General features: G+C 37.4%; 3 protein-coding genes, 1 long non-coding RNA gene and 2 pseudogenes across 11 annotated transcripts; 4 read left to right on the top strand and 2 right to left on the bottom strand.

The window, feature by feature from the left end:
- Window positions 1-18,012: 18,012 nt before the first annotated feature.
- LOC139707285 (uncharacterized) lies at window positions 18,013-20,744 on the bottom strand. The gene is made up of 3 exons (XR_011708922.1): window positions 20,119-20,744; window positions 19,278-19,388; window positions 18,013-18,232 (listed from the first exon to the last, which is right to left on the bottom strand). It is a non-coding gene; the product is annotated as an uncharacterized lncRNA (long non-coding RNA).
- Window positions 20,745-22,427: 1,683 nt separating this feature from the next.
- On the top strand, window positions 22,428-59,750 carry Uap1 (UDP-N-acetylglucosamine pyrophosphorylase 1). 3 transcript variants are annotated; one of them, XM_071618239.1, is made up of 11 exons: window positions 22,528-22,612; window positions 28,694-29,030; window positions 38,842-39,046; window positions 41,931-42,106; window positions 43,650-43,822; window positions 49,606-49,799; window positions 53,008-53,148; window positions 54,129-54,317; window positions 55,533-55,580; window positions 58,139-58,205; window positions 59,198-59,750. In XM_071618239.1, exons 2-11 carry the CDS (start codon window positions 28,751-28,753, stop codon window positions 59,288-59,290), a joined length of 1,566 nt encoding a protein of 521 aa, XP_071474340.1. In that variant the 5' UTR covers window positions 22,528-22,612; window positions 28,694-28,750; the 3' UTR covers window positions 59,291-59,750. The 3 variants fall into 3 exon arrangements, with proteins under 3 accessions (XP_071474341.1, XP_071474340.1, XP_027778299.1); XM_027922498.2 differs by lacking the exon at window positions 55,533-55,580; XM_071618240.1 differs by lacking the exons at window positions 28,694-29,030; window positions 55,533-55,580 and having other exon boundaries at window positions 22,428-22,612.
- Window positions 59,751-76,094: 16,344 nt separating this feature from the next.
- Window positions 76,095-79,031, top strand: LOC114080900 (DNA endonuclease RBBP8 pseudogene; annotated as a pseudogene).
- Window positions 79,032-93,772: 14,741 nt separating this feature from the next.
- Window positions 93,773-245,549, top strand: Ddr2 (discoidin domain receptor tyrosine kinase 2). Of its 5 annotated transcripts, XM_071618236.1 has the most exons (19): window positions 94,815-94,999; window positions 112,393-112,510; window positions 171,644-171,712; window positions 196,076-196,178; window positions 215,294-215,396; window positions 216,871-217,102; window positions 217,409-217,556; window positions 217,930-218,035; window positions 222,594-222,777; window positions 226,789-227,032; window positions 229,330-229,392; window positions 230,243-230,373; window positions 233,634-233,844; window positions 235,477-235,700; window positions 236,992-237,119; window positions 239,042-239,233; window positions 239,528-239,762; window positions 241,633-241,782; window positions 242,585-245,549. In XM_071618236.1, the coding sequence occupies exons 4-19, from the start codon at window positions 196,097-196,099 to the stop codon at window positions 242,717-242,719; spliced, it is 2,568 nt and encodes an 855-aa protein (XP_071474337.1). In that variant the 5' UTR covers window positions 94,815-94,999; window positions 112,393-112,510; window positions 171,644-171,712; window positions 196,076-196,096; the 3' UTR covers window positions 242,720-245,549. The 5 variants fall into 5 exon arrangements, with proteins under 5 accessions (XP_071474338.1, XP_071474337.1, XP_071474336.1 ...); XM_071618237.1 differs by lacking the exons at window positions 94,815-94,999; window positions 171,644-171,712 and adding an exon at window positions 93,773-93,857; XM_071618235.1 differs by lacking the exon at window positions 171,644-171,712.
- A 7,164-nt stretch (window positions 245,550-252,713) lies between these two features.
- On the top strand, window positions 252,714-279,385 carry Hsd17b7 (hydroxysteroid 17-beta dehydrogenase 7). Of its 2 annotated transcripts, none has more exons than XM_071618234.1 (9): window positions 252,714-252,801; window positions 254,596-254,727; window positions 258,352-258,444; window positions 260,283-260,397; window positions 262,179-262,373; window positions 268,597-268,701; window positions 269,501-269,557; window positions 273,453-273,551; window positions 277,673-279,385. In XM_071618234.1, the coding sequence occupies exons 1-9, from the start codon at window positions 252,767-252,769 to the stop codon at window positions 277,775-277,777; spliced, it is 936 nt and encodes a 311-aa protein (XP_071474335.1). In that variant the 5' UTR covers window positions 252,714-252,766; the 3' UTR covers window positions 277,778-279,385. The 2 variants fall into 2 exon arrangements, with proteins under 2 accessions (XP_071474335.1, XP_027778289.1); XM_027922488.2 differs by having other exon boundaries at window positions 254,524-254,727.
- Window positions 279,386-279,760: 375 nt separating this feature from the next.
- LOC114080912 (methionine adenosyltransferase 2 subunit beta pseudogene) lies at window positions 279,761-280,732 on the bottom strand (annotated as a pseudogene).
- Window positions 280,733-288,358: the final 7,626 nt, after the last annotated feature.

The raw sequence follows: 288,358 nt of genomic DNA, 5'->3' as shown, positions 1-288,358 counted from the left end.
ATTGTTTTTTGGAAGCATATATCTTGTGTGATATCACAAGACCCCATCTGGAGGAATTTTGCCTCAGGATGAAGTGTATCTGGAGTCTTGCCACACCTTATTTAGAAGATAGACTAGAGTTGATGCTGGAATAAGTAAAGTTTTTGAAGTTGTTGGAACATATTTATTTTGTATACAGGAAGAACATGAGCCTGGGGGACGAGGGAAAGAATGCTATAGCCTGAGTTACATGCTCTCAAAATTTATGTTGAAACCCTAGCACCCAATATGCTGGCATTTGGAGATGGGGCCTTTGGAAGATAATTAGGTTTAGAAGAAGCCATGAGAATAATAATAATATTTGTGTCCTTATAAGAAATCAGAGAGTTGACTTGATCTTTTTTTCTCTCCTACTGAAGATATAGCAAGAAGGCTCCTGTTGGTGACCCAGAACCCAACCATGCTGATACCTTTCCCAGCCTCAACTGTGAGAATACATATCTGTTGCTTAGGTCACCCAATATGTAGTTCTGTGTTACAGCAGCCTAAACAGATTAAGACAGACATGTCTATACTTACTAAACCATAATTAACTCAATGTGAAATGTATTTCTTTTGTTGACACCATTGCTTTCTAAAAGAAGTTATGATAACATAGAATCACTTATGGGGCATTTTAACTTTGTTTTTAAAAAGTTATAAATGACAACATGCACCTAAGAGATAATGAATGGTTTTCCTTAGTTATAAATAGTGAAGCATGCCAGGAGCCATCTGTGAACTGTGTGAGAACCAAATCAACATGGAAGCCATTGAGTAGGAAAGTCTGGTACTGGGAACTCCCAGCAGCAATCCTGCTGGTTTGAGACAGCCTGATACATGTGACTTTCTACCCAGCTCTGCCACAAGTTCAGAGATAGGGTAACCTGCTGGAGCCACACAACAACAAAGCCAGTCAGAGACGTGTGTGGCTTGCCAAGATGCCAGTCAACCTGTTGATTACAAGACTGTCACATCAAGAAGCAAGACTCCTTCCACTGGAACTTTATCCCTGCCTTTAAATTAAAAACCAGAGCTATTTTTTAGTTGTTCAGTTCCAGCTCCCATGTGGCCTGGAGGACCGATCAGGTCCACTCCATCTCCTGATTTTCAAGCTCTGACTCTTATCCTTTACTAATTATTTCAGATTTTCTTTTTTTCAGGTGGCTTATACCTTATGAGCAGGAAACTACCTTGAAGGGGGGGTGCTTGCCACCCCACAATAGATGCACAGTAGTGCATAGCTGTAATCTCAGTGACTTCAGAGACTGAAGTAGGAGGACCCCAAGTTTGAGGCCAACCTGGGCAACTTAGTAAGACCAGCTTAAGAATAAGAAAGTAGCTGGGGAGATAGCTCAGTGGCAAAGCATACCTGTGTTCAATCCCTAATACTGCAAACAATAGCAACAAACCAACTAAATAAAAAAAAAAGATTTCCATACTTTTTCTTGTAGTGCTGGGGATCAAATCTAGGGCATCTCACATTCTAAACAAGTATTTATCAAATATAGGGCCTCTCACATTCTAAGCAAGCAATGAACTACATCCCAAGCATAAGTTTTGTATGCATCACTTAATCCAATTTTTAAATAAATTTATCCAAAATGTGCTTTCCTGTGCTTAACAAATGACAAGTCAATATAATTAATAAAGAATATTTGAAAATCTTCCAATCTTATAATAGAAAATCATGCTTAGGACAAAGTTCAATGATAATTGACTAGATCAATAGATTGGAGAATGAAAATATGATTGGCTAATTATTAGAAAATTATCTTAACTTTGTAATCAGAAATTGTTTAAGCACATAATAGAAAATATTTCTCATTGTTGATATAATATATAAAATCCTAAAAATAATCCAAACCGGGCTGGGGTTGTGGCTCAATGGTTGAATGCTCGCCTAGCATGCATGAGGCACTGGGTTCGATCCTCAGCACCACATAAAAATAAAACAAAGATATTGTGTCCACCTAAAACTAAAATAAATAAATAAATAAAAACTATCTATAATTGAATGCTATACCAAAGAGTCATAAACAGTCATTTGGAAAGCTCCATTTGCATTTCACATTTTTTAGTTACTTTTTATCAAATCATAACTTCTAAATTGTGGTTTAAAGCTCTGTTTCTTTTTATGACCAATGATAAATAATAATTTTAAACAAACGATTTAAACAAAAATGACCACCTACAAATAAAATATCACAACTTTTTAGTAGTTACAATAGAGCCTAATAAAATATAGCACTAATAGAATAGCATTCAGTGACAAATAAAGTAAAGGACACATCAATACTTACAAAAACATGAAGAAATTATCAGTAGAATTCCATTATGATGTAACTTAATGAGGGATTCTGGTGATAAGAAAATATTTCTGTATTGATAAGAAAATATTTCTGTATTAGGGTTCTCTAGAGGAACAGAATCAACAGGAAGCATGATTATAAAAAGGGGATTTATTAGGTTAGCTTTTGTGACTAGAAGCTGGATAGTTCAGGCTGGAGAGCTGGAAGAACCAGTAGCTGGGCAGTCCATGAGGCTGAAGCTCCAGAACAAAAGGGATCAATAGTGCTACCCTAGTCTGAGACTGAAGACTTCTGGAAACTCCCTGCAGGATCACTGGCAGTGACCTCTTTAGAAGAGTGAAGAAGTAAGAGTTTGATATCCTCATATGATCACAGCAACAATCAAGAATCTGTTCAAAAACAATGCAAGTTGCATCTGCTGCTGCTTCCTTGTTCTTCTTTTATTCCATCCAAGCCATCAGCCTATTGGATGGTGCTGCCCATGCTTAGGGAGGGTCTCCACTTCAGTTGGCTATCCCACATGACAATCATTCCTAGACACACTCTCACTGTCATACCCAGAAGCCTCTTAATCATGGGCATATCTTAATCCAAAATTGACAAATCAAATTAACCATTACAATTTTTATTTTATTTTTTTTATTTTTAATTTATGCACACTAATTATACAGCATAATGGGTTTCATGGTGTCATATTTGTACATCAATACAACACCGGCAGGAAGATTGCAAGTTCAAAGCCAGCCTCAGCAATTTAGCAAGGCCCTAAGCAACTCAATGAGACTCTGTCTTTAAATAAAATACAAAAAAGGGCTGAGGATGTGGCTCAGTGGTTGAGCAACCCTGGGTTCAATTCCTAGTACAAAATGTGTGTGTGTGTGTGTGTGTGTGTGTGTATCACAATTTTATATATATATCACAACATGTCTTAATCTTAATTGATCAAATATATCACAATTTGATCAATTTCATTCCCTAATACCTCCATTTACCCTCTTTTCCTTTACCTCTCATCCTTTTCCTCTAAACTAATAGTCTACCTTTTACATTTGTTACCACTGTTGACTGGTGACGAGTCCTTGCTTCCCCAATGTTGAAGTATAACACCAGAGAAGCATGCCAAGGCAAGGTCAGAGTGGAAAGCAGAAGTTTATTAAAGGACAGCAGAAAAGACTTCTCTCGGAGGAAGAAGGGGACCCAAGAGGTGGAATCCGTGGAAGTGTGGTTGTTTCCCCTTTTTATAGTTCTTTCAGTGATGGAATGTAGGTGAGAAGGCCCAAAGGGTGGGGCACAGGTGGGCTACTGAGAGCCATAGCCAAGTAGGAATGAGGCATGGCATTTTTGGTTGAAATGTGACCCCAGCAAGCCATTGAGATGATAATTATTATGTTAAGATGTGCATTCAATTGGAGATTAGACCCCTGCTGTCTGCCTAGGCCTGCTACTTTGGAGCTCTCATGGGACTCCTGGAGAGTTCCCATTGGTTGGGGAAGGGCGGTAGGAGGGAATTCCGGAGGAGGGATTTCCTTTTGGTGTAGTATGTCCCAGGAGAAGGCCGCGTGCGTGGCATTTGCGGGAGTTTTAGAAATAAAGTTTGTTCCTGCTTGAGTGGCTCGTGATTTTGTGCCCAGCCAGACTGCGGCATTTGGCGACCCATGCGGGGAACGCCTGAAGCTCGGAGGTAAGTGAAATTGCTCGCCCCTGAGGGAAGGCAAGAGAATGGGTGACCATTTCAAAAAACAATGTGTTCTTGTTTTGATTTATTTTGTTTTTGATTCAAGCTGCCTATCCCTAGAACTTTCTCAGGCAAACTGGGAAAAATGGTTGGCTCAAGGTTTGAAGTTGTTCGGCCCTGAGGAAGAGAAAATTGATACAATGATTTTTTGTTCCGTTTTTGTTTCATTCTGTTTTGGTTTTGTTTTGTGTTATCTTATTGGGTTGCGTTATCTTTATAGTAGATTAGAAATTAGTAAAAAACAAACCAAAAAAGTGTTAAGTAAATTGTTAGAGGTTCATACCACGGAGAAAGACATTTTAGATCAAGCAAAAGAGAAGGTCTCTTGAGCTAGTCAGACAGAGGAAGAAAATTTAAAGGAAAAGGGGCTATTAGGGAAAAAGCTACAACAGGAGGCTGCTACTAACACTGTTCTATCACCAGAGGGCGTAATTCAACCAATAGCTCAATCTATAGAGACAGCTGAGTGGCCCTCAACCCCCGTAGTTGATAGATGGAATCCTGACACAGGACCTCAAAGATTAGCATGCCCTGTACTTGAGCAGGCAGGAAGGCAGTGAATTCACCATGCTCTAGATTTCAAAACAGTGAAGCAGTTAAAGGAGGCTGTAACAACCTATGGTCCCCAAGCACCCTTCACTGTAAGCATGGTCGAATCCATTACCAACTTGGACATGACGCCAGCAGATTGGGCTAGCATGTGTAAATCTGTGCTAAATGGAGGACAATATTTGTTATGGAAGGTTGCCAATGAGGAATTTTGCACGGAGACAGCTAGGCGAAATGCAGTAGCTGGTTACCCTCAAAGAAATCTAGATATGTTGTTAGGAAAAGGATCTTATGGGGGTCAACGGCAACAAATTGAATATGATCCTGCTATATATGCACAAATTGCTGCAGACGCAGTTAGGGCATGGAAGACATTACAAGGACATGGAGATTTACAAGGTCAATTATCTAAGGTAATACAGAGAGCTAATGAACCTTACACTGAATTTGTAGATAGGCTTATTCAAACAGCTGCCAGAGTTTTTGGGGATACAGAACAAGCAATGCCAATAATAAAACAACTGGTTATGAGCAAGCAAATCGTTGCTGCAGAGAGGTTATTAGACCATGGAAACATGAAGATTTAAACACATATATTAAATTATGTAGAGACATTAATGAACAAGGGCGAGTCTTGGCAGCTGCAGTACAACAGGCTTTAGATGCCAGGCCAAAAACATGCTACAATTGTGAACAAACAGGACATTTTAAAATGAATTGCCCCATAGGAAAACGGTTTAACAAAACTAGGTATCAAAGGAATAGAATACTGGGTATTTGCCCACAATGCCGTAGAGGGAGACATTGGGCTAATGAATGCCATTCTAAAACTACCATAGAGGGTACTCCATTATCAAAAAATGGACAAGGACCAGGTGTTTACCCATGATATTGTGGAGAAAGGAATCAGGCTCCATTGCCAAAACACAGACTGGGGGGCCCAATGCTCCGGGGCCCACAAGCATAAATATATGGGGCAATGCAGGAACCCAGCAACACCATCAGGGTAGTGCCCAGGACACATTATCCATTAAATCCCTCATCAGACAAACCAGAGGGAGCGCAGGGTTGGACATCTGCGCCTCCACGAGAGCAATACTAACTCCAGAGAAGGGAGTTCAAATCATTCCCACAGGAGTAAAAGGAACTCTTCCCCAAGGAACAGTAGGCTTATTATTGGGACGCAGTTCTTCTACACCAAAAGGACTTATGATAAGTCCTGGGGTAATTGATCCTGATTATGTAGGTGAAATAAAAATTATAGCTAGTTCTCCAAGAGGTATATCAGTAATTTCACCAGGAGATAGAATAGCACAGTTATTAATAATACCCAGCCTGAATGATAAATTTTCCAGTCGTACTGTAGAAAGAGGTTCCAGGGGATTAGGCTCCACAGGTGTAAATTGGGCTATGCTGTCTTTAAATTTAGATTCTCGCCCAATGCTAAAACTAAATATTCAAGGACATGAATTTAATGGGCTACTGGACACAGGAGCTGACCTTAGCATCACATCTCATCAAGAATGGCCAAAACATTGGCCATTACAACAAGACACTCAAATGCTTCGAGGCCTAGGAGTGGCAACTAATCCCCATAGAAGTGCAATGGTATTAGATTGGAAGGATCCTGAAGGATGTGAAGGAACTATACAGCCATATGTATTGGATCATCTTCCTATAAATTTATGGGGACGAAATGTCCTAGATCAATTAGGACTAACATTAACAAATAACATCAATCCTAATGTGCCCATTACTAGGGCTAGACAAGGCTTTAGGAAAGAAAAAAGATTAAGAGAACAAGAACAAGGTATAACAGCACCAATTCAAATAGATCAAGGAATAAATAGACATGGATTGGGTTTTCAGAAAGTGCCACTGAGACAATCAAAATTACTTGGAAATCAGAAAGACCAGTATGGGTTCCTCAGTGGCCCCTGAATAAAGAAAAGATACAAGTAGCCCATGACCTGGTCAAACAGCAATTAGCGGAGGGACATATACAACCTTCCGTATCTCCCCATAATACTCCAATTTTTGTCATTAAAAAGTGTTAGAGTCTGTAAACAAGTCAAAATAACACCTGGCATTTAGCCAGGGGAATGTTAGAGTTCGTAAACAAGTCTGGATGGTGCCTGGCAAAATGCCAGAGGGAGTGGTTTGAGAAGTAACAAAAGCGAGCCATTAAGTGTGGAGATTCCTTATTGGTTGACTGATGTATCTAGTTTATGCTAATTAGATAAGCTGTGTGGAATGTATAAATACTGCTCCTGTCCTGCAATAAACGGCTCCTACTCCTGCTGTATCAATGTACACAAGTTTCTCGTCACCCCCCTGATTATTTTGCTGCAGCCAGCAGGACTGCGGCAAAAAAGAAATCTGGTAAATGGAGATTATTGCAAGATTTAAGAGCCATTAATAATGAGATGGTTATTATGGGACCTGCTCAATTAGGGATTCCCCAATTGTCTGCTTTGCCAAAAACCTGGTATGTTTTAGCTATAGATATTAAAGATTGTTTTTTTTTTTCAATTCCAATTCATCCTGAGGATAGTCCACGTTTTGCATTTACTATCCCTGCACTGAATCATGAAGGTCCTGATCAGAGATATGAATGGAAAGTACTCCCTCAAGGGATGGCTAACAATCTAACTATGTGTCAAATTTATGTTAACAAAGCAATCCAGCCACTTAGAAATCAAAATCCTGAACTACAAATATTTCACTATATGGATGATGTATTATTGGCACATAAAGTAAAAACACATTGCTAGAATGTTATACCACACTTACAAATTTATTAAAAAATTATAATCTAGAGATAGCAATAGATAAAGTACAATTAAATCTTCCAATTAATTATTTAGGAGTTCTATTATCCTCAACCATGGTCTGTCCACCAAAAATTCAAATACAAGTAGATCAACTCAAATCACTTAATGACTTTCAAAAGTTATTGGGAGACATAAATTGGATAATGCCTTATCTAGGCATACCAACAGGAGAGTTGGGACCTTTATTTGATATCCTAAAAGGTCCATCAGATCCAAATTCACCCCGCATGTTAACGCCTGAAGCAAGAAAGCATTAAAAAATATTGAAACATATATGGAAAATATGCATTTGGATAGAATTGATATAAGTTTGCCTTTATTATTTATTGTACTACCAACAAAAAAATTCCTACAGGAGTATTTTGGCAAGAAGGTCCATTATTGTGGATACATTTATCTTATTCTCCTAACAGTATTCTTACTAGGAATCCTGAGGCTGTAGGACAATTAATACTCAAAGGAATAAAAGCAGCAAAGGGAATGTTTGGAATTTCTCCCAATAAAATTATTACTCCATATACTATGGATCAAATTGATGAGTTAGCTAATGAGTTAAGTACTTGAGTGAGAATCATGTGTAAATCTAATGTTTCATTTCATAATCACTTACCATCTAATCCTTTGTTGTCTTTTTGGTCTTTGCATCCTGTAGTTTTTCCAAAAATGACCAAAAAACCCCTATCATGAATGCTCCAAATATATTCACTGATGGGTCAAATAATGGTACAGCAGCAGTAGTTACCCCTGATCAAACTTTTACATTTTTAGTACCCAAACAATCAGCTCAAAAGGTAGAGCTTAATGCAGTTTTACAAGCTTTTGTGATGTTTAAAGATTCTGTATTTAATTTATTTTCTGATAGTCAGTATATAGTTAATGCTATAGTATCCCTTGAAGATGCTGGTAGGATTTCCCCTTCCTCTACTGTTTTCTCTTTGTTTTCCACTATACAAAGTCTAATCTGGGACAGAAAAGATCCATTCTTTATAGGACATATCAGGGCACATACAGGATTGCCTGGAGCCCTTAGTTTGGGCAATGATTTAGCAGATAAATCTACACATGACATACATATTTTCTCCACAATAGAAGAAGCTATAAATTTTCATAAAAGGTTCCATGTCAATGCTAATACTTTACAAAAGCGTTTTAAAATAACTAAGGAACAAGCTAGACAAATAATAAAACAATGTCAAAATTGTGTGACCTTTTTACCACAAGTTAATCTTGGAGTCAATCCTAGAGGATTGATACCTAACCATATTTGGCAGATGGACGTCACACACTTGCCAGAATTTGGAAAATTAAAATATTTGCATGTTACAGTTGATACTTCTTCTGGATTTTTGATGGGCTCCCTTCATGCCGGAGAAAAAACTAAAGATGTTATAGGTCATTGCTTACAAAATTTTGCCACTGTGGGTGTTCCAAAACAGTTAAAAACAGATAATGCCCCTGGTTATACTTCTACCTCTTTTAAACAATTTTGCTCAACATTTGGCATTACTCATATAACAGGAATCCCATTGTTATTTGTATTAAAGATGATAGTCATTCTGACTGGGGTGAGATGGAATTTCAATGTAGTTTTGGTTTGTATTTCCCCATGACTAAAGATGTTGAACACTTTTTGCATATAATTATTGTCCATTCATACTTCTTCTTTTGAGAAGTGTCTGTTTAGTTCATTTAGCCATTTACTGATTTTTTTTTTTTTTTGCAGGGGTTGATATTTTTTGAGTTCTTTATATATTCTGGGTGTTAATCATGTCATAGACTAGCTGGCAAAGATTTTTCTCCCATTCTGTAAGCTGTCTCTTACTTCATTTCAGTCAAAAGGACTTATTCCATTCTTTGGTGGCCTATTTGTATTTTATCACCCATTCATTATATCTGCTGGAAATATAGTACAACAAAATTTATTATTTCTCTGTCAAGAGCAGAATCTAGATAGCCTTAGAGCCAAGATAAACCTAGTCAAAAATTACTTCAATGAAATTCCAGAAAGGTCACGGGCTAATAAACAAATCCCAAAGTGTCTATTCTAAAACTTATTGGTGAGAAATAAGTTTAGCTTGGACAGGGTGTAGCATGTTACATGAAATCAGAATTTCAAAGAAGATACTGTTCCTCATTCCCCTTGGGAAGGTAGAGGAGGGGAGGAATGCTGCAAATAATTAAAAAATACTCAAGAATTTCTAGTCTAAGGAGACTTACCAAAGTGTTGGTAGGAATTATTTTTACATAGCAGGCCCATGGAGTGACTTGTTTGTTTTGGGTCTTTGATTTTTCTGTTTTCATTCTTTCATCACAGTTTATCCCAAGTACTTAAAAATAAGTTTTAAAAAATGTTCATCTCAGGGGATACCAAATTAGATTCAAAGGGATCCTTTGTGCCTTTTGCTGTGTCGCCAAGGTCAATTACAATTGTAAAATGTAAGGGGCTGATACCACAGGGTGTGCAGGTCTGTTAAATGTCTATCTTTCCCCCCATTTTATAGGCAGATATGATGGAATGATGGCTTACAAAAACCCATTAGGGTCTCCCCACTGTTCTCAGGACAAGTTCTAAATTCTAGGGTGGCTGGGTCTGAGGAGCGAGGGCAAGATATGGAGACCAGAAATGGGAAGAAGGAGAAGAAGTAGGCAGGACAGTAGTAGGGGGATAGACCTTTAGGACCATATGGGTCATTTGATGATTTTTTATTTGTTTATTGTGGTGCTAGGGATTGAACCCAGGGCCTTGTGTATGGAAGCCAAGCACTCTACCAACTGAGCTATATTCCCAGCCCTCATTTGATGATTTTGAAAGTCACTGGAGGGTTTTGAGCAGAGAAATAATTCCAGAGTTCATTCTAGCTGTCATAATTGAGAATGGTCTTAAGAAGTGTAAGGGTAAAAGCAAGAATACTGGACAGGAGGCTAATTACTATAATCCAAGTAAGAGATGATGATGGATTAGACTAGGTGGGGAGAAAATGATGTTCATATACCGGTATGATTATGGATATATGTTAAAGATGGAGCCTGTGGAATTTAACTAAAGACTGATTCTGGAACAAGCAAAAGGAATGAAGGATGACTCTTAGAGTTTTGATCTGAGAAGTGATAGAGATAGGAAAGACTGAGAGAAGCAGGTTTTTTGGAAGGGTACAGAAATAAATCAGGAGTTCAGTTAAAGATGTTCATCATGAGGTAACTATTAAGAATCAAGTACTGGGGCTGGGGATGTGGCTAAAGCGGTAGCGCGCTCGCCTGGCATGCGTGCAGCCCAGGTTCGATCCTCAGCACCACATACAAACAAAGATGTTATGTCTGCAGAAAACTAAAAGAATAAATATTAAAAAAAAAAAAAGAAACAAGTACTGGAGTGAAGTCCTTGAGTAGGCATGAGGTGGAATCTAGCTCACAGGTAGAGAATGGACCATGGACAGTTTATCCCTGGTAGACCCAACCTGATCTTTTCTTAAAATTGGGAGCCATCTCGCCACAAAGCCATGAAAAGATAATTTGGGCTTTACTATAAATTACTGCAAATTCTGAACCTGCTTGGAATGCCTGCCCGTGCCTTGAACTCACCCATGCCTGGCTCTCTGACCAGATAGCAGCCCTCTCTGAAACTTTAGTGACACCTCATAAATATTGGCCTTCCCTGGCCAGATAACGGCCCTCTCTGAGGCTCTAATGGTCCTCATAAATTCTGATGTTGGGGCTAGCAAAAAATGTAAACTATCATTAGTGTGATGCTTGACAGAGTTCTGTTATCTGTAACCCCACTTTGTGTAACTTTCTGGGCTATAAAGCTGGGCTGCAGGAAAGCTGGGGTTGCTGTCTTGTTCCCGAGGTTTTGGGAGGGTGAGGCAGCCTGGCTGGTTGAAATAATAAGCTTGCTTTAATTTGATTTTAATTGGAGTCAGTGGTCTTTTCTTGCATCCTGGTCTAACATTTTGGAGGCCTGAGTGAGATGACCCTGCCTGATCAGACCACAAGACCAGACTGCTGGAAATTCTAAAGCCGGCCTTTGCTCCAGGGCTCCGGGCTGGAAGCCACTCTAGGGGGTGCGCACCTTGAGACTTTCCAAGGCCTCGGAGTGAGCCTCAGTCCCTGGAGAACTGCAGTGAACTGCCGCACTAAAACTATTAGCAAGCACCTGGTGGAGGAGGCCTCCATAGGTAAGTGGTGCCTTTATAACATCTGGTATCCGGTTAAGGGAGATCTCTTCTAATGATAGAGAGGTGGCCTGGCGAGGCTCACATAGACTCCTGTCTGGGACAGTAACGAGAACTCGTTCTGTCCTCTGTTCTGTTCTGTAGGGAATTCCTCTGGAAGGGTAGAGAGGTGCCAATGGGCACGCATGCGCTCCTACCCTGGGAGCTTGAGCAAGACGTTGCATTGCTCCTCTGTTTTTCTGTTTCAGCGCCGGGTCTGTTTTCTTGTGTTTTGTTCTGTGTTCTATATGTTTTTTTTGTTTGTTTGTTTTTGTGCCTTTTGTTGTGTGACTTCTGTGGTAAAAACTTAAGGATATTGGACGTGAAAATGGGTAATAAAGCAAGTAAGCCTGACACCCCTTTGGACTGTGTTTTAAGGAACTGCAATGAACTTTACCCCCCTTTGTTAAGCAGGATGAGAGAAGCCCCTAGCTGGCTGCCTAGAGCACACCCACTGCAGAGGGCAATGCCTGCTGGGGATCTAAGAACTGAGTATCTCCCAGATTAACAAGTGAAACGCCTTTAAAACCCCTATCCCTCCAGATCAAGAATGTCACAACCTTTGGGGCAAAGTCCCCTGTGTTTCTCCTTTGTTAGCAAAGCAATAAACCTCCCTTTTTCTTTTTCTCAAAACCCTGTCCTCATTATTAAATTGGCATTAATTGGCTTCAAGGTCAGGAACGGAACTTTCAGTTACAAATTTTGACATCTCAGAGGGAACTCTAAAGGAGCCCCAAGGAACTTTTTGAGAGCTGACTACTGAAATGTTAGGAGATATGGAGCGTGCCTGGGGTGGAACCAAACCAGAGGAGCTAATCCTGTAAGTAAAAGGAGGGACTGAGGGACTCCCAGCAGCTGCTGAAGCCCTGTTGCTTAGGGAATTCCCGCCTTCCTTCCTTGCACTGTAAGGATTATGCCACTTCTGCCTACTTAGAAAAAGAGAAAAAAAAGGGGGGGGGGACACTAAATGCAATAAAGTCACCCCTGAGACCCTTGATTTTACATTTCAGGTTGCCCCTCTGTGAAAACATCTGGTCCCCTTGTGGGGACATCTATGGTGCCACTGGTGTAGGAGATTTTTCTCTTATCTGCTCTGTTTTAAAGGTTTCTGTCTGTCAGCCATAGTCTGGAGCTCCTTTCTGTCTGTCTGTCTGTCCTGTGTCTTTGTTTCTGGCCCTTTAAGACATGTGCAATAGTGTGTTGATATTATAAATTGTTTCTTGAGAATGATCTTGGCTGAATGTGTGTCTAAAAGATGATGTTTTATTGTAACAATCTGGTATCTGAATGGGTTTTTGAAGCATTGCACAATCTTGCAGTTAAAAGTTGGGTTTAGGTAATTGTTTAGTTTATGATTTCAGATAATTCATGCCAGAGAACTTAAATATTTAGTGTTGAGAGCCACAGCCGAAGGGGCCCCAGCAAACTTCCAGCTGCCAGCAAACTTCCAGCTGCCGGCTGATGATTGGCTCACAGCGGCCCCAGCAACATCTAGCTGATTGGCTCCTCTGCGGTGATGCTCATTGGGCTGTTTCCCTGCCCTTTCAGATCACGGAGCTGCTCATTGGGGGACTTTTTTGGCTCCGCCCACGTGACCCAGCCAATCGGCCTCAAGAGCAGGAGGATTGTGGGAGGTGGAGAGAAGCTTGTGTGGGAGAGAGAGGCTTGTGGAAAGCCGGTGGTGGCAGTTGAGGCTCTGAGGGTTTTTCCTGAGAGGCTGTTTTGTTTGGCGTGTGTGGTTCTAAAAATAAAGTTAGTTTCTTTTGACAAGTGGCTCCTGATTGTGCCCAGCCAGACTGCGGCAACTTAGGATGGAAAACTAAAGAACTCTACTTCCAAGTTGGCAAGTAACTTCCCAATCATTGTTTTTTTTTTTTTCACCAATTTTTGAATTGGATAGCCTGGGAAAATGTCACTGTGTGTACCAGTGCATTAATTTGGACAAGGATAGTAAATCATAGTATGGTATCTGTTGACAAAACAAGATGTAAAGATATAAAATTTTGTGAATTGTATCTTAAACTTGTATCATAATTTTTAACATCCGAACCTGAAAATTATGACTTATGGTTAAAATGCCATAGGCCTGAAGTGTCTGCTCAGAATAGCAGTTTTCCCCTGCTCCTTCCAGACCTCAGCCAGGACTTATGTTGAAATGCAAATGAAAGAAGCCTGCAAGCTCAGTAGGAGACTGATCTGAGGCCTAAAAAAAAAAAAAAAAAAGGTAAATTGTATGGTATTTACTAATTAATTACTGGCCAGTCATTTTTTTCTAGGACTCTTGTTTTTTTCTTAGATTCTGTATTTTTTTGAGCTCATGATTTTGATCCTACAGACCCAGGTTAATGTTTTTCTGATCAGTTCTATCTTTAACCAACTGTGGAGTTTTTGAAACATTGCAATGGAGATTTCACCTGTGAAAAACTACAAGGCCTTTACTATTGTTATGTGAATATACATATGTCTGTATATCATATATATGATATACAAATTAACATATATAAGGAGCACTCATAAAAACAAATTTTAAAAAGTGGATCCAAAGATCTTTAATTCATGTGATTTAAATGGTTCAATTTAAATTGGATAAACAGATAAAAATAAATGTCTTAAATTTAAACTTACAAGTTTTTCTAAGTGTTCAAAAAAACTAATAAAATATTAATGTCTATAAAATGTCTAATATGTCTTGGTTCTAGGACTTTTCTTTCAACAAGAAAAAAATGGTTAACACTGTTCAATACATTTGTCTAATATTTTGATAAATAAGTAAAGTAAATTTGATATGGGATTACTCATTCATGAGTACTTTTGTTAGATATCTCATTGATTTACTATATAAGTTTGCATAAGTTTGTTTTTACAATCAGTCATGTGTTAAAAAGACAAAAATTTCTTAAAACATAAATTTACCCACAACATTGTGTTTATTAAGTTTTGTTTTTTTCTAAAGCAAGCAACCATAAAAATTAAACAACTGGTTAAATAAGAACTGTTATTTTAGAACATTGTACTACCATTTCTTTAAAAGCTAAATTGGTTAATATAGAAACATCAATGTAATTGTGATGCTATTAATGTGCTCATATCTTCCAGGTATACAAGTCTATAAGGTAGAAGCTTTAAAGAGCATTATATCAAGCTGGTGTTCTAAAGTTGTTTGGTAAAAAAAAAAATTATTGGGGATTTATTTACCTGTTATCAATAAGATATGTAAAGTTTTATGTTATTTTTACATTGGGGAACAATTTAAATGTATTTTTTTTTACTTATCTATAAAAAAGAGTAGTCAGAGATTAATAAGCAGTTTGTAAATCCTTAAAATCCATAATAAAGAACTATCATAGAAATGGAAAAAAAATTTTAAAAAGTAAATGTATTTTTAAGTTAATGAGAGCCTAATCTATGTAAAGGTTAAAAACTTTCAGCCTTTCTTTAATTCATGTTTTAAATGTGATGTCATATGGTGTTAGCTAATGTTCATGTGACCCCAAATAATTTATGTAAACTTTGTAAAATGATATTTAAAAAACAAAGATCAGCTTTAGAACTAGAACATTTAAGATTTATAAAGAGCCCTGCCTTACCTGAGATAAGGCTCTGTGTCCCATCTTACTACATGTGAGAATGACTACAAAAGCAGTAGGCCAGATTTTAGTTCATTTAAAGTTATGTTCAAAAGTTGTTTTTTTTTCTGTCAAGATTACTAGGATCTCAAACAGGGGATATAATGTATAACTCAGCCAAAATTCAGGGTAGCTATTACACGAACTAAATGTTTTTACTCTTGTTAATTTTATTTTGTAATTTCCTTATAAGTGATCTAAGATTCCCTGTTAGTGTTTTACAGAAGTGTTGCTTTAAGAACACAACCTGGGTTAGTTTAAGATAATAAGCCATCATCTACAAGACAGATAGGATAATACAGATCCCAATTAATAAAAAAGATAAATAATTGTAAAGTTATAGACATTAAAGCCCAGTACTCTTAATATAAGGCTGTTAAAATTTATTTGCTGGATGTTTAAGATTAAGTTTTAAAATTAAAGTTAAATTAAAAGGGCCAGAAAAACCAATATTTGGCTCTTGCCCTCTGAGTCAGTCTGAATCCAGGGAACAGAGGACTTCTCTAAAGAGCTTTGCAACTCTGGGCCACATAACCTCCCGATTAGGGAGATTAATGAGACCACTGGAGAACAGAAAGCCAATCAGTGCATTTGCTATGAAGAGGAGGGTCATCAGAGAGGGGAGACATCCCTGATGCTTCCAAGGGAAGCCACATGGTCAAGCAAGGCCTGGACCCATCCTAGTGCAAATGGCACTAGCAGAACTGAGAAGCTGCTCTCAAGTTTCCCCAGGAATGACTCCTATAAAAACTCAGCTGACTGTTAACAGTAGATAGAAACAAAAGTCAGTTTGACTGCTTCATCTTAAACACTTAGCAAAGACAGTTAAAATCAAAACACAGCCATTCCTGGGCATTTTAAATAATAATGATATTATTATTATTATTATTATTATTATTATTATTATTATTATTATTATTATTTTAAGGTATACACTTTATGTTAGCCTCCCCAAATAAGTAAGACTGGAGGCTACAAAGAAGGATTCTCAGACAGAAACGCCTGATAACTATAAAAAGAGACTATCAAGAGGAGCTGCCAGAGACAAAAGTTTTTAGTTTAAGGCCTACAGATATTCCTAACCTACACAGGTAGGCTTGGTGTTTGCTAGTATGATTATCCAGCCCTGAGTAACAGAATTAAAGGTTTCTCTATTAGACACAGAGGTCATACTAGTAAAAGGATTTTACATGATCAGGTGATATTATTAAACTGTATCTTATTAAAAAAAGGACATTTGTAACACTAAAAGTTAAATGTTATGCTTACAGTCCTGATAACTGGGGATGTTAAAGTCTGGTGAGGGAACTTCTATACAGTGACATGTTCCAGCTGCAGCAACATTTATTCAGTACTCATGGTTTTTGTTTCTCTCATAGAAGCACCCATCCCCAGATGACTTTACAACCTGTTTTTCCCCAATCAGAATCCAAACCAAACTGACTTCTAAAAGGCAACTCTTGTCCCTCAACTGACTTCTAAAAGGCTACTCATGTCCCTCATGCTGTGCCCCCTCACGTCATCCCCTCTCAGCTCAGAAGAAGCCAAAACAAGTGATGCCCCTCTTCTTACAACAGTGGAGCCAAAAATAGACTGCCAATATAAGTAATTAATTAAGTCAGATCAAATCAGGGAGACCGGTTTTGGGTGAGTTCTAAAAAGTTGGAGATTGTTACCTGAGGGATTAAAATTCTCTCAGTGCTCTTCCCCTACCCTATCAAAGATTTGAAAGGGACACATAAGAAAAGGGGGGAATGACAGACCCAACCTGATCTTTTCTTAAAATTGGGAGCCATCTCACCACAAAACCATGAAAAGATAATTTTGGCTTTACTATAAATTACTGCAAATTCTGAACCTGCTTGGAATGCCTGCCCGTGCCTTGAACTCACCCATGCCTGGCTCTCTGACCAGATAGCAGCCCTCTCTGAAACTTTAGTGACACCTCATAAATATTGGCCTTCCCTGGCCAGATAACGGCCCTCTCTGAGGCTCTAATGGTCCTCATAAATTCTGATGTTGGGGTTAGCAAAAAATGTAAACTACCATTAGTGTGATGCTTGACAGAGTTCTGTTATCTGTAACCCCCCTTTGTGTAACTTTCTGGGCTATAAAGCTGGGCTGCAGGAAAGCTGGGGTTGCTGTCTTGTTCCCGCGGTTTGGGGAGGGAGAGGCAGCCCAGCGGGTTGAAATAATAAGCTTGCTTTAATTTGATTTTAATTGGAGTCAGTGGTCTTTTCTTGCATCCTGGTCTAACACCCAAGTACTTAAAAATAAGTTTTAAAAAATGTTCTTATTGAAGGCTGTTTAACTAGTAATTGCAGAACCAAGATTCAAACTCATGCTGTCTGGCATTAGACTTCATGTTCTCACCTACTATGTTAAGTTGTCTTGGACACATAACATAAATAAATAAATGCTGCTAGGGATACAGGAAATAATTACCAGAAATTCTGAGAACCCAAGTAAGTTTTGAGACCACACTTTTGTAATTCAGTTTTGATGCCAAGCTACCTGGTACTGCCAGAGAGACATTAAAACACTGATTCTTTCTTCCATCAATATTAAGCAGCACAGACCAAGGGGAGATATGGGGCCTGAAACAGAATCTACTGAGGAATTTCTTGCTAATGTTAAGATTTCTTAGGTATAACATCTGATTTTTATCTTTTCATTATTTGAAGATATTATCTGGAAAATATAAAGTAAGTAATCTGTCATAGATTCATAAAGAGCAATAGGTGACCAGGAGATATTCTCTAACAAAAATATCTTGCTATATCCCTTTTAAATATCATTCATGTTGAGTTGAAAAATATAAGAGGTAAAATGCACAATAAATCCAAACATATTGTACTTACAATAGAACTGAGAAATCATATTATGGGAAATTGTCCACCTCTGAGAAATTCCATTATGGAAGGTCATCCAGCCAAGCGGAGATCGGTGGCTGAAGGAAGACCAGAAAGGTGGGGAGGCAGGTTTGGAACAAGGTGTGTGGCCATTCTGGTTTCACTGTAGGTCAGAGGTCATTGTAGGCTAAGTTTCTGTGGAATCTCCTCTAGAGATAGTATCACTGTAAGGCTCCCTCCATTAGAAAGATCCAGCCAAGTGGGTTCCCAAGAGGAGGTATTCAACATTTGACCTAGGACTCATAATGGTAATGAGCAATTTAGTTTTAAAAGAAGTAAATATATTGGAATGGTTATGATGATTGAAGTTTTTAATTATTGGATTATTTTTACACTCATTACCTCCAGAGAAACCCCGGTACATAGCAATAGATTGACTTTTTTCTTTTATGTGTGTGTGATGCTAGGAACTGAGCACACAGCCTTGCCATATACCAGACAAGTGTTCGTCTGCTGAGCTAAATCCCAGCTCTTAACTACTAATCTTGCTTTTGCATCTTCCTACCTATATTGTTCTTAAGTAAACCATTTACTTCTAGTTAATGTGTCTACTAATTAAGGAAAGTAAACCAGATAATAATGTCTAGCCAACAGCACTGAAAAGGAATTTAAAGTTCACTCTTCCACATGGTAAAAACCATTTCTCAATGTGGATTCCTGCAGCTGAGGAATTAACTTCTTTTAATTATAGCATATCAACACTCTCTTATCCACTCTCTCCAGTCTATTTCCTCATTATTTATGTACTTATTTGGTTATACTCAGTTTTGAGGGGTTGTACATTTATTCATCTTTCTATCACCCCAAGATCCCACACTCTGTAGATGCACAAAGACCTCTCCGAACTTTCTAGCTCAAAAGCCTTTGAGAGATTGCATAAATTTTAAAGGGTGTGGAAAATACTGAATAAAAAATTTGACATTTAACAGGGTGTATTCATCACTTCACAGTATTTCAAAACATATTCTGAGTTACAGAAAATTTAGAGTGTGGGAGTAGTAGTGAGCTAGGTCAATATGTCTCCTGAGAAAAAGAACTACTCATGTCCTAGGAAACTGTCAACAGAAAAGTCAAAATACTAACCTTTTCACCACCCATTTGCAGCTTCTTGGAAACAGTGATCTCATGAATGCTCAGGCCTTGCCTCGAACAGAGCCTTGAGCAGAGCCAGACTTTCTCGGTGCCTCCTATACTCTGCTGGGAAATAAGTGTTTTTAGAAGTTCATTGGTCTAGCTAAGGCTGTTACATTCAAGACAATGCAGGGAAAACTCCTGGTGTGGCCTCGCCAGTTACTAGCCTACTGTTTGAAAAATGTACAAAGCAAGAAATTGTGGGCTGACTGGTACCTCTCTGACACAACTGTAGGGAAAACCATTCAAGCAAACAGCTGTTTTAGTTGTTAAGTAACACATTTGCTTTTCTAAAATTAAAGTAATTTCCACTTTAGCAGATTCAGAACTTATTTCCCAAAAGCATCCAAAAGAATATAAAAACCACCAAAATCCCATTGTGCCTAAAAGACAAAAAATAAAAACCTACTATTGTATGACCATCTACATTTTAAAATTTCTTCACAATAATGGTCCATTTAAAACATCTCTGCTTGTGTTCCAAATGCTTCTATTCCATTTAGCTTTTTTTCTATCCCTCTCTTTTTTAACTCACCTAACGTTTATTGAATAGCTGCTACTATGAGCTGAGCCTTTCTCATTTCTCTTTTCAAATTCTGCACATATTATCATCTCAACTTTTGTGGGTAAGGAAACTGACATCAAAGAACTCATGTGATTTTTCTTCCAGATCTCACGATGTCCATCTTCCTAACCTCTCTACTTATTTCTCTGTCCATCCATTCATCTAACAAATGAAAGAATTATCTTTTTTTTTAAAATCAAGATGAGATATGTTACTAAAAATACATACCTTTTGGTAGTCACTTCTGATGCTTAAAATTTCACAATGTACTGAGTAGCACCATGTAGGTGGATACATCACTTCCTAAATTCTTCATGTATGAACAAATTTCTTGGTCTTTTTCACTAAGTAGTCAGCAGGGGTTAGAGAAGATGATGGGCTGGGTGTGGTGGTGCACTCCTGTAATCCCAGAGACTCGAAAGCTGAGGTAGGACACTTGCAAATTTGAGGCCACCCTAAGCAATTTAGTGAAACACTGTCTCCAAATAAAAAATAAAAAAGAATTGGAGATGTAGCTCAGTGGTAAAACACTCCTGTTTCAATTCCCAATCCAAAAAAAAAAAAAAAAAAGAAGAAGAAAAGGTGATGGTGTTACCAGTGGGAAAACATAAAAGCCTCCAAGGCTAAGCATCAAAGGGCAGCCTCTTGTGAAGATGTCCCTTACACCTCCCACCTCTTCTCCTATTGGCCTGTCCTTTTGGGAAACTTCTTCATTCTTTTATTCTCTCACTCCTCTGAATTCCTTTATTTGTGCATTTGCTGTGGCACTTATGATCCTTTATCTTTAAAAATGAACATCTCTCCTATAAATTCCTTGAGGACACAGAATCTTTTGATTCCCCATGGTGAGATAATATCACCTAGAAAGGAATAAGAATAATACATGCTGAAAGTGTGGCAGTTTGCTCTTAATAGTTTAACCTCAGGGGTATCCATATATGAATATCAAGAGATTCCAAGTAACCTCCAATGCATACAGGTTTCGTGCTCTTCATTTAATCCTTAAATCTCTTAGTGTTTCCTTCCCTCCTTCCAATTTGGGATTGGACTCAGGGGTGCCCTACCAATGAGCTACTCTCCCAGCACCAATCACCCCCCTCCCCTTCACCCCCACACTTTTGAGGCAGGGTCTCTCTAAGTTGCTGAGGCTTGCCTGGAACTTGTGATCCTCCTGTCTTAGCCTCCAGAGTCTCTGGGATTACAGGTGTTTGCTTCCAAGTCTGGCTAAATCTGTTTTCAACTGGAAGTCTGAAAAACACTTCCCTATCATAATTCCTGTCCTAAGGCAGCACAGCTCCACCATAAACAGGACTGCTGGTGACATTTACAGCTTCTTGGGTGACCTGGCATTCTGATACCAGAGGGTAAATGTACTCTTTGGCTATCACACCCTTCCTTGATCCGTTTCCTCCAGAGCTGTGTGCTCTGTTGGTTAAAGATTTACTTTTGTGTTTGGGCAACTGTTTTTATAATTTTTTGTGATTCCTGAAAATCACAAAAATAATTATCAAATGGAAAATTAATTTATAAATTACAACCCCTGGTTAAGTTACAAACTTGAAAAATTGACACTAAAATTCTCATAGAAAACATGCAAGAAGAAAAAAGTTAAAACAGGAAACCTACTAATATGGAAGGCACCTAAATATGCTGGAATTTCCCTATGAGGAGCCCTATGTTAAATCTAGGTGCTTTTGATATTTCATATCGGACTTCTTACAAAAACTGCAAAATGAAACACAACTTTAAATGCAAACACAACTTTCAAGGACAGAGTGCTTAATATATAACCTGTACCTGCATACCCGCAAAAGGTTGTGTAACAGGACTGTTAAACATCCGCCCTTGAATGGCCCCGGAGGTCATTCAATCACCATCTTAGTGGCCAGCGAGGTTAAATCCACCGGCACCTTAGGGTGACCCCGGGCTCCCTCTCACTGGCACGCTCACCGCTATCTTAGGTTACCTAATATCTTTTCTTGGCATTTCTTTCAAGTCTGGTTCTGCAAAAGGAAAGCGGCCTGGCTTCACCAGCTTGGGACTCAAAAATACCCCTGACGAAGTTGGGGCCCGTGCAGGTATCTAGCGAACCTGAGACGAAATAACTAGCCCAAAGTCAGAGGGCGCCCCAGGCCCGCCCTGGAAGTTTTTCCGGAGAAATCGGTGGTCCTTTCTCAACCATCTGCGTGGGTGTCCGGAAATCTGCCCTGCAGAGATACAACTCTCCGCCCAACTCTGATCTCTGATCCGCTTCTGGACAGGGTGTGCGCCCGCGGATCTGGGCCAAAGGGACGACTAAGAGATACTGGCTCACTGCCCCGGGTCGTCTGGCTGGGCCCCAGAGAGCGGACGCAATTGACCCCGCCCCCGGCTAGTCCTACTGACAGGACGCCCGGGGCCTCCCTATTGGTCCAGAGAGTGAGTGACGCGAAGAGCCCCGCCTCGCGCCGCGCCCCTCTCGGTGCCCGCCTAGAGGCTTGCGCTCACGCCGTTGACGTGTCAGGGCGGTCGGCTTCCGCTCCTCCCCGCACCGGCAGCCACTCAGAGCGGCGAGAGAGGCGGGGTGGCCGGGGCCGGCGCTCCCCTCGGCCCCAGCTCCCGGCCCGCCCCGCCGCCCTGGCCCCCCGGATGAGGGTATATATTCCGAGCGGGCGCGGAACGCCGATGAGTGGCGGAGCCGTAGGAGCCGGAGCCGAGTGGAGCTGCGGTCGCGCGGAGGGAGGTAAGGGGCTCCCCAGTAGGTGAGGAGACAGGTTCCAGGTCTCGCCCCCACCACCCAAACGCCCCTCCGCCACGCGCGCCGACGTGGGTACGCGTTGCACTACCGGCACAGCGCCGGCCACCTGGCCCGCGTCTCGGATCCCGGGGCGCTCGCACGCGCCACCTCGTGCTCCCCGCAGTTGCACCCCATTCTTGGAGACCCAGCTGGAGGGTGTGTGGGATGGGCCTCCGGGTGGGTGGCGGGGCCGGGATGGGACGAGGACGCCCCCAGATAAAGTGGGGATGTTGAGAGAGGAGGTTTGGGCAATCTCTGGACATTTTTATAACATGTATACGTTTTCAAGGCGGTTGGGGGCGGGGAAATGAGCCCTCACCTGGGTGGGGGATAGGAGACTTGAGGTTCTCAGGTCAGATCCTGTGGACAGTTTGGTCAAGTTTGGGAGGCCTTCAGGCGGGGTAGGTGTGGTCGTTGGGACTGTCAGGTGGGAGCGAGTGGGGGTGTCCTGAACATATGGGGAAAAGAATTGAGGACTTTGACAAGGACAGGATATACCTGCTGCGGACATGACAATATGACCAAACTTGCTTGCCACTATTTTTTTTTTTTTGTCTTAATATTGGTGATGGGAGAAGGTTGAAATTTCTGGGTTTCCCCTGGCTTGGCCAGGCAGAATGGGATTGGAGAGCTAAGAGACCACATATTTGCTGAACAGATGGCTTCTTGAAGATTTTATCAAGTATGCCCGGTCGCTGTACTATATTTATTTGTCCCTGGTTCATGAAATCTGAAATCAGGTGGTAGTGATTATAATATGTATATGTCATTATGTAGAGTTAAAGTTTAAAGACTTTGAGGTGAAAGCAACTGGGTGTGGACCCAAGGGTTTGCAGGAAATTGAAGGCAGTTGGCTCTCTTAACTGGGGCTACGAAAAGACTTCATGGGCTATGCTGCCAAGCAGTTACAGGGTTCAGTCAGTGGTTATGGTCAACCTCAACACTATTTTTCAGAAAGCTCTAAAGAGGTTTAGTTATCCATAAGGAGTGTATACTTCTAGCCCTCAAAGCAGAGATAGGGACAAAAAAGAGACAAGAAAAGGAAGAGGAAATACTGGATTTCTTTAATACTGGTATTTACATTGCAATAAAGCTATATTTGATAATGGTGCTTTCTTACCATATTTGTCATTTGTTTTCATACAGATGCATTAGGCTATGGGCATGTACCAAGCTTCATCACAATTTCTAGAGCAGATTTTCAACTTTTTCAGATTTTGGTTGTCAGAATAAAAATCTTGTCTTTTTTTTTTTTTTTTAAATCTTGTCTTTTAAAAACTATCTTCCTCATTGCTGTTTATCATCATACACACATACATACTCCTCTAACCAGTATTGGTGGGAAGTGTACTATAGTGATATGAGGGAGGTGGTTATTTGCTTCAGGTAAACATCATAGATGAATTGTTTGTCCAGAACTCAAGCGTAGTTATGTGTAAATGTGCACATGTGACCTTGTTAACTTTTGTAGATTGCCAGTGTTCTGGGCCCAGATATAAAAACTTAACTTGTGAATTGTTATATTTGTATGAATGAGTATCTAATGATTTTTTTAGGAAAATTTTGATTTATAACTTTCAGTGTTATAATAATAGGTTTGTATATACTTTTTAGCAGAGTAAGCCCACTCTACTCATGACTCTTGGGGTTGATGATCTTATCTTCATAAGGAGATTATATATATATATATATATATATATATATATATATATATATATATATACACACACACACACACACACACAGGAAAGTGAAATGATAGGTAAAGAAAGAGAACTTCCTATTCTTCTGTTACTGTTTACCTGCTGATCTTCCCACTACAATGTACTACCTTGAATCTGAGCAATAGTGATAGTATAAATGAGACCCTAGGAGCCATAGCTTGGAAAATAATTTGATATAAATTCATTCTTCTCAACTATTTTTAATATGATGTTTTTAAACATAATAGCAGTATTATTAATCAGTAGAAATGTCTTTGAATACTTTAGTAAGTGTCCACGGCTCAGTCTCCTGAATTTGCTTTATAATTACCTGCACTTCCTTGGGGATCTCATTTAGTCCATAACTGAAGATCATGTATGCTGATGACCTTGAAAGTTTTAGCTTTAGCTCTAGTATTTCCTCGAAGTCTAATATCAAACTTAATATGACAAAGTGAAGTATTGATTCTTCCCACTCGCTATACTTATCCCTGTATCTGCTCCTATCTTAGGGTTTGTCTTCAGTAAATGGCACCATAAGGTGGAGTCATCTTTGCTTGATTTCTTAGTACATGTTCCATCCATTACTTAATCCTACTGGTCCACTTTCACCACCACTCTAGGGCATCATCATCTCTCATGTGGTCTACAGGATTAATACCCTAACTGGTCTCTCTCCTTCCATTTTTTTTCCTTTGTCACAATCCTTTTTTCCCCCTCCCTTCACACAACAACAAATGATCTTTTTAAAACCTGAGACAGACCATGGTATTTCCTTCTTTGACATTCTCCAGTGGGCTTCCCAAAGTTCTTACTTTAACCACAAAACCTCATTCATTCTGCCCTTTAATTAGATCTCCAGCCTTACTTCCAATCATTTTTTGCTTCTGTCACTGTGCACCAGCTACATGGACCTTTTTTACTTTTTTGTGAACATATTAAGTGGGCCACTTCACTTGAAGTTCTCTACTTAGAATGCTCCTTCCCAAGTTATTAAATTGTTCCCTCTTGGGCTGGGGATGTGGCTCAAGCGGTAGCGCGCTCGCCTGGCATGTGTGTGTCCCGGGTTCGATCCTCAGCACCACATAACAAACAAAGATGTTGTGTCTGCCGAAAACTAAAAAATAAATATTAAAAAAAAATTGTTCCCTCTTTATTTGAATGTTTTCTCAAATGTTAGCTCTATAGAGGCTCTACCTGACCATTGATATGAAATAACCGCCATCATCCTTACTGCTTTTTAGCTCCTTCTCTCACTTTATTTTTCTTCATTATTCTTATGAGATAAGAATAATTTTATATGATAATTTTGTTTGTCTCCTATGTGAGCATATTCATTGTCGCTGTCTTCTTTGTGTTTTGCCAATCACCCAGATAATGTAGAAGTCAGTGCTCATTAAATATTTGGTGAGTGAGCTGGACCTTGTGGCGCATGCCTATAATCCCAGTGACTCAGGAGGTTCAGGCAGGAGGATGGAAAATTCAAGGCCAGCTTGGGCAACCTAGTAAGACCCTGTCTCAAAATTTAAAAATAATTTTTAAAAAGATTAAAATGGATAGACATAGGGGCTGGAGTTGTGGCTCAGTGGTAGTGTGCTTGCCTCAAATGTGTGAGGCACTGGGTTTGATTCTCAGTACCACATATAAAAAAAAAAAAGTCCAACAACTAAAATTAATAAAATAAATAAAAATTTTTAAAAAGGGCTAGGCATATAGTTCAGTGGTAAAACACCCCTGGATTCAGTCTTCAAAACTAAAAAATAAATAAATAAATAATAAAAAATGGCATATGAACGTTAATTTTTCTTCTTAAATTATTTAATAACGTATTTCCATTAAAGGAAAACTTTGAGGAGTAACCTATTCACGTAAGAGAATGGGTTGTTGGACCCACAGCCACAAAATAGAAATATAGTTATGTGCCACATAACAGTGTCTCAGTCCATGGTGGACCACATCTACCATGGTAGTCCCACAGATCATGATGAAACTGAAAATTTCCTATCCTGCCTAATGACATCATTGTCCTCATAATGTAGCTCATCACATTACATATTTGTGGTGATGTTGGGTATAAACAAACCTAGTATTCCATTGTCTAGTAAAATTATAACACATTCAATTATGTACAATACATACGTCTTGATAATAATAAATGACTGTTATTGGTTTATTTACTATGCTGTACTTTTTATATAGTGCACTTCTACTCATAAAATCTAAGACAGTATGCGTATTACACCACCAGAAGCCTCATACACCTTGTGTTTATTGTGTCTTGATTACATCAAGAGACCATGTTCAGTTATTGACCTATATCATTTAGGTTTGTTTAAATACACTGTATGAGGTTCACACAATGATGAACACCTACCATATGTCCTATGTTCTCAGGACATATCCAAGTAGAATTATGACAAAAAGTAGAATTATTAAATATTAATACCCATATCCCAACTCTGTTCCTTGGATACATTTACTTCCTAGTGCTTCTGTTTTTTAATGAGGCTTTGTGTTGTGTGCTCAGTATTTCCTCTGATTTTGTGTGTATATGTGATACAGGGGATTGAACCCATGTATGCTTAACCACTGAGCTATATCTTCACCCTTTTTATTTTATTTTATTTTAATTTTTATTTTGTTGGTGGAGCTGGGGACTGAACCCAGGGCCCTGTGCATGCAAGGCAAATACTCTACCAACTGAGCTACATTCCCCAGCCCATTCACCCTTTTTATTTTTGAGATAGGGTCTTGCTAAGTTGCTGAGGCTGGCTTTGAACTTGCACTCATCCTGCCTCAGCCTCCAGAGCTGTTGGGATTACAGGCTTGCACCACCACACCTGGCAGTATTTCCTCTACTTTTATGAAAGATCTATTGTGGAAAGAGCATAGATTTTTTGGAGTAAGGTAGATTGGTGTTAAATTCCTGTTTTTTTACCCACTAGTTATAAAATCTTGGGCAAATTATTTAAGTTACTTGTGTTTCATTTTCTGTTTGTAAGGATTATTCAAGTTATGTCTCTGAATTTGTGAAGAAATTTTTATTATTCTCACTTAATAGATGAAGATACAAAGTTGAAAACATTTTTTTATTTGATTTAGGCAGCAGAGCCTAGAATGAAAGTCACTTCTGTTTTATTCTGAAATCTGATTTGTGATGGGCATCTGGAATTCCTCTAGGCATATGGGACAAGAGATAACCTCAGTGTTGGGGTATGGTCCATTTTCGTATCCTGAGACTTCTTATGGTTGCAGAAGGTGCAGATGAACTGGGTTTCCAGAGTGCCTGTGGTCTTCTGGGGCTACAGCTTCTGTTTTGACTTTTTATGTCCCTGTCTACAGGTGGGCGATACGGCATTCATTGATCTTCCCTTGTTGGAAAGGCTGTACATGCTGTATTATTACACCTCAGAGGACACACTTGTAGGTTCTTTTGACCTGAATTTGGTCATAGAATACTCTAAAAAATAAAAATCGTCTCTTTCTCTAATTGTTATGTGTGTCTCTTGAATCTGGATTCAAGTTTTTAGTGAATAGAGATAATGGACATATTTTCATTGCTTCTCTGCAGAAGTGACTATTGAATTGAAATGTATTTTTCATGATCATAAGTAGTTCTCTATTCTTGAATATTGCTGTGTTCTGAATGCAACAACAGTTATTTTTATCATTAGAGTTAAAAGGAGAATAGCTCACGTGTTGACTGGTAGCTTAGTGGTCAGAGGAATAGTTCAAAGACTTAAATGTGGCAGAGTGTGAGCCCTTGGAATCAGACTGCTCAGGTTCACATCCCATTCCACCAACTCGCTAGGTTGCTTATCCTTTCTGTGCTTCAGTCTTTTCAGTCTCCTGTACTGTAAATAGTGATAACAATAGTATATGTGCCACGGAGTTGTTGAAAATTAAGTGAGACCATGTAGGTAAAGTACTTTATGTCTGGTACATAATGCTAATTATTGTTCTTTTACATGTTCTTTTATTGTTCTTTTTACAAATATTGAGCTACAGAAGGACAGAAATTAATTTTCTTAATATCAGGTTTTTTTTAAAATTATAGATATGTGTAGTTTAATGATGTGAATTCATTTCTGAGAATTGTGTTGTTAGCCTATTTTGTCATTGTGTGAACATCACAGAGTGTACTTACATGAAGATGGCAGTGATGTCATTAGGTGATATAATCTTTGGCACCACTGTCATATCAGTCTGTCGTTGACCAAAACATCGATATACAGTGCATATCTGTACTTAATTTAGTAGGGAAAAAAACCCTTAGGTTTGAAGGTTGGACTTTGACCTGCTGTTCATCCCTTTTCTTTTTTAGGCTTGCAGTTGCAGAAATTATACCCCTGTTTTCACAGAGGTTGGCTACCAGAGCATTATGAATGTTAATGACCTCAAACTCAGGTTGTCCAGAGCTGGGCAAGAACACCTGCTACAGTTCTGGAATGAATTGGAAGAAACCCAACAGGTAGAACTTTATGCGGAACTCCAGGCCATGAACTTTGAGGAGTTGAACTTATTTTTCCAAAAGGCTATTGAAGGATTTAACCAGTCCTCTCACCAAGAGAAAGTAGATGCACGAATGGAGCCTGTTCCCCGAGAAGTGTTGGGCAGTGCTACCAGGGATCAAGATCAGCTCCACGCCTGGGAAAGTGAAGGTACTGAGCATATCTTACTTGTTATTAGAGACATACTAAAATGTTAAAGTAGCTGGATCATGTAACTAACATTTTAACTCTCATACTACCTTAAACCAGGTGACTGACCAGAAAGTGACAAATAATCTTGCCAGGATATCAGCAACATCTCTCATTGCTGGTCCTTGTATTTCATTTTCATTTCTATGTCCCATTCAAGGCTCTTCTCATTTAAGTCTTAATTTGCCTCAAAAGTCTCTTTGGTTTCTCAATTTCTATACCTCCACTGTCTTTTTTCCTCTGAGGGGAAAAAAAGAAACTAAACATTTCAATTTAATTTGGTTTAATCTGAAAATCTTCCCTAACTTGTCCCTAGCCTATATTTTCAATCCCATTTTCTTCCCTGTTTCTCCCCATTCCTACTCCCACACATTTAAATGAACCAAATAATTCCCCTTTTCCTGAACATAACATTATGCCCTTTCTGTCTTTGCTCATATTAATCCAACCTTGGTCTGGTCTTTGCCCTTTCTCTACCTAGGTGGGTCACCTGGGAAAGTCATCTCTTGGAGTTGTGGAGTGCAGTGGCTCTTCTGCTTGGGGATTTAACACACATTCTTTTGAGAATAGCAAAATACAAAAGGTAGAGTTAAGAGCTGTGGATATAATCTACTATTCTCTGAAAAGTAAAAGGTTGACTAAACATTGTAGCCAAGGCTCTTGAGTGTTTGTGCACGCTTTTTGTCCAATCTTGGCTTCATTTCCTCATTTGTGATTGAGCAGATTGGATTAATAATTTTCTGTTCTTTTAAAAATGCATTACTTGGGCTGGGGATGTGGCTCAAGCGGTAGCGCGCTCGCCTGGCATGCGTGCGGCCCAGGTTCGATCCTCAGCACCACATACAAACAAAGATGTTGTGTCCACTGAAAGCTTAAAAAAATATATATATATTAAAATTCTCATTCTCTCTCTCTCTCTAAAAAAAATGAATTACTTTATTGCAGAAGCTAGTATCAAAATAACAGAAATTGTCTATAATTTCATCAAATCCATTTTGAACTGTTTTTATTTTTTCATATCACCACCTGGCACTTGGTTGTATACATGTTGAGTGTAAATTTTTTTTTTCTTTTGCAGTGCTGGGGATTTTGCAGTGCATATGTTGACTGAGCACTATACCACTGAACTATATTCGTAGCCCAGTTGTATATGTTTCCTTTGATAGATGTGCAGTAATTTTAGATGTAATCATATCTTTATTTTTTTTATTTTTATTTTTTTTAAAATATTTATTTATTTTAGTTCTCGGCGGACACAACATCTTTGTTTGTATGTGGTGCTGAGGATCGAACCCGGGCCGCACACATGCCAGGCGAGCGCGCTACTGCTTGAGCCACATCCCCAGCCCCATCATATCTTTATTTGCACCATACCATGTCTGTTTTTCTTCCAGTCTTTGGTGTCCTACATCTCATCCTGCCCGCCCGCAAAAGAAAGATAACTGATATTATTAACCTTTTATATACTTGACTGTATCTTTTTCTAGGCTCACAAATTTACTGACAATAGAATTTATTTTGACATAATTATAAAAGCATGGAATATAATTTGTTCTAATTCAGTCTCTAGTACTTCCCCTTCCATTCTTCTCCTCCCTCCCCCTGTTCTCTTCCCTCTATTCCACTGGTTTTTCTTCTATTTACTTATGTATTTTTTAAAATTAGTGTCTTGTGGATGTACATGAAGGTGAGATTCACTGTGGTATATTCATAATTGTACATAGGAATGTTATGTGAGATTCATTCAACTGTCTTTCTCTTTCTCATCCCTCCTCACTTTCCTTTATTCCCCTTTGTTTACTCCACTGACCTTTCTTCTATTCTTTTTTTCACACCCCGCCTCCCACCTTATTTTGGATTAGCTTTTTCATATCAGAGAAAACATTCACCTTTGGATTTGGGACTATCTTATTTCACTGAGTATGATAGTCTCCAGTTCCATCCAGTTAGTAGCAAATGTTATAAAGTATTCTGTTTTGTTTTTTTAAAATATTTTTTTAGTTGGAGATGGACATAACTTTAATTATTTATTTTTATGTAATGCTGAGAATCAAGTCTAGTGGCTTACACATGCTAGGCAAGTGCTCTACCACTGAGCCACAACCCCAGCCCAGGAAGTCATTCTTAAAGGCTGAGAAATACTCCATTGTGTATATAGAACACACTAAAAAAGCAGTTTGAAAATAATTGGATGTTCTTCAAGGAGGTGCCTTTCATATCTAAAATGCTTGGTGGTGGCTAATCTAGTGCCTTACTTAAACAATGACTCTGTGACTAAGATGTGAGAGAATGACTTTCAGATGAATCCTTGTGAATGGAAAGTTTTGGTGATATTATAATTTCCTTTCTTGAGATCCACTTCCTTCTTTCCTTGGGTTACCTCTGTTATTCCAGCTGCCTATATTTCACCTTGTAATTTTAAAGGTAAATCTTAGTATTAACTTTTATGGAAAGTCAAAACTTTTGATTTTTGTGTAATGGTCGCAAGGAACAATCAGGACCTCCTGTAATTTGAATCTTTTTTTATGATCTTTTGGTTGGAATCTGTAGAACTTGTCTACATTTATGACTTTCCATTTAAACTATAATCCAGAACTATTAGTACCAAGGTGTATCATAAGAAGGTACAAAGCAAACTTCCTTCTGGCTTGTTTTCAAGCTAAATATTTATGTGGCTTAACCACAGTAAAGAGTGGAGAAGGAGACTTTGTAGCTGACATTATATTCTTTTTACTTAGCCAGAAATTACTATGTGTCTATGAATTTGTAACAAAATAAAGATCCTACAGTAGATCCTCAAAGAGAAGAGATGGTCATTGTGAAGATTATTATATTTCAGATAGTAAGAAAATCCTGGTAATTGAATGAAGGACAACTATTTTTCTTCTGGATGGGGAAAAGGCCTTGTACAGTCATTTAAAAACGTCTTCTGGTTATTGAGATGATAGTGGATATTTTAAACCTAGGGTGAAGAATTCTTTTTTTTCTGAAGGATGAATACCAAGGTAACCTTCTTATTGAACAGAGATCTTGCTTAAATGTAGTTTTTGAAGTTTTATGGCCAGGTGTAAGCAATGGAATGAAGAAGAATAACTGGAAAATCTTTATTTTTTAAAGCTGAGATCTGCACGAGAAGTAATTAGAAGCTTTGAAAAGAATATCATTTTGGTAAAGATACACTGGGAAAATGTATTTGCTTAATAACCACCCCCCATTCTTTATTAAGATGAATGCATATTTATTTGAGTAAAAAGTTTCTAAAAAATAATTCTGTTCAGTGTTAGTCTTTTTTTGCCTATAAAATTTTCCTATTAATCATAATGATGCTTTTTATTTTTTTATTTAGATTTTTTAAAGATATAGATGGACACAGTACCTTTATTTTATTTTTATATGGTGCTGAGGATCGAACCCAGTGCCTCAAGCCTGCTAGGCCAGCACTCTGCCACTGAGCCACAACCCCGACCCCATAATGATGCTTTTAAAAAAATATTAGCACATTATAATTCTACATAGTAGTTTGATTCATTTTGACAAAGTCATACATGGATGGAATTTGATTTACTACGTTAATCCCTGTTCCCCCTGCTTTTCCCTCCCCTTCTCCCTCCTCCTTTCTTCCTCTACTCTACTGATCTTCCTTTTACTGATTTATCTATTTATTCATTTTTGATTGGTGCTTTTTCCATATACATAAAGGTGGATTTCCCTGTGGTATATTAGAGTATGCACATAGCGTGATTTTGTTAAATTCATTTCTCATTTCCTTCCCTTTCCTGTCCGTCCTCCCTCCTCAGTCTTCTATTCCTCTGATCTTTCCTGTATCTTTATGATATTCATTTCCCCTGTTTTCCCCCTTCTTTTACTCTAGCTTCTGCACAAGAGAGAAAACATTTGACCCTTAATTTTCTGAGTCTGGTTTATTTCACTTAGCATGATATTCTCTGTTTCCATCCATTTACTGGCAATGCCACAATTTCATTTGTCTTTGTGTCTGAGTAAAACTCCCTTGTGTAGACACACCACATTTTCTTAATATAATTGTGCTTCTTTACCATATAATATTATAGTAGAAAAGCAATTGGATTGTTTAGAAGAAATGCATTCATGACATTATTTCTTCTACATTTTCTGAATTATAGTGTAGTGATAGTCTTAATAGATTTGTAATAATACAAGTAATATATGCTTATTTTAGAAAAATTGGAAAACACTGAAAATTACAAAGGAAAAAAATACAAGATCTCTTCCATCCTACAAACCAGAGATAATACTTACTAGTAATATTTTATCATATTCTCTCTCTCGCTCACTCTCGCTCTCTCTCTCAAACACACACTCACACACACATAAGCACAATTGACATAATTGTTTGTATAGTTGACTGAAGAATTTATTATAAAAAATTTCAACCATATTCAGATACAAATGTGTATAATTAACTCCCATATGCTGCCTTGTTTAAAAATTATTTTTTGCTACTTTTGCTTTATCTACCCCTCTTTTTCATCCCTTTTCTCTTTGCTGCACTATTTTAAGGCAAATCTTAAACATCTGTGATTTTTACCCTTTTATAGTTCAGTATATATCTCTATATACGTGTTTTTTTTTTTTACTAATTACAGTGCTGTTATTAAGCCTAATAAAATTTATAATAATCTATAATAATCCTCTCATGTCTAAAATGGGTTGATTCAAATAGAGAGTTCACTGATTAGTTTGTGTTTGTGCTTAACATTTTGGGGAAACAGTTTCAGCCATACTGTGTAATTAAAACTTAAAGACTTTAAAATATTTCCTCTGACTAACTTTTTTGGAAAAGCTTTCATTTATTTCCACTAGTTGAATAGCCTTTTGATACCATTCTAATGTCTTGGAGTGCTGATAATTTAAAGAAAGTTCTGGCAGCCTTCAGAAGCACCTATGCTATTTACCTTCCTTGTTTCAGACACATGCCCAGGTTAAAGTGTACTGTGAAGTATATGGTAGGAACTTGTGCAAGCAGGAAATTATCTAGGAAACATCTGATCTCTTATAGTCTACTGTAAACTCTTGTAAGTATTATCAGGAAAAGCACTCAAAAGCTCTTGGACCCACAACACAAGGAGAGAGAGAGATTCCTGCTCAGAAAATGTCTCACTGTGGTTTAAATTTTCATTTCTTTTCTTTTTTAAAACCTGTTATTTGATCTGTATTGAAGTCCCTCCTGTAGGAAAGTTATTAACTCTTACATTCTATAATGGAGAGATGAAAAAGATGATAACCTGAAACTTTTCAGGTTTTCTCATACATCTACAGAAGTTGTTTTAGAATAGGAGACATTCATAATTTCCTAATTGTCTTATTGGCCAAGTATATTAATTAATTTTTCCAAGACAAATAGAATGGCATAATCAGTTCATTTTTCACCATGCTCCCACACAAAATTTATGTTCTGACACATACAGTTTGAAATAATGTATTATTGCCATATAACAAAAAAGCTTATTGAATTTTATTGGTCCACTTAATTTTAATAGGTATTTTATCTGTCATTATAAGACATACTAATTTGTTATATGCTTTTGATAAACATTGCAGCTTTATTTTATACTGAAGTAGATGACTACTTTAGCCAGTGTACACGCGATTTTATACTGTAGACAACAGATGTAGCTGTGTCTATTTTTGAAAATGCCACTCTGATACTCCAGAGACTGCTTTCTTCCCTCTTGTTTTTCTCTGTCTACTCCTAAGTGAGGTGCATCGGCAGGAAGATATTAATGCAAAAGCTTTTTTGGCACAAATGTGTACAGATTGTGTTATAATTCTTTATAATATTTGTGGTTAGATGGAGCTAAGATGTAAATTTATGTTTATCTGGAGGTGTACACCTGGTGGGCATAATCTCAATGCCAGTTTTAAGTAGTGGTGACCAGATTAGTTATTAGGCCCACAGGTAGAAAGAAGAAAGTGTAGAAACTAACACGTTACTTGTTTGAATAAATGAGGCCAGTGTGAGTTGCTGGTTAGCAAAACTTTAAAACTGAAAAGAATGGGAAATTGGAATGAAGCAATTACTGAGGGAACTGATCCAAAGAAGAGAAAAGTTTATGCAGGGATATTTTGATAACTGGTTAGAACCTATGGAAATCACTGAATTGGTGTTCAATGGCATTAGGTGAGCAGGTGCTGATCCATGGACTGTAGAAGAGTGGCTTTTACTTTTTTCAGGTAAGATAGCTAAGGGAAATAATTAAAAAAAGTAAAAAGTCCAGAAGATTGACAAGAGCCCCATTAATGGTAAAACAACTTACAACATGTGCTCGTGAGGCAAATATGTAGTACAAAAAGAACCAAAGTCACGGTATTCAAAATATTTACCTGTAGCTTTTTAAAATGATGTTCAGAAATATTTCTGATTCTAATACCTTTGGTGGTATCTGAGTGTTCAGACAGACTGCAGTTCTATATGTTATTATGAAATGGTACAAAATCTATTTTGGAGGAAAAATTGACCTGAAGAGACCTGAGACTATTTATATTTATTTATCTCATTTAATTTGATCATGGGGTGTCATTCCAGAACTGCTGGGAATGTAGTTATAATAAAATGTTATTGTATATTTCCTCAATACATATTTTCTAAATTTTGAAGAGTTTTGCATTCAGAAATAATTCCAACCCAAGAGACTGTGGATTTGTACTTTAAAATAATGCTTTGTGGATCAATTATAGCAGAATTAATTTATTCCCTAGAAACATAGTTTCTGATAACTCAGGGAATAACCCAGTGTTAAACAGTTTTCATATTTGTCTTATATGGTTCCCTGCTCCCTTCATTTCATTCAGGTTTTGTTACATGGTGATTATGGAGCTTGCTTAAGGTAGACATAAATCTAGAATAAAGTTTTAGTGTTTACGACTGGGTTGTAACTCAGTGGCAAATTGCTTACCTAGCATGTGTGAGGTCCTGGTTCAATCCCAAAAAGCACACCAAGGGACCAAAAAAAAAAAAAAAAATAGTGTTTGGGAAGTTTTAGAGAATGTAGGCTCTTTCTTATTCAACAGCTTTTCTGTATAGGATGGTGGGTAAGAAGAGATTAAAAAAACAAAATGTGGGCAGTCTTTCATGAATTCAGTGGAAAAGAGAAGAAAGGGCAACAGAATTAGGAAGGAAGTTTACACATCTAAAAATTATAGTACTGTAATACATGCGTTAAATATTTGGACGTGGTAAGAGACTGTGGGAGGCAGTATGGTGTTTAGTGAATAGGTCCTGTTGTGAGTTTCTAATCTTGATTCACATTTACTAGCTATGTGGTCCTGTTGTGAGTTTCTAATCTTGATTCACATTTACTAGCTATGTGGTCCTGTTGTGAGTTTCTAATCTTGATTCACATTTACTAGCTATGTGACCTTGGGCAAGACTTAACTTTTCTGAGTATTTTGTCTCTAAAATTGAGAGTATTATATCTTATTTTGAGTTTTAAAGTTATTTTCTTATATTCAACTGTTACCGTACAAGTAAATGCTGTGAAGTTAATAATAAGGAAAATTCTGATTCTAGTTAAGGAAGAAAGAGAAAATTAAATCCCAATATCTAAGGTCAACTTCAGATTAAAGGTAAAAATTATGAAAATATATAATATTCTTTTAAACTTCTTTCATTAAAAAATAGCTGGAACAGCTGGTCACGGTGGTGCATGCCTGTAATCCCAGCGGCTCAGGAGGCTGAAGTAGGAGGATCATGAATTCAAAGCCAACCTCAGCAGAAGTTAGGCATTAAGCAACTCAATGACACCCTGTCTCTAAATAAAATACAAAATAGGGCTGGGGATGTGGCTCAGTGGTCAAGTGCCCCTGAGTTCAATCTCTGGTAACCCCCACCTCCACCCCGCCAATCAAATAGTTGGAATAGTTGCTGTAGATATGTGCTAATGAAAAAAATTGTAGGATCAGGACTAACACCTCAAATTTTATAGTGGATTTAGTGTTTAAGTTCACATTGCTTTTATATTATCTTTAAGAAAACCTGTTATAAAAAAATACATAAAACACAAAATACATAAAGCATAAATTCGAACAACCCACATTACCTGAGGATTTGGTATCTGTGGGAGATTCATTCCAAGATCCTCCTTAGATATCAAAATCTTTGGATGCTTGTGTTCTTTATATAAAATGGTATAGTATTTGCATATATCTTACACACATCCCCTCATATAGTTTAAACCATCTTGAGATTACTTATAGTACCTAATACAGTGTATATGTTATGTAAATAGTTCTTATGCTATATTGTTTAGGGAATAATGACAAGAAAAAAAATAGTCTGTTCAAATTTAGTACAGACACAATTCTTTTTTTCCTTAGAATATTTTTGATCCACAGTTGGTTGAATCCATGGATGCAGAGCCTGCAGATACAGAGGGCTGACTCTAATTAATGGTGGTTTACAGTTATGGCCAGTGGCCACATTTCTTCACAGAAATTTCTAAAAATTTTAATGAAAGCATGAAATTCAAAAAATTAGAACATAAACTAACCATTGCTTTAATCTTATCTTACATTTTATAGTTTTTCTTGCTTGCCAGAGACCCAGTTTTCATTCAGCCTCTTCCCCCGACAAATTTCTCTGCCTTTTGATGCTGAGACTGTACACCTTTGAGTGAAAAAATGGGTCTTAGAAATGGAATATAGTAGATATTGGTGTTTCTTTTTTAATCCAAACTGACAGCCTCTGTCTTACAATAGCTTTTCTAGTTTCATTTGTTTGCATTTGGATTTTTAATCTATCTTGAATTCATTTTGGTTCAAAGAATAACATTTTTGTTCAAGCATTGTTTGAATATTACTTATTGCTGAATATTCAACTGGTGAAAAATGACAGATTCTAGACAGAAGAACTAAGTTAGCCATGAAAAGACTCTGAATCTCATTATTTTCTGAAATACTGAATATGGCCAACTTTTAAAAACATTTTTACAAAATTTGTTTATTGAGCTGCATAGGGGATTGCACTTAGGGCCTTGCATATCCTAGGCAAATGCTCTCCCACTGAGCTACACCTCCAGCCCAAATTTTATTAAAATATAATTGCATACAATACTATGGATAATTTTATATTTTTACAAACATATTCACCTATTCAACTATCACCTCAATCAAGATTTAGAGTATTTCCCACACCCTACGAAGTCTTCTAATGCCCTTTGTATGTAATTCCCCAAGCTTCATTCATTTTAGTGAGGTTTCAGCCCATGTATTCTAACTTCAGAGCCTGGGGTCCTAACCATTTCACTCTACTGCTTTCCCAACTGAAAGTTTCTTTTCTCTGACGTATATAGGGTAGTAGCTTGCCTAGTGTATTTGCATGCTTATTGATTAATTATTTTTGATAGATTTATAGGCTGGAAGTAATTTTTTTGGAGGAAGTTTAATAGCATCATAATATGTCCTGAAAACTTGGTATCTTCTTTTATCTTTTTCTTGATTTGCCACATCTGATAAATTTTTACAAAACCTTTATAACATCTCTTACTCATTGTCTCCTCATGTTATTAGAAGAAATTTTTATTAGTTCATAAAGTATATCATTCATTTTTTGGTGATTGATTGATTTACATAAATTTAATTGTTTTAATAATAAAAATGTTTTTATTAACAAGATAGTCATTCATGATTCTTTGTAGATTCCTTGTTCTTCATGCCTTAGATTGGGTATGTTTTTGCTAATACCTCTGTATGTTGAATTATAGAGGTTTTTTGATACAAGTGTTTTCTTTTCTAGGACTTTTCCAGATTTCTCAGAGCAAAGTAGCAGTTCTTCTTCTAGCTGGTGGGCAGGGGACAAGACTTGGAGTTGCATATCCCAAGGGGATGTATGATGTTGGGTTGCCATCCCATAAGACACTTTTTCAGATTCAAGCAGAACGTATCCTGAAGCTACAGCAGTTAGCTGAAAAATATCATGGCAACAAATGCATCATTCCATGGTAAGATATGTCTCATGGGAATGTCTGAACAAATATTGTTTTACAATATTCAAAATGCCTACACACCTTATTCATATGCAGACACATTTTCTATTATTTCTGATTTTCTCGGGAGGTATATTTTACTGTATATGTTAGAATGTGTCCATCTACAACTAAAAACATTTTTAAAAAGAATTAGTACTTCTTATAGCTAGATAGATGACCTCTATGGCCTTAATTAACAATGTCTACTCACTTCTAACTTTTATATTCCCAAGTACCTTTAGAGGTACCTTTAAGAAGGGACCTACTCTGTGGACTCTTCTAGTGTAGAAACTTCATACTGATTGATAGTTTGTCTAGGTATAGAATTTTTTTTTTTTAAAGAAATGAGTTTCTTCAGAATTTGAGGGCATTGCTTTATTTACAGTACTGCTATAATATCTATGCCATTTTGCCATTTTGATTCCCAGTCTTTTTTTTTTTTTTAATTTGAAAGCATTTAGGCTCTCTTTATACCTTTAATAGCTGACATTTCATGATGACATGGTATGGGTCTATTTTCAGTCACTGTTCTGGGTGGCTCTCTGAGTATAGAAACTAATATCCTTAAGTATCAGGTTATCTAGTTTTCCCCCACCCCGTTTTTTCCATATACACACACCAGATGGAAAGCTACATTGATTTCTCTGCTATAGGTCAAACTGGTGTTCTCGGCCTCCACTAGTGTATGACATATTCTCAGACCCTCTACTTTGGTCAGTGTTGGCATTCTAAGCACTAAGAGATTACAGGAAATTCTGCCCTTCTTTTCAGAAGTTCTTGAATTATTTTCCCAGGGTAGTTTTGGAAGTTAGTACATTTTGAGGGGGAAACCAGCTGTGTGTTTGATCTCTCTCAAGTCTAATCTTGTTATTTCAGTCTCATGTGACCAGTAAAAGCTCTGCTGGTTCTCTTCTCTGTCCTTAGCAGTAGCTTTTGGTCCAAGTGCAGACACTCTACCACAAAATCAACAAAACTCTGAGGACAAGGCAGCTGGATATCCTTAATTCCCCTTTGAAAGATTCTTCCTCTTTGGGACTTTAGATCCAATCTGTGTTGCTTCTGCAACTCTCTGATGCCTTTGAAGATTTTTTTTTTCCCCTTCAGATTTTTTAGCTCTTCTCAATGTAAGTACTGGCCTGCTGTCTTTTTTTTTTTTTTTTTTTTCCTCATCTTGATTCCTGTGGAAGTTTTTTGAAGGACATTTGTGTTCTAAGCAGTCAACGTTCTACTTAATGCCCCTGGCCTCCTAACATCAGTCATGCTGGATTTTCTTCCATCTTCTCACAACTCAGAATTTCTGTTTTCTTATGCCAAGCAGTTAGTTACCTCTTTGTCATCATCTAAATCATTCCCCAGTTTTTTGTGCCAAGGTTCAAAATACCCAAATTATTTACTGTGGGGAGAATCATACCTTCATTCATTTAAGAAATATTAATGGAGTGCCTACTCCTAAGTGCTGGGGATTAATCAGTCATCACAACAAAAATCCCTACTTACATGTAGTTTATAGTAAAGGCCCCAAACTACTATAGTTACTTAATCATGGTTTTAGATGGAATTTTTTTCTCCTTTGCCATACTAGCATAAATTGAATTTTTGTGACAATATAATGTATAATTATACTTTTATGATTCTAAATGGAAGGCGACAAAGCCTAAATTCCATTTTAAATTTTAATAAAATAAGAGCTGGGGTTGTAGCTCAGTGGTTGAGCACTTGCCTCACATGCATGAGGCACTGGGTTTGATCCTCAGCACCACATAAATAAATAAAACAAAGACACAAAAAAATTTTTAATAAAATAAAGAAACACAAGAAAATATATATGTGGTATATATACACAATAGGATATTACACAGCATTAAACGAGAACAAAATTATGGCATTTGCAAGTAAATGAGTAGAGTTGGAGTATATTATTTAAGTATTATTGAAGTAAGCCAACCCAAAAAAACCAAACCCCGAATGTTTTCTCTGATATGAGGATGCTGACTCATAATGGGGATTGTGGGGGCAAAAGTTTAGGGGGGATCATGGGAGGAATGGAGGAACTTTAGATAGAGCAAAGGGGAGAGAGGGGAAGGGAGGGGGCATAGGGGTAGGAAAGATGGTGGAATGAGATAGTCATCATTACCCTAAGTACATGTATGAAGACACGAATGGTGTGAATCTACTTTGTGTACAACCAGAGACATAAAAAATTGTGCTCTATATGTGTAATATGAATTGAATTGCATTCTGCCATCATATATAACAAATTAAAATAAATAAATAATAAAAATGTATTTGTTCTTTGAAAAAACGAAGCACAAGAGATCATTAGACTGCATGGCAGTTATCTCTTCTCCCTATTTATTTATAATAAAAGCTTTATTTTTTTTTTAAGGAGAGAGAGAGAGAGAGAGAGAGAATTTTTTAATATTTATTTTTTAGTTTTCGGCGGACACAACATCTTTGTTTGTATGTGGTGCTGAGGATCAAACCCAGGCCGCACGCACGCCAGGCGAGCGCACTACCGCTTGAGCCACATCCCCAGCCCCTATAATAAAAGCTTTAAATTTAATATACTTTCACAGAGTTCTAAATATTTTACCTAGCTATAGATTCTCTGTTAGAAAAAGTGTTTTTATTATTATATAGATTTATTTTATGCTTATGCATAAAATTGTTGGAGGAATTCCTCTTGAATAGCAGATAATGAATTTGTCTTACTCAGGAAAAAGACAAAGGAAGATAAAATAAGAAACAAGTGCTCTCAAAATTTTTCTTTAGCTCAGTAAATAGATAAAACTTTACTTTGCCCTAATTCTCATGGTTCTACTATTACTTAGAGAATCTTGTACTCTTCTCTTGTAAGGTATATAATGACCAGTGGCAGAACAATGGAGTCTACAAAGGAATTTTTCACAAAGCACAAGTACTTTGGTTTAAAAAAAGAGAATGTAGTCTTTTTTCAGCAGGGAATGCTGCCTGCTATGAGTTTTGATGGGAAAATTATTTTAGAAGAGAAGAACAAGGTTTCTATGGCTCCAGGTTTGTAATCATCCTTATTTATTGATGACTAGAAATACTGATAGCATAAATCATGAAATTTTTATTTCCTTTTGATTTGGATGTTTAAAAAAAGAATTAATTTTTTTTGCAACTTGGCAATGATTTAAAAAGATGGAAATGCCCATTGGTAGAATGGATACATGCTTTGTGTAGACATCTGACTTGGAGTGAATTTGAACAGCATTCAGGATATTTATTCTCTTTACCCAGTGTTTTACATATATAGTAGTGTCATTGGCAATATTATGTTATTGTGGTGAAAAATTGGAAAACACCTGCTGTTTAATAAATAAGAGGCAAAATTATAGTTTTAAATGGCATTAATTCTTAAGTAGCATTAAAATTATTGTTTAGAGACAATAAGCAATAGAGAAAAGTCATTTAAATAGATTAAGAGAACAAAAATACAAACAGAGCTGCATACAAAATGTGGTTAGGGCCATAGCTTTGTACAATTCAACTTAGTGTGTGCACGTTGTGGTTTGTTGGTGGTACCCACTACAATAGGCCAGGGTACCACTTATGTAGCCACATACAGTGACCTTGAGTATGATCACAACTATAAAAATAAATCTAACATAATTTTCCTATGTACACATATGAAAATGTGTATGAACCCCACCATCATGCCCACCCACAAGAATGAGGTTCTAATTAGAATAAGATATAATCCTATGCTTGTATAATTTTATCAAAATGGATTCTGCTGTCATGTAAGACAGTAAGAAAAACAAAATTAAATTAAAAATAAATAAAAAATAAGCCTATTGATAAGTTTATATCTATGTGAGACCATAGTTGGAAGAGAAGAAATAATAGTACTAAAAATGGTGCTCTCCAGATGCAGGCTTTTATTTCATCTTAATTTTCTATGTAAAAATCATAATTCTTTTAATGAAAGAGTTTCCTGTTTATTCTTAGCTTTATTTTGGGAAGTTGTGAGATTTTTTTGTTATTATTTAAGCAATGGCCAAGGTTGTTGATGAAAGAAGAACATTAAAGCATCACTAAAAGTAGATGGGAAAAGAAGAGCCTTTTACCTGTACTGAAATTACCATAGATCTTCACATCAGTCTGATTTGTTAACTAGTGGTTTGGTATAAACATTTTGGAGATGTATAACATAGATAGCCCATGTCAGAGACATATATAGAGACCTAATTTGAATCTCATAAATGTTAATAAAACTTGATAAAGTTATCATTGCCTGAGAATTTTATGTTGCACATTATATTATAGGCTAAGTTATTAAAAGGAGCTGAGTTAAAAAGAAACATGGTCTTTGGGGTTGCCTGGTCCTATTAATAATGTTATTGTATGGATATTTTCCCTTAATAGCCTTCCAAATCATGTAATGACTTTTTAACGCCTAAATTCTTCTGTATGGTTATTCAGTTTTCTTGGCTCTGTAATGTGAAACTGTTTTTCAAAGATCTCCATCCCAGTTGGAAACATTAAACAATCTTTGGGTTACCCTCATAATGGGATTGGTGTACCACTAATGGACTATTTTATTTTTTAGATGGTAATGGTGGTCTTTATCGGGCCCTTGCAGCCCATAATATTGTGGAGGATATGGAGCAAAGAGGTATTTGGAGCATTCATGTCTATTGTGTGGACAACATATTGGTAAAAGTGGCAGACCCACGGTTCATTGGATTTTGCATTCAGAAAGGAGCAGACTGTGGGGCAAAGGTAATGCCTTTTCAATTATAACAAGATTATAAGTGGTCTTTCTCTATCAGTATAAACATTCCAGGAGTCGAACTAGGCTTCCACATCATTCATCTTTCAAGTGACTAAACTATCTCCCACCCACTTTTTTTCTTTAATTTGTGATACTTTATTTGAGAAATAGTGTTGTATAATTGTCAGATACAAGTAAGAATTTAAAATATGTGAGGATAATTTGTTAAGTACCTGGGAAAGTGAATGATTGATTTATCACTAGACCTGGGATGGATTCATTAGTATCAAGTTGTATTCAACCAGATTAACCCACTTCTATAGTAAGTAGGTAGGGAAATATGATAAAAACAGCATATCTGAACTTCAGTAAGGTATTTGACATGGAATCTCATGATATTTTTGTGAATAAAATGGAAATAAGCAGGTTGGGGAGAAGGACAGTTTAAAGAGATTAATTGCTGCTGGACTGACCACAAACATAATGATTAAGATGGTGGAAGATTTGTAATTTTATATAAGACTCTGTTGTTGGCTTTGTTTTTTCCATCCTTTTTAAAATTGCACAGCTGATGATATAGGAGGTATGCCTTTATGGTAGCAGACAAAACATATAATATAGCTAGAATAAAATGGAAAACATCCAAGACCTTAAAAGCATTGAAAAGTTTAAAAATATTGATATAAACAGTATATTTCTGGAATTCCATAAAGATATCTATTCTCATCAAATAAGGTGTATTAAAATCCCAATCAAAATCCAAGTGAAACTATTTTGGGGACATTTGACAAAATGATTACAAAGTTTAGAGTAAATATGTAAAGATGGCCAAGAAAATATTGAAAAAGATTGGTAATAAGGAGGGTGTCGGAGACTGTAAACAATCTATCAAATATTAAAATGAATTGTAAATAAAATATGACTAGGAGTGTGGTACTAAAACCAGAATAGAATGACAGATTAATGGAAATAGAATAGACAAGTCATAAACAGAGCACATCATAGAAAAATGGCATTTCAGGCTTTTCTTAAGTTATTCATGAAATATATTATAGACATTATAAAAGTCACCCCATTGTATTATAGAACACTAGAATTTATTCCTTTAGTGTTTTGGTACTTGTTATTTAACCTGCCTTCATCTCCCCTCCCTTCACTCTTGTAATCACTCTTTTACATTCAGATTGACTTTTCAGAATGTACATATGAGAGAGAACATGTGGTATTTGTTTTTCTCTGATTCATTTTAATGTCCTGCTGTTCTGTCCATTTTGCTGCAAATGATATCTTTTACTTTTCTCTCTCAATATTTCATTATATCTATTTTTTATTTATATATACTTATGTATGTTGGTGCATATGTGTGTACATATATACCATAGTTTAAAGAAAATCCATTCATCCATTGATGTCCTTCTGTTCCTTATCTTAGCTATTGTGAATACTATAGTCATGAACATGGGAGCACAGGTATCTCTTTGACACACTTGTTTTCCTTTGGATACACCCAATAACTGAATTGCTGGATCATATGGTAGATCTATTTTTAGTTTTTAGAGAAAACTTCATAATGTTCTTTATAATAACTATACTAATTTGATTCCTGCCAACAATGTTAATACAAGTATTTGCTTTTCAGCACAGCCTCACCAGCATTTGTAACTTTTTTGTCTTTTTGATAATGCCATTTTAACTGGGATGAATATGAGTAATGATAAGGAGATGGAAATATTAATTCCCTGGATTTGATCAATTCACATTGTACAGATGTATTGAAATATCACACTGTATCTCATAAACACATATAATTATTATGTTACTCAAAATTTTTTAAAAATGTTAAGGAGATGGAAATGCCAACTACCCTGATTTGATCATTGCACATTGTACACATATATTAAATATCACACTGTACCCCATAATATGTATAAAATAACAGTGATTAATTTAAAAAAATAAAAAGTTTGGCATTTCAAATCAGTGGTAGAAGTGAATGAAATAATTGCCAAAAAAAATAAGTAAATCTCTCCCTCAAAGCTCATACCAAAATTATTTTCAAATGGATTGCAAGTTTAAATATGAAAAAATGAAAAAAAAAAAGGATTAGGAGAAAGTTTAGAATAATTTTATTATTTTGATGTGAAAGAAAGAGCAGATACCATACATGCTCTGACAAAACAACAGCAACCACAAAACAAACAAACAAACAAAAACAACTAGACTACATATAAGTTTGAAATATATGAGATTTGCCAGAAAAGACATACCATATTCTTGCTTGGAATTTTCTATTATAACGATGTCATTTCTTTCTAAATTATATATAAATTTAATATAAAGTCAAATCCAGAAGAGAAATTTTAAATTTACCATTTAAATGTAAAGAGATTAAAGTGGTAGGCCCAACACCCTTCCTGCCTCTGAAAACAAAAGAGTTAATTTAACATAGTTCATCTGTTTAAGATATCTTTTCAATTCACTACTTTGAATATCTGCAATATATTTTAAATAGCTCCTAAACTATAATAAAAGCAGTATATTGTGTCATAAGTAGCTACTGTGCTATAAAAAAGTGTATTTCTTACTTTGTTCCACTTGGTGTCACTCTTTGTTCTAAAACAGAAACTTAATTTTATTGTTATAAGCTTCATAATCACTTTAAAGTCTATATGACCAAAAAGAGTTGAACCTTTGAGATGATCCAGTCAACCCTTTTAATCTCAGAAATAAGCACCCTGAGTTCCAACACTTTTTAAGTCCCAGTCTCAAGGTCCTTTAACACATTAGCAGAGCCAGAATTTGAATTCAGTTTCCCATCTCTTTGTCTAGTATGTCACATTATGCCATCACACTCTTTGTTTTTAAGTCCTTATTTTATTTATTTATTTTTATGTGGTGCTGAGGACCCAGTACTTCACATGTGCTAGGAAAGCATTCTACCACTGAGATACAACTCCAGCCCACCATCAGACTAGTTTTGCATTTGCTGGTAGCTCAAATAACTTTTTAAACTAGTGTGCTACCTTTTTTTTTTTTTTTTTTAATACTGGGGATTAGACCCAGGGGCACTTACTTGGTCATTGAATTACATCCTTGACCCTTTTTATTTTTTCTTTTGAGACAGGGTCTTACTAAATTGCTTAGGGCCTCACCAAATTGCTGAGGCTGGCCTAGAACTTGGAATTATCTTGTCTCAGCCTCCCTAGTGACTGGATTATAGACACACTTGGCTAGCGTGCTAATGTTTGTAGAGATCCAACCTGTCACTCTTCTTCATTACCCATGGAATAAATTCTTCTCATTCTAATTTTTAAAATGCACACAACAGGATCTGAAATGTAGCTCAGTGATAGAATACTTGCCTATAACATGCAGTGCTTTAGGTTCAATCCTCAACATCATACACACACTCACACACACACACACACACACACACACACACGCACAATGCATACAAGATTTGTTTTCTACTTGCTTCTGATTCCAATCAGCCATGGGAAACAAGAATAAGCAAATTCACACTTTACATTTTACAAGTGTTAATCTGCAGGTATAAATTCAGAATCAGTCTTCCTTTCATACATACTGCTTAGTCCTGTGTCTGGCATTTAATGTAGTCCTCAAACAATGAATTAATAAATAAATGTTCAGTTGGAACCAAAATATGTCAAACTTTTAGAAATATTAGAAACCATTGAGCTCTCTTTCCCCCTTTTTAAATAAGAAAATGAAGATGTTAAAATGTATATTGAAAAACATCTTAATTAGGGAGGGATTCATAGTTTTGGAATAGAATTCTTTGCAGTACTTCTTTAATAGTCCCTTATCATATGGCATGAAGTATTTTCCTGTGGAACAAGAGCCTTGGAAAGGACTGACAGTGTTTAAAAAGTACAAAGCTAAAAAGTTAGGATAATTATATAAAGCAATTATAGTAACTGTTATGGATATTTGCTTTTAAAATTTAAATTTATGGGTTATTGAGGAAACCTCTTGATTTTATACTGTGTATTTTTTTCTTATAATATAAATTAACTTCTAACTTTATATAGTATACAAATGCTTTCTTGTATAGTTTAGATAATAATATTTGGAGTTTAATAGTTACCATAGAAGTAAACCTTATGCCTGCAGATTAATACTTGTAAAATGTAAAGTGTGAATATGCTTATTTTTATTTCCGTGGCTGATTGAAATTAGGGGTGTATAGAGGCAAGTGGAAAAGAAATCTGTGTGCATTGTGTGTGTGTGCGTGCGTGCGTGTGTGATGTTGAGGATTGAACCTAAAGTATTGCACGTTGTAGGCAAGTATTCTATCACTGACCTACATTTCAGGTCCCCTTGTGTACATTTTAAAAATTGGGATGAGAGGAATTTATTCCAAAATTCCCTGTTCTGTAAGAGACCCACTGTATAGTACATGAAATGAGAGGTGATGATGGGCTGATAGACAAATAATTGGCAGAAATAGATCAATAATTGGTTTAAATAATTTTGCTGTATGTTTCCTTCCAGTTTAATCCACTTCCTTGGTGAAAAGTTTATTTTCATTGAGTACTGTGCCCCTTTCAGGTTGGCAAACAGTGCAGCTACACAGGAGTTTATGTATCCAGTAGCCCTGCCTCACTGAGCTAGATGCCGTGCATATATCTCTATTTGCTTTGTAAACGAAGTTTTCAATAGTGGCTTTAGTTGTCTGGAAATAACTGTGAGTCACTGTTTATTCAAGAAATCAGTTGCTTAAGAGAATTTTTTTAAGTTTATTGATATAATTTCATGTGTATCTAGAATACAGTTTCCCAATTGGATACAGATTTTTAAAAATACTTCAAAGCATGCTATATCATTAATTGGACAGGGCAAACAGAGCAATACCTTCAAATATTCTTTATTGTTTAATTCTTGTGTTGGCTGTTCATTTCATCTCAACCTTGATTTTATATTAGAGCATTGCATACACTTCTTTCATAATTTTCTTCTAACTTGGGCCAGAAATGTTGGGACAATGGTGTGACATATCAGAATCACCTGTGAATTTTTTAAAAAATGATATACTCTTACCTTTCTCTCTGATTTTGATAGACTCTTCTCCCAGTTGCTGTACTAGCCCAGGGCCATTGATAAATGATTTAAATCACTCATTTTCAGACTTTTTAAAAGCCTAGAATCTCTTACTTCAAATAAAACATAGTATGCAAAATGGATAGACATGAGTAGTTTTTTTTTCTGATTTAAAGTTAGAGTGGGAGCCCAATGACTTGCCTGCTCTAATCCAAGTTCATAAAAAACAAGAAAAATGTTGCATTCATGAATGAAAATTGAAAAAACACTATGTTAAAATGAAATAATGGTGTAGACAGAACAGAATTAGAGACAAAATACCTTACTTAAGTCTTTTGTCTTATGAATCCTAGAGAAATTTCATTTATTCTCAAAGTAGTTGAGGATGGGTGAAAATAAATAATAAAACTATAAAATATCTTAGGGCCAAGTCCTATATGATTACCTCTGGGTCATATATGTATGATGATATTTCTATCCCAGTTTGGTTAAGTGGTAAATAGGAAGGAGATAATGTATATACTTAATTTCCAGTTGGAAAATAGCTTGTCAAACTATGGGTAGTTGATTTTCTAAAATTAAAGATTCCTTTTGGGTTAATACCTTACAGACAATGTAAGCAAAATTGTAAATATGGCCTTTGACAATGGAAAATCTCCAAAGGAGCATTTAATTAAATTTCTTCCTCTAATGTTGTCTTTTTTTTTTTTTTTTTTCTGTTGTTGGGCAGGTGGTAGAGAAAACAAACCCTACAGAACCAGTTGGAGTGGTTTGCCGAGTGGATGGAGTATACCAGGTGGTAGAATATAGTGAGATTTCCCTGGCAACAGCTCAAAAACGAAGTTCAGATGGACGACTGCTGTTCAATGCGGGGAACATTGCCAATCATTTCTTCACTGTACCATTTCTGAGAGATGTTGTCAAGTATGGGCAAAATTAGGGTCTTTTTTTTTTTTAATTGATACATTATAATTGTGACAAAGTAGTGGAATTCATTGTGATAGATTGGCGTATACACAGAACATAAGTTGGTCAATTTCATTGCTCATTTCCTCCCGTTTCCCTTCTCTCTCCCTCTCTATGCTATTATCCCTTCCTTTTTAAAAAAATATTTCTTCCAAATATGAGAGAAAACATATGACCCTTGACTTTGACTTCTTTCGCTTAACATGTTTTTCTCGAGTTTCATTGATTTTCCTACAAATGACATAATTTCATTCTTCTTTATGAGTGAGTAAAACTCCATGTTTATGTATACCACATTTTCTTTTTTCATTCATGCATGGAAGGTACTTGGACTGGTTCCATAACTTAATGATATATAAATGTTACCTTTCCCCACATCTTTGCCAGTATTTATTATTATTTGTATTCTTGATGATTGCTGTTCCAATTCATGTGAGATGAAATCTCAGTGTAGTTTTGATTTCCATTTTCATAATTGCTAAAAATGTTAAACATTTTTTCGTGTATTCATTGACCATTTGCATTTCTTCTATTTAGAAATATCTGTTTAGTTTGCCCATTTTAATTGGTTTGTTATTAATTCTTGCTATTATTTCCTGAGCTTTAGAAGTCAGTGATGCCTGAGGAAGTCTATATTGGCACTTGTTTGCTGGAGTATTGACCCCATGTTTTCTTCTACCAGTTGCAAAGTTTCTGGTCTAATTTCTAGGTCTGATCCACTTTGCATAGACTTTTGTGCAGGGTGAAAAATGAGGATCCAGTTTCCTTCTGTGTATGGGATATACAGTTTTCCCAGCACTATTTTTTTTTTAAAGTTGTCTTTTTTCCATTGTACATTTTTGGTGCCTTTGTTAAGGAACAGAGACTGTATCTATGTGGGTTTGTCACTGTCCTCTCTTTCATTGTTCCATGTGTCTATTTTTATGTTTTATCATGTTGTTTTTGTTATTATAGCTCCATAGTATAATTTGAAATCAGGTATTGTGATGTCTCCAGCATTGGTCTTTTTGCTCTTTATAGTTTTGGCTTCTCTGGGCCTTTTGTTCTTCCATGTAAAATTTAGGACAATTTTTTCTAGTTCTGTAAAGATGTCTTTGATATTTTGATGGGGATTGCATTAAATCTATAGATCACTTTTGGTAATATGGACAGTTTAGTGATTAATTCTACCTACCCAAGAACATGGAAGTTCTTTTCATCTTCTAGTGTTTTCTTCAAATGGTTTTTTCAGTATGTTATAGTTTAAATTTTTTTTTGTTATTAATAGACCTTTATTTTATTTATTTATATACAGTGCTGAGAATCAAACCCAGTGCCTCACACATGCTAGGCAAGTGCTCTGCCACTGAGCTACAACCTCAGCCTCTATTTTATAATTTTTATTATAGAAGTCTTTCCTCTCCTTGGTTGGATTTATTCCTAGGTTTTTTTTTTTTTTTTTCTTGTTGTTGTTATTTTTGCAGTTATTATGAATGGGATCATTTCCCTGGCTTTCTTTTTCAGTGAGTTCATTATTTGTGTATAGAAAATCTATTGAATTTTGTGTGTTGATTTTATATCATGTTACTTTGTTAAATTTGTTTTTCAGTTCTAGAACTCTTGTAGAGTTTTTTGGATCTTCTAAATATAGGACCATATCATCTGCAAATAGTAATAATTTGATTTCTTTCTTTCCTATTATATTCCTTAAGATAGAGCCGCTTACTATTTTTTTTCTTTTTTCCATTTTTTGCTATTTATTCAAACCAAACGATTTTCCTAAAGTTATGAAATACAGAGGAGACCTCTTATTATTTTTGTTATTAATTAGAAACTAAACCACCTGGGAAATGGATAGATCCTCCTATGCTATAGGCCCTTCTCTAACCAGGATAGGATTGTATGGTATATAAAATTTTATTTTCATTTAGTTCCCTAAGCCCATGTCCCATAGAATTCATCTTTCCTGAGGATTACTTTTATCAAATGGAAATTTATCTCAACTGTGATTGTTTGTAGTGACATTATTATAAGGTAGAGATTAATAGGAGCTTTTCTCCAATGCATTAGGTGAAGTCCAAAGCATTTCTTCATTTTCTTCTCACCCTCTCAATCTCATGTCCTAGATTCTGCTGAAGCAAAGAATTAAGAAATGAAACTCCTCTTTACCACAACTGGGAGCTTTTTAAAAATAGATGTCTTGGCTGAGATTGTAGCTCAGCGGTAGAGCGCTTGCTTAGCATGTGTGAGGCACTGGGTTTCATCCTCAGCACCACATAAAAATAAATAAATGAAATAAAGGTATTGTGTCCATCTACAACTAAAAATATTTAAAAAAAAGATGTCTACCCTTCACCAACTGAATCAGAATTTCTGGAGACAGAGCCAGAGGATCTATATTTTTTTAAAAGCTGCTCACACAATTCTAATTCAGCTATTACCAGACTAGCATTTAGAATCTTGTGTATAAGGACTTGAGATTTGAATGTCAGTCTGGCAATGCCATAAGGTATTAAATAAGAGCTTAGTATATATCACCAGATATTTAAATGAAGGGTGTTTTCACTGTTAGATTCACTTGGTAGCATTCATATATTCAAAATGACCATCTGCTCCTTAAAAAGTTAATACTTTATTTTTATTTTTTAATTGATAAATGATAATCATATGTGTTTGTGGGGTACAAGGTGATATTTTCCTCTTGGTATACATTGTGACATGATCAAATCAGGTCAGTTAAGCTTTACTTCAGACAATTCTAGTTGTAAAATAGTTCCCATTTTACTGTGTTTTTTGTAGCTGTGTTATGTATTCACCCATAGTAACTTTAATATTTACCTTTCCATCCTGTACTTGAAGGAATCTCAGCTGAAAAAGCTAGAGCAAGAGAACATTTTATAAAAGTCATAAAAGTAATGAGAGAGACATTGATGTAACTTCTGTCTGTATGTGTCTGGGTGTGTATGTTTTTTAATGTGGAAATCATTATTTGTTTTTTTTAAAATATAAGGAAATGAGTGGGAGAAGTCTATTCATTCAGTATTTTAATATAAACCAAAGCTTAACAAATGTTCTTCACTTTGAAAATCTTAGTACTTTGTTCTAACATTTGTGCCTGATTATTATCAAATTTTCTGGCATTTTAAATCTGGAAAGTGATTGTCTGTTTTTCCCCCTTAATTCTTAGTGTTTACGAACCCCAGTTGCAGCATCATGTGGCTCAAAAGAAGATTCCATATGTGGATTCCCAGGGGCAATTAATTAAGCCAGACAAACCAAATGGAATAAAGATGGAAAAATTTGTCTTTGACATCTTCCAGTTTGCAAAGTATGCTTTGAATAACACCAGTAAGATTTAATTTGTCTTGAAATGCTGCTTTTTAGTCTCTTAGGCAGGAAACTGTTCTCAGGAAACATTTGATAGCATGTATTTCAGGCATTTTGATCATGAGTATATCATCTAGATCGATTATCATTCCCTACAATAAACCACCACTCCAAGGAGTGTGATTTGAGTACCTAGAGTGCAGTGTTCTTTTTATCAGTTGGATTGTTATCTGGCTCTCCTGCAAAGTTGTTAAAGTCATTTATCTTGCTTGGCTGAAAGACTAAAAAGGTTAAGATAAACAATTGACCCATTTGTGTTTGGGATCTGTTTCTGACCTGTGAGCAAATGTTCTAGCGAACATGTTTTTGGATTATATACCCTTCTATAATAAAGATCACATCTGATGTTGAGATACTTATTTCAGAATTTGACAAATGTGAAAATGCAGAATGTGAATTAGCTGTATACAGTCAGTCTCTCCATATACATTTCTTTTTTTTTTAAGAGAGAGAATTTTTTAATATTTATTTTTTAGTTTTCGAGGGACACAACATCTTTGTTTGTATGTGGTGCTGAGGATCGAACCCGGGCCACACGCATGCCAGGCGAGCGCGCTACCGCTTGAGCCACATCCCCAGCCCTCCATATACATTTCTAAAGCATCTTTTTTATATTTTTTTTTCTCTTAGCTCCCGTGCTAATATGATCTTTGTGCATTAGGATTTCTGATCTTTCTGATCTAAGATGAAATGTTTTATTATAGTTGGGGTTAGAAATGAGTTTTCATTTTTGTACTGGAGAAGAAAATTACAATTTTCTTTGGTCAAGGGATGAGCATTATTTTTTTTGTAATACAACCAAAATTATGTTAAGAAAACTTGTCATTGAATACTAAAGGCTTAGCTATATAGAGAGGAATGAGAAGCTCTGTATGCAATTTTATTTCACGAGAAAGAAGTCTTTGTATGATTTCACTCTAGGAAGTTTGTGGTGTATGAGGTATTACGGGAAGATGAGTTTTCTCCACTAAAGAATGCGGACAGCCAGAATGGGAAGGACAACCCTACTACTGCAAGGCATGCTTTGATGTCCCTTCACCATTGCTGGGTCCTTAATGCAGGCGGCCACTTTATAGATGAAAATGGCTCCCGCCTTCCAGCAATTCCCCGGTAAGTCACTATCTTTTCTCTTCAGTGGGAATGTTTTCTTGGACTTCTTTTTGACTTCTCTCTTGCTATATCCTGAAATCTTTTTATAAAAAAGTAAATTTAAAATCTTTTAAGATAGTAAATTATTGCTGTGTGGGAAGTTTGTGATAAGAAGTAACATCAAGGGGCTGGGGGTGTGGCTCAAGTGGTCGCGCGCTCGCCCCGCATGCGTCCGGCCTGGGTTCGATCCTCAGCACCACGTACAAAGATGTTGTGTCCACCGAAAACTAAAATATTAAAATTCAAAAAAAAAAAAGAAGTAACATCAAGTTTTGCCCATTACAGAGAAGGACATCTTTACTTTCTCTTAAAGAGAAAGTTGTTGTTGTTGTTGTTGTTTCAAATAGCCCCACCATATCAATGAAATCACTTCTATTAAATAATGGTCAGAAGATAATTTAAAATCCCATTAGCAATATACTATACACAGGGGAAGTTTCTCAGCCACAGAAGATGGGTTATTGCTGCTCATTTATCTGTGGCCTCACAGCAAGTGTTATATGTGAGACCCATCTAAAGCCCTGCCACCCTCAGGCTACCCAGGAGATGTTGCCTCATGGTTCTTCTCCCAGGTACTAAGAAAGGTGCCAGTTATGTTCTGATACTCAAACTTTAGAAATATTTTGTATTTTCAGAAGCTTAAGAAAGAAGGTACTTGTAGTTATTCAAATTTGAGATAAAGCACTTTTAAGCTGAATCTTTTATTTTATGATAAAACCTTCATTGGCACCTAGATTTCCCTTTTTAAGCTTTTTGGTGTTTTTGTATTTGGGTGAGAAGCATTCTGCCATTTAATTTATGTTCTTAAGGGGAAAAAGGCTGCATATACTAAAGCACTAGAATACTTCAATAAGTATTAAAACATTGGGCATTGGAACTTACTGTTTGATAACTGTTTTTACAAAAAGGAACAGTGTTAGCGTCTATCTCCAAGTCCAAGGCCACTTACAGGCTCTGCCTTGTCAATCAGCTTGCTTTGTGACATGTCATATTGTTCTCATGCTTCATCTTTGACCATTGAATTTTTTTTTTTAACCCCCTCAGGCCTCTCTTGCTAGATTTACGATTTACCATAAGTATATGCCATTTGGTCAAGTGTACTTTGCAACTCCACTTCATTGTTATTGTTTGATTTCTTTCCATTCCCATTAATACTTATTTATTCCTACATAACAGTGCTACAAATGGAAAGTCAGAGACCATCACAGCTGATGTCAATTACAAGTAAATATACCTGCCTGCCTGCAGTGCATGGTGATGGGGCTGTGCTTCCCTCCATACTAACTGGCATTGTAGTTTAGTGCTCTGCCTTTTGGGGGTCTGGAGGGAGGATGATTGAAGCTTTGGTCGGGGTGCAGTGCTTACTTGGTGGCAGGTATCTGTCTGGATGACACTAACTCAGAATCTCAGTGCATGCTGGAAATGGGGAGCATGCTTTACTAAAGAATCTGACCATGGGTATTTGAGCCCATAGTAACAGTTTTACAGGTGTTAGGTAAGACCCAGAGCAGGTTAGAGTCAGAGAGAACAAATTTGAATTCCAGCTTTTAGCATAAGCATAAGTTAGAAAGTATTCTGAAAATGTATCTTACTGAATTGGATAATATGATGTCAGTATAAAGGTTGTAATTATTCATATATATTCAATGGCTCTTAATATGGAGAAAGCTGTTCTGTTGATTTATTCTTACATAAACAGCTCTCTTTTTGTGTAATTGTGTTGTAATTTTGGTCAATTAGTATCTTTTTTTGTCTTTAACAGGTCATTTTTAGCTAGAAGTGCCATATGTCCTCTTATTTGGGTACTGTCAAAGTTTTTAAATGCCATTATCTTTTTAGTTAAAAAGACAGCATGATATTCTTGCTACACTTTCAAAGTTGTTAGGTTTAGTGTACACACACACACACACACACATATATCAATTGCCCATCAGTGGGATGGGCCCTCATTTTTTCCATTTGGTTAGTGTGACTTCAAGCCATCCAGAGAGGAGAGTCTGGTGTATAACTCTTGTGATAGAATCTGGCACATATCTGGAGAGATGTGTAAAGTGTGTGCCTCCTCTTTTCTCTGCATTAGGCTGTTGTCCATCTACTTTCATGGTTCATTTATTCATTCAATCAGCAAGCATTGACAGACCTACTTACAGATGCTCTTAGTATCTTCAGTGCTGAAGTGTCTACACAAAAGAGAGCCTACTGGGAGTTCAAGATGCATATTCATAAAAATTAAGATGCCCATTCATAAAAACTAAGGGGCATTATTATGTGATTATGTGCTAACAATGGTATAAACAGTACTTACTCTAGGAGGCAGGGAGACTTAACAGGTGCTTAATAAATTTATTTTTTTAAAATAAATGAATGGAAGCAATCACTATGAAATGCAGTGGTCTAGGAGAGGTGGGGACAAGAGCTAAATCTTGGAGGAACATTATAATTTTTATAGTCAAATGGATCATAGCTGAAAATGACTTGGAAGGATCCAAAGAGAATATGACTGTCCTGGTTCAAGTAGAAAGTAGTCAGATTAAGTAAATTGGAGTAAGATATAGAGTTCTGTTTGGAGAAAAATTGGCCTGTGGCTGACCTCAGAAAACCTCTGATTTTATTGACTCCACCAAAGTTGAAGACTTCTTACTAGAAAGAGAACATGGTTTGAGGCTACACAGGACTGGATTTTTTTGTGTGTCCTGTCCTATTTCTAAGATTCTTGAAATGACAAATAATGCCACAGTCTAGTGACTGTAAATGTATTGAAAGTACTGTTTATTGATTTTTATGTTAGATGATTTGGAAGTTCAGAATTGCAAATAACTATAAATATTACATTGTGACTGAGAATTATACAGATGGTGACTTTGGCCTTGATTTTGCTTGAGTGTGTTCTGCCTTAGCACTTTAAAAAGGACTTTTGATAACAGAAGTATTTTAAAGTGTAATGGATAGGCTTCTCACTCTTGAGGTAGCCTACATTCTCCCTTGAATGCATGTCTACCTTCCTAAATAAACTCTGTCTATGCCTTAAAAATAAAATGTAATTAATAAATTAACTCAGCTAATCTAGGATATTTGGATTGTAAAAAAAAAGTATTAGGAAATAATTTAAATGATCTTTAGAATTGTACTGTCTAAATGGAATGTTGTACAGTGAGGGAAGTTTTCTACATCTCTGCTCTCCAGTTTGTTTGTCATTAGTCACTCATGGCTGCTGAACACTTAAAATATGATTATTATGACTGAGAAAGTGAATTTAAAATTTTCAATTTTTTAAAATTTTAATTATTTTAAACTTAAGTAGCCACATATGGCCATTGGGTACTGAATTGGACAGTCTGACTCTAGAATATTAGTCAATATTAGTACCTGACCTGGAAGATTATGATGAAGATTAAAAGGCAATGCAAAGGTTTGAAGGCACCTAGCAATGGGGGCCTGGCACATAGTATATACTCAATTAATAGGCTCTTCTTTATCAACTTTATGAAACTTGGGATTAGTAAAAAATGAGATGTGTAGAAAGGAATAGTATATAAACAGTGATGAAATGCTTTAAAGAGTTTGCAGTAATTATTGGCTTTTTCCCTAAATAGTGTCTTTCTGACCATGAAAATTTAAAATTTAATGATCATCAGGGTAGGATATATTTCATTTGTTCAACTACAAGAATTTTGTTATCTGCAAGCTTCTCAGAGGGAAGTTATGGTCTTCATTTTAACTCTGGCAAGTAATATGGGAAGTAAAATCTTTAACACATATTTGGGATTTTTTTTTCCCCTTAGCTTGAAGGATGCCAATGATGTACCAATCCAGTGTGAAATCTCTCCTCTTATCTCCTATGCTGGAGAAGTAAGTTTGCTTTCCTTTTTTTCCCCTCTTGTTCTTTTAAGAGTATTGTATATTTCCAAACAGCTTTAAGAGTGAACTTTAAATGTTCTCACCACAAAAAGCAGTTAAGTATTTGAGGAGAGAATTCTGTTAATTAGCCTGATTTGATCATTCTGCAATGTATATGTACATTGAAACAGCATGTTGTACCCCATAAATACATATAATTATTTGTCAGTTAAGAATAAAACTTAAAAACAAACAAAAAACAGGATTCTTGTATTATGTTTAAGTAGAGTTACCCTTTGAGAAAATGGAGCATTTTCTTGTCATCCTATCCTGAAGACCTCTTCCTAGGAGTGAGTTGTAAAGCTGCTTTGATTCTTAATTCTTAGAGAATTTTCTGTTATGTCTTTGCATCTATCCCATAATTGAGTGACTTGTCAGTAACAGAAGTCTATAATGTTAATTTGTTTCACCTATCCATTAAAATTCATTAGGCTTTAAAATACATTATTGACCTTTTTTGATAAATCATTTAGCTCTTTTTAATGCAATGTACATTTTCTACTGTAACTTTTAACATCTGAGGAGTTGAAGGTCCCTGCTGTTCAAATTATTAATATTTTTTTCTGGAGATTCTTATTAGTATTGCTTAGTTGTAGCATCAGGAGAAAGTTAACTTTACTGAGTGATGATGAAAATCATTAACTTTAGAAATTATATGATAATCATTTATGTAGCATATTCAAGGTCCTGGGTTCAGTTTTAGAACTGCAAGAAAAGAAATTATTATAATCAGAGTAACTTACTTTCTTTTGTTTGTTGTTTGTTTTATGCTTCTATAAATAATTATTAAGTCTAGTTTTAAAGTACATGAAATAGATTTTTTTTTTTTTAACTTTAAAATTCTTTTATCTCAGCCTGGCTTTTGGCATCACAACCATTAAGTCCAGCAGTGCTTGACAGGCATCCACCAATTTTCTAACTGTGTTTAATTTCAATCCTTTTAGGGAATAGAAAGTTATGTAGCAGATAAAGAGTTCCATGCACCTTTAATCATTGATGAGAACGGAGTCCATGAGCTGGTGAAAAATGGTATATGAACCATCTACCAAGTTCTACTATAATAGGAAATAGCTTTTATTTTTGATAGATCAACTGTGAAACTGCAGGACCTCTCCTGGAAGACTGAAGTTTGAACTTTCACAGGATTTCATTTTGCCTGCTGAACTGTTGAAACTACTACAAACTTTTCAAGATCCAGATGACTGAATTTCAGATAGTGTTTTTATTATCCTCAACTCATTGAAGGTCTTATTTATATTTTTCGATTGTATGATTTTTCTTCCAGCCAAGGAAAATATTGACCATCCAGAAAGTTTCCTATAGCTTAACTATAATCAGGATGTTCAACATTACTTTGTTTTCGAAGTTGTACATAGTAATAATATGTCATGTACATGTCAGAAGGTTTTTATGATACTAAAAGTTTGTTTTATTTTATCAAGCATTAAACTTTTTAAAGGAAATAATTGGACAGCAAAATAAACTTATCTTCTTGTTTCTGGAGTGTTATCATTATTTGTACCTTGAGGAAATTATTTTTTCAGGAAAACATGAAACTGGGGAGAAACTTTGAGATAATGCATTAAAGCAAATTGATACTTCTCTGATATTGTGGGGTCATAGAGCTTTTTTCAATGAACATCTAACTTTGGATTTTTTGTCTTCTATCACTTCATAATAACTCTCAACCAGAGGGAATCCCCTCCATCCCAAGGGGGCACTTAGCAATGTCTAGGGACATTTATGGGTGTCACAGCTGGGAGGATGGGATGATACTACTAGCATCTAATGAGTAGAGACCAGAAATGTTGCTGAACATCACATAGTGGACAGGATAACTTCCAACAATATAAAGTTATCTGGGTCAATGTCAAGTGTCAAGTTTGGGAGACCCTGTTCTAAGTAATTTGTTTACTCTTATTTTGCCAAAATATTTTGTGGCACTTAAGAATTCAAAAGATAGTTTCTGGATTTCCTCAGGCAAATTAATAACTACTGTACTTGTTTTTCTCCAGCTAGAGAATTTGGAAAAAAAGAGAGAGAGAGAGAGAGAGAGAGAGACAAAGGTGATTTTTAAAATATACGCCAGAGATCACTGGTCATTATTGAGGGTTCTATGTGTCTAAAATGCAGTTTGCATAAAACTATTGAATTTTATACATGTATTTTATATATAACATTTGTGCATTGACCAAAAGCATAAAAATTAACATCTGGATACATGAGAGATTCTAAAAATTCTATCAAGATTAATAAATTTTATTTTCTACTAAGTTTTTGCCAAATGGGATAGCATGTGTGGTCCTTAAGGATCTTTTTTTTTTTTTTTTTTTTTTTAAAGAGCATGTGATATTAGCTGGGTGTGGTGGTGCATGACTGTAATTGTAGCAGCTTCAGAGGCTGAGGCAGAAAGATTGCAAGTTCAAGGCCAGCCTGGGCAACTAAGCCAGATTCTGTCTCCAAATAAGATTTAAAATGGTGGGGGACTGAGGACATTGCTCAGTAATAAAGCACCTCTGGGTTCCCCCGTACTGCCAAAAAAAAAAAAAAAAAAAAGAAGAAGCAGCATGATATTGAAATCTTTTTTTAATTGTTCTTATACTAAGGCCTGAAGAGTACATTTTGCATATTTGCTGTTTTATTTTAATAATAGCCCAATTTGCAATTGTTATCTATTCTATTTTTCAAAAGGTTTTGTGGAATTTGAATTCTCATTAGAATGAGCTCCAAATGGATTTGTGAATACAGAACTTCAGAATTTGTAGCACCTGAATATGATTCATCTCTTTTTCTGAACATTTACCTGCTGTTTCCCCTCTCTCTCTCTCTCTCTCTCTCTCTCTCTCTCTCTCTCTCTAATAATGCTAGGAAAAGGGGGAAATGAAAGCATGGTATTATGCTAGTAGTTTTATTGGAAAGGAGCAATGACTGGAGAACATTGAATAAGTTAACGGCAGAGTCTAAGAGCTTCCAAGCCATGAGATTGTAAGGTAGTAACATTATATATCTCTCTAAGAGTATTTATTAAATAATTTTTCTAATTCAGGAAATGCAGAATTGGTTAACATGTTTATAAAATATGAATTAGAATCATTTGGCAATAATGTAGAATTTATGTGAGAAGTAATAGTTATTTTGAGGCTGGTCAGATCATACCTACGATGTTAATTTTACTGATAGTACAAATGAATATCTAAACCAATAGTGTATTCAGTCACATGTATGAACAAAATACACTATTTTTCAATCCCTACTCTTTGTTCCAGAAGTTTTGGAGGGGTTAATGTATGTGATTTTATGTCTAGCCCTAGTGTACTATTTTAACATTTGCTTTTGAGGATTCATCAGTATACAGTCATCTAGGCATCAGATCTCAGTCATCTAGGCAAAAAGAGGCAAGGAAAAATTATGCATGATCTAAGTGTCTAAAATACGAATCATTCTGTTGGCTTAGAAATCATTTTTTTTCTACTGTCTGAGACTGATGTTTTACAATCTGTGCCTCTCTTTTGCCCGGTTTAGAAAGAATATAATGAAAAGTGATGAATAAATGAGGCAGCCAGTAAGGTCTAAGTACCTCCCATGTGTCCAGCACCATCAGGGAATAAAAAAGTAAACTTCATAGTCAACTCCTTACTAAATGTGCATTCTAGCTAAAGAGAAAATTAACACAATGGGAAAGAAAATTTAGTACTAAGATGTAAGGACTTAAAATCAATGACTTATACAAAAGTGGATGTTACAAACTGGAGTTTGTAGCAGAACTCCCTTAAGAACTCTACTGTAGAGACAGGCAATGGTGGCACATCCCTGTAATGACTTGGGAGGCTGAGGTAGAAAGATTGAAAATTCAACCCTTTCTCAAAAAGTTGAAAGTGCTGGGGATGTAGCTCAGTGGTAGAGCACCTCTGGGTTTAATCCTCAGTACTGCCAAAAAAAAAGCAATAGGAAATAGATTCATAGGTGGATTTATTATGAGGAATTGTTTCGTGTGGTTAGGGAGGCTACCATGATTTTCTTTCTGCAAGTTGAAGACCCAGGACTCAGTGGTGTAGTTCTAATCCAAAACCAAAGCCAGGAGAACCAGGGGAAAAGTGGTATTAAGTCCCAGTCTAAGTGTGAACCAGGAATATCTATGTTCCAAGGCAGGATAAGTTGACTTCTCTTGAAAAGAGAAACATGGGCTTCATTATGCTGTTTTCCATTTTAAAACAACATAATGACAAACTAAAAAAGGTAAATTATGGTTGCAAAAAAATGCACTTTACAAAATCAACATCCCTTTCTAAGAAAAATCCTCACTAGGGATAAAAGAGATAAATGTGATAAACAAAGGTCATGTATTCAGAACCTACTTTCTTTTTCTTTTTCTTTTTTTTTTTTTAAGACAGGACCTTGCTAAGTTTTCCAGGCTGATCTTAAACTTGTGATCCTCCTGCGTAAGCCTCCTAGTTGCTGAGATTACAGGCATGTACCATTGCACCTGATACAAAACCTACATTTAATATTATTAGAACTAATAATTTTAGGAAAGTTGTAGGTTACAAGATCAAAATAATAAAATCAACTGTATTTCTCTATCTTACCAACAAAGAACAAGGCATTAGAATTTTTATAGTGTTAAAACATGAAGTACTTAACGGATGAATCTGACCAATGAGTGATAAACCTATTTCCTGAAAACTACAAAATATTGCTGAGTGAAATTAAAGAAGCAAATTCACTGTTAAGATGTCAGTTTTTCCCAAATTGGTCTATATATTCTACTTAATTTCAATCAATATACCAGCAGATTTTATCACAGACATTAATAAGAAGATTCTAAACTGCATATAGAAATATAAAGAACATTTGAAAAAGAAGATGATGGACTTATAATATCTGACTTTGAGACTTTTAAAATTACAGTAATTCAGACAGGGTGATAATGATGACAAGGTAACCAAATATATAATCAGGACAGAAGAGAGTCCAGAAACAGACCCACACATACATTATCAATTGATTATCAGAAAACATGGAATGGAGGCATTTCAGTGGAAGGAAAACATTCTTTTCAACAAATCATGGTGCAAAAATTAGATATCCATTAAAACAAAGAAAGAAAACTTTTTTTTACATACCTTGCACCATATATAAAAATTAATTTGAATTGTATCATAGACCAAAGTGTAAAAGCTAAAATGGAGGGGATAATTATGTTCAGAATACATTTATTCTTAATATTAGCTTTTGAATATTGTGATTATGTGTTAAACTAGATATTAAAGTTTTTATTATTGTCATTAAAAAACACTATAAAACTTCTAGAAGAAAAAGAAAGTCTCAGTGATCTGTGATTAAGCTTTTTTAGCTATACCACCCAAAGCACTATTCATAAAAGAAAAAAAAAAACAAAACAAATAGAACTTTATCCAAATTTAGACACTGTGGCTTGCCAGACACTTAATGGAAAAACAAGTCATAGACGGTTAGAAATTATTTACTAACCACATATCTGATAAAGGACTTGTATCCACAATACATAAATAACCCTTGAAACCCAATAATAAGAAAACAATTTTAAACACGGACAAATGATTTAAACAGGGACTTCAACAAAAAAAAAAAAAAAAATAAACTGATAACAAATGAGCACACACAAAGATACCAAACATCTTTAGGGAAACAAAACCATGATGTTGAGATGACATGACATATCTATTAGAATGTGTAGAATTTAAAAGATTGACCATACCATTGGCAAGGTTATGGAACTCTCAAAGTTTGCTGATGCCAATACAAAAACAATACAGCTACTTTGGAAGGCAGTTTGGCAGTTTATTAAAAAGTTAAACATAAATTTGTCATATCACCTAGCAGTAATATTGGGAGAAAGGAGCCAGACCCCAAAGAGTACACATTATATTATTCCAAATATATAATGATCAAGAACTGGCAAAACAAATCCATAGAGGAGGAAGTCAAAACAGTAAAGTCCTGTGAAAGAAATAGCAACTAGTTGAGGAACACAAAGGAGCCTCCGGAATACTGTAAATATACCAATTTTTTAACAAGAGTGGCTAGAGATATTTGCAAAAACTCATCAAACTGAACACTTGAGATTTGTTTATTTTACTCTTTGAAGTTATACTTCAATGGAGAAGGAAAAAAAAATCTTACTCCCCATGCATTTTTAAGTTTTAAAATGCATTATAAAATAATTCATCAGACATGAGGGAATTTAAATTGAAAGGGTAAAGTTTCTAAGCTGCAAAGCCTGAGTTAAAATGTAAAGGACCAGGCATTGTAAACCTGCTTCTAAACTGCAAAGCATGGGTTAAATTCCTGAGGCAATTAAGACAATGCCCTACTGGCCATATAGTTGATTTATAGCCTAGGACTCAGTGCAGCTTGTCACATAGGCATTCAAGGCCCAAACCAATCAGTTTGAATGTAACCCCCTCCTTAGGAATGACCTATCACTCCAGCCTGACCTGTTCCCGCCAATGAATGTACTAATCAAGTCTAGGAGTTGTTGTTCGATTTTCCCGCGGTGTAAGGTGATTTGTTAAAGGAGACTGTGATGTATGCAAAGCCCCTGCCCTCCCCAAAAAGTGTGCTTAAGCATTGTTCAACCCCTGCTCTGGGCTCTGGGCTGCTTTCCCTTCTCGAGTGGGCACGGAGCCCCAGCATGCTGGAATCTCAATAACCCCCCCCCTGCTTATTGCATAAAGTCAGTCTCTTGGTGGTCTCTTCCTCCGGTGTTAGCTGGGCCCTTACAAAATAACTAATCTGAGATTTCATAACTAGTAAATGGCAGATTGGGGATTAAAGTCCAAGTCTATTTGGCTCTGAAATCCCTACTTCCTGCCACACCTTTGCCTAAAAGCTCAACTAGAGCTTTTGAAAAAGTAAAGGAATAGAATAGTTGTGCTTTACAAATTTTAAGCTATTAGAGTTGTTAACCTTGCTTGGATCCCAGCTAGCTGGATTCAACTGCCTGGCTGCGTTGAGTTATACAAAAGTGGTTGTTACACTTTTTTAAAAAAAGGAAAAAAAGAATTTCATGCGGTTTGGTCAAGCTGGGGAAAGGCTTCTTCTCACCAGCTCCACAGAAACAATTTATAGAAACAAAAGCCAGAAGATATACATATGTAGATTTAGTTAGACTTTATTAAACAGGACTGCTTCTGGGGTTGATTTCCAGTCTCCATTCTCTGCTTTCTGGCTTCTCTGGTGCCTGTCAGGGTAGGGGTATGCAGTCTTTCAGCTTCATTTCTCAGCAGGAGGAAATCATTCTCAATTTCAGATGGGAGGGGGAAGCAAATTCAATCTATTTCAGAGTTGAGGAGACATGGTAAAAACATTTAATAAGGAAGAGAGAGCAATTGTTTTAGGTGAACTTCATAATCAGAAGTTCCAGGGAAATTCAGGTTTGTAAGGGACACTTTCAGCCTGAAGTCTTTATGGAGAAAGGGCACAAGAACAGAGATGATGGTCAGGGCCAGATGGCTGCAGCCAGGGCCGCACTCAAGTCAGTGTGAAATAAGGGGAATCATATGACAAGGTTATGCCATGCCAGCCCAAAGCCAATTTCAGTTTTCCCGGATGTGAGAAACACTCTCACCTGCCTAAACCCAAAGAATGGCCTGGGAAGACACTGACGAAGTGAGACTTTAACGATGGTCTCGCAAGATGGAGTGTCTGGTGGTCAGGCACACCCAGAGCAGTGACAATCAGAATTTTATCCCTTAGTGTACAAGATCCTCCCCCTGGTTTCTTATTGGCTGAGTACTATGGGGTGCATAATCTTTCTGGACGTGGTGTAGGTTTTACTGTCTTCTATTGGGTTGTTTAAAGAAAACCTACCTTTAGTTGTTTCTACCTCCCTTTGTTCTCATGTGATGGGAAAGTCTTCCTTGGGTGAGTGCATTTTGGTACGTGTACAGTTATTACTTGTTTACCTAAGTTACTATTTCTGAACAGAGAGATTTGTTTCTCTGTCAGTCAAGGCAACCCCTTCCCTCACCTTCTGTTTGTCAAGGAGCTGGCTATTCAGGTGCAAGGACTTCGAATCTGTCACCTCTGTAGGCTATTGTGCTATGTAAGGGTTAACTGCTGGTAACCACTCTGCTCTATTTCCCCTCTCACTGTTTATCTTATATCCCCAGTGATTTTACATTTAAGGCTAAATACTGTATTCTGAAAATGGACCACTGAACTTCTTATTTCTCACACTGAGTTTACGCTACATTTCTTCATTATTTGTAGGAAAGTGTGTGCGTGTCTGTTTGCAGGGAACAGCGAAGAGTCGCTCTGGGACTAACTAATCAACATTTGAGAGTAGAACTGTGCTATATTTAGGCAAGTTTAATTATTTCAGTGGAAAATTTTTTCTCATACTCTTTCCCTTCCCTTTATTATGTTCTCAGCACATGTCCATCTATGCTCATAGAAGACGTACTGAAAGGCAGTGTTTTTGTGGAATGAATTCAGTACCAGTAAGCCTAGCGAAGCCAGAATTAGAAGGGCAGTCATTATAGATAGGTAAGTCAAGTCGGGTTGGATCAAGGAGGCCAATTTTGGGTGAGTCTGGCAAGTCAGAGACTGTCCCCTGAGGGACTGCAATGTTAATTCCTTCAGAGCCCTTCCTCCACCCTTATCAAGAACCTCCCCCTGCTCCAACCTGGAGCTATAAAGTTGTTAATTAATGTGTCCTGGGCTACACTGTCCTGCCCTTCCCTCTTTAGCCCACCTGTTTCCCACCTTTTGGCCCCCCACCAAGCATTTCCTGGGCCTAATCAAATGCAGGGAGGAGAAAGATAAGGGGAAGAGTGCAGGAGAACAAAGGAAGCCTAGGACAAGTAAAAAGGGCAGAACACCTTGCTTCTTGGGATACCAGGATACCAGCTATGGCCCCCTTCTCCTCCCGGAAGAAGCCTATGTTACCCCCTTTAAAAATAAACCCTCCTTGCCTCATCGTGCTTCTCTAATGTTTAAACTTCAACATGTGAGCAAGCAGGACTGATAACCGGTAGTATCTCTAGTACCAGTCAAGGTCAGGAAAAGGCCTGAAAATGCTAAATTCTATTCAATCTCATTTATTGAGCTATTGGGAAATGGAGTACAAATCTTGATAACTTGCTTCTGTTTGATAAGAAGAAAGCAATTGCAACCTACAGTTTGCCTTGGGGTGCAGGTGGAAGTTGAGAACTAGCCCTGCAGAAAAAAAAACTTGAAATACTATCTTCTTTGCTTATTGGCCTATTCGCAATCAGAGACAAGAATGTTCAAATGGAACCAATTAAATGCCCATAGTACATCTTTTGGTTAAAATTTATTAGTTATTAGTCATATTTTGCTTCATCCTTCTAAACACATTCCAAATTCTTTTGGTCTTTCAACAATGATGCTTCAAAGGACTTTTTTTCTGGAACTGTCTGGAATCCTCTAGAAGGTAGCAGTGTCTCTTGGCTCTGTTGCTTGTCCTACCTTATCTGCCATGCTGTCATGGGGACTAATGTAAGCAAAACTTTATGTTAGTAAGATCTTAAGTGATGGAGCAGAATGTACTTGGTTAAGCAGGTTTTCATGGCTTGATTTTTCACTTATTTTCTGAGTGTTTTATGACTTGATTTTCACTATTTCCTGTGAATCAGCTCCCGCTCCGCACCCCCCCCCCATCCCCCGACTTTGTCCTGGCTGGCCATGGTTATTGGAGTTCTTCGTGTCCTTCCCAGTAGGGTTATTTCTGAGCAGTAGAGGGCAATATATTCAAATGCTCAGGAATTACTTCTTAGCCTTAGGAGAACCTGGGAACCCAGAGACTCTAGAATGTGTAGATATGAATGTCATCATGAGTGTTCTAGAAGTCCATTGCTCACCTCTTTTTTTTTTTTTAGAAATTTTTTAATATATTTTTTAGTTTTTGGTGGACACAACATCTTTGTTTTTATGTGGTGTTGAGGATCGAACCCGGGCCGCACGCATGCCAGGCAAGTGCGCTACCGCTTGAGCCACATCCCCAGCCCCTGATTGCTCACCTCTAATCAAAATTTTAGCAGGGGTGTGTTGGGGGGTGCTACCATAGCTTTGTTATGCTCGAATTCGGGACCCCCAAAAGACCACCAGAGACCAAGATTGATGTAAACAGCAAAGAGGTGTTTATTGCGAGCTAGCTCGGTCCTCCGCACACACAGCAATCCCAGGGTTTGCAGCAGTTTTATACACTCTTTGTGGAAGGCAGGGAACTTCACATACATCATAGTGTTACCGCTGTTGACCGGTGATGAGTCCATGCTTCCAGCAAAGAGGTGTTTATTGCGAGCTAGCTCGGTCCTCCGCACACACAGCAATCCCAGGGTTTGCAGCAGTTTTATACACTCTTTGTGGAAGGCAGGGAACTTCACATACATCATAGTGTTACCGCTGTTGACCAGTGATGAGTCCATGCTTCCCCAATGTTGAAGTATAACACCAGAGAAGCACGCTGAGGCAAGGCCAGAGTAGAAAGTAGAAGTTTATTAAAGGACAGCAGAAAAGACTTCTCCCGGAGGAAGAAGGGGACCCAAGAGGTGGAATCCATGGAAGTGTGGTTGTCGGGGCTGGGATGTGGCTCAAGCCATATTGCGCTCGCCTGGCGTGTGTGCGGCCCGGATTCGATCCTCAGCACCACATACAAACAAAGATGTTGTGTGCGCCGAAAACTAATAAATAAGTATTAAAAAATTTAAAAAAAAAAAGGAAGTGCGGTTGTCTCCCCATTTTATAGTTAAGGCCTTCATCTGGTTTCCCCGCATTCCTGTCACATTCCTGTCCTTTGTTCTGTCAAGGGTGGGGCACAGGTGGGCCAAAGGAGTAATCTGGGCAGGAAGGACTTTTGGGTCAGCATCTTCAAGTTTGTTGGGAGCTGTTTCATTAACACTTCTTTGGGATGGGCTCTGGGCCTTGGGGACATTAACATTCCATGAGTTGTCCTGCTTTTCCTGGAATTCATTCTCAACATGGCCTCCATTTTTGGATCTTACTCGATATTAGACCCGATTTTCCTAACTACACTGACTACCTATCTTTAAATCTGGCTTCAATAGCATCTCTTAGCAAATCATCACACAGCGTGGGAAAATCATAAAACAACTCTAAAACATGATTAGCACATTCACTGGCGGGAACAAGTTGGGTAGGGGTGATTGGTTAGTACAAGAGGGGGATTGATTTGAACTGATTGGTTTAAGCCAAGAGGGGTGTTCGTGCTGAACTACATCATTTCCCAATATGTTATCAACCACCATAAACTACTGGGAGGGTCATCTGGCATCCCAGGTATTTCTCTGTCTCATGCTGATTGGTGGCTGCTAGGGGGTTGCTATGGTTGCTATGGGTCTCCACCTAGCCTGACTGAGTCAGGGACATCTGGCGCAGCAGATCTCTCCTGTTGTTTGTAGATAAACAACTCAGCAGGGTGGGTATGAACCTAGGAGTGCTCTGTGGGTCTTTTAAGGACAAAGGTCATGCTCCTTCCTTGGACAGGCTTTGCTCTGAGGTAGAGGCTGGTTTTTCAGCTTCACCCACACAAATGTGTCTCTGTTGTCATTGCTCCCTTATGCAAGAAATCTGAGTGCCTAGTCTGAGGACTTTCTTTTACCGACAGACAACTCTGGGCCAAAATGCAGTGATTCCCTCAAGGTTATACTCTAGTTAATGACAAAGTTCAGACTCGGTTCTAGGCCTGAGCTGGAGTTAAGAATTTTTGAGTCATCAGTTCACTGGGAGTAATTAAAACTCTAAGCGTGGATAAAATGGTAGAGAATATGGAGAAAGATGAGAATGGGTAGAGCTCAGGACTGGGAGAAATAGCACCAATAGCATGAATTATGGAAATTGGATAAATTACTTTTTAAAATATATCCTTTCAAGATTTGACTCTATTTAAAAAAAAAAAAACAACAAACCCAAAAAAACCTTTCCTAAAAAGGTTATGGGCAGGGGGTATAACTCAGTAGTAGAACATTTGTTTAACAGATGCACAAGACCCTGGGTTTAATCCCTAGCATCACAAGAAGAAAGGGTGTGATTCATTCATTAATACTGAAATGCTACTAAACATTTACTTTAACATGTTAACTCTCTTGTTCAAAACTTAATGGATAATAAAAGGCTTATAAAAAAAAAAAAAAAAAAAAAAAAAAAAAACTACTCTCCTGTCCCATCCTAGTTCAAACTTCTTCAAGTCCTGTTCCTCAGAAGTAAACCCTTTTTCTTTTGGTGTTGTTGTTGTAGGGACAAATGAGGCAAGGCACTGAAGACAGCAGGAAACAGTTTTATTTGGCTGCAGCCAGGTTCAGAGGGCACAGCCTTTGCTGTAATCAATCAGTCCCCTGAACCCTGAGTTCAGGGAGTTTCAGAATTTTATACCCAGCATGTAAGGGGAGGGGCTCAGAAGTTCACAGTCTGCAGAAATTCACATAAAAGCAGCTTTTTCTTTCACTGTTCTGAGCAAGTTAACTCTTCAAGGACAACACCTGAGAAGGGGGAGCTTCTTCTCCCCTTTCTTTCCTCCCCTGCCAGCTGTTACCATGGAGCCCAATTGTAACTTATCTTAAAAATGTAGACATCTCTGTGAAGCCCAGCTCAAGGCCAGAAGCCTTGTTTGCACTTTTCTTCAAAGTACTATACTGGATACGTTTGTGAAAAACTAGTAAGGGGGTGTCCAGCACCTGGAATCCTGGTATCTTCTTGGCCAGTGGCCAAGTAAACAGGGTGACATGAAAATAGGAAGTTTATCTACAATGGACTCTTTTGCTGACAGTCCTAAAATCAGCCATGGTGAAGAGGGCTTTTCTGTGGAGAAAGGGGGTGCCACTTCCGTGTTATGGTTTGAACTTAAAGGTCCCCCAAAGACCATGTGTTGAAGGCTTAATCACCAGCTTGTGGTGCTGTCACAGAAATGCAGGGAGCTGAAACTCCAAACCTTCGTTCTTGTATTCCAGTGGAAAAAAAAAAAATTAAAAATCAGACATCAAAAACCATGCAAGAGAACTTTATAACAAGTGAAAGTGAGGTAAAATTAAAATAAAAGCAAAGGAAGGCTGAAGCAGAGAGCACTTGAGAGAGAGAGTGGGCCATCTCCAGGAAGAGAGTGACAAAGGAGACAATTCTGTCTCCAAATTTATTACTGTTTGATGTTTACCTGGAGAACTGAGGTCCCCCTTCAGCAACCTTCGCCAACCAGCTGTTGAACTCCTCCTTCACGTGGGGCAGTGGAGTTTTTGACCTTAATTGGCTTTCTCTGGAACAGTCGTGGTGGCCATCATATTTAGGGGGGCTTCATCTACAAGTCAATCCCATGTTAATGTGGTCATTGGAGTTAGTGGCCAGTCAGAAGTTATCTTCGTGCACCTGTGCTGCTAAGGCAGTCTTCCTTTCCAGACAAATGGAGGCACCTATAGCCATGATTCCTAACTTCACAACAACCTCGGTGGACACTGTCAAGAGTCAATCCCATGAATCCTTTTCTTTTGACATATTTTCCCATTATCTTCTTTGCTTCTGTTTATTTTCTACAAATTAACTACCACTCTTTGCTTTCTCAGGCACTTTGAAATTAGTTTTTAAGAGAATCTGAAGTAATTAAAGAACACTTGTGACCTTGCCTTGCATTTCTCTGCTCATTGCCAACTATTACCTAACAGTTCTGGCTGGAGATGGGGGAAACTTTCGGCTATGGGGCCTAGCAGAAGGAAGGTGTATCACTTGAGCAGGGTGTTGGAACCCTGACCCATTTCTCTCTCTTTTTGCTTACCAGCTCCCACGAGGCAAGCAGCTTTGCTTTATCATGTGCCCCTGAGTCTAAGCCAACATAAATCATTCCTCCTCATAAGTTGTTTGCCTCAGGTGTTAAGGTAGTAGGGGGTTTAGCTTTCTTGTATCTTCTCTTACTTTTAATCTTCCTTCTTTCTTCCCAAAATGGATGTGGCAAAATATTTGGTTAAAACAATCTTAGCATTTATAATATCATAATTATAATAGATATGTCCCCCATCAATCCAGGGAGTATACAATGCTTATGCCTTCTTTTATGTATAACTTTTTGTTTAACCCAGAAATAATAATACCCTCATTCTTCCTAATTAATCAGGTTTCTATTTAATTATTGCTATTTTATTCAAATGTTTCATGAGATGTGAAATGAGAAACAATGACACTTTTAAAATGTTTGAAGATATCAGACACCCCACTTTAGTGAACTTTTTGTTGCTGTGACCAAAATACCTGATTGGAACAACTTAGAAGAGGGAAGATTTATTTGGGGCTCATTGTTTCAGAGGTCTCAAACTATAGACCTCTGACTCTATTGCTCTGAGCCCAAGGTGAGGCAGCACATCTTGGTTAAAGTGCATGGAGAAGGAAAGCTCTTACTGCCATTGTATTTAGGAAGCAGAGAGGGAGAAGAAGCAAGGGCCACAGGGAAAATATACCCTTTCAGGGCATGCCCTCAGTGACCCACTTCCTCCAGCCACACCCACCTGCCCACAATTACCACCCAGTCAGTCCATTCAAACTAGGACAGACTGATTAGGTTACAGCTCTTACAATAGGATCATTTCACTTCCAAACATTCCTGCACTGATGTAGGAGACTTGGCTGGGAGAAGGGTTGGAGAAACTTCATATCCAAACCATAACACATCCCTTCCATTTTTTTCCTGTCCTCCCACCCGAATGGGTATTCTCTAAGCCTTCTATATGGTGTTTATCTATCCTCCCCTTTGCTCCTTATCTCTTGTAGGTTTTCTTGATTCCATTATCTTCTTCATTGGCTAACTCTCTTGTAATGATGAAGAGCATACTGTAGTAACTTTCCAAAAAAGGATGCATGACAGATAAATTATTTGAATTCCTGTATACTTAAAAATATTTTACTGTCAGACTTATTAGTTTGGGTGTGCAGATTTTCAGATTAAAAAAATATTTTCCTTCAGGTTTATTATCTTTTAGCTTCAAGATTACTTTTGAGAAATTTGATACATACCAGTTCTCCCCATGGATCTCCCTATGTTGCTTTTCCTCAAGCTTTGAAAATCTTTTATATGTATTTCTAATTTCATGATAAAATTAATTGATGTGAGCATTTTTCAGTAATTTTACTGGGTTCTTCAGAATGCTTTTAAAGTTGGGGAAATCTTATGTATTATTTCTTTGATGATTTTCTCCAGTTTATTTTCCTTGCTCACCCTTTTCTGGAATTCCTACGAGACGTCAGACCTGCAGAATTAACCATCCAATTTCCCACATTTGCCAATCTGTTTTTCTCTTCTTTTTCTTCTGTTTTCTGAGGAATTTTCTTTTATTTAGTCTCAAACACCCTTTCCCCCCCTAACTACTACTACTACTACTACTACTACTACTACTACTACTATTCTCCTCCTCCTCCTCCTCCTCCTCCTTCTTCTTCTTTGGTATCAGGGATTGAACTCAGGGGCATTCGACCACTGAGCCACATCCCCAGCCCTTTTTTGTATTTTATTTAGAGACAGGATCTCACTGAGTTGCTTAGCCCCTCACTTTTGCTGAGACTGGCTCTGAAATCATGATCCTCCTGTCTCAGCCTCCTGAACCATCCCCCTAGCTCTTTTTATCTTGTTTATAATATTGACTTAATTTCTAGTAGGTATCCTTAATTAAATATGGCTCTTGTTTTATACCACCCTATTTCTGTGTTATGCACACAGTGTCATCCCTCACCTTTCTTCAATAACAAACTTTATCTTAAAAGTTTTGCCTGTCTTCTGCTTTATGGATAATTTGTTTTCTCCAGTTTTTTTTTTCATTTCTTATATTAGTCTATTTATGTTAGGTGTTTCCCGCTGATATTTATTTATATATAATAATAACATTATTTAATAATAAATATATTGATTACTTATACTTCTTTAAAGAGAAGTAGGAAATTATGTTCACAGTGAGGCTATATCTTTATGAGCTTAACTACAAGATCTTGAAGAGTTTGAGCTGGCAATTTACTTGAATTGGGATGTACACCCCCACCAAACACTGTTTTCAAATCTGTGCCTTCTTTATTTTCTGCCAGATGCTCCTGAGTCCAGAGTCTGTTTAAATTTCTCTGAGAATAAACCTTGTTTCTCCCATGGCAGAGTAGGTAGCATTTGGAGACCTTCGGTTATGAAGGAGAGTTTAAGTTTTCTTTTTGGCCCAAATAGATTTTCCAAACCATTCTTCCTTTTCAACCCTGTGTCTCATCCCTGCCTTCTAGGAGGGGTGGAGCTTATCAGTCCTAAGTGTCCAACTTCACCTCAATGAGGTCCTGGGTAGGCTCTTAAGTTTTTAAAACATATTATTGAGATATTAGTTATAATTTATATATATATATATATATATATATATATATATATATATACACCTATATTCTATGTGGTATAAAAATATTTTGATATAAATATACTTTGCAAAATAACCATCACAATCAAGTTAGTTAATAAGAGCTTTGGGGGATACCTCATTTCTAAACCCTAACAACACACAAATAAAAACCCAAACAAAAAGATAAGCCATTCCAATGGGACACAGAGTCAATTTGAAAATGCTCATCATGTGGAATAATTTGAGTAGCAAAATAAGGCAGCATTAGATTATAATATAAAGTCTGAAGTAACTATACATGAGTTCATACTGACATAAATAGAAAAATCTGTCTTAGAGAAGATGTCTAAGTACAATATATAGCATATATAGATGTTATTTTCTAGAAGGTAAATTTAATTACCATTGAGGGTGAGCTAAGATTTAGTGATTCGCTTCCAAAGATTAAAGAAGGGGAAACTAGTTACTTTACAGTAGAGAAAACTTGCAAACACTACCTTAAGCAAGTAATGTCACTTAACATCACCAGAGATGTCATGTGGATATCATCTATCACCTGATCTGCAAAAAGAAGAACAACTTTATTTCTGTGACATTCTTTCAAAAAAACCTATAACTTCAGTATAATCATGAGGAAAACTCAGAAATTCTACAGGATAGTTATTAAGAAAATGAGAAGAGACTAAGAAATTATCATATACCAGAGGAGACTGGAGTTTGACAACAAAATGTACAGTTGTATCCTAAATTATATGCTGTGATAGAAAGAAAGCATTAATGGAAAATCTGGCAAAGTTAAAATAAGTCTGAAAATTATTTAATAATAATGCCTTAGTGTCATGTTTTTGATGGGGGAAAGTGAATAAGGGGTATACAGGAAGACAATGCACTATCTTTGCAACTTTAATAAACCCAAAATTATTCGCAAACAAGTTTTATCAAAAGAAAAGTACAGTAGAAAGAACATTACTTCTGTAATTTATATAAAAGCAGTTTGTATATCTTTTATGTCTCACTCTTTCTATTGCTTTATTTTGGGAGATGGTACTAGGGAATTAAACTAGGATGCGCTACCACTGAGCTATACTCCCAGCCTTTTTTAACATTAGTTTTTAATTTTAGGACAGGGTCTTGCTAAGTTGGTTAGGGCCTCACTAAGTTGCAGAGTCTGGCATTGAACTTGCAATTCTCAGCCTCCTGAGTTGCTGGGATTTCAGGTGTAGACCATGGCACCCAGCTCTCCTGCTTTTGAATATGTAGTATATAAATATATACAATATATAATACATAAAGCAAATAATTTTTCTATTGGTTTGAAATATACACGAGTATATCTTGATCTTCCTATGTCCCTTAGAAATTAATGACCATCGGGTTGGGCGGGGCCGGCCGCTTCCAAGCCGGGCCGGCCGCCCTCCGGCCTTCCCACAGCCCTGGATTAGGGTCTGCCAGTCTGGTGAAAGAAGGGGGCGACGGGGAACAGGGAGCTGCTGTCCCTTTACAACCCCAGAGGGCATCTGCTCCTGTCCTGGGGCTCTCGAGGATTTCGAGGCTGTCCTGGAAGCTGTATTTCAGCTGTCTAAAGACAAATTCACACCTATATAATGTAACAAAAAAGGTCAGAAAACATTAAGCAAATAGAAGTGTGGAACCTGTTAAGCAAGATGAACATCTCTGGAAGCAGTTGTGGAAGCCCGAATTCTGCAGATATATCTAATGACTTTAAGGAACTTTGGACAAAACTAAAAGAATATCATGATAAAGAAGTACAAGGTTTACAAGTAAAAGTAACTAAACTGAAAAAGGAACGAATTTTAGATGCACAAAGACTGGAAGAATTCTTCACCAAAAATCAGCAACTGAGAGAGCAACAGAAAGTCCTTCATGAAACCATTAAAGTTTTAGAAGATCGGTTAAGAGCAGGATTATGTGATCGCTGTGCTGTAACTGAAGAACATATGCGGAAAAAGCAGCAAGAATTTGAAAATATCCGACAGCAGAATCTTAAACTTATTACAGAACTTATGAATGAAAAGAATTCTCTTCAGGAAGAAAATAAAAAGCTTTCTGAACAACTGCAGCAAAAGATTGAGAAGGATCAACAGCATCAAGCAGCTGAACTTGCATCTGAGGAAAATGTTATTCCAGGTTCACCAATAACAGCCTTCTCATTTTCTGGCATTAACCGGCTACGAAGAAAGGAGAATCTCCATGTCCGATACATGGAAAAAGCACAGAATAAACAGGAGTATTCTGTTTGTACAAATGAATTAAGAAAAATCTCCAAGACTTCAACTCACCCTCCACATAAGCCTAATGAAAGTGAAATTCTAGTAGCTGACACTTGTGATCAAAGTCAAGCTCCAGTGACTAAAACACGTGGAACAAGCCGTTATTCCACTGATAAATCATCTTTTAATTTGGCTACAGTTGTTGCTGAAACACTTGGACTTAGTGTTCAAGAAGAATCTGAATCTCAAGCTCCCCTGAGCCCTCTTGGTGATGAGCTCTACCACTGTTTGGAAGGAGATCATAAGAAACAGCCTTTTGAGGAATCTGCAAGAAATAATGAAGATAGTTTAAGATTTTCAGATTCTACTTCAAAGACTCCTCAAGAAGAATTAACTACTCGGGTGTCATCTCCTGTATTTGGAGCTACTTCTAATGTGAAAAGTAGTTTGTGTTTGAATACAGGTTTATCCCCTTCTCTTTTAGACACTGGGAAAAAAAATCATCTGAAAACAGTCCCTTTTAGTAACACTTCTATTTCTAGATCAGAGAAACCTAGATCAAAATCTGAAGATAGTGCCCTTTTTACACATAATCTTGGGTCTGAAGTAAACAAGGTCATTTGCCAGTCATCTTCTAATAGACAGATACTTATAAATAAAAATATAAGTGAATCCATAGGTAAAATGGATGACACTGATCACATTAAAGATATTACTGATAAACATTTGGTGCCCCTGAAATCTTTGGAAGGCAGAACATCCAAAAGGAAGAAAACTGAGGAAGAAAATGAGCATGAAGTAAGCTGCCCACAAGCCTCTTTTGATAAAGAAAATGCTTTTCCATTTCCAATGGATAGTCAGTTTTCTGTGCATGGAGACAATATGATGGATAAACCTCTGGATCTCTCTGATCGGTTTTCAGCTATTCAGCGTCAAGAGAAAAGCCAAGCAAAGGAGACCTTTAAAAACAGATTTAAGCAAGTGACTCTTTATGAGGCTTTTAAGCCCATTCCGAAAGACTCTTCCTCAGGCCATAAGGCCTTGGAAGGGAGCCGAATATTACCCAAAGATTCTTCAGAGGAGCCCTGTTTACAGGAGTGCATCCTCCAGTCCTTGAATAAATCCTCACCAGACAACAAAACACCATTACAGATAAAAGAAGAAAATCCTGTATTCAAAATCCCTCTATGTCCATGTGAAAGTTTGGAGACAGAAAATCTTTTTGATGACATGAAGGGTGCTGGTTCTCATGAGCCAATAAAAATTAAAACCCAGCCAGTCCAAGGAGCATGTGAACTTGCATCAGTCCTTCAGTTAAATCCCTGTAGAATTGCTAAGACAAAGTCTCTGCAAAACAACCAAGATGCATCCTTTGAAAATATCCAGTGGAGTATAGATCCAGGAGCAGACCTTTCTCAGTATAAAATGGATGTTACTGTAATAGATACAAAGGATGGCAGTCAGTCAAGATTAGGAGGAGAGACAGTAGACATGGACTGTACATTGGTCAGTGAAACCGTGCTTTTAAAAATGAAGAAGCAAGAACAAAAAGGAGAAAAAAGTCCAAATGGAGAAAATAAAATGAACGATAACTTGGAAGATATGTTTGATCAGACAACACATGAAGAATACAAATCTTGTTTGACAGATAATTTCTCCCAGATGGAAGATGAAGAGGAGGAATTGTCTGCTGCCACAAAGAAACCAAATACACATGTTGATAAACAAGATAAAGTCAAGCAGAGAGCATTTGTGGAGCCATATTTTAAAGATGAGCAGAGAGAGACTAGCTTACAAAATTTCCCTCATATTGAGGTAGTTCGGAAGAAAGAAGAGAGAAGAAAGTTGCTTGGACACACATGTAAAGAATGTGAAATTTATTATGCAGATATGCCAGCAGAAGAACGAGAGAAGAAGTTAGCTGCCTGCTCAAGACACCGATTTCGCTACATTCCACCCAACACACCAGAGAATTTCTGGGAAGTTGGTTTTCCTTCCACACAGACTTGTATGGAAAGAGGTTACATTAAGGAAGATCTTGATCTTTGTCCTCGTCCAAAAAGACGGCAGCCTTACAACGCAATGTTTTCTCCAAAAGGCAAGGAGCAGAAGACATAGATTTTGAAGCGAAAACAGAAGGATAGAGAAAAGTTTTTCCCCTATTAGTTATTTATAGTTAAGTTGGTATTAAACATTGATTTTTTGATCTTTTTAAAATTGATTTATAAATCATTTTTCTATTAAAAATGTTTCTAAATATCATTACCTTACCATACAACTATTTAAAAGGTGGATGTGTTTATATTTCTTGCTTTTGCACCTTTAAAATAATAAGGTGCATTTTGCACTCTAACTTAAGAGTTGTTATTTACTTTATTTGGTAATTATAGTTTTGAAAATATGAAAAAAAAAAAAAAAGAAATTAATGACCAAGTTTTTGGGCCAGTATATTTGGGCCAACAAGTGAATCTGCAAAAGGTATAGTCATCTCTCCATTAATGCTTATGGAGCACTCATTCTGTACCAGGTTATGTGCTAGCTGCTGACAATAAAATGGAAAAGAAAATAAACTTGATCTTTATCTTCAATAACCTTTAATTTTGCACAAAAGAAATGGATACATTTTCTTAGAATTTAGCAAGCCAAGCACTCCTTTCTATCTTCCTGCTTCATGAAACACCTAAAGTTTTTCTGTCAGTTTATCCTATGGAGGCAGCTTCCTAAATCATCTCTACATAAAGCCAAGTCCAAGTTACATGGGGTTGAGTAAAAGCCCACCTGTGTAGCCACTTGAGAGATACTAAGGTCATCTATAACCATAGTTTTTTGCCTCCTCCCAACAGATGAAAAGCATTCAAACTTATCAAGAGAAATTCAGAAATGCAAAGAAATAGAAAGTATAGTTGAGTCATCTTTTCTTGAATGTAGCTGCTATTACTGTTTTTGTGTATTTTCCTCTGGAGCATGTTTTTCTATATTAAAAGTCTTTAAGTAGCACTGTAGCATAAAGATTTCTTAATAGAGTTACGTAATATTTGTAAATCTAATTTTTATTGGCTGATAATATTTCTTCAGGTGGGATTGTTCATCTTTCACTTGGTGTTGGATGCTAATATTTTTCTTCCAGCTTTTGTTGCTATTGTTGTAAATATTTTTAATAAGAGGTTTTTCCATATTTATGATTATTTCCTGAGTGTGGATTCCCAGAAGGAGAATTATTTGATTAAAGGTATAAATATTCTTAAAGTTCTGATTATATATTTTTATATTGTTCTCCTAGAGGATTTTGCTAATGTATGCTTTTACCAGTATTGGTTTTCAATTACTGAGGTAACAAATGACCATAAACTTAATGGTTTAAACTCCATAAATTAAAATCTTATATTTCTGCAGGTCAAAAGTTTATTTCAGGTCTCACTGGGCTAAAATCAGGTTATTGTCAACAGTGGTTCTTTTCTGTAATAGATAGAAGCCACTTTCTCCATCATTCGGATGTAGAGTTGAGTTCTATAAGGTGGTAGGACTGAGTCTCTGTTCCCTTGCTGACTGTCCCCTGGGGACACCTTAACTCCCAAAGGCCTTTCTCTGGTCCTTGCACATGGCTCCTTCTTTTCAGAACCACCAATAGGGTGCTGAATCTTTCTTATGCTATCATCTTCAGACTTATTCTTCTGCCATCAGTCATCTCATCTCTCTGACCCAGCCAAGAAAACTGTACTCCACTCATGTGATCAGATGGGACCCACACAATAAATAACCTAAAATAATCTCCCCATACCAAGGTACTTACCCTTAATCATATTTGCAATTTAAATTATTATTTCACCAAACCTTACCCTCACCGGCTATTATAAACATGTCTGTGATAATTTGATAGATTAAAAAAAACTCATTATATAAATATGTATTTTTATTTCTTTATATGAAGGAACTTTTTCATATTTTATAGTTTCATTTTTTTGTGCTTTTGCTCATTCCTTTCTTGTTGGCGAGAGAAACGTGGCTTTTGTATCATGTTCTACCAGTTCCATCTACTCCTTGAATTTAGCATGTTTTTCTTTTTGAAATTGTATCTACCTCTTTCTTGGTTTTCATTCTCAATTTTCTTCAATAATCTTCAGGTAACATCCCCAGAAAGGGGAAATGAGAATTAAACTTCTCAAGTTCTTGTAAATTTTGCTTTGGTATTTCACAGATATTTTGGCAGGGTACATAATTTTCCTTCAGAATTTTGATGGTATTGCTTTATTGTCTTCAAACATCCATTATCGTTAATGAAAAACTCTGATGCTTGTCTGATTCTTGTGTGTAGGCAAACTAATTTTTTCCCCCCTTTTCCAGAAGGCTGAAGAATCTTCTTCGTATTTTGGAAGATAAGAAACCTCACATTGATGTGCCCAATAAATGGTACTTCCCCTCTTTTTCTAGTTAGAAATTTTTCAATTTTAGAATTAATTTAAAACTTTTTATTATGGAAAACTTAAAACAGACTAGAGAAAATAATATTATGAATTTACATATGTTTGTGGAATGCTTATCCAAATTTTATAATGATCAATTTTTTGCTAATCTTATTTCATCTAAATCATATACTGTCCTCATGACTTAATAATTTTGAAGTAAGTATCATTTTTATCCACAAATGATTCATTATGTTTCCACTAGATTGTAGGAAACCTTGGTACAGAAGGAAAATTTGGAGGGGATGTGGCTAGATCGTGACTTTGATTTTGAAGATAATTCAGAAGATACAAATGTTTTTCTGTCTTGACAATTCTGTTAAACATACAGAGGCATTATCATTACAGGATTTTATTTTTTTGATGGGCAAAATGAGGCATCAAATTTTCATAGTTCAGATTGAACTAATAAAACCATTGGCTATCTAAGAGCCCTGATTCTTTGAGTGTACTTGATTCTACTAAGAATGAAATAAGAATATAAGAAGTGAGGCCCAGAAGGCCCAGTTTCTGCTGTCTTTTAAAAATCTAACATACTACTTCTTTCTTTAATTGCATACTCTTCAGAAGAGTCTATAGAGGAAAAAGCAGATCAACTTATGGAGAAGAAATCTACCTTGTATTTAAAAAAATCAATCCTTGACTGAAAGCATAATGAAAATATCAATTTTCAGTTGACAGGCCAAATAAAGTTTCTATTTTAGACATTTTCTCTTTATTTTTTTTTTCAAATGTGTAATTGAAATGATGATGATAGTTTCACATTTCCATAATATATTTTTTTCTTTTTTCAATATTGGGCCTGTTTATGTCCCCGAGCCCAGAGCACCAATTTTATTTTAATTTGATTCTTCTTTCCTTCTGAAAACTGCAAATTAAGTTCTTTCATATTATTCCAAAAACAGGCTTCCTTTCTTTCCTCCATTCCTGGTTTCTCAAATAATTGCTCCTTTGTGAAGAACCGAACAATAGCAAACCACTGGTAATCTGTTGCTGGTTTAAGTACTATATTTAACCATTACATTGTTTAATCAGAAACATAATCTGACCTATTGAGTAACCAAATTTTGTCTAGTGTATCTGAGACTAATATATGCCCATCTCTGACCACAACATTCTCTTCTGGCTTCCCATATACAATAGAGACTGTTTAGTACAAAATAAGATGCACCAAAATTATATCATTTGATAAAACTTGAAAAAAAAGCTTACCCAATATTTTGGTTTTATTTTTATCATTCCACAGAAGGTTTTTGGTGTGGTTTACTTTTTCTACTTTTAAATTTTTCTTTGAAGCACAGAATTCTTCACTATTCTCAAATGTACATTTTGGAGATGGTTATGATCATATAATATTGTATTTCAGAGTTGAATGCTTGTGGGTTGTTTCTGGTGAAATGGTTTTTTAAACTAATTCCAGAGTAGGAATAAAAATGCTGGAGAATCAAGACTCAGACATTGGCACCTAGTTCAGTGCAGTTGCTCCTCAGCAATCTTTGCCCCTTAACTTCTCCAGGTCTCCCTCTCATTTTTTTTTTTTTTTTAAACTATTGGTAAATCATTTCAATTTGGATCAACTGGGCAGATCTTCTTTATAGCATTTTCTATGAGTTGATTGTTGTACACTGGACTGGGAATCAAGATGCCTGGGTTTTGTGGGCTGGGGGGTGTCGCTTTGCATTAGAGTGTTTGTGTGCAAGGCCCTGAGTTTGATTTCCTAGGGAGGGAAAAAGAGAGAGAGAGAGATGATTGGATTCTTGCCTAGTTATTAGCCAGAGAAACCCAATGCTACTTATTTTTTTTTGAGAGAGAGAGAGAGAGAGAGAATTTTTAATATTTATTTTTTAGTTTTCGGCAGACACAACATCTTTGTTTGTATGTGGTGCTGAGGATAGAACCTGGGCCGAACGCATGCCAGGCGAGCGCACTACCACTTGAGCCACATCCCCAGCCCAGCTACTTATTTTTTTCTAGCTTCAATTTCCTTCTCTGTAGTATGAAACAGAGAGTATGGATATTGGAGCAGGGGAGTGGTTGGGCTCAATGAGCTTTAAGACCTTGTCAGGCTCTTAATTTATATTTTCCTGTGACTCAAGCAGAAATCTTTCTGATTATGAAATATAAACCTTAATTATCCGATGTATTTGACTTTTCCTAATTTCTTAACAGTTATGTTCTTTCTATGTATTTCTATATATATTTAACATACATTAAATATGTCTATACACATATATGTGTATATATATATTCTTTCTTCTATGTTCTATGTTCTAATTAACATTTATGGGGTGCATCATATGAAGCAGATATTATTTTAACTTCTTTAAATTGAAAATCACATTTAATCCACACAACAATCACCCAGGGTTTATATCAGTGAAATGAAGCAAAGAGAGGTTAAATAACTTGCTTGCAATCACCCTGATGGCAAGCAGGGTGAACTAGGATTCAAAATCAAGTGACCAGGTTCCAGAATCATGTTTTTAACCACTGCGCTATGCCAATTTGCATGTAAGAGTCCTTTGTTTCACCTTAATAGAATTTCAAGCTACTATCTTTTTATTGATTGCCTTCCACCGTAAAATTGTACAAAATAGTTCCTTTTTCACTGTTCCTGCTTTCCTCTTCATACTCATTCCTCAAGAGCTAGCAAGCTGGCTCCTCCTTCCTGTTGTCTTTAATGGGACTCTACCATTTAGCTCAGAATCTCTCTTCCACAGCCTTTTGTTATCTTCTTTGACTACAGGCAGATACCTGGTTCCTTCTTTGCTCTTCTTTATTGCTCTAAATGCCTCTCTCTATTATCTGCTTCAGTCACACACAGGGTACTAGTGTTTGGGGGCTTCATCATCATTTGTTTTGACTCGAACTGTGATTTGCCCACTGTTTGGTATCCATGTTTTGCCTCTAAAATGTAGTTTTCACTTTCTGCCTTGATATCCTAGTTGGCTTGGTTCTTTCTGCCTGAAATTCCAAATGGTACCTCTACTCCAAGGCAAACTCTGAGAAAAAATAAATCTTTCTTCTTTTAAGTTGTTCTTGTCAGGTATTTTAGTCATAGTGATGAGAAGAATGTAAAAATCATATTCTTTCTACCTATGGAAGTATGCCTTTGTTTTGAAGATAAGGATCAATTATCTGAATCTAGACTAGGCTTTTCTGAGGGATGAATGACTTGGTCCCTGCCAAGTTCCACAATTCCATACTATCCACACTGTGACGCCCCGCTGTTCCCACACTACCACCTACATGCCTAAGCATCATCTTGCAACTACGTTTTCTATTATGAGAAATAGACACCTCATGCGGTACTAGCTACAGCTCCTTCAGCTTATTGGCTAGAATCAAAAGTGCTGAAAGACCTGGATACCCTTGACCTCTTGCATTCCGCTCACCCCTTGTCATTTTATTCCTCATTTCAGAATGGTCTTAAGTACTCTGGAACTTTTTATGTTCATCTCCCTTCACCTGAATCTCAGAGACGATTTTCAGACCAGGCAAGAAGTGTTCTCTCTGTTTTCCTGGCTTCTTTGTTTAGGGCACAGGTATTTCCAGTTCTCAGATCTTACCTTGGGCTGGCCTTCCCTCCATCCTTCCCTTCCCTTTCTCACTATCTCCCTACCTTCCTACCATCCTATGTCCTTCCTATTTTCCTTTCTTCCTTCCACATTCAACAAGTGTTTTATGAGTCCCTGAGAATAGTTATAGCGGATTGGGGTAAGTAAGCAAAATAAATAATGCTTACATTCTAGAAGGTACACAGAAATAAACTATATACTGTGGTGGAAGGAGGATGCATGTAGGTGGAAATTTAGGAAAAGGGTTGGTAATGAGTGTAGAAAGTGTGTTCAACAAGTGGATAGAAAGAGTACTATCTTTCTAAGAGCTGCTTCTCAGCTCTAAATCCATTCTTCTCTGCTCTGTGTTGTCATGTCAAAGCTGGGACTTTGCAAACTACATTCACAGATTCATTTACTAGCAGGCTTTCTTTTAGGTTTTGCCAGTAGAAGGCAGGAGATGGAGATTGAAAGGCTGGAGGAAGGGAAGAGGGGGTCATTTTCTGTTTCTTGACCTCAGTGTTATTGTTCCAGAAATGACCTTGCCCTGTGGTGGAAATTCATACTATCATGGCAGTCTGTTATGGCTTCCAGCTTTTTCACTTTCCAGAACCATTGTCAACCTTTCTCCTCAGTAGTACCAGAAGAAACCATGTCATGAACCACCTCAAAGATCTCAGCTTCAGTTTCATGGTGTCTCTTTCTTGTAGCTCTTAAGTTCAATTCTTCCACTTTTATTCCCTCAATCTTAGGATGGCAACTACTTTCTGCAGTTACTGTTTGTGCTCAGTCAGCCCTCCAACAGCTTTGTGACCAATTCTTTATACAAAATCCTGTCAAAATACCTAGTGTGGTGTGTTTTTTCTGATGTGGTGTATGTTTTACTAATATAGAAATAGAGCTCAGAGCATCAATCCCAAGAGGAAAATATTGCTCCAGGCAAGTAAGTAGTTGGTGAACTGGTGGCCACAGTTGCTGGGAATGCCAATACAAATCCCTTAGCTGGTTTCTTTGTCTGTCATAATTGGAATAATAATACCTACTTTCTATTACTATGGACGTGTTAGTTCATTTACTAGAAGAAACACCTGCACAGACTTGAAAGATGTTGATTTCAAGTTACAGAAGCCCATTTGACACAGTTTAAGCAACAAATGGGAATATATTATAAGGAAGTAGAGTGTTACTTGGATCCAAAAGTGGAAAGAGCTCAGGACTAGGAACTAGAAAAACGTCAGGAAACTCACTTGGATTTACATTTTTCTGTATGTTGACCTCATTTCTTTTACCTGGGGGCCAAATTTCTTGGCTTCCATAGTCCATGTGTTGCAGAAAATATTACCACCTATGGTTTCAGGGTTAAGACCTTCTCTTTCCAATCAACTAGTTAGATGGGACTTGCAATTTCTTTCTCCATTTTCAAATTTTATGATATAGAATCGAAAGAACAACTTAGGTTAGGTGTGTTATTCCTGATTCCTTCAATTATGGTCAAGAAAGAAGATGTTACCTAATATAAGCCTGGATTCTTGTAGTCCACTCCTGTAGGGGTGGGAGCATTAGAAAGTTTGTTGTGGACTGAGAAGATGTACAAGCATCTCCAAACTTGACTTTAGTAATGCGGTTGAAACTTGGAATTGGGGCCAAGATCAGATATAAGTCTTTAATCCCAGACAGACTAGCCGTCACATACAGATCCTCCCACCTCAGGTGTGGATTGCTCCTAAGAAGGCAGGGAGGAAGCTGAGACTGAGTCTGCAAGTGAGAATTCAGGAGCCCCAGCTTCGGATGTGGGAGGGATGTGGACCCAAGATGCATCTCGTCATTGACCTTTGCCAGATCTCTCAGCTATATTCGAGATTTCTCATGAAAAAAAAAATTTAGCTGTATCTCTACTTATCATTCCATTGAAGAAACAGGCTATCCATGGGATAAGCAAAGAATGGAACTTGTGGACCTTGATCTGTGCTCTCCAAGACTGCTGACAGCTCATGGGAGGATCTTCCTCAGACTCCGTTTTCCTCAAGCCACTCCCCTAAACCTCCATTCGTCTAGAATGCTTTGCTTATTTATTTTCCTATTTATTTTATTAGCCTCAACTTTCTTTCTTTCTTTTTTTTTTTAAAGAGAGAGAGAGAGAGAGAGAAGTTTTTAATATTTATTTTTTAGTTCTTGGCGGACACAACTTTTTTTTTTTAAAGAGACAGTGAGAGAGAATTTTTTAATATTTTTAAAATATTTACTTTTTAGTTTTCGGCGGACACAATATCTTTGTATGTGGTGCTGAGGATCGAACCCGGGCCGCACGCATGCCAGGCGAGCGCGCTACCGCTTGAGCCACATCCCCAGCCCCATCCTCAACTTTCTTAAGTGTTCAAATGAAAGGATTTTGTGCAACTGGGTTTCTCTCTGGGACATAAAGGACCTTGGAGAACACAGATTCTAACCATAAGACTAACATCTGAGCCTTCCCAGAAGTCCAGAATCAGAATCTGGCCTCTATCTTGAAAGGCAATTTGAGCGCTGCTGGACAGTCCACATTGGACTTGTATGTGGAAAAATAATATTGGTGCTATAAATTCCTTTCTGCTGTGAAATATGTTGTGTATTAGAAACAGAGAGGTGGTGTTTATGGTGTAACTTAGGGCAATGGGATGGAGTTTCATATTAAGGGCAGAATGATAGGTCATTGTGTAAAGTCTCTATAAAGTGGTTGTTTTTGAGGACAAAATGATTTTGAATATTTATTTATAAGATTAGTCCCAGGGGCTGGGATTGTGGCTCAGCGGCAGAGTGCTTGCCTAGCATGTGCAAGGCCCTGGGTTTGATCCTCAGGACCACACAAAAATAAATAAAATAAAGGTATTGTGTGCAACTACAACTAAAATAAATAAATATTTTAAAAAAGATTATTCCCAATAAACACTTACAGATATTATCCTCTCAATCATCCTAGCTCCCTCTCACATAGATGAGAAAAATAGGGTGAATTCCTAAAATAAGGTTCAAATAAGTTATTGATCCTCTGAAGTTCTTGAATCCCTAATGAGACAGTTAATGGGAAGTATGCATTTTCCCCCTCCACAGATTCTGGAAAAATCACAGCCCAGAAATTTCATAGGGAGGGTTATCATTATGTATAAGATGATTGCTCCAGTCTAGGCCTGAGTATGGAAAATAATGCTATTGCAACAAATCCATTCTGATCTGACATATGGGTGTATGAGAAACTGAAAGGTAGTTTAACTAACAGGAGTTGTTTTTGCTTGAGACCAGATACCAGTGGCAGCAGGGGAGACTGAAGATAGATATAAAGCAGAACTTTTGATGCTGAGTGTTTATCCGGCTGTTGAGAGATGCTGCACCCTGGAGACATTTAAAAGTTGCTTTTTAAAAATCTAAGGATAGTGCAGGTTTTCACTTCGTAGCCCAGAGAAGGGTTACATCCCTGGAACAATGGTGTGAAATAAGATCCTCCCACCTCAATAACACTTTTTGCATCTCTCACTCTTGGGGATCCCCAGTTACAATTCTCAGATTTGGGGGCTTTTTTTTTTTTTTTTTTCATCCTGCTTCTCAGAATTTCTCCCTCTGCAAGGAATTATGAAATGAAAAAGGAAGAAAAGAACCTCAGAGCAGGCAGGGAGACCAGATACCCTCGTTCACTGGAGCTGGGTGACAAAGTCTAGAGGCTCTGAGGTTTTGTTGTTGATGCCAAATGGGCAAAAGGATCACTGAGAATCACAAGAACTGGACTCAAACTCAGATTCAGCCATTTACCAGAAAGTAAAGTTGGTAAGCTCCGACTTCCCTGAGCTTCCTTTTCCTTATTTGTAAAATGAGGATATTAATATCCACGCTGAGTGCATATCGGGGCTGTCTGAGTGTCAGATGAAGTCATGTCTGTGAAAGCGTTCCCGAAGCTGTGAAATACTGTACGTGGCATTGTTAAAAACAAAGACAAATAGGAATCCTACTGCCAAATATTAACCTCCACTTCCTCTTTATTTGACTTTTCTAGCTCATCCAGGGGAGATTCACCAGGGGGACTGTTTTGAATTTTTTTTTAATCTCACATTTTTTTGTTCCGGTGGAAGTGCTCAGGAGCAATGACAGAGTTAATGATGGGCTTCTGGTGCAAAAAGGATAGGAATGGAAATGACACAGATGATTTTCTGTATGGATAAGAAGACGTCAATTCCCAGGAAAACTAAGAATTAATGATGTCCTACTTGATCTGAAATATCTCCTCTCCACCACATAAACACACAACTTTATTGTCAGCAAAGCACATGTGTGAACACATATGTATTCTAGCTCCAACAGGTACAAGTTCACTTCTCTGTGCATTAGTTTCCTCATCCGGACACCAGGAGATAATAGTACCTACCCCAGAAAATTCTTATCGGCATTAGATAAGGTAATACATGTAAAATTTTTAGAAGAATGCCTGACACATGGTAAGCACTCATTAAATGATCTCTTCTAAACCTTATCAAGCCCTCACAACCCTGTGAGTTCAGTTAATATTTCCCTCTCATTTTACTGTTAGAATGGCTCATTCAAAGTGACTCTCCTCAGTAGAGTTTGGAACTTCAATCATCTTTCACTAAACTCGGTCACAGGAAAACATCTGGTAGCATGCAGGGTTACGCCCCAGATCATAAAGGAAATAATAATCTCTTAGGGTTAAAACTGTCTTTTAAAAACCTTTTAAGTCTGCTGGGTGTGGTGGCACATGCCTGTAATCCCAGCGGTTCAGGAGGTTGAGACAGGAGGATCGCACGAGTTCAAAGCCAGCCTCAGCAACAGCAAGGCACTAAGAAACTCAGTGAGACTCTGTCTCTAAATAAAATACAAAATAGGGCTGAGGATGTGACTCAGTGCCGAGTGCCCCTGAGTTCAATGCCCGGTTCCCCCACAAAACCAAAAAAACCCCTTTAAGTCACTCAAAGACTACTGATGCTTTGGTGGATACAAGTTAGTAGGATATATGTATGGGTATTTTATATATTTATAAAAATAAATATGGGTATTTATTTTTATAAATATATACACTGTATACAGTGAAGTCATATTGTGCATACATTTAATATAAGTACTAATTTTATAACCCAGTTCTTAAAATGAGACTACCTATTAATGGATAATACACCCACAATAGACAAATCCACTGATATATATAAAGGCATAAAGTCTTAATATTTAAAAAAAAACTCAGTATGGAGGAAATTTATATATATATATATATAAAATCTTTCTCTCTCTTTTAAAAAATACACACACACACACACACACACACTAGGTATTGAATCTAGAGGTGCTCTACCACAGAGGTACATCCCCAACTCTTTTTATATTTATATTTTTAAAAAATTTGAGATAGGGTCTAAGTTGTCAAGGTTGGCCCCAATCTTCCTGCCTTAGCCTCCCACGTTGCTGGGATTACAGGCATGTATCATCTCACCTGACTGCCACATAAATCCTAAACACACTAAGATCAAGAATCATAAGCTAAACTCAGGAAGAACCAAAGGAAGTCTATATGCAGCTGTCTGGACATTCAGACTATTCTACTTTTAAGAAAAACAGTATTTCTATTGTCTATAAATTTCCTCCAACTGAATTTTTTAAAATATTAAGATTTTTTGCATATATATATATATATATATATATATATATATATATATATATATATATATATATCAATGGATTTGTCTATTGTGGATGTATTATACAATAACAAGCAGTCTCATTTTAAGAATTGGGTTATAAGATTGGCACTTATATTAAATGTATGTACAATATGACTTTACTGTATATAATATTCTCTGGATTTGGGTCAGTGAGGCATAATATCTTTAAAATCCAGGGACTGTCAGGCTTTGCTAATTATTTGCCATAATTATTTGTTACTATTGTGAGGCTCTTCTAATACATGACACATATCTTCTGAGAAATGACATCTATGAGTGTGGACCCTTGGGGACATATTCATGTTATCTGACCCATTGCCTCCACTGTTTAGAGGCAGAGGAGAAATAAATAAGGCACACTTGATCAATTAATAAAATTCTTTCGAACCAAAATTTAGGAATTGGGCCTCAACAAAACTAGTCATTCTCTAATGCTCACTTGGAGCAAGGAGATAAATTTTAGAGGGCTGGGGATGTGGCTCAAGCAGTAATGCGCTGGCTTAGCATGCGTGGGGTGCTGGGTTCGATCCTCAGCACCACATAAAAATAAAATAAAAAGATGTGTCCACCAAAACTGAAAATTAAATATTAAAAAATTCCCTCTCTCTCTTCTCTCTTTCTCTCTCTTTTAAAAAATAAAAAATTTAGAGCTAAGGTGCAATTTTAGGCTAACGTTTAGGAATGTGTGAAAAGAAATTGAAAGAGCTGGTTTGGTGAAAAGAAATAGGTTAAAGCAAGATGTGCAGGAATATGCAGAAAAGAGAAAGAGACAGAGAGTGTCAGGAAAAATGAATGCACGAGGAAAGACATGGAGGAAAAAATAGGATGAGAGAGAAGAGGAAGGAAGAAGAGGGAGGAGATAAAACTAGATTACTGGTTGCTAATTCCTGTTGCAACTTAAAAGTACCATGTAGATTTGGTTTCTATGAACACTCGTGTCATTTTAAGGTATGTGTGTGTTTCTTAAACTAAATCAATTAAGTTCTTTCTATTCCCATTATTCTTTTTATTTCCTAAAGCATCACAAAGGCAGGAGCCATTTAGATATAGAAATATTAATTTCAGTTCTCAAAACTTGTATTTACTTGAATCATGGGTGGAAGACTAGAAAAGATCTTGAAAAGTCATCTTGCATGTTTCCTTACTTCTAATTAACACTGCATCTTGAACATTTCAGATATTTTGATGCCATTTTTAGTAAAATCCTAGTACTGGAATTCTGTTTTGCTTCTCAGTTATTCATTTTCAGAGTAAAAATGTCCTCACAACTAGGATGTATTGCCTTCTATGGAACATAAATAATTCTGATTGCAATGACTCATGTTTCCCAAGCCGAGCCAACCAGGGGGTAAAATCCGTTCACAAAAGAGTAATAAAATAGTATTTCTCCACATCTGTTCCCACAATATTAGGAATTCCAGCCTTACTCAAAACTCCATCAAATAGTTTTGAGAATCCTCAGGAAATTTCTTCTTTGTGTTCCGTGAATTGGCTCTTTCAACTTTGAAGCAGCATTTGCCATTTTCTTTCTTCTTAAGTCTGGTTTCCTAAAGCAATGACTCGTCAAGGCTGAATAAGTGTACCCCTCCCTGCCCAACCAGAGTCGTCTCTGAAAACTGAGGCTCAAGTCCTGCGATTCCTCCTGATACTTTAAATGTCTCTCAAACATTTTAGTGAAATATTACTTTCAGTTTTTCCTTGCTCTTAAAGTTCAGGATTAGACCTTGAACTTGGCTCTGGATAGCCTGAATAATAGAGATGGTATTTTGAGTGACAGGCATAATTTTGAGTGATAGATATGGTTCCCTCTCTCCCTTTCTCCCTTCTCTTTTCTTACTTCCAGCCTCCTTCCCTCCTTTCTCTCTCTCTTTCCCTTTCTCTCCCTCCTTCTCTTTCTTCCTACTTCTTTCCCCCTTTCTTTCTTTCAGTTGACCCAGGGTTGTTCTAACACTGAACTACCACATCCTCAGTGCTCTTTTATTTTGAGACAAGCTCTCGCTAGTTTGCTGAGACTGGCCTCAAACTTACATCCCTCCTGTCTCAGCCTCCTGAGTCCCTAGGATTATAGATGAATGCCACTATGTTTTGTGACTTAGTGTTTTTCTTTGAACTTCTCCTTACCCTTCACGAAGCTCTGTTGCACTTGGATCATATTTTACCTTTTAGATTTCTCTTTATTCAGTGAGTTCTTCCCCAGAAGCCTCCTTGCTCTGTATGTAAATTCCTAATGGACTGCCTATCCTTCCTCAGACAAGCCCAGGAGGGCTGGATTTTTGAAATCAATATTTCTGGCTCACGATGGAATCTGAGTTACACACATATACAAACAGTGTTGCCTCTGGAGTAGAGCCATCTTAGATACTGGTGTCTGAGGGCACTCAGGTACCTGTCCTTTATTAGGTACTGACTTCATGAAGATATTATCTTTTTCACATTTGACCTGTAACCTCACCAAATCTGAAATCATGGTTTATACTAACAGTGCATTCTTTATAGTAATGCCAAAGAAGTAAACCCCTCCTGGCTTGAATGTCTGAGAACTCTCGGACTATTTCTATAACCAGATGTTTGTAGATGTTTTTGGCAGGCACCCATTAAAGTTCCTGATAAATGCTCAATATACATTGAATTCGATATATATTGAATTGAGCCGAACATCTTGGCCTCAGTAACCGCAGACCTGATATCAGATGCTGTGAGTTGTTTGAAGAGTCTTAATACTTTTTCTTTGTATTGACCTTTCTGATTGTAAAATAACTCTAGGTCTATTTTTTTTTCCTCTTAAGTCTTGTTTTCTACTTTTGTCTCTGTGGCTGTCATCTGAACAGCCTCTCCATTCTCTGTATCGTCTTTCAACTATGAAACACAGATATTACAGCTGCATTCTGACTCTCAGATTAGTGCTGGGCTGAACCTTTTCGAGGCTTAACATTGACAGTTTGGATTTTAATTTTATGGCCACCTCAATTGGCATTTTTTTAGAATTGGTGCATTATGTTTATACATAATAGTGAGATTTGTTGTTACATATTTGTACATGTACACAACCAGACAAAATAATTTTACCAATTTCATTCTCAATTGGAGGTTTCTTTGCTTGGAATTTCCCTTTATGAAGCATTTCATGCTCTAAACTTACTATGCGGATGCCCCTCCTTCTTTGTCTTGGTGGCCCCACCTCTCTTCCTGCTAGTCTTTGAGGCTGTGCAATCACATGTCAAGTATAAGCAGAGAAGAGTTGGTGATAGCTCAAGAGCCCCAAAGAAGGAGGTCCCTTTACCGGGAGGTGGTTCTTAAAGGTAGGTGAGGCCTTCTTAACCTCTCTTTTGCCATCTACCTTCCTCTGTGGATTCCCTTCCCTCAGGTGCCTGTACTCCCTACACTCACAGAGAATCAGGACCTCCAGGTTCTGTGCTTGCTCAGAAGTGATTCAGGCTTTGAAAGGTTAAGGCTGGAGTCTGGGTGGATGGAGAGGATTATCAGCTATCATATGGAGAGCCGAGCAAGGATTCCTCCCCTGTTGCCTTACATGCCACTTTCACATGATCTCTGGCCCTGACCACAGAAAAGGAAAAAAAAAAAAAAGTTTACAAAATAATTTAGAAAGTCCTTGTAAACGCTTGTGTTTTCATTTAGCAGCAAGAATCCAGGACAGCAACAGACCCTTGGCAGCAGCAGCCAACTGGGAATTGAGTGGAAAAAAAAAATAGGAATCATGGACGCTGGAACCGTCCAAATTTTTTGGTAAAGGAGGCAGCGGGGGGAAGGAATTAAATCTAATCTTTTTAAGGAGGGCTCAGCTCTGATCTCTTATGGTCAAAACACGAAGGAGCAGCTCCATGTATGTGACCCAACTGTCCTGGAAGCTTCAATTGGAAGAGACTCCAAACTTTTAAGTTCTGCTTACAGCTTCAACTCGAGTAAGAAAAATGAGGTGTGTGGGGGTCACAGGATATGAGGACCAAGTCTTAGACGGAGGTGGAGGGCTTGGGGATGGATGCCGGTGGGGATAAGGCGGAAAGGAGCTACATCTTTAAGTCTGTCCTATGGTTCTACATATTTTTTCTTCTATGAATGGGTTTTGCTGTAAATTATAGCTTTGCTGTGGTCCCTTGGGTCAAAAGAAATAGTCTCTAAACAGAAAACAGCTCTGATTGGTGACTTTCCTTCTTCCCTCCCCAACCCCCTTTCTAATTGAAACCAAATGTGCAATATATTGGATGCTGGGATCCCTGGCGCTTTCCCAGGAATCCTCAGAATGTGAGGTTTCTCTCAAAGGCATCTTGCATCAGCCTGTGGATGTATGCCTACCACTGGGCTCCTTCACGGGCAAAGTTGAAAAAGAAGCACTTCACAACAAATTCTTCTTTTGGGGTTGGGGAATCGCAGTGGATTATACCTCTGTTTTCTTCTTTCCAAAACTGTGCGCCCCCGGATGAAAGTAAGTTGTGTTTTGTTCATTTTTTTTTCCCCTTCTTTTTCGAAAACGAAAGCTCCTAATATGCTTCTGTTGATGTGTCAGGAAAAAGTTTTAAAAGATTCAGGGGGAGTCTCAAGTGAGGCAAGAAAGTGTGGGGAGTGGGGCAGCACACAGCCTCAGAATGTCAGATCCCATGTTTTTGGGTGGGGGGTCTGGATTTGTGTTGTGCAGGGAAGATTAAAGAGTGTTAATAACCAAAGAAGGTCGAAGCAAAGTAAATGAATCCATGGCAGCTGCAAGATACAATAAACAGTGTTAGCAGAGTTGAAATTGTTGGCAGGCTAGACAGGCCGATTACAGAGCTAGGTTCAGGAAAGAGAAAGCAAAGCAGAGGAGCTAGGTTTCTAGGCATTTAGAGGGCTGTTTGAGGGTCCTGAGTTGAGAGACATAACCAAGCACTTTCTGTGTTACAAGGCAGTTGCTGATTTGATTGTGAGAAAGGCAGCTTTGGATGAGGGCTGGCTTCACCTTGAGACTTGGGGTGGCTGGGCTGGAGGCCGGCTGTTTGGTGGAATTTTCAGTTGGTTGACGATGAAATACAGCTTCCCAGACTCTTGTTGTTGGCTCTGGGTGCTTTTCCCTTTGTTATCCAATGACTTGAAGCTGTTTTCAGTTGGGACCTCTGAGTCCTGGCCGAGGTTTCAGAGTCCCATCCAAAGGGAAAGAGAGTTTTTCTGTGTGGCTCAAACTCTCAGGCCAGCCATTTGAGGCGAGAATTCACACTGCTCGAGCCAGTAGGGGGTTCAGCACCATTTTGCGGACTGTTTGCCTTCCGATCCTTTCCTTTCCTTGCAGGAACAAGAGGCTTGAAAAAGGCCTTCGCAATCTCATTCGGTCCCTTCATTTCCCAGAGGTCAAAAATGAGTGGAAGGGGGACTGACCTGTTCTGGATCTCACAGCACATTTTATAGTGGAGCTAAAAATTAGATTGAGGTTCTCACTATTACTAATCCATACTTGTTCCATTCTATACCTCAACTTCCATGTTCGTCTTTAAGATTTATTCTGGCTGAGATATTAGAGGCAGTTTCATGAACAAGTTATCACAAGGATGGTTATAAGCAATACAGAGGATGTTAATGGTATCTGTGGTTATTTGTGGTTGTGTGTGGAAAATAAAAGAAAGCTAACATTTGAGTACTATTGTGTATGTACCACTCCCCATACTCAGAGCTTAATGTACATTATTTGAATCTTCATAGTTATGTAAGGCATTATTTCTATCTTATAGATACGTATATTTATGCTAAGGGAAGTGAAATGAGTTGCTTAGAGGAAATGCAACTGATGTGTTTGAAACTCAAGTACGTCTAACTCTAAATCCTGTGCTCTGAATCACTGTTCAACTGATAACTGCCTCACCCTCCTCCACACTAGGGGTTGGTTATTTTTGGAGTCAAATTCCCTGTTTCATTCAGTGACCAGGAGGTAAATTTGTCAGGCTAGGGGAATGATTTGAATCCCCTCTTGGAGGTGACTTTTGCACTTGGATGCAAATTTATCTGCATGTCAGATGTGGGTTAATTTCTAGGCAGTTGGTATATACTTAACCTTTGTCAAGTAAAGAGCCTGGGATTTAGAGTCAGAAGATTTAGGTTAAGTTCTGGCTCTACCTTTTACTATTTGGCAAAGTTGTTTGACCTTTCTGTACTCTGGCTTCTCTATTTATTACCTGGGAACAATAATACCTTGCAATATTATTATTTTAAGAGACATCGGACATGAATGTATTGAGGGCTATAATGGCTTTCATGACTGTAATTACTTGAACACCAGAATGTAATGTGAAGGAGTTGGTGGTGATGCCAGTGGCAGGCGCGGGGAGGAGGAGAGGTGAATTTGGCCATGCGTGAAACTCTGAAATGGGTGCCCATCTTCTTTGAATGGAAACAATCACTCATCACTGGAAATATTTCTAGGTTTTCTCTCTGAAACTTTCTTCGGGTGGCAGGGTTTGTCTATGATTTCTCTCCAAAGTAGTGGAGGATGAAGCACACTGGGCTTCTCTAAGCATCCCTTGGATCTGTTGTAGCTCTGAACAAGAAAGGTTTGGCCAGGACCAGTCTTTCACTTTCTCCTCCAGGGAGAAAGACATTTGAGAACCTTCATGTCTAGCCGAGATGCTAGACCTAGGTCCTTCCTGTTACTGGTAGACCGCCTCTCTTCTCATCCTTTACCTTCATTCCCTGGTGGTGGAGGGTCAGCATGCAGCAGAGGCCCTACCTCAGTTTCTGGTTAAAATCTGCTTTAAAACCTCAAAGGTAAGGGAAATGGGGAAGAAGCTTTGTACATATTAGCTGGAATCTCATTTTGGCCTCTCATTTTGGATTTTACTTAGAATCCTTAACAGTCTTCATGTCCAAATAGTGGAAGCATCAATACAATGGAGTCTCATCACCTATCTCTTATCTCAACCTCTCTGTTGAGGCCATGCCAATTTTATATCACATGTAAGCAGTTTAGTTCAAATTTGGTTCAACTTTACCATGTGATTGCATTTTTAATAGATGATCTAATAAAATTAATCTGTCCCCACATATTAATGTCATATCATTTTAAATTAGCCTAAACTCTCAGACATTTTTTTCCCAAATTTCTTTACAAGATCAACTTTCAGGGACTTTATATCACCTACACCTCAAGTATACAATCCAAACACATGTCTCACAGGCATCCAGAAAGCAAACATTCATCTAAACACGGACCTCCACTGACATGCTAATGTCTTGTGCCAGCTCACATAAAGCGTTACCTGTCCACAACACAGGCACACTGGAGTCTTTATACCTCCTACCATTTTTGAAACTGCAATATATGAATCAATCATCTCATTCTCAACAATGAATACTCAGTCCAGACATGTGTCCAGCATCTCTGGGCAGAGCTTCGTTGAATTCAGCAACCATTCTTTTCTTCTGGTGGGTGGGTACCAGGGATTGAACTCAGGGGCACTTAACCCCTGAGCAACATCCCCAGCTCTATTTTGTTCTTTATTTAGAGACAAGGTCTCTAAGTTGCTCAGTGCCTTGCTTTTGCTGAGGCTGGCTTTGAATTTGTGATCCTCCTACCTCAGCCTCCCAAGCCGCTGGGATTACAGGTGTGTGCCACAGTGCCTGGTGAATTCAGCAACTATTCTTAATGAAGACTGTTCACCAGTGTATTTGGAACACCAGATTGATCCTGAAGATTTTCAGACACATTAAATTAAAATATTTAAGGATGAGGAAAGGGAGTTGGTACTCCAAAGTGTTTTTCAGATTATAAAGTGAACAAGGAGGGTTAAGTACCTCTGCTGATGAATCTTTAAGTGTGTTACCTTTGGCAGTTCAATTCTGTTCTATTTAATTTAATTTTGTTTAATGAGCATTTGTACATATTAGCTGGAATCTCATTTTGGCCTCTAAGCATGGAGGAAGGTCAGCTTTGGGCTAAATGAAGTATCACTGGATTGGAAGAGCATTTCAGAGACAAATAAATTCCTGAACACAGGTTTAGACTTACTCTGAAACACCTGGATTCTGCTGGGCACTGTATGTAATGGATTCACACACTCAGTTGTCCTGTGGCTTTGTGTTTTGTACCTAGAAAGACCTCAGAGAGAAATATATAAATTTGTACCGGAGATTGAACCCAGGGCTGCTTTAACACTGAGCTGTATCCCTAGACTTTTTTATTTTTTATTTTGAGATAGGGTCTCACTAATTTTCTGAGACTGGCTTTGAACTTGAAATCCTACTTACTTAGCCTCCTGAGGCACTGGGATTACAGGTATGTACCACCATGCTCAGCACCCCAAAAAATCTTTGAGAAGTCCTTTGGAGGTATTTCTCAGAGGTTACTGCTGCTTTGCCATGTGTGGGAGAGGGAGAGGGCATGGGATAAATAAAATTTCGTGGGTGTAATGTAGTGCAAAGAACACAGTGAGACTTTGGTCCCCAGTACCATCATTTTCTAGATTTTTGTACCTGAGGAATTTTTTATCCTCACCGGGCCACAGTTTCCTCATCTGCCTCCCTTAGATTCAGATCAGATAATGTATATGAAATGGAAAGCATTGTACCAAAAAAAAAAAAAAAATGATAGATGGGATGCCCTTTGGACACATTTCACAGGAAGCTAATACAGCAAGCTTTACTATAATGCAAGATTGTGCTTAGGATCTGAGTGGCTCAAGCCCACAATAAATTGAGATGGGAGGTGGATTAAAAATTAGAGTAATGTAGTACTTTTGGAAATTTTTTTCTTTTTAAACTTTGGATACTATGAATTTGGAAAACATAAAATAATAAAAACTGCAGTAAACTCTCAAGTCTAAGATAAATAGCTTCTCATTAATTTTTTTTTCTCCAAGTGGTGTTGGTTTTTAAAAATGTCACAAGGTGTGTGTGTTCTTTTTTTTCTTTTTAAATTTATTTGTTATTTTTAGAGAAACATGACAGTAGAGTTTATTTTGAGATGTTATTCAAGGTATGTTCTTTACCTGTTATGAATTCCACAGCATCCTGAAACACTGTCATAATTTTGTCTTTGCTATATTAATCTATTCATTCTTCAGCAAATAATTATTGGGTACTCTCTGCCAGGCATTGTTCTTGGTTTTAGTTATCAATAAGACTATTTATTTCTTCAAAGTCTCATTACTTTAGTTCTGTGGGGGTAGAACAAGAACTTGGAGAAAAGTCCGTTGGGAAAAATTAGTATTCAGGGTTGGCTTAATAACATTTTGCTTTTTAAAATTTGCTGAGCTGTGATTTTAAAATATTTTGGAACTAGTTCTTGCATGGTGATTGTCAATGGAGCCAGGTATGGTTCAATAAAATAAGATCCCAAATTTTGTATTTTAATTTTCATAATTTCTCTTTAAAATTAATAGACTTAGGAAACTTAAGTAGGATTAGAATAAAGCCCCAGAGATAAAATAAAGTTGGTTCATTAAAAATATTTTAAAAAAAGCCAGGCGTGGTGGTGCATGACTATAATCCCTGTGGCTCCAGAGGCTGAGGCAGGAGGATCATGAGTTCAAAGCCAACCTCAGCAATTTAGTGAGACCTTGAGCAACTTAGCAAGACCCTTTCTCAAAGTAAAAAATAAAAAGGGCTGGGGATGTGGCTCAGTATTTAAGAGCCCTGAGTTCAATCTCTGGTACAAAAAATTTTTTAAAAAATGAATTAATATACTTTAGATTTCTGAGTACCTTTAGCTCTATAGAAAAATTGAGAACAGAATGAGAATTCTATTATATTCCTTTTACCCTTTGTACCATTTTTTCTAATAATAATCTTTTTATTGTAGTATTATATATATTTTTATCAATAATTTTAGTTAAGCATGTTCTCAACTAGCTATTATAGAAGTAGAAAAGAATACATCATATTTCTGCTTCTCAAAATATTTATAATTCCTATATGTATAGTTTGAAGTCTCTACTTTAGTAAAAAAATTTTCTGGACACTTAATGCCTGCCTAGTTCAGGGCCAGGGATTACCACAATCATAGTAGAGAGTCAACAAATACCTACTAAATATATTAAAAAGCAGAAATGAAAGATCTAGACGTAAAAGACGTAATCTCTGTCTTTAGGAACTTGGGAAACAATAGCAGTGACTAGAGAAAACTTCAAAAGCACATAAAATATTATTGAATTAATAAAGAAGATATCTGTATAGGCAAACAAAATATAAAGTCATTACCCAGTCCTATCTTCTTTATTGGGACTGTATTTTTTTATCATCATTATTGTCTTTGTTGCTAAACTATTCATCATTATCATCATAAATATGATTATCATTCTGTTTAAACTCAAGAATTAAAAATCCTTCCCACATCCCCATGCTAAGTTTAAAGTGCAGGCGTGTGTGCATGTGCGTATACATGTGTGTGATTTGGGCATTTGTGTAATTTTGGGTTCTTATGATTTGGGCACTTTTAAAGCACCACCACATCAATACATGCCACTCGCATTGCTCACCAAATGTAAAATGAATTAAAATTTGGGCTTTGTATAGGGAGATCACCCTTCAGCAGCCCATGAGAGCTATAACAAAATGCCTTGCAGTACGGTAACTTCCTGAAAGCACATAAAACTTAGAGAACCGGTAAAAGTTACAAAGGCTGTTGGCACTTGTCCTTCAGGATGTACCTCCTTGCGATTTAGGGAAACAAACTGATCTAAGGTGGAAAGGTAGTGGGTGGGCAGAATGAGAGAGAGAGAAAGAAAGAGAGAGAGAGAATGGGAGTTAAGTCCACTCAGGAATAACTCAAGTTAACTCTTCCTTAGATGGAATTCTACTTTTAGACCGTGTACATTATGTAGATTTTTAAATTGAGATAATGCTTACATAATATAAAAAGGAAATTAAAAACAAATGAAAATTCCAATCAAAACGCTAGGAAGGTATTTTTCTAGACATTGACAGACCGATTCTAACATTTATAAGGAGAGTCAAAAGTCTCCCAGAATAGCCAATTCAGTATTGAAAGAAGAAAGCAGTTGGAGAACTGGCACTACTACACTTCAAGTCTTGCTATAAATCCATAAAAATCAAGGAAGAGTGGTGTTGGCAAAAGAATAAACAAATAGATCAATGAAACAGAATGGAGAGCCCAGAAATAGGCCCATAAAAATATAGTTAACTGGTTTTTACCAAAGGAGTAAAAAGAATACGATGAAGAAAAGATGGTCTTTTTAACAAATGGGGCTGGAACTACTGATCTCTGCCCGCAGATATAATGAATCCAGACACAGACCTGACATCCTTTACAAGAGTTAGTTCAAAATGTATCACAGACCTGAATGTAAATGCAAAACTGTAACACTCAGAAGACAACATAGGAGAAAAGCTAGGTCATCCTGAACATGGTGATTAAAGTACCATACTCAGGGCACCATCCATGAAAGAATAATTTATAATTTCACTAAAATTAAAAACTTCTTCTTCATAAAAGACAATGTCAAGAGAATGAAAATATAAGCCACAGATAGGAAAAACATGTTTGCAAAAGACAAACCTGATAAATGACTAGTAACTAAAATATAAAGAACTCTTAAAACTCAATAGTAAAAAAGACAATTGGTTAAAAAATAGGCAAAGTTTCAGTTTTTCCATATATTCAAGATATCACTTATAGGAATCCTCAGTTCTTTTTTTTTGTAATTGAATATTTGGTCTTTTTAGATATACATGATAATAGAGTATATTTTGACATACATACATGGAGTATGAGTTATTCAAATTAGGATTCCATTCTTGTGGTTGTACATGATGTGGAGTTTCATTGGTCATGTATTCATACATGAACATAGGAAAGTTATGTCCAGTTCATTCTACTGTCTTCCCTAGTGGCATCTTCTCTCCTTTCCCTTTATTCTCCTTTATCTAATCCAATGAACTTCTATTCTTGCCCAACCCCTTATTGTGTTAGCATCCACATATCAGGGAGAACATTCAGTCTTTGTTCTTTTGGGATTGGCTTATTTCACTTATCATAATAGTCTCCAGTTCCATCTATTTACCAGCCAATGCCAAAATTCATTCTTCTTTATGGCTGATTAATATTTCACTGTATATATACACCACATTTTCTTTATCCATTCATCTGTTGAAGGGCATATTGGTGGGTTCCATAGTGTAACTATTGTGAATTGAGCTGCTATAAACAATGATTTGGCTGCATCACTGTAGTATGCTGATTTTAAGTCCTTTGTTTATACACTGAGGGGTGGTATAATTGGGTCAAATGGTGGTTCCATTCCAAGTTTTCTGAGGAATCTCTATACTGCTTTCCACAGTGGTTGCACCAATTTGCAGTCCTACTAGCTATGACGAGTGTACCTTTTTTTCCATATCTTTGCCAACATTTGTTGTTATTTGAATCCCCAGTTCTTTTGGTCAGGACCACCTAGTTTAGCAAGGACTATGTCTTAGGTGGTCTCTATAACTGACTTTATAGTATAACTCCAAGTGAGTAATTACCGAGCTCTCAAGATGCATTAAGGACTTAAATATGCCTAACATAGCGCTTATTTATTGGTGGGAAAAATTCTTAGTAGGGAGTAATTAAAACCTCATAATCTATAAACTTTGAGGATATAAAAGAGTTCAGTTAATTTCCATTAATTTGTTATTTTGTAGAGTCAGAGTCTCAAGAGAACCAGGTCATAGAGAAATGCTCCAAGCACTGGGCTTGCTATCAAAAGTACTGGGTTCAGATCCTGATTCTTGTTGGTTATGGAAGTCGAGGAAAGATACCAGTGTCTTCACAATATAAATGTGGAGGAACAGATGCGATTACAAATGAATGCTTACTGTGCCTTGGGTAGATAGTATATACCATAAACTATATAGTATATAGTGTATTCAATACATTATTGAATACATAGTGCTAATTTTTAAATTTTATTTTAACAATAAACAGAGGATGGTTAGTCTAAGAGGGTGATGAATAGTCATTTTAGGTTTCAGAATACACTCCCAGATTTGGCTTCTCTTGTTTTGACCATGGGCAGTGCTGGAGTCTTTCTCTGGTCATGCCCTTTCCTCATGGTGTGCTCAGGGTTCTGATGATGGAAGTATTTGCCTATTACCTCCTCCCGTCACTATGGAGTATTCTTGTTCTCTTTCTCCATACCTCTTTCATTAAAACAAAAAGCGCCTCACAAAAAATTCTGAATTAAAAAATATTGTATCACATTAAGCAAATTAACTGCTGCTTAATATCATGTTTAGAGGTAAACAGTTATTTCTAAGACTTTTTTCAGTCATTCATTACTGAAGCAATATTGAGCTTAGATGTTAAGATGTTAAGATAACCAGAATAATGGCTTTGCCAGTGGTGATGTAGGATGCGTTGGAAAAGAAAAATCTCCAAGCAATGACTAGAGTCTATGTGGACCTGATGTGTACAGGGGCACTTTTGGTCACAAGTTGCTGATGTAGCACATTTTTTGCCACTTACACTCTATTGAATAGACAAGACACAGATCTTTTTAAGGGACAGAGTTATTGATGGTAGAATAGACATAGCTTCCAAGGAATCTTTCTTTGGGATTGTCAAATCTGGTATTACACACCTGAATAATATGTGGACCTATTTTATAGAGAAAATTTTTTTCAGTTCTTCAAATGATCAGTTATTAGCATGTTATTAAATATATATACAAACTTGGGGTTTGGTGTATAGCTCAGTAGTAGAATAGTTGCCTAGTATGCATAAGGCCATGGGTTTGATCCCCAGTAACACACACACACACACACACACACACACTTGTGTGTGCAAAAACTGGACATTATATTTACTTCTTATGCTCATATTCTTATGCAACTATAAATCCAAAGCAAACTTTTGAATGAAGTCAAACATAACTATAAGCCTAATCATGTTTAAATTAGAAATACTATTTTAATGTGACAGGTGATGTGGTTTTGTTGAAATTAAGCACTAGTGTGGAAGTTAGAGTGGAACATGTATACTCAGGGTCCAGTACTGTTTAATTTGGGTCTGTTATTTAAATGTATTAATACTCATTCAGAGAATGCTTGTTGATGTAAGTATGTTGAACAAGTTACTTTTAATAGTCTCAAGGGTTTGTTAATTCAGGAAAACCAGCTTTCAAACACAACTCAATAATAGGCAGTCATCAAATGTCAGTGTTAAAGAGGTATCATTTGATAATTTTCTGAATTTACTTGAAGATAAGGTCAGCATTGTGGAGATAATAACATTAGTATTATGTAGTTATCTAATCTCCTTACAAATAAAAAAAGGAATAGAACCATTCTACTTTGTGTATTTATGCTTAAGAATTTCTGTTTATAAATTGGAACTTGTTGGTATGTGAAAAGTTCAATTCCAAATCACACATCTGATCACAGCATGAAAATGGCATTGATTGCCATGACTGAACAGATTAAACTGCCCCACGCCACGCTATGACTCAGTTTTCCCACCTCTTCTTCTATTTCTAGATTGGTTCTTGTCTTGATCTTTCATTTGGCATTTGTACAATTATAAACACAAATGAAAAGTCAGGCCTTGAAACTCTATGTTGGTATTTGGTTACCACTTGTATTAAAATGTCAAATTGTAGAAGATACAAATTTTAAAAATTCCAGAAAACTCTATTTTTTTTTTCCTGGGATTCCATCCCTCCATTATTTTGGGCTATCTTCTGCATATAAGAAGATGTTCCATTCTTGACTTTCTAGGTCTGGCTTATTTCACTTAACATGATGTTCTCCAGTACCATCCATTTACTAGCACATGCCATAATTCTTCTTTATGGCTGATCAAAACTCCATTTTATATATATATATATATATATATATATATATATATATATATATATATATATATATATCACATTTTCTTCTTTAACAGGTGTCTGTGTTGGTTCCACAACTTGGCTGTTATGAATTGCACTGGTATAAACATTGATGTAGGTGCATCCCTATAGTATGCTGATTTTTGATCTTTTGGATATATACCAAGGAATGAGATAGCTGGGTCATATGGTGGTTCCATTCCTACTTGAAATTTTGTGGGCTGTAAGATTGCATTTATACTTTGAAACACACCATACAAAGGTTAAATTTGGGCTCTTTTCAGAAAAAACTTCTGATCTGTTCTTTTCCTTTGGATTTAATTAATGAAAACTGTGATGGCCTCAGAGTAATTTTTATTATGCACCAAAATTAAATTAATCTCTTCATATATGAAATCTCACTGAAACCTTGTAATAATTGCATGAAGTGGATAGTTTTCCTGTTTTGAATAGGAGGACAAGTGACCCTAAGAAATGGCTAATCACATGACAAGTGACAGTGTCAGAATTTTAACCTATATCTTTTTCATTGCAACAGGTGAATTTTTACCCACTTCTTTGTTACTCTCCATGTGCCTCCTCCACTCTATGTTGTGAATCTCTCCTTTACTGCTAATAAGCTCAACTGTTCTATAATTGTCCCCTTATATGTTTGTCTGTTCCACTGAGCCAGTGGAACTTAAACTTTAGTATGCTTCAGAATCATCTGGAATATATATATATATATATATATATATATATATATATATATATATATATTTTTTTTTTTTTTTTTTTCCCAAGAAAGGCAGACTCCATGCTTCTCTCCAGATTTACTGAATAAGAAATTTTACATGCAGCATCCAGGAGACCTGCTTGTTTTAGCAACCTTTCTCAGGTGATTCTGTTGCAGGTCTCCCTCTGGCCACATGATTTTTAAAAATCTATCTTTGTATCTTAAAGACTGCTCAGTAAATCTTTGTTGAATAATTGAACGAAAGAATGAAAGAAAGAAATTGTCAAGAGAGCATGTATTCTTGGGAAGAATATGTTTTTGGCTAGTCCCTTGGAAAGTTTAGAGATACATGTTTAAATATCACTTAATACACTGGGTCTAGACTCTCAGAGGCCAGGTTGGGCAAGGAGCCTATGAGAAGGAGACAAAAAGTATGACTGTCTGTAAGAAAAAAGTGAAAATTTCCTGGGTCTTCCAGGATGCAATAGAAAAAAATCTTTCCCTTTTCTAAAACTAAGTTAATTGAACTAGAAAGATTTAAGTGCCTTTGAGGCCCAGAAAGATGTTAGTTTCCCCTAGTTTTTGACTTGAAGTTCTGTAGACTTGCAGTTTTCTGCATAACTTGTAGGTTTGAGGTTAATGTGGATTCTTTTATTTGGCATAATTTTTTTAGAGTACTTACCAAGTACCCTTGCACTTAATAAGGCATAGTCTTTTCCCTTCTTGAGTTTCTTATAAGATAGAAAATTTAGGAAACAGTAAAAGAGCAGAACATGTAATGGTGGAGATAACTGCTCTGTTTTTGCAAGTGCATGGAAGCGTTTCTATGATCAGGGGGCTAGTAGTGGATGCTGGAAGGTAAGAACTGGAAAGAATTGGGTAGGCAGGAAACAAAGAGAAGTACAGCAGAGTCTTGGCAGCCAGACTGCTATGACTGGCTCAGTTAATAGTGGAAGATGAGCCCAGAGTAGTGGGAAACGTGCCCCAGGGAGCATGTAGAGCATTGCTCTGTACAGATGTGTTTTATGACATCCATGAGAGCTTTGGATGTTGTAGAATTTTGACCATTTCCTTCATCTGAAAGCAGATGCAGTGTCGTTCTAAGATTAATGTGACAGCAGCATGTCAGATAAATTGCCAGGGAAAAGGAATTGAATTGAGAAACTCATTAGAAAGCTGTTTTCTGAGGTCCAGACATGGAATGATAGGTTTTAGACTAGGATGGTGAAGTATAAAAGGAAAAACTAGAGGAGACGTGGAAGGACACTGACAAGACAGCATCAATGCCAATGTTGGGCAGAAGCACTGGGAAACTCATACATTAGTCAATGTGCAGTATATGAGAACCCCAAAACTCATTTTCCCACAAGAACCCTTGGTCAAAGATGAGTGCTATAAGATTATGATTAGGATCCCATGTCTAAGTGTCTTGTGGCTATCTTACCTTCTGTTGCTGGCAGAGCAAATAAATGACTCTGGAGCAAACAAGGATAATTTTTTGTTTCTCTTTTCTTCTTCATCTCTTGCGGCTCTCCCACGTGGTCCCCATAGTAAGGACTACTCAGTAGGGGCACTTTTGCTTGGGACCTGTGAAGGGCATCTTGCTAATGAGCCAGTCCTTGGAAACTTGTGGGTTTTGGATAGATAACAGGGGTTGGGTAAGGGACAGAATTCTGTGGTCAAGTTAATTTGGAAAATATTATTAGAGAATGAAACAGATTTCTTTGCTGCAGGACTTCCCAGAGTGTTTCATATGGTAATAAACATGTTGACTGTCTAAGAGAGGTTAGCTTGCAGCACTTCACAAATGTATCAGACCATGTTTTTTTTTTTTTTTTTTTTTTTAAGGAGAAGTACCTGGGAGGAGGGATGAATAGCATATATTCAGAGATATTAGGTTCTGGAGAGTTTGTCTTTAAAAAATTCCCTTATACTAAAATTGGCAGTATAATGGGAAGAAACAGGAGTCTGGGATTTAGGTCTGGGATCTACTACCAACTGGAGACCTAGTGCAAGTCAATGAACCCTCTCAGCCTCAGTTTCCTCAGAAGTTTTAACTAATACTAGATGAATTCTCAAGTTTCTTTCAACCATGAAAGTCTGAGATCATGTGTATGTTCAAAAGAAGAAAATGATCTGTGATTTTTCTATTCTATAATAACTGGTGGTGGAAGCAGGAAGAGGCTCAGGGGAAAATAACAAGAACATGAGTAAGATGTGGTTTGAACCCCTTAGGTGATTATATGGTTGGGCACAGTTGCTGTGCTGGACTGATGTAACAGAGATAAATAAAGTTTGTAGTTTGTTCTCAGGCTTCTCTGAATCTAATCATGTCATGTGGCACATGGGGAACTATTCCAGTTGCTAATTCTCAGGGGTCACTTAATCTATCTAGTCCTGGTGTTGCTGCTTAGAAATCGACTATATACAGTAATCCCTTGGTGCCCATGGGACTGGTCCCAGGAGTCAAATCTGCAGATATTCAAATGACATAGTATTTGCATACAGTTTTGGGTACATCCTCTCATATACTTCAAGACATCTCTAGACTACTTGTAAGACCTAATAAAATGTGAATTCTATGTAAAAAGCTGTTACATTATTTAGGCAACAATGACAGGAAAAAAGTCTGTGCATGTTCTGTACAGATGCAACCATAGTAAGGACTGATACACAGTATGCAAATAAGACACGAGGCAAATGAAGCTTAAAGAAGTGCTGGAGAGAGACTGAGGACCTAGGTAGTGGCCAGAAGCTACAGCAGGTGTCAATTATATCTTCTCTGAGGCCAGAGAACATTGATTTCTTCATCTTTATGTTACCTATAATACATATTATATATTAGGAGCTCAGAAACTTTCTTGGATGAATCAATATTAAGTTATTAAGCTATTAATCTAAACAAGTGTATAATATTGAGTTAGTAAATTCATCAGTTAAAAACAGCTAAGGATACTTTGTGTCTCCTGTGAACTCTTTTCATCTCTCTGAAGCTTGCTGGCTTCTGTCATAGGAGGGTGATATTCTTTCTAGCTAGAAAATCAGATCCTGGATGGCTGAAAACATGGATTTTATTCTTAGACTTGGTTTGGCATTCTGACTGCCTTTGTTAGCTATGCTGTGTTGGGGGATTTAATTAGTATCTCTGAACTTTCCTTTTCTCATTTTTAAATGAAAGCAATAATATATCTGTCCTGCAATTATTGCAAGTGCTGGTTCTACTCCAGAGATGGTTCAAAAGTGAATCATCCTTCATAATAGTCTCACCCAAATCAGGTTGGATTTCTCTTGGTTCTATGGACTTATAAGTACAAACTGCTGGGAGCCATTAGCCAAGTAGGTATGACAATTTCCTTGCCAGCGTACCCCATGTTGCTTAGTGGAAGGACTCGTGGAAATAGGACATTTTGCAGTGACATTGCATGTAGGTGACCTTGCTCAAGGACCAGGGTGGATTAGGGTGTTCCCGGTTTAGGATAATCGGGTTTAGGGCGTTCCAGGTTTAAGATTATTCCTGCTGGGAATAGGGCTTATCCTGCTGCCTGAGTTCCCCTTGAGTTCTCACGGGATTCAGACAGTATTTTTTGGGAGACAGAAGCCCAGTGGAGGTGGATTTGGGCAGAGAACGTGGATTTGGGCAGAGAACGTGGATTTCCCCAGAACGTGATTGTAGACGGCTGGTGTGAGTTCGGGAATAAAGAGTTGCTGTTTGAATCTACAAGCTGTGTGGTGGCTCGTGATTGTGTGCCCAGCCAGACTGCGGCAACAAACCATACCAGGCTATGTAATTTCAGAGGCATACTAGAAAGTTAAAACAGAAATACAGGGACTGTTGTGCCCATTTTCCTGGTCTGGTTAGGCAGAAAAGAGGAAAGCAGACTTGTGCATCTCATTTTGAATCAGACAGATGATAAGCACTTTAAGAAATTCCTTATTGATTGGAATTTCTTCAGCCACATTCATTTTTCCTAGTTTCCTATGTCTCTAAACTTTACCATAGAGGTCTCCCGAAAAGCCAGCTTAGTTTGGGCCATCAGATCAGTCCCACAACTCATTTCGGTTTACAGAACAATTAAGGGAGGGGGGCTAACAACTACTGAGCACTGAGCGTCTACTTACATGGTGGGAAGGTTTTATACATAATTATAATTATTATTCTTAATAACTTTATAAAATAGGTATAATTATCTCTTTTGTATAAATAAATAGAAGCACATTCACCTCTGGAGACTGTACAACCAGTATATTTCAGAGTGAGGAATTGAACCCAGATAGTCTATCTGGTTATTAACATTTGAGATTTTTGATGTGATTGAACCAAATTAGCTGTATTGGTGGGGTTTTCTTTTACTGTTTCTATGTTAGGAAACTTGTAAACCAACAGGATTAGCCTTTTACCCCTTAATAGTGTAGGAAAATAGCTTTCATAATATCATGCTAAGATAAATCATAGGTCAAATGTCTTTCATAAGTGGAAGTAGGGAGAGAGAAAAAAGGAATTGAAAAAGGAGGTATCTTAGGAAGATAGGAGGTTAATAGATAAGAGGAAGGGCGTTGAGAGGGAGGGATATATATTCATATATTTGTATATGAATATAATATGTACATATTATATTCATATACATATTATATTCATATACAAAGTACATATTATATTCATATACAAATATATCTCAATGAATTCTTATATATAAAATAATAATGCACTAATAATAATAGAAGGAAGATCAGTAGAGTAGAGCAAGTGGATCAGGAGGAGGGAAGAGGGAAAAGAAGGGGAAGGGACTGGGAAAGGAGTGAATCTCACTGTTATGTATAATTAAAATACTCCAATAGTGCTGGGGCTGGGGCTCAGTGGCAGAGCACTTGCCTAGCATGTGGGAGGCACTGGATTCAATCCTTAGTACCACCTACAAAAATAAATAAAATAAAGACATGCTGTCCATCTACAACTATATTTTTTTAAGTGCACCAATAAAATAAAATAAAAGCACCAACATTTGAATAAAAAATTGTTTAGTAAGGAAAAATACCAAAAAACCAAGAAAAACTGTTTGAGAACCCTTAGACCCTGCTTTTTTCCCTCGTGATGATGTGACATTGATGCGAGAGCATATTTCAAGAGAGTTTGATGTTTGTAAACATTCCTATACCCACAGGCTCAGACATTGTTAATGTTCATTTTTTTCTGAAGTAGTGAGGTAAGTCCCAACTATAAAGGTTCAGTTATATAGTAGCAATTTGGCTGTTTTCTCAAATATGGAAGCCATCAACTACACTTTTGATTAGGAAACAAAAAGCCAGGGGAAAGCTGTCTGAAGATCTATGGCTCCTATTCTGGCTTTGTGAGGACATTTCATTCTCATTAGAAAGTGGCAACTTGGAGCGCCATTTAGCAACACTACTGAACACCATGGCACCACATATAGTTAAACAGCTATGTCTATTCAGTGGGATACAATAGAACAGAGGAAAGCAATAAGATAATTAAATAGATTGGAACAGAACTATTCCTAACATGAATAACAGAAAAAACAAGGTGAAATGCATGTGTTAATACTTGATTTTTTGAGATTAAAAATCTACAATTCATAGTTTTTATATACATGTAGACTATCTCTAGAAAACTATTCAGGTAACAGATAACTAGTTGCTTCTTAAGCAAGAGATGATATTCTGAGGTGGATGTGGGATTTACTTTTCAATTATATGGGATGTTGTGTGGGATCTCTGGAAATTCTTGAGCTTTTTTTCGAGAGGTACAAAAGACCAAAATTATTTTCATAATAACACTAGGATGTTTTTTCTTTTTTTACTCTCATTCTCCCATGAGTAGAAGGTAGAGCTTTCCAGAGGTCAAATGACATGCGATATTACAACAAATTGAATCCAGAAGCAGATATGCTAATCCAACTGTGTTGATGAAGCCAGAGATTTAAGAGATTTTCAAAAACAAAACAATGTCACTCTTCTCACTAAGTTTTCTCTGAAGAGAAGTTTTTTACCTCAAAATTATTACTTGTGCTAACATTATTATTATTTAAGAAATTAATATTAATAAATTCAAAATTCTTATTTTGTTTTAATTTGTAAACATTTTAATTTGTAAAAGTTTTAATTTGTAAGACAGTACATTCTAGGAGACATAAACACAATCTCTTTGAGCTTCTCTGGGCCATGTCTGTTTCCCTCAGTGCCTCATGTGCTTGGAAGCTTTATTGTGTAGTGGTGAAGGGGGATGCCAAGAAGGAAAGAAATGTGAATGAAGTAAAAGTTTGCAATAAAATAATGCTTTTTCTTTTTTCCACTTCCATAAAGGAGATCTGCAGGTGCTCTGGGGTTCAATGCTCTAACAAGTTCCAAAATAATTGAAGAGAAGCAGAGGCCAGTTGTTCCGAGGATCCTGCTCCACAGAGAATGTTCTGCACCCATTGATGTAAGTACGGCCAGTTGCTGAAGCTGTGTCAACACGTGTGATTGACGACAGAGACAGGAGCCATGTGACTCCCCTTGAAGCCCTCATTTATCCAGGCTGGTGTCACAGGGGGAGTTTAGTGCTTGGGTTTTGTGCCTATAGCTAACATCAAATGAGGAGACAATGCATTTGATTATATAAGAAACCTGATGTTGAATTTCATTAACACTTTCCACTTCTACAAATCTGGTTGTGATGAGACCCATGTTAGAGGCCAATCTTGGGGTGTACTGGCTAAGGATGTCTTTCCCAACTCTGAGTGGGGTATCTGGCCTCAGGCTGGGATTTCTCCATCCTTACTGGTTCCACTAGACTCTAGGGTTCCTGGATTGCTGTGTATTTTCTAATACTAAAAATCTCATTAAAGTTTTTTTTTTTTTTACAAGTTACTTTTTTCTAGCAATAATTTGAAGTGACTTACAGTAAAACAGTGCTTAATAGAAACATCAAAATCAGGAAAACAGGACAAGAGTCAATATATAATACAGTGAATGTATAAGAATTTCTAGCCCAGAGATACTTACTGCAGATCAATACAACACTAAACTGGGATTCATGACAAAAAAACAGAGGCATGGTTCATTGCAGAACTTTTATTAGGACACCAGAAAGCATTCCCACATATCAAGGTGGTTTGCCATAGGTGAATCTTTTTCTGAATGGAACTTCTTTGTTCAACCTTTGGTAGGCTCAAATTTTACCTACAAATCTAGACCTGAAACAATTTTTTTGAATCAGAGACCTTACTAAACTTAAGCTCATTGAAATTAGAAACCATATCTTCTTCCTGCCTCCCTCTGCAACCCTAGCACAGAGTCTGACACATGGAAGATGCTCAGTGAGAACCCGCCTACTTGACCTAGACTTTACGGTTTTCCTCAGAGCTTCAGAATGCTTGTTGAATGAATGAATGATTGAGTAGATAATGAGTATATGTGAGTGATAAGTGATGATTGGCTATGAGCGGGGACTAACGTAGTATATATATATTTTTCACATTCTCCAGGTTTCTTCTCACTGTCACAATGCTCCTTGGATTATACACTGCTTTCCATTTGTTATCTGGAGAACTCTTCATTACTCCTTAGCTGCCTTGTGGTGATAATTCATAGTTTAATATTATAAGTTCTCTGTTTTCCACAGATTTCCCAGAAACTTGCTTTTTCTTCCCTCCCCACCTCCTTCCTTGCTATGACAGACTCTTGATACAGGAGAGCTAAGAAGTTTTAACTAAAGCCTTTATGGTATACATTTCAGAATGATTAACTCATAGCTATGCCTGACCACTAATCAGAAGTTATTGCAGGATCTCTCTGTTACATTAGATTCCCAGACATTATTTATCTATGAATCATTCTGATTTACCTTTCAGAAACTATCATTGTGGTCTTTTCTTTCTCTGTCACTGATCTTAAATAACTATTTCCAAAAGCCATTGTTTCAATATCCAAGGCATGTATTATATATAGCCTCTCCTGTGAAACCTGATTTGGGTGCCATCCAGCACCTCCACTTTCATAATATTACACTTGGAACCCTCTCAAATATTTTGGTTAGAACAATAGTTTTTGAACATTTGTGTAAGGAACCAGGAGAAGGTTTGAGGGGCACAAATATAAATATATAAATAAGAGATAATCTCAACCTATGTTTGGCAGGAGCTAAAAGAAGAGAAAAGGAATAAAAAAGAGAACTATACTCAAAAGAGGTGATCGTGGGTCAAAAGAGTAACAGTCTAAGGAAAGAGGGAACACTTGATTCCTGGTTGGTCAAAGAACAAATGTCCTAAATAAAGAGGGTGCAGAGTTTGGGATTGGAAACTGGTTCTGGGAAGGAATTCAATACCTACAGGAAAGATGTGGGTCAGTCATTACAGCTGATATGGGCAACAAGGACCCAGAGAGATCTGTGTTGGGCATGTGGGGTGAACAAGAGGGAAAACATAGAAGTCTACTTAGAGCAGAGTGTGGGTTGATAAAGATGGAAAGGAAAGTAGCTGCCAGACTGGGAAGTCCTGACTGTTGGCCGGGCTGAAACATCTGGACACCATTTTAGGGATTCACACCTGAATTGTACATTCTCGGGAGGGAAAGATGACTTTACTTTTGAAGATGTTCATTTCTGAGGTCCTTTTTGATGAGTGTGGGTACAGTTCTGAACCAGACTTAAGGTGTCAAAAAAAAGTAAATCTCCAGGGGGAAATACCTGAGAGCCTAAAAATATATGTGCATGAGATTTTTAAGCCAATGTTTTCTAAAGTCTTGATCGTTTATTTTTGCTTTGATCTTTACAGAGTTTATAAAGAGCAGATTTAAGGATTCATCACAAACTATTCTCAGAGCAGATCCTGAGTTGCTCCCCAAATTTTTATTTTCATTGTTTCAATTTTTGTTTCATTATAACTTTTCATATTTCACTAGATATTTTAGCCCCAAATGTAAGTTATAGTAATAATGTTGTCAAGTCTTCCGGGTTGGCAATGTATACTGAATTGCCTCCTAAGCTTAAATTTACTCAAAAGTTCCTGCTTCCTTGTTTCTTCTTTTAGTGTGATGAGAGGAATTTAGAGTCTCCTTTCTCAACACTCAAAAGCAATTTTAAGAATTTCTCACTGGTGTCTACTTGTCTTACAAGATAAATTCATAGTCTCATATATTAATTAATTCTTATTATATATGAGTTTTCTTTCCCTCAGAGGACTGTGATTTTTGCTTTTGCACAGCAGTTAGCATAGTATTACCCGTGTAGTATTTTCTTTGTGGGTAAAGGAACTGGGTAGCTTATGGTAAGCTGCCGGAGCCCACCTGTTTCCATGTTTCTCTCCACTATTGCCTTTCTTTCTTTCTTCTTTTCTTTCTAGAGAATTGTTTTCAGTAGATCTTTGCTACTTGAAATATTTCCTATTGATGGTATCAATATAACTTAAGAGCTTGTTAAAAGTTCATAATTCAGGCCTCAGAATAAATTAGAATACATATTTTGCTTGGCATTTGAGACTTTTTGCTTTCTTACACAAGTCACCTAGGGATCATGCTAAGTACAGGATCTAACATATTCATAGTTCTTAGGTAATGATAGAATAGCTAGGCCTTAAAATTTTATACTGCCAAAGTAGTTATTTCCTTCCTTAGGGTGTCCTTGAACAATATTTCCCCCTTATTGTGACACTCCTCTACATACAACAGGTTTATGATAGGATGGGTACCTAGGGACATTGGGCTGAATCCAGTCCACCAACCTGTTTGGGTAAATAGAGTTTTATTAGAACATAGCTATGTTCATTTATCTATAGATTATGTATGGCTTCTTTTGTGCTACATAGGCTGAGATGAATAATTATGACAGAAATTATACCTTTACAGAAAAAAGTTTACAGACTTTGACCTCTAAGATGGACCCTAACATTTTTTTAAAGTTAAGGAAGTAGCTATGATCTTTTGCCCTGTGGCAAAATTTGTAAGCCCATCTTAATTTGTCTCTATTCTAGGAGAAGCTGAATTGTAAATCATAATTCCCAAGTAGACAATGAAAAATCTTGAGTCTAGTTGATCCAAATAATGGTACCAGAGAATCTATGACTTTCCAAGTCCCATTTAATCTCTCCCTCTTAGAATAAAAGATTACGATTTAATTGAGATGTATCCTTCTTCCACAAATTGATTCCCTTAGTTGTTTAAGGTAAATTTGACTTTCCCAAGAATTGGAAAGAGTAGAAGAGGAAATTCTGAGTAGACATATGTTTGGGACCAAAAGAAAAAATAAATTCTTGCATGGGTTGGATATAATCTGCATTTTTAAGCCTGAAAAGGTATTGTTGGTCTCAGCTCATTTCTGGACTCTTCATTGCGCAGCTAGATTCAGAGGGTGTGGGCTTGGAGTTCTCTTAATTCCCCTGGAGAATCCCACCACCTGTCTCTTATTTAGGGTTTTGTGAATTGTGAAATAATGGCAGACACAGGCTCCAAGAATAGCTGCATGTGTACGCCAAGCATACAGAGATGGAAGGCCTGGGCCAAGAAGCAGGAAATACAGAAGAGGGGCTGGGATGGAGGATCTGCTCTACAAACAGTGCAGCCGGAGGCTGTGGGAGGAGAGAGGCAGGCCCCATGCAATCATTCAAGGATGTGGGCACTCTGCTCTGATCTGCAAGTGTTGGAGATCCTGGCTATGCTTCTGGAACCAAATTTCAGTAGAGGTGGGTGTGAAAGAATTGAGATCCTTTTCCTCCTCCAGAGTTATCTGAAGCCAAAGATGTTCAGCGTGGAATTCTGTGGGAAACTTGGCTGTAGCTGCAGGAGATTTAGTTTTAGTTCCCTTCCCCTCTTTGTCTGCATAACACAGGACGCTAACAGGGTATTTTGAGAAGATGGTGTAGACATAAGTCTTTGCCTCAATTCTAGAGTATATCTCACCCCCAATTAACTCAGAGATTGTAAGAGTGAATTAGGACCCCTTACACTAAGAACTACCCGCCCTGTTGCTGGGAACTCTTATCAAATCCTCTCAGGCACATTTAGCTCAATATCTCAGCTGGTCAGAATATGGGGGTTTAAAGCCCAAGTTATTGTTTGGGCTGATATTTCAGCTATTTCCTCTATTAGAAGATGTATAACACATTAATTACTTAACTAATAAATTCCACAATTATCCATCTAAAAATATTCCATGTAAGGGGAGGGTGGGAAAAACATACGCTGAAGAATCAGAGATGCTTGAGTTTAGATTCTAGTTTCTCCATTCACGAACTAACTAACTCCTCATTCAAATTCTAATTCAGTCACCATGATTTTTCTCTCCCCATTCCACTTTCCCTGAATCTGTGCACTGGGGTGATGGAATGTTTCCTTCTCTCTGCTTTTGCATCAAACTTTGCATATGATGAATGAATATTCATCATACATATTATATGAAAATCATTAAGTGTTTGCCTTTCTCCCCAGATTATAATGTTATTGATGGAAGAGAGTTTTATTCATATATTTTTACCCCTACTGCCTGACACATATTAGCAATTAAACATATGTTTATTATACTGAAAGGTACTCATTATATAACTTTACTTTCCTAAAACATGGCTTTCTCTTATGTAAAATGATGGTGATAAAGATATACTTTGTGACTTTGTTGTGAGGATAAAATTATGTAGTGTTCAGAAGAATGTTCTGTAAATATGAGGTACTCCTGGATTGATTTTAATGTAGTAGAAGACAACAAGAACATGTGGAAAGCATGCAGAGATGTCCTAGGCCACTTTTTCTAAACTGAATGATTGATGGGGGAGGATCTGGAGACTTGTAAGACACAATTTCAGTGAATGAGTTGACACTGGACAGGGCTTTTATGTCTCTGCCAGGAGATTATATGCTTATAACAGTAGAAACATATCATATTAATTTCTGAACTTCTTTACTCTCCTAGGCACACTTAAGAATGCCAACATTTGGGCTGGGATTGTGGCTCAGCAGTAGAGTGCTCGCCTAGCACATGCGAGGCCCAGGGTTCCATCCTCAGCACCACATAAAAATAAATAAAATAAAGATACTATGTCCAACTACAACTAAAAAATAAATTTTTTTTTTAAAAAATAAAGCCAATATGTAATAATTGTTTTTTTAAAAATTTGTTCTCATTAGATACACATGACAGTAGAATGCATTTTGACACATCCTACATAAATGGAGTATAACTTCTCATTCTTCTAGTTGTACATGATGTAGAGTTACACCAGTAGTGTAATCATGTAAGCATATAGGTTAATAATGTCTGATTCATTCCATTCTCATCCCTACCCCCACACTCCCTCCCCTTCCCTCACTCCCCTCTGTCTACTCCAAAGTACCTTTATTCTTCCCTAGCCCATTCCCTCTTACTGTGAATTAGCATCTGCATATCAGAGAAAACATTCGACCTTTAGTTCTTTGGGATGAGCTTATTTCACTTAGCATGATATTCTCTAGTTCCATCCATTTACTAGCAAACACCATAATTTTATTTTTTAAGGCTGAGTAATATTTCATTACACATATATACCACATTTTTTTAATCCATTCATCTGTTGAAGGGCACCCAGGTTGGTTCCATAATTTAGTTATTGTGAATTAAGCTGCTATAAACATTGATGTGGCTGTGTCAACTGGGTCAAATGGTGGTTCCATTCCAAGTTTTCTGAGGAATCTCCACACTGCTTTCCACAGTGGTTGCACCAAATTGCAGTCCCACCAGCAATGTATGAGTGTACCTTTTTTTCACATCCTCGCCAACATTGATTGTTGCTTGTATTATTGATAATTGCCATTTCTGATTGGAAAAGATGGAATTTCAGTGAGTTTTGATTTCTCTAGTTTTGAACACTTTTTCATATATTTGTTAATGGATCATATTTCTTCTGTGAAGTGTCTTTTCAGTTGCTTAGCCCATTTGTTAATTGGGTTGTCTTTTTGGTGGTAAGTTTTTTGAGTTCTTTATATACTCTGGAGATTAATGCTTTATCCGAGGTGCATGTGGTAAAGATTTTCTCCCATTATGTAGGTTTTCTCTTCTCATTATTGATTGTTAATAATAATTGTTTTTTTTTTTTTGATGGGCTTTTGCAAAGCTAAAATCTTCTGTACCTCAAATCTTTCCATATCTGTAACTTGTAAATGTCCTATCTTGAGAAGGTGAATGGCATAACTATTAGACTGAAAAAACAGATTTGGAAAGAAGAGTTGAATTCGAAACATGTTGAGTGTGAAAGCTGTCCATCAAGCATGACATGGAACGTGTACAGATTCCATAGTGCTTAATGCTGTGGCTTGTTTGTTTAAAAGCACATGATAAATATTTATTGATTCACTGTGAAATTTTGGATCCCCCAGTCCATGTAGGTAACTAAGAACTACCACAGATATTTGAGCAGGGTTGTAAGATAATATGAATTTTGCTCCAGGAAGACTTAATCTTGCTGTTGAAGGTAAGGAAGATTGGAGGGAAAGGAGTTGGGGGTTGGGACATTCCTTAGGAGGTTCAGCAAAAGAGCAAGTGGGCAGTTAAGGAGCCTGAAACAGACCTGTGACAGGTAGAATAGGGAGGAGGGGACTACACAAGAGACTGGAGATTCACCTTCCTCCTCACTATTATTAACCCTAGAGAAATTGCCTGGTTCTGAGAGGAGCAAAGACCAGCCTCCTCTGGCTTCAGAACAAAAGGCAATGATTGCATCCAAGGGGAGATAATGAGAAACACACAGGCCATGGGGATCAGGAAAGCACCATTAATCTTTTTGTTGCAAAACTTCACTTTCCAAAGCCCTGGGCAAGGCTGCAGAAGTCTCAGCATGAGGACTTGGGCCCTGTACTAGGAAATGCAAAATGGAATCCCCCTTAATAAATCACAGACCTGATAATATCCAAGAATCCGAGAAACTGGGAGGGCAAAGGGGTGGGGCAGTTTCTGAGGAAAGAGAGAGGAATGAAGTACTGATGAGAAGATAAGAGAAAGCAAACATGGAAAAAAATGGTCAAGGGTTGAGTAGACAACTTTAATCTAGATATTTTTTCCCTCTACAAACTAATTTTCTAGAGGCTTTGCTCCATATACAAAATATTTATTAATTAACGAAAAGCTGTTAGAACAGTTGAAGTTACTTTCATTAAATAAAAACTCTTATTCTCTCCAACCCCAGAATTGTATACATACATTTTTTTTTACTTATTAAATAATCAAAGATGGAAGTCAAATAGATAAGATATATGAATGAGATTTAAAAATGTCAATACTATTTGATTTAGGAATTTTGTTGTTTCTACTTAAATTATTTTCATTTATCAGTTTGTTCCTGAGGGCAAATAATTGCAGGTTTGCTATTTTTGAACTCTGTTCAAACATATAAAATATTTTTTTTATAGCCTACATGGAAAACAAGGTCCAGATCCCTTGGACTGATATCCAAGGTCTTTCAGAGTCAATTTCCAATGGCTCTTTCCATTTCAGTTCCTTTAGTTCCTTATATGTATTTTTTATTCAAATAAAAAAATCTTCATACTCACTATTTCTTGTATATGTCCCAACTACCCATTTCTACCCATTTGTTCCTGGGGACATTTTCACAGAGCATGTGTTAAAGTCTGTAGGTAGTAGTCTCTTTCAGCAAGACCATGGTGATATGGTGTGTGGTCCTGGCAAGTCAGTTTAGACTCTGGATTTTAGACAGTGCACTTGTAAAACAAGGGAGTGTAACAGGTAGTTGTCAAGGTTCCTTAAAGTTCTAAAGCTTGGTGAGCTTTGTCCCCTACTGTCCTAGGTTTGCTCATTCATCTGTCTGTACCTCATTTCAGGTTGTGACTGCTGCCTTAAGTGGCCCTTCCTTTCCTCTCCAACTGTCAAATCCTGCACTCCTTGGCTAATCTTTTATTTTCTTCTTGACCCTGTTGTCTATAGTTCTAATTAACAGAGACTATATGTGTGATTCCATTGTCCCCTCACTCATACTGCCTTTGGTCAAAACCATGGCATATGCCCGGGATTCAATAAATAATATCATTTGGATAATTCAATTCCATGGTGGTGGGGGAACCTAGTTGAGTGAGATTTGGTATGAAAATGCATATTTCCTTAAATCTTTGCTTTATGGTCCAATAGAGCCCAATCTATGTCCCAGTTGCTAAGAGCAAAGGAATATATAGACTATTTATTCCAATATTCTTAAGAAAAACCACACACAGACCCATAAGTCTGTGTTTCTTTATTTTGAGTCAGAGGATGTTTTTTTTTCTTTCATAGCCAGCATACAAATATGAACTTTATAGGACCTACCAGGGAATAGATTCCCCTTCTACCATTAGTTTAACCCTATATTTCTTGTATAATCCCTAACATGACTAAAGACTTCTTGCCCCTTCAAATTTCTGCAAATACTTTGGTCCTTTCCTTTATCTTCACCACTCATATCCATGTTGGACAGAAACAATGACGAGTTGAGGAAACTGAGCGTATCCCAAAACACCAAGAGCATCTTTGCCATGTTCCCGCACAAGGGGCATGGTTAGAAGGAGGTGATCAGAGCCATCTTCTGACTCACCCTTCACAAGAGTAGCCAGGGAAGATGGACACTTCCCAACTGTTTACTCTTTCTCTCAACCCCATGAAGCATTCTTTCTGTTTCTTATTAATAGCACAAGAGACTTTTTTTTTTTTTTTTAAACAGCTTAGTGTAGAAATCTTGCCATATTCAGTTTTGCAACTCTTTTTGGAACCAAGTATGGTGCTAAACACAAGGTAGGCATTCAGTAAGTATTTGTGGAGTGAATGAATGAATAAAGGAAGGACAGACAACTTTGATGGCAATAGGGGTAATGTGAACTATGGGAAGAGTATCGGGTCGTAGTCAGAATGGGTGATGGATGATTGCTCTGACTTACTAGTACTGTAACCTTGAATAAGTCCCTTCATCACTGATGGACTCCCCCTGCTGTTGAAAAGTGAGTGTGTGTGTGTGTGTGTGTGTGTGTGTGTGTGTGTGTTGGGGTTGGGAGTGGTAGTGATTAAACATGAGTACCTTAGAAAGAAATGTATGTAAAATCATCTGGTATGATTGCAACTGAAGGCCTGGACTTTATGTAGGTCTCCTTCCTCCTTTTTGTTGGTACTAGGGATTGAACCCAGGGGGGGTTCTAATTCTGAGCTGCAACTCCAGCCCTTTTTATTTTGAGGCAAGGTCTCCCTCAGTTGCTTAGGCTGGCTGCAAACTTAAAATACTCCTGCCTTAGCCTCCCAAATGGCTCCTTATTTTTTTTAAATTAAAAACTCTGAAAATCACTAAATAATAAGAACGTTTAAACATATCGTTTACGAATTATATAAAATGAGAAGTAAATTTTTCCTTCCTAGCCATCTCCTCTAATTCCTCAGAGTTGACTACATTTGTTGACATTCAGGTTTGAGGCTTACCCTTCCCATCATCTTCCCAAAGTTGCTTAAAATGGAACTATTTCATATCTATGTGTGTAACTACCTATGATTTCTAAGTCGCTTACTTTTGGAACAAAGACAGAAATATTCATTGTTTTAATAAACTATAAATTACTTCTAGTCCCCACTTCCAGTATTTTGTGATTACAAACATTATTGCAATGAACCTTCTTATGCATTTATATTTATATGCTTCGTTGTTGCAGTTACTTAAGTATTAAGGCACATTAACATGTATCGTTCCCTTGACTGTTGCAGTTACTTAAGTATTAAGGCACATTAACATGTATCGTTCCCTTGACTGTTGCAGTTACTTAAGTATTAAGGCACATTAACATGTATCGTTCCCTTGACGCATAACCACCATGAGTAGCAGGGTAGAAATTGTTGCTCTGTGAAACAGATAAAGAAAAAAGAGGGTGAAGGGAGCAAGTGAACTGTCAGGAACACACACAGACACATACAGCAAGATTGTAGCAGAGTTCAGATTCCCTAGGGCCTTGAATTCCAGTCCACAGCTCCTTTTATCCCACTGCAATAAAGCATGAGTTGAGAGGTAATATCCACAACCAGGCAGAGAAGGGTGGATCAGTGAGCAGGCAAGCACTTTGAATTATATAAAGCAAACAAACAAAAAAAACCCAAACAGCAACAAAAACAACATCAACAAACACCACACACAAAAACACACATACACACTCACACACACTCAAACTCAAGGCCAAACACATTTAAAAGATTGTTGGAAGAAATATACCAGTGGTGAGTGAGGAGCCAGCATAAGATGAGTTGTTCTTTAATGAGCCATCATCTCTTTTGCAATGTTCTCAGTATGATGTACAAGTGGTGAGGCTGGTACGGGTTGCATAAATGTGTCAGGGGATTTACAAAGGACTTTCCAACAATCCTACCAATGTCACTGTCCCCCTCTCCCAAGAGAAGTGTCTAGGGAGGGCCCATATGCATGTGGTTAGGATTGGCCTCAATTGCCACCTTCCTTAATTATCTACAGGAAATAAAAGCTATTTTATTAAAATTCACAGATGCAATCAATTGTCAGAGTCACTGGAGACCAAGCATTTCTCAGTGGTCAAGAGCATGGGAGAGAGGCTGGCAGGAACAAGAGCTAGCCAAAAAAAAAGAAAACTAAAGTGATGGGAATTTTAATATTAATTTCTTCTGAGTTTAATTTCATATTTTTTCTTTTCAAGACTTTCTTTATTGGCCTGATTTAATTGCCTCCAAAGTACTTAACATCTGACTAGAAGCAAGAAAAATGTGCGAAAGAGATGGAATATAATACTATTATAGATTGCCATACAGTTATAATTACTTAAAAATATAAAATGACTCTAAATACAATGTCACCTCAACCCACAAGTGCAAACTTGTTAATGTGAACATTTTATCAATATTAAAGTGTTGTTGTTGTTTAAATAATTTCGACCAACTAAAACAATGCAAACTAATGAACATAGTAGGGAGAAAATCTTAGGGAGACATGGCTGGGCCTAGGGGAAGAAAGTGAGGCACTTGTCTTGGGTACAAGCTATAAGAGGGCTCCAAAAAATTTAAGGATCAAGAGAAATTATCTTTTTTTTATTATACATTTTTTGGTTGCCAATGGACTTTATTTATTTATATGTGGTGCTGAGAATCGAATCCAGTGCCTCACACATGCTAGGCAAGCGCTATACCACTGAGCCACAAGCCCAACTCAAGAGAGAAAAATTATCTTTTAATGCGGTACTTAATATATCAATCAGCAAAGTACAGTCTGTGAGCCAAAAACCTATTCATAAATAAAACTTTACAAAAAGCCACAGAAAGTGAAGTTATACCAATAAGGAGAACTGAGCTCATTCTTTGACGCGTGAAAATCCTGGTTAATCATTTGACGGTTACATGCATGTGACTAGCCTGTGCTTTAAGGAAAAATATTTCTGTAGAAAAAGAATAATTTGTTATTTGAGACTGAATTCACAGTTAGCCAATGGAGCTCTCCTATGGTGCTTTAACTTCAGGCCGAATGTTTACAACCATTATTATCAAATAGGACACTTTCCTGGTGGAGGTACGTGTTTTGAAAGGAACTAAGTAACTGAGAGGCATATTTCCAACTTAACCCTTTCTGCTTCTTTGGCTTTGCTGCTCTCCTTATGCATTTCCTTCTCTGCACTTTAAGCAGAAGTACTCAGAGCCATGTGGATGGACAAGCTCTCTTGACTTCGTATAACGACCAGCAGCTTAAGTGGTTTGTAAGCTATTTTGATGGATATTATTTATCAAGTCATTTCTAACTCTCTGTTTAAAATATACAAACCAAACATATTCCAAGAGACAGTAAATAAATAAAATAATATACAAATGGAAAGGATACTGGATTTGACCATTTCTATTCATTGCCAAAAAATGGGTGCTTAAGACAACAGAAATTTGTTGTCTCACAATTCCTGAAATGAAAAATTCAAAATTCAGATTAAAAAATTGTTGCCTCTCTATGCTTGGGAGGCATCCTGCTTTGACTCTTGTCCCTTATGCTGGTGCCTGCAACCATTCCAGTCTTGGCCTCTGTAGTTACATAGCCATCTTCCCTAGGTCCTTCTCTGACTCTATGTCCACCCCTTTCTCATAAAGATCCCATTGGATGAAACCTCAATCCAGATTCCTCATCTTGATAACATATGAAAAGACCCCATTTCTGAAAAATAATACAAGGGGAAGAAATGAATGACAGTAGAGGGGGTAGAGAGAGAAGAGGGGAGGGGAGGGGAGGAGGGATAGTAGAGGACAGGAAAGGCAGCAGAATACAACAGACACTAGTATGGCAATATGTAAATCAATGGATGTGTAACTGATGTGATTCTGCAATCTGTATACGGGGTAAAAATGGGAGTTCATAACCCACTTGAATCAAAGTGTGAAATATGATATATCAAGAACTATGTAATGTTTTGAACAACCAACAATAAAAATTAAAAAAAAGACCCCATTTCTAAAGAAGTTCCCATTCACAGGTACCGGAGGCTAGGGCTTCTGCTTATCTTACTGGAATGGGGGTACAATTCAACCCACCACACTATTAAACAGTGGGGGTTTAACTTAGAGGCAGTGGAAACATATTACCTGTTTGCAGGAATCTGGCAGTGAATTGGGAGTGTAGGCTTCTGATCTGATTTAAATACGTAAAGAAATGCAGTTTAGTTCCATTGGGATGCATATCTTACAGTGTCTGTTCACAGACATGATGAAAAATAAGTGCGGGGGTTTTAAAGGGTAGTCCTGATTTCAAGTATTTAAAAGACAATGACTGAAACATATTTTTGCTAAATTATATTTTCCTTTTATTGATATTCTATTCTCAATATAAGCAATTTACTACATCATTACTAATATAATTATGATAACTTTTAGAGATTTTTCATATAAATTCACCAACTAGGTGAAAGTGTCCTTTGTCAGACCTAGTATCCTGGGTCTGATTTTTTACTTCATGCCACATGACTATTGATTGAACTTGTGAGGTTGTCAAAAGCCTGGGAAACAGAGACTATTGAACACCATTAGTATTTCAAATAAGTTGAGTTGTAAATGGGAAGTAAATATATTTTCTCCCATTTTTCAAACACAAAACAGCCAAATTCTAAAACTGGAATGTTAGCCTTTTAGCGAACATACTTGTGTAGTTTCAGTTAATTGAATCAGCAATAACAACAATATTTTAATTGTATATCACTAATCCAAAATTACTGTATGATCAGTGAATATGCCATTATAAAGTAAATCATTCAACAATATTAGCTAATACTTATATTGAGTGCTCATTGTGCACAAGGGAGAGGTATTAATCTCTTTATATGCAGCATTTTTTTTTTCTTAGAAATAAAATTCTGCTTACTTGGGTTTGAAATGCCCTACATTGTTTTCAGCTTTTGGTTGGAATCAGTAGCCCATTTAAACAGTGTGTTACTACAACAGCAAAAAAGAATTTTTCTCTTTGTCTGAATCCCCAATTAGAGAAAGCCCATCTCTTTCTCTTCCATAGTATTCAAGTTTCTTTCAATTGCTCCAGGGACTCTTCTGAGATGTCAGCCCTGTAGTTCAGAATCACTGGCTTCTCACCTACCTTGAAGAAGAAGCTGTTTTTTTTTTTCCTTCTTTTTCTTTCCTGACTCCAGTTCTGGATTCTGTGGGGCTGTCTGCTCTTAAGGTCAGAGCCACTACTACCACTGTCTCCATGGCAACCACACCTCCTGCTCCATCCAGCCAAGGGCATTACCCAGGAACAACTATCACAGTTGGCTACATCAGAACTGTACAGGGACAGCTCTGAAGTGCCTGAACTGCCAAGTCTGGTCAAACCCTTGTTGTTGTCTTCTTCTTTTAAAATTATTTGTTCTAATTAGTTATACATGACAGCAGAATGCATTTTGACTCATTGTACACAAATGGAGCACCAGTCTTCATTTCTCTGGTTGTATACTACACAGTCACACCATTTGTGCAATCACATAGGGTAATAATGTCCATCTCATTACACCACCCTTCCTACCCCCAAACCCCCTCTTCTTCCCTCACTCCTCTCTGCCCAATGCAATGTTCCTCCATTCTTCCCTTGCCCCGCCCCCCCCCCCCCCCACTGTAGATCATCATCCACTTATCAGAGAAAACATTTGGCCTTTGGTTTTGGGGATGGGGTTATTTCACTTAGCATGATGTTCTCCAACTCCATCCATTTAACAGCAAATGCTATAATTTCATTCTTCTTTAAGGCTAAGTAATATTCCATTGTGTATATAAACCACAATTTCTTTACCATTCATCTATTGAAGGGCATCTAGGTTGGTTCTACAGTTTAGCTGTTGTGAATTGAGCTGCTATAAACATTGATGTGGCCGTGTCATTGTAATATGCTGATTTTAAGTCCTTTGGGTATAGACTGAGGTGTGGGATAGCTGAGTCAAATGGTTGTTCCATTTTAAGGTTTCTAAGGAATCTTCACACTACTTTTACAGTGGTTGCATCAATTTGCAGTCCTACCAGCAATGTGTGAGTGTACCTTTTACTCCACATCCTCATCAACATTTATTGTTGCTTGTATTCTTGATAATTGCCATTCTGACTGGAGTAAGATGAAATCTTAGAGTAGTTTAGATACGGATTTCTCTGATCATTAGAGATGTTGAACATATTTTTCATACATTTATTGATTGATTGTACATCTTCTTCTGTGAAGTATCTTTTCAATTCCTTAGCTCATTTATTAATTGGATTATTTGTTTTTTTTTTTTTTTGTGTGTGTGTGTGTTAAGTTTTTTAAGTTCTTTGTATATCCTGGAGATCAGTGCTCTGATGTGCAGGAGATAAAGATTCTCTCCCTTTCTGTAGGCTCTCTCTTCACATTATTGATTGTTTCTTCTGCTGAGAAGAAGCTTTTTAGTTTGAACCATCTCGTTTATTGATTCTTGATTTTATTTCTTGTGCTTTAGGAGTCTGGTTAAGGAAGTCAGGTCCTAAGCTAACTGATGAAGATTTGGGTCTTTTTTTTTTTTTTTCCTATTAGGCGCAGGGTCTCTGATCTTATTCCTAGGTCTTTGATCCACTTTGAGTTGAGTTTTGTGCATGGTGAGAGATATGGATTTAATTTCATTTTACTGGATATAGATTTCCAGAACATTCTCCATTGAATGTTTTTGACGCCTTTGTCTAGTATGAGATAACTTTATTTATGTGAAATCCTCATCCTCTTAATGCCTCTGTCTGAGCTTTTCAGTAAAAAGGAAGCATCATTTTGATTCACTTTCCTGCTGCAATCCAGTTCTGTCTGATGTTTTCAAAGCCTCTCAGAGAATGCATATATATCGTATATACAGATATTTCCTGTCTGACTTCAGGATCCCTCTCCTGAGGAGTGTTGGCTAGGGCTGGCATGAGTGAGAGGACTGGGATGAACTTGCTGTCACCCTTGCCACCAACACTGTGATGAGTTAATTGACCAAACCTGTGGTCTCAATTCTCTTTCTTAGAACACGTGATTTTCCCCTGGAGGCTTCTCAGTCCTTCATCAAATAGACTTCTAGAAAATTCTACCTCAAAAGCCTTCCATATGTGCTAGAACATGTCTGAATCTCACTGTGAACTCAAGTTGGGTTCTTCCTGCATGCCTGCAGTGTGGACTCACAGCTGGACCTCTGGCTCACCTGGAAAATCATTGTGAGAGCCACAATTACTGGACACATATCAGAATAGTTGTTTTTAATTTTCCCAAGTTTTAAATGGTTAGGAGCTTAGTGAGACCCTCAAACTCATAAACTCTATCTGCTTTCCTTGGGGATAAAAAATATCCACCTTTACTACATATTTCCCTTACTCTAGCTAAGTAGAGCAGCTGGAAAGAATGCATGAGGGGTTGGTGCTTGACTGGAGTCAAGGTTTCACAGGTCTGACCTCGACCTGGCAGTATAAGGGAGGAAACGTGTTAGGTGTCTCCATTTTCCCTTTGGGTACCTCCATAGAATTTTGTGACCTACTTTCCTGATCCCTGTCCCTGAGGGCTGCTTTCTGCTCCCATTCCTCATTTCCCTGCTTAGAGACTTCTTGTTTTTGTAGGCTCTCCCCCATCTTATAAAAAAGCTGAAATTTTACTTCTGTCAAATGAATCCTCTTTCCTTATTACCTTCCGAGTTAACCCTATAGGATAACTGGGAAAGTGTAATTCAGGCGCTGTACACACACTTAAGAAGGTTTGTGATTTCAGGCTGTGGTAGAAGGCGCCCCAGGGGAGGCAGGCAATCTGACACTCATTCGTCACAAGGCATGGGTAGCTGCCCCCTTTTGTATCTCTGTCATCTAGAACAGTACCTTGTACCTAGTAAGCAACTCATTAATTAGTACTGGTTTATATTTTTAATTTTACTTTTGATTGACACATAATAATTGCACATATTTATGGGAAACTATAGGGGGAGGTGGGTGGTGAGAGGTGAGTCAACTGGTACAATGTCAGATAAGAGAAATAAGCTCCAGTGTTTCATTCCACAGTAGGGATACTATAATGAAAAGTGACACAAATTTCAAAATAGCTTGAAGAGAGAATTATAAGTGTTAAGGCTAGAAAGAAATGATATTTAATAAAGGGATATGTTGTTTATCCAAATTTGATCATAATACAGTGTATGCATACATCAAAATATCAATAATTGTTTACAGAATGGATGTACCTGCTGAGAGTCTATCCCTGATTGGGTTCAACCATAGAACCAATAGCTGATGTATGGTAAGAGATTTGCTGCAAGCACTTGGGTTAGGCATTTGTGGAGGCTGGTGAGCGTGTTCAATATCTGTAAGCTCTCTGGAAGAGCACACTGGAACTCTTGGCTTGGGCTAATACTGTTGACCATGGATGAAATTTCTTCTTCAGGGAAGCCTCACCTCTGCTTTTTAAGGCTTTGCACTTGATTAAATCGGGCTAATCCAGGTTATCTTTGATAATCTCTCTCACTTAAAGTCATCGATTATGGATTTCATTCAGATCTACAAAGTACCGTTACATCGACACCTACATTAGGATCTGAAGGATAGGGACTATTGCCCAGTCAAGTTGACACCTCGACAAACTGTGACACTGATGCTTTGTTGCCCTCTAGTTTCCTCTTTGGTGTCAACAATCTAGCTGATATAAACTGTAAGATACGGACTGAATTCCACTTTGCTGATGTCCAGTTGCTTTAACCAAGTGCAAAACCCTGGCTACTTCAGTTGTCCATTGGTACCCAAAGGCTCATGTTATCTGATGGGTAAGAGGCTTCACTCTGATTTGCCAGAAGAAAGTGGTTATGTCAGTGAGGGAGCCAGAACACTAATTTCAGTGCTTTGACTCTGGTACAAGTTCTGTGGAGTCAGAGGGTGGGATTTTTTTCCCCCTTTGGCCCCTGTAAACATTTTATACTTGTTATGGTGGTTTAAATACTGGATTTGATCTTTTATTTGTGTGCCAGGAGGTTCTCAGTGAATGAGAGGTGTGGTCTGTTAGGGAAAAGTGGCTGTGGCTTGGCTTCTGTGCATCATCAGGGCACACACATGGTCTATAACACGAAATGCATCGTGTGGGGGCTCATTCTTGAGCTCTGACTCCTACTCCCTGTGAAACAGTGGGCAGAGGTCTAAGGTGGCGGGGGAGGGAGTGACGCATGGTGGAAAAAGCACTGGACGTAGAATGAGTTCCTAGTCCCAATTTCTCATTGGTTCAGTTTCTGTAATCTTCTCATTTCTTCACTACTCCGGACATATTTATTTAGTGTCAGGCCAGGCACAAGGCATTTAGAATTCAGGAGTGAGCAAGACAGTTGTGAGCCCTGTCCTTTCAGCAGTAATCAAGCTGGAAGTATTTATTGAGGGCTACTATTTCCCAAGCATGTGGTTTATGATAGAGGAAATGGGGGATTAGTCTAGGTATGGTAGTCAGCTTTTTATCACTATGACAACACTATCTGACAAGAACAATGTAGAATAGGAAAAGTTTATTTCTGGCTTATGATTTCAGAGGTTCAGTCCGTGTTCAGTTGACCGTTGCTCTGGGTCTGACGTGGGCCAAAACATCATGGTGGAAAGGCATGGTGGAGGAAAGATGCTTGCCTGCTTATGTGGCAAGCAGGAAGGAAAGGCGGTGGGTGCGGGGCAGAGACAGATATAGTCTAGGGCCATGGTCCCAGTGGCCTGCTTCTTCTAGCTACACCCCACCTGCCTATAGTTACCATTCAGTAATCCATTCCCGTTATTAATCCACCAAATGGACTAAGCCACTGATGAGGTTACAGCTTTCATCATTCAATCTTTAAAGCCCCATCTCCAAACCTTGCTTTGGGGGCCATGCTTTCAACATATAAACTTTTTGGAGGATACTTCATATCCAAATAATGACATTAGGTCAGAGTCAAGGAAACCCCTTGAGAAGTGACTCATTATTGATACCTTTCCTACTTTGGAGTCACATCCTTTCTGTGATCCTCTTTTCATCTATATTCATTCAGGCCGCACCTTGCTTCAGGCTCCTGTCTTCACAGACCTTCTTTAGCCTAATGTTTCACTCAAGCTCATGTCTTGAACCTCTGGTTGCCCGATGGACACCTCCTCATGGAAGCCCTCATGGGCTCACGACATACCATCAGTGAAGAACTCAATTCTTCCATTATATTCTTTCTTCCCTTTTCTGCATCTAATAATTTTGTCATCCTTCTTTTCTTTCAGGTGAAAAACTTTATCAACTTTCTCTCATACCCACAAGTCACATAGCCCTACCTCTATGATATCTCCTATCTCTCCCATCACCTGCAATGCCTACTTGAACCATCATGGACCATTTTCTGGGAAGCTGTTCACCCCACCTGCTTACAGTTTTCTCTCCACTTTAGTCCATCCTATTTAGAGCCTTCAGAGCACATATTCTTTATAGAACTTGTTACTCTGTCACTCACAAGCCTTCAGGGTTCACTACTGAGATCCATAACCAGATGCCTGGGTTCTTAACCTGACTCTGTCACTTCATACCTGGGTAACCTTGGGCAAGCCATTGACAACCCTGTATTGGGATATTTCATCTGTAAAGTATTTGTTCCATCTCTGAGTGTGATGGGAATTAAATAAGTTCATGTGCAGTGCTTATAAAAGTGTCGAATATCCTATCAGTAGTCCATCTAGTAGATGTATCAAGTTCCTTGTCTCTCCACATGCTTTGTTTCATACCTTGCCTTTTTTCTTTTATAGTTCTCATTCTATTTCTGATATTTCTATTGTTTGCAAAGTAGTCCACAAACTAGGGCTGGATCTGCATGAACTACATTACTTGTGATATACTTGTCTTTCTTCATATTCCTCTAAAACTATATATATATATATGACATACACATGCATATACATGCTAAACTAATATATGTATATATATGCATACATAGACTCATATATACATATAGATTTATGAATACTCTTTTGTTTATTAATTAATTGAATGTTTTGATGATGCTTCTAAATGAAAAGATTTAGGCAAATCTCTGCTTATTGTGTGATGAAAGATTAATTTTTGAAAACTATACAGAGAATAGCATTCTGTCTCTCTAATCATCAGAGATGATTTTGATTTGTTTTCCTCCAGTGTACCAGTCATTCTCATAAGGGTGGGCTGGGTTGACTGGTTTTAGTAAAAGTTACTAGTGGGCATGTTCTTAGGGCCTCTCTATCCCCATGAAATGATCCCTCTCAGAGACATGGGAAACCACTGAGATGAGCTCATGCAATTGATTTCTGTGATGAAAATAGCAATATGGGATAGTTCCAGGCACTTCAGGTTCACAGAGTATAATTAGGATTGTTCCTAAATCAAAGCCCACTATAATTTCACCATTACGTGCATTCTTTAATTATGGGCTCCAATAGCCCATTTCAGTTCTGCAATTAGATATAAAGACATTAAATTTGGAGATATATCAACTCAAATGTACTCTTATGATCTTTCCCATAAGCTACTTTTTTTCTTTTTTAATTTTAAAGGTATTTTTATCGATGCCTAATAATGATTCCATACTCCACCTTTCAAGGAAAATTAATACAACATTAACAAATTTACGTATAAAAAGACTTTCTCAAAGGGCAGCTTGGGGAGCCAGTGAGTGTTTTCATAGGACAGACCCTGATTCAGGAAGGACATGAGAACATCACTCTTTATATGTTCCCCGCAGACTGAGCTGCTTTATGTCAGCTAGGCACCCCAATGGGGCTATAAAGGACAGGGAAGAACTCCCTTAATTCATATAGAACCTTATTCTCTTAACTGAAAAATGTTAAGGTGACATTAATGCTTAATGAGTCATGAGAGAGGAAAGAACTAATGTTCGGGCAATCCTGGCTTTTTGTTTTTCTTGTGACTTACTAAAAGATGAGCAGATGAGACATTTTGGATTCATGAGGTTTGTATTTTTAATTTTGTATGGGCATTTGTTTATCATCTGTCTATTTTTTCTTCTATCATTATCTGTGCATGAGAGAGAGGGGAGGAAGAGGTGGGGGGATGGAGGGAGGGAAAGAAGTAGAGAGGGAGAGGGGGGGGGAGAGAGAGAGAGAGAGAGAGAGAGAGAGAGAAATTGCTTTATATTTTAACAGTGCAGACCTTGATTAAATTAGAATCTGTTATAAGAACTCTCAATAAATCATCTCTTTCTGCATTTCCCCCCTCTCTATGGCACTCTACTTAAAACAAAAACAAAAACAAAAACACCCCACCAAAACCAGACTAATGCCAGAGTATCCCCATGAATTATGCTATGTCCGTTTTATCAGACATATTCAGGCATTTAAACAACATCATCTTTGACCATACTTCTCTGTATTTGTGAGGCATCACCAAGGCTTATATGGCCAGAACATATCCCCAGAACATACTGTAAATCTGTCTGATTCCCTTTTTCTCTAGTGCTAGTGGCTCAGTTCAGACTGCCATATCTCAGTTCAGTTGCTCACCATGCTAACTGATTCTTGCTTTTTCAGCTCCAGTGTTTGCCTCTCTTCATCTTTTCCCTCAATTTTTTTAATTTATTGCTTTTCCACCAAGAACAATTATTATAAAAGATAAATTAGTTCAGAACACCCTCTTTCTTAAATATTTTCATTGAATAAAACTCAAGCTTCTTACCATGATATATTTGCTAAGGCTGCTATAACAAAATACCACAGAGTGGGTAGCTTAAAAAACAGAAATTTATTTCTTACAGTTCTAAAGGACGTAAAGTCCAAGATCAAGCTCTGAAAGAATTTGGTGTCTGGTGGGGACTCCCTTCCTGGCTTGTAGATAGCTACCTTCTCATTGTGTTCTCATGTGGCAGAGTGGGTAGGTGGGAGGGTTAGGGGGAGGAGAGAAAAAAAAAGCAAGTTCTCAGAATCTCTGGTTATAAGGACACTAATCCTATGATGGCAGTAGGGCCCAATCTATTTTAGTTAAAGTTTTTGCTGCTGTGACCAAAAGACCTGAAAAGAACAATTAAAGGAGGAATAGTTTATTTTGGGGCCTACAGTTTCAGAGACCTCAGTTCACAGATGGCTGACTCTGTGACCCTGGGCTGGAGTGGAGGTATAACATCATGGTGGAAGAATGTGGTGGAGGAAAGCATGTTAGGGCATCTCACCTGGACGCGGAGATGAGGGCTCTTCTTATCATAATATAAACCCCAAAGGCACATCCTCAGTGACCCATCTCCTCCAGTCACACCCTATCTGTGTACAGTTACCATCCAGTTCATCCCTATCCCTATCCGGGGATTAAAGCACTGATAAGGTTCTCATAACCTTTTTATGTTAAGGTTCTCATAATCCAATCATTTACCTGTAAACTTTTCTTTCATCGTCTCACACGTGGGCTTTTGGGGGGATACCACGTGTCTAAACCATAACACCATCTTTGTGCTCATTTAATCTTAATTACTTCCTTATAGTCCCTATCTCCAAATGTCGTGATAGTGGGAGTTGGGACTTCAACCTAAGAATTTGGGGTACTTTCTTTAAGTGTGGTGATCTCTACTCTGTCAAGTTATCTCCAATTAAGTCACTCTGGCCTCCTGGTTCCTTGAATAGGCTAACCTCTTCTCAGCTTCAAAGCCTGAATGCAAGCTTTTTTATTTGTCTGAAACAACCATCTATCTCTACATTGTCCCTTGCTCTTGATCTTTTCCTTGATGACCTCTCATCTTTAGGTCTGAGTTGTCACCTTGTCAGGGAAAGCGTTCCTATCCTCAGATTTCCTAATCCTTTTCAGTCACTATGTCCTCTTATTCCTTTGACGGAACTCAGCATGCCTTGTAATTTGCTTGTTCATCTACTTCCCCAGCGTGTTGTATGTTCCACTAGGACAGCAATTTGCATCCTCTTTATGCACAATAGATCATACAGCACTTAACACAGAACCTGAAATGTGTACTGAATACTATAAATTGAGGAATTAATGAATGAAAGACAGAAATTCTGCTTCTCGGGAGTTAGTAATACAGAGTGGGATTAGCCTGCTTTCATGGGTGCCATGGCTTGGAGATGAGGTGACTTCTCCAAAAGCTCATGTTAGACAATGCAGGAATGCTCGGAGGCAAAATTATTAGATTATGAGAGCCATGACCTACCTAATCAGTGGATTAATTTGTTGGATGGATAATATTTTGAGGGATCTGCTGTACTGGGTGATAACTGTAGGCAGGTAGGGGGTGACTGGAGGAAGTAGGTCACTGGGGGTTTGCTTTGGGTGTTCGTTTTTTGTCCCAGGCACCTTGCTTGCTCTCTCTGCCTCCTGGCTGTCCTGAGCTAAGCAGCTTTTCTTCACCCTGCTCTTCTGCCATGATGTTTTATTCACCAGGGGCGCTCAGCAGGGCAGGCAGCCTACTTTGGACTGAATCTATGAAACTACGAGCCAAAATAAACTTTTATCCTTTACGTTGTCTTGTTGTGTATTTTGGTCACAATGATGAAAAGTGGACTAACACAATAGGTAACCAATAAACAGGGTAAAGTGTGACACTTCTCTTCTGGGGAGAACAGACCACTCATTTTACTTTACTGTTTCACCAAAAAAATCTCTTTTTTTTTTACCCATTTTCCAAAATCTTAATTTTTTCTTTTTAATTAACATATAATTATGTAGGCATTCACAGGGTTTAGTGTGACAATTTAATACATATATACAATTCATAATAATCAAACCAGGGTAATTAGCATTTCCATCTTCTCAGACATTTATCATTTCTTGTGTTGGAAACCTTCAAACTCCTCTCTTCTAGTTCTTTATAAAATATAAAATAAACTGTTGTAAACTATCATCACCCAACTGTGCTAGAGAATTCTAGAACTAATTTTCCTATCTGTATTTTGATACCCATTATCTAGTCTTCCTCCATTTACTCCCATTCCTGACCACTGTTCCAGCTCAACATCTACGAAATCAACTGTAAGCTTCCACATATGAGTGAGATCATGCAGTATTTGTCTTTCTGTGCCTAATTTATTTCACTTAACACAATGTCTTCTAATTTTATCCATGTTGTTGCAAATGACAGGATTTTGTTCCTTTTTATGACTGAATAATAGTGTGTGTGTGTTTTTTTTTTGGGGGGGGGGGTGTTTGTGTGTGTGTCATTTTCTTCATCCAGTCATCCTTCTTAAGTTATAACACTTAAGTTATTTTCCTTTCTTAGCTATTGTGAATAGTGCAGCAGTGAATGTGAGAGTCCAGATGTCTCATTAGCATGCTGATTTTCTTTCCTTTGGGTGCATACCCAGGAGTGGCATACTGGTAGTCCTATATTTAGTTTTCTAAAGAACTTAAATAGTATTTTCCTTGATTTAATGTGTGTGTGTGTGTGTGTGTGTGTGTTGCTGAGGACTGAATCCAGGGGCCACTCTACTATTGAACTATATACCCAACCCTTTCCTTATATTTTATTTTGAAACAGGGTCTCACAAAATTTCCCAGGATGACTTCAAACTTGTTATCCTCTTCTCTCTGCCCGAGTAGTTGGGATTACAGATGTGTGCCACTGTGCCTGGTTTTTCCAGTTCTTTTGAGCATGATAATTCAATCAGAAGTTTGAATTCAAGTCCTACTTTTGTTACTTACTAGTATGACAGAGCATTGTATGAAGAATATTTACTACTTGCTAATTACTTTGTGATTATTTTGATAAAGTTACCATTAATGTTGGAAAACCTCATCTTGAGCTTCCACTCTAGGAGCACCTTAACTGTGAGGAATAGAGCACACACCACATTTTAATGACTGCAATCAGAGAAGGAACACTGCTTGCATAGCAAGGGCTTTCTGAAATATTCTCATGGTCAGGTGCTGGGGATGTGGAATAATATGGAGATCACAGGGTGCTGAGGTTGGGCATATAAACGAGAGAGTAGAAGAAGGGATGTGAGTGATGGTACAGCATTCACCAAAAGCTGAGTGGGACCAGTATCCATTCTATGGTGGGTGGTGGAAAGGAAAGGGTGGTGAGTATATCAGAGTCCAAGGTGAGTTTTAACAATCAAAGGAATTAATAAGCAAGGGCTTGGGGCTTGCAAACGGGCCTGAAGCTTTTAAGGAACCACCCTTTTTCAGGCCTGCTGAAGTATGTGTTTCAAAGAAATATCAGAAGCAAAGCTTCTATTGTTAAGCATCTTGCTAAATTGCCTAGTTAGATAGTTGAGACCTAAAGTTGGAACTCAAATCCAAAGACTTCAACATTGTAGGTACTTGGCTAATATTTGTTTAATGGATAGCTCTGAGGCAGGAAGGAGCTTGAGATACTGGGAGAGACAACATCACATCATGGGGGTCTTTTTTGTCATGTTGGAATAGGTAAGAGGGAGTAGACAGATAAATGGTCAGTGGAGTTTTCTTTAAGCAGGGAAATGACTTGATCAGTTTGAATTAAAAAAAAAATCCCTTCTTCTACAGAATACTGGATGAATTGTCAAGAACAAGACTGTAGCCATGAGCATAGACAGGAAAGGTAACAGCATGAGGAAGGAACAGAAAATGTAGACAGAATGGGTATTCAGATTGCTATAGTAACTCAGGGAGAAGTCCTAGGCCTGGTCTGTCAGGGCAGAGAAGCAGAGACATAGAGGTGCAGTCACACTGTGGTGACTGATTGGAATGTTCAAGTGAGCTTGGTTAAGTTGCATGTGTGTGTGTGTAAGTGTATGTGCATGCAGGCATGCGAGGGAGTAAGCTGGGTTTTGTGTGAATGTACACTAGTTGGAATGTGTGCATCTGTGTGTAGGCAAGTGAGTTGAAAAATATGTAGTGTGTGTGTGTGTGTGTGTGTGCACTTGAGTTGGGATGTGTATGTGTGTGTGTCTTGGAATGCAGTGTGGCTAGTGTTTTGGAATAAGTGTGTGTCCATGAGTGCAAGTGAGCAGTTAAAAACCATCTAATACTTTTTTATTTGGCCTAAAGTTTCATGCCGTACTTCTTATGCCTAACTCCTGATCACGTGCAGAAATGGACAGAGTAAATCCTTCCTGACTGACTCAGCTGTTAATTGCTTCTTCCTTATATTCACACAGTACCTTTCTCCATATACTTGTAAGACCACTATTGTTATTAGTTTATATGATACTCCCCCTTGTTAGCCTGTGAATTCTTTAAGTTGACAAAGTGTGCCATGTATTGTTCTACCCAAATCTAACTTATTTAGGCACATAATAGATTCTCAGCCAATGTGTATTAAATAAACTAAAGAAAAAAACCACACATTTAACATAAAGCCTTCAAAAGTAAAATCTCATTATTGCCTCCTGCATCTTTTGGAAACAATAGCAATAACAATTGCTATTTATTAAGAATCTATTGTGTGCTGGGCACAGTGCCAAGTACATTATATGCAATCTTAAAAAAAAAGCCCCAAACCTAGGCAATAAATATTATCAACTGCCTTCTACAAATGACAGCAGCATGGTTCACTATGGTTAAGTCACTTGCCAAGTTGCACAGCTAGAAGGTTGAGAGCAAAAATCAGATCTCAAAAGCGTATGCTTTTAACATTTATGCTCTGGAACCTTTCATTCCCTATGATACCCTGTGACCAGCTTTCTGTTTCTTGCACTAATGGAAAAGTCATTGCTCTCCCTTTGGGACATAAAAGGGTATAATCTGGTTAAAAGGAACCAGTGTTTCCTTTGTGCTCAAGGGGGTCTGACCAGTCATAGGCTGTTAATTCAAACCAGTATTATCTGAGAGATGTGGCCAGTTTGGATTTGCTCAAGCTCTGATGCTGTGAACTGGATCCCAGGAGTGTACAAGAAATGACAATAGTTCCACTTGAGATCCAGGCCCACAGTGGGTCAAGGATAGAAATTCCCCTTCCCTCAAAATATTGGCTTTTTCTTTTCTTTCCCAAGGATTTGTAGGATGCTATCTATCCCATGGGGAACCACTTCCAAATGCTGCTCTATTACTGAGTGGAAATTTTCAAATATATGAAGGGTTTGCTCTTTCCAAATTCTGTGTTGTGACTTTCATGGGCTTTAAGTAAAAGTAAGGCATTCAATGAATATTTTATTATTATCATTTTTTTGGTACTGGGGATTAAACACAGGGCCACTTAACCACTGAGCCACATCCCCAGCCTTTTTGTATTTTATTAGAGACAGGGTTTCATAGAGTTGCTTAGTGTGTCACTAAGTGGCTGAGGCTGGCTTTGAACTCGCAATCCACCTGCCTCCACCTCCTGAACCATTGGGGTTACAGGCGTGTGCCACTGCGCCCAGCAAAATTTTATTTCTTGATATGTCTTAATTGACTAGTTTCTTTGTAAAGCTCTGTTCATAGATAAGCATCAGGTGATTGTTCCAGACTCTATATGTCTTTTTTTTCTCTTTATTCCTTTTCCAAATGAGTGTTTCATTATTTTGGTAATCCTAGAACAGAGACCTTTTCTTACTTGAACAAATGGGGACATTCTAGAGAGGTCTTCTAGCTCTAGATGATTCATGAACATGTCCTTTTTATTTAGTATCTTGGAACTGAAGAGCAACACTCAAGCAGCGTTTAACCTTGGGGATCCTTTAGAAGCAAGTAAAATAGGGAGGTGTGAAATTTGGGGCCTTTAGTGATTTCAGGGCTTCACGAAGGTGTCTTGTGTCTAAAATTCCTCCCCGTCCACTGTATATGACTTTCATTCTCTCAACTTTTGGCTTTCATATCTACTAAAAAATACAGCTCTTTGTTGCCTCTTTCATGTTATATTATTTCTACTGAATATGTTGGGGCTTGAGCAAATTTATTTGTTCTCTAAAACTTTTTTTTTTATTTTATAGAGGGAAAATCATGGTAAAGTTTGTCAACTTGTAGGGAATTGGGAAAGTAAATGTGTTAAAATTTAAAGTCAGTAAAGATCATTTGCTGGGTAGACACTGAGCTCAGCTTCCTAGACAGATCTTTCCACATGTAATAGCAGCTAAGAACATGGCTCTGGCACCAAAGTAGCTGAGTTCTTGTTTCTACTAATTGCGTGATCATGGTAAGGTTAAGTAACTTAGTTGAACCTTAGTTTACCTATGTGTAAATTATAATAATTACAATTTCTATTTCATAGGGTTGCTGTATTAAATGAGGCAATGTATATAGAGTGCCAAGAATAGTATATGACAGATAGTAAACACTGATTAAAATGGTTATTATTATTTGCTTGCTAAAGTTCTGTCTTCCCTCAAATATCGACTTCTGTCAAGTGAACCCTCTGGGATTTAATACTAGAAATTTAGGCTTGCAGGTAGAGCTGGGAGGAACCTTAGAGATCATCTAATCCAAACCCCTCTTTTCTGAATGAAGAAACACAAGTCATTGGGGAATTAGGAAGCAGTCTGAAGTCTGTTGTCTGGAGCACATTTCTTTTACCCAGAAGGACTGAAGGAGAAGGGAAGTAACTTTTTAGAGGTGACCTTGTATCTCCCCATAAAGACCTCAAACTGTTATAAAGTTTTAGAGAAGTTCCTCAGATGACAGAGTAGGTTGTGTTCAAAGAGCAGCAGAGAGGTAGAAAACCTGGTCTGTCTCTGATCACTTTGGGCTGGTGAGGTGAACTCAGTGAAGTCTGAGAATCCTGGAGACCAGTGGATCAAGGCAAATATCCTGAGAGGTGTTGAAGGAATTTGATCTGAAGAGAGAAACATGCAAATTCTCAGAGATCCTGATCAACATCTTATTTTTAAGTCGAGAACTTGGTTTTATTTTTGTCAGGATGGTTCCTAAAGTGCTAAGACCTATTCTTAGTAAGAATGATACTCGCTAGCTCATTTCTTTCTTGTCAAAAGCTTCATTTAGTTCAATGGCCTTAGAGATATTTAGAATGGTATTTAGGAGAATGGACTCCTTTACAAAAGTGTAAAAATAATATTTAAAAAAGTGTACACATAATACAACCCAGCCTTAGAGGTTTTTTGTTTTGTTTTGGTGGGGTGAACGAGGAGAGGATTGACTCATAGTCCTATCAACTGAACACATTCAAATCATTTTATGCAAGCACACATTTTTTTTTTTTTTTATAAAATTGAAATTATAGAGCCAAGACATTTCTAAGAAAACGCAAGTTCAGTCAGGGACTTGTTGATTATCCCCAGGGAAGGCAGTCTGGCTTTTTTTCTTGGGAGGAGTACCATGACCTTACCAATGTGAGCATCCACATCTGCTTGTTTTCGTGATGGAGTGAGGTAGAATGAAGAGAACACTGTCTGGGCCAAAAGATTGAGATTGAAACCAGACCTTATGCCTGGGCTCTACTTCCCGTTTTGCTGGATAACCTTGAGAAAAGGGTCTTCACCTTCCTGGATCTAGCTTTTAGCTTTTATAAAATAGATTGCTGCATGTCAATTTGTTTAAAGTGTGCTGTGCTCAGCCTTGGCACACAGGCAAAAGGTTTCTACAAATTCAGGGCTCAGATATTGTCTACATGGTCTTTCCTTGAAGTTTGATTGATTGATTTATACAACTTAAAATTGTGAATTGACTGAACTTCTTTGGTTGCCTGTGTTTTTTCATGATTGTCCCTTGGTCCACTCCTCTCTGTAGTGACAGAGATAATTTATCAGATCATTTTTTCCTTCTTTCTTTCATGAATTAGGCCATCAGCCTCACTCAAATTCCAAGAAACAATGCATGGATGATGTGGGTGGCAGTACAGTGTCCAAGTCAGTTCAGTTTATTAAAACAAGCTATATAGAACGGACGACTTGAAAGAAACAGACATTGATTTCTCAAAGTTCTGGAGGCTGGAAGTCCTAGATTGAATGTCAGTAGATCTGGTGCCTGGTAAGGACTGCTTTCTGGTTTATAGACAGAGATTTCTTACTATGTTCTTACATGGTAGAAGGTAAAAGGGAGCTCTCTGGGTCCCTTCTTTTTTATTTTATTTTTATTTGGTGCCGAGAATCGAACCCAGTGCCTCAAGCACACTAGGCAAGCCTGCTACCACTTGAGCCACATCCCCAGCTCCTCTGGGTCCCTTCATAATCCCTTGAGGTCAATCACCTCCCAAATGCCCCAACTCCAAGAACTGTCACATTGGGGTTTAGGTTCCAACATAGGAATTTGGGCAGAACGTAAACATTGATTCTAGCAGGGAGCATGAACATTCTGTCTTTTCATAGCACGGAATGCTCCCAGCTGAAGTGAGCCGCGAGTTGTGTGTAGACACCTCCAGTCCTCTACTCTGAGTCATCTTATAAGCTCCTTCATTTCGAGGGAGGAAGGTTAATTTTGGGCCCTCTTTGAAGCAGTTAGGTGACTTCTGCCAAAAGAATAGACTTGAGCTATAATCACATGAGATGCCTGGTCATGCCTGTAAGTCTACTTTGGACCAGACCCAAGGTGTTGCCCTATGTCCATATCCAGCCCACTCCCTCTTCTTTCCTGAAGAAATCCACAGTGAGGGTGGAGGCGGGAGGTCAGTGTTTATCTTGGTGGGCCTCCCTTGAGTTGGACACTGCTGCTCTGTTTGCTCAGGCTGAGATCTGGCCCTCCTTTTTTAATTGGCCAGGGACTCTTTTCTGGCCATGTGGCCTGACAGTGATTTTGTCCCCCGCCCACCGCCCTAGGCTTTCTGGGATCCTGCGGAGAGCACTGACATACCCTGCCTGCTTGATCTTAGCAGTATCAGCAGTCAGCCATGACTGGTGTGTATGGTTGTAAATATTATCAAGTCAAAGTCCTACACAGTAAATTGGAACCTCACTTCTCTCCCAAGTGGGGCTGGAGCTCACTGAGCAGGTGTACATGCTAGAATTAGTGCAGTCTTTGCCAAACTCAGCTCTAGGATTGATAATGAAATAGCCTTGCTTGCTGGCTGGCTCAGGCTGGTGATGGATGCTGGGTGCAACTGGACTCAAATTCCAATTCCACTGCTTCCTGGATATGTTAACGTCAGCAGATACTTTTACCTCTTTGTCTTATCAGTACTGTGTTCTAACCAGTTATGCCACTGGAGCTCCTACTTTTACCTCCCTCTGTCTCAATTTCCTTCATTAGGGATGGGCATATTTTGAGGATTTTGAGAATATTGTTTTGAGGATTAAATAAACTCATATGTTAGGCTGAAACATGTATAATTACTATATTTTTTGTACCTATAAAAATGACAGAGACAACAGAATTCTTTAAAAACATGATCCATCTACATGCTGTCTGTAAAGAACTCCCTTTAAATAAAAGGACACGGGTATGTCAACAGAAAAGTGATGAAAAAAAGCTGTATGATACAAATTTTAAACAGAAGAAATCAGGAGTAGCTATACTAATGGGTGTGGAATATCTCAACAAAATATTAGCAAATTGAATGGAACCATGTATACAAATAATTACATACAAGTGAGGTTTTCTCCAGTTATGCAATACTGGTTCAATATAAAAAGTAACATGATCATATTAATTGTCTCAAAAAATATAATTTGACAACATTCAACATCCATTCATGATAAATTCTCTCTGCAGTTAGAAATAGACGGGAATAGCATCAATTTGATAAAAAGCCTCTTTTAAAAAAATCATGGCATTTGCAGGTAAATGGATGGAGTTAGAGAAGAGAATGCTAAGTGAAGTTAGCCAATCCCCCCAAACCAAATGCTGAATGTTTTCTTTGATATAAGGAGACTGATTCATAGTGAGATAGGGAGAGGGAGCATGGGAGGAATAGATGAACTCTAGATAGGGCAGAGGGGTTGGAGGGGAAGGGAGGGGGCATGGGGTAATTAATGATGATGGAATGTGATGATCATTATTATCCAAAGTACAGGTATGAAGACGTGGAAGGGTGTGAATATACTACGTATACAATCAGAGATATGAAAAATTGTGCTCTCTATATATGTAATAAGAATCGCAATGCATCTGCTGTCATATGTAAATAAAAACTTTACATAAAAAGCCTCTTTAAGGAGTCTATAGTTAACAGTATACTTAATGATGAAATGCTCTCTCCCTAAGCCTGGGATGGAGGCAAGGATGCCTGCTTCTGTCACTCATATTCAATATAGTGCTGGAAATTCTAGTCATTGGGGAAAAAAAATCAAAGGCATACAGATTGGAAAGTAGGAAGTAAATTTATATTTGAAGTTGACATGATCACCTACATAGAAAATCTCAAGAAATGTCTAAAAAATCCTCCTGGATCTAATAAATGGGTTCAGCAAGCTCACAGGATATAAAAATAAATTATATTTCTATACTTCAGTAATTAATATATGGATGTCAAAATTAAAAATACAATACTATTTATAATCCCTCAAAAATATTTAAATGTTCTCCAGTTCCATCCATTTTCCAGTAAGTGACACAATTTCATTCTTCTTTATAGTTGAGTAAAACTCCATTCTGTGTATACCGCATTAAATTAAAAATCTATTTGTCTATTGGGGGACATCTAAGCTGACCCCATAACTTGGCTATTGTTAATTGTGCTACTATAATTTTGGTATGCATGTATCACTATAGTGTGCGGATTTTAGTTCTTTTGAATAAATATCAAGGAGTGAGATAGCTGGGTCATATGATGGTTCCATTCCTAGTTTTCTAAGGAATCTCCATTCTGCTTTCTAAAGTGATGGCACTAGCTGGCAGCCACCAAGAAAACATGAGTGTACCTTTTCCCCCATATCCTCACCAACATTTATTATTATTTGTATTCTTAATGATTGCTATCTACCATGAGATGAAATTTCAGGGTGGTTTGATTTATATTTCCCTGATTCCTAAGGATGTTGTACATTTTTTTTTTCATATACTTTTTGGCCATTTGCATTTTTTCTTTTGGGAAATATCTGTTTAGTTCATTTGCCCATTTATTGATTATTATTTTTTTGGTGTTAAATTTTTTGAGTTCTTTATATATTCTGGATATTAATCTCCTATCAGAAGAGTAGTGGCAAAAGATTTTTTTCCCATTATGTAGGCTTTCTTTTCATGCTTTTAATTGTTTCCTTTGCTGTGCAGAAGCTTTTTAATTTGATGCCAACCCACTTATAATTCTTGGCTTTATTTCTTTAGCTTTAGATTATGTTGAAGTGTTGACCCTTTGTATTCTCCTAGCAGTTGCAATGTTTATGATCGAATTCCTAGGTCTTTGATCCATTTTTGATTTGTGTGTGTGTGTGTGTGTGTGTGTTTGCAGACTGAGAGATAAGGATCTAGTCTTATTCTTCTACTTATGGATACCCAGTTTTCCAAACACTATTAGTTTAAAATACAGGCTTTTCAATGTGCAGTTTTGGTACCTTTGTCAAAGATCAACTGATTGTATCTGTGAGGGTTTCTCTCTGTCTTCTATTCCGTTGATCTTCATGTCTGCTTTTATGCCAATAGCAAGTTGGTTTCATTACTGTTACTCTATACTGTAATTTAAAATGAGATTCTCCCATCATGTACAACCATAATACTGGAATCCCAATTAAAATAAGATATACTCCATATTTACATAAATATATCAAAATATGCTCTACTGTCATGTATATCTAAAAAGAACAAATAAAAACAATACATGCAAGGAATTTGATTTCAATTTTTATTTCACCCTCATGTTTCTCTCTTCCTCCCATCACCTTTTCTCCTTCTTCTACTCCAATGATCTTCCTATCACTTCTTTATTTAATTTCTTTTGATTGGTGTGTGTGTATACACACGCACACACATATATATGTAAAATTCCCTTTGATATATTTATATATGCATATAAAATGATTTTGTTAAATTCATTCCCTATTTCCTCTCCTTCCACAATTTTATTCCCCCTCTCTCATTTTCAACTCCATTGATCTTCCACATATATTTATCATATTTGATACCCCCTTTCTCCAGCATCACTCTTATTGCTCAGTGTTGCTTTTGCTATTCTTGGTAATTTGTTCTTCTATATGAATTTTAGTATTGTTTTTCTATTTCTGTGAAGAATGTTATTGGTATTTTTATGGGGCTCACATTGGATCTGTAGATGGCTTTTGGTAAAATGTCTATTTTGACAATATTGATTGTGCCTATCCAAGCATATGGGAGGCCTTTCCATCTTCTGAGGTCTTCTTCAGTTTCTTTCTTCAGTGTTGTATAATTTTCATTATGGAAGTCTTTCACCTCCTTGGTTAGATTTATTGCCAAGTAGTTTTTTGTTTTTTTTTTTAATTTTTTATTGTTGGCTGTTCAAAACATTACATAGTTCTTGATATATCATATTTCACAATTTGATTCAAGTGGGTTATGAGCTCCCATTTTTACCCCATATACAGATTGCAGAACCACATCAGTTACACATCCATTGATTTACATATTGCCATACTAGTGTCTGTTGTATTCTGCTGCCTTTCCTATCCTCTACTATCACCCCTCCCCTCCCCTCCCCTCCCCTCTTCTCTCTCTGCCCCCTCTACTGACATTCGTTTGTCCCCCTTGTATTATTTTTCCCCTTCCCCTCACTTCCTCTTGTATGTACTTTTGTATAATTCTGAGGGTCTCCTTCCGTTTCCATGCATTTTCCCTTCTCTCTCCCTTTCCCTCCCACCTCTCATCCCTGTTTAATGTTAATCTTCTTCTCATGCTCTTCGACCCTACTCTGTTCTTAGTTACTCTCCTTATATCAAAGAAGACATTTGGCATTTGTTTTTTAGGGATTGGCTAGCTTCACTTAGCATAATCTGCTCTAATGCCATCCATTTCCCTGTAAATTCTATGATTTTGTCATTTTTTAATGCAGAGTAATACTCCATTGTGTATAAATGCCACATTTTTTTTATCCATTCATCCATTGAAGGGCATCTAGGTTGGTTCCACAGTCTAGCTATTGTGAATTGTGCTGCTATGAACATCGATGTAGCAGTGTCCCTGTAGCATGCTCTTTTTAGGTCTTTAGGGAATAGACCGAGAAGGGGAATAGATGGGTCAAATGGTGGCTCCATTCCCAGCTTTCCAAGAAATCTCCATACTGCTTTCCAAATTGGCTGCACCAATCTGCAGTCCCACCAGCAATGTACAAGTGTACCCTTTTCCCCACATCCTCGCCAGCACTTGTTGTTGTTTGACTTCATAATGGCTGCCAATCTAACTGGAGTGAGATGGTATCTTAGGGTGGTTTTGATTTGCATTTCTCTGACTGCTAGAGATGGTGAGCATTTTTTCATGTACTTGTTGATTGATTGTATGTCCTCCTCTGAGAAGTGTCTGTTCAGGTCCTTGGCCCATTTGTTGATTGGGTTGTTTGTTCTCTTATTGTCTAATTTTTTGAGTTCTTTGTATACTCTGGATATTAGGGCTCTGTCTGAAGTGTGAGGAGTAAAGATTTGTTCCCAGGATGTAGGCTCTCTATTTACCTCTCTTATTGTATCTTTTGCTGAGAAAAAACTTTTTAGTTTGAGTAAGTCCCATTTGTTGATTCTAGTTATTAACTTTTGTGCTATGGGTGTCCTATTGAGGAATTTGGAGCCCGACCCCACAGTATGTAGATCGTAGCCAACTTTTTCTTCTATCAGACGGCGTGTCTCTGATTTGATATCAAGCTCCTTGATCCATTTTGAATTAACTTTTGTGCATGGCGAGAGAAAGGGATTCAGTTTCATTTTGTTGCATATGGATTTCCAGTTTTCCCAGCACCATTTGTTGAAGATGCTATCCTTCCTCCATTGCATGCTTTTAGACCCTTTATCAAATATAAGATAGTTGTAGTTTTGTGGATTGGTTTCTGTGTCCTCTATTCTGTACCATTGGTCCACCCGCCTGTTTTGGTACCAGTACCATGCTGTTTTTGTTACTATTGCTCTGTAATATAGTTTGAAGTCTGGTATGGCTATACCGCCTGATTCACATTTCCTGCTTAGCATTGTTTTTGCTATTCTGGGTCTTTTATTTTTCCATATGAATTTCATGATTGCTTTCTCTATTTCTACAAGAAATGCCGTTGGGATTTTGATTGGCATTGCATTAAACCTATAGAGAACTTTTGGTAATATCGCCATTTTGATGATGTTAGTTCTGCCTATCCATGAACAGGGTATATTTTTCCATCTTCTAAGATCTTCTTCTATTTCTCTCTTTAGGGTTCTGTAGTTTTCATTGTATAAGTCTTTCACCTCTTTTGTTAGGTTGATTCCCAAGTATTTTATTTTTTTTGAAGATATTGTGAATGGAGTGGTTGTCCTCATTTCCATTTCAGAGGATTTGTCGCTGATATACAGGAATGCCTTTGATTTATGCGTGTTGATTTTATATCCTGCCACTTTGCTGAATTCATTTATTAGCTCTAATAGTTTCTTTGTAGACCCTTTTGGGTCTGCTAGGTATAGAATCATGTCATCTGCAAATAGTGATAATTTAAGTTCTTCTTTTCCTATTTTGATGCCTTTAATTTCTTTCGTCTGTCTAATTGCTCTGGCCAGTGTTTCGAGAACTATGTTGAACAGAAGTGGTGAGAGAGGGCATCCCTGTCTTGTTCCAGATTTTAGAGGGAATGCCTTCGATTTTTCTCCATTCAGAATGATGCTAGCCTGAGGCTTAGCATAGATTGCTTTTACAATATTGAGGTATGTTCCTGTTATCCCTAGTTTTTCTAGAGTTTTGAACATAAAGGGATGCTGTACTTTGTCGAATGCTTTTTCCGCATCTATCGAGATGATCATATGGTTCTTATTTTTAAGTCTATTGATGTGGTGAATAACATTTATTGATTTCCGTATATTGAACCAGCCTTGCATCCCAGGGATGAATCCTACTTGATCATGGTGCACAATTTTTTTGATATGTTTTTGTATCCGAGTGGCCAGAATTTTATTGAGGATTTTTGCATCTAGGTTCATTAGAGATATTGGTCTGTAGTTTTCTTTCTTTGAAGTGTCTTTGTCTGGTTTAGGTATCAGGGTGATGTTGGCCTCGTAGAATGAATTTGGAAGTTCTCCCTCTTTTTCTATTTCCCGAAGTAGCTTGAAAAGTATTGGTATTAGTTCCTCTTTAAAGGTTTTGTAAAACTCTGCTGTATACCCATCCGGTCCTGGGCTTTTCTTAGTTGGTAGTCTTTTGATGGTTTCTTCTATTTCCTCAATTGATATTGGTCTGTTTAGGTTGTCTATATCCTCCTGACTCAATCTGGGCAGATCATATGACTTAAGAAATTTATCGATGCCTTCACTATCTTCTAATTTATTGGAGTATAAGGATTCAAAATAATTTTTGATTATCTTCTGTATTTCTGAAGTGTCTGTTGTGATATTGCCTCTTTCATCCCGTATGTTAGTGATTTGAGTTCTCTCTCTTCTTCTCTTCGCTAACATGGCTAAGGGTCTGTCGATTTTGTTTATTTTTTCAAAGAACCAACTTTTAGTTTTGTCAATTTTTTCAATTGTTTCTTTTGTTTCGATTTCATTAATTTCAGCTCTGATTTTAATTATTTCTTGCCTTCTACTTCTTTTGCTGTTGTTTTGCTCTTCTTTTTCTAGGATTTTGAGATGAAGTATGAGATCATTTATTTGTTGGTTTTTTCTTTTTTTAAGGAATGAACTCCAAGCAATGAATTTTCCTCTTAGAACTGCTTTCAATGTGTCCCATAGATTCCGATATGTTGTGTCTGTGTTTTCATTAATCTCTAAGAATTTTTTAATTTCCTCCTTGATGTCTTCTATAACCCATTGATCATTCAGTAACCTATTGTTCATTCTCCAAGTGATGTATTCTTTTTCCTTCCTTCTTTTATCGTTGATTTTCAGTTCCATTCCATTATGATCAGATAGGATGCATGGTATTATCTCTACTCCTTTGTATTGTCTAAGAGTTTCCCTGTGACATAATATATGATCTATTTTTGAGAAGGATCCATGTGCTGCTGAGAAAAACGTGTAACTGCTTGATGTTGGGTGGTATATTCTATATATGTCAATTAAGTCTAGGTTATTAATTGTGTTATTGAGTTCTATAGTTTCCTTATTCAACTTTTGTTTGGAAGATCTGTCCAGTGGTGATAGAGGTGTGTTGAAGTCTCCCATGATTATTGTATGGTGGTCTATTAGACTCTTGAACTTGAGAAGAGTTTGTTTGATGAACATAGCTGCACCATTGTTTGGGGCATATATATTTATGATTGTTATGTCTTGTTGGTGTATGGTTCCCTTGAGCAGTATGTAGTGTCCCTCTTTATCCCTTTTGATTAACTTTGGCTTAAAATCTATTTTATTTGATATGAGTATGGATACTCCTGCTTGTTTCCGAAGTCCATATGAGTGATATGATTTTTCCCAACCTTTCACCTTCAGCCTATGTATGTCTTTTCCTATCAAATGCGTCTCCTGTAGGCAGCATATTGTTGGGTCTTGTTTTGTGATCCATTCTACTAGCCTGTGTCTCTTGATTGGTGAGTTTAAGCCATTAACATTTAGGGTTATTATTGAGATATGGGTTGTTCTTGCAGCCATATTTGTTTATTTATGTTACTAAACATGGTTTGTTTTCCACTTTGATTATTTTCCCCCCTTTAGTGTCCTACCTCCCACTGTTGGTTTTCATTGTTATTTTCCATTTCCTCTTCCTGTAATGTTTTGCCAAGGATGTTTTGAAGAGATGGTTTTCTAGCTGCAAATTCTTTTAACTTTTGTTTATCGTGGAAGGTTTTAATTTCATCTTCCATCCTGAAGCTTAATTTCGCTGGAAACACAATTCTTGGTTGGAACCCATTTTCTTTCAGTGTTTGAAATATGTTATTCCAGGATCTTCTAGCTTTCAGAGTCTGTGTTGAAAGATCAGCTGTTATCCTGATTGGCTTACCCCTAAATGTGATCTGCTTCCTTTCTCTTGTAGCTTTTAAAATTCTCTCCTTGTTCTGTATGTTGGGCATCTTCATTATAATGTGTCTAGGTGTGGGTCTCTTATGATTTTGCACATTCGGCGTCCTGTAGGCTTCTAGGATTTGGGGTTCTGTCTCATTCTTCAAGTCTGGGAAGTTTTCTCGAATTATTTCATTGAATAGATTGCTCATTCCTTTGGTTTGAAACTCTGTTCCTTCCTGTATCCCAATCACTCTTAAATTTGGTCTCTTGATGTTATCCCATATTTCTTGGATGTTCTGCTCATGGTTTCTTAACAGTCTTGCTGAGCTGTCTATGTTCTTTTCAAGTTGAAATACTTTATCTTCATTGTCTGATGTTCTGTCTTCTAAGTGTTCTACTCTGCTGGTAGTATTCTCAATTGAGTTTTTAAGTTGGCTTATTGCTTCCTGCATTTCTAGGATTTCTGTTTGTTTGTTTTTTATAACCTCTATTTCCCTGTATAGTTGATCTTTTGCTTCTTGGATTTGTTTATGTAATTCATTGTTGAAGTGATCTTTCATTGTCTGATTTTGCTGTCTGATGTCTTCTTTGAGACTCCAGATCATCTGAAGCATGTATATCCTGAATTCTTTATCTGACATTCCATCAGCTGCAGCTATTACCTCTTCTAAAGTTGAGTTGACCTGCAATGCTTGTGGTCCTTTCTTTCCTTGTCTCTTCATACTGTTCGCGTTCCTTTCTTCTTGGTGAAACTGTTGTGCTATTGAATTTTCCCCCTATATATTTATATTGGTCTTGTATAGTTGCAAAGTCTCCCTCGCAGGCGCGGGCGGCGGCTCTGCCCCTCCTCCAATTGGGGCAATGTGCCTACCACGCCGGCAGGCCGCTGGGCCTGCTCTGCCAGTCGGTAGCAGGTCCACCGACCTTGCAGGCGCGGGCAGCGGCTCTGTCCCTCTGCGGGCCGCTAGGCTTGTTCTGTCGGTGGTCGCAGTTCTGCCTACTTTGCAGGCGCAGGCAGCGGCACTGCCCCTCTGCAGGCCTCTGGGGCTGTACTGCCAGTGGGTCGCAGGTCCGCCTACTTTGCAGGCGTGGGGGGGGGGGCGGCTCTACCCTTCCTCAGGCCACTGGGCCTGTTCTGTCTCTCAGTTGCAGGTCTGACCTGTTCTGATAGTGGTCACAGTTCCGACTACCTTGCAGGCGCGGGGCGGAGGGGGCGGCTCAGCCTCTCAGCAGGCGGCTGCTCCTCTTCTGCCGGTGGGTCGCAGGCCCGCCTACCTTGCAGGAGTGATTGGAAGCTCTGTCCCGCCGCGGGCCACTGGGCCTTTTCTGTCGGTGGTCACCCTTCCCCTACCTGGCAGGCGAGGGGGGTGGGGGGCGGCTCTGCCCCTCAGCAGGCCGCTGGGCCTGCTCTGTGTTTGGTCCCAGTTCCCTCTACTGTGCCGGCGCAGGGGGAGGGGGCGGCTCAGCCTCTCAGCAGGCGGCTGCTCCTCTTCTGCCGGTGGGTTGCAGGCCCGCCTACCTTGCAGGAGTGATTGGAAGCTCTGTCCCGCCGCGGGCCACTGGGACTTTTCTGTCGGTGGTCACCCTTCCCCTACCTGGCAGGCGAGGGGGGTGGGGGGCGGCTCTGCCCCTCAGCAGGCCGCTGGGCCTGCTCTGTGTTTGGTCCCAGTTCCCTCTACTATGCCGGCGCAGGGGGAGGGGGCGGCTCCGCCAAGTAGTTTTTGTTTGTTTGTTTTTGAGGCTATTTTGAATGGAGATGTTTTTCTGATGTCTTTTTCAGCAGATTCATTATTGGAGTATAGGAAAACTATTGATTCTTGAAGAACAAAGTGCTAAGTGAAATAAACCAGACTCAGAAAGTCAGGGATTAAATGTTTTGTCTCATACACAGGAGCTAGATAGAAATAAGCAATTTTTAAAATGGGCATCTCAGGAAAATAGAAGGGAGAATTGTAGAGAAGAAGAAGAAGGGGATCAAGGTGGAAGGAGGAAGCTTGGGAAAGGAGAGGAACTATGGAATTAAATTGACCAAATTAGGCTCTGTGTGTGTATATGATTATATTACAGTAAATTTCACTTTTATGTATAATTATAATGCACCACTTTAAAAAGCACAATAAGTAAATAAAAGGAAGGCCAATAGAGTAGTGAAAGGGGATCAGGGAGAGTGAAGAGAGGGAAAGAAGTACTGGGTATGGAAGGAGATCAAATTGTGTTATATGCATTTATGACTATGTCATAATGAACCCCACTGCTATGTATAAGTATAGTGCACTGATAAAATCATTTTAAAATGCTTAAATGTAAATGTACCAAAGCATGTTCAGAACTTATACACTGAAAATTTTAAAAATCCAATAGAACAAATGAAAAGAAGATCTCAGTAAGTGGAGATACATACTGTGTTCTGGGAATTACTCAACATAGTGAAGATATGGTAAAGATGAATATAATTCTCCCCAAATCAGTATATATATATAAGTTTAACATAATTCTCATGAAAATCTTAGTAATTTTTTTGTGGATATAGACAACATTATTCTATGTAATATTACATGTAAATTCATGCAGTATGGGTCCTTGAGAACTCTGAAACACACACACATAAGTGGAATACAGAAAACACATGTGCATGCAAAAAAACACATACAGCACCCTTAGCACCAAAGTCATCTGTGTGAATACTACAATAAATACCCATGATTAAAACCAAGCAAGAAAATTTGAAATCTGTATAAGTATTAACACTCAAACTTGAACTGGGTCATAAAAATATTCCCTCTTAAGCTCATGATGCAGTATAGATGATTGGTTAGAAGTGCAAATTCAAGGGACAGACTGCCTGGGTTTAAATCACAATTTCCCTCCAAAGCACCTATGGTAACACAGGAGATAAAATGTTTACAGTATGAGAGCTGTAACCTAATCAGATCATCCTAGTTTGAACGGACTGACTGGGTGGTAACTGTGGTCAGGTGGGGTGTGTCTGGAGGAAGCCTGTCACTGGGGACATTCCTTGGAAGGTTCATCTTTCTTGCAGGCACCTCCTGCCCTCTCTCTGCTTCCTAGTTTCCATGAGCTGAGCACCTTTTCTCTGCCATGCTCTTCCACCATGATGTTCTGCCTCACCTCAAGTCCAGAGTGGAATTGATGGTCCACTGTGGACTGAACCTTCTGAAACTATGAACCCAAAACCAATTCCATCAAGTTGTTCTGATTAGGTATTTTGGTCCCAGCATTGAGAAGTTGACCAACATATAAATTTTTGAGAGGATTTGATCTTTTCGGCTGCTTTCCCAGCTGTCTTCTGGGAGCCAATAACTCTGGGTATTCTAGTCCCAGTTTTCATTGTAACTTCCTGTGATAACCATGAGGGTGGTGTGACATGTATTCTCTTAGGACTGAAGGGATTATGTTATGGTCTTAAAGCAGTTATATATCTGATCTCAAAATGAATAATGACACTGAACAGGCACTTCACAGAAGAAGAAATATGAAGGTCAACAAGTATGTGAAAAAAATGTTCAACATTCTAACAGAGAAATGCAAATTAAAACTACACTGAGATTCCATTTCACTTCAGTCAGAACAGCAATTTTTAAGGGTACAAGTTAAAATAAGTGTTGGTGAGGATGTGGGGGGAAAGGTACACTCATATATTGCTGGTGGGACTGAAAATTGGTGCAATCACTCTGTAAAGCAGAATGGAGATTCCTCAGAAAACTTGGAATGGAACCACCATTTGATCCCGTTATCCCACTCCTTGGCATATACCCTAAGGACTTAAAATCAGCATACTACAGTGACACATCCACACCAATGTTTGTAGTAGCTCAATTCACAATAGCTAAGCTATGGAATGTGGTATATATACCCAATGGGATATTACTCAGCCTTAAAGAAGAATTGAATTATGGCATTTGCTGGAGGCTATAATGCTAAGTGAAATAAGCCAGTTCTAAAAAATCAAAGGCTAAATGTTCTCTCTGATATGTGGATGCTAACATACAATATGCTGAGGGGCGGGAAGAATAGAAGTTCATTGGATTAGACTAAGGGGAATGGAAGGAAGGGAGGGAGAATGGGAAAGAGAGTAAAGAGAGTAAAATGAATTGGACATAACTCTCCTATGTTCATATGTGAATACACAAATAGTGAAACTTGACATCAGGTACAACCATAAGGATGATATCCTAATTAGAATAAGCTATACTCAATGTATGTATAATATGTCAAAATACACTCCACTGTCATGTGTATCTAAAAGGAACAGCAACAAAAACCATACAGCTAAATTTAATTAAAGCTTTTCATAATTGAGCTACATTTGGTATAGTATCTACGCTTTGTTTATCTCTGCTTTGATAGGCATTTCATTGGCATTATTCATTTTTTTAAAATAATTTGAAGCACAGCTTTTAATAACCTCAAGCACTGGAAGAATCTGAGTATTCAGGGTATACACACCAAGTAATAATGGAGTAGTGGGGTAGATCATTCTTGTGGGTTCATTTTTATATGTTGGTGCAATCAGAAAAGCAAGACATGATGTAGATGAATGTCTGGTATTTTCACTCTCAAACTTTTGCAACTGCAACTCAGTCTACTAAAAGTTTCCAGGTCAACTCAGTCCAAAGGTGATTGTTTTGGAAACTTTGAATGAGATTGGTTCAGCCACTTTGGTGTTATGCAAGTGAAAGGGTGGGAATAGTTGAAAGAGCCTTTGCTTTGGACTGGTTCTAAGTGACTTTTACTAAAGGGAATACTTGAGCGTACATTAAGAATGGGACAAGTAAGACTGAATATGTCTCCACTCCAAGAACCAGCACACACAAATGGATACAACCTTTGGTTCTGATTGGTGTGAGACTTCTCTGTCTCTTTTCTCTTCATTCGCTCAGACACATTTACCACCAGTCCAAGTGGTATGCTAGCCTGTGTAGGGTACACTCTATTTTCTGGGCACTCCTAAATATTTAGTACATGTTAATTCATTTAATCCTATGAACACCATATGTGGTAAATAGATTTGTTAAATCTTACTGATATGGCAACGGAGGCATGAAGAGGTAGGTATCTCACTCAAGATAAATAAGTGGTTCAGCCAGGATTTGAACTTGGGCAGCAAGTGGCTCTACAGTCTAAGCTCCTAACCACAACAGTACAACTGGCTCTGTAAAATCTACTAATTGTAAGCTCTGTTAGTTGAGGAACATTTATATACTATCTGTATTAAAAAAACAAAAGCTTGGTTTGGGTTTTGAATCCACCCTTAGGAAGACTTTGTCATGACTCAGAGAGGAGGGGCATCCAGGGTGCGTCAGTGGACGTGAGACTCCCAGCGCTGTCCTGGGTTGAACTGAATCGTGCTTCTGCCAGAACTCTGGCTGGAGAGACAGCCCAGAGAAAGTACCAAGAGGCAAAGGGTAATCTAAGAGTTTTTAGCTACCGGTGTGTCCGTCGGCACCTGCAAATCATAGGTTGACTAGTCCTGGCTATGATGCTGGTCTCCCCAGATTTTTGTTAATGTGTTAGTCCATTGGAACTTATTTCTGCTGATGATGAAGACCCAGGTCCCTGGGTTGCCCTTACAGTGTTCTGCCAGAAAATTGCTCACACTCTTGTTGTGTGACCAAAGTTCCATCATTCAGACTGATTGTCATGAGGCTTCATTCCAGTAATCTGTGTTGGCTTTGTATATTATTTGTGCATCTCTTCAGGCTAGAGTCAGTGCTGTAGATTTGGACTATGGCTCTGGTGCCAGTTGCAATGTATTCTGCAAGGATAACCAAGGACAGGGCAACAACATTCTGTCACGTAGAAAATTTATGGAAACTCACATGGATGTCTACTATGTGTGGTGATGGCTAATTCTTGTATTTCCAGAAAGATACTAGGTACTGTTTAGTGCTCTCAGCAACCCTACATGGTGAGAGAAGTTATTAAACTCATTTTGCAATTGAAGAAGTGTAAGCAAAGAGAGGGAAAATAACTTCCCCTAGGTTATACAGTAAACAAGTAGAGGAATTAGGATTTAATTTCAGGCAGTTTTAATTTAAGCCCAGGCAGTTAAAGCCTAACGTTTGTGCCCTTGACCACAAGGCTAGCTCACTTGACCTCTGCCAGACCTTATAGGGGGAAGTCCTGGGTAACATGGACAATTCCTGCAAAGGCTGACTTGTTGGTTTCAGTTATTTACGTTTTTGGTGTTCCTGGGTTTACTTTAAGTTGATGAACTTCTGGAAAAAAAATACAAGGGGGTCATTTATGAATAATTCTTTGTTTGTTGTTTGTTTAAGTACTTGAGATTGAACCCAGGGGTGCTCTACCACTAAGCTACATTTCCAGCTCTTTTATTTTGAGTCAGGGTCTCACTAAGTTGCCCATGTTGGCCTTGACCTTGTGATCCTCCTGCCTCAACCTTCTGAGATGACAGGTGCGCACCACTATGCCCAACTACTTTAAGGTTTTATTTCAGGCTACTTTTTCAAAGAACTTACCAAGAACTCAGAAGACAGATGCTGAGTCATTAGGGACTAAGTTTATTTATTCCCATCTCATTATTTAGTATGATATAATAAAGGGCATTAGGTATTGAGCACACAAGATGGGGACTATCTAAATTACTTTATGGGTGTTTCCTCACTCTATGCTTGTGACTGCTCCCTGAGAGCTCGACCATGATTATCCCCATTTTATGGAAGAGGAAATTGAAGTTCAGGGATATTATAAAACCCATTCTCAGTCACTCAGCTTGTAAGCCATAGAACTGCGTAGGAGTCCAGGCAGTCTGGCTCCAGATAATTCCATGTTCTTCATTAACCACCACTCTAGGGTGGAAAGACCACCGGGCTTGGCTTAGGACACTCACGCCAACTCTGCCAAAATGGGACGTGGCTGAGTCATGCCTTCTCTCTTGTTCTTCCTCATTTGTTCATTCAACAGCTATTTCTAGGAGACCTACTGTGTGCTGGGCATTGTTAGTGCTGGACACAAACTAGCAAGACTTGGTCTAGGCTTTTCTAGAGTTTACAGTTGAATTTTCAGTTTCCTCATCTATAATAGATGAGAATAAAAATAGTCAAATATTTCCCATCTTCTTGAAAGTGCTTTTTAAAAAGCAATGTTTTATAGGCATTGTTATGCTTTCTTTAATGTTCTCTAAAATTTCCAAGTCAGTGACTTACCGTGACTAAAAATACATTAAAACAATTATAACGCTGACTGATTTTTGTATGAATCACACAGGCCCTCATCCCTATTCCTGAGATTCTTATATGCTGACCCCTCCTGCCGGTCCTGGGTATTATTTTGATTAAGAATTGTATCTTTGCTCTAAAACCAAAGAGAAGTTAAAGTTGCTAATTGCTTTTGAAATGTTGGGGTTATATCTTTCATTCTTTCACCCAGTTTTGAGCTCTTGGGATTTTGTGGCAAATAAAACTTTACTCATTCTTTTTACTGAAAACCCCTTTCCCCCACGGGGCATTGTTGGTGTGACTCATGTGCTTTCCTGCCATTTGACATTTCCCCATCCTGTTTTTGGAGGGAACAGCAAGCGACATGCCCATGTGTCTGACACAGCAGGCTCCTCCTCCAGGGCTTTGTGAGATGATATTTGGCTCTAAGAAATGCCTGGACTGTTTTTACTCTGAGATTTTCATGGGAAAGGACACTTCACAGACCTCCTAGGAACACGAGTTGCCATGTAAGTATCTCCTGAAGACTGGGCACTGGAATGATTGACTTCTCTAACCTACCGCCTTCCATTTGATTGTGCTTTACCCCATGTTGTTCTCTAAATGCTTTCTGGATTCCTTTTAAACTCTCAGTGATGGTGTCATGGTGTATTATTAATAAACATGACATACATGCTTGTTGTACTGAAGAAGTGGAGAGCAGGACTCTCATAATTATTATTAAAAGAATATATTTACTTAGGATTCTAAAAGAAATAATAGACACGGTAAAAAATGCAGTTTAATTAAACTAACATCAATGCAGACTCTATACACAGTGACAGGCATATAATGATGAATAAAAGCAGTGTGTAGTGATGTGCTGGCAAATACTTTACAACTGGCTCTCTATAAGAGGTGTTTAGGCCTTTTCCAGTTTCCATTGTGTAAATATTCTTCCCATGGTTGATTCTGAGCTAGCAGGGTGATGTCAACTGGCTCTCAGAATTCCTGAGCATCTAATAGTCACTTCTCCTGAGGCTGTACAAGCTGGTCCTGTACTCTACTGTCAATGTCTGCTTTAAAAATTGTCAGTTTAGACTGGAATCTATATAAATTGCAGTGCAGGGTGATAAAGCAGTGTTAGAAGTATGCACAAGTTGCAAGGTGTCCCAGGGACACTGATTCAGTTCTGTAGTGGCCATATCCACATGGTAAACTGTAGGGTAAGGAAGAATTCTAGGAAGGTAGGAGACAGGGGCCTTCTGAGCATCCTCACTGCCTTCAAGCCCAGCAGAAATGCCTTGGCTTGTCTTGAAGGTCCCTGTCAGACTAGCCTCACTTCACCTCACTAAACTTTCCTTCCACATTTCCTGACACAAACCTACTCTGGCCAATTCAGCCCAGAGTTTTCACCGTCTTGGGAACAAATCCCTGCTGTGGCTTATCCCACTCTCTCCATTTTGGAAGTGATTTCTTTTCATCTCCTTTTCCCGCCTTTACTCACCCTCTTTTATGAGCAGCATAAAATTTATTTAATTATTCATTCAATAATAGGCATTCATTTATTTAATTATTCATTAAATAAATGAATGCATGTTGAGCTAGATCTCTATCATAGGTCAAGGCCCAAGTCACAGAATACACTGCCATAAGGGGAAAGACTGACAAAATAGATTACGTTAAAGTTAAGAATTTATGTTCATCAAAGTCACTGTTAAGAAAAGGAAAGGCAAACAATAGAGTCAGAGAAAACATTGAAGTACTTATACCCAAGAAAGGGCTTGTATTCAGAACATATAAAGAACCCTCACAAATCAATCAGCAATAGGCAAAAAGAGGGGAAATAGAATTGGATGTAAACTTCATAAGAGTGGCTATCCAAATAACATATACAAAAGTAGGCCAACCTACTGCATCTCCACTTTAGTCATTAAGGAAATGAATATCACGACACACCTGCCCCCCAAAGTGGCTACAACTCAATAGAGCTGTAATAGTATTATTGAGGATTTGGAGCAATGGAAAAATAGCAAATCTAGAGTTGAAATCGGAACCACCCCTTTGAAAAATATTTTACAGTCTCTATTATAGTTGCACAAATGCATTCTCTAAGATTCAGTAGTTACTCTTCTAGATAAATAGCTTAATAATATGTATATGTACAAAGAAGAACAGTAGAGTGAAGGATGGTATCAAGGGTCAGGAAGGGTGTAAAAGGGGAGGAACCACAGAGTGCTATGTGCATATGTGAATCTATCACAATGAATTCCACTTTTATGTATAGCTATAATATAACAATTAAAAACACAATTACAAGTAAATAGAAGGAAGACCAGTAGAGTAGAAAAAGAAGTTCAGGGAAGAAAGGAGGAGAGAGAAGAAAGTGCTGAAATACTGGGGATTGAAATGAATCAAATTAGGTTATATGCATGTATGAATGTCAAAACCAACCCCACTATTATGTGTAACTAAATGCAGTAAAAAAACTTTAAAAATGTATATACATATGTTAACCTGAAGGTATGTTATTGGAATGTTCATTTAGTATCATTAAGTAATGGTTCTAAATTGGAAACATCCAGATATTCATTAATACTAAATAAAATAAATTATGGATTATTTATAAAGTAGAATCCTATACAGCTGTGAAAAGGCATAAAGTATGGGGCTGGGGTTGTGGCTCAGTGGTAGAGCACTCACCTACCATGTGTGAGGCCCTGGGTTTGATCCTCAGCACCACATAAAAATAAATAAATAAAATAAAGGTATTGTGTCCAACTACAACTAAAAAAATAAATATTTTTCTTTTTTTATTGATTTTATTTTTTTTAAATACACGGCAGCGGAATGTATTACAATTCTTATTACACATATAGAGCACAAAAAAAAAGAAGAAAAAAAAAGGCATAATCACAAGATGGATGAGTCTCACAAATTTGAGTGAAAGGTGTCATACTCCAAAGAATAAATGGAATGTATGTATATAATGTTCAAAAACAAATAAAAAAAATTTATGGAGTTAGAGGTCAGCTTAATGGCTTCCTTTGGAAAGGACCAAAGAAGGTAGTGATTGGGATGGTCATGTTGGGGGCTTCTGAGTTACTGAGGATGTTATATTTCTTGCTCCAAGTGGTGATACATGGGCGTGTACGGATTGAACATCCCTAAACCCAAAATCTGAAAGCTGAAACTTTCTGAGCTCCAGTAGGATGATGAAAAATTTTTAGATTTTATAACATTTTGGATGTTGGATTTTTGGGTTAGGAATTCTTTTTTTTTAAACAGAGAAAGAGAGAGAGAGAGAGATATATAATTTTTTAATATTTATTTTTTAGTTTTCTGTGGACATAACATATTTATTTTGTTTTTATGTGGTGCTGAGGATAGAACACAACACTCTGCGCATGCCAGGCAAGCACGCTACCGCTTGAGCCACATCCCCAGCCCCAAGGAATTATTAACTAGTAAAGTCAATGAAAACATTTCAAAACCTAAAAAACTGCAATCTGAAACACTTCTTTCCCCAAACATTTCAGATAAGAGAACAACCTGTAATTCACCTTTGTATTCAAATCAATAGCATTTGTATACATTTTTGTGTGTCTTATATTGTCATTAACTTAAAAAAAAAATGGGGTTTCTGAATGAAAGTGTTAGAAATAGCCACGAATGTTTTTCTGGATCATGTTTGTATTTTTTTCTTTTGATGTCTCTGTCTTTATCAATTTATTCATTAAACAGATATATATTGAATGACTATACATGCCAGGAGGATTCTTTGGATTTTGAGGATTAACAAAACAGGGAAGTTACTATTCTCATAGAACTTACATTCTCATGGGAATGGAAAGGCAATTGAACAAATACACAAAATATCAGTTGGCAATAAATGCTCCCGAAGTAATATTGGGGTAGGAAGATAGAGAATAATGGAGATGAGCTGAGGATTTGGGCACTTAGAAGGCTTTATTTTATGTCAGAGGGTTGAAGAAGACTTCTGGTAAGGCAGTATTTGTTTAGAAACCTGAATTCAGTGGAAGCCTGGGAGGTATGTGAGGAAAGAGCATTCCTGGCAGACAGAATTTTAAGTGCCAAGTTCTGGTTTAAGAGGAGGCCAGCCTTGAAGCAAGAAAGTCAAGCCTCATTCTGGACTTCTCTCTTCTTCACCTTTGTATTCAAATCAAATCATGACTATTTGCTTCCATACCTAAATTCTTCTTAATCCGTCCACTCTTTCTCCATTCCTACCATTATTGTCTATTTGGGCAGTGGTTTCTTAATATGGCCTTCTCATTTCCCAATTTTTTCTCCTCTGATTTTAAGTGACTTATCTGATTATGACACTCTTCTTCTTCCTAAAGTCCTCCAGTGGTTCTCTTTTGTGCTCAGAGAAATTTCCTATGAGGTTTCTGCTTCCCTGTCTGGTCTCAACTTCTTGCTGGCTGGGTTGTCTATTCCATGCTCAAGTCATGTTAAAAAGATTCCATTTCCCCAATCCATTTGAGCTCCCTAGTTTTTGGGCCCGTCTGTCTACATAAGGGTGCTTCTTCTTGTAGCACTCTTTCCTTCACCTACTCATTTCATGTATTGTGCATCCCTTAGGTCTCAGCTGAGGTGGTTTTTTTTTTTTTTTTTTTTTGTATTTTTTTTTTAAATTTTTTATTGTTGGTTGTTCAAAACATTACAAATTTCTTGACATATCATATTCCACACTTTGATTCAAGTGGGTTATGAACTCCCACCTTCCCCCCATACACAGATTGCAGAATCACATCAGTTACACATCCATTGATTTACATATTGCCATACTAGTGTCTGTTGTGCTCCGCTGCCTTTCCCATCCTCCACCCTCCCCCCTCCCCACCTCTCCCCTCCCCTCCCCTCCTCTCTCTCTACCCCCTCCACTGTATAACCCTGAGGGTCTCCTTCCATTTCCATGCAATTCCCCTTCTCTCTCCCTTTCCCTCCCACCTCTCATCCCTGTTAAATGTTAATCTTCTTCTCCTGCTCTTTGTCCCTACTCTGATCTTAGTTACTCTCCTTATATCAAAGAAGACATTTGATAAAGGGGCTAAAAGCATGCAATGGAGGAAGGATAGCATCTTCAACAAATGGTGCTGGGAAAACTGGAAATCCATATGCAACAAAATGAAACTGAATCCCTTTCTCTCGCCATGCACAAAAGTGAATACAAAATGGATCAAGGAGCTTGATATCAAATCAGAGACACGCCATCTGATAGAAGAAAAAGTTGGCTACGATCTACATTTGGTGGGGTCGGGCTCCAAATTCCTCAATAGGACACCCATAGCACAAAAGTTAATAACTAGAATCAACAAATGGGACTTACTCAAACTAAAAAGTTTTTTCTCAGCAAAAGAAACAATAAGAGAGGTAAATAGGGAGCCTACACCCTGGGAACAAATCTTTACTCCTCACACTTCAGATAGAGCCCTAATATCCAGAGTATACAAAGAACTCAAAAAATTAGACAATAAGAGAACAAACAACCCAATCAACAAATGGGCCAAGGACCTGAACAGACACTTCTCAGAGGAGGACATACAGTCAATCAACAAGTACATGAAAAAATGCTCACCATCTCTAGCAGTCAGAGAAATGCAAATCAAAACCACCCTAAGATACCATCTCACTCCAGTAAGATTGGCAGCCATTAGGAAGTCAAACAACAACAAGTGCTGGCGAGGATGTGGGGAAAAGGGTACACTTGTACATTGCTGGTGGGACTGCAGATTGGTGCAGCCAATTTGGAAAGCAGTATGGAGATTTCTTGGAAAGCTGGGAATGGAGCCACCATTTGACCCAGCTATTCCCCTTCTCGGTCTATTCCCTAAAGACCTAAAAAGAGCATGCTACAGGGACACTGCTACATCGATGTTCATAGCAGCACAATTCACAATAGCAAGACTGTGGAACCAACCTAGATGCCCTTCAATAGACGAATGGATAAAAAAAATGTGGCATTTATACACAATGGAGTATTACTCTGCATTAAAAAATGACAAAATCATAGAATTTGTAGGGAAATGGATGGCATTAGAGCAGATTATGCTAAGTGAAGCTAGCCAATCCCTAAAAAAACAAATGCCAAATGTCAGCTGAGGTGTTTTGTCTGGAAGACTTCCGGTCCCTTAACCGAGGCCAGGTGTTGTTTCACCGGGCTCTTATAGCATCCTGTGCTTTCCTGATTGATCATATCATCTTATATTAATTTGTAATTGACTTATTCTTTTGAATCTCCCACTGAACTCTAACACAACAGGTGGGAAATAACTCTGTATGTTTGAATCCTCATTCTTTAGCCTAGTTCCTGACATTCAGAAATTGTTTAATAAATATTAAATAAATGAATGCATGTTGAGCTAGATCTTTATCATATGACAAGAGTCTAGAAATACTTTTATAAGTAACTGATAGAAACATCTTACAGCCAGAAAAATATTTGTCAACTCACAAAATCCAGATCAACTTTGTGTTTAAGTTTTTATCCTTGGTCATTTTGTGTTCTATTATTCATAACCATTATCTTTCAATTTTTTTTTTTTTTGAGAGAGAGAGAGAGAGAGAGAGAGAGAGAGAATATTTTAATATTTATTTTTCAGTTCTCGGCAGACACAACATCTTTGTTTGTATGTGGTGCTGAGGATCGAACCCGGGCCTCACGCATGCCAGGCGAGCGCGCTACCGCTTGAGCCACGTCCCCAGCCCTATCTTTCAAATTTTAACATTACTACATTTTATTCAATCACATGTAAAATTCCAGTTCAAAAAACTTTGAATGTATCTGTGAAAACATTCCAATGTAGAGATTCAAATATCTTGCTCTGATTGCAGGACTATATCATTATTGTGACTGAGTTCCAGAACTGAGTTTTTATTTCTAGAAAAAAAATTCTGAAACTTTATGAGTTCTGTCAAGTTTTTGGCATACTAAGGTGAACATTCTTTCCAATTTGTCACAGACCCTTCATATGGAAATGAAAACTTTTTACATGATGAAAGGGTGGGAAAGACAAGAAAGATCTTAAGCACATGCTTTGCGTCTCTATGAGAAAGGACGTTATTGATCCCTGTGAGGTTTGACTGTAGGTAAGCTGGAAAGGGCTTAAAATGGGGATATGCAGCACTGTGCCAAGGTGTTTTGAACATTGTTTTAAGGATTATTTGGAGAATATAAATGTTTGAACATCAGATACACTTATATCCATCATTTATTGAATAATCACTATATGTAGGACACTTTAATAACTGCTTTAAGTAGATTATTTTATTGAATTTTAATAACAGCCATTTGGGATCACGACCATTATCCCATTTTACATAGGAAAGGTTGAGTGATTTGTTCTAGGTCACACAGCATATCAGTGGTAGGATAACTTGAAATGTAGCCAGCTACTAATCATCAATAGGCTCCTCAACCTCCCATATTAAAAAAAAAAATTAAAAAAACATATATATATCAACTAACACATTCTAGAGCTAAATGCATTTTACTTTAGGTTACTGCTGTGGGATTATCCATGATATAATGCATTCATGTGCTTAAAGGGTAGAAGAGAAGTGATAGCAAATTTTATTTGTACCAAAGAAGGATTGAAACAATATTCTTTATACCAAATAATACTAAAATAAGTGTCACCAAGCAAGATTTCTCAAAAGAAGATCTCTAAATTGTGTGTGGGGCAGCTGACTTTATTCTGAGCAAAAAGAGTCTGTACTCTGGAGAAATTGTGACCCTAGAGAGGAAGAGAGCGGGAACAGCTGGCCATCTTTCCCTTCAAGGGCTGGGGGCCTCCTCTGGGCCTCTGGGCTCAGCGCTCTGCCCGAGGGCGGATTTGTTTGGCTGTGACTCTTTTCCTTCAGTTTCTCTCTCCGGGTGTCGTATTTCATGAGCTCTGGGGCTGAGGCTGCTCCTGCCTGTTTCAGCCAGAGCCTCTGGCTTTCATCTCTGCTTCCTTGGCCTGAGCTAGGTGAGGGTTTGAAAAATGACACTGATTGGATGCACATTTGGTGGCAGTGATGGCTGGACAAGCCCCCTCACCAATCCCCAGCCCCAAATGAAACTGACAGCTACACCCCCCTGGTTGGGGCCCAGACCACTACCTTATTAAGACAGGCTTCTTCTCCCCTCCTCCCCACCCACACCCTCAATGCTTGCCAAGCTCAATGCTGAAATCAGAGGGGAGTCATGTCCCCCCCAGCCTTCTTCCTTGTCCCTGCTCCTTCCCTGAAAGCCCCTAGTTGTCTGACTATGCATTTCTTCTGTTCGAGATTCCTGGATTTACTTCCTTATTTCTGGGACTAGAATCTCCACTTCTTGGCTGAGATTTCTGTGGTACAATAGGCTCAGATGTCTTCGGTTCTTATGTCTCTACACTCCTTTCACTCAATCCCCCATGAATCCAATCATGATCTTATGGAGGAGAGCTCAGCAGAAAAGTAATAACACATTTCTCCTTGAAATTTGTTTGTTGAACTTCATGGGTAAGAATTACAGGCTAGAGTATGTATTTCTTAGAAGAGATGGAACTATAGAAATTTTTAAAAAGGAACTAAGGACTGTCCGTCCCCAGGAGTACACGGAGCAGCCCAACTATTGGAACCAAAGTTGGGTCTCCTGGGTACGTCATAAAATCCAGTCATAAGAACCTCCTGGCAGGAAAAATTAAAACTGCAGAGTCTCACAAAGTCTTCTGCTGAAAACTGAAGTATCCCAACAAGTTTATAAGAAATTTGTAGAATTAGATATACTTGGAGAAATAAGTTCTAGTAAGAAGATTGAACCTGACAACTTTTCATGCTAACCTGGACTGCTTCTTATTATAACAAAGGAGGTGGGGGCTTTTTGTTTGTTTTTGGTATGTTTGTTTTTGCTTGCCAATATATTGTAATTTTATGATTATTTGATATGTATGAGCCTAGCCATGGGCTAAGGAGAGTCAAATGTATTTACTATGCAATGAGACTAGTTCCAGTTGTTTAAACAGCTCCAGTTGTAATAATAGTACGTTAAGACTTGATGCCAAGATCTGATCTCAGTATTAACTCATTTATTACTCAAGCTAGTCTTCTCAAGCAGCACTGCTATTAGCATCCCATTTTTAGAGGAGAAAGCTAAGGGCTGGGTATTACCTAACTTGTTTAAAATCACTCAGCTATGTAAAGGTTAGAGTTGAAATTGAAAGCCAGGCACTCTGGTTCCAAAGCCTGTGTCTCAGCCACTGAGCTATAAAGCTCGATAGTGTTATTAAAAGGAGAGACTGTGTAGGATTAGATGGGCTGGTGTTATTAATTCTAACCCTAAGATTTATATAGATTTATAGTCGTTAATAATAGAGCAACTGCCATTGAAAGAAATTCTGAAAGAGACTCTGAATAAAATCTGCTATATTTGGGCTGGGGTTGTGGCTCAGTGGTAGAGCGCTTGCCTAGCATGTGTGAGGCACTGGGTTCTATTCTCAGCACCACATATAAATAAATAAAATAAAGATCCATTGACAATTAAACAATATTTTTTTAAAAATCTGCTATTTTGCTGGTTACTAATGTTTGCAATTTATCTGCTTATTTATCAGCATTAGAACTATCTTCTTAGAACACTTTGCTGGGTGAAATAAGACACTGGAGCTGACTAGAGGAGAACTGAGAAGGGAGAATAATTGATAAGGGAGAAAGATCAAATGATAAAGCTTAATGGGATATTGTGTCCAAGCGGAACAGTCAAGGGATTTAATTCTCAGAAGATGTCTAGGTAGATGCTCTGTTTACTTGAGTGAGTTAGCTTCTTGCTGTGTACATGCTTGAGGCTGTTCAAGCACCTGTGTCCATTCAGTTCTGCATCATCTCTGAATACTTCTGTTCCCCAGTATCACTTGTTTATAGGATAGTGATTACCTGATCGTGCACTGTGAACCTAGATTTCTATGAAAAATATCTGCTTTAGTTAATTCTGACTTTACTTAATTCTAACCTGCGATTACTTACTTTCATGAACATTGGTTTTATTTTATTTTTTGGTAATTAGAGATTGAAACCAGGGGTGCTCTACCACTGAATTACTCCCCCAGATCTTTTTGACTTTTGTTTTGAGACAGGATCTCACTAAATTGTCAAGACTGGCCTAAAATTTACAATCCTCCTGCCTTAGGCTTCTGAATTGCTGGGATTATAGGAGTGTGCCCTCACGAATGGTTTATGAACATTGGTTTTGAAGAGTATGAGGTCTTGTTGGAGAATGGCTTGAGGCTTATGTAATCTGATTCACAAACCATCCATCTGGTGTTTGAATATTGTTAATGCTATTCTCTATTTCTTGTTTGAGCCATTCAAGGTTATGAGGAAATAAAAGCAAAAATGTAGAGTATTTCCAAAGTATTCAAGTTCTCTTAAGTTCATTTTGATTTTCTTTCTATAAGAAATCACTTATTATTTCTACGAATGTCCAACAATTTTATCTTAGCCTAAATTCAGTTTTAGTTTCATAATCTATAGATAAAAATCAAACTCAGTTTTAGTTTCATAATCTATAGATAAAAATCAGAGCCAGACTTGTATGGTGAAATTCTTTAGATATAAATGCCAAGATTTTTAGATTTGCAGATAAATAGTTTAGATAACCCTCAGAAAGAACTCTTCTTTCTAATTAGATTCTATTCTTACCTTGTTATATTATATTAGTTGGTTCGTGCCTCAGTTAGTTGGAAAGTGATATCGTTTGTATGTCGTAACTATAATCATAAACATCTGCAACTGTATTTTCAAACATTGTTATTCATGAGAGAGCTTTAAACCACACAGAAGTGGATGTCTACCTCATTGGCAATTGACCATGACTTTACCCTGAGATATTGCTTACCAAGTTTCTTGTTGCCAATGTGGCAAGATTCTAATCATATGGTTCGCTGTCCTGTTTTCAGCCTTAGCCCACCCCTCACTTGAGGTTGAGCAACAATATTCTGGTTTCTACTGTCAACCCAATATTGTCACTTTGGGTAAATTAATTCCTTCTTGTCATCACTGAATCGCCAGGCTCTGGACCTCATGACTACTGTGCCTATTGGTGTATTGTGAACCCCATGACTGTGACCTAACCATTCACTTCCATATACCACGTTCTTTTTTCAGGAAGTTAGGTCAAGGAAATCCTGCAACTCAGTTAAGCACTATATTGATGGTTCAGGCCTAGAGGAATATGTTGTTCTTAAGATGCCTGAGGTGCTGGCATTCTAGGAAAGTGCTGAATTTTTATCAGGTGATTTCAGCTTTGGATTCCTAGTATATGTGCAAACTTCCATACAATGGGAAATATTTGCAAGAAGCATGAATATGCTGGGGTTGGGGCATTCTTCTCTAGGACCCAACCATAAGCATTGAAGGCCATGGCAAGACATTGGAGAAGATGATACTGAGAAGATGAAGTATGAAGTGTGTACTTCTAAGGCACTATGGGGAATAGCATATAGTTTATGCCCTCAGACCACTTGTACTCATGGTAGAGATGAAAGGAAGCTATGGCTTTGTAATTGAACCCATGTTTTCTTTTCCATATTCTGTCTTTTACATGTGCTGTAGTGAAATGAAATAGGAAAAACACTGAACAATGTTGGTTTCTATTTCAGTGCTATTCAAGACCCTTGTAAATAATTTAGGATTTTGGGAGGGGCATGGGAAGAGGAACTATAAAAAAAGTAATTTATGAATATGTGTTTGTAGATTAAAACACTTGAGTAACTAGGAGTTTTATAGCTCAGAGTCAATCTAATTATTTTTTGCAACTAAGTTGTATTAATTAGGTTGACCATATTTTCTCAGAGAAGTGTTTATTTTTTCCCTCTAGTTCTCAATTCTGACTGAATGTTAAAGTTGCTTTAAATAGGTGGAGCACTGCCTGATATCCCAGTTTTGCCATAGAATCTAGGCCACATAGCATGTTGCACAAAACGAAAGTTATCACAACCCTGGTATCTGCATATGTGTGTGAAAGTGTTCCTATCTACAAACCATGTGACCATAAGCTGGGCCATAAGCTATTTTCGTGTGAGGCTTCAAGTTGGTATCAATATAAATAAGTTAGCTCTCTCAATTCTATTGTATCTGTCCTGTTTCAGGCTAATGTCAAGTTACCATGATTCTGTACCTGATGAGCTGATTTTAGAGATTATTTGTCCAGTGTCCTGAATAGAAACCTCCTTACTAAACCCTCTCAAATAAGATGCTTGTCCAACCTCTAATTGAATACTTCTAGGAATGGGGAGCTTTTACCCTCACAGAAAAGCACCTTCATTTGCCAATGTCTTGAATTTTTTGGATGTTCTCTTTTATTTTTGGTTGAAACCTGACTCTCTGAATCTTCCTTAGTTATGATTTTGGATTTCTATTGCATGATCAGAATCTCTCTACTTCAGGAAGGTCCATCACCTACTTGGAGATCAAGTTCTAATACAATCTTTTTTTTTTTTTTGTCCTGTCTGAAGCATCCCAGGGTCTTCCAGGGATTCTTTTTCTTTTTCTGGTGGGGAGTTACTACACATCACTACTTTTCTCTTCCCACTCGGGCTATATTAAGTTCCATAAACTTTTAGATCCTGCAGTATAGCTACTTTGTCATGAAGTCACATTCACTGTCTTTGAGAAGAGTCATATCCTTTTTATGAGTCCTAGATGTACAGTTTTGGTTTCTTCTCTTTTTCCTTTGTCTTATTTTTCTTCAAAGTATTCTCATTACACAGCATTAACATAAAAGTACTGACTCTCATTCCTTGTCTTTGCTTTTCACATTTATTGTCATTCTGCTTCCCTTCTTGGATTATTTTTCCATTCTTCTTACAAGAATTTTAAATTTCCCTAACTAGCTAGAGAAAAGAGATACCCTTTAGAGTCTTTTAAATTGTCTTCCAGCTTATACTTAAAATGCAAGCAGCTTGTACTTATGATTGATGGCATCCGTGAGCTCAGAAAAACCAAGAACAGTGTAATTTCTTACATTGTTTGGTCTTCTTTTGTGCGGGTATTATCTTCCCAATTAGATCCATATATATGACTCTTTAATTTTTAGGATATTTTCTTATAATTTTGATTGAAATCTGTCTTTCTACGATTTTTAATTAAGACCTTGGATATCTATTGTATGATCTGAATTCCTCTATTTCAGGATGATGCATCACATATTTGAAGATCAATTCCCAGTGCAGTCATCTTTTTACTAACTGAAACATCCAAGGTATTTTAATAAATGTCTGTGCCATTAATTGAAGGTCTGTAACTACTGCAGACTCTGAGTATGTATTCTGTTGAATGTGAGCTCAAGAAAAATTGCTTCTACATGCAGTTTAATTGTTACCTGCTAATTATATATCTGCTTCATAGATTTATTCTTCTTTTCTTGGCTATATTATTCTTGTTCTCTACTATAAGACTTAATCACATGAGCTTTGGTAATGCTTATTGTTCAGAAGGAACAAAATGTTTGTGAGAGAGGGTGTCCTGGGCAGTCTTCCCCTTTGTTTTACAGATGAAGAAACAGGGAGAATATTTTACAGGGAAAATATCTGGCTCATCCAAGTTTACATCATTAGTGGAACAGCTGGCCAGATGCTGTTTTCTCTAAATCACTTAGCTAGCTCACTCCCTTGGTTTTCTTAGAGAAGGAGACTTAAATTGTTTTATTTCTGATCTTATATGTGTGTGTATGTGTTCTTGTGCGTGCATTTTTCTTCTTTATCAACCAGTACATTGTCTGCTATGTAATAAGTTCTCGATATATGCTCATTAATGAATATTTAAGTTTTTTTCCATTGGAAGGTGGGGAAAATGACTAAAGAGAAAAGACTAGTTTGCAATGAAACATAAGTAAAACTAGGGAATTCATAACTCAAGAGAGAGTTATGCTTGTTCTATGATGCTCATTCAGAAATATCTAAAGCATCATGCTGGATATTATGGTGCCTATGAAGGATGTATAACCTAGTCCCCGATCTCAGTGAATTTATAACGAGGTAATTATAGTTGGCACAATATAAATGAGATAAAAATAGAGACAAGACTAAATCATGTGGTAAAGACTAACTTTTAGTCCCATAGAATATCAACAACAATAAAGCGCTCCAGGAAGAGGAGGTAACGGAGAGCCTGTTATTAGGTTGTCATTCTCATTGGATGAGGGGTGACTATGAGGGAGAAAGGGAGACTAGAGGGAAAATGAGAAGTGTATGTACTTCAGAGCATTATTGTCCATTTAGTACAAGTCACTTGTGGCAAGAAGCCCCCAAAGCCTACACTCAGCTTAAGTTTCTGAGACAGAAGAGATTAAGAATGTAAAAAGGGATGCAAAAGTTTATTGTGTACTTACCTACATTGATTCAACAAATATTTCCTGATCACCTGAACTGCGGCAGGCATTTATATTGGGTATTAGGGATTCATTGGTGATTAAAAGAACTAATATCTCTAAATTCACAAACTATAAATTCAAGTGCAGGCCAGGCACTGTGCTAGGAGTCTACCAAACCATTTCAGCAAGGATGTGTTAAAGTCATGTAATTTCCTCTTACATATAGGTATTATAGGTTCTGTTTTCCCTTTATAATAAATTTTGCAATAGCTTCTCTCCTTCCACCTAACCTCAACTTTTTTTCTGAGTCTGTTTTCCCCAAACCTAGTTTTGTACTTGTGAGTATGAAGGAATCCCTGGGGGATTGGTGACATCATACACTTTTGGATCCTGTTGCTCTATGCACATTTCTCTGGTTAATCCTGGCCAAAGGAGCTCAAACCCTCATTTTACTATAGACTTTTAATCTCCCTTTTCAAACTCTGACCAGCATGGTTTTTGAAAAGACTTATCATGCATAAGTTTAAGGAAGAGTTTTCCATGAATCTTGCTGTCAAACCAAAATTCTTGATAAATCTATCAATTTCTTATTCTGGTGGAGCAACCACATATTATAGGGTTCAGGGTACAGGACAAACAAGTTGTAGAGAGAGTGTCACATGCCCCTAATCTATTCTTGTCCTGAGATAATGTCTGTTGCATTCCCTAATTACCAGGGAATGTCTTAGAACAATGGAATAAAAAAGTCTGAGAGTGATAAGGGGGAGAGGAATCATGTTTGCAGGGTGAGTGTGCATATGAGCCATACTCATTATCTGTATGGAGAATTGCTTAGTGTATATACTCTTTGACCTGATTTGACACATATAAGTATCAGATCACTTTCTGTCTTAGTCCTTTGGATTGCCATAAAAATATTATAAACTAGGTTGTATACAACAAACAGAAATTTATTTCTTACAGTTCTGGAGGCTGAGATGCTGGCACCTTGGGTGTCTGGTGAGGGTTTACTTTCTGGTTTATAGATGGCACTTTCTTGCTGTGTCCTTACATGGTATAACAGGCCAGGGATCTCTCTAGGGTTTTTCTTTAAGGGAATTAAAAGAGTACCCTTCTTAATTAAGGCGCAAAAAGAAGGTTCCTCCTAATACCATCCCTATCTCCTAATACCATCACAATGTGGTTTAGGATTTCAACAGATGAATTTGAGCAGGATGCATATTGGGCAGACATGTTATAGAAAGACTATCTCCCTGTCCCTGATCCTTTCCTGTCCTGAGATAATGTGTTGCAGTCCCTCATCACCAGGGAATGTTTCAGAATAATGGAATCAAGTGGATGAAGTGATAAGAGGGAGAGGAGGTATGTTTGCAGGGTGAGTATGCATATGAGCATAGTCAGTCTATAACATTATCCAATAAAGGAATCCAAACAGTCATGGACCATTTTACAGAATGAGTTTACTAAGGACTTGCTATGGTGAATGGACCATCTGTTATGGTTTAAATGTAAGTTGTCCCCCAAAAGTGCAAGTGTGAGACAATGTAAGAGGGTTGAAAGGTGAAGTGATTGAGTTATGAGAACTTTGTCCTAATCAGAGCATTAATACACTGATATGGATTAATGGGTGGAAATTGTAGGCAGGGAGTGTGTAGCTGGAGGGGGTGGGTCATTGGGGATGTGCCTTTGGGGTTTATATTTTGTAGTGGTGAGGAGAGTCTCTCTGCTTCCTGGTGCCATGTTCCCAGCTGGTTTCCTCTGCTACACCCCAGGTCTCAGAGAATGCAGTTGGCCATCTATGGACCTCTAAAACCATGAGTCTCAAAATGAACTTTTTCCTCTTTAAAATTGATCTCCTCAGGTCTTATGGTCACAATGGCAATAAAGCTGACTAAAACACAGGTCTTGCTTCAAGCAGATCTCCATGTCTGCTAGATTCCCCTGCAGATTTGCCCTTTGTTTTCTGGGCAAGCACTAAGAGAGGAAGTCTTTGGCTCCAGTCCTGTCCACAGGCTTACCCGCTACTTATCTTCTGATTAATGCTTGTCATTCTGCTTTGAAGATGCCTCCCAGGACCCAGAGGGAGATGTTAGCCTCTTTTCTGTGGAAAACTTTGGCTGGACTCTCCTGGCTATCCCAGGGGTGAGAGGCTGCAGTTCCTGCAAACTCAGGCTTGGCACTGTTTTTTCTCTGGTGGGTCAAGGACCAGATCTCCAATATGACCCTATCCAGGACCTCTTTGTCCCAGAGTGACCTCGTGGACTGTCCTGCTGACTGGCTCTTAACAGTCTCTGCGATTGGTGGTTTTCATTCCAGATAGGAGCCAATGGGTTCCTGAAAGGGAGTGTGTGTGTGTGTGTGTGTGTGTGTGTGTGGACTTCTCTTGCCATCTCCCTCTGGTCTGGGTCTGGCGATGCTCTCCTCTGTGGTCTGGATGAGGAACAACGTTGAATTCAGACAGCTCCTTGTTCTGTGATATTTAAAGCAGCCAAAGCTCTCATTACTGTAATACAGTATGTGCCTGGGCTGAAATGGGGAGCAGAATCCCTCCTGGATCAAGAGGCAGTTCTGCTATGTTGTGGTGAGCCCTGGGGAGTGTTTGGAACCATAATTGACAGAATTTAGAGTGTCAGGATGAGAAAGACCTTCAACCACTCCATTCTCTTCCATCCCAACCCCTCCTTTGAAAGAGGAGGAAGCCGAGACCATTCAGGTGAAGGGATGGCTGGCTGGATTAAAACTCAGACCCAGAGATGAGAGTCATGTCAGCTGGTGCAGTTTCTGTTTCTATCCTCTTTACTTGCTTAAGATCCTTCAGAGGCTCTGAACACAATGAGGAAAATTTGTGCAAAACTTAGCATCCTGCCTGGTTTATACGTGCTCCATTAAATATTTATCATTATTCTCAGAAGCCCTGAGACACGAAAAATATTTTTGGTCTTCAGGCATCCTGAGGTCTTATTGAGGAGGCAAGATTTTCACATATATGCATAAGCACAACTAGAGAGAGCAATATAGGTCACAATGTGGTTAGCTTTTAAGTTATGAGGCATAGATCCAATGAGTCCAGCAAAAGAGGAGACACATTATTATGACCTGGAAGAAGTGCCATGGAGGAGGTACCAGCCTAATGGAAAAAGCCTGTGCACTCATCTTTTCAATTCTTGGCAGTGAGGTTAACAGGTCAATAGCTAGTGTAGACTCCAAAGAATCTTCTGGTCATCCTCTCTCTTCCCAACACATTCACTGATTATTACTAAACTTGGTTCTTTGCACAGGGAATCTAAAGGAGTCCGTAATGAGGTCTCTCCTGTTAGGAGCTCACAGCCTGGGCCGGAAGGTGGGTGTATGTAAAGATATTACCTCCAACAGATGCTACGTTCAAATATGTGTACATTCCCAAAGCAATCATCTGAACGAACCAACCAGCAATAACAACAACAACAAAAAGTCAGATAAGAGCTCAGAACAAAAGTCTGAAGGAAAGATTTACCAGCTGAAAAGGAGCAATGCAAATCCATGAGCTCTTGTCCAAGACAGCTGGAAAGTATGAGTCTTTCTACAGAAGAGGTGAAGTTGGTGGGAGATTAACCAAGAGGCTGGATTGAGAAGTCTCTGTAGCCAGCATTGGATAGGCCCTTGGTCTCACACTGACCTTGACAATGTGGTGTCTGTTAGCTGGGCTAGGAAGTGGGGAGAGTAGGGCTGGTAGGACAGAGGACTCTTACACATCAAGAGTTAAGTGCCAAGCACTGGTGACTCAGGGGAGACTTCCTGAATGGAGATGGAGGTGTAGATGTTTAATCACCTTAAATCAACTTATATTGTCTTCACTGCTTCATTCAGAGGCTGCTGGTTAAAGTAAAATAGAAGAGAATGTCCCGCCAGCTTTGTGAAGGATGCATGAAATGGAAAGGGTTAGAGGCTGAACTTCTTTTGATAAATGATATTATTATTTTGGCAAGGATTGCAGGAGCTGCAAGTGCTGAGGGAGCGACTTGCTTGGAAGAAGAGGTAGGGACCAGGAAAGGAATCTCAGACACTTGGGCCTAACCCAGCTGCAGAATGAGGTTTTCAGACACTGGGGTTAGGCCAAGTATCTGATCCTGAGGGTCTAGAGTCTTTTTCTTAGTGTATATTTATTCCCAGGCCAATAGATATATTGTGCCTCCTCTTCCATTTTGCGTTAGCATCCCTTAAAGCCAGAGGGAAATGGGAAGGTTAGGTTTAGAACTGTTTTTGCTAAGACTTTGGAGCCTTGTGTCTATGAGAGGATCTACAGGTGTGTCAACTCAGTAGGGACGGGGAGCAAGCCGGCCAATTAGAATTCAATTTTTTTCTGTCTCAACCTTGAAGGACTTCCTTCAAGCTTTTTTCCTTGGCTAGGATGTTGAAACTTTGCAATTTTTAAAGATTCCCTGTTTCATAGTTTTTCCTCTTGATGTTTCCTAAAGTCTGTGGTTCATTGAAGTCCACATATAGATTTCATGCTCTATTGCACCATCCCTGGGCCATGACCTGACATAAAATTGATTGCCCACCTGATTGTCTTGCTTGTTATTCCAAATATTCATAGTACCAGTCATTTAAATCTCCTCCTGGTCAACAAAACAAACAACCAAACAAAGAACTAATTTTTTTTTTTTTTTTGTGGTTGTATTGCTCTTAAATGACTTGACTTGTGCTGGGCTCACAGTCCATGTCCAGTACATAAATGCCACCTGATTATTGATCTTCTTCTCTTCCTCTACATTGTCCTATTAATAATAATACTACGAATAAAATAATGTTAATAGAGCTTACTGTCTTCCAGGCACTCTGCTATCTGTCCTTTGTATCCCATTTCATCTTAAGAATGATACCATTTTATACTTCTATCTTTCTTATACTTCCCGGATCTATAGAAACATGTACCTCCACCCAGAGACTAATTAGTTTCTGTTTTAGAAGTGCCTGACCTGTAATGTTACTGAAGTTATCACTACAGAATATGGTTACAAAGGACCAAGAGGAAAAATCCTCTCTTTCTTCTTTAGCTAATAGTCTCAGAGAAGGTGGGGGTTCTCCTGTCTCTTTGTGGCAAATCACCAGGATAAGCCCTGATTACCTGGGTCTTGAACATATTAAGGGACAGACATGGCTCTGCCAAAAGGACATATCCTGGCTGGTGCCTGAGAAGGTGGGTTTAAGTGTCTCTTACTAGAGGGCCTCCCACAGGGATCAGGAAGTAAGGTTCATTGCCATCACATAAAATCACTTCAGTGTTTCCTGTAGCTGAATGAGACAGAATTTATGTTTCAGAGATGCATCCAGCCCTTGTTGATTTGACCTGAACACAAAATAAGCAGCGTAACACGGAGCCATGTCTTCTTAAGAGGCAGTACAGCTGTAGATATCCCAAGAGTAGGGTAGTCCTAGTGGAATGGCATCATCAAAATAAGCTCTTGGCCCTTGTGACTTTGGGAAGCTGGGTTGACAGGCTTTTGAGGTGTATGTACCCTTACATGCAGGGATAGAACAGCACTGGGTCATGAAGCATGATCACAGTGCTATTCCCACAGATGTGGTCACCATCCAGTTTTTCTCAGCCCCAGGCTGACTTCTGCTATTCTGGTTCAGAGTTAAGCTCGTGAATCTTTCATGATTGCTGAAGCCCAAAAGTCTTTCCTCAGAAATGTATCACTCATAGGCTGCATCCAGCAAAATTTAGTGTGCTGGTCAAAGACAAGGAGTTTGTATTGTAGTTTTTTTTTTTTTTTTTATCACAATTTAAATGACCTGTCAACCTCCAGGTATTCTCTGAGCATCTACTATATAGGTATTAATTGACATAAAAATAAATATATGGCTGGGGGAAGCATGCTTTTTTGCCCCTAGCTTGCAAATTTGTTGAGGAAACAATGCCAGGCACAGAAAAGTAAAATAAAAAGACAAATAAATGCTAATATTTATGAGTTAGACACTGTCCTGAGCCTTTTATCTTTTTTTGGAATTGGGTATTGAACCCAGGGGGCACTTAAACACTTAGCCACATCCGCAGGCCTTTATTAATCTTTTTTAAAAATTTTGAGACAGGGTCTTGCTAAGTTGTTTAGGACCTCACTCAGTTGCCGAGGCTGGTCTTGAACTTGCAGTCCTCCTGCCTCAGCCTCTCAAATCATTGAGATTACAGGTATATATCACCATAAGCTTGTTCTAAACACTTTTATGTGATATCCTTAACATTCCTGTGGAGCAAGTTCCATAATTACCCTCATTTTTACAGAGGAGGAAACAGAGGTGTCAAGGTTCAGGTGTGTGCCTAGTCCCTACAGCTATTGAGAGATGAGAGCAGAACTCAAAACCAGTTTTGGTTTCAGAAAAGGTGATTCAGAAAGAGAGTACAGCAAGTAGGAGGCAGAACATTGAATGAGGGGAACCAGGGGCCAAAGGAAGTGTTGAAAATTGAGTCAGATGTGGCTTCGGGATTCACCAGTGAGCTCTCAAGGGAAAGACATCTTATACTTAGATATCATTTGTCTTTAAGATCACTCTCAAGACTAAGGAGAAAGCAGCATCCTTTGATGGACATTATTTCCCATTTTGCATTTACCATATGGCCTAAGTCCTCATTCCAGGCTCGAAGGCAGCAGCCAGATTGGTGATGAATTAAAACACTAGACGACATTCACAAATCAATACTTAGGTAGGCTATTTCTTACTCAAGGGACTTGTTCCAGTTAAATCTTGCTGTATAATAAATCATCTGTTGTAAATTAGTGACTTAAAACAACCATGATCAGTTATTATTATCTCTCATACTTTGAAGTGATTGGGCTCTGCTAGGCTGTTCTTACACAGGGTCTGCCGTGCGGTTGCAGGCAGAGAGGAGCTACCGTCTCAAATTCTTTCTCACTCACAAATGTGAAAGGAGATTCCACTGTCTGTTTATTAGCCAAAACATCTACGTGTGGCTTTTCCTTGTGGCCTGAGTGTTCTCATGGCGGGGTAGCTGGGTTTCCAGGACAACAATCCTAGGACAGAGAGTCAGGTGGAAGTGGAGCACCTTTTAGGACCTAACCTCTGAGTTTTCATGTGGTCCCTTTCACACCATTCATTTTGTTAGAGGTGAGTTAGTTCAGCCTATATCCAAGGAAAGGGAAATTAGACCCAAGGTCTCAGTGGGAGAGAGTCAAAAAATTTGTTGACACATTTTAAAATGGCCATAGAAATTTTCCTAGTAACTTCCCTCTGGCTTAAGGAAAACAGTTATCTGAAGCAGTCAGGACCTAAAGAATGTATGTGTAGCTCTGAATTTTAGGAAAGAAAAACAGGTGGTTGGGCCAGAAGAGGAAGCATGATAAGAGAATGTCTGCTAGACTAGACGATCAGAGGCCTGTCTCTGCTTCTGACCAGCGATTGCTCCTAGAGAAGTCATGTGATCTGGGGGCTGCCTCCCTTTGTTTGCCTCCAACTCAAGAGGGGTTGGGAAAGAAGAGGTCTCAGGACCCTTTGAGTTTTCACTGTTGTGGTTCTTTGATTTTGAGGATTAGCATGCTTCTTTGATAACTTTCTAGGCCCTCTGACCATAGTTCATCCTGCTGACCTTCCTGTGCCCCATAATGTAGACAGACAGCTTCTGCTCACCCGCCCATGCTTCAGAGGACTGAGGAGCCTGGGATGAAGTTGAGATGGGAAAAGAAAACGGTTGAGCAGGATTATCTATCAGCAAGATAATTTTCAGCTGTTTGGAAATTAGAAACCGGAGGGAACAGTTCAAAGAGCCAGGGACTGATAGAGTTTACCAAGGTCTTGCCCAAGATCTTGGCAGGCGGAGGGATACTGGATTGTAGAATTTTTAGCATCCAGTTTTATGTTTGGGAAAATGCACTGACTTCACCTTGAATTTACGCTCCTTCTTTCTCCTTGTAGTGCCATGAATACATTAGATTGGAAACTCTGAGTAGAATATGTAAAGGAAAGAAAGCAATTTCACACTGTCCCGTGGCTCCTTTCTTCCCTCTGAACAAGGGTGTCTCCTCTGACATTGATTGTGCTCAGCATCTGCTCCTCTTTCTAGAAGAAAAGCAATGGAAGGAGGAGGCTATTGGCTCTTTCTCTCCCTCATTCTTTTACAAACTCTAGTTGTCTCCATTTTACAGACGAAAAGACCCAGGCAGAAAGAAACAGTGTACCGTCCTAACAAAGGCAGAAGCAGAGATGGCTGTTCCATTCCACTCTAGGCAGAGTGGGTCACCCCAGGTCACTGAGTATACATGCTGTGTCCTTAAACACTGACTGACTGGGCCATTCTAGGGCCTTGGCTCAGTGCTGAGGAGTTAGCAGATTGAGAAGCACGAGGTTGGGGACTCCCAGAGGAAATTTGAGAGTGAGGAAAACTTCAGCAAATCCCTAGGAATCAAGATAAAACATGAGAATGTTTGGGATGGCGCTCTTTGTGTGTGTATGTGTGTTTGGGGGCCCATCTCTTGCCAAAACCAAGGTCATTTCTGCATATTTGTTCTCTGAATATGAAACACTCCAAAGATTGCTCTTTGTTTGTTGAATTTGAAATGAAAATGACTCAGCAGAGAGAAAAATAAGTTTTGAATGCCCCGAATGGGCTTTGGATTAAATATATGACCCTAAAGTGTGTGAGATTCATTGTCTTTATCAAACACTAATGTTCCACATACATATAAGTGCCATAGATAGAGTCACGACACACACACATACATTGTGTGCTTGCTCCAACTTGACCCTAGTCCCTTTTTCTTACCTCCACTCTCACTCCAGCCTTTCCAGGGCACCATCCTTTCTTGCAGGGAAGTTTTATCTATGTTTCAGTGGAGGGTCCTGGATTTTAGCCCATAGCCAATTTTCCAGGAGGGCCAGCATTTATTTTCTGGTCGTTGTTAATATCAACATCCCTGAAGGAAATCTGTGAATTTTTATTCTTTTGCAAAGTCAGGGTCACCTCAGATTGTCCCTTGCTTTAGGATCTGGGAAGACAGACTGACTGGGAAGAATGGCCACCTGCCAAATCAGATGTTCCCTGCTTTGTACAGCAGCCATATTCCTGAAAATTTGGGTATAAACTAGATTTTGATGCAATGAATCACGTTTTGGATGTATTGAAAGGATTTGCTATTGGAAGACCCACAGCACTGGATCCTTTTGTAAAGTGGAGAATTATTTTGTAATGTGGCTACACACTTAATGATTTATGAGTTTGGTAAGCAGATGGAACATTTTTTCATACCAAGTGTTATTTTACATGTACTCTGTGGGATTTCTTATTCAGAATCACCGGTTCAACACTGAACGTTTTTTGCAAAGAACTATTCTGTCATGTGGGTAAACATTTCATGATTTATGAGTTTGGTAAATGCAGATTTTTCTTAAAGTGGGATATGCCTCTGGTTCTGCTTCAGAGCAAAAGAGAGTTTTGCTGATATTCAGACGTGGGGGAAAAAGCGCTGTGCTATCTGTGAGTTATGGTTATTCTAAGGGGGCTTGGGAAGAACAGAGCTACTCAAACTTTCCATTTTGTTAGAACAAAAGATGCCATGGGTTCCATATTGTCACAGGGGTAGGAATGATGAAGCTATTTTTCCAAATGTTAACTATCACAGTTAAGTTTACAAATCTGTCATAATGATGTTTTATTATCAGTTCTATAGTGAAAAATAGACATTGCAGTAGGTCTTATATCTTGGACTACTAAAGGGCTGCTTTTATCACCAGTGCAGAGAACTGGACCTTACTCTAAGATTCCTGAACATGTGAACCAGGTATGAAAGAGATCCTAACTTTCTGCTCACCCTGTCTCCATATGGCTCAAAAAATAATTTCCACACTGTCCTTCCAGATTCCTTGCTCTACCTACTAAAGGCAGTTGGTAAAGAGGAGCATGATCTCAGAGGTATATAACCTAGAGCTGCAGGATATTTAGGAATGACCAGGAGTGAGCCTTTCAGTGAGAGCCCCCCATGGAACAATACAGGATTAGGCAGATATGCTGGTGACGCAAACTTTCACCATGGTGTGGCCCTGATTGTATTTCTTTTAAAAAAATTTTTATAAGTTATACTTAATTTTTTTTATGTTATACTCCATGTATGTATAATATGTCAAGCACATGGAGTATGACTTATTCTAACTAGGATTGCATTCTTGCAGTTGTACATGATGTGGAGTTTCACTGGTTGTATTCATATATGAACACAGGAGAGTTCTGTCCAATTCATTCTACTGCCTTTCCTATTCCCATCACCCCTGCCTTCCCTTCATTCCCCCTTGCCTAATCCAATGAACTTCTATTCTACCCACCTTATTGTATGTTAGCATGAACATTCAGAGAGAACATTCAGCCTTTGATTTTTGGGGTTATTTACTTATTTCACTTAGTATGATACTCTCCAGTTCCATCCATTTACCAGAAAAATGCCATAATTTCATTCTTCTTTATGACTGAGTAATATTCCACTGTGTATATACACCATGTTTTTTTTTTTTATCTGTTCATCTGTTGAAGTGCACCTAGGTTGGTTCTATAGCTTAACTATTGTGAATTGAGGTACTATAAACATTGATGTGGATGTGTCACTGTAGTATGCTGATTTTAAGTCCTTTGGGTCTAAACTGGGGAGTGGGAAAATGGGGTCAAATGGTGGTTCAATTCCAACTTTTCTGAGGAATCTCTATACTGCTTTTCAGAGTGGTTGTACCAATTTGCAGTCCCACCAGCAATGTATGAGTGTACTTTTTTTCCCTACATCCTTACCAACATTTATAGTTACTTTTATTTATTTATTTTGGTACTGGATATTGAATGAGGGGCACTTAGCTACTGAGTCACATGTTTTTATATCTTTAGAGATAGGTTCTTGCTGACTCACTTAGGGCCTCAGTAAGTTGTGGAGGCTGGCTTAAAACTCGCAATCCTCCTGCCTTAGCCTCCTGAGATGCTGTAATTACAGGTGTGCACCACCATACTGGGTGTTACTTGTAGTCTTGATAATTGCCATTCTGACTGAAGTGAGATGGAATCTTAGTGTAGTTTTAACTTGCATATCTATAATTGCTAGATATATTTGTTATCTGATCATATTTCTTCTTCTGAGAAGTACCTGTTTAGTTCCTTTGCTGATTAGGTTATGTTTTTGGGTGTGTGTGTGTGTGTGTGTGTGTTAAGATTTTTAAGTTCTTGGTATATCCTGGAGATTAATTATCTGAGGTGCATGTGGCAATGATTCTCTCCCATTTGGTAGGCTCTCTCTTCTTGTTCTTGATTGTTGCTTTGTTGTAAAGAAGCTTTATATCGTTACCATCTCACTTCTTGATTCTTGATTTTACTTTTATGCTTTAGGAGTTTTGTTGAGGAAGTCAGTTTCTAAGCTGACATAATGGAGAGTTAGGCCCTCTAGTTGGTGCTGGGTCTCTGGTTTAATACCTAGGTCTTTGATTGATTTGAGTTTTTTTGCAGCATAAGAGATTAGGGTTCAACTTCATTCTACTACATATGGATTTCCAGTTTTCTCAGCACCATTTGTTGAAGAGGCTATCTTTTCTCCAATATACATTTATGGTGCCTTTGTCTAGTAGGAGATAACTGTATTTATGTGAGTTTGTCTCTGTGTGTATTCTATTCTTTTCCATTGGTCTTCAGATCTGTTTTAGTGCCAATACCATGCTGTTTTTGTTACTGTATCTCTGTAGTATAGTTTAAGGTCTGGTATTGTGATGCCTCCAGCTTTACTTTTCTCACAAAGGATTGCTTTGGCTATTCTGGGCCTCTTATTTTTTCAAATGAATTTCACGACTGCTTTTTCTATTTCTATGAAGAAAGTCATTGGAATTTTAATAGGAATTACATTAAATCTGTATAGTCCTTTGGTAGTATGAACATTTTGACAATATTAATTCTATCAGGGAACACGGGAGATCTTTTCATCTTCTAAGGTCTTCTTCAATTTCTACCTTTAGTATTCTATAGTTTTCATTGTAGAGGTCTTTCACCTTTTTTGTTACATTGGTTCCCAGGTACTTTATTTTATTGTTTTTTGAGGCTATTATGAATGGTATAGTTTTTCTAATTTCTCTTTCAGCAGATTCATCATTGGTGCATAGGAATGCAATTGATTTATGAATGTTAATTTTATATTCTGCTACTTTGCTGAATTTGTTTATGAGTTCTACAAGTTTTCTGGTGGAGGTTTTTGGTTCTTCTAAATATAGAATCATGTTGTTGGCAAATAGGAATAGTTTGAGTTCTTCTCTTTCCATTTGTATCCCTTTAATTTCTGTCTTCTGTCTAATTGCTCTGGCTAGAGTTTCAAGTACTATGTTGAATAGAAGTGGTGAAAGAGGAAATCTCTGTCTTGTTCCTGTTTTTAGAGGGAATGCTTCTTGTCTGTAAGTCTATTAACATGGTCAATTACGTTTATTGATTTCTGTATGTTGAACCAGCCTTGATCCCATACGTTGAATCCCACTTGATCATAGTGCAATATCTTATTAATATGTTTTTGTATGCAATTTGCCAGTGTTTTACTAAGAATTTCTGCATCTATGTTCATCGAGAATATTGGTTTGAGGTTTTCTTTCCTTGAGTTGTCTTTGTCTGTTTTTGGTATCAGGGTGATACTAGCTTCTTAGAATGAGTTTGGAAGGTTTTCCTCCTTTTCCATTTAATGAAATAATTTGAGGAGAATCAGTGTTAGTTCTTTGAAGATCTGGTAGAACTTGGCTGAAAATCCATCTAGTTCTTTCTGCATAGGCTTTTGATGGCATCTTCAATTTCATTGCTTAATATTGATCTGTTTAAATTTTATATGTCTTTCTGATTCAATTTAAGTAGGTCATATGTCTAGAAATTTGTTGATGTCTTCAATATTTTCTATTTTCTCGGAGTATAGATTTTTAAAATAGTTTTTGATTATTGTCTATATTTTAGTAGTGCCTGTGGTGATGTTTATTTTTTATCACAAATTTTAGTAATTTGAGTTTTTCCTCTCTTTCCTCTTATTAGCTTGGTTAAGGGTTTATCGATTTTATTTATTTTTTCAAAGAACCAAGCTTTCATTTTGTTTATTTTTTTTTTTTAAATTGTTTTTTGTGTGTTTCAATTTCATTGATTTTGGCTCTGATTTCATTTGTTTCGTGTATTCTCTAGCTTTCTTGTTGATTTGTTCTTCTTCTAGGGCTTTTGTTAGAGTCTGTAAACAAGTCAGGATGGCACCTGGCATTTTTCTAGAGAAATGTTAGAATCTGTAAACAAGTCTGGATGGCGCCTGGCAAAATGCCAGAGGGAGTGGTTTGTGAAGTAATGCCATCGAGCCATTAAGTGTGGAGATTCCTTATTGGTTGACTGATGTATCTAGTTTATGCTAATTAGATAAGCTGTGTGGAATGTATAAATACTGCTCCTGTCCTGCAATAAACGGCTCCTACTCCTACTGTATCAACGTACACAAGTTATTCGTCACCCCCCCCCCCCCCCCCGTTATTTTGCCCAGCCAGCCATATTCCGGCAGGCTTTGAGATGTAATGTTAATTTATTATTTGGTGACTTTCCTATTCTTTTAATGAATGAGCTCAGTGCGGTTTACTTTCCTCTTTGAACTGCCTTCATGGTGTCCCAGAGATTTTGATATGTTGTGTTGGTATTTGTGGGAGACCAACCTTGCACTTGACTGAGTCACATTCCCCGGCTGAGTGCTGAGGTGCTCAGTCGCAGAAATGTGGCAGAGCTTTCCCCAACCTTCTTGGGTTCGAGGATTGGTGTCTTGTGCATGGGTGTGTCCTGCTACAGCCCCATGGCTGAAGCTACGCTCACCTGTTCCTTTGTAATATAACCCCTTGCCCTGTTTAGGATAGAATCTTCCATGGAAGTGCCTTGTGTGTGTCCACTTCTCTTACTGTGCCCTTGGGTGTGGCCTACCCAGGTGTCAGTCAACCTGCTGACAGTGGACATCATGAAGATAGACTCAGCCCCCTGAAACCTGACCTCTTGCCTCATTTGAATAGCTTCTCCTCAGTAAAAGGGGTCATTGTGTGCTCTCTCTCTCTCTTCCTGCGGACCCTTAAGGTCAGAGGAGCCATCACAGTGACCCCAAAGAAAAAGGTATTTGTGTCTCTTGTGTGGTTATTTTGTGCATCCCAGTCAGCCCAGTTTACCTGGAGTGACCCCTGAGCCTTTTAGTCGCGAACAGAAATCCGGCAGGTATTCTTATTTACCTCTAAGTATTATTTTTTAAATTTCATCCCTGATTTCTTCTGCTATCCATTGGTTATTTAATAGTGTATTATTTAGTCTTCAGGTGTTAAAGCCACTTCTATTTTTTATTTTATTGTTAATTTCTACTTTCATTCCATTATGATTCTGATAGAATGCAAGGTATTATCTCTATTTTTTTTGTACTTGTTAAGAGTTGCTTTGTGGCCTAAGATATGATCTATTTTAGAAAAGGACCCATGTGTTGCTGAGAAAATGTTTATTCAGTTATTGGTGAGTGAAAATTTCTATATATGTCTGTCTAGTCTAAATTATTAATTGTGTTTTTAGTTTTATAGCTTCTTTATTTAGTTTTTGTTTGGAATGGTTTATTCAGTGATGAGAGAGTCATGGTAAAGTCACCCAGAATTATTGTGTTGTGTTCTATTTGGTTCTTGAAATCGAAAAGGGTTTGTTTGATGTATGTAGATGCTCTATTGTTTGTGGCATAGATATTTAGGATGTTATGTTTTGTTGATGTATAATTTCATTAAGTAGTATGAAATGACCTTCTTTGTCTCTTCTGATCTTGAAGTCCATTTATCTCATTTGAGGATAGAAACCCCTGCTTCTTTACGAGATCCATGTAAATGATATGCGTTTCCCCATCCTTTTATCTTCAGTCTGTGGATGTCTTTGCCTATTATGTGAGTCTGTTGGAGACAGCATATTGTGGAGTCTTGTTTTTTAATCTAATCTGCTAGTCTGTCTCTTTGGTTTTTGAGTTTAGATCATCTACACTCAATGCTATTTGAGAAATTATTTTCATTTCCTGTCATTTTGATTTATTTATTTAAAAATTAAATTAGTTTCTCATTTGATTCACTGTTCTTCTACTGTAGTTTCTCCCTTTGCTTCTTTTCATTTTTACTTTTTATTTTTTGTTCATGAAACATTTTATTGAGTATGTTTTGTAGTGCCAGCTTTCTAGTTGTGAATTCTTTTAACTGTTTTTTTATCATAGAGGTTTTTATATTATCTTCAGTTCTGAAGCTTAATTTTGCTGGGTTGGCATCCATTTTCTTTCAGAGCTTGATATATATTATTCCAAGACCTCCTAGCTTTGAGGGTCTGAGTTAAGAAATCATCTAAGATCTGGATTCATTTTCCTCTAAATGTGACCTGTCATTTTTTTTTCCTGGTAGCTTTTAAAATTCTATTCTTATTCTGTATGTTAGGCATTTTCATAATAGTGTGCCTTTGTGTGGTCTATTGTAATTTTGTATATTTGGGATTCAATATGCCTCCTATTTTGATTTTCCATTTCATTTTTAGGTTCAGGAAATTTTCTGATATTATTTCATTGAAATGATTGTGCATTCCTTTGGTTTGTATCTCTGAGCTTCCATCTATCCTGATAAATCTTAAGTTTGGTCTTTTTATGTTATCCTGTATTTCTTGGAAGTTCTGTTCATGGTCTCTTAACATCTCTTCTCCATGGTCAACTTTATTTTCAAGATTATATGTTTTGTCTTCATTGCCTGAAACTTTGTCTTCTAAGTGGTCTAGTCTGCTAGTGATGCTTTCCAATGAATTTTTAATTTGGTTTATTGATTTCTTCATTTCAAGGATTTCTGTTTGATTTTTTTCAGAATTTCTAGCTCTTTGTTGAAGTGATATTTCACTCCCTGCATTTCCTCCCAATATCACTCCTTTACATCATCCTTTACATTGTAGATTAATTTAACTATGAACATTCTAAACTCCTGTGACATTTCTTCCACTGTAGTGTCAATGGATTCTGTTATTGAAGTATGTTGGTTTGTTTGGGGTGATTTTTTTCTCCTTTCTTTTTTATGTTGTTGGTGTGACTACCCATCTAACAGTATGGTTTTGAAGCAGTAGAATTTCTACCCTGTGGACTTATAATTTCCCTGAAGGTGTTTAGTACCTCACCTTTTGGGGGGAAAACAGGTAATAATAATAATCAATGCAAACAATTTACAGCATTAAACCAAATAATTCCTGCTATGGCATTTACATTGTTAATTGTCACAATAAACAGAAATGATACCATCACTTATAGCTCATGGTAAGAATAGTAAGTTTACAAAAGGGTTTACAATTTTAAGTAATGAACAATGAGAGAACAGAAGAGATGTAGAATGTGATGATTATGAGGGAGGAGGACAGAAAATAAAAGTCTTAAAATTAAAGAAACAGGGCTGGGGATGTGGCTCAAGTGGTAGCGCGCTCGCCTGGCATGCGTGTGGCCCGGGTTCAATTGATCCTCAGCACAACATACAAACAAAGTTGTGTCCGCCAAAAATTAAAAAATGAATATTAAAAAAATTCTCTCTCTCTCTCTCTCTCTCTCTCTCTCTCTCTCTCTCTTTAAAAAAAATTAAAGGAAGATGGTCTGGGTGTAGCTCAATGGTAGAGTGCTTGTCTAGCATGTGTGAGGCATGGGGTTTGATCCTCAGCACCACATAAAAGTAAATTAATTAAAAAAAGAGAATCAAGGGAAACTGATAACTGAGATAAAAATATGTATAAAATAAAAATTAAAAAATATAAATATAAATCAAAGAATACATGAACAAAACCTGAACTATAATAATCAAACATCCTAGTCCTTAAAATAATGATCCAAGAAAAAAAAATGTCTTCAGGAAATGCTAGAAATGGGTAAAAGGAAGCATGACTATTTATAAGTGTCCATGTGTCATTCAGGTCACAGTTGAACAGAGAAAAGTAAAAAGAAAAAAAAAGTGATCTTAGTGAAAACTTCAAGAATTGTTTGTGTTGGATATCAAAAGATTCTTGGCTTCCCTTCTCAGCTGTGTAAGGTGGGGTTGCTGGAGTGTGAGAGGAAATCCTGTAGTCAGGGCTTCTGGAGGCAGGGTTTTAGCATAGGTAGGTTCCCGGTTCTCTGTTGAATGGCAATTGGTCTGAACCTTTTAAATCATCACACCTCCCAGGCCCAGCATTTTCTGGTCGGTGCTGGGAGACTGACCCCTGGAAAGCTCCCCTGGGTTTCACTACGTGGTGGAGGTGCCAATCCTTGCACTCCTCAGTCACTCATGGACCCTGCGTTTTCTGGTCTCTGGCGTTCAGTCTATAAACTCAATCAATCCCTACTCTCCTTTAGAATTCCCAGCCAGGCACATCTGTCCCAGCTGATCTTTCAAATGGATGGGCTGGAGGGGTTGGGGAGAAGCATGGTAGGTTTCCCTACCTGCATTGCCCTGGGTAAAACCCTCTCCATACTGGATTTTCTCCTGGTCACTTAAGCAACCTCTATGTTGTAAGGTGTGGGTTTGCCAGGCCTGATTTTCAGGCCAAGCTCAATTGCCAAGAATGGGTCCCCCCAACTGTTGGTTCCTGCACTGCACCTGCAAATGGTTCCTTCCTCTGTTCTCCCTAGGAGCCAGGAAAGATGTGGCTGCTTTCCCGCACAAGGATATTGTGCAGCACACCTTTCAGGTTAGTTGGGCAGAGTATTTGATCTCTGATCTCTCTGTACCCAGACATGTTTTAGGTCTCCAAAAAATCTTATTTTCTTTAATTGACTTATCTCTCCACTATTTTCTTGTGTGTGTCAGGGAGGATTGCACTAGCAGATGCTGCCACCAGTAGCAGTGTAACTAAGGATTTCTCCTCCTCCTCCTCCTCTTCTTCTTCCTCTTCCTCTTCCTCTTCCTCTTCCTCTCCTCCTCCTCCTCCTCCTCCTCCTCCTCTTCTTCTTCTTCTTCTTCCTCTTCCTCTCCTCCTCCTCCTCCTCCTCTTCCTTCTTCTTTTGGCTGTATGCAACTTCCTGAGTCCCAGATCTGCTTTAAGTGTCCAGAATTTATTCCCAATAAATTTCTCCCTCTCACCTTGCTGAGAAGCTACCTGACTGCTTTCTTAGTTTCATTCCAAAGAACAACCAGGAAAGTGATCTTCTCTATTCTGCCATTTTGCTGATTATATTTCCAAGAGAGGCTTTTGGAAGTTCTTCCAAGTTCAGAGATAATTTGTGAGAAGTTGAATCTTGCAGGCATTTTGTTTGGTTGTTTCTTTCATTCCTGGAGAGCTGCTAAATTCCAGGTATGGCTGCCACACTTTTTTTGCCTGATCTTCCATTTTACTTCCTTGTGTTCTGACAGCTTTGACCCATGGTCTGTCCAGATTCTGGCGTGGGCAGTCCCAACGTGAAGAGTCAACCATCTTCCATCAGATCTTGTAAAGTTTATGGGAGGTCCTGGGCCATGGCTTCCTTTGGAGTCAATTTAGAATGTTCATCCAGCTTGGCAAAGGAAGAGGGTTTTGATGGAAGAGGAAAGGGAGTTCTTTACTACAAAGTACATATTCTCTCTGAGCCACCTTGGAAATTTTGTGGAAGTAGAAAAACTGACCTTAGGGCCAGAGGAACTGGAATCAATGCTAACCAGGCCTCTTTCTAGCTTTATGACCCCGGGCAAATAAAAATTAATCTCATTTTGATATAGAGATAAGCTAGATCCCTGATTTTAAATAACTCATAGTCTGGCTTTTCTATAGTGAAGAAGCTAACTATAGTCAGCACAATGAATAGGAAACAGCAGCCAGACCAAGCAAAACTGCCTCACTTGTCCATGAAGTGATTTTACTTTCCTACTTTGTAAAAGAGGGATAGTAATTCCTCTCTACCAGTTGTGAGGCTCAATGACATAATGCAGTTTAATTTACCTAATAAGTGCAAAGCATTCTAAAATAGAAAGACATAATCAGTCATCTCAACTGTTTTATGCTTTCAGTCTATCCACATGCTAGATGTATTAATTAATACCCACCTCTCCATACTACAAATGACTTAAGGTGTATGTTCCCCCACCACAATACCTCCTTCAACTCTGCAATATACAGAGTTGTTTGGAAAGCACTCTTGAGATTATGATAGCCTGCTCCCAGGAATAATTCTTTCTTATTTTTGTCAGAAAAACTGATATAAATGATACTAAACAAGAATTGCATTTTCCTTGTTAAAAATCAAAACATTACAAATAAGACTGATCTCTTCTGATTACCATTCACCATCTCCGGTGCCAAATGCTGCAGTTCATTTCACAACTACATTTCTGAGGGAACCATTGCTTTCAGCATGGTGTTTAATTTTCATATCTTCTAAGTACATATAATTGTGTGTGTGTATTCATAAAAATACATAAAAAAGTATTTTACATAAAACTTGCATTCTGCTTGTTCACCTAAAATATGTCATGGATGTCAAACCATGAAACCACATACAGCTCTAATCCATTCTTTTTCATTATTCCATAGTATTTAACAGTGGGAATATATCATAGTTTATAGCATTCTATTATTAATAGGCATTTTCCCCATTTTTGTTATTTAAAAAAGTGACAAAACACTTCTTTGTACATGCCTCATTGTGTACACAGAGTCTTTCTCTAGGTTAAGCAATAATAAATAGTGTGTATAGATGATATGTTTATGCATTTTATTTAAATTATTGTCTATATACCCAGTGGCAGAACATAGAAGTATGCACTTCCCCACATTATTGACAATTTTCAATAATGTGAGATATTATACTTGAAACTGCCAATCTGATGGTCAAGACTGGTATTTAATTCATGCTTTAATGGTTGTTTTTCTGACTGCTAGGGAGATTGAACACTTTTAGGTATTTACTGCATTATATTGTCTCCTTTGGTAAAAATGTTTTTTGTTTATTTGGCTCATTTTCTGGTGGCTCTTAAAATTATTTATAGAGATCATTTATGTAAGAAACTATTTTGTTATACAATTTCAAATATTTAATGTTGTTTGTTGCTTGTATGATAAATTATGATGTCTTTTTGTCTCAATGAAGTTTCAAATTTTGATGGAAAAATTATTCTTCTTTTCATTTATGAAGTTTGCATTCAATGTCTTATTCATGCAGGTCTTTTTAAAATTTTTAGTTTATTGCAAATTCTACCATGTTTTATTGAAATACTTTTGTAGTACTATTTTTACATTTTGGACTCTGTTTTTGTGTGTGGGCTGATGTACCTTTATTTGCTTTTAAAAAGCCTAATAAATCCTCTAAAATTTCACTGATTTTAATTATCCCTTTTATTCTATAATAAATTCTCATTTATTCATGAAGTTTTTCTGGGTTTCCTATTCTCTTCTTTGTTCTGCTCAACTACTTCTGAGTCAGTCACATACCCAGAGAGACCTTTGCTGGGCACCTTGGAACAGCTCTCATTCACTCTATCACATTTCTCAATTTTCTTTTCTTTGCTACACATATACCTTTCTTTTTTCACATTTTAAAATTTTTTTTTTCATTTTTGTTTCATTTATATTAAACTGACACAGAAAAAAATCATGAAAATTGTACATATTAATAGGACAATTTTCTATGTCCTCAAACATTTGCCATTTCTTTATGGGGAAAAACTTCAAAATTCTTTTTTTCTAGCTTATTGAAATGTACAGTACATTATTGTAGCCTATCAGCCAATATGCAATAGCACACTAGAGCTTCTTGCTTCTATCTTCCTGTAACTTTGTACCCATTGATCAATCTCTCTCCATTCTTCCCTGATACCTTTTTTAATGTTTTAATTTACTGAATTGTAGAGAATTGTAGGACTCTTCTGCAAAAGAATATGGTTAGACAAGGCAGTTCTGAGACTCAGCACTAACTGAAAGACTACTTACATGAGCTTGGGACTTTATGGAAGAACATCCTATATCATGGTCCTGAGCTAGTGCTAGATTATAGCCCAGATCAATGTCTACTAGACCTGCCTATGTATTTTCTTTTCTGGGCATATTTGGGGACACATTTATGGAAATAGCATTCCTGTTGTTGGAAGTGGCAAGGCACACTGAATCACCTATTTATTACATCCAAATCAATGAAATGAAACCCTGTTTATTAGTCTTTATGGTCTGTGGACCACTTATTCCCTGCCCCATACCAGGGCCACATTCATCTTCTGAGTTCCATTTGCTTTGGCACCATTGTTTTCAGACAAAATCATTTGAATATCTGACTTTTTAAATTTGTTTTTAATTTACTACTTTGGGTGGGTCATCAAATTCTATTGTCTAGAAATCATCATAGAAAAATTCTGTAGGCTGAAAACATAACTTATCCTTATCTATTCCATTTTCTTTTTTACTTAATCCCCATTATAATCCAACCTGTCCTTCAGTTACTGATTTCTCCATGAAATCTTCCCTAATCAGTTCAGTTCAAAGGGATTTCTGAAACCTTTACAATTTTGTTGTGCCTTCTATTTCTAACAGTGAATCCAATGTATGGTTGAATATCAGTGTTACTTAGGGGATAATTTTTAAAAAAATAAGCCTTTTATTTGAGAGCAATTATATATTTATCATTGTAAAGATAGTACACAGAATTCCTGTATACCCCACATTCAGCTTTCTCCATCATTAACATCTTATATTAGTATAATATATTTGTCAAAAATGAGTGATTTGATGTGGATACTTTATTGTTAACTAATGTCCATAACTTATTCCAATTCCTCAGTTTTTCCTAATGTCTTTTCTCTGTTCTGGGATTCCATCCAGGATATCACATATTGCATTACATTACATTTAATCTCGTCTCCTCAGCCTCCCTTAGCTGTAAAAGTTTCTCAGACTTTCTTGCTTTTGATGACCTTGACAGTTTTGAGGATTACTCATCAGGAATTTTGTAGAATATCCCTCATTTGGGATTTGTCTAATGTTTTTCTCATGCATAGACTGTGGTAATGGTCTCTAGGGAGGAAGAACACAGAGTAAAGTGCCATTCTTGTCATATCATGTCAAGAACACATACTACCAATATGACTCACCATTGTTGATATTGACTCTGAACACCTGGCTTGAAGTAATGTTTGTTAGATTTATACACTGAAAAGTTATTCTTTTTTCCACCCTGCGCCCTTTGGAAGAAAGTATCCATCTGCAGCTTACATTCAAAGGAGAGGATGTAGCTATGCTCCACTCCTTAAATGTAGATTAACTATATAAATTGTTTGGAATTCTTTTTCATGGGAAATGCAAATTCTCCCACATTTGCTTATTTAATCATTTATTTACATCACCATTAACTCATAGATATTTATTTTTATTCCAACTGGACTATTGGGAAATCTTTCATTTGGCTTCTGACTCTTTGATATACTTTAATCATTTTTTTTGGTGTGTACTTTCTCAATTTCTAGCACTAAGAGATAAGAGATACTCCAGGTTATCTTGACTAATTCCTGTCCTAGTTCTAGGATCAGCCATTTTTCTAAGGAACACTGATTCCTTTTATTGGATAATGGTATCAGAAACAAAGATTTAAGCACTAGATTTGCTTGTTGTTTCCTGGATACTCATTACTAGGATGTAGTTTACTTTAGTTCCTCTCAGCTAATAGAGCAGGCAGTGTATATGTATGTATGTATGTATGTATATATATATATATATATATATATATATATATATATATATATATGCATACACACACATTAACTTGTGTATACACAAATACCTATAAATATTTCCATATGTAACTATCTGTATCTCTTTAAACCTGAGTTTGTACTGGTATCTCCATATCTAATCCATTATCACATGGTCATTCTGAGGAAACTAGAAAAATACAATCCCAGTTAACACTTCTGAGCTAATGAATCAGGAACTTACACATTTTGAAAGGCAAACACATGAAAATTATTGAATGTTTCTCCTTGTTTAATATTGGAATCAACATTGAAATTATGAAAACATCAGTTGACAACCCCAGAAATATGTTTTATTTTATTATTTGCACTTATCTTAGTAAAATGTTATCACCTGACCATAGTTTTGCCAATTTTAATTCTGTAAGTGTATGATCATTTGGAATTTGAAAATTTTTATATTAGGTGATTACTTGATGATTAGTTGGATTCAACTCATAAGTCTATAATTTGAAGTTCTAAATATAGAAATAGACACTGCAAGAACACAAAATTAGCTATGATAATTATGTTCACTAATTTTTTTCTCCTTTTTCTGTTTCTTTACTGCAGAACCCAACACCACCTTCTGAGATGATCTTGGTTCCCAGAATGCCTTTGGTGCTGCTCCTGCTGCTGCCTATCTTGAGTTCTGCAAAAGCTCAGGTTAATCCAGGTAACACAATCACTGCCCAGCTATATGCTAGAATACCAGTTGAATGGTCAAGTCCATTAATGTTCATCTTGGGAAAGTCCTGCCAAGGGAGTCAAAAAGCGACTGTATGGTGAAACATGGACCAATAAGAAACAGAATATAATACTCTTTCTCTTACCATAATATCACATGTTGAATGCTATGAAACAGTTTTGATATATAGAGTAGGGTGTAGCACGTGCATTTCTGAAAAATGGGAGGTGGAAAAGGCAAACATTTTGCTTCTGCATCTTCTAGAAAAAACAGAAGAAGATAATTTTTAGATACCCTGGGGAACTTGTGCAGGTTGGTTTATTTGTTGTTTCTGTTTGTCTCTGGCTTAGATTTTACTTAGGTGTCCTTCTATGCTTTTGGAACATTGGACCTGCAGGATCTCAGGAAGGGTCTCTTTCTTACAGGGTGTGATCATCCTCCAATAGATATGTATGAGGAATCTTTTAAGATAAAATTCATTTGTGTGTCTGTATTATGTATTACACATATTTTTAAACTTTGACCTGAAGTATTCATTTGTATCATATGTCTATTATACAATAGTGCTTCTTAACAACCCATCTATAGTTCAGTGTCTTAAAATAAGCACTTATTTTGCTCATGAACTTATAGTTTGATGGTTTATGCTGGGCTTGGTTGGAATACTCTTTTCTTACTCTTTCATGGTTCATATGCACATCTAGAAGTCATCTGGCTGGTTTAAGCTCATTTAGGATGGCTTTGGCACTAATGAGTAGGAGCAACTTGGCTGGGATCTGCTTCATCTTGCAGAATACTAGCCTCGATCTTTTCGTGGAAATTGCACAACAAAAATAACAAGCAGGAATGTGCAAGAAGTTTTTCAAACCACTGCTTAAAACACTTTTGTTGAGACCTCATTGGCCAAAATAAGTCACATGGTCATGCCTAGAGTCAGAGTAGGAAAGCACAAAATATGTCCTGGGTGAAGAACTGATCTCTGGGGTAGGTGAAGAATTGGAGTCATTTATTTTCATTCTTCCACAAACATAAACAGAAAGGTATATGTATCTTAAGTGTTCAATTGGGTACATTTCACATGCCAAATACACTCCACTAAATAGTACCCAGATCAAGAAACAGAACTTTATCAGCAGCTTCAAGACCTTCTTCAAACTCTTTTCTAGTCTTTTCTTCCCTCAATTTTGACTCAAAGGTTAACCTTATCCTGCTTTCTAGTAACATAGATTAGTTTTACCAGTTTTGCGCTTTAGATAAATGGAATCATATGATGCATAAATACACTATGTCTGGCTTCTTTCACTCAACATTTTGTTCACGATATTCATCCTATTTTTGCATGCTATTGTAAGACTGCTCATTCTCATTGTTGTATAATATTTCTTTGAATAATTCATTTAGCCAGTGTATTGTGGATGGGAATTTGGATATTTATAATTTAGGCTCATTATGAATAAAGCTCCTAACATGATTTTTATATAGAATTTGTGGTAGAGATATACACTCAGTTTTCTTGGGTTTCTATCTAGAAGTAGAATTTCTGAGTCGTATGTAGCATGTGATCTTGCATAATGACCTTGCATAATGCCAAAGAGCTTTCCAAAGTGGTTTAACCAATTTACCATCCCACATAGTATATAGAACTCGTATGTTCTGTGTAGCTGTGTTAAATTCTTGAGGGCACTTTCATTTTGTCCCTTGCATAGCATAAGTGAAAATGCTTGCTTTCCTCTCCTCACGTGGAAATTCTATGTGTGTGAGAGGTATAGGGGGGGCTGCCTGGTGGAGGATGATGAGTGAAAGACCCAGAGGGGCTGCTTTCTTAAATAATTGCATCATCCTTGGGTCAACTTTCCCTTCATTTCCAACTTGGGCCTGGGATGCTGGGATCATGAACTAAGGGAAAATCTACAGGAAAGGAAAGCCTTCAGTCTCCACAACTAGATACAAGAATATACTGGGCCATTAGAAGTTATTTGTCTAGCTAACAAGGACTTCCTCCCTCCAGGGGGTGTCAATGGCTAAAGGGACCTCCTGGTCCTTATGTTCTTCCAGGCAGGAGAATGAGGTGAAGTATTTGATTATCCTAAAAATCAAGCCCAGGGCTCTGAAGTTACAGGGACCCAGCCAGCCAAGTAGAGAGCTGCTTTGTGTAAAGAGCACAGAGACAGCTGGCCTCCATCTCCCAACTTGGCCTGTGACACCTGCTTGTGCTTGGGAAAGGAAGAAACACCCTTTCTCCCCAATAGGGAAGCCAGACGTTCACATTTAGGACCCAGGGCACAGAGCCAGAGCCAGAGCCAGAGTAGGGTAGTGCTGGGACGCCGATTTCACACCACACTCCTTGCCCACCCCCCCAAAACAGGCAACTTGCTACCAGTTCAGAGATTGGGGTGGGAGTCGTGTTCCCCATCCCACATATCCTGTGTCCAAAATGTTTCTAAATTGAAAAGAGTGGTAAAGATAGTCAGGGTTTGAGAACTGAAGAGGCAGAGCTGTTCTTCTGGCTGCAAATTCCACATCAAGCATGTTCACCACTGTGCTGTTCGTTCTAGTCTCAGTTCCACACTCCAGTGAGTTTTTAGCATATGGGCAACTAGAACCCTAGACCACTCATATCGTAGTGAACCTGAGAGATATCTAAGTTTCTCTTTCTCATCTTACAGATGGGGAAAATGGGAGTCAAAGCAGATGAGTGATTTGTTCATGATTGCACAATTATCTAATGGTAATGTGGGGTCAAGGACCCAGGCCACCTATCTTCCAGTTCCAGGTTCATTTCATCACATTACCAGGCCCCTAAGGGAGTGATTTGAACAAATAGACTATTTTTTTCTCTGAAAATCCTATACATTACTGCAACCTCATGGTTTCCTTTCTGCAATTTTCAATGTACATTTAGGAAGTGATAGGTAATTAAGATTGAGGGACAATCTGAGATAAAAAAAATAATAGAGTAAGTCTAACTGAAGAATATAGAGTTCATATCAGAAACTTAAGTCTTATTATTGTGCTCAGGAACATTGGAGCTAGAAATCCTTCAGGAATAACTCAGCCTTGCAAAGAAACCAAAGCACTAGGGATACTCATGTACCCTTTTGCACCAAGTTGACTCTTTATCCCTACCCCCTGTCTTCCATCAGTGCTGGTACATATTATGTAATCTTCACACATTTCCAAATTGGAAAATCATTCTTGTTTCTCTCAGTTCTCATCATTTATGTCCCTGGAGATGTGCTGAGGACTTAAATGGTTTCATTTGTTAATAAGAATGTGGAACTGGTTTCAGGCCTGAGGGGTGTGTGTGTTTGTGTGTGATGGTTTGAGCAGGGGCCTGGTAGGGAAATAAGAAGGCAATGTTTAATTATCCGTTGCTTCAATTTCTTTTAAGTGAGCAATGCTAGGCGCTGCTCAGATGGGCTCTTTCTTGTTTGCATGTTTGTTTGTGGAGTTTGGCCTGATGGTGGCCTCTGGTGTTCTTCCTGCCAGTAAAAGGATCTTACTCTGGGGAAACAGAAACTCAGCTGCCTCCTTGAGATCCCTTATGCCAAATGGGGAAAAAGAGAATGCAAAATTCAAAGGAAAGCATCAATGAATCTTTAATATATTCCTGGCGCCATTGTAAAGGATGTAAATAAATTTAATCTTAATAATAATCCTGTGAGTAGGTAATATTATTATTCCAGTTTTACAGAGGAGAAATTGAGTTCCATGAACATTAGGTAACTTGCTCAAGTTTAAAGAGGAAGCAAAGAGACAGAATTTGGATTCATCCAGATCTTGACCTCTGTACTGTATTGGCTCCTGTGGATGTTGAGTCTCACAGAATGTCAGTGTAGAGGAAACTCAAAATCCTGAATCAGCTGTGTATGGGTATTGGGCCTGTGAACTTGTATCCTAAATGTAACATTTGGAGGCAAAAGTCAATTTTCTAAAGAAATCTCTAAGTATTATTGAATATCCAAAGGATTCTGTGATCAGTCCCAGAAAAAGCTTAGAATGATCAGATTTGATTTAATCTAATCTTATACAAATGAGGAAAGTGAGATTCATAGAGATAAAGTGAAGGGAAGAAGCATGTTTGGAAATATTATCAGACCTAACTTTGGATCTCAACTCTGCTACCTACTAAATGGGTAAGCTTGTACAAATTTTTAGTTTTCCTGAACCTCACTCTATCACTATCATCTATCCCTAGTCACCTTAAAGCTGTTATGAAGACTAAAAGAGTATATATAAAGTACCTAATGTAGCATTAAATCACACATGAGTGTGATTAATAAACACTGATTCTTCTGTCCTTTTCCTTAATTCTATATTGTGTTTTGAAGATAGTGGATTTCAATAGTCTTTCCACTATTCTAAAGTCTTCTATATTCCAAATTAATTATTTACACTATACTTTAAATCTCCATTCTTATCCTCTAGAGCAGATATTTCATACTTGTGTCTCACCGCTTTAGGATGAAAGTATTGAAGTGCATTTGTGAGTAAACACATCTTTCCATCCAAAGTAGTCAGCTGAATTCCCTGTTTATACTTTAAAACTTTGCTTGTGCCCTGCCATTTAATACTCTGAGGCCTAGATTCCTGGCTTATAAAAGGTAGACAGTAAGTTGCAATTAATGAAAGAAAGGACAGAGCTCCACTTTTTTGTAGTCGTTAGGGGCAGGGGCCAGAAGCCTGATTGTGAGATTGCTGGAAGATTACCACACTATTCATACCAACTGAAGCCCCTAATGGACCTCTTGGTTTTCACTATAATCTTCTGAGTTCATGTTTTCTCAAGGCTTTGATGTGGAAAGGTTAATAGTCTACAAGAGGACCAACAATGTTGGCAGAAACAGATAAGAGCCAGTGTCTTTGGTTTACCCTGGAGACCAAGCACTGGAGCAATCAGGGCCCATATCACTGCTTTTTCATATTCCTGCTTACCAATAACTTTTCTTTTTTGTTTTTGGCGGTGGGGGCGGGAGATGAGTAATGAGAATTGAACTCAGGGGCACTCAACCACTGAGCCATATCCAAACAGTCCTATTTTGTATTTTGTTTAGAGCCAGGGTCTCACTAAGTTGCTTTGTACCTCGCCATTGCTGAGGCTGGCTTTGAACTCGTAATCCTCCTTTTTCAGCCTCCTGAGCTGCTGGGATTACAGGTGTGTGCCATGCATCTGGCCCAATAACTTTTCTAATAGCTGGAAGAACTCTAGGGCTCTGAATACTATAGCATCAAGATATACAATATATTTATGTTCATGTGCTATCCAAATAGGCCGAATTTCCTGGTAGTTGAAATACTAAGTTATGACAGTGAGTTAGAGTTGAAGAAATTTGCCAGGGCAGGTGAAAAGAGTAAGGGAAAGCATTTAAGTTTAAGAAAAGGCTCATGGGCACAAAATGAAAACAAAAAAGATAGGAATGATTGTGAATGAGGAATCATGAGAGTAAAGGTGGATTTGGGGTGGCATCAAAAATAGGAGACACCTAATTTTGGAATTCTCAGTGTGTGCCAAATACTTTATGATCAAAGGCCTTGTCTCAGTGCTAACAAAATACTATGTCCTGTCCTCCTCCCCAGGATGCAGATATCTTTTGCTATTATATTTCAATATATCCTGGAAGCAGAACTAGGTTTAGATAGGCAGGAAGTTTCCATGGGCCCTCCATCCATATTGTTTTCTCACTTCAAAGTTCTTCAACCATAGGAGTCACACTGTGGACAGTGTGGAGAGTGTGTGTTGTCAGTAGGGTGTCATGACCACATGGTATGGTGATTAGACCATGATGATAGAAATCAAGAGGTCTAGATGCTAGTTTCAGCTCTGTCACTACCTAGCTTTATGATTTTAGGTAAATCCCCGTACCTTACTGTATTTATCAGCTATTTGCTGCTATAATGAAATACCTGAGATAGGCTAACTTTATAAAGAAAACAAGTTTGTTTTACTTACAGTCTTGGAGGTTCAAGGGCGCGGAGCCTGCCTTGGTTCAGTTCTAGTGAGTGGCCTCTCCATTGCGTCACATCATGTTGGATGGCATGTGAAGGAGCAATTGACCAGGAAACCAGAGAGCAGGTGGGGCTAGGTTCAGGCTTTTATAACAACCAGCTATGATTGGGTTTATGAGAAAATTACTTGACTTCTTTCTCAGGGCAGGGTTCTCAAAGACCTAGGGTCCTCCTGCTTGGCCCCACCTCTTAAAGATTCCATCAGTTTCCCTATTCACACATTGAACTCCCAACACATGGATCCCCACAGGGATAAACCAAATCTAAACCATAGTACTCACAAAATGGAAATAATAGCTCTGCTTTCTGTACTTTGTAGGATTATGGGATGGGGGAGGATGTGAATGAGACAATAGTGAATGTGAAAAATGGATGTGAAGGGGTTTTGGAAAGTTATATGCATATATTGAGTTGTATTTTGTTACTTGGGGAAAAGAGAGAAATTAAAATAACCTAAACACCACAAAACAACAGTTCCTTCCAAACAGATAATAGCAGGGGGGAGGAAAGAGAAAGAGTTACTGGTAATCATTATGGTCCCCTGTGGTCTACAAAAGAGATTCCAGGTGCCTGTGGGGAAATGAAGATTTCTAACAGCCTTGGACTCTGGCTATCCTAACTCCAAGGGGATGTAGGGCCCTGAGTTCAGGCTGAGAATATCCATTACAGTGGTTCCCCTAACCCGTTGGGACCATAGTGTGATTGTTGACTTAACTCTTGGTTTTAGCTAGCAAGTCTCAGAAGACCATGCATGTAGCAAGAGAGGTCTCCCAGAAGTTTTGGTGGTTTGGATACATATATAGTAAAGTAAAACAAAAGTTAAGATAGTCAAAATCTTTTTTGAGGTTTTTTTTTTTTAATGCTTAAGTGTGAGGTGATGAGTTGTTAAAAATATGCAACTTTCCTTCATCCCTGATTCAGAGATGTTTATGACCTTGGCTTTTATCTTTTTGCTGTGGTGATGATCTGTTGTGCACCCATGACCACTACCTATCACTGTGCTACCTATGATAGTGCCTGGTTTTTAGAGGCAATTAGTAAATTTTTGAGAATGAGGAGAAGGAGAGAAGCAAAGAAGTCTAGGAACTCTTTTTTTCTGCAAAAAGAAGAAGAAAGGAGAAAGAAGAGGAGGAGGAGGAAGAGGAAGAAAATCATGCTATGTGAGACTTGATCTTGGGAAGCTGAAAAAGAAGTCTTAGGAATGACATCCCTTATAGGGATACTAAGTGAAGTCAGTAAATCAGGAGAGTGATGAGCCTGAGGTCCTGAGCTCTAACTATCAATGTGCAGCACCAAGGTCCACTCTTGTGATGTCTGAGGCCTGGGAGAGCCCATCTCCTTGTAGGTGAAGAGCAACTCTGGCTGCAGGGGAGGGTGAAGTCTCTGTGCCTATTCCTAAATACCTAAGTTCTCCCTGCTTTAGACTATAGACAATAGATTTTGATGGTTATACATAAAGGAAAATGTGCTTATATTTTGTGTAGGTCTCTTACTCTTGGCATGTGAAGATAGGAATTCAGATATCATCTTCCAAATGTTGTAACTTTCAGTGAGGATAGTAATAATGAAGCATACTGTCTATGTTAACTTAGCATTGCTAACTTGAGAAATTATTCATTCTGTCATGGGAGAAGCACTGGCTGTGGAGAGCAGCGGGAAAACTATACTTTAAATTTATTTGTTGGATTTTAATAGGTTAGACTTTAAGTTTTTTTTTTTTGGTACTGGGAATTGAACTCGAGTGCTCTACCTCCAAGTTGCTGGGATTGGTGGTGCTGGTGGGGGTGCAACACCATACCTATTTGATAATGATACCGGTCTTGGAAATCAGGATCGGGTCCTCGTTCCTCTGGTATTGAAGATTAAACACCTGAGAAATGCTGAGGCAAACATAGAAAGCAAGTTTTATTTAAGAAAGAGACAGAGCAGACTTCTCCAGAGAGAAGTCAGGGCCCAGAGCTGGGTGCCCACAGGAGAGGGTGTGTCTTGCCCTTTTATAGATCTCAGATTTCCTCTCTCCCCCTTCCTACCTCCTCCTTATATCCTGTCTAAGTTTCCAGAGTTAGGAAAGAGCAGCCCCAGGGCTACTGTGTGGGAAAGTGTGACTCCCCACCCCACCAGCCAAGTTTTAACAACCAGTTGAGCCTGGAAGAGATGGAGGTGTGAGCCACCCATTTCCTTTTCTTTGAAAATCAGTCCTCATCTTTCTGACCCAGTCATTTGATCATTTACTATCTAGGTTGACTACCTGTCCTTCGTCCCTGTCTCATTAATAGATTTTCTTATTAAAGAACTTGCTCAATAAGAAAGATAAGAAAATCTATTATTGCTAGATAAGTGTACCAAAAAATTAATAATGATAGAATGACATATCTTTGGTCATTGGTATGTTTCTTGATTCCATAAAACTAATTCTTAATTTCTTTCACGAGGATGAAACATTTCTTCAGTTAACAATGCCTGTACATAGAAGGTATACTTCATTGTTAGTTCTTACCTCTTGAATATGGACTGTGCACCCAAAAGATTGAATCTGATTTTCCCCCTTGAAATGCCAAGAGAATTCCTTAAATTCATATATATTTGGGCATATTTATATACTTTATTCTTTACTTATAGCTACTAAAGCACCCAGCCTGTAGGTGAAAAACTTGCTTGGCCCTCTTCCCTGTGAAGCTGGGGTGGTCTTTTCTGGGAGAGTGTACTTGGATTTTTGGCTTTTTAAAGAGGATATGAACCCAACTACATTGGCCAACAACTGGATCTGCCCATTCTTGGCAGAGCAAAACATCTTTGCTCTGGGTAGTTGGTAAGCCTGAATTCTTGGTCATTCTGAGCTTTTCAAAAAATTCTGTGTTTTCTCTTCCTGGCAAGTTTTTAAGATATCTTTATTATGTCAGACTAAAAACTCAGCTTGATTTTTCAGTGGGGTTTCTCCTTAGGGTTTTACTCCTGATCCCTACCGCCCAAACATTTGGCACATGTGCTGAGTGAGAAAAGTGTTGCATGCTTGATGAATCCCAGCTCTCCTCTGCTAATTCTTTCCTGTAGCAACTCTTTATTAGTAAGTGCCATGCCCAGAATCAATCTCTTGCTTCTATCCCAAATTGGCAAATGGCTGCAAGTAGCTGCGGAAATTCTCTCACCTTGCGGACATTCTCCCTTCTCTGAAATCTTAGTCTCTCCATTCCTATTGCTTCAACAGTGTAGATCATCTATGAATTTTATCTATTTTTTTTTCAGTTACTCTTGGGAGAGCATGGCAACCTACTCTAACCCACCTAAAAACAGAAATAAAAAGTTAACTTTCACTTTGTTTTCATTGTGATTTATGTTAATTAATTGTGTTTCGCTTTTTAAATTGACTTCTAGGAAGCTCAGAGCCAAATTTAAACAGCCAAGAATGCAGGCCTAAATGTAATATATTCTGAATACTAACCTAGCTCTAGATTATTTTACTTTTCCTATTCTTTTTCCTCTTAACCCATATTCTTCATTTATTTATTCATATCATTTTACCTTATGCAACTTAGGAAGCTGGCTCAAATCTTTTATCTGCATGAATCAGATTAAGAATAAATTAAAAATTAATAATAACTAGGCTTTGTTAAATATTATACTGCTCTAATTTCTTGACACATATTAGCTCATATATTTCTTACAGCAGTTCTATGAACAAGTACTATTATCATGATTTGACTGAAAGTACAAGCTTAAGTAACTTTTCCAAGGTTAGAAAACTTCTGAATTGCTGAAGAAAGAATGAATGTAATATTTAACACAAATAATCCCCTTTCTTGCTCCTTCTAGGTATTATCTATTAAGTTCTATTACATCCCATAAAATGTGTTAAGTTCTATTTTTTAATGTGTTAAGTTTTTTGTGTATATGATATAAAAGCTCTATAACAACTCTACATATCAGGATTATTGAAGAGGATATTGACGTTCCCAGAGGTTTAGTAACTAATTTCAGGGTCCCAGAATTTGGAAGTAGCTGAATCAAGTTTTAAGCATAGACCTATCATGATTCTAAACCATGCCTACTTTTCCTCTCAATTCATAGCCTTCATGATTACCCATTTTCTCTTTGACTTATCTCCTTGTTGGGCAAAAGGTCATACTATTTTACTGTGAAGTTTTCACTAACCCACTTAACCAGGAAGAAAAATGTCTTCTCTGATCTCTACCTCAGTACCTTGAAGTCCACTGCAGTTTGAGGCCTTTACTCGTGGAGCACTATAGTATTTGTTTCTGGAGGTATTTTGGGCTTAAAGGAATATTGAAATTCTAAAGAACTATTTCTAATGGGAATTTCAACTTGGAAATGGGTGAAATAGACCCACTGTATGGCTTGTAGATTGAAGAATGGAGCCTAAAAAAATCTTTACTGGACTCTTGCAGGATCCAATTAGGAATTTATCTACCCACTGAATCAGTTTGAAGTTGTTGGTTATGTGGAGTTTGCAGGGAGCAGGGTCCCAGGAGACAGCTTCTACTGGGTGACTACTTGGTTCCTTCCTGGAATTAGAAGAAGTTGATCTTGGTAGTCTGGGGTTGAAGAAGGAGAAAGAACCAGGCATCAGGAGATCTGTATTTCAATGCTGGTTACACGGGTCATCTGTGTGTCCTTGAGCAAGTAAGTTCATGTTTCTGGGTCTCAGAAATTCTGATATTTAGTATAGAGCCATTGGAGAGGTTGGAATCTTAATTTTCCTTCCTGGATCTAAAGTTTTGTGATTCCAGGCAGGGCATGGTGGCACTTTCCTGTAATCCCAGCACCTTGGGAGGCTGAGGCAGGAGGACAGCGAGTTCAAAGCCAGCCTCAGCAAAAGCGAGACACTGAGCAACTCAGTGAGACCCTGTCCCTAAATAAAGTCCAAAATAGTGCTGGGGATGTGGCTCAGTGGTTGAGCGTCCCTGAGTTCAAAAAACACAAACAAATAAGCAAACAAACAAAAAACCCCTAAAGCTTTGTGATTGCAAATTAAGCCATCAACTTGCTTGGGCCCCCAGATGACCTCAGTACCTGCCCCGCAGTCAGCTATGTGTGCCCAGAGAAGGCTAGGGACCAGATCTCTATGTTTAGGCTGTGTTTTCCTGGAAGCTGTATATAGGACACGCATTGACAGGGAGCCTGTGGCCTGCAGCTAGTAGTGAGATGGTAAACATCATGGAACAAGAAGCCCTTTCAGCCTTTCAACCTTGGCAGGATAGTATGAAAAATAATTCTTGGGAAGCTGAGGACTGGTGGCAGCTGCTTCTCCTTAGACTGCTGGCCAGGCCCTACCGGAGCTTGGGATGGATGAAGCTTTCAGCCAGGCCTGCTGCAGCTGGTGCTGGTACTTTTCCACTCTGAGAAACTGGAAAAGTCAATTGGCTTCTCTGTCAGGAGATTGGTGGGTAGCAGAAGCATCAGAAAACCACTAAGACAACTCAGCAGGCAAAATCAGGAGGTACTTTATTTTTTTTGCTACAATTCCCATTTTTCATGCTTCTTTTACATTTCAAAAATAGAGAGGAGAGATTGATGGGATCTGATGAACAAGATGGGGGTTCAGGTGAAAGAGAGGGGACCTGACATCGAGGACTCGGGCCAGCTTGGCAATTCTGAGTCTTCACTAGTGTCTGGACTCTCTTCCACAGAGTTTACCCAAAATAGACATTTTCAATGGGAAAACCACACTGGTACTGCTGAGACATGCCACGTTGGTTGTCCTGGGAAAAGGTTTCGCCTGGTTCCAAAGACTCAGTAGGATGATAAAGGCCATCCAAGATCAGCTCGTCCATTTTCCTGTGCCCTTTCTGGGAGGCCCCTGGGAATACTGATTCATCAAGGAACTCTGCCTGTTTTCTAATATGACTATTGCTGCTTCGCTGGTTCTTATTTCTGAATTCCCTGTCTTCGTCTGTACATTCCTTGATCCCAGCTTTTAGACCTCCAGCCTAACTTCCACTGTCCAAATGGTATATACAGCAGTCCCCCTTCTCTGGGGTTTTGCTTTCAGTGGTTTCAGTTACCTGTGGTCAACCGCAGGCTGAAAATATTAAACGGAAAATTTCAGGTATAAACAATTCATAAGTTTAAAATTGTGATTAGCGTCATGAAATATCATGCCCTGCCACTCTGCCCCTCCTAGTGCCTGTGTAATTGGCCTCACTTCATCTCATTATGTATGCAATGGTGTCATCTCATATCACACAGGAAGGATAAGTTTAATACAGTAAGATATTGAGAGAGAGAGAGAGAGAGAGAGAGAGAGAGAGAGAGAAATAGGGAAAGAGACCACATTCACAGAATTTTTATTAGAGAATATTGTTATAATTATTTCATTTTAATATTAATTGTTGCTTTTTATTACTTACTGTGCCTAATTTATAAATTAAACCTTACCATAGGTATGTATGTATAGAAAAAAAGAAAACTATGTATAGGGTTTGCTACTACCTGTGGTTTCAGATGTCCACTGGGGATCTTAGAACATATACCCTGCCAATAAAGGAAGACAGCTATAGCACTTGTGGCCCAGAGGCTTACTCTGAGCATTGAGCTGGGAATCCTCATCAAAGCATGCAGCAAGATTCCTGCCAGTCTCCATTTCTCCAGTCATCTGTGTCTCTTCTAACCAAAGCCTGGGGATCCCTCCTCAGTTCACCTTGATAGATAGTTATTCAGTAACCACTGAATAACTTTTTTTTTTTTTTGTCAGAGCTCTTTTGCTCCCATGCAAATGCCCCCAAAGCTCCTGAAAGAAAGCCCTGCTGCTCATTACTCACTGGAGGTGGTTGTGAATTGGAAAAAGACAGTGCCCCTGTGATTTACTTTGACTCTGATTTGGGAGAGTGCTGCCTGTTGAAATGCAGCTGAATAGGCTGCTTCTTAACATGTGCTGAACACTTCAGATGACTATGTTCTGGGGAGATTTGGGGCAGAGAAATGAATCAGTTATAGCATCTGCCATTAGAGTTGGATTCTCCATTCATTCATCTTTCCATTCATCTACCCATCTCTCTCTCTCTCTCTCTCTGTTACCTATTTGCAAAATGTATGTTGAGCATCTAATTAGTACTGTGTGTTGGGAAGTGCTCAGGGGGAAATGGAATAATCTGACACAGTTACTGTGCTCAACATTGCTTATAATTCCAGTAAGGAGCTACTTAAGCAAAAGTAAAACAAGAAAATCGATGATGAAGGGGATTTCTTAAAAGGCCCTCCCATCACTTTTATCCTGACACCATGTTTTAGTAACTTTGTCAGACTACCTGAAATATAGTACTGGTCCAATACATCCTCCAGCTCTCTGCCTATCACTCCTTCAGACAACCAACGTGGCATGTCTCAGCAGTACCAGTGTGGTTTCCCCATTGAAAATGTCTATTTTGGGTAAACTCTGTGGAGGAGAGTACAGGCATTAGTGAAGACTCAGAATTGCCAATGGATGATTCTCAAAGGATCAGTTTATTTCTGATTTAGTCTGTTTTCTGTTGCTATCTCTGAACACCATAGATTGGTAATTTATAAGAAAAGAAATTTGTTTCTCAGCTCTAATTGCTAGTAATAGCTAAGTCAAATAGACAGTTGAGGTGTGTGTCTCCTCGATTATTGAAAAATCTATTTTGTTTGTCTCCCATACCAGAATAGATCAGTCATTTCATGTTTCTTGCTCACTATTTTATATTTTGAATAGTACCTAATATATAATAAAAGCTTACTGACTAAATAAATATGTGAACAATCATTAAATAAATACATTTGTTAACTAGATACACCAACATAAAGTTTTCTTATGCAATAAGTTTTCTGGTGACTCAGACTTATAAGGAAGACTCATACATTTGCTGTCTGGTTAAACATCATTAATTAGGGGTAACCTTGACTAAATTTATAGGACTTTGTTTTTAATCCCTATAAAAATGAACAACAGAAAACTCATTCATTTTCAACAGATATTTATTGAACACTAATTAATTTCAGACACCTTATGAGATAATGGGAATGCATTATATATTCCTGTCCTCCTAATGCATACTATTTAGTTGAAAGACCAAAATTAAATAAAATAACTATTTATATGAGGAGTGTGAAAATAGGTATCAAGGGAAAACAGTGTGTACAAGAGCATGTACTAGAGGTTCCTAAGTTAGCTGGGCATTTGGGGGGAATTCCCTGAGGGAGTGATAGGCAGAGAGCTGGAGGATGTGTTGGAGTAAGCAGGTAGAGTAGAAAGGAAGAATGTCCCTACTAAAGGGAGTATCATACATAAAGAGACCCTGAGGCTTTAAGTATTTTATGCATTTAAAGAATTGAAATAAGGCCAGTGTACTGGTATGTAGAGGGGAAACGTTCAAGGTGAGGCCACAGAGTAGACTGGGTCCTGACTCTGCAGATCTCATGGGCCATATTTTCTCAACAATTGTGGAGAACTGTTAAGATGTCAGAATAAAGTTTAGGAAATTCACTTGGGTGATATGAGAAGGGACAAGAGAACAAAAGCAGGATAAAGAGCTAGGTAGTCCAGCTGTGAGTTGTTGGAAGAGAAGGCAAGATGTAGCTGGTCTCAAGAAATTTGCAGAAAGTAGAATTTTCTGTACCTCTTGATGGTCTGAATGATTCTCAAACCACCTGTTTATTCTGATTTACTCTGTTTTCTGTTGCTATCTCTGAACACCATAGAGTGGTAATTTATAAGAAAAGAAATTTGTTTCTTACAGCTCTAAAGGCTGGAAGGTCTAAGAGCATGGAATTGGCATCTGGGGAGGGCCTTCTTGTTACATCATGACATGGCAGAGGGCATCATATGGTGAGACAGGGCAAGCACACTCAGGTCTCTCTTCCTCCTCTTATTAAAGCCACTAATGTCATCATGGGGATCCCACCCTCACGACTTATAAAATCTTAACCATTTCCCAAAGGCCTCACCTTCAAATACCACTAACGAATGAATTTGGGAATTAAGTTTCCAACACACACAAGTTTAGGAAGACCAAATCATAGCAACTTCTCATCCTTTGATTGCCTCCTGGTATGACCTATCATTCCTGAATGATTTTTCTGCATGTTTTATATTGGTCTTCAAGCAGAGGTTTGGGGCCATCTGTGCTATCTCTGGAAGAGTCCTTTATCAATGCCACTATCATTCTGCTATTTATGCACAGTTGATTTAAACTCTTCCATGAGGGAATGAGTAAGGGGGGCGGACACTGATGCACTTAATATTTCTTTATGTGGAGAACTGAAGCCTCATTTCATTCCCTGCTCCCCCCACCCCCACCCCTTGTACTGGGGATTGAACCCAGGGGTACTTTACCTTTACCATTTGAGCTACAACCCCAATCCTTTCTCTCTCTCTCTCTCTCTTTCTTTCTTTTTTTAAATTTTGAGACAGGATCTCATTAAGTTGCTGAGGCTGGCATTGAACTTGTGATTCTTCTACCTTAGCTACCTTAGTTGCTAAGATTACAGGTGTGCACCAACGTGTTTGGCTCATTCTCTGGCTTAAGTCTTAAAATCCAGTGTGCATTAGAGTCACCTGTAGGTGTGGTTTAAACACAGTTGTTGGTTCACCTGAGTTTAAGTTTCTGACTCAATAAATTAGGCTGAGGACTGATAATTTGCATATCTAGTAAGTTCCCAGGGGATGCTGATGCTGCCCTTTGAGAATCACAGCTCAAACCATAAGATAATGAAAGCATTGATAAGGAGGTCAGATAGCTTTCAGGGAGAGAATTGGCACTCCTCTGACACCAGTAGCAGAGTATCCTATGTAGTATCACTCTGTCTCTCTACTATTTTTCGTTCTTTCTCTCGATTACACATATTTCAAATATCTCTTACTTCATTTTCCTCATCTATTAAATGGACATTTCTTGGATGGGTTTAATGAGGAAAGGATCTTAGGAAATAGAATCCAACTGAAATATGTCACAGAGGCAGCTGCAGCAGCAGTTGCTCTGTTTAAACTTCTGGGTTGCTATTCCAAAGTGTGAGCAGTGCCTTGATAGAGTTATTTGCAATAATATCATAACTCAGCCTGTGCAAGCTTTCTTCCACATTTCTGGTTTACTTCATATGTCCTTAGAAGTAGAGGCTCAGAGTCTAAGGGTTCATGATGGCCAGGAATGGAAACCCAAGGGAACTGTGAAGGTTAGATTATCTGGCTCCAGAGAATCATTATGTATCCAGACAGGATAGAACCTGGGAGCAGTGGTTCCCAAACCTGAGAATACAGCAGAATAACTGGATAGTTTTATAAACATGCAGGTTTCTAGACTCAGCTTCAGATATTCCAAAGCTAAGTCTCTAAGAGGGATTCACAAATGTGTGTTCTGAAACCTCTCTAGGCAATGCTAAAGCAATTGTTCCCTGGACTGGTTTTCAGGTACCACTGCCTTACAGCAAGTCTAATCCAGCCCCTTTGCTTCCCACTTGAGACACAAAGAGGGCATGTAACTTGCCTAGGTCCAAGTCCCCTCTGGTTAAGTGGTAGAGCCAGAAATGGATTTGAAGTTGTGATTTTCAGAGATTGCATAGCTTAGTAGATCACAGGCCTTAGAGGCAGATTCCAAGATGGCTTAGTATTTACTCAATGAATAGTCTTGTTTAGTTAGCCTCTTGCCTGTAGAATGTAGAATTCATGGGAAACATAAAATATTGAATGAGAAAATGCTTATAATTTCTCACATTTTTAAATGCTTCTAAATGGATGCTGCTTTTATTGTATTTCATCAAATTCAATAAGCTACTAAGATATATTATTACTATATTTTTCCTCTAAAAAGAAAAAAAATAACTAGCAATTAAATTAAGAGGCATAATTAAGTATCACAATTTTAATAAGTGAAATGCATTCATGATAAGGAGAGCAGGGAATCTTCAGAAAGGGAATTGACACTCCTCTGACACCAAATAGTAGAGTATCTGTGGGATCTCTGTCTCTCTTCTATTTGCTTGTAAGTAACCAGATGTTAACATGTGTAAAAACAGGAAATATGGTATTCTACTTCTCTTCCTTGACCCCCATGAAGAGTTTCGTGTCCCTGAATTAAATACTTTAAACAGTAAATGCAGATTTCCAAAGAAGAAACATACTATTGTGATTGAGGAATATCAAGGCCAGTGTAACTATGGGGAACATGGTATGAGTGGGGTGGGGACAAGGTCAAAGACAGCCAAGGGGACAGTTTATACAAGGCCCTGGAAACCATACAAAGAATTTGAATTTTATTATGAGTGAGATATGCAGTTACTAGAGGACTTTGGACAGAAGAGTTTCATGGTCTGACTTACATTTTAAGATACATGAGGAGAAGTGGACAAAGGGAAACTGGTCATGAGATAATTATACTATTCCTGGTGATAGAAGATTGTGAATTGGCTTAGAGTGAATTGTGAATTGGCTCAGTAAAATAAATGTGGGAAGGAGTAGATGGGATATGGAAATATTTCTAATGTAGTCATCAGAACTTTTTGTCCATCTAGTTGATGGACTAGGTATGGAATATGAAAAATGTCAAGGATGGATTAAGAGTTTTGGCTTGAGTCATTGGAATAATGAGGTTGGATGAAAGGGAAGAACCTGGGGGTGAGGTTTGAAGAAGTCTGTATTTTGCTCAATTTTATTCTTATTCCTTTCCAATCTCTATTTCTAAGGCTTACCTATTTTTCAATAAATATATTTAAATATATATTTTCTCCCTATGTGTGCACTGAGGAAAAAAAATAAGTATGATATAGTCCTCCCACCAAGAAAAAATTTGCCATCTACAGGAGGAAAGGACTTTCATACAAATAATTAAGTTATGAAGCAGGGTATATCTAATGTTATATCAGAGATCAAAAAATGCCAGAAAATAGAGGAAGGAGACATGTATTGGAATCATTATTATCCTTCTTTAAATATGTTTGCTTTAGTTCATTACATTGCAAAAGGAGAATGGTAGTATAATAATGTTAGGTAGCATATCAACTTAGGGTGAAATGGCCTCCTTGCTGTACCTTAAACCACCTTAACCAGCATGATTTTCCCTCAACCATACCTTGGTACTTTTTGTCCCCTTTGCATTAAACATCCCCAACTCTGAGAGTCACTGAGCTCATCTGTTTTCCTTCACTCCAAGCTCTGCTCAAAGTCATCAGGTCCAGGAGGACTTCCTTGACTCTTTGCGGAATGAGCATCTGTTCCCTTTCCATTGCCCTTGCTATATTCTCTCAGGCATTTATTTGCTTATTGTATGTCTTTCTACACTAGGATGTATACTTTACGACAAAACACACTTTGTTTTGTTCACTGCTGTATCACCACAGTGTTTGACAAATTATTGAATGAATTAATGAATTCTGTAGGCTCTTTCTGACTTTGCACTCATTATATTGTAGCTGGATACTCTCGGGGCAGTAAGTTGGCTCAGTTCCAGGGCTTACCTTTGTTTCCCATATCTCTGAGATTGCTATTCATTGTTACCTGATGTTCATGATCTGAAGGCCAGTTTCCCATATAGTTGGCCCTTTCTGTTACTTTCATACAGGAGAGTAAATCTGATGTCTGTTACTCTAGCTTGGGTTAAAGTAGATGTCCATTCCCAGAGGTTATTGGTTTTAGCCAGGGGACAGACATGATGCTAATGGGGGCCAAAAATACACATTCAATCCCTTTTTAGGAGAGTTTGTAGGTTTGCTTCATGTTTCATGCAATTGGCTACCTGCACAAAAAAGAATGTTGTGGATTGCAGGGTACCTGATGATTTCATAAGTAGTGAAAGAGCACTACAATTGGGAAATTGATTAGAAGTGCACATCTATTACTAAATAAAGGGATAAATCAATGCATTATATCATATTACATTACTTAACAGAGTTTGAACTAAAAGATAAGTTTGGCTAAGGATCAAATGTCGGAAACAAAAGTGGCATTTAGATTCAGGGCTATGAAAAAAATTCTGGTAGAGTCAGGGTGGTCAAACTGGGGTCATAGAGGAATTTAGGAGACTTTAGTTTCTTTTAATTCCCTGTTAATAATCAGTTGCAGTCTTTCTAAGAGGCTTTTGAAATAAAAATAAAAACATGTGCTCTCAACTTTTCTTTGGTTTCTCTTGGTCCAGCTATATGCAGGTATCCTCTGGGCATGTCAGGAGGCCACATTCCTGATGAGGACATCACAGCTTCCAGTCAGTGGTCAGAGTCCACAGCTGCCAAATATGGAAGGTGAGGATGGCTGTATCGAGAAGATTGAATTCTGGGTAGTTCAAATTTCCTGGACCCACAGTCCTGACTCAAACAGCTGGGGAAGATTGGTGATGCTGGGGAGAGCCGGTGAGAATAGAAGAAGGGCACCAAGTGGGTCTGTCCTACTCTGCATGTTTTTAAGGACAGAATTCAGGACTTGGCTAATGTGCTGGTCTGGTGACCTCATTCCAACCACAGAGGCTCCAGAGCCACACCACGTACGGTGGATGGGTTGATTGATATGTGTTCAGTTTGCTTATCTGGCCTTCTCGCTGAGAGCTGCTGCAGGGGAGAGGCCAAAGTAGCAGATGTGGGAAAATGCAGATTATATAGGACACTGAGAGTGAAGAGGCATCCTTCTCAGATCGTGTCTGTGAAATACCAATTACTCAATAAACAATCAAGGACTTAATCAGACTTTGTTGCCTCCAACAAGTCCTTTTCTGTATCAAGGAAATCCCACACAGAAGGGCCATCTTCATTCATAAACAGGGTGTTGTAGTTTTCTCCTGGCAAAGTCCTATAAATCAATAAACTCCCAAATCAAAAAAGTTCTCTTTGGGTCAGGACCTACTCCTCCTCTTGGAATCTAATTCTTGGGGGTAAGGTATTGATTTTATTAAAATGGAATTGCCCAAAAGGAAAGGTAAACCTCCCCCATCATATTTATCTTGGTGGGTGAAAGATGAGAGTTAGTGAGGTTAGGAGGGACAAGAATTGAGCGGGTAACATCTGTGAGAAAAGGGAGCATTCCAGGAAAGAGAGAAAATGGTAAAAGGTTCCCAATGTAAACTTTATACTGATTTCACAATTTTGCTTAGTGGTAACTCAGCCTGGAGATAATAAAATGAAACCAGATTATTTACAACTCCCTTGACATGCTCTTATTCCTCACCCTTGCTGTGGATTTCCATGGTTTTTGCTGGGTGGCCATGCCCATCCTTCTGGTTAAAATTCCACTGCACTGCATAGCCCACCCTGGAGATTTTACTGTCCCTCCCACTCCACTCCCATAATTTGATATCCAAGCCAGGAGTGGCTAATTTTATTAGGCTGAGTCTAAAAAAAAATAGGAGAAGGGGATGGTGAAATGATTCCATAGGGTGACAGAGGATAGAAATTGTTTCATTTTCCTTGGAGCTTCTAAGTTGAGAGGGAACGTGAAGGTTACATGTACTCTGAAGGCCTTAAACTCCCTGATGGTGACTCTCCTGGGTTCCATGATGCTTCAAAGAAAGAATACTGAGCCTAAATAAGAATGGTTGGGGGCAATCAGACTGGTGGGCAGAACCCAGATGTGAGTCTGGACTGGACTTCCAGGCTGCTCTCTCCCCTCGGGACAGGAAAGCTGTTTTTTTTTTTTTTTTTTTTTTTTTTTTTGTGTGTGTGTGTGAATTGGTAAACAATTTGGTTTCATCGTTGCTCTCTCTTTCCCCAACTCTTGCCTTCCAAGGCTGGACTCAGAAGAAGGAGATGGAGCCTGGTGCCCTGAGATTCCAGTGGAACCTGATGACCTGAAGGAATTTCTGCAGATTGATTTGCACACCCTACACTTTATCACTCTTGTGGGGACCCAGGGGCGCCATGCAGGGGGTCATGGCATCGAGTTTGCACCCATGTACAAGATCAATTATAGTCGGGATGGCACTCGCTGGATTTCTTGGCGGAACCGGCATGGGAAACAGGTAGGAAGAAGAGATGTCCACACCCTGGTGTGTCCGCAGACAATATTTTGATTTAGGTGAGAAGGAGAACAGCACAGATTATCTGTGCAGATATGAGTGCTTACAGACCTGGCATGACCTTTTTAATGGGACCTAGGGAGAAGGAGGTTTCACAGGGAGGATCATCAAGCCTGCTGAGAAAGCTGAATGAATATATTCTGTTCTTTGAATTAAATGAGAGCTTCCATATAACATGGGTGATAGGGTTGAAGAAAAGTGAACATGATTTTATACCATCTCTTCACTTTTTCTCTTCTCTCTCTTCAGGTGCTAGATGGAAATAGTAACCCGTATGACATTTTCCTAAAGGACTTGGAGCCACCCATTGTAGCTAGATTTGTTCGCTTCATTCCAGTCACTGACCACTCCATGAATGTTTGCATGAGGGTGGAACTTTATGGCTGTGTCTGGCTAGGTAGGTCTCTAGCACAGGGATTTTATAGACTTTAAGCAAAACCCCACTCCCTGGGAAATAAAGTCAACCAAACCAGAAAGGGATTGGATTAGTTGCTCCCAGAAGGATGTGCTGTCCTCTTGATTAGAGAAAGATGCATTGTTCATCCACCTATGGCTTGGTGCACCACACCTAAAATAACATATTCAAAGTTACTTTGCTGACTATCACCAAGGAATGCTTTTCAGTAGCGCTCCCTGTTTACCCAAATAGAGCCTGATGGGACACATTGCACAGAATTGCACCCTTGAAACTCATGTAGTTCCCTGAGGTAGTTGGTCTGAGGAGTAAGCACATCTTCCCAAAGACACTGACAACTCTGTTTCTTTGGCAGATGGCTTGGTGTCTTACAATGCTCCAGCTGGGCAGCAGTTTGTACTCCCTGGAGGCTCTATCATTTATCTGAATGATTCTGTCTATGATGGAGCCGTTGGGTACAGGTAAATTTGGGGAAGCTTGATCATCAGAATGGGAAAATGACCACCAGGAGTTAAGAATAATATTTTATCATGGCTTTACATCAGAAACCAATCAACCCAACCAAGTATTTATTTAGTTCCTAGACTAGACATGGTAAGGTAATTTAGATGAAGCCAACTGTGTGGTTTTTATTTCCAATGAACTTAAAGTCTACCTTGGGAAGACAAGGTAACAACATAGAAAGCAACAATAAATTACACAAATCAAAGCTAAACTTTTTGGTATGATTTTAATGTGTGGTAGCCATATTTTTGACCCAGAAAACAGGGCATCTCTTCTGACACAAATATTGGCCTCGCTGTGAAGATGAAGGGCCAGAAGGATTGAAATAATAAGCATAATAAATTTGGGGAAGTCAAGAACTTCACAAAGAATGGAATTCATAAATATAAATCTTTTAGAAATTGTGGAAATTAGTAAGACAATAGGCAAGGAAAATTTCTAGGATGAGATGAGAATTGAAGCAGGGTAAGGTAGAGGGAAGGAGAGCAGAGGAAACAGGGCTGAGGACAAGAATGGTCTGATTATGGCAGAAGTTGGATGCTGCAGAAGACCAAGAGAGCCACCTGAAGTGGATTAACAGAGAGCCATAGCAGAGAAATATCATTAAATAAGTAAGAATTTAGAAGTAGATAAGAGATGTATCCCACTCCAGTCTGACCTTTACCATTCTTCTAGCCTATCCCAATACTCTTCTCTCTTATCTTTGTCTTTATCTGCAAAGATGGAGCCTGGGAGAGATCATGGGGATTTACAGGGGTTGAGAGAGGGAAATATTAGTGAGTCTCAGGAAAGGGGATGTGGAATTACAGCACTTCCATTAGCTTAGGTGTAGAGAATAAACGATTGCCCCCAGCTGTCATCCTTTGGGTGAAATCCTGATTCATCCAGTCTTCTATTCTTAGTCACTTCCTTTTCACCTTCTCAGTCACCGGTCTTTCCAATTTACTTAAACTGTCTTGGCATCATTTCACTCAGCACAACCCAGACAGCAAATACTCATGTCATAAAGGAAACCAGAGATCAACTGAACTCAGTTTAGTTTAATCAACCTTTGCCAATTCACTGTTACTATATGTAAGGAATTTGGTTAGGCATTTATAAAGATAAATAAGTTGTTGATTGATCTTACCTTTAAGGTATTCACAGTACCTAAATTCCAGTTTTGTCAGGTAAAATAATTAATGACCAAGGCCAAATTACTATGATGCAAGCATATGAATAAGAGATTGTTTTATTAACACTTTGAGGTTCTAAGGAAAGAGTAAGCCATATAATATTGGGAGTGAAAAATGGCGGGATTCCCCATGTTCTGAATTATTTGTTTTCTTTTAAGGTTAAGTAAATTAAAATACATAAGAAAAGCATTTTGTAAAAGTACAGTGCTATACATGTGTAAGTTATTATCTTATTGGAGGACGAATAAAGATAAATGGAATCAATAAGATCTGAAATGCGTTCCAAAGGATGGATATGGATAGAACTTCTATAGGTAGAGAATCTTGAAATGGCATTTAGATTGAGAGAATAACATGGGGAAAAATGAACAGTGGTTGTAAATTTCAGAAGAATATATGTAAAATGAAATTGAACAGTTTAGTTAACCATCAGCCAAATTTATATAGCAAAGTAGTAGATGAGAAGTAGAACAAGGATTATGCCATATTGGGAGGAATTTGAAGGTCAGGGCCAGGAGGAACAAGAAAAGGAGAAGAAAGAGGAAAGGAAGAAAGAGAATGATGAGGAAGAGTTGTTCTGCTTATTATTATCATCATTATCAATATGATGAGCAATTAAACATTTTTAAAGTGGGGGAACATGATCACTGTGCTTTAGAGAGATTAACCAAAGATTATATTTGAATAGAATAAAAAATTAGGGATATTCCTAAATTCCAGTTTTGTCAGGAAAAATAATTAATGACCAAGGCCAGAATCATGACCTTGGGAATGGAACTGAGGGTCAGAAATTCTTTTACAGGACATCAGCCACCTGATTGGATGGATGTAAGGGATAAGATAGTATGATGAAATAAAGAGATGAGGTATGACAGTCTAAGTGACTGAAACAATGGAGCTGACATTATTTGCCCAGCAAACACATTTTGAGGGTTTAATGTGGATGCACTCTCGGTGACTGTGAAAGAGAAGTACAGCTGGCAGAAATGGAAAACCTGGACGAAATATTTAGTTTAATAGGAGATGAAGATAGATTTCGTTTGGGATATAAGTCAAAGGGATATTCAAAACATTCAAATGGAGAAAAAAGAAAGTTAGCTGAAAATATAGCTATAGACCCCAAAGGAAAGATCAGATAATTATAGAAATGTAAACACTAATAACTGAGATAATCACATTTCTGATTGGGATGTGGCTGAGGAGATCCAAGGTACTTAGATAAGGGTCTCAGGAAAAAGAGTTGTTATGGATAAAAGACAGAAAATTACATAACATCTATTGAAAGATTTATAGACAATCCAGGGGCATTTTTGAACTTCATCATTCTGTTAATGTTTCATTAGCTTGTAAGCTGAACTGTTGGATAAAATAACTTTATTTTGAATTCTGGATCTGCCATCATAAAGAGTTTAGAATTATGGGGTTCAATTCATTTTTTGACAAACTCCATTTGACCCTGTCCATCTAATCCTACATTGTCTCTGGTTACCACACTTTGTATCATATATATTTGTCCAGATACAGTTGTAGTAGATATTAAAAAATGATGTCTTTACCTAGATTGATGGAGAGCATGACCTGCCTACCACCATGCAGCCCACTTTAATACAGGAGCAGTATGAACTCCTCTCCACAAATGTGTGTGTGTGTGTAATTTTTTTAAAATTTTTCTTTAGTCTTGTTTGTGTTATACCAAATTGAATGGATTACTTTTTGGAAAGTTTTTATAGTACTAATGTTCTAAATTTAAGGACTATGTTAAAAGAAAAAACTACACACAATTTGATGGAGAATTAAAATCAAATGGTTATGAAACAGTGATAACCGTGGACAATTGGCTGAGATCATTTTAAAATAATTGTGTAATTCAGTTAGTGATTGGAACTGACTTAAAGACAGATATTATATCTAATATGAAATCATAATAATTTTTAATTTTTAAAAAGTTATAAAATAACTTTTAATTTAAAATATTATGAGTGATATATGCTCATTGTAGTAAATTTTAATACAATATAAAGTTATCTTGGAAAGTTTTTTTCTGTATTCTCCACTTAATTTTTATTTTGGAGAAACTGAATAATCATTCCTCTTAATTTGTGTTGCTTCTCTTAAAACTTTCATGAGATTTATTTTTCTGGGGACAATGGGAACTACATTTATCACAAGTAAACTTATGTTCTCCTAGCCTTCTGATCTGTAGAGAGAAGAAGATGGCAAAACCTTGGAAGGGAGATCCAGGTCACTGTGGATAAGGCCAGTCAAATTTTATAATTTGCCAAACATTTTTATTGAATAAATATAGCTTAAAGTGTATACGCAAAGCTGGCACAATCCATCTTAATCTTTTTTTTTCCTTACAAATTTTACATACTATTGGTTCTGGCTAGAAACTTTAAGGTCACATCCAATAATGCTTGAGAATGACTATTGCAATCTCTTCTTTTAAGAAACTCCTGACATATCTTTCAGAGCTTGAGGAAAGACACATTTCACATGATGAGTTCCTGCTCTTTCCCACCATAGAAGGAAGGAAGAAGACCTTTTTATGTCCTACATATAGTCAAATTATATAAATATACTTACTTATGTCCCATACAGCAGTCAAACAAACTCAGCAACTCAAAACAGAACCTCATACTCAAAAGTAGAAAAGGCTATTAAGCTCAGAAACAAAATTACCCGAGACTCTCATGAAATCCGTGTGTTTTGCTCCATGGGTCTAGTATTCTACATATTTACTTAAAATTAAATAAAAATTAATATTTAAATTTTGTAAGGATAATTTTTCCCCTAGTTAAATTAAGTTGTTGGAGATGTGAGGTATACGAGGACATGATTGGCTTCTCTGAAATTGATTCACTGAATAATGACAACACACAGTCAAAGGACAGTCAGAAAAATTTCTAACAAGCTCTGGGTATATTTATTTAGTGATGGGACAAGTGCTACTATGTATGGCATTCATTCATTCATTCACTTATTAATGAATTAATTCTTCAAGTGGATTTGATAATACTGAGTCATTACATATTAAGACATTATATTCAATATATGAGAAGAGATTATAGAAAACTTTTCATATAAATTATTATTTAAAACTTTTGCTATTAAAGTGGTAAGCATTGAATTTTGTAAAATTCATTTATATAAACTCTTAATTTTCCATTGATGCTGAGATAAATGAATCACTACCATAAATAAAACTGAGTTTTTATAATCCTTCAGTGAACATCTAAGATTATCAGCTCTTAAAAAACTCAGAGTGAAGCAGTTGGGTGAATGCTCTTCCATGAATGTGTAATTAACTTCTTTCCTTTACCTATCTTAATCTGAGCAGCATGACTGAAGGACTGGGCCAACTGACAGATGGGGTGTCTGGCCTGGATGATTTCACCCAGACCCATGAATACCATGTGTGGCCGGGCTATGACTACGTGGGCTGGCGGAATGAGAGTGCCACCAATGGCTACATTGAGATCATGTTTGAATTTGACCGCATCAGGAATTTCACTACCATGAAGGTCAGTGGAGTTAGGTATGGTGGAACTTATTCTAGGAGGGTAAACTCACAGTGTGGAAGAGAAAAGGTATGCCAGGAGGAACCCTTAATGGGTGCCAGCAAAGCTGAATTCAAATACACATTCCATTAGTAACTAGTTATATGCATTTCAAAGTTAGTTTATCTCTAAGGCCTGTTTATTAATTTGTAAATATTATAAGGATTGGGCTAGGACAATAGTTCTCAATGCCTTCCTATCTCTTTCTTTTCTTCCTTCCTTCCTTCCTTCCTTCCTTCCTTCCTTCCTTCCTTCCTTCCTTCTAGCAACATTGGAACCAATGTGTACATTTCATTAGGCACAGCAGCTATTTTGTCATCCTATTACTGTTGTTGACATTGACTACTGCAGTTGAGAGAGCAGTTAAGAGAGAATAGATCTCATCATAATGTACATCCACAAGACTGGGGTCCTAATTAGAATAAGATATATTCAGTGCTTGTATGATTTTATCAAAATGGGCTCTTATTGTCATGTATAACTGAAAATAACCAATAAAAAATAAAAATTAAAAGCTTATAAAAAAGAGAGAATAGGTGAATTTTATTATGTAATTGGATAGAGGCTAAAGGTTTGGAAAAGATCTAAAGACTGGGCATGTTAATTCAGACACTTGAGAAGAGCTGGGGGAGAAGACCCAAGTTCCATTTTCTGAAGCAGGACCTCACCAGAGAGCCCAACCTTGGTGTTAGAGTTGAGGAGATTTCTGTTAATAAAATTATGTGTTTCCTGGTACTTAGCTCAAATAATTATTTTCCTTTTCTCTTACTCAATCACAAGTCTGTTTCAGAAAGAACGGAATGGAAGGCAAGAACAAATATGTAAAACTATGTGGGAGTGAAATCCTATGTTATTTACTTGCATTCCAGGAGAATTTCCAAGATATCTGTAGAAGAGATTATTAGTTTCTCCACAGGACACTTGTCCAACACTTTGCAGATTTCAAAACATGAAAAATCTGTTGAAGCTATGGATGCTATTTCTTTGATTTTTTTTCTTAGCCTTATTCCATTCACCTATGTTCAAAAACTAGAATGGTTAACTCACACCAAGGAAGGTATTAACATGTTTTCATGCGAAAAAGTGACCAGATTGGTTGTTAAACCTGAATTCTAAGCTTGAGGTAAATGAGGACTCAGGAGTGTGAAGGAAAGCTGTCTTGATGGATTAATAAAGAAGTTGCAGGATGTCATGCAAGAACATGATTTATGAAGGAGTATGAGGGGGTCCTCAAAATAAGCCTTGAGGAAAAAAAGTGGGAAAATCACACATAGATTCCTATTATCTATTTTTTATCCCCATTAATAGTTTGGTGCAGGTTATTAGTAAACAAAAATTAGTGCAGGTCTATTATTGCCTCTATTTGTACTCAGTCTTCAGCTTTAATATTTATTTTCTAAATTCATCCATTCTTCTGTTTGTTATTGTCAACTCTGTTTGAAGCATATATGGTACTACTCAGCTCTGAATGTAAATAGTTGAATAATAAATAGTCTGTATTTTGGAACACAATGCAGTTCAGTTGAAGAGGCAATGTTTATTTGCAGAAGCAGATATTATGGGCTGACATAGGACTCAGAAGAAGGAAATGTGCGTTGTCATTAAGGGTTTCTAGTAATGCAAAACTTGCGATTCCTTGAACAAACTAGGTTTCCAAAAGAAAAATGCATGTCTTTTACATTTCACCCAGATGTTAGTATGATGATATCTCCCAATTAGATGAACAGGTATTCGTTAAATTAACAAACATTAACGATGATAACAGTAGAATCAACATATGCTCAATCTGCTATTTTATTATTCAAGAATAGCTCTTTGGCAGTTGTACAACATAAGTGTGTGTGGCTGTCTGTAACCCATTATTCTTCACAGGTGTTTTTTTTTTTGAGGGAAAAGAAAGGAAGAAGGAAATATGGATAGCGACAAAAATACTTTAAAAGAAAACTTATTTTTTGTCCTAAATAATGTCTATATCCATATGTACCTATGGACATGTATGTAAATTCACACATAGATACAATTGAGAGATTACCTAGTATAATAAATGATGAAATTATTTTTACAATCTCCATAAAGTTATACTGTTTAGTCAATAGACACTGATCTTCTAGAATCTCCAGGATTCTGTTCAATAAATTATCCCAGGTCAAAAATACCCAAGAGCTTAAACAACAATAAGAAAGTGTCAGAAGTATATATGGAGCTGATTCAGGGAAGTCTCCTGAAAACCAAACAGATCTCTAGCATATTTTGACTTTTCTGAGGTAAATGAAAAGTAAAAGATGACTTTCAGGGAGTTTCTAGAGACTAGTTTTTGCTTCCTAGACAAATTACTACACATTTCTCAACTTTGAAGTATGGTTAAACTATACCATTAAGATATATTAATGCATTTAAATGCATTGTTTATTAAACAAATATGTAAAACTACATGGGAATGAAATCCTATGCATTCCAGGAGAATTCCCAAAATATCTGTAGAAGAGATTATCACCTTTCCCACAGGACACTTGTCCAACACTTTGCAGATTTCAAAACATGAAAACCTGTTGAAGCTATGGATGCTGTTTCTTTGATTTTTTTTTCCTTAGCCTTATTCCATTGGCCTATGTTCAAAAAACTGGAATGGTTAACTCACCCCAAGGAAGGTATTAACACATTTTCATCAGTAAAACATTTGAAATGAGAAAAATCCAAAGGGAAAAGTTAAGAAGATTTGCCACATTTCTGTGTGGCATAATAAGTGGAAAGAGCACTACTAGCTCATAGGCAAGTCAAACTTCTCTGATACCAGTGTGTCACTGGTAAGTAAAAGAGTTAGACTAGATGATTTTTACAATCTCTAGTAGCTCTAACATTCTATTCTTAGAGAACTCTGGTGTGGTCTTCAGTTATTGAATTTCTATTATTGCTGATCTTTCAACTAAAAATAAATTTTATAGTATAGTCCTATATTGATTGTATTAAAATTAAAGGGTTATAACTCAGGGCCTATGTAACATATTAAAACAGAAACAGAAAGCATATTTTGTGAATGACAATTCTATCTTTTCAACCCAAGAAATCCTTAAATTCAATGGATAGTGGCCAGCAAAGATCCATTTCCACATAAGACTGAGTCAGAGGAAATGTTACTGAACTACCACAGAGGCTTGAGTCAGTTACAAATATATACACTTCATTTTTGCGGGTTATAAAATACAGCAATGTGCTACAGAGAGACTGTTGTGGAATTTCTGCTCCTGATGGCCTTAACCACCATATTAATAACTGGTGCAATCATGACATCAGGCAAAAGCATGCCAATAAATTTCCCATAGTCCTTTTTTCTCATCTCAACAGTTACTTATGAGAAATATTTGATGACTGCATCAGAATAACTTAAACTGAATTTAATTAAAATAGATGATTAACTCTGTATCTCTGGCTGAAAAGTTCTGATATTTGAAATAAGATATCCAAAAATATGAAATTGTGTTGGTTTATATATTCTCATCTTTCAAATTTCTTACCTTCCCTTGTTGAAAAGGAGTAGTCTGGCTTTGGAAGGAAGTAGGATGGCAATTTATCTCAAGCCTAGTTCAGAATAGCTCAAATAGGAGTAAATAGCAACTGTGGTTGAGAGGATCTTAGATTTAATATTCAGGGCAAGTAAGAGCCTGAGAGGATGGTGGTTCATCCCTCATTTAACAAATGAGGATATTGGAGCCCAGCAACATGAATTGAGGAGGCATGCAGCTGCATCAAGGTAACTGGGGTTGCAGCCCAGGTTTTATAAGAACTGATCATTGTATCATTGTCACTATGAAGTCCCTAGAGAGAAAAATGCAGAAGTCTGCGGATCATCAGCTATTCACCAAGGGTGGTGCTCAAAGAAACAGGCAGGTCTAGGATTTTTCTGGGTTTGCTTGCACCATGTTCCTATGTGACTTAGCTGGCCCAACCTGTCACTCACGTGCTTTTTTCCTCTGCCAGGTCCACTGCAATAACATGTTTGCTAAAGGTGTGAAGATCTTTAAGGAGGTACAGTGCTACTTCCGTTCTGAAGCCAATGAGTGGGAACCTAATGCAGTTTCCTTCCCTCTTGTCCTGGATGATGTCAACCCCAGTGCTCGCTTTGTCACAGTGCCTCTCCACCACCGAATGGCCAGTGCCATCAAATGCCAATACCATTTTGCTGACACCTGGATGATGTTCAGTGAGATCACTTTCCAATCAGGTAAGAAGCTTGAGGCCCATAGGGAAGTCAGAGCAGGGTGATTAAGGATGAAGGCACACATCTAGGCTTCCACTGGCACATCTCTGAGAATATCAGGGTTGTATCGGTGGTTTCTCACTGATGGACAGAGGGAATGCTTTGTGTGACTAGGTTTAATCATGGAGGGGTAGGGATGAAAATGGAAGTGAACAGAATATTTACTTGACTCTTCTTCCTTACACATTTATCTAGAAGAGATATGTGGTAAAGAACTTAAAAATGATGGCGCAATCTGCCAAAAATTATACAAACTAAGACTATTAAGGTGAATCACACCTAAGTATTGCTATTCAAATGAAAATCTCTATTATACATGAAAGTAAATAGAACAAGGAACCCCATCTATCACTTAACTTTACTAACTGTCACTATTTGCTATTCTTGTTCAGTCTAGTCCTCTTCCCCCCACCCCCCCGCCCGTAGTATTTTAAAGCAAATCTGAAACATTATTTGATTTTACTATTAACAATTCTGGAATGAATCTAAGAAAATAACAATATCTTCATAGGCATAATATCCTTATAAAAACTCAAACATTTATTAATAAACAAATCCTAAATATCACCTAATATAGTATCCATAAACATTTATTAGTAAATGATTCCTTAATATCACCTAATATCCTATCCATATTCAAGTATCTCTGATTATCTAATAATGTGTTAATATAGTTGTCTTGTTTGATTCAGGATCAAATAAGGTCATCTTGGTTATATCTTCTAAATATCTTCTTGAATCTAAAAGAGTACTCCCTTTACCTAAGAAATTCATTTTGGTTTGATTGGTTGCTTTCTGTGGTATTATTTTACAAGAACCTCTAGTCTCTGTCATGTCTATAAATTGGAAGCCTGTACATCTATAGGCTAATTTGATTCAAGTTTGATACTTATTGTGTATTTTGTGTTGAACCTCATCATTGGTATGTAATACTGGATTCCATCACTTTCAGACAACTAAAAGTGATTTCTGGTCTCAGATCATTTTCTCTTCATGGGAAAGTTCCCTCTGAACCTTTACTTAGGTTTTGACCTCCTGAATCACTGGGATTACAGGTGGGTACCACTGTGCCCACCATCTGATTTAATTTTTAAATTAAGAAAATTCCAAGAGTTTGCTTATTAAGATGTACTGATAATGAAATATAGATTGTATTTAGAAAAACAAATTTGATACCTAAATGCCTTCAGGCTAGTGGTTTCATTAAGAGTAAACAGACTGATTATGTTACATGAGTATCAGTTAAGAGCAGAAACCAAGATGGTCAAAAATAGTGCCACTTAATACTCTGTTAACTGGGGGACAAATAGATTCCTATCTATCTTTGGGGATACCCTTGGCACAGTAATTGGTACACTTACCTTATTTTGACTAATTGTAGCAATGGACTATGGATTTTGGCTCCTGGGGCCTCTTGATCTTTAAATTCAATGCCATTAGTTTTCACTGGAGACTAAGGACTCAGTTCAGAAAGTACATGTTGATGCCAGACACCTTAATTTCTATAGTAAGGTTAAGAAGAAGAAAAAATAAAATTTTTGAAAGGAATGTCTCTTAGGTGAGAATGTATATTCTAATTTTTGACCCCTTTGTTTAGACAAATCAGAGGGAATAAATTAGTTGTCAACATCTACCTGGCAAATACACTCTTGAGGCCAAGTCTCAAAAGCTGCAGCATCATAGCAAATATCAATATCTCTGATATGAATATTCTCTCTCTAAGGATGGATGAAGTCTTAATTTATAAGATAATGACTTTGGGAAATAAAGCATAGTGGAAAAACTTTTATGGAAACATTTCATTTTCATGAAGGAAAGAACTTCTTTGCATTATGTCTATCCCACGTCCACTTACCCACTGTATTCTGTCTACATTTTGCTAAATTTGTGTCCTGCCTTCTGTGCATATTTTATGATAATGTGTGGTCATAGCTCTCTAAACCTCTTAACTTTTTGTTCTTGAACACCTATGATGTAATAGTTGAAACTAAAATTTTGCAAAAGAAAGGTCGCCCTTACTGTGGTTATAATTTTATTCAATGTGTTCATGATTTCATTTTATTTTGTTTTTAATTGTCATATAAAAGTTGTACGTATTTATTGAGTACAGTGTGGTGTTTTGATAGTGCACTCATTGTGTAATAATCAAATGAAGGTATTTTCACTAAAGTGATTTCACACTGTGCTAGGTCACAACCCTCAGATAAGCCACTACCTGACTATCTTCTCCCCAGCTCTGACTCCCTCTTATTTTGTAACAGATGCGGCAATGTACAACAACTCTGGAGCCCTGCCCACCTCTCCTATGGCACCGACAACCTATGGTATGTGTGATTCCTAATTATAAAAATTAAATTGAAGTCACCTCCTGGAGGATGAAGAAGGGTGGAGATTTGCAAAGGCCTGACTGTCTGTGTGGGAGGCTTGATACCAGGTGGCTTTGGATGAAGAGTAGCCCTTGAAAGGTAGGACAGTCCACCTTCAAAGCTGAGAGTTCAAACCTACTCTCTTCACTGCTCATTCATGTGATTCTTTAGCTTGGGGAGACAGAATTTAGAGTGTTCCAACTGCTCCATGAAAGTCTGAGAACCCTGGGGCAGGAATAGAGAAAGAGATATTCCTAAGTGAGACCCCATGGTAGGATCTCAATAAATAGGAAGAAGTCTATGAAACTAAATAGTGGTCTCGTTAATTGAAGATAAATATACAAAAGTATATTCTTTGCTTCAGGCGGTTATTGACTGTACCAGCCAGCAATCTGGGAAATATGTTTGATTTAATGTTTCCAAAGAGGATTCTCAGCAATCTTTGCCTATTGCAAAGAATGAGGAGAGTGAAACCAGTTCCTCACTTGTATTTCATGGTCTGTGATTAGGTCTATGCCATGGTAATATAGGAATAAATTGGGGGAAGAATGGGAAAGCTCTTCATTACCCAGTCTTGAGACATGGGGAAAGGGAGGCTACTGTCTCATGAAGGGGTACTGTAAGAGATAGAAGCAAAGTAATAAAACAGTAGCAAAATCAAGAATAAGTAGAAATGTTAAGGTAGATTCTTTGGAATTATCCTGAAAGAACAGAGTTCACCTCCTTCCCCCCCCTCCAGATCAGTCCCTGATGCTTTTATTTTCCCCACAAAATGATTATATTCTCTGCCTTTTCTTCCTGGCTACAGATCCAATGCTTAAAGTCGATGATAGCAACACACGGATCCTGATTGGCTGCTTGGTGGCCATCATCTTCATCCTCCTGGCCATCATTGTCATTATCTTGTGGAGACAGTTCTGGCAGAAAATGCTGGAGAAGGTGAGGAAGTGCATAACAGGCATGGGACAGGAGGTTGTGCCTCTCTTTATTAAGCTGTTATTGCCCGAGGAGTAAAAAGGCAGATTACAAGAGTTTACAAATGGCAAAGGAGTCATCAGAGGCTACAAAGAACTATAGAAATTGAGAAGTTAGTTGCTGAAAGGAACCAGAAAAAGAATTAGCTAACTTAATTTCCTTATTTTTAGAATGAAGATTTTGGAACCTCCCTAGAAATCTCAGAAAATGCTTCCTAATACATTAAAATTTCTACTTGGACAATTCTCATGAAAATTCCGATTCACTTGGCTTGGGGTGGAGTACAGGCATTTATGCATCTATCTATGTATCTTATCTATCATCTATCTATTTCTTATTTCTATCTATGTATCTATCATATATCTATTTCTTATTTTTTTCATTTAAAAAGTAATTTTGATGCATATACAAGATTAAGAATCATTCTTCTAATGCTTAGCTAAAATTTCTGATAGTGCTATTGAAATTCTGTCTCTTCTTTTTGTTTGTTTTTGGAGAGAGTGGGAGAGTGAGAGAAAATGAGTAGAAAAGCATCCAGCCTCGTTAATATACAAATCAAGTTTCTTACAATTCTATCCTTATTTCTTTGTGTATTTAAACATTATGATTATGTGTCTTTCTGAGTCCTTCCTCTTTCTATCTAGGTCAAATGATCTAAATAATTTTTCATTACATTTATCTATTGTTTTATAGTATATAAGTATAATATTTTATGTATTGTTTTATATGAACCTCTGAGTAATGGTGAGATAGGCATAGTGGTTATATTAAAATTTTTTTTTATGAGAAAATTGGATGAATTCAAGGTCATGCAGCTAGTATAGTGTCTTTTATGCTCTTTTCAATTGCAAATATTGAAATATGTTGCCATCTTTCTTCCAAAGTTACATTTTATCATAGATGATATTAACTCGATTGACACTGCTTCTAAGTGTCTGATTCTCTTGGGCCTGCTGCCAATGTCCTTAGGCATAAACACCACCCTTGGGGAATGAGTTTTTAATGGACAGGGACTGACATGGTCATAGAAACTCTGGGCTGTGAGGTTTTGAACTGCCTATCAAAAGAAGGGGACAGGAAGGAAGGTATTGTCTGATTGATTTCTGTGTTCATGTAGAAGTATATTCTAGAGGAGGATAAGCTCACCATAGAATGGGCTTGAATCTCTAAAACTCTTTGAATGTAGACAGAAGAAAAGAAGAAGAGCAACCCAGATGGTTGACCTGCAAATCATTCTGACCTGTTTTACATTCGGATTCTTGAGATGGTTGAGGTTTAATTTAAGATTTTGGCAAGAATATTCATGGAATTGAAGTCTCTTTGCTTCCAACAAGGATCTCTACCATTAATCTGAAAACACTTTACCTAAATAAACACTTTAGCTAAATTAAAGCCTGATATAAAGAAGATTTGAACACTGAAAGAAAGAATCCACATAGAGCTCACCAATTTGTGTGACTATGTTTTAAGGCATCTATGAGATGATATCAAGATCTTTGCTCTGGGTTGGGGTTGGGGTTCAGTGGTAGGGCACTTGCCTAGCACGTGTGAGGCACTGGGTTCAATCCCCAGCACCATGTTAAAAAAAAAACAAAACCCAAAAACTAAATAAACAAAGTTGGAAAAAAAAATCTTTGCTTGTTTAGAATGCTGGAATACATGAGGTATCTAAATAAGGAATTCTAGCATGAAGGGTAGCAAAGGGTGGTAGTGATAAAAGATGAGAGACTAAAGGCTCATTTGGCAACTTTGATTCTTACTGAATGGTCTGTTAACACTGCATTTTATTCTCTATTCTGTAATATCTTTTTGTTTTCTCTTTATTAATGCCAGAATATACTATCCTTCTCTAGGCCTTTCTTCTGAGGCCTACTGGAATGTCTTCATGAGCTGAGAAAGGAATGTTGGATTGAAGACTCTCCAGATAAAGGGGAGAGCAAATATTTTGTCCTTGAATATTTAAGTTGGTCCTTCAAGAAATTCTTTCTATCTTAATACACTCAGTGTAAGATAATTCAAGGTGCTCTAGAATGACACCTTGATTTAAGTTTCTCCATTGAGCACCCAAGTGCTCAATGTTGTTGGAGTGGAGCATTTTACACATTTAACTCTAAATAGTTATATCAATTCAGATGCATTTTCCTTTTGATGGAATGGGCAGATTACCTTAAATGATATGCCACAACAATTAGTTATTTGGTTCTTTTTTCTTTCTGTATTATATATAATTAGTCTTGGATCCTCAGACACCTAGGACCTTCCTATCCCATTTTGTAGCCATTTTATTTTTTGTTAGTAAATATAAGTGGATGGGGAGTGTTATCTTAACCCACACTGCTAGGTGATGAGGTGAACTATTAACATCAGGTTACAGCTCTTCTAATGAGTTAATGAACATTTTAACTTATGTTTACCCAGAATCAAAGTAGTTATAAGGTAATCCAGGAAAACTCATTATTTAAAAGAACCTAAAAATCTCTTTAAACATGAGTAATATTCCATGGTGTATATATGCCACATTTTTTTTATCCATTTATCTACTGAAGAACATCTAGGTTGTTTCCACACTTTAGCTATTGTGAATGTTGCTGCTGCTAAGTGAAGTTAGCCAATCGCAAGAAAACAAATGCTGAATGTTTTCTCTGATACAAGGAGACTGATTCATAGTGGGATAGGGAAGGGGAGCATGGGAGGAATAGATGAACTCTAGATAGGGAAGAGGGGTGGGAGGGGAAGGAAGGGGGCAAGGGGTTAGCAATGATGGTGGAATGTGATGGACATCATTATCCAAAGTACATGTATGAAGACATGAATTGATGTGAATATACTTTATATACAACTGGAGATATGAAAAATTGTGCTCTATATGTGTAATATGAATTGCAATGCATTCTGCTGTCATTTATTAAAAAATCAATAAAAAATAAAAATTAGAAGATCTTTGGTTACTTATAGGTTCTTATTTCATTGTGTAAATAATGCTTAGAAGTGCTTCAGTGAAAGTTAATGAATGTTAACAGGACAGGAGGAGTTCTAGCTTGAAGAAATGAAAGATTTTTCAAAGTTTCTTTGACACAGAAATTTGTGGAACTAGACTGCATCCTTGTCACTTATAGTGTTTCTAGGTTTAGCAGGAATAAACTGAATGGAAGAGTTAGGTTTTAAAAGTAAAGGAAGTGATAATACCCTTGTGCCAGATGATCTTCTCTGCTCTTTTCCTTCAGGCTTCCCGGAGGATGCTGGATGATGAAATGACTGTCAGCCTCTCCCTACCAAGCGAGTCCAGTATGTTCAACAATAACCGCTCCTCATCACCAAGTGAACAGGAGTCCAACTCGACTTATGATCGCATATTTCCTCTTCGCCCTGACTACCAGGAGCCATCCAGACTGATACGAAAGCTCCCAGAATTTGCTCCAGGGGAGGAAGAGTCAGGTGAGGATGAAAGAGTGAGCAGGGGATTGAGGAAGAAGCCTTGACACATGTTACATAGGTATAACAGTGTTGCTCCTAGATAACTGGATCTATTTTTGGTCTGTGCTAGCTTCCTGAGAAATCCACATTCTCTTTCTAGATTTGATTAAAATAAAAGATGTTACTAAGGTGGTAACACCAAAAGAAACTGGTCAGTTTAACTTGCTCATTTTATGAAGAATGTGAGAAGGGCCAGATAGGGCGCATTCATGTAACATAAAACTTCATTAAGGATAAATTCAGGATTGTAATTTCACCTGGAAAAAAACTATATATATTTTAAGTGAAGCTAAAGAAATTCTGAATTTCAGCCTGGTATGTTGGCGTATACCTGTAATCCCAGTGACTCAGGAGGCTGAGACAGAATCACAAGTTCAAAACCAGCCTCATTTAGCAACTTAGCAAGGTCCTAAGCAACTTGGTGAGACCCTGTCTTAAAATAAAATATAAAAGGGTTGGGAATGTGGATCAATGGTTAAGTGCCTCTGGGTTCAATCCCCAGTACAAGAAAAAAAAAAAAAAAAAGAAAAAGAAAAAAAGAATTCCTGAATTTCCCAGTTTTATAGTTATCTACATAATTAATTATCTTATTTTTCTTGATTTGTCTTTGGTCAACATTTATTAAATAATACAAGATTTTTATTATGAGAGTAAATATGTCTTGCTTTTTATCAATAAAAAAAAAACATTGAATAAAGTAATAGTAATGCTAGTTGATTAAATTCCCAGTGCCTTTTTAAAAAGTACTGCACAGTGTCTGACTTTACCGGGGATGCTAGGGTCATCTCTGAAACTCAGAGCTGCTTTTCCATAGTTCATCAACTTAAGAGTGACCCCATTCTGCAGAAGAGGACTTGTGGTGTTCAGTAGAGCATCACTTAGCCTGAGCCAGTTGTGGAAGCTGACAGGACTAAATTGGAGAGCATAGGCATTTTAGGGAACAAACCTGAAGGGATCTTGTGGAAAGAAGAAAGGAAACTAACACCTATTTTTATCATTTAGTGGATAGAAGACATTGAAAAAGCATATTGAATTTATGTAATTTTGCAGAGACAGCAAGACTAAGGAATGTAAATGGATTTATTTTCTAGGCTAAGCTGAAGTTATTTACCTATTCTCTCAAGTCTTAAACATTTCCCACCTCATATTTTAGTTTTTTAAAGACGTTAACATGTATCTTAAACAAGATTTTATGAACTTGATCATATTCTTAATCCCTAAAATAGGCTCTTACACCAATTAAAACGTTTTAAAATTAAGGAAATTTGCTATTAAACCTTCAATGTTTAATACTCCCATCCTGATATAGCAGGAAATTTGTTGTAGCTTTTCTTGGTTACAAGATTGACCCAAGAAATTGTTAATGATCATGTATTATGGGGAGAATGAGAAACAAAATGGTGGCTACCTACATTCTGAAAATCACAAGAAAGAGTATCTAGAGGAAGCAAAAGTGTTCTCCAAGTAAGAATGTTATAAAGAAGGTTAGACTGTCATGGAGGCATGTTCTAGATCTCCTCTTGGTTTTTTTTTTCTTGAAGAGATCTCCAAAGATGTCTCTTGGAATGAGACTCATTGTCTTTGTCTTCCCAGGCTGCAGTGGCATTGTGAAGCCAGCCCAACACAACGGACCTGAGGGAGTGCCCCACTATGCAGAAGCTGACATAGTGAACCTCCAGGGAGTGACTGGAGGCAACACCTACTCAGTTCCTGCTGTCACCATGGACCTTCTCTCAGGAAAAGATGTGGCTGTGGAAGAGTTTCCCCGGAAACTCTTAACTTTCAAGGAGAAGCTAGGAGAAGGCCAGTTTGGAGAGGTGAGTTGATCCTTTGTGTGAGGCCTCTAGTCCTTGGTGGTTTAAAGGAAGTAAGTGCATAACAATGGTCAGTAGAACAAAGTGTCCCTTCCAGAAGTGAATGCACAACTGAAAGTTTTCTCTACTTAGCTTTCTTTGAATTGTCCTCTGGATGACTAGTAATTAGGTCAACTTCATCTTTGTCATATAGCTGAGGAGTTCCTAGCAACTCTGACTCCTATACAGGGGTTTGTAAGGCAAATACGTCATTAGACTTCAGATATCCTGAAAAACATTTAATGCTTTCAAAAAGTGTTTATAATAGGTTACAGAGGGTGGGGCTCATGAGATGTGATCATCTTTTATAAACCATCCAGGAACACCCTGCTGCTGGGTGTTTATTTCACTTTGTTTTTTTCCTTTTAAGATGGGAGTTACATATAAAGTGGTGAAAAACAACCTCACCCCTGCTGTGGGTCCCAGAATTAGCTACTAGGGAATGACTCACCAACTAAGATAAGGAGGAGTTTTCTTCTCAACAGTCCTCAGAATGATGTGTGTAATATTAAATATTTTACTCTTGCATCAGTCACATAAACCTTCTGAGAACTCAAAGAAATGTTTAATTTGTAATAAAACCCCGAATACCTGGTTTTATAGTAACATGTTATTGGTTTTCAGTTTGGGTCAGATGTTTCCCCCTTGATTAGGTCTGGTGTTGGGGGAAGTAGAGGAGCCCATTTTATCTGCTTATGGTGTTTATATGTACTCATTCTGTCTCCTGAGTTGAAAAACCACACTCATTATAATGTTATTAAAACTCAGGAATAATTTGCAATGCTAAATCCCATACTAAGGTATTATTTTAGAAAATTGACTTATATTTTGCAGGTTCCAGTAACTAAACTTTCTCAAATCCAAGTTCAAGCATTTATATAGAAACATTTTTTAATTCTTTTTTTTTAATTTGTTCTTTTTAGTTATACATGGCAGAAGAATGTATTTTGACATATTATACATTTTATAGTGGAGCTATGTTATAATGAAATTCTATGTTATAGATTCATGTATTCCCTTACTGAATGTATATTTGTTTTAGAAGACAGTAACATATCATATTAGCTGGGTACTTTACCATTATTTTTACTTTTATCATTTGAATCAAAGATATGTTATATATACCTTCTTATCATTCTTTTGATTACTTTGCCTGAGTTGTAAGAGTTAGTTTATCTCCAGGAAATGCCCAGCAAGAGTACTGAGACATCTTCAGGAGAAATGATGATGCTGAGACTAGATGACTTTTGTCTAGGTTCATCTTTGTGAAGTGGAGGGAATGGAAAAATTCAAAGACAAAGATTTTGCCCTAGATGTCAGTGCCAACCAGCCTGTCCTGGTGGCTGTGAAAATGCTCCGAGCAGATGCCAACAAGAATGCCAGGTCTGTGGTCTGCATTTTGAATTTTCCTTTATTTATTTCATCTTTCAGACCAGGAATATTTCTGGAAATATCTGAGAATCTTTTTTCTTTTTTTTCATTTGAGATGGAAAGTTTGGTAAATACCCTTGTTTCCATTATTATGCCTTATTTTTCTAATACAAAGTCCTCATATTCTCCATCTTTCTCAAACATAAATGTACATTTCCATTATATTTGTCACATTTACTTCTTAACTCCCTTTGTACAGCACCATACTTCCCAATACACAAAAGTCTAGTGGTGTATTTCTTTAGTCATTACACAGACTTCTGAATTCATTACATCCTACCACACTTCACAACCAAACACATCTTTCTTGCTAAGCTTTTTACATTCTCCTCTTTTTACATCTCTATTTACTTTATCATCCTTTCTTTCTCTTTTATGCTCCTTTTCCTCTACGTCCAGCAACCCCACACATGAGAAGTTGCCTCTATTTGGAAAAGTATCCACGGACCTTAAAGCAAAAGGATCCACAATCCTTTAGCAGTTTTTCAAACTGCTAATAATCTCTTGGATCCTTTACTTCATAAATTGCTGTTTCCAGTCATACTCCATTGTCTGAGAGCCTTTCCATTACAGTAATGGTGAGTTAATTCTCACACAGAGAGGCATGCTGATTGAAAGCTTGTTTGTGTGTTCCAGAAAAATTTGCACATCTGGTTAACATATGCATTTGGGTTGCCTTGATTCTTATCACTGATATTCATAGTGAGATAAAGTTTGTTATTCCTATTTCACTAAGTCTTGAAATTAACAGGGTGTGGAATCAAAAAGAGAGAAAGGCGAGAGATGGAACAGAGTACTTTTAACTGAGAATTTCAGTCTTACAGATATTAGCGTGAATGAAAAGTGACGTTCTCTGGTTCCCATGGAGAGATGGAGTATTTTTCATATTAATCTTAGCACATGAGTGGAAAAAATGGCAAGGAGAGAAACAAAAACATAGAATATGATAAAGTCCTTGTCATTGTTTTATTTGGTGAGGTTTGCCATGATGCACTGTGCTCAGCGTACTGACCAGTGCTGAATGGTCTAGACTCTGGGCCCTTCCAGGCCATGGAAACCTCTGATTTAAGATTAAATAAAGGGAAAAATGAAGAAGGAAGATCTCGAATTAGGACTATATTGTTTCCAAGGGTTAATACTGACATAGTATGGCTTTCAGAAGAAAATTCCTATGCAACACATAGGAGACTCCAATACTTTTAAGAATGTGGGCTGTAGCTTCACCAAAGCAAATGTTGCTACTTTATAACTCAAGAATGACTGTCACTATGTACTCAGAGAATTATTAGTCTTGACTAGGTGAGTACTTCTTTTGACATGACCCCACTTTACCACCATAGTCTTTAAAGAACATGCTACCAATGTGTGTTGTGACTGACTGTGGGAATAGACTACATTAAGAAAAATCAGTAAGAGAAAATAAAAAATTATGAGATAAACCAGAAGGTGGTTATCCACTTTATAAAAACTTTCTTGACTTTATTAATAGTGTGAATCTGTGGCTTTTTGAAAAGGCAAATGATTTCCAGTGAAAAGTTTTATTTTTCAGAGTAGTTTTATGCAGCATATATTTGATTTAGTAAATATTGACCACTTTCTGCATGACAGGCATTTTGTTAAATACTAGGAATGAGATTTATATGTGAACAAATCATAAATCTTATTCTTAAAACCATTGTAATTGAATAGTGATGTTCCAGGAGATATGGAGAATGAAACAGTTCATGGTGCCAATTTCTCTGTCCTTTCAAAGATTTTCCAAAGACAAATGAGCCTTGGTGTAATGGATAGAAATAGACTTTGATGTGCATACTTCCCCTCTTCATTCTGATCCCGGCAATCTCTGAGTTTATCTGTGTCTGTATCCTCCAAAGGAATGATTTTCTTAAGGAGATAAAGATCATGTCCCGGCTCAAGGATGCAAACATCATCCGTCTCTTAGCTGTGTGTATCACTGATGACCCTCTTTGCATGATCACGGAATACATGGAGAATGGAGACCTCAATCAGTTTCTTTCCCGCCATGAGCCTGCCAATTCTTGCTCCAGCAATGTACCCACTGTCAGGTAAATAAGCCAGGTCTTCTATCTCTTCCCTGTGGTCATGAGAGTCACTTGGAGTTTTAAAACAGAGAGCAATGAGCCTTAAAGTTTATCATTTTTCTGGCATGGTGAGTGACTATTCTGTAGGGAATAAAAAAGCAGCTGACCCTTCGGAAGAATGCAAAAGGGATTCTTTAAGAATAGAGAAAGAATGTTAAGGTTTAAATGCTTGGTGTGTTGATATCAACTTTAGAATGAGTACCTTTCCTGACTTCCTGTATCCACAGGCTACTTTCTCTTCTCTTGTATTTTCCTCAGTTACGTCAACCTGAAGTTTATGGCTACCCAGATTGCCTCTGGCATGAAGTACCTTTCCTCTCTGAATTTTGTCCACCGAGATCTGGCTACACGAAACTGTTTAGTGGGTAAGAACTACACCATCAAGATAGCTGACTTTGGAATGAGCAGAAACTTATACAGTGGTGACTACTACCGGATCCAGGGTCGCGCAGTGCTCCCTATACGCTGGATGTCTTGGGAGAGCATCTTGCTGGTGAGTTCCTGGCATTTGTAAGCCCTACCCTAGGTGGGGACAAATCAAAGACAGCAGGAGCCAAGCTCCACAGACCTTCATATTTTCTCTGATTGGAGATGATCTTTCTTGTGTACCAATTATTATTATTATTATTATTATTATTATTATTATTATTATTCAATACTTGCCTATTAATTGAAAAAAAGTAATATACTTTAGGAAAGAATGTTAAACAGTATGATGTGGGATTCAGTATCATATTTTTTCAACCCTTTCCACATCCTCATCGGTCTTAGGGTTTTAAAAATCTTATTATGTAAAGAAATGTTAATCACATAAAGAATTTTTCTTCTATGTTAACTTCATAATCATGTTGCTCAGTAGATTTTGCCCTAGATGTCAGTGCCAACAATCCTGTCTAATTACTATATTTTTATGGTCTTTACCATTTACTCGTTAAGTTTATCATTATTTGTTTTCTACCTTTTACTTAATTCCTGGTATTCTCTATCATGAATGAATGACTTTTTCTAATGTCTTTCTTGGAGATGTTATATGACCATGCATACCTAAGAGTTTCCATTGCTGGTTTTATAAACATTTAGCTGATTAAAAGGATTAATAGACTATGTACTTTTACTTCCTACAATACTGTGTACATGTAATTTTGTCTTTTGTAGTACTGCAGAGAAAAGTCACTTTGGTTTTATTTTTAGCTAATTTGATTATTTACAGCTCATCCTTTTACAGGATTCAAAAATTAATTTTGAAATGAGAATATATATAAAATTATCTCCTTCCCCTCATCAATTAATACTTTAGTATATTTCCTTTGAGAATTTTTTCATATGCATTAATTTCTTTATGTGTATTTCTGTACAAAATGTATATTATGTAATTGAAATGATGCCAACTCATACAATTCTATATATTTTTAATGTCTAATATCATTACATATTGTTTAAAGCATGGTTTTAGTGACTGAATCATTTCTATTGTAGGGATATGTTCTGTGATTTAATAATATCTTTATAATTTGATTTTAATAATATCTTTTCAACTTCTTGCTATTAATAATGATGCTGTAATATATACAACTTTTCAAAAATCTTTATAATTTTTTCATCTCTATATGTGAATCTTTATATTTTACCTAATTCTAAGGTAAGTAGTAATTGCTGTATCTATGTTGTTAAAAAATATTTAAGACTGAGATAGAGAGACCCTGGCTCAAATTTCAATTTCTCCAATACTTTATGTTCTTATTAACCATGGTAACTTGGCAAACCCTCTCCTGTCATTTTTCTGGTCTAAATATATCATCTACTTTGCTGTGTGGTTGTATTTATTGGATAAAAAGGGTCCGAGTATTTACTACATGCTAATTACATCTGAATCTTAGTGCCATCACTTGATAGTCTCTTTTTTAAGACTATGACTATCACTGAAGTGGGAAGAAAGAGTGCTGGATTCACTCAGGGACTTAACTCCAGACACTTCAACCAGATTCCTCTATCTCTAACATACAAACAGTTGACTTTCCATTCTTATTTTGACTTTCCCAGGGACCTTTTTCCAAGCTACCCTAGAGCCTAAAAGTTGAATCTCTGACATTCAGTTAATGATGAATGCTTTGTGGCTGTGTTCCTTTCAGCTCCTGGTTCTCATCTGTAAGAAAAGCAGAACTAAGTTGAGATCATGAAGATGAGAGAATGGCTTGCCTTTTGACAACTTCACATTGTCATTTCTAGAACCTCTGTGAGATCTTGGCAGTTTCAGTATTCCTTGCCCTGGGTTGAGGAAAGAAAATTAACTCCAGATTATGAAAATATAACCTGCTCTTATTTTGCATGGGTTATCCTGATTTTTCCTTTTTTGACTTCAATAGGGCAAATTCACTACAGCAAGTGATGTGTGGGCATTTGGGGTGACTCTGTGGGAGACATTCACCTTTTGCCAAGAGCAGCCCTATTCTCAGCTGTCAGATGAACAGGTTATTGAAAATACTGGAGAGTTCTTCCGAGACCAGGGGAGGCAGGTAAGAGTATTTCAGGATGAACAGGTGAAGACTTGGGTGCTTTTTTTTTTTTTTTTGGTTGGTTCAGTTTTTTGATATTCCTATGAGTGGATATTTAAAGCTTGCTAGTAGCTATATATCCTTTAGATATTTTTTTAGGGGGGGGTCTAAATTATCTTGGTTATGAGACATTTCTCCTATAGATTTTATTTTATTTATTTTTTATAAATAAAAATATAGTGGACCTTTTAAAAAAAGTCCACTATTTTTACCTTCATCAGTGCTAGTGGTGCACAAAATATACATTTTTGACTATCAATGCTTATGGACTAAAAGTCCGTATTTGACTAAAGCTAGGCCAAAGCCAAATAGCATCATTACAAGCTGAGTAAACTCATCTACAAACATCCAAATATAAATTTTTTGATGAAAATTTTCTAAACTAATGGATTAAACATAATTTATTTGATTTTTATTTTATTACATTTTACTATTTAATTACTATTGAATTTCTTATTTAAATTTCAGTATTTAAATTTTAAAAGTTTAAAAACATTTTTTTTATTTGACATGACAGGACAGTGTATTTTGACATATTATACATACATGGAATATAACTTATTTTAATTAGGATATCATTCTTGTGGTTGTACATGATGTAGAGTTTAAAAGTTTGATAGAGTGTAGGGACACCCATTTCAGTTATCAAGTTCAAGAAAGTGGGCAAGGGGGATGACTAAACTATGATGCAACCAGTCTTCATTTTGTTTCCTGATCTTAATATTTCTTTTTCTCTTTCTTCTTTAAATTTTTGTTTCCAAAGATTTACCTCCCTCAACCAGCCATTTGCCCTGACTCTGTGTATAAGCTGATGCTCAGCTGTTGGAGAAGAGATACAAAGCACCGTCCATCATTTCAAGAAATCCACCTTTTGCTCCTTCAACAAGGGGATGAGTGATGCCGTCAATGCGTGACAGCATTCCAATGGCCCAGGTTCTTCCCACAAGACCTACCACTCAACCATACCTAAGCCACTCCATCTGGACATTTTACGGAACTGAGAGACACAGGCCTTTTGCTTTGTTCTCTCTCTGTCCCTCACCTCCCCCATGCCACTCCTTCACTCCCTACCACTGTCTGATATATACTTTTTTTTTTTATATTAAAGCACTACAAAAGAAAAAAAAAAACCTAGGGCAGATAAAATCTAGTAAAAGAAATCTTGATATACCAAAGGGTTAGATAACAAAAGCTACAAAATTTAGATAATTTATAAAGGTTAAATATGCTTATGTTTATAAATGTGCAGATTCTATAATATTTTTCCATGTCACCTTTTATAAAGTATCTTCAGAAAGAGAAAAAAAAATTTAAGAATACTAAGGTCTTGGGAAACATGAGATTAGACTTAAGGAAAGCATGGAGTAGCCATAGAGAATCTGAAGACTTGATATTTAACAACTTACCACAGATGGTTTTCTGATTTGGCTTCTGAACATATACCATTCTCTGATTTCCCTCTCCTATCAAAGTGAATAATGTATTCTGGAAAAGTCCTAGTTTTTTGGAATGGGTATTTTCTTCATTTGTGGGCAGGGGTCATGGTTGAAATGCATTTATAAAGTAATAGGGGATATGGATAGGAAAGAATGTCTGCTGCAAGGCTAAATGTAAGAGAACAGTTATTTTTTTAAAAAAGTATATCCTGCATGGAAGGATTCTTGAATGGATAACAGATGTAAGAAAGGAGTTCTATGAAGGACAGATAACAAGTATCCTATTCAATATTCACTTGTGAGGGTCCTCTTTGTCTTGTTAAGAAATTTTTATGTGTGTGTTTTAGTGGGCATCTGATTTTTTAATTATTAAAGGCTGGTGTCTTAATAGCTTGATGATAGACCCTTTGGTTCACCTTGTACAAGTTTCTATTAATGGTTGACATCACTGGATGTGTGAACTGGAGACTGAATTTCTCAGGCATAAATACCTAAAGGACATGTATAACAGAGAATAGATCTGTTCTGAGTGTCCCCAAAAGGTTGACCCAGAACCAATGAGGAGACATTAAAGGGAAACTGAAATCTATTCTTTTTAGGGAAAATACATCCAGTCAGGACATATAAGAATCAATGGGCTGCCTCCAGAGATGGAGAGTCCTTTGTCTTTTTCAGAGGATCATATATAGGCTAAAGAACTATGCAAGAAGATGAAGGCTTTCAAATAGAGGAAAGATAGCTATATTAGACAATATTTAATGATTTTTCTAACCGCAAGAATCATTGATTCCAGAGAGGCCTAGGACGGCCATTCAGTGCTACTGCTTAGTGTTCATCTTCTTGTTAACAAGATAGTATGGTCAGCAGAAAAATATGAGGCTCTGATTCTCAGAATTCATGGAAGTGGATACCTGTTGAGTAGGAATCTCCTTAGAGAAGATTCTGAGCCTTTGACACATGATAAATTTCCAGATTCAGTGGGAAAACTAGAAAAGGGGACCCTTAATTCCCACTGAGAAAAAAATAAGAGAAGATTACAAAACTAGCTTCCTAAGGTGGCAAGAAATAGTCTTGATCCCTTGGATCTGCTTCTCTTGCTTCCATGGTCTGACGTCTCATAGTCTCTTAGAAACGTCAATGTTTCTCCATTTAGCTTTCAAAATTGTTCCAGGCCCTGCATGAACATAAATCTAAGTCCCCACATTCATTTTGCAGGTCATCTTCTGACTATAGCAAATACCTTTTCCCCCTGGTTGTTCTAAGCCTGGGCTTCAGTCTCTTCCATGACTAACTTTGGTTTCAGAGTTGGGAGAATGTTTGACCATCTTTTGCTTCAAGCCAAGTGTGCCATCTTGTTTCTCTGAATGTTGTTTTCTTATCTGTAAAGTGAGTAAATTGAATTAGATGGCATTGAAGTACTTATTGGATAACTGTTTCTATAACTGATGTGGATTCAGTAATCTGGTCATCTCTTGTTCTGGAAAATGTGGTTGGTAGAAGGGATCTTGGGAGAAGTTACTGTAATAGTAGTAACAATGGCACCTGCCACTGTATAGTGCCTTAGCATTACCATTTCTATAATATTTATTTCATTTTGTATGTACAGGGCCAGACATGTTTTCCTATGAGATCTGCCACCCTCTGATCTCAAGGAAAGTATTAACTTCCTTAGAAATAAAAGGATGTGACATCAGAACCTACAGTCTACTTATCCATATGCCTCTGGTAGGACTACCTCCAGACCGTTTCCCCTTCCATAGCCTAACATCTTTCTGCTTATGACTTTTTAGGATTCTGCCTCAATTCACTGTATTTCATGACCCCACACTTAAAAATATTTAAAAAGTTATTAAAGTATATGAATTTTCCTGACCTTGAGTCATGGAAGTAATCAGTTTTAGGTGGCAGCCAAATATGTATTATCATGTATAAATATCCTTTTCTGGATGAAGAATTCTCCATCTTTTGGCACTGAGAAATTGCACTATAGACATAGGTTTAACTTCTAACCTAACTCGTACCTGTAGAGTTTAGCAGCACAAATCTGAAGTGACCCAACAGAGTAAATGGCAAAGACTTAGTATGTAGACTTAGTATGTTATATTAAAAAGGTGTTCAAATCTAAATTAGAGGAATGAAGCTAGGAAAAGAAATAGGGAAAATGATAAGAAAGTATAGGACCTTCTTCTCTTTGCTATAAGTTATCCTCTTCATGATGCATGTAAGCTATTTTATGTCAAGGTTGTGTTTTTAGATAGTCAAGATTTTAATTTATACTTGTGCTGAGTAATGTGTTGATAGCTAGGTCAAAATCTTGATGTGCTGTCCAGTCGACACATATATGATTAGTTCACAAGTGTTTACCGGAGTGAAAAGAAGTATCCAGGAAGAGTAAGCTGTGGAAAGATCACTTGTAAGTGTTCAAGAATATATAGCCAAGAGGGAGGTATGCAAGTGGGACAAAAAATGAATACATGAATGTGCATATGACTGGGCAGGGAGGCTGAGGAGGGGTTAGGAAAGAGAGTGGCAACAGTAGAGAGGCAATAAAAAGAGGCAATGAGAGTGCATGGGAGCCATGGATAGGGGCTAGTCAAACAAGGTAGAAACAGGGGTAACGGGAGCTGATGGAATGCGCTCTGAAGCAAGGAAGCAAAGATTTAGAAAGAGACCTGAGAAAGGATAGAAAATGTGACTTGAAGTAGGGATGGTGAAGAGGAAATACTGGGTGATAGAGATTATAAAATATTTATTAAAAATGAAAAGACAGGTGCAGTAATGGAAACAGGATTGTTGTTTTTATTGTTTAAAGGTATGTAGGGATGTCCTCCATAGATCTAAAAACACATAACTATCAGGGAGTGATCCTCTAATTTCAGAGTCAGGGGGTGAGGGAGGCAGTTTAAGCCCCTATGTGTTCTAGATTACTTTAAGGGCTGGTGAGAGGTCAACTCTCTGCCTGAACTGGATTTGACTTTCCAAGGGCTATTTTAGACATGAAGACCTAGATACAGGGAGCTAATGGTAGTTCCTGAAACTTTGCACTCCCTCCTCTTGCCTTTGTTAATGAAATCCATTTTCAAGGCTGTCCATCATTGCTGTGCCCAGAATGGCAACAGACAACTGGAAAAAATAGGCATAAGTTAGGTAAAACTAAATCTCATCTGGTGTCCACACAATGAGTTATGTGCCACGTCAGAAACATGCATGTTTCTAGTTCCATCCAGTCTTCCCACAAGAAAGCCATGATGTGGGGCTAGGCCATGTGTTTTGAGTAAAGTAGAATAGGAGTGTCTAAAGGAGGGAAAAGGAAGATGTTGCAAAGGAATATACTAAAACAACAGCATCTGTTCTCAAAACTAAAAAAAATGAAAAGGATTACAATGTATAGCTATTATGAATTCATAAACCCGGATCTTGCCATGTTAGTCTTCTCTTGTCATATTTTTGTTCTTTGTTAGTGTATGTGGTAGGTCACTAATATTTCTGGAAGATGAAGATCCTGATCTACCCTGGGAAATACTTCTGAACTGAAATTTCACATTTGTATAGAAACAGATAAATGTCTTCATCTGCTCCAATTAGATACATTGCGTGGTGGCAGAAGACTAATGAGTAATTGTTTAGTTGCTGTCTCCTTTTTGAAAGACTCTCAAGAAGTTTAAAAAAAAAGTGTAGAATGTTCTTACTCTACATCTAGTTTTCCCCAAATGATAAAATTTTACATAAGCCCATTTTCAACTACAGAAACCATAGTCCCTTTTGAACCATTTTCAAAACCAGAAAATTGACATTGGTGTAATACCTCTAACTAAACTACAGATTTTATTTGGATTTCACCATTTTCATACATATATTCCTTTAGGTACTGAATTCTTTTAACCCTTGATAATTTGTAACCTGTCCTTTCTTGGATGTATCAGACACTATCTGGATACAATTATGCAAAATTCAAGAGAATATAACAAATTAATATGTTCATTTATTGTTAAGCAATATTGTCCCTATCCTGCTTCTAAATTTTACTATTAGTTTTACAATCCAAAGATGATTTAGGATTAGATAATACCAAAGTAAGATCCATCTATAGATTGTTGGATAGAGACTCAGCTGTGGAAGGAAGTGCTAAATGGTTCCTGCAGTTTCTACAGGTGAGTAGGGTTTTTATCAAAGACAAGAAGAATTTTTCTGGTAAATCAGTATTTTGGTCAAGAGTTAATGACACCATGGATAGCTTGTGGAAGGAATACAATATAATAGTGTGGACCCTGAATGTGTAATAAAACACTATTTTTTTGGAGTAGCAGAGAAGCTTCATTTGCTTAAATATCTGTTCTTGATGGGAACAATAACCTAGAGAAGTTGAAGCTGTTTTTGTGGATTACAGCTTTGAGTTTTGTGAGTGCCATTTTAAAGCTGCCCTATTGAAGGGTCACAAGACTATAACAGTGTGTGTCTTGTAAAATTCCTAGCACATAAGTGAAGACTTGATAAACATTTTCCAAATGTTGTTTTTTGAATGAATAAAAGATGGAGACAAAAACCCTGTCATCTAGTATAATTAGGGTGAATTTAGTGAGATTGCTTTGTTGTAACAGAAATTTTATTTTCAAATAAGAGGACATAGTGCTCATACTTGTACCAGGTAAAATACATTGTCCATTTGCATACTTGGTAATAGCAAAATTGATCTATGGAAATGCTTCATTCTTTGAGGTAATTAGACAGCAGTGCAAGGTAGTTCTCAACACTGTACCAGATTAAAAGTAAGAACCAAACACTAGCTCCAAACCCAGTTCCTGAAACAAGCTATTTAGTTTCTCCTGTAGACACTTTGTCAACATCTTTACAGGTGAAGGGATCTGCCTCCCAAGCTAGCCTGTGCATGTTAAGGAAGAATTTGAAAATAACAACAATGACAAAAACGCACCAAAAACTTAAGGCAGAGTATGTTAGGATGAGGTAATTACTTGAACTGTAAAATTGTTTTTTTTTTTTTTTAAGAAGAGGTTTGGAAGTAATTGAAAGTTGGGAAAATTATTGCAGACACACCAAGAATCTGTAAACTAGCCTAACAGTTCTTTACTGTTCATGATATCCTATTTTTCCCCCTGTTGTCTGGTAACTTTTTTTGGAGGACTGAGTTTCTGCAGCAATGATGAGGAAACATCTGGGCATTATTCCACAGGCTTTGGAGGATAATGTGTCTCATCAAGGGGTAAACAGCAAATGGATTTAATTTTTGCTTAAAACTATTATAGTCATTCCAAAATAGAATAAGTAAAAATTCTCTGTATTAGAAAAAGAAACATGATACCAATTGTATATTTTCTTTTCTTTATTTATTCTCTGTCTGTCAGATGATAAATTGTAAATAACAATGATTAAAGAGTTATGATACTAATGAATCCTTATTTCTATGTAAACATCACCTGAGATTTCTGAGATTTCTTACATCAGTTTTGGAGAAGTAATGGGACATGGGGACAGAGATAGGGAAGTTATACAGTATGGCTGTCTCTTGCTGAGGTTGTCTGACAGGGCTATTTAGATAGGTTTCTAACACCTTAGTTGAATGTTTATTGGAAGAAAAACATTCTAGTCTCTGACATATCCAAATATACCAGAGTCTGTGATTTTATATCCTAAAATTAATTATCCAGTTCTAAGGAAACCAGTCTAGAGTTTATTGGGGACCTTTCTTGTTATTGTTACAGAGTTGTCTTGTTTGATATATACAAATCCCTGCTAAATTCAAATATGGTCTATCTTAGATTGTACACAATGCACAAACCAACAAAATTATACACAATCAGAATATAGATTCAGTTTTCATGATAGATATTAGTGTGAAATCAGTCAACATAACACATTATTTTTAGCCTGAAGAATAAATTTGTATTTTCAATTATCTGAGTAACATGAACACATTTCTTTCAATAGCGGTCATGGTAGACAAGGGAATATATATATATATTCTCAAAGAATAATCAGAGGGCTCATAAAGACACATTCTGATTCTTCAGTGTATCTGGTTTCATTCTCAGACTCAACAGTGATTCCCATAGCTGTGCAGTGTAGTGGGTTGGGGGCAAAGAAGGAAAAGTAAACAAGGGCTTCAGAGATGTTCAGAGATGTACAATTCTATTATCAACACCTATTGCCAAGGTTTAAAAGTAGATATAAGAGATGTGTTTCTCTCTCTCTCTCTCTCTCTCTCTCTCTCTCTCTCTCTCACACACACACACACACACACACACACACACACAAACACACACACAATGCATGCATCTGGATATATAAGTCGTTAATGAGGACAAAGATAATGCCTATTCATTTTTTAAGTAGCAGCTTGAGGGACTCTATTCTGTTAAGTGTTGAAGACTAGCAAACTGATTCATTACACTTATAATTTTATATTTATATTCACTTCATATTTGAAAAAGAAATGAACATACTCATATCTGTAAGTAGTCCTCTGTGGTTGTTGAGTCCTCCATGAGACAAATTTTTCAAGTGTGGGCAACATGTAACCTTTTACCATCAATGAACCTGATAAAATTTCACTCCTGAGGTAGTTTTAGGCCAGACTAAATGTGTGATATCAAGAGCAGAGAGGTGAAAAATATGAACATAAGAAGCTGTGTGTGTCCACTGGCAACTGTTCTTTTGCTCTTGTTTGCAAATTACAAGAAAGTTATTTCTAGAGAAGTTTGTAAGAATCAAAACCTGTTCTATTATAGAAGCAAAAGATACATTTACTCATCCTTGTCCATTGAAGGACTGCTTCAGTCTCCATAAAAGGAATCAGAGGTCAGTTTCAGGGCTTAGAGTGCAGGCAGATTTATTATAGAAAATATTAAATAGATAGTCAAAGAGCAGTTGCTACATTTACTATTCAAATAACAGGAACCGAGATTTGTCAGTGATAGATGGAATCATTGTGTGCCTGGTTTCCAGGAAAACAGAATGAGCTCTGCACAACCCAAACCTATTCATCTTGCGATTATAAAAACATACCTACCCAAACTCACCTACTTAGTAAAAAAAAAATGTTCCAATATTTATTGAGCTGTGTTTTCCATGTTATAACATTTTTAAAATACAAAATTAAATGACATATATTAAAAACAGTTTTATTCTAGTAGGTTAGCCCATCTTTCAAAGCTCACAGCACACTGAAAAAAGCAGATTATTCTAAAAAAAAAAAAAAAAAAGGAAGAAGAGACCAAAGTTACTTCATTCAGTTAAATGGAAGTCATAAGGGATGAGAGCCCGATGCCCTTGCTCTGCAGTCAAATGGCCTTCACATAATTCACACTCCATCCTGCACTATCATCACAAGATTGTAGTGAAGCTGAACCTCTGGAGTCTGTAGCCTCTACTTTCTGTGCAGAAATTTTCTTTGGGATGGTCTCACATCTCTCCTCTTTTACCCCTTTCACATGTGCCTGCTGAGCTCCAGGACATTTTTAAAGTGTTTGATTTATATTCTCAAGATAGAGTTAATATTACTCTAATACATTCAGAAAATATCATTGAATTGTGGTCTCTTCAGAGCAATTGAAAGTGGGATAAGAATTTAAGTTGAGTCCCACCTCAATAATGAAGAATTTTTATCTAGAAATCTTCAATGTTCAAATAATCAGATTGGCTTTTTAAAATCTAATTTTATTGGCATAAGATAAATGATTATTGTCAGTGGTATTATTAATCAAAACGTCTAGGATAAAAAACCAATACCAATTATCCCAATTTTTTAGGGTTCATAGTTGTTCATAAGTAATTGAAATCTTGAAAGAGGCCATGGAGTGGATTAAAGCACGTTCAGTAGGTTCGATGTATGATGATACACAGTTTAATTCAGTTAACAGGGCATGGTAATGGTTCTTCAGTCTACTAGAAATATAGAAACCTAGAGGAAACAGTAGAAATTTTTTTTACAGCCGTTTAGTTGAGTAACTTTTATATGTGTTGATTCTAATAAAAAAACTAGGGCTCATAATTTGTATGCATTTTGTTTTTAATTTTTCCAGAAACTTTTTGTTTTTCGTATTTTCCAAAAATACGCATATGGAATGGCTTGGAAACAAAAAACTGGTTCGTGGCCAGAAAGAGTTTGAGAGGCATTGATGTAGATTATAGTATATTTTCAGTACATCATTCTGAGTATGAAGTTCTGAGAATATCTGATTCCATACCACATTCCAAACTTTGAAGATTGGTATTTCATGCATGTTTCTACATAAAATTCTTAATAAAATCAATGTTCATTTTCCCAAAGAAGATTAAGCTGGATCTATACACTCAAAAAACAGTAGAAAATTTCTCATTTTTCTGATTGTACAGGTTGCAGAATCACATTGGTCATACAGTCACCTAGATACATACAGCAATAATAATGTCTATTTTATTCTGCTGCCCTTCCTATCCTGCCTTCCCCTCTCCTCCCCTCCCATCACTTTTCTCTACCCAATCTAATGTGACACACTTTTTTTTTATTAGTTACAAATTGTAATCACATTATTACTTGCATAAGTTAGGTTGACTTTTTAAATGTGTTAAATGCAAAGAACTCTAAATAATGCAATACTATCCATTTTAATACAATGTTCATTTTACATGAGACAAGTAAGTGATCATTTTAAATTTATTTTGTTAGAAAGTTTCAAGCATTTATCTTTATTTCTTAATTTCCTCACTTTCCCTTTATCCCTTTTATTCTTTTTCTTAACTTGTAGTTATATAAGAGAGATTTTTTTTGATAAAATGATAAAATACAAAACATACAAATATTTCTTCCAAATTTCACAATTCATAAATAAGAAATTCACATATATTCAGATTTTCTATTTTAGGCAATATTTTTCAAAAGTTAATATATGCTTCACATAATTATGTATAATATGCATTATTTTTACTTGCTGTCATCTTAAACATTGTTGCACATTACTAATAAATGTGATAAACATAAAAAAAAAAAAACAGTGGAAAAGCAGATAATCCCTGAACTTTAGCTCCTATATCTATCCCTTTTCTCTAATACAAGCTCTGGTGCAACCATCCTAAAACCATTCTGAGGCGCCAGTACATCGACTCTGTAGGAGCCACGGCAACCCGTGCTCCGCTCAAAGAGCATCACCATCCGGAAAAACGCAGCTGCCCCAAGCCCGGAGCAGCGGGGCGGGAGGCACCTTCGGCCCGGAGTAGGCGGGGACTTCCTGGATTGGCTTGACGCTCTGCGTCACGCGGCTCCGCCCCTCGGCCTATCTCACTCCACCCGGCCTAGGCGTTGCGCGCCGACGGCGGACTGAGATTGGCAGGCACGGTGTGGAGCCGATGACGCAAGAGTCCCGATCGGTCCCCCATTGGTGGGCGTGCGCCTGGGTGCAGCCTCTCTGGGGGCGGGGCGGGGGAGAGGGGAGGTTCCAAAGTTAGTATGAATTAGCAGGGGTTCCGAACGCTGAGGTGGGGATCTGCTTTACTGCTCGGCTCTTGAGTGTGCGAAGATGCGAAAGGTGGTTTTGGTCACCGGGGCGAGCAGGTGAGGGCTCTTTGGGGATTGCAGAGGCTGCGTTCTGGGGTCGGAGGGAGCAGAAGCCGGCGACCTGCCTTTGACAACCCGGGCAGTTGCCTGTCTTTGAATTTGCTCCGTTGGGGACTTGGGCCGAGACCCCGTCCTACTATTCTCTGGTTCCTTCGCCAAGGTATGGGGCATGCTGGCCCCTTGAGGTACTCAGAAACTGGTGCTTTGAATTAAAACATGGCAGTGTAAGGGAGAACTACACCACCAGTAAGTCGTCAGGGTTGCTTGTGATTATCAAGGGAAAAGGAAGATTCCTACGCGGACCCTGCACACGCCTTTGACCCACTCTGAAGTATACACTGTGAATTCCTGAAGTTTAGTTCGGTGCTGAGCACGTGGCCATGTCTTGAGCTCCTAGTTTTAAAATTTCAACATCCATGAGCATTAGGAGCCCGCGCGCGGTGGGGAGCTGGTGTCTTATTTCATTTCACACAGCACTAACACATACTCTGTACAGAGTATATGATAGGAACATAGGAAAAAATGATTCCTGTTAAGGCATAGTCTAGTGCAGAGTAATTAGCTCATAATTTTCCGAGATTGATCACCTGGACTCTCAGCCTCCTTTATTGACTGTTTTACTTCTCATTTGTTCTTTCACAAAGAATGTGTGGAGGATGAAATCAATCAATCCATTTTTCTACTAATTGCTTTTTGGCGTTTTGAGAGATTAAGACAGAAAATATGGTAAATGTCATTTAAGATTGTCCTGCTTCAGTTATCTAACCATATTCATATTTAACTAAATCAGTTATGTAGGTGTCTGCCATGCACAGTTTTTCGGTATGCCCTCTACTACTTTGCCAACGGGGGATAAATAAAGCAGGATTGACTTTTTCATATATTGTGATATGTGAAATTTTATATTTAAAGTCCTGTTATTCTTTAGTGAAGATGAATAAACATAACATACTTGATGCAGTATTGGTAGGGCCAACATATTACTGATGGTTTCAGGCTCTTTTTGGAGTTCTAATAGTTAATTTATTGCCCCGGTTTTCATTAGTCCCAGCAGATGATCTGACTGCTTTCGCCATCTAGTGGGAAGTTTTATAGTGCTCTTTCTGAAGTAGTTTATTTAAAGTCTAAGCATACTTGTCCCTGCCTCCCTTTCTTGATCCCCATCTAACATTTATTGCTACCTCCTACTCAATCATACTGAGTTCTTTCTCTTTGTATTGGTTATTCAGTCACAGTAATCGAGAGGGACTTATACCTCCTGCCTGTCACTGATGCCTCTTCCTGAAAAACTCATTCATTCCCTTATCAGGGATTTCTGGTGCTCCTTATAGTGGCCATGATACCAATAGGTGGCGGAGCCCTGGACCTTGAAGAATGTAGACAGCAAAATAAACCATAAGCACAAGAAACGGCTAATAAAATGCTCTTTTCAACACTTGCTAGTAATGTATCACTTTCATGAATAGCACAGTAAGTACATAATGAAAACCAGTTATTGTGCCATTGAGATTTTTTGGAATGGGAGAAACAAACGAGACATCATCCTGAACAAATGACTATTAGAGTGGCAGATTCCTCTTTTCTTTAAATAATGCTGAAGTATTTTTTTTTTCTGTCTCTACTCCTCCTTGGAGCTCAAGTGGATACAGTCAGAAAGAAATGCCTTTATTTAGCACCATCTGAATTTACATATATCTTGTACCTGAATTGCTTTCTCAGTGGCATCGGCCTAGCCCTTTGCAAGAGGCTTCTGGCAGAAGACAATGAGCTTTACCTTTGTTTGGCGTGCAGGAACACGGGCAAGGCAGAAGCTGTCCGTGCTACTCTGTTGGCCTGTTACCCCACTGCTGAAGTCACCACTGTGCAGGTGGATGTCAGCAACTTACAGTCAGTGTTCGAGGCTTGCAAAGAACTTAAGCAAAGGTATGTCTCCTATTGTCACATTTCTCTCTCATGTGATTGTGTAACATAATATTTAATAAAATATCAAAGGATAGGAAAACATTGAACAGGTAAGAAGTTAGGCTGAGGAAATCTGTAGAGTGATCCTCAATACATCTCAGATTCATTTCAATGCTTCACATTTTCATTCTCAGTCACGAAGATAAATTTGTGAATATACCCTGATATATGGTCAGTTGTAATGGCTTAAATTAATGTAACTCCTTTGATATTTGAACCTATTTTTACATATTTCTTCCACATAACAAATTCACTAATTGATAGGGAGAGTATTGATATTTAACACTTGATGAAACTAATACAGAAATAGGAGTGATATGCCTAATGGGATCATGTGACTTTATCTGGTTGGGCTGTTCTAAAGCTCAGTTCTCTTCCTTGCTCCTCAGAAATCTTTTTCCCCAGGCAGTAAAGATTTCTTCATATCTGTACAATAATTGTCATGTGATAGGCATTTGATGAGTATTTGGTATATGAAGGAATAGAGTCCTTGGGTGTTTAATTTCCCTGGAAGTGCACATAGAATTGTGCCTCAGTGCACAGTACATTTTTTTCTGGGTTCAGAGGATCCTTTCTTTAAATTCTAAGAGGAACTTATGATCCCAAAAGGTTATAAATCCTACAGTAAAAATACGTGTGAGCTATAGTATTATCCACATTGATTAATTTTCATGCTTTTTTATTTCTTTTTAAATAATTGAGGCCTTTACGAAACAGGGAACTATTTTATTTCCTTGCACAGTAGAGGAAATGTGATATACAAGGAAAGTGTTCTTGGTAAAGACATTTCCTGGACAATAATACTTTGCATTTTATTTTTGTGATTTCATAGTCATTTGCATTTCCCTGTCACAAATGCACAAGTTATAAAGCAAAAGCTGTATTTTTACCCCACTCCTGTTCTCTATGGCCTTTGTGCATCTAGTTTCTTTCTGAACTCCTGGAGTTTTCTGTCACATCATATTTCTAAAAAAAAAAAAAAAAACAAGGAGATTTTACAGGTTCTACTTTCCAATAAATTGTGATATGTTTATACCCCTTATTCTTCCATAACTTAGAGAGTCTTCAAGCTTCTGAAACTGCATGAAGATTCATTATAGAGTTACAAACAGGACTTAGAATCAGCATACTACAAGTGGCTCAGCCACATCAATGTTTGCAGAAGCTCAGTTCACAATAGCAAAGCTATGGAACCAACCTAAGTGCCCTTCAACAGAGAAATGTAAAGAAAATGTGGTATATATACACAATGAAATATTACTCAGCCGTAAAGAAGAATTAAATTATGGCATTTGCTGGTAAATGGATGAAACTGGAGACTGTCATGCTAAGTGAAATAATAATTCAGACCCCAAAACCAAAGGCCAAATGTTCTCTCTGATATACGGATGTTAACACACAATTGGTGGTGGGGTGGGGAAGAATAGAAGTTCATTGGATTAGACAAAGGGTAATGAAGGAAGGGGGCGATGGGAAAGGAAAGACAGTAGAATGAATCAGACATAACTTTTCTGTTTATATGTGAATACACAACTAGTGAAACTCAACATCATTTACATCCACAAGAATGATATCCTAATTAGAATAAGCTATACGCCATGTATGTATAATATGTCAAAATACACTCTACTATCACGAATATCTAAAAAGAATAACAACAACAAAAACCTGAGTCAGGAGAGAAATTTGCAGGCCTTCTTTCCCCAGACCTTCCTAGCCAGCTAGTTATCTTACCTGTATAAATTATTTTTTCCCTTTTTTGGTGGAAAAGAACCTTCATCCTTTGTGAATAATGGCCCATGTCAATATAATCGACTTTTGAGATATTAAGTTTTCATATTTGTAGTATGGACTATTCTCAGTTGCCTCCAAAGACTCAAGATATTTGGTCATCTATTGCAAATTTAGTAATATAATGAGATATTTAGTGATTTAGCACAAATTTAAGGCTGTGTAACAGAAGGGAACATTGAAGAGGGTAGTTGTCTCAGTTGTCTGTCGTCAACTTTTAGTGCAACTTTGATGTATTTGTTTAATCCACAAAATCTCTCTCTCTGGGATGGGCAGCATTGCCTGGTTTTAGGAAATGGTGGTGATAGTGATATTCATGAATTTGGGAATATTTGAAAGTGTATAGATAGATCTCTTGCCTATGTAGACCCTACATACTATACTGTTGGTTCTGGTCCTGAAATAAATTTGAGACGAGAGCTTGAGAAGGATCCCTTCAGCAGCACCATCCCTGAAACCTGGTCTTTCCATCTGTAATACTCTGTTTTATTAGATATGTGCAGTTTAAAACTCATAAGAAATAGTGATTCTCATTTATCCAGAATAGAGCCACTGTGTCAATCATTTCATCTTTGAAAACATTTTGTTCTTTTATTGAAGCCAGAGCTTAATTTGATGTAAACAGTGCAATGTTTACTCTTCACTAAGCATTTTGTCTTCATTCCTAGCAAAATACATTAATATTCTTTGATGGAAGTTTGAAAATTAGATAATGGAACCACAAACAATAGCTGGAACTATTTATTATCTTTGTGGCCCTTGTGTGATAAACTGATGGTAATAAGATCAGTGTTTAAACAGCTTAGTAACTAGAGTCTTTTGAGTGTTAATTATTTATAAGATGAATAAGAAATACTTATGTGTGATCTGTATTGGCAGCTATATATGTATTTCAAGGTCCAGTTTTAATAGCTATGGCCCTGTCCTTCTGTCTACACAGAAGACACAGTGTGTACATAGAATTATAGGAATTATTTTTAATGTGCATGGTGCCTTTGAGTATCATGAGAAGAGGCTCCACTCATCTTGAGCCTAGTTCAAAAGGGGTACACTTAGATTTAGGTTTATATAGGTTTAAAAAAGAAAAAGTTTTCTCAAGTCAGCATTTTACAGTTCCCTCCACAAGTATTCTGGACCGAACTTTCCAAGAATATCTTACCCCCATTCAGCTCTTATAATGTCACCGTATGACAGTGAACTTTCATCATTTTATGGTAAATAGTTCTTGTCCATGAATGCTGAATGGCTTCCGTGTGGGTCCTCCATTTTAGTAGACATCTTGGCCTTCAGATTCCAGCAGTGATAGGTCAGGCCAGATCTATTATATGTGATATAAATTTTATTTGTCAACTAGGGGGATGGTAAGCTAATTAATTAGCCAACTAACTAAATGCAAGGAAAAAAAACTTTGCAATAACAGGAAAGCAGATTAAGAGAGGGTTGCTGCACTCCCTAATTGGGAACCTGGAAGGGTTTACTTATCAGAGAAGATTTGACTTTTGAGCCCACGGAAACCAGTGTCAAAGCAGAGAAACAAAGAGACAAACAAAAACCAAAAAAAAAAAAAAAAAAAAGATAAAAAAAAAAAGAAAGAAAGAAGAAAAACTCAAACATTTACTGGGGCTAAGAAAAAAGAAAAATGCTATAACCCTGTCTTATTTATTTATCTTGAAGTGGCCATCTTAATTAGCCAGAAAATTTTTCTGTCCTCGGGCCTTCAATACTCTAGAGATAGAATACACTACCTTTTGTCTTCATTATTCTAACAATCTTGTCTTAATGTTTTACTTGCAGGTTTCAAAGATTAGACTATGTGTATCTAAATGCTGGGATCATGCCTAACCCACAGCTAAATATTAAAGCATTTTTCTCTGGCCTCTTTTCAAGGTAATCTCCATTTTCTAGATGAATTGATTGAAAGAAAGGTATTTTTTTTTTTTTTCCTAATTTTGTCTTTGGTGTGTTAAATTGTGGGGAATGAAAGGCAAAGGAACGTTGGGAAGGATGAAATCATAGAAAGCAGGTGTTACAACCAGGTCATGAAAGAAAAGCATTCATTTTTTTCATGCACATTCCTTCTTATGGTATTCTAGGTCTCTAGGACATTCCAAGTGGTTGGATGTTTCAGGATGTCGGGTTTTGGTCTGCCTGAGTGTGCTGCCTATTTGCAGAAACATTTCTACATTAGAGTTCTCAGGGAGACTCCAGGCTCACAAAGGCTGCTTTGGAAGCTGTTCCTTAGCTGTATGTCAGGTGCTCTGACTGGTAGCTGGGAGAAACGCAAAGAACTAGTGTTTACTTGGGAGTTTCTCGATACACATTGATGTATTGGCTTTCAAAAATGTTTACCTGGGGCTGGAGTTGTGGCTCAGTGGTAGCGCACTTGTCTGGCATGTGTGAAGCACTGGGTTTGATCCTCAGGACTACATAAAAATAAATAAATAAATAAATAAAATAAAAGTATTGTGTTCATCTACAACTAAAAAAAAAAAAGAAAAATGTTAAAAGAAAAACCTGTTTACCTGGGTTGGGAGCATAGCTCTGTGGTAGAGTGCTTTCTTAGTATGCTCAAGACCCAGGGTTTAATCCCTAGTACTGCAACAAACAAACAAAATCATAAACCAGAGTAAGAAATGTCTTATTTTGTGACTCAGTACACTTACTTATAAGTACATATTTTTATTGCATGCTAATTACTGCTTTTCTTGCATTAAAACATACACAGACAAACCCCACATTGTAGTGGCACCCCCTTCTTCACAGGAAATCTTAATTAAGTTTCTCTAGAGACCCTCACCATAATTGCTCTTAGACTATCAGAAAAAAGTTCTGAAAGAAGTTTTTAGGCAGGAGATATGTTTGCTGAAGCAGAGTGTGATAAGACTAACCCAAACACTGGAGAAATCCTTGAAAACCAACTGCTGAAGGAAAAGGGAGAAAAACTCTCCCTATCCCAGGCACTGCTTTTTACAGAGAATGTCCTTGATTTATTTGTATCTAGGTTGGGTTAACTGCCAAGTACATTAGAGAAAAAACAAACAAAACTACTTTTATGTGGACTTCTACAGATTGTGAACCTCTGAGCTCCCCCTCCCCCTGTACACTGGGTATAAAATTTTAGATATTTCTAAACTCAGTGTTCAGAGGAAGAATTCTTAGGCGAGACCTACCTCTGAACCCTGCAGCCAATAAACCTGCTTCCTGCTATTCCTCAGTGTCCAGAACACTGGTCTTGACCTGCTAAATTGATTGCATAGCAAAACAGCATATTAGTATGTTCAATGCTCTAAAAATTCCTAGTGAAAAAACAAACCTGCCTAATTTTTTTTTTTTTTTTTAAGCAGTTAAACAAACTGTGCAGGTAGACTTTTCTCTCTTGGCATAGCTGTTTTCCTTCAGAACAGTTTATCTTTAACCTGATTTGGAAAGAGGTGAAGAGAATGTTTGCTAAAAGCAGGTTTTGAGAGACAGGCTTCCTTTTTGGTAGTGTGAATGGTAAGTATGTAAATATTTCCATGAATTTGGGGAAAGAAAGCTTTTATTTTGTATCTCATTTAATACTCAGAATAACCCTGTCTGAGAAACTGATATTTCTATTTCTGTCATGATAGACTCAAGGAAGCTATAGCTTGTGTGTATGTGTTGGTGGGGGAGTGGGGCAAATGGGGAGTGTCTTTAATTAAAGAAGCTTTAAAAAGTCATACCACTGTCTTTTGCTATTTCAGAAAAGCGATTCATATGTTCTCCACAGCTGAAGGACTGCTGACCCAACAGGATAGGGTCACTGCTGATGGGCTTCAGGAGGTGTTTGCAACCAATATCTTTGGACACTTTATCCTGGTAAAAAAAAGACTTAACTAAACCCACATTTAGTGCTATGATCCTAAGGGCTTGCATGGATACATTACAGTGATTTTTTTTTTCTTTTGTTTTTAAGCTCATTAGTTTATGGTTAGCATTAAATGTTTGAGTATTTAAATATGGTGATCAGCTGGGCAGTGACACAGGCCTGTAATCCCAGTGCTTGGGGTGTCTGAGTCAGTAGAATTGAAAGTTTGAGGTCAGCTGCAGCAACTTAGTGAAATCCTGTCTACAAATAAAAAGTAAAAAGGCTGGGGATGTAACTCAGTGGTAAAGTGCCTCTGGGTTCAGTCCCCGTACCAGTAAACAAATAAACAAGTCAATAAATAAGGTGATCACTTTATTTCACTTGACTTTTTGAAAACATTGTTTCCCTATAGTAACCTATTGATATATATATATATTTTTCTTTTAACAAGGACTGTAGCGAATCGAGATAGAAAGTGGAAAATGTACAGTAACCTTCATAAATAATGTATAGAACTGAGATAAAGCATACCAGTTTTTATTTTATTTCATTTTTTTTTTCTTTTTGGTACTGAGGATTGAACTCAGGGGCACTTAACCACTTGAGCCACATCCCCAGCTTTTTTTTTTTTAACCTTTATTTGCTTATTTTTATGTGGTGCCAGGGATGGAACCCAGTGCCTCACGCATGCTAGGCAAGTGCTCTACCATTGAGCCACAACCCCAGCCCCTCAGCTCTTTTTTATATTTTATTTCACTGAGTTGCTTAGGGCCTCACTAAGTTGCTGAGGCTGGCTTTGAACTCAAGATCCTCTTGCCTCAGCCTCCAAACCACTGGCATTAAGGCATGCGCCACCATGCCCTGCTACCCATTCTTAATTCTAAGTAGTCTTTGGAAGTGTGCTTGGCATCCAATAGTTTGGGATGGTAGACAAACCATTATTAAACAGTAATATTTAGTTAATTTTTTATTTTCATGATTTCTGACTTCTTCAGCATTAGCACTTCGGTGTTATAATTTCAGACATGTATATAAACTTAAACACGAGATGTGTAGCTTATCTAGCATGCTCTATGCTCTTGTCCCAGGAAGGGACAAGGACGGATCATCTATAGAAATTACTTGGAATTTTTCTGGCAATAGAGATTTATGTCTTTTCCATTTCTAAATCTTTCTTTATTTGATCATCTTTTTATATCCATATGGACTCCTGGATGTACAATTTCTATTTGGTTCTTTCAGTTGGTTCCCCCATCTCTTGTACTTTTACGCCATTGTTTGAGTTTCCTGGTTTTGTTCTAACTTTCATTTAGAGCACTTTCTTTCTTTTGGGCACTGTAGGGTGCTTCTTGTATTTTCTGCCTTGATCCTAGAACAGCTGTTTCTCTAAGGAGATCTTCTTCCTATTATTGGAAAATTGTTATTAGAAAACAAGATCTGGGTGCTTTTTGCTATTGAGATGTCAATTGCTTGATGCCTCTCTGCTAAGGAGATAAGTACGTGCATGTGAACTCATGGATGCATACATATCTATTTTATATGTAACTAAATACTGACATCTCTAATTTATTCCTCATGGATCATTCTAGCCTCCTTCTCTTTCTGATTTGTGATTTTTTTCACTCCATCAGTGACAAACTTGGTTCTTTTCATTTTCAATCCATGTATGTAATAATTCAATTCCAGTATAAATTTCAAAAATAATTCAAATTCCAGTATAACTTTCAAAATTGTTATCCTGCACCCCTCAGCAGATTTTGATACTTTTTTGTTCTTTTTTTTTTCCTTTTAGATTCGGGAACTAGAACCTCTCCTTTGTCACAGTTATAATCCATCTCAACTCATCTGGACATCATCTCGTAATGCAAGGAAATCTAATTTCAGTCTTGAAGACATCCAGCACAGGAAAGGCCAGGAACCCTACAGCTCTTCCAAATATGCCACTGACCTTCTAAATGTGGCTTTGAATAGGCACTTCAACCAGCAGGTGAGGCCTGTTTCAGTGATATGGAAATGGCAGAATAGTAGTTTCTTAATTACAGTCTATTTCCTAGTAATATGGCTGGTTTCCCACTTACTATTGTAGTTTAGAGTGAGAGTTGGTATACATGAAAACTCTGGAACTGAGATGATTAGTTCCTGACCTTTTATTTTTATGTGGTTCCTTTATTATAATGTAGTATTCAGGAACTCCAACCTGTTAAGAGAATGACACTACTAACAATAACAATAGCCACCGTTTAAGTACTTACTGTCAGGTGCTCTACTTTTTATCTTGTTTGTTATTTATTGTCTTCCCTGTACAGTTAGGTGGGTCTGATTATTACCATTTTTCAAATGAGAACAAAAAAATTTGAATCATTTACTCAAAAATCTCATGTGTCTTGTAAATGGCAGCACTCAGAGACGAGCCCAGGCCAGCTGCCTTCACAGTTTGGGCTTTTCCCACTAAACTGCACTACCTCCCAGTCAATAGTTATAATGCTCTTTGGGTAATGGTGATTTTAGATAAGACTCCAGAGCTCTTCTTCCGTGGGGATCTGAGTTTAGAGGGTGTTTCTTTGGAGAAGCTGACCCTTGTGAGTCGTGTTGGCTCCTTGTACCCATTGTGGTTTGGAACTTACTGCTTCTTTGCCTTGATTGCCTATGTCTAAAATATTAACTGCAAGTCTCTGATCTTTCTCATGTACATTTTATTTATGAGAGCTGTGAATTAATCAGTCTATTCTAGTTTGAATGGACTAACTGGGTGGTTACAAGAAGCAGGTAGGCCTTGACTGGAGGGGGTGACTCACTGGTGATGTGCCTTGGAAGAGTTCATCTTCCTTGAGGCCCCTTCCGCTTTCCTTTTCTGCTTTCTGGTTGCCATGAGTGGAACAGTGCTCTTCTGCCATGCCCTTCCACCTTGAGGTTCTGTCGTCACCTTGGGCCAGAGCAGTGGAGTCGGCCAACCTTGGACTAAACCTTTGAAACCATGAACCATAATCAATGTTCCTCCTCTAAGTTATTCTTATCAGATATTTGGTTACAGTGTTGAAAAACTGACTAACCCGGGGTAATATAAGAATATCTTCTCTAAAACTGGATTTGAATTTTGACTTTGTTACTAGCTTCTTGTAATTTTTGGCAAATTATTTTATCTCCTTATGCCTCAGTTTTCCCTCCTGAAAAAATAGGGATAATAAATGTCTGCCTCATGGATTTGTTAGGAGAGTGGAATGAGGCGATCAGTATGAAGCCATCACAGAAGTGCTGTGTGCTCAGAGTGTGAGGATATTTATATGTGTATGTGTGTGCATGCATTCACACACCCATATATTTATGGGTGTTTGTGAATATAAGGTGTGCTTGTGTGCATGCATACACATGGGGGTACCTGTGTGTGTGTGTGTGTGTGTGTATATTTTTGTGGGTATGTATGCATGTGTATGTGTATATGTGGGGTGTGTATTTGTGTAGGTGTCTGTGCATCTTCTTGTGTATGTTCATGTGTTGACTATTATTATTTCATCTTGTGCTCAGTGTGTTGGTCCACTTAGGCACCTCTTTCTAATGTTTCTTGAGATGTTTAAAAACTTGTCACATTGCTTCTTTGTACTCTGGAAACTCCCTTTTAAAGGGCAAGGTCATATTAGCTTCTCCTTTCATAGAAAGCTCTGGGAAGGAGGAAAAGAGAAAGAACTGGTGACTAAAACTGACCAAATTATGCTATATAAATGTATGACTATAGTACAATGAATCCTACTTTTATGAATGATTATAATACATGCGTCAATGAAACAATTATATATATACATAAATGTACGCGCGCGCGCATATATATATATATATATATATATATATATATATAAAGGAAGACCAGAATAGTAGAAGAAGAGGAACAGGAGTAAGAAGGAGAGGAGGGAAAAGGTAATTATTGGGGAATGATTGGAGCAAATTATGTGCCCATACGAATGCACAAAGAATCCCACTATTACATATTATTATAATGCACTAATAGAAACATTAAAAAAAGATCTCCAGGTCTTTATTTAAATTTCAATTGTTAAGTAAAAATTGGGATTTCATCTTTTACAGTAAAAGGAGATTTAGCTAATACTGCTCTCTCCTAAAACTTGTTGGAATTGGTTCCTAGCTTACTTTAACTATCTATTTATTTATTTTTTACATGAGCTCTCTTATTTGGGAAAACTGGAAAACCATATGCAACAAAATGAAATTGAATCCCTATCTCTCACCATGCACAAAAGTTAACTCAAAGTGGATCAAGGATCTAGGAATTAAACCATAGACTCTGCGTCTAATAGAAGAAAAAGTATGCCCTAATCTCCATCACGTGGGGCTAGGCCCCCATTTCCTTAATAAGATGCCTATAGCACAAGAATTAAAACCAAGAATCAACAAATGGGATAAATTCAAACTAAAAAGTTTTTTCTCAGCAAGACAAATAATATGTGAGGTGAATAGGGAGCCTACCTCCTGGGAACAAATTTTTACCCCTCACACTTAAGATAGAGCTCTAATCTCTAGAGTATACAAAGAACTCAAAAAGCTAAACAACAAAAAAATAAATAACCCAATCAACAAATGGGCCAAGGACCTGCCTGAGCAGACACTTCTTAGAAGAGGATATACAGTCAATCAACAATTACACAAAAAAAAGGTTCTTAGCTTTTTGGTTCAAGCTTTTCCTCCTTGGCTTTTATAAGGAGAGAAGAAACTTAGAACTACATTAGGAAATTCCTTTTGAAGCTTTGTATTACTTTAAGTGTCAGGTTCTGTATTGGCTACCTGAGAGATTTTAATGATTCATTAATGCAGGCTGTCCTTACATAAGCTACATAGAAATTCTCAAGATCATCACAATTTTTTCCCTGTAACTAAGCATGGAGAGGTGTCTTGTTAATTTCTTTTGCTTATCAAAGACAGTTTTACATGTTGAAAACCCTGTATTTTTGTTTGAAGATTTCTCATTTGGAACTAAATGTTTTCTAACTATTTCTAGAATAAGAACTTTTCCTTAGCGATCTTTGGGGCAAAATGAGATACTTTTTTGGGGAAGAATTTTTGGGTATAGTGGTGATGAGTTCCAGCTCTTGACATTTTTTTCAGAGAATTGTTAGTTAATCCAAGGAACTCTGAGGAGTGAATGACCCATGTCAGGTACTACCAGTCCTCTGCAGCACCAAATAAATGATAAAAAACTTCCAGCTTCTGTTTGTCAGTGTGCCATCTGTCCATTGATCTGTGTTACCCTGGCACTGCTTTTTTGTTTTTTGTTTTTGGTTCTGGGACTGAACCCAGGCATGCTATACCACTGAGCCACATCACCTGCCCTTTTTATTTTTATTTTGAGACAAGGTCTTGCTAAGTTGCTGAGGCTGGCCTTGAACTTGGGATCCTCCTGCCTCAGCTTCCTAAAGTGCTAGGATTATAGATGCACGCCATGATGCCTGTCCTTAATTTTTATTTATTTATTTATTTTTAATATTTAGTTTTTAGTTTTAGTTGGACACAGTAGCTTTATTTTATTTTTATGTGGTGCTAAGGATTGAACCCAGAGCCTCATACATGCTAGGCGAGTGCTCTACCGCTGAGCCACAATCCCAGCCCCCCTAATTTTTATTTGAGAGGAAAAAAATGAGATTAAATGTAAAAAAAAAAAATGAGTTAAAATATTCAGTATTAAAATAAGGTAAAATGTAGTAAAAATTAAACTAAATGAAATAGTTTTAACCAATCCCAGTGCCACAGAGCTTTCTACAGATGGCATGGGGCCCTTCTTATTAACATAAGCTCTGTTAGTTGAGGCTGTCTTTCTAAGACAGAATTTTCTAAACTGATGAATCCCAGACTAAGGATCTGATTTAGATATCTTCAGCTGGAGCCCTTCATGGCACCAGAACAGCTCTTTGTTCCTCTCATGCCAGGAACACCCATCTCAAGCTAGAGGTAAGGGTCTTAGGGACCTACAGGGAAACAATACATACTTTAGGTTTGGCTATCTGTATTTACTACATCAGAAACTTCTTGAAGGCAAGGACTAAACTCTGTCAGTCTTTACATCTGAAGTGCTTATTAAGATTGATAAATTGATCTTCAGTTAAGTCAGTACTATGGAAAAATCAAGTCCTTATAAGGCTCTACTTTTCTCCTCCAGCTTCAAGATTGGTTATTTTTCTTCTTCTTTTTTTTCTCTTTTGTGGTACTTTTTAAAATTGTTTTTTATTGATTTTAGAAATTTTATCTCAACAAACAGTATATCAATAAAATTTTGCTTATACTTAGCATGGATAGCAATATACCTTTCTTTTTAAAATTTGTTTTAATTAGTTATTTGTGACAGTAGAGTACATCATATACAATGGGATATAATTTCTCATTCTTCTGGCTATACATGATGTAGAATCCCACTGGTCATATAGTTGTATATGTACATAGGGTAATGATGTGTAATTCATTGTACTATCCTACTATTTATTCTACTACTCCCATACCCCCTCCTCTCTCTTCACTCCTCTCTACCTAATGTAAAGTAACTATTCTTCCCTAGCCCCACCTCCCTCCATTGTGAATTAGCATCTGCATATTAGAGAAGACATTTGTCCTTTGGTTTTTTGGGTTTGACTTATTTCACTTAGTCTGGTATTCTCCAGCTCCATTCATTTACTGGCAAATGCCATAATTTCATTATTCTTCAAGGTTGGGCAATATTCCATCATATATATACCACACTTTTTTTAATCCATTCATCTGTTGAAGGGCACCTAGTTTGGTTCCATATTGTAAGTGGAGCTGCTATAAAAACATCGATGTGGCTGCATCACAGTAATATGCTGATTTTAAGTCCTTTAAGTATAAACTGAGAAGTGGGATAGCTGGATCAAATGGTGGTTTAATTCCAAGTTTTCTGAGGAATCTCCATGCCACATTCCATAATGATTGCACCAATTTGCATTCCCACCAGCAATGTATGAATATACCCTTTTCTCCACATCCTCACCAACATTTATTGTTGTTTGTATTCTTGATAATTGCCATTCTGACTATTTTGATTGCATTTCTCTAATTGTTAAAAATGTTGAACATTTTTTTTCATATATTTGTTGATCAGTTATATTTCTTCTGTGAATTGTCTGTCCAGTTTCTTAGCCCATTTAATGATTGGGTTATTTGGTTTTTTTTGGTGTTAAGTTTTTTGAGTTATTTATGTATTCTGGAGATTAATGCTCTGAGGTGCATGTGGTAAAGATTTTCTCTCAATCTGTAGGCCCTCTCTTCACGTTATTGTTTCCTTTGCTGAGAAGAAGCATTTTAGTTTGAATCCATCCCATTTATTGATTCTTGATTTTACTTCTTCCACTTGAGGAGTCTTATCAAGGAAGTCAGTTCCTAAACAGACATGGTGAAAATTAGGGTCTACATTTTCTTCTATTAGGCACAGGGTCTCTGATATAGTGCCTAAGTCTTTGATCTACTTTGAGTTTATGAGATAGAAGTTTAACTTTATTTTGTTACATGTGGTTTCCAATTTTCCCAGCATCATTTATTGAATAGGCTATCTTTTCTCCGAGGTATGTTTTTAGCACCTTTGTCTAGAATGAGATAACAGTATTTATTTGAGTTTGTCTCTGTGTCTTCTATTTGGTACCATTGGTCTACATGTCTGTTTTGGTGCCAGTACCATGTCATTTTTTGTTATTATAGCTCTGTAGTAGGCTTTAAGGTCTGGTATTGTGATACCTCCTGCTTCATTCTTCTTGCTAAGGATTGCTTTGTCTATTCTGGGACTCTTATTTTTCCAAATGAATTTCATGATTGCTCTTTCTAATTCTATGAGGAATATCATTGAGATTTTAATTGAAGGGGTGCTATATTTTGTCAAGTGCTTTCCTGCATCTATTGAAGGAATTATATGTCTTTAAGTCTATTGATGTGATGAATTATGCTGTGAGTTTCTTGAAAATAGAGACTTTATCTTACTAGTTTATGCAGCCTTAGTGCCTCTCATAGTGGGTTCTCAGTACCTGATTCTTAAAGTAAAATAGTCCCAACTTCAGAGATGACTTGGAATATAAATTCTTTATATCCTGGCTTCCTGGCTTATATATGTATCTCTTTTATTACCTAGTGTATACACTAGCTATAGCTGGACTGAGTCAATGTATGTTGAATTAAAATCATATTGTGTCTCCTCTCTGTGCTTCCAGGGTCTGTATTCGAGTGTAATTTGCCCAGGGACAGTACTGACCAATTTGACCTATGGAATTCTACCTCCATTTTTATGGACACTGCTGATGCCAGTGATTTGGCTGGTGAGTAATACTTCTTAATTTAAGAGTTGGTAAAAGACATAAGAAATTGAACCTGCATGTGTCAGAGTTCTATTTAACTGGAAGGTTTTTATGTTACTTATATGTAGTCTCTGCTCCAAACTCTCTGGCATTACCACTGCTCTAGTATCTGAGCATTTTCTTTGATAATGCACCATGGATCCCAAGAGTTCTGTATTCACATAATTTTGGGAAACCTGTGTTGTGTTAAGCAATGTTAAGCTGGACTGTTTTTGCATTTTCAATGTGTTTATGAGCATTAAAAGTTTTCAAGACTTGCCTCTTCTGGGAATCTATACACTTACCTTTGGATAAAGTTTAATTTATCAGTTAAGCACTGTACGAGATGAATAATAATTAATAATAAAATAAAAAAATTATAATAATAAAAAGCTTCTCAATAAGGGAATGATTATATATTATATAACCCAGAACTGTTTTCATTTATTTTGCATTTTGAGAATCTTGTAAGACCAGTTCCTCTAGTACACATTAAAAAATTGTACAGATAGGAAATGTTCCTCCTGATAGGAGTCAGGAAAAAAAATGTCCCTTTATTGGGCAGGCTTAGAAAAAAGTTCAGAAGTTAAGATGTCTCATGCTAAAAGTAGTTGACTCAGAGTGTTGGAGACTGATATTTCTTTTTTGATGTCTTTATTTTTTTTCAATATTGAAAAATGTTCCATAATCAGAAGTTTAAGTTTTCTTTCTTAATATTAAAATGAATAATCTTTTGTGACTCTATTCTAACCCTCTCAAAATGACTGTTTTCTTTTCTCAGCTTCGCTTTTTTGCAAATTCTTTTACTTTGACACCATATAATGGAACAGAAGCATTGGTATGTTTCTCGAGTTTTAATAGCTTGTATAAGGACTTAGCTGATGTGAATTATGAGTTCACTTGTAAAAGAAACAGTTTCAGCTGAAAAAATAATGAGAGATAGTAAGAGAATAAACTGAATAATCAAGGTCCTGTTTAGGACTAGGGTGAACCATCAGGATAGATGCAGAACATTAGGATTGGAGTTTGAAAGTGTAGCATCCATCGTGGCAATGGTTGCTATGATTGTTAGGGAAGCAGCTCTTTAAAAGCAAAATAAAGTAGTGACTGGAGGAGAAACAGCAGTGAAACAATAAGGGGATAAACAAAGCACAATAGTACTTAGGCAATCGGTGGGTGAGTTCCTATGTGGGAAGACTATGTTGTGAGACAAGAATAGGGGAAACAAAATTCATCTTTATTTCCCTATATGAAGGTTCTCTTTCCCCTACTGGTATTAGAGGATCAAGTTATTACCTTATTAGGAAAATAGTAGATTTCCTTAAATCACACCTGGAAAATGAATTACATGTGTTTCCTCATCAGTGGCAGATTACTAGTGAATCATAGTACTCTTTTATGTTGAACACAAATAAAGTCTCTGAATATTTTTCAACACAAAGTTCCAAAGGGAATCTCTATGATGGATCAGAATTGTCATACAATATAAAACTTGTTACTTGTTCTTTGCACCATCTGGTTGAAATCCCACTGTAGTAGAGCCAGTTGTTTGTGTGCTAACTCCATTGAGCTCCTTCAGTAGTTTTGCTCTTTATCCTAGGAATATGGGGGCCTAGCACTGTAGTGTTTACCTTTAGTAGATTCTCAAATCTTGATCAAATTGATATTAACTAAGGAAACATGAAGGAGATTGACTTGATGCTCTTGTTTTGGTAAGCATTGCAGAATCAAATGCCTTTATTGCAGGCACACAAGTTGATTGTAGAAGCAAGTGATTTCATATATATATATATTTTTTCATATCAGGGATTGAACCCAGGGATATTTACCCACTGAGCTACACCCCAGTGCTTTTTATTTTGAGACAAGGTCTCACTAAGTTGCTTAGGGCCTTGCTAAATTGCTGAGGCTGGTCCCTGAGCCTCTGGGATTATATGTGTGTACTACTGCTTCTGGCCTATACTATGTTTTAATTAATTCTTAATATAGCTGCCAGTTGAGGATAAGTATTAAAATGTAGTCCTTAGGAATTACTCATCTGTGCATCCATAGTACTGAAAATCAAGTCTAGAGGTCAAGAACATATAGGTGTCAGAGGTAATGGGGAATAGTTCGATGAAAAAAATAATCTCTTATTAATAAGTAGCTTAGAATTATGTTTAGAAAAAAGAGTAAACCCACAAAATACACAAGAAATAAGACATCATATAATGCTTACTCCAGGAATAATCAGAAAGTAGGACCAGTGAGGGGACTGGAGTAGCTGGAGCAGACTTTGCTCACTGAGTTGAATTGATCTAGGCTCTGAGGGTCAGGAAGGATTTGAATAGGGTGACCCAAGTATCACAATTAAAAATATTGTTGTAACTTTTCTAAAATTTCCCAAAATATGGATAGGTAGGAGAATATCACCTTAAATACCAGCCAGTGATGGTCGTAGCTGCTGGTGGGTGTGGATAAGAATGTGAGCATACCACATGGGGAGAAGCATCAATCTCTTTCAATCTCTAGATGAGTTTTGTCTCCTTAAAAGGAGAGCTTGAACTTGAGCTTGAGAGACTTAAAGCACAGTGATGAAGAGTGAGGGCACTAGAATTACTATTAACTCTGTCCGAATCCCAATTCTCCAGTTCCTGGCTATGAATACTCGGGCATGTTTTTTTTTTTTTTTTTACCTACTTGTTTTTTGGTTTTTTTTTTTGTGGTGTTGGAGATTGAACCCAGGGCCTTGTGCGTGCAAGGCAAGCACTCTACCAACTGAGCTATGACCCCAGCCCATCTGAGCCTTTGTATGTGTGTGTGTGTGTGGCTGGGGATTGAACCCCTGGCCTTGTACATTCGAGGCAAGCACTCTATCAACTGAGCTATATCCCCGACCCATGCTAAGCCTTTTATTATCTATAAAATAGGAATTAGATGTAAATAAGAGAAGGTATATTGCAGAGGATTTAGTATATTTCAGCACTTAAGAATTTAAAGGAAATTATTTTAGTGAAAAAAGTATGGGCTGGGATAGATAGTTCAATGATAGAGCACTTGCATAGCGTGTATGAGGCCCTGGGTTCAATCTTTAGCACTTGCAAAAACGAACAAACAACAACAAAAAACCAAGTATAGTTCTGACATGCAAATAGATGGATTAAATGGAACAGAGTAGAAAGTTGAGATACAGGCCCATAAACTGTAGCAATTTATTATGTAATAAATATGACATTTCCAAAATTAGTGGGGAAAAGGTGGGTTATTTAGTAAATGTTTCAAAAAACGTAGAATAGGATTTTTTCTTCATACCTCATACCAAAATAACATTCTAGATAAACTAAGAGATTAAATGTTAAAAAATGTTAAAATATTAAATTACTAGGAGAAGATATGGGGGAATTATGAATGGCTTCAAGATTGTAAATCCTTATCTAATTGCAGAAACAGCAAAAAGAAAAGACTGAAAATTTTGACAAAAAAAAAAAATTGGATGGCCAGAAACTTCACTATTAATAAAGCCCAAAGTTCAGCCTCAAACTGGAAGAAAAATATGTATCTGCCACTCTTAGTAAATACAGAGTTTCAGCAAATCAGGAAATGAAGTCTGTTGGAGCAATAAACCTTTTTTTCTGTTCATGTCCTTTACATGAATAGAAAGTTTAATGGTTTTTATTGTGTGAAAAGATGCTTAGTCTCACTCATACTAAGAGAAATGCAAATTAAAACTTATTGAAAACTTTTAAAGCTCAGATTATCAAGGATCAGAAAGTTTGATAACATATATATTGAAAAAGGTGTATGGAAATGAGAACTCTTCTACATTGTCAAGGGAGAGTAAATTAATATAGCTGCTAGTAAGGACTCTGGCAAATACAGTCAAAATATTAAATAATGCATTTACCCTCAACCCAGCAGTTTTATCTGTGGTATTTATCTTACAGATACACTGAAACGTATGAAATGATATATTCCACCATCCATTGCAATATAATTCCTAATAGCAGGGTCTGGAAACAACTTATATATCCTTTAATTGGAACTGCTTATATAAGTTGTAGTATATTCCTAAAATGGGATACTGTGTTTGTTTTAAAACCAGAATGAAGGGGCTCTACATATATAATTTGAAAGTATCTCCAAGCCATATTTTATAAATGAAACATCTATATGTTATCCTTCCATTGAGTAAGAGAAAATGATATAAATGCTTTTCAGTAAATAGATTTTCTTTGGAATAATACACAAGAGTTTAAAAACAAAAAATACTTTCCAGAGAGGAGAGCTTTTTGGCTAGAAAATTAGAAAGGGAGGGAGACTTTTTACAATATACAACTTTTGAATGTTGTCCATGTGTATCCTTATCTATTAATAAAATATTACATCAGTGACCTATATTTTACTGTGATCTACAGACCAGGAAATTTACTTGAGGACTAAGGGAAAAGACATACTTTAGCAAGTATGATTCTTTTGCTGTAAATAAGTTTTCAAAGGATACTATTAAGCGGTCTTTTTTTTTTTTTTTCTTTTCAAATTATAATAGCACAAGTTGTGGGTTCAATCTCCAAAACTGCAAAAAAGGAAAGGAAAAATATATATATATATATGAGTGGTTCATGAGATTTTAACAATTAGCTGATGATATTTGAGAGGATTTTAGAAATTGTTTGGGAAGTTCTATAAGGTGCTGATTGTAAATCTCACTCACTTGCACAGAAGAAAGAAATCATTGTCATATTCTTCCTTTCCAGATTTGGCTTTTCCATCAAAAGCCAGAGTCTCTCAATCCTCTGATCAAATATCTGAGTGCTACTACAGGCTTTGGAAGTAATTATGTCACAGTGGAAAAGGTAAATCTGTTTACATTGCCACACTGAAGATACTAGCTGCTGGGCTGAGGGATTGGATCTTGCATTCCAGCCTTAGGCCTTCCCAGCCTCTCTTCCCTGCATCTTCAGGGGAAGACGGCATCACTATTCAGTAGCTTCACTGTAGCTTGTTTTCATTTCTTTGTGTTCTCTCCTTCCTCTGAGCTTTGCATATTCTGTTCTTCCTACCTGAACTGTTTTTATACTTCTTCTTTCATTTGATTGATTTCTGTTTTTCCCTCCCAGCCTTCTGTGACCCTTTAGACCAGGTCAGGTCCCTAAATTATAGACTTCCTTATGTAACACTATTCATCCTTGGGTTATCCTATCATCATATAAGCTTTCTGAAAAGGACTATGCCCCCAGTTTTAGCATGTTATCTTACACATGAAGGTATTGGATAATATGTTGCAAGTTAGGTAAAATAGGAATTCTCTCTCTTTTTTTTTAATCTTATTTTTTTTTTTTTTTTGGTGGGGTTCTTTTTTTTGTCTTTTTTGGAACTGGGGGTCGAACCTAGGGCTTTGCGAATGCAAGGCAGACGCTTTGCCACTGAGCTACATCCCAGCCCTAAAATAGGAATCTCTATGTGTAGTTAATTTCCATTTGAGTATTCAGTTCTGTTTACAACAATTATCAGCTTTAATAGATCAATGTTTTGAAAAGAAGGAGATGGAATACAGAAAAAAAAAATCAATATTGTATTTCTTTTTTGGACTCTGTATAATCTTAAAAGAAATCAAGCATGGGGGATTTATTTTGAACTGCAAGAACTGTTGTACTTTGTCATGAGTAAGGTCTGTTTCAGCCTCCCATCTGCCTGTCTTATTGTGAGGAGGCATTGGCATAAAATAAAACTAGAGGGAGGTAAATAAGTCATCTTAGGCAAGTCAGATAAGTAGCAGTGATCTTTGTCTGTAACTCAGTAGTATGAGGTCTGAGGAGATCCATGTTCACTGGTTCCCATGCTATCTGCTTACTAAAAACAAATCTTATGTGTTTTTCAAAATATGTTCTGTGAGATATTAGTTTCTTGAGAACATTTGCAAAAAGCATTTCTTTGAACAAGTAAATTTGAGTGATGCTTCATATTATTCCCTTTCTAAGACTTCCACAATGCACATTAGTCCATGAAAGGCTTTCAGAAGTTCAAATAGTTCAGAAATGTGTATGTGACATGTTTAATCCTGGTTTTTCCAAATTGTTCTTGACGATGTGAATTTTTTTCCCTTAGATTTTATGTTCCCCTCAACATTCCAAAGAATACATTTTGGGGGAACTCTATTGTAAGTTAATTAGTTTATTTTCAAGGTTATAGAGATTATCTGAATTTAGTATAGTATATAGTAATATAGAGGAAATAGTTTTTTTCTCAAGGGGAGAAAGCATTTAATTCTGCAAACTAAAGTAATTCATTAGCATTTTATGGAAATAATGGAAGAAAATGTTTTAATTCATGGATGTCAGCTTTAGTCTTTGTTTTAAGTTAAGGCTGGACTAGAAGAGATCTCTAATGCCTCTTCCAGTTCTAATATGGAAAAAATTGTAATGTGGTTGAATGAATATAAATGTCATTTCTAAAGTGTTAAATAGTTTTTTTAATTGTTAGTTTTTCAATTGTGTGAAGAAAGAACCTGTTTTTAAATTTTAAGCTCTGCATTCCCTTAAAAAAGAACTATCATTGTTTTATAGAGGCTGAAAGTGTTTTACATACATTATATCAGTTAGAATAATATAATTGATTATATTTCCCTGGTTGCTAGGGATGCTGAATATGTTTTAATGTATTTGTTGGCCATTTGTATTTCTTCTTTAGAGAAGTGTCTGTTTAGTTCTTTTTCCCATTTATTAATTAGGTTTTTGTTGTTGTTTTTTGCATTAAGTTTTTTTGAATTCTTATAAATTAATTCTGCATATTAATCCCCTGTTGGAAGGGCAGGTGACAAAGATCTTTTCCTGTTCTGTAGGCTCTCTCTTCATACTCTTAATTGTTTTCTTTGCTGTGCAGAAGCTTTTAATTTGATGTCATTGCACTTATTGATCCTTGGTTTTAGTGGCTTTGCCAATGTCAGCATGTTGAACCTATGTTTTCTTCTAGCGGTTTCAGTTTCTTGTCTAATTCCCGGGTCTTTGATCTGCTTTGAATTGACTTTTGTGCAGAGTGAAAGGTAGGGATCTAGTTTCCTTCATCCACATATGGATACCCAGCACCTTTTGTTAAAAAGGCTTTCTTTTTTTCAGTGTATGTTTTTGGTACCTTTGTCAGTCAGGGAAATGCAAATCAAAACTACATCGAGATTTCATATCACTCTAATTAGAAAAGCAATCATCAAGAATACAAATAATAAATGCAGGTGAGGATGTGGGGGAAAAGGTAAACTCATACATTGTTGGTGGGACAGCAAATCAGTACAACCATTCTAGGACAAAGTATGGCGATTCCTCAAAAGACCAGGAATAGAATGACTGTATGACCCAGTTATCCCACTCCTTTGTGTTTATTCAAAAGAACTGAAATCAGCATACTATAGTGATACAGGCACATACATGTTTATAGTAGCTCAGTAGCCAAGTTAGGGAATCAGTCCAGGTGATAAATGGATAAAGAAAATTTGGTACATATACACAATGGAGTTTTACTTGGCCATAAAGAAGAATGAAAATTTGACATTTATTGGTAAATGGATGTAACTAGAGAATATAAGGCTTAGTGAAATAAGTCAGACTCAAAGTCAAGGGTTGAATGTTTTTCCTTATATATAGAAACTAGACCTAACTAAGGGGGGGGGGGGGAAGGGTGATAATAAAAGAGATAAAACAAGTCATCTCAGTAAGTCAGATACTTGGCATTGATCTTTGTCCATATGTCAGTAGCATGACATAAAGTTCAGAAAAATAGAAAATAGAAGGGAGATCAGTGAAAGCAAAGGAAGGGGAATGAGAAGGGAGAGGAAAGTGTGTGTGGGAGGGAATCCCAGGAAAATAGAAGGAAGATCAGTGTAGCAGAGGAGGGGGAATAAAGGAGAGGAAGAATGTGAAAAAAAGAGGAAATGCCAAATGACACTGACCACATTATGCTGTGTACATGTAAGAATATACCACAATGAATTTCACCTTTATGTATATTCATAAAACACTAATTAAAATTTTAAGAAAACTATAGATAAACAGAAGTAAGACCTATAGAGTAGAGAAAAAGAAACAGAGGGAAGGCAAAGGGGAAGTATTGGGCAACTGGAGTGGAACAAATTAGACGCCATACATATATGATTATGTCAACATGAACCCCATTGTTCTGTGGAACAATAATGCACTAACAAAAAATAGCAAAAATGGAATTTTCTATTTAAACACAAGAATTTAAAATTACAGTAAATTAAATAAGATAGAATCTTAGATTTCTTTCAGGTAAAAGCAGTTTGGAAAAAGGCAGCCTCAGGTTGGCACGGCAGCTCCACAAATTGTCAGGCATCCAGGCATCCTATTGTTATTGATCTGCTGTCCTTAGCGTATGGCCCTCACCCTTCTGGTTAAAATAAACAGTATGGAAGAAGGAAGAAAAGGGATGCCCTATTCTTTTGAAGAGACTCCAGGTCTCTTCAGTGAGCACATACATCCCATTGGGCAGAACAGTGTTACATGGAACCCATAGCTTCCTTGGAAGTAGGAAATAGGTAATCTTTCGTCTGGACAACTGTGAGCTCAGCAAAAACAAGGGCTCCTTTAGAAAAGAAGATGGATCTCGGGAATCGCTGTTGGAAATTCTGAATTCTCTCGATTTTCCTCTTTTGTGCTTTTCTTTCATCATTGGTATCTTCTGTAACTGAAACAGGGGAGTTAGGGTAGATAGCAATACTCAGATATTTCAGTCTTACTGTTTAAGGTGAGCAGCAGTAGATTTGGTGAGTGTTGAAGTTCAAATGAGAATTTTTATAGTCTCGGTTTCCTAATAATCCTCACATGGCAGCCACCATGCCCTTTTCTTCTAACTCCTTTGTTTTTAGTTCTCTTACATATGTAGAATGTCATCCTTTTATACACATGTATTTGTTTTATTTTTTCTTCTTTCTTGTCATTGTTTTTTTTTTTGGCTTCTTTTTCAGATGGACATAGATGAAGACACTGCTGAAAGGTTTTACCAAAACTTATTGGAACTGGAAAAGCGTGTTAGGGTCAACACCACTCAAAAATCAGATCACCAGAGCTGACAGAGACACTCTCTGGAACATTGACTACCTTCTGTGCATTCTGGGACACATGGCTTTCCATTGAGCTGGGTGGTATGCATTTGTATGAACTGTGAACTCTGATTATCTCTTTCCTTTCCTTTCAGAATTATCTCCAAGACTGTTTCTGTGTACATATGTGTGTGTATATAAGATTGGTAAACATATCAATTAGATATTTTCTAGAATGGTGCCACATCAAAATTACTAGAATCACTAATAGAATATCTGTATTATCCTTCCAAGTGGAAACGAGTGATAAGGAATGGACTTGAATAATTTTGACACAGGCACATCTTGGACTTGCTTTTGGCTTGTTACCAGCAAAAGGAGGCACTGTCCACTCTCTTGAGTGGCAGTTTTAGCTTTATTCTTTTCATTATGAGCAATTTTTTCTAAGGTCCGGTGCTTTATTTCCTTCATATACTGCTTCTAATGATCCTAACCTAAGATTATTAGAATCCAAACAATCCTACTATGGATGTTCATGTAGTTAATCTCAGGAATAAAAATATTTATGTGTTTGGGTCACTTGAATTATTTCTTTTATTTTAAAAATGTCTTTTATGATATTGGGTTCGTTCATAGTAAAAGTGGGCTTGATCCTTAACCCCATTTGTAGATTTGTTTATTAGGGACCAACTCATTTTCATAATCATATTTTGGCAGATATAAACTTACTGCCAAAATTTTACTCATGTTAAATTTTAGTAACATTTTCTGATTAAACAAGTTGCTAATAGAATGTCTACTGGTATGAGGTCCACTGTAGTAATGGAGGAAAGTGTTTAATTTACATGTGCCACATAATTAAGCAAAACTTTTTCTTTATTAATCTTAAAAAGGACAGATTGGAGTCCTCATTTGATATGAAACAAATTGCTAAAATACCTAGATGTTTTTATTATACATATAACTAACATAACACTGGGGATATAACAAAGTCAGTACAATTTTGAGTAAATAAAGTGAAAAAAGATACACAAATATAATTTCCCCACAAAGTGTGAAAACATTTTTTGATTACAATGCCTGTAAGTTTGTTGTTTGTTTATTTATTTATTTATTTTTGTGCTGGGAATTGAATACAGAGGTGTTCTACCATTGAGCTACATCCCTAGCCCTTTTTATGTTTTACTTTGAGGCAAGGTCTCTCTAAGTTACCCAGGCTGACCTTGAACTCATGATCTTCCTGCCTCCCAAATCACTGGAATTACAAGAGTGAGCCACCATGCCTGACTGTTAAAGATTTTAATTTAAAATTTTTTTTTGCGAGCAGTACATATTCATTATTCATGAGTGGTCAAAAGAATTATGAGATCTATTATTATTATAATCACACATATGAAATATTACTTAGCAACTTGGGCTGAAAAGAACAGTTCTATATTTATATTTAAAAATACACAAACATACTCTTTCAAATGCTCACCATCACTGCTAGGAAAGCAGGAGGCATCAAGCTGCAGAAGTTCCCATATACATAACATATTGAAGTATTTCATGCATAAAAACTGTACTTAAATTGCAAAAATAAAGTTTCTTTCTTCAAATGTTTTGATCTGAGCTCAAGCAAAGCACATAATGAACACCAATGATTTTTGTATGACTTCACACTTTAATACAATCAACATACGAGTCAACAGCTTAAAAAAAAAAAAACCTGAAAATACAGAACTCGTAGAAATGAACAATGCATTTCATACAAAATAAGCAGCAGATCTGATTCATCCTGGCTCTAAATATTTAAGAATCATAATTTTATTTCAAACTACAAATTAAGCCAGAACAAATATAAACAAAAATCATCACTAAATAAAGCACCATTGCCCTATAGTTTCTTTAGACAATTTTACTAGTGTAAGAGCATCATTTACCTGTATGATTTGAGTCACAATTAAAGAGTACCCATACAAAACTATTTCCTTTTTTCTTTAAAAAGTGCAACATACTATATACTTTTCATTAAAAAACAAACAAACATAAACTAGTGAAAGACTGTCTCCATCTCTTGTCAATGAGGAAAGGCCAGAGTGATTCCTTGATTCCAATTCGAAATGGTATTCGCTGGCCAATGCCCAAGGTCTCCAATTTGGAGCAGTCAAGCTGAGCATTATGTGGACGTTGTGCTCCTATGACTGGGCTGTCAGTGATAGGTCTTAAGTGACTGCTGGGGAGGTTGAAGGCATCTTCAATGCACATGCCATTTTATACTTGGTCATCTGTTCATTACTAGACCAATGAAAGGTTCCCTTAATTGATGGGTACAGCATTCTCTTCTCTGCCAGCTGCCGACACACTGTAGCCACATCTTTGACATGTGTGGGAAACCTGTGCTGCCAATGGTACATGTTTGCTGACTTGTTGCTGAACTGCACTTTGTCATACATGACCGTCACAGCACTTTCTTCAAGCTTTTCAACTTCTCCATACAGAACAGGAATTCTCAAAACAGCAGCTCCCAAGTTATTCTCCAGGACTGCCTTTTCTCCTTCTAATTTTGTTTTACCTTACAAATTTAGGGGACTTGGTATGTCTTCCTCACTGTAAGGTGGATCCCTTCCATCAAATAGATAATCTGAGCTAATATAAATGAGAAATGCTCCAATTGCAGCTGCTTCCTTAGCTAAATTCCCAGAAGCATCCACATTAAATTGAGAAGCAGCATCTGGCTGATTCTCTACAATATCTGGTCTTCTCTGCTGCACAATGTACTATGACATGAGGCTGAAATTCATGAATGATGTGATGAACTGCATTAGAATCCAACAGATTATTAACCTGTCCAAATTTTGGTCTTGCTCTTCTAAAACTACAACCAACAGCATGCCAGTTATTCTGCTGAAATTCTTTGTATACAGCTCTGCCAAGGAGTCCAATGGCATCAGTAATTAGAGCCCGCCTTCTGGGGATGTTTACTTTCTCCCAACCCACCATGCACAACGATGGAGCAGCTGCCACCTCCCCAAGCTCGCTGTATCCCACTGACACCCTCTGTCTTTGTGAGAGAAAGTGAAGCTGAAATCAGAGCTGTTTTCCACTCTCTGTTGGCTCACAGTGTCAATTTGGAAGAAGCGCCTCATTTGTTGTAAATGTCCAGTTCTTAATCTGTAAAGTGGAGTATATATCTCTCTGCTTCTGCTCATGGGTATGGTGAGAGGAGGAGGAGTTAATGCAATAATATATGTAAATGAATGAAGTATTTTTTTTTTTTTTTGAGAATGATGATTTTTATTAGCAATCAATAAGTTGGAATGCCATGGCTCAGTTGCTGCAGAGTAAAGTACTGAGTGACCACTGCCTGTCTGATTGGGAGTTGGTTCTGTTTCCTGAGCATTGCCAGAAGGCAACATTTAGTCAAAGGGGAAAGGTGTGAGGGAGGAATTCAGGCCCTGGGGCAGACACAGGATCAAATTTGGCTTTAGCCAATTAACTAATGGTGACTTTGGGCAAGTCACTTCAGTTTTTACATCAATGTAATTATAAAAAATGTTGATATTTTTTATAATTAGAGAACTACTATTTAATTCTGATCTGTATTAAGTGTCCAAAAGGAAACTTCAAATACATACTAAATCCTGATTTCATATCATTTCTAATGTTCAGTATGTTGATGGGCAACATATTTTCTGTCACTTTATGCAAATTCCTCAAAATAGAGAACAAATCATAGTATCCATCCTGACTCTTATAAGTAGCATACTGCAACAGTTGGTTCCTGTCAGTAAATGATCTTCAATTTTGCTGTTTTGTGCCTGAGTTTGACTACCAGGTTGAAGATTCAACTACTAGGAAGTTGGGCTTTAGGAGATGTCCAATTCCTGCCTTGGACTGATGCATTTATTCTGATTTCCATGATGGGTTCAGTATAAATAATTATTTCAATTGTTCCACAAATATTTATTGAGCACTGACTCTGTGGGATACTGTTGGATTCTTAGGATATGGATATTAACATGTGGATGACAGAATGAGACATTTCAAAATGCATCTCCTAAGTATTCCTGAAGGACTGAATTGAGAATAAGTCACTTTATGAAGGGATAAAAGCTGAACATTTTTTAAAGAATTGATGGAAGTTTAAAAGTACCAAAAAAAAAAAAAATTGATGAAAGTCATGATCATCAGATTCTGGAAAAATGAAAAGTCCCAAGTTAAGATACACACAAATAAATAAAAGCCTAGATATAGTGAGACTGCTAGGAAACAAAGTAACCTGCAAAACCAATTAAAGACAATAGCTGAAAATTAGGCTAACAGTAGTTTTACCTAGTATTGCTTTTCAGAAGAAAACTTGAAAGCACTGAATGAAAGTAAACCCTTATAAAATGTAAGTGGAGGTTGAAATAAAATTTTCAAAGGTTGATAGTTTATCTCTCCCTTACTAAATGACTTCACTTCTTAATCTTTTGGAAGGTTACTGGATTTTATCTCTACCCTTTACTTCAACCCTTACTGAAGGAGTTTACCTCTATTTATCTCCCTCTAAGGAGGTGTACTTGAGGAAATTGAATGCTCCAAGGGAGAAGTGAGATACAAAAAGGAAGCATGAGTGAAGAAATTTGAAAACCAAGTTTCAAATACTTAGTTCATAAAATAATTAAAATGACTAGTTTCAAGAGAAAAAAGCAATGTAGAAATATGCAAAAGTTTATTCAAATTAAGAAATTCTAATTATTCAGAAGGAAGAAATATATTAACTTAGAGATTGTAACATATTTGATATACTTATTAAATAGTTAATGGCAATCTTATGGTACAGAAATAAAATTAGTTTCCAAACCAGCAGAAGTTTAAAAAGGAATAAAAACCCAAGTATCCTCTTTCTCTTCTTTGTATTCCAAAAAGAATGGATAGGAAGAAGAAGGAGAAGATACTCAGCAAAACAAAAAACAACAACTCCACAACTAAATTTTGAATATAAATAGAATGAAAAAGTTAATTAAATTAAAAGACAAATTGCCAGAATGGGTTTTAGCTCTTTTAATAAGAAGAACTACTAAAGCCAGGAATGGTGGCAGATGCCTGTAATCCCAGTGACATGGGAGGCTGACGCAGCAGAATTGCAAGTTCAAAGCCAGCCTCTGCAACCAACCAAATTGTTACTAGTGACTTAATCAAAATAATCTGGGTGTCTCTCAGGATCCGACCTAGGTGTCCCTCAATAGATGAATGGATAAAGAAAACGTAGTATATATACTCAATGGAATATTACTCAACTTTAAAGAAGAGTGAAATTATGGCATTTGCCAGTAAATGGTTGGAGTTGGAGAATTATCATGCTTAGCGAAATAAGCCAGTCCCACAAAACCAAAGGCCAAATATTTTCTCTAATATGAGAATGCTAATTCACAATAAGGTGGGGGGCACTAGGGAAGAATAGTGTTACCTTAGATTAGGAAGAGGGAAGTGATGGGAGAGGGGGAGTTGGGGATAGGAAAGATAGTAGAATGAAACAGACATTATTACTCTCTCTATATATGTGACTACATGACCAATATGATTCTCAACATGTACACTCAGAAAAATGAGAAATTACATCCCAGCTATGTATATCAAAGTGCATAAATGCATTTTACTGTCATGTAAAACTAATTAAAACATAAAAAATTTAAAAAGTAATCTGGGGACTACTGGCTAGAAATCTGGAAGAAAAAAAAAGTGGACCCCTCTTTATTGTAGTAGGCAGAATTTGAAATGTTCCTTAAGATGTTTGTTCAGTGTTACTCTTATGATTGTGTTATGTGTTTTATGTGGCCAAACTGACCTCAAGTGGAGAGATTATCCTGGCTTATTTGTATGTTTCAGTGAAATCACATAAACCCTCAGACAAAAGAGTAGTAGCAGAAGTCAATTCAGAGTTTAGAAGCTGCAGGAGATGCTCTAATGTGGATGTTGAAGGAGAAACTACCATATGTGGAAAGGGCCATGTGACCGGGAATGAGGGTGAGAAGAGCCCCTTTAAAGACTGAGAAGAACCCGTCTCCTGACAAACAGGAAATGGGGACCTCTGAGGTTTGCAAAGAGCTGAATTCTTCCAAGACTGTGAGTGAACTTGGAAAATAGATTCTCCCAAATGCATCCTTGATGTTCCCTTGATTTTAAATTAGTGAAATCCTGAGCAAATATTTTAGTCCAGACTGAACCCTGAGTTCTGTTAAGCTGTCCTGGACTTCTGACTCAGAAAACTGAGATATAATAAGTTTGAATTGTTTAAAGCTGCTAATTTTGATAGCAACAATTTTTTTTTCAAGATTTAATGTACATTTATTCTTAACATGTGGAACATATAGTATAAAGATTTCATACTGAATAAATGATATTCATTAAGCCAAAAAAGGAAAAAAAGGAGGAATTTACATCAAGTTTTAGCTACATTGTTGAAATACAAATATGCAGATTTTATCACTGAAAAAAATCTCAATTGTGTTTCTTCATCAGGAATTTCAACTGAACCTAGAACTTTTTCACACCTCAATTAGAAAGAAAACAAAACAAAACAAAAACCCAGAAAAAAATAAACTATAAGTTGATTGGCTGCTGAGACAGCAAGGACTTTTTACAGAGACCTGTACAGCATCACACCAAGAGGGGCGATGTCTGGCAAGAGATTAAATAGCTGTGTCTCGCTTTGTGCAGGTCACCAACTTGTTAACTCGTCATACTATAAAGGGGTAGCTGGGAGAGGGACCAAACTCTGGGGATCCAAGGGTATGTGCAATGTACAACGTCATATATATACACACGTGGCAGCGCAGTCGCTGCAGCTAAAGGTTAAAACCAGTTCTAAGAGGTGATCTCAGGGATAGCAACAATTTTGATAGCAACAACTCAAGACTAATAAAATCCATTATGCCAAAATAAATTCCATATGGGTTGATGATGAATATGAATATGAAGATTAAAACTTTCTTCAACAAATTATAATAAATAAAATATAAGTCAAAATACAAAAAATCTGGGTGAATATTCATAATACATGAGAGCCCATTAATCTGATATTTAAAGATTTAAATATTTGCACAAAAATCAACCATAAGTTTTATAGTCTTAATCTCACCAATAAAAAAGGGACTGAAATTGAAACTATGCAAGTTATCACCTTTTCACTTATATTAACAAACATCAAATAATTTTTTAATATTAAGGACTATGTACTTCATTTAATATTGTTGGTGATATAAATCATTTACTCCTTGAAGAGCAATTTAATAATACCTATCAAAATTTAAAATGCACATACCTGTAGCAACTCCACTTTTTCAAATTTATCCCAAAGATACAACTCATAAATATAAACATCTATACAGACCCACTATGACTTATCCAAAACTCTTAGTATTTTTGAAAGATATGTTGATGCATACAACTGAGTATATCTTGTAACAATTCTAGTAGGAGTTGGGGGTAACAGCCTATAATCAAACTTAGTTATATATTGGTGAAAAAATACACAAATTCACATTAAGTAGTATAAATAAATATTATAAATAGCCTAACATCTGCTCAGCTACAGTTTAGCTGCCAAATGAGCATGCCAAATGAAAATTCTTTCAGTTTTGTAAGTTGTTTGGGCCTTGGAATCACAGATAAAAGATGTTAAAATTGAACAAGATTACCTACTGTAAGCAGAGTTTTGTTGTTGTTGTTTTTGTTTTTCCTGTAACAGTAAATGAGTAGAAAGAACTTAAACTTTTTATCCCAGCCTCTAGGTACAGAATAAATAATGGAATCATATTCACAAAATGTATTAAAAGTAATAAAAGTATTAAAAAGTGTGAGAAAAGGCTGTGATAGGTATATGTGGATTGTGGATTGAGTGAATAAAACCCAGATACTGTGAAATGTGTCTTTTTGGTTTTTTTTGTATCACACACACACTCACACTTGCACATACATGAGCACACACATATACATACCCCACACTCATATACTTACATATATGTCGATTCTGGAAGAACCTATAAGAAACCAGGGTTTTGTGACAGTGAAAGTTGTTGCTCTGGGAAGATAAATTAACCAATGAATGAGCTTTTCATTGTATTATTCTTTTACTAAATTTGTAGTTTGTATGTTTTATTGTAATTTAATTGTCCTAGCATTTTTTTTCCAAAATGAAAAATATATAGAATTTTAAATAGTTCAGATTTAGTTCTCCAAGTCTCCAACATTGGAGTTGCCGCCTTCCCCAGGGAAGATTTTGAAAAGATGGTCCTGAGACGCAGAGAGAAAGGGAAATAAATAGAAATCTTTTATAAAGGTTCAATTTTTAAGCATAAGCCGCTGAAGTGGATGGCCCGTTTTTACATCATGTTATGGTTTAGATAGGAGCTATCTCCCCCAAAACCCAAAGTGTGAGAAAATGCAAGAAAGTTTAGAGATGAAATAATTGGGCTATGAGAGTCTTAATTGCTGCATTAATCCCCTATTAGGGGTATTAACTGTAGGCAAGGTAGGGTGTGGCTGGGGCAGGTGGGTCACTGAGGCATGACTTTGGGGTATATATTTTTTCCTGTGAGAGAAATCTCTTTCTGCTTGCTTCTGACCATATCCTGAGCTGCTTTCCTCCACTACTCTCTTCTGCCATAATGTTCTGCCTTACCTTTGGCCCAGAGCAATGGAGCTGGCCATCTATAACTTTTCCTTCTCTAAATTTTTATTGTCGTGTCTTTTGGTTACAGTGACAAAGAAGCTAACACAAATAAAATTACATACAGTGTAAATACATATAATTTTGAATCAGACTCCAGATTATTTTTCATTTCAGCCTGTAACTAAAGACACCAAGAGAAACGAAGAGGGTGTTTTTGTTTTTGTTGTTTTTTCATAGCTGACTGCATAGTGAAATGGCAAAGGAAAGAAGAGAGATTGGAATGTGATCTAATGAATGACCTAGTGGTTTCATTTTTACATTTAAAATGAAGTAAAAGACCAAACTGAATAATGATTAAAATTTTATTTCCTAGCAAAAACCTCAGGAATAGTTCCAGCTGGGGTGGAAGATGTGAGTGGAAGTGATGGGGAAATTGTGTGTAACACTGAGCTCAGTTCTCTCTCTCTCTCTCTCTCTCTCTCTCTCTCTCTCTCTCTCTCTCTCTCTCTCTCTCTCCCTCTCTCTCTCTCTCTCTCTTTCCTTCCTCCCTCCCTCCCTCCCTCCCTCCCTCTCCCCCCTCTCTCCCCCTTCCTTCCTTCCTTCCTTCCTTCCTTCCTTCCTTCCTTCCTTCCTTCCTTCCTTCCTTCCTTCCTTCCTTCCTTTCTTTTGTACCTGCAGTGCCTCTTGCATAACAGAGATTCAGAGATTCACCCTCATGCCACCACTGGACCAAGCTTGCTTTCAGAGCTGGAACCCTGTTGGGAGGGGAGGATCCCTATGGGCTCTGGTGCTTTAGGGCATGACTGAGCTGTGGGTTGGACCTCTATATTAGTCTAGGGAGATAAAAAATCCATTCTGGGAAACTGCTGCCAGTGGTGTTTGCTGCTCAAGTGTTGAATTTTGTTACCCATTGCACTGGTGATGAGGAAGGTAGTTCTAGTTACAGGTGTGAGCAGGTGAGTAGGTGAGCACCTTCCTGTGATCCCTAACAGAAACACTGAACTGATTGGAGGATCCATGACTCTGGACCTCAGTGATTGTGGCCTTCTGCTGGACCAAGGCCACTCAGCTCACCTCCTTGCCCATTTCTCCCAGCCTAGGGGAACTCAGGGAATGCTCAATTAAGTCAAATATGTCTCCATGGACATGTGTCTTGCTTTCATGCTGATCCAAGTGATCATCTGTTGTGATAGAGCCAGAATGCAGGACTCTCCCAGACATGTGCTGGCATATGTAAGGAGTATACAATCCATTTAAACTCTTCTCGTTCTTACTCAGTTTGTTAATGAGAATTAGTTGGAAGAGAAGCTCTACTTACATCAATCTTCCTTTCCATTATCTTTGTCTGCTTTAGCCATCTTATTCAAATTCTTAGGGCAAGTAAGGCTCTCCATAGCATTTGTGACCTGGGCTGTCTCTTACTGGAATAGCAGAACTAGTATTTCTAAGACTCTGGTTGAATTAATCCAACCCCAATTCTTTCAAGACCTCCTCTGTAATAAATCTGTAGTGTGAGACAGAAGATGGCCCAGGGGATCTAGGCAGCAACTAACTCTTTACCTCTCCACAGCCCACAAAAGAAGACCTGACCAGAGAGGTGACAGACAGAGTAAATAAAGCTAAACATTGCACAGTTTGAAACTTGGAGGGACTTGGAGTGTGGTTACTAGAGCATAAAATAAGGATAGAATTCCTTGACCCAGAATTCTGACTAGGGTAGAGTTAGGGGAAAGGGGTAACAGAGAGAAAGAAAGAGAAGGAAAGCCCATAAGCTTACTTTTTAAACAACAGCTAGAAAGAACACAGAGCAAGTTAAAATGATTCAGAAGCATCAAAGACAGTAAAAGAGATCAAGCAGTTGAAATCAAATGTGGACTAAAAACTGGGCAGTGATTTTTGTAGAGTCCACAGCTATCCAGCCTCCTTAGAAGAAATTAAATTAGCACAATTTCTCCCCAGTTTAAGGTAGT

The sequence above is a fragment of the Marmota flaviventris genome, chromosome 10 (assembly GCF_047511675.1).
Source record: "Marmota flaviventris isolate mMarFla1 chromosome 10, mMarFla1.hap1, whole genome shotgun sequence".
In the NCBI taxonomy this organism is placed as follows: Eukaryota; Metazoa; Chordata; class Mammalia; order Rodentia; family Sciuridae; genus Marmota; species Marmota flaviventris.
This window is presented reverse-complemented; position numbering and strand designations above follow the sequence as displayed.

Bases quoted from the DNA above. Each gene is read 5' to 3' on its own strand.
- Uap1 (XM_071618239.1), top strand. From the start codon at position 28,751: ATGAATGTTAATGACCTCAAACTCAGGTTGTCCAGAGCTGGGCAAGAA. The intron at 43,823-49,605 runs GTAATGCCTTTT...GTTGTTGGGCAG, and splicing joins GAGCAGACTGTGGGGCAAAG to GTGGTAGAGAAAACAAACCC. The intron at 53,149-54,128 runs GTATGCTTTGAA...ATTTCACTCTAG, and splicing joins GACATCTTCCAGTTTGCAAA to GAAGTTTGTGGTGTATGAGG.
- Ddr2 (XM_071618237.1), top strand. From the start codon at position 196,097: ATGATCTTGGTTCCCAGAATGCCTTTGGTGCTGCTCCTGCTGCTGCCT. The intron at 222,778-226,788 runs GTCAGTGGAGTT...TTCCTCTGCCAG, and splicing joins GGAATTTCACTACCATGAAG to GTCCACTGCAATAACATGTT. The intron at 237,120-239,041 runs GTCTGTGGTCTG...TATCCTCCAAAG, and splicing joins GATGCCAACAAGAATGCCAG to GAATGATTTTCTTAAGGAGA.
- Hsd17b7 (XM_027922488.2), top strand. From the start codon at position 252,767: ATGCGAAAGGTGGTTTTGGTCACCGGGGCGAGCAG. The intron at 258,445-260,282 runs GTAATCTCCATT...TTGCTATTTCAG, and splicing joins TTCTCTGGCCTCTTTTCAAG to AAAAGCGATTCATATGTTCT. The intron at 273,552-277,672 runs GTAAATCTGTTT...CTTCTTTTTCAG, and splicing joins ATTATGTCACAGTGGAAAAG to ATGGACATAGATGAAGACAC.